Source organism: Petromyzon marinus, chromosome 1, assembly GCF_048934315.1.
Source record: "Petromyzon marinus isolate PM22_M1 ecotype Great Lakes invasive population chromosome 1, UKy_Petmar_22M1.pri1.0, whole genome shotgun sequence".
Lineage (NCBI taxonomy): Eukaryota > Metazoa > Chordata > Hyperoartia > Petromyzontiformes > Petromyzontidae > Petromyzon > Petromyzon marinus.
In genome coordinates this window covers 32,711,950-32,973,253 of record NC_133667.1, presented here as the reverse complement: position 1 = coordinate 32,973,253, position 261,304 = coordinate 32,711,950, and the positions used below count along the sequence as shown (strand labels likewise).

At 49.7% G+C, this 261,304-nt stretch overlaps 6 protein-coding genes and 3 long non-coding RNA genes across 15 annotated transcripts in view; 4 read left to right on the top strand and 5 right to left on the bottom strand.

Moving 5' to 3' along the window:
* Positions 1-18,837: 18,837 nt before the first annotated feature.
* LOC116941889 (aminopeptidase N-like) lies at positions 18,838-39,610 on the top strand. Its single transcript, XM_076067263.1, has 20 exons — positions 18,838-20,045; positions 21,155-21,297; positions 22,169-22,305; positions 22,821-22,947; positions 24,310-24,464; positions 25,975-26,088; positions 26,772-26,915; positions 28,153-28,218; positions 28,366-28,431; positions 29,677-29,849; positions 30,998-31,071; positions 31,900-32,033; positions 33,820-33,875; positions 34,386-34,533; positions 34,767-34,861; positions 35,570-35,680; positions 36,440-36,607; positions 37,387-37,527; positions 37,652-37,733; positions 38,159-39,610. Exons 1-20 carry the CDS (start codon positions 19,426-19,428, stop codon positions 38,312-38,314), a joined length of 2,910 nt encoding a protein of 969 aa, XP_075923378.1. The 5' UTR covers positions 18,838-19,425; the 3' UTR covers positions 38,315-39,610.
* Positions 23,779-28,490, bottom strand: LOC142924642 (uncharacterized). The gene is made up of 2 exons (XR_012941754.1): positions 28,372-28,490; positions 23,779-26,850 (listed from the first exon to the last, which is right to left on the bottom strand). It is a non-coding gene; the product is annotated as an uncharacterized LOC142924642 (long non-coding RNA).
* Positions 32,277-66,343, bottom strand: LOC116940238 (uncharacterized). Of its 2 annotated transcripts, XR_012941751.1 has the most exons (5): positions 65,991-66,343; positions 58,088-58,196; positions 38,135-38,227; positions 37,353-37,558; positions 32,277-36,610 (listed from the first exon to the last, which is right to left on the bottom strand). It is a non-coding gene; the product is annotated as an uncharacterized LOC116940238 (long non-coding RNA). The 2 variants fall into 2 exon arrangements; XR_012941753.1 differs by lacking the exon at positions 37,353-37,558.
* Positions 49,244-71,403, top strand: LOC116940231 (aminopeptidase N-like). The gene is made up of 20 exons (XM_032949726.2): positions 49,244-50,414; positions 52,138-52,280; positions 53,099-53,235; positions 53,664-53,790; positions 54,620-54,774; positions 55,848-55,961; positions 56,633-56,776; positions 57,860-57,925; positions 58,082-58,147; positions 58,959-59,131; positions 61,464-61,537; positions 61,864-61,997; positions 64,352-64,407; positions 64,688-64,835; positions 66,842-66,936; positions 67,386-67,493; positions 68,691-68,858; positions 69,569-69,709; positions 69,832-69,913; positions 70,339-71,403. Exons 1-20 carry the CDS (start codon positions 49,798-49,800, stop codon positions 70,492-70,494), a joined length of 2,904 nt encoding a protein of 967 aa, XP_032805617.2. The 5' UTR covers positions 49,244-49,797; the 3' UTR covers positions 70,495-71,403.
* Positions 71,404-73,915: 2,512 nt separating this feature from the next.
* Positions 73,916-81,955, top strand: GPATCH4 (G-patch domain containing 4). The gene is made up of 7 exons (XM_032949703.2): positions 73,916-74,237; positions 75,846-75,919; positions 77,206-77,298; positions 78,124-78,240; positions 79,062-79,174; positions 79,976-80,026; positions 80,824-81,955. The coding sequence occupies exons 1-7, from the start codon at positions 74,165-74,167 to the stop codon at positions 81,689-81,691; spliced, it is 1,389 nt and encodes a 462-aa protein (XP_032805594.2). The 5' UTR covers positions 73,916-74,164; the 3' UTR covers positions 81,692-81,955.
* Positions 81,956-97,976: 16,021 nt separating this feature from the next.
* Positions 97,977-116,276, top strand: RLBP1 (retinaldehyde binding protein 1). Of its 5 annotated transcripts, XM_032949671.2 has the most exons (9): positions 97,977-98,087; positions 98,225-98,329; positions 104,295-104,356; positions 105,101-105,229; positions 106,804-107,008; positions 109,528-109,706; positions 111,081-111,239; positions 112,798-112,908; positions 114,132-116,276. In XM_032949671.2, the coding sequence occupies exons 3-9, from the start codon at positions 104,345-104,347 to the stop codon at positions 114,288-114,290; spliced, it is 954 nt and encodes a 317-aa protein (XP_032805562.2). In that variant the 5' UTR covers positions 97,977-98,087; positions 98,225-98,329; positions 104,295-104,344; the 3' UTR covers positions 114,291-116,276. The 5 variants fall into 5 exon arrangements, with proteins under 5 accessions (XP_032805562.2, XP_032805552.2, XP_032805581.2 ...); XM_032949661.2 differs by lacking the exon at positions 98,225-98,329; XM_032949690.2 differs by lacking the exons at positions 97,977-98,087; positions 98,225-98,329 and adding an exon at positions 102,647-102,665.
* Positions 116,277-116,835: 559 nt separating this feature from the next.
* LOC116940201 (uncharacterized) lies at positions 116,836-156,119 on the bottom strand. Of its 2 annotated transcripts, none has more exons than XM_032949615.2 (15): positions 155,699-156,119; positions 143,995-144,132; positions 140,139-140,690; positions 138,603-138,777; positions 137,990-138,117; positions 136,475-136,771; positions 131,786-136,045; positions 128,580-130,631; positions 128,297-128,401; positions 127,495-127,608; positions 125,325-125,510; positions 124,637-124,716; positions 123,999-124,143; positions 123,202-123,384; positions 116,836-121,918 (listed from the first exon to the last, which is right to left on the bottom strand). In XM_032949615.2, exons 2-15 carry the CDS (start codon positions 144,107-144,109, stop codon positions 121,803-121,805), a joined length of 8,508 nt encoding a protein of 2,835 aa, XP_032805506.2. In that variant the 5' UTR covers positions 144,110-144,132; positions 155,699-156,119; the 3' UTR covers positions 116,836-121,802. The 2 variants fall into 2 exon arrangements, with proteins under 2 accessions (XP_032805506.2, XP_032805517.2); XM_032949626.2 differs by having other exon boundaries at positions 125,352-125,510.
* A 14,013-nt stretch (positions 156,120-170,132) lies between these two features.
* On the bottom strand, positions 170,133-227,133 carry XRCC4 (X-ray repair cross complementing 4). Its single transcript, XM_032949555.2, has 9 exons — positions 227,056-227,133; positions 218,265-218,418; positions 217,459-217,667; positions 209,054-209,220; positions 207,179-207,331; positions 205,836-206,014; positions 198,994-199,180; positions 176,209-176,363; positions 170,133-174,904 (listed from the first exon to the last, which is right to left on the bottom strand). Exons 2-8 carry the CDS (start codon positions 218,407-218,409, stop codon positions 176,225-176,227), a joined length of 1,179 nt encoding a protein of 392 aa, XP_032805446.2. The 5' UTR covers positions 218,410-218,418; positions 227,056-227,133; the 3' UTR covers positions 170,133-174,904; positions 176,209-176,224.
* Positions 227,134-260,465: 33,332 nt separating this feature from the next.
* Positions 260,466-261,304, bottom strand: part of LOC142924633 (uncharacterized) — a 3,064-nt gene continuing 2,225 nt past the window's right edge. The window contains exon 3 of the long non-coding RNA XR_012941745.1: positions 260,466-261,304. This exon is cut by the window's right edge and continues 111 nt beyond it. This is a non-coding gene — a long non-coding RNA (uncharacterized LOC142924633).

Genomic DNA, 261,304 nt, shown 5'->3' with positions numbered 1-261,304 from the left:
AAGAGTATACAACTACTTGGTTTCATCAAACCCTATGCATTTATTAACATAAAATATTTTATAACGATTGAGAATCAAAGGGGTGCAAGGCTGCAGTAAAGGCGAAGAACCACTGCGGCTGGATTTTGTTTTTGTTAAGTCAACACCAGACCTTCAAGGACTGCTCACACAGTACCATCTGGCTCAAGGTCTTCCCCTCCATCATTGCATCTCTGAACGCCACTCCAATGCGAGTGTCGGTGGCCGACACATCCTCTGTCCTGCACGCTCTTTCCACCCATCACAACCTCCTCTTCCCCGTGACATCTACGATGCTTTCTTGAGACTTCAAAGTTGCTTACCCTATCCATCCACTGAAATCATTGCATCCTCTGCACGCGCCCGTAACCAGTAGGCCATCATTTCCTACTCGTTCTGCTCCGAGCGTTATACGGCACCTCCGATTAGCACGGTTGGCTACGACCGGTGCAAAAAAGAGGATCGAGTTACGTGCATAGTGCAACGAATCATTTTATTTCGCCAGTCAAAGAGGATGTGAAGAAACGAGAACGACTGCATTTCTGATTGGAAGACGATTTGAGGAACAACAAAAAAACAACGCGCGAAAGTGCACACACAAAAAAAACCCACAATCTGTTCAGCGAAAGCACGACAAACATGCTCGCCACGACCAACATCAGCAATCTCGTAATTTGGAGGTTGGGGTTGGTGGATCGCACAAGGATCGCACACTGTCACCAAACCCGATGGTGTCAGAAGACACGTAAGTTGATCTAACAATGCATTACCTTAATCAATTCCTTCACTCAATAAAGACATCGAATTACCTGTTGGTGAGAATCGATAATTTTACCACTTACGCAAATGATGTGTTCATGTTACATTCATGCTCATGGAACAAATCTGGTCAAATGAGACGGCGGCAAAAATGGGATCAATCGATTACTGTTGAATCGAATTGCTCCTCTGAATCGTGGCAATACATCAGAGCGCCGTTCCAGTGTTGGGGTGGTGGTGTCATATGCCGAATGGGAACTCTAGTGATCAGTGATCAGTGTAATGACTAACTCGGAGACGATAAGACTTGGAGGCACTTTATGAACGAGCACCATCTAAACTTGACTTGAAGCTTTCGTGACTGCAGGAATCACTCTTTGGTTCTTTCGGTAAAGTCACGTAGTAAGAAAATAAATTAAATAATAGAATACGACGTTTCGATTGCAACACAAGCAACCGTCATCAGGAAGAACTAGATACGAGAGAGAACACACAGACACGGAGACACACAGACAGACACTCTCTGCTTGTGTGTCTGTCTGTGTGTCTCCGTGTCTGTGTTTTGTCTCTCTCTCAAATGTAGTTCTACCTGATGACGGTTGCTTGTGTTGCAATCGAAACGTCGTATTCTATTATTTAATTTATTTTCTTTCTACGTGACTTTACCGAAAGAACCGGAAGTGAGCACCATCTAACACACTTCATATTTAGTTCGCCGACTATTGGCTTACGCTACTCAGCCAGGACAGTTGGTAGGCTGCCTGTCGAGCGACGCCCCGGGATGGTGAAGATGGAGACGAGAAGGATGGTGAAGACAGAGACGAGAAGGATGGTGAAGACGGAGACGAGAAGGATGGTGAAGACAGAGACGAGAAGGATGGTGAAGACAGAGACGAGAAGGATGGTGAAGATGGAGACGAGAAGGATGGTGAAGACAGAGACGAGAAGGATGGTGAAGACAGAGACGAGAAGGATGGTGAAGACGGAGACGAGAAGGATGGTGAAGACGGAGACGAGAAGGATGGTGAAGACGGAGACGAGAAGGATGGTGAAGACAGAGACGAGAAGGATGGTGAAGATGGAGACGAGAAGGATGGTGAAGACGGAGACGAGAAGGATGGTGAAGACAGAGACGAGATGGATGGTGAAGATGGAGACGAGAAGGATGGTGAAGACGGAGACGAGAAGGATGGTGAAGACAGAGACGAGAAGGATGGTGAAGACAGAGACGAGATGGATGGTGAAGACAGAGACAAGAAGGATGGTGAAGATGGAGATGAGAAGGATGGTGAAGACAGAGACAAGAAGGATGGTGAAGACAGAGACGAGAAGGATGGTGAAGATGGAGACGAGAAGGATGGTGAAGACAGAGACGAGAAGGATGGTGAAGATGGAGACGAGAAGGATGGTGAAGACAGAGACGAGAAGGATGGTGAAGACAGAGACGAGAAGGATGGTGAAGACGGAGACGAGAAGGATGGTGAAGACGGAGACGAGAAGGATGGTGAAGATGGAGACGAGAAGGATGGTGAAGATGGAGACGAGAAGGATGGTGAAGATGGAGACAAGAAGGATGGTGAAGACGGAGACGAGAAGGATGGTGAAGACAAAGACGAGAAGGATGGTGAAGACAGAGACGAGAAGGATGGTGAAGACGGAGACGAGAAGGATGGTGAAGACGGAGACGAGATGGATGGTGAAGATGGAGACGAGAAGGATGGTGAAGACGGAGACGAGAAGGATGGTGAAGACAGAGACGAGAAGGATGGTGAAGATGGAGACAAGAAGGATGGTGAAGACGGAGACGAGAAGGATGGTGAAGACAGAGACGAGAAGGATGGTGAAGACGGAGACGAGAAGGATGGTGAAGACAGAGACGAGAAGGATGGTGAAGACGGAGACGAGAAGGATGGTGAAGACGGAGACGAGAAGGATGGTGAAGATGGAGACGAGAAGGATGGTGAAGACAGAGACGAGAAGGATGGTGAAGACAGAGACGAGAAGGATGGTGAAGACGGAGACGAGAAGGATGGTGAAGACAGAGACGAGAAGGATGGTGAAGATGGAGACGAGAAGGATGGTGAAGATGGAGACGAGAAGGATGGTGAAGACAGAGACGAGAAGGATGGTGAAGATGGAGACGAGAAGGATGGTGAAGACGGAGACGAGAAGGATGGTGAAGACAGAGACGAGAAGGATGGTGAAGACAGAGACGAGAAGGATGGTGAAGACGGAGACGAGAAGGATGGTGAAGACGGAGACGAGATGGATGGTGAAGATGGAGACGAGAAGGATGGTGAAGACGGAGACGAGAAGGATGGTGAAGACAGAGACGAGAAGGATGGTGAAGATGGAGACAAGAAGGATGGTGAAGACGGAGACGAGAAGGATGGTGAAGACAGAGACGAGAAGGATGGTGAAGACGGAGACGAGAAGGATGGTGAAGACGGAGACGAGAAGGATGATGAAGACAGAGACGAGAAGGATGGTGAAGACAGAGACGAGAAGGATGGTGAAGATGGAGACGAGAAGGATGGTGAAGATGGAGACGAGAAGGATGGTGAAGACGGAGACGAGAAGGATGGTGAAGACGGAGACGAGAAGGATGGTGAAGATGGAGACGAGAAGGATGGTGAAGATGGAGACGAGAAGGATGGTGAAGACAGAGACGAGAAGGATGGTGAAGACAGAGACGAGAAGGATGGTGAAGACGGAGACGAGAAGGATGGTGAAGACGGAGACGAGAAGGATGGTGAAGACAGAGACGAGAAGGATGGTGAAGACGGAGACGAGAAGGATGGTGAAGATGGAGACGAGAAGGATGGTGAAGACAGAGACAAGAAGGATGGTGAAGATGGAGACGAGAAGGATGGTGAAGACGGAGACGAGAAGGATGGTGAAGATGGAGACGAGAAGGATGGTGAAGACGGAGACGAGAAGGATGGTGAAGACAGAGACGAGAAGGATGGTGAAGACGGAGACGAGAAGGATGGTGAAGACGGAGACGAGATGGATGGTGAAGACGGAGACGAGAAGGATGGTGAAGACGGAGACGAGAAGGATGGTGAAGACGGAGACGAGAAGGATGGTGAAGATGGAGACGAGAAGGATGGTGAAGACAGAGACGAGAAGGATGGTGAAGACGGAGACGAGAAGGATGGTGAAGACGGAGACGAGATGGATGGTGAAGACGGAGACGAGAAGGATGGTGAAGACGGAGACGAGAAGGATGGTGAAGACGGAGACGAGATGGATGGTGAAGACAAAGACGAGAAGGATGGTGAAGACAGAGACGAGAAGGATGGTGAAGACGGAGATGAGAAGGATGGCGATGATGGACTCAAGCAGCACGATGGGGGTCCCACTCCAACAACAGCCCCGAGGCCTCCTGCAGGGGCCCCTTTTAAACTCTCAGCGTGGCCTCGCCCTGCCCCCGGCCATGCCCCTTTCTTGAACCTACCAGCGGGCTCCTGGTGGGCCCCTTTTGTGACCTGTCCCCCCTAGATCCCCCTCTCATGCATCGCCTGGCCTGCTGACGTCAGGACTGCCGTACGCCAGCAGATCCCCTATTCTGCCAGCAGCCAGCGCTATGCCACTACATATGTAACCGCTTCTCTGGTTTACACCTAGACCTTGATTAGCTGTGGTTGAATCTTCCGGGCGTTTAATATACCCTCAAAGTTATTTCATTGACAATGTATATATCACTCTACTCTTTGGTTCTTTCGGTAAAGTCACGTAGATATAAAATAAAATAAATTAAATCATGACGTTTCGGGCGCAACACAAGCGTCCGTCATCAGGTGGGACAACCACATCAAGAAACAATTGCTGAAGTGGGCAAAAGGGCTGCTGCAACAAGAGGCCATGTAGGCAAGAGAAGGGGGGAGGAGCCAGGGAGGAGAGACAGGGAGGGTGGCGGTGTGGGCAGGGGCGGAGCCGGGATTTTGACTTTGGGGGGGCTGACTTCAATATTCTGAGATATCCAGTGTTTATGTTTTCCAATGGGCGCCACAAATATATAAAACAAATTGTATTGGATTTGAACGCGGAGTTTATTAATAGGTCGGAGCCGCTGACGTGGCTAATAAGTTTGATAAGTTCGAAAGGCTGCCGCTCAAGCAGCCTGCAGGGCAACACAAGGTGGCAGCCAGCATTTTACAGCAGCCGGATATCTGGTTATCCCGATTACCGATTTTCCCAAAATTGGCTCCGCCCCTGGGTGTGGGGTAGGGGGAGTGGAGGCTACAAGTTAAGACACAAGCACGGCAAAAAATGTATCGTCATCAGCCATGATCAATTAAGAACTCTCTAGCCATCATCATCAATTCCAGTCCTCTGATGTAACAGTTTATATCGCAGCCACGTATGGGCTGCTGTTATCACTCCCGTCTCTGTGGTGGTGGTGGTGGTGGACGCACCCTTGATCATTTTTCATCCAGTGGGTGCCCCTCGACCACTCAGCATTCTCCCTTGCAGCGACGTCTTCTGCCCAAACCCACTTTTCTTAAGAAATATATTTTGTCCGTCACATGTGTATCCACTAAACCAGCGTTTCGCAACCTTTACAGACCCGCTGACCACTGTCAACAACCATCAGCACCATGCCGCAATAAAAAATATATATAATATACTTAAAACGACTTTGAAAGTGTTGTAAAATGTCAAATGAGAAGCCATAAATGCAATGAACTGGCACTTTGTTGACGAATCAACCCAATTAAGTTATACAATCGGTAGTAATTTGTTACGTTTGTTACAGAAAAAAAATCCAATCGTGGGATCTGCAGCAGTCTACAGACCAATTCTCATGGGTTGGGAACCACGACTCTAGATCACGAATTGTCCTGTCTCTCAGTACGTTCCCAAGTGTGAACCTCTATACGCTTGTGCACTTTTCAGACTTTGTTCAATTTTCTTTGTGGACAATATCCGTGCTTCTCATCCATTTATCATAGCATTTTATATACACGTCTATGGGACCTTTTTGCCAGTATAAAAATTATGAAAACATCAGAATAGGTTTTACCCCTTCTGGCAATAAAACAGGTGTTAAGATGTTCAAACATCAGATAGATACGTTTTGCAAGGCATTAATTCTGCATTAACCACGCGTACTTGTGGCAAAACATGCAAACATGCCTCGATCATATATGGCATTGTCCTTGAAACTGATTGGCCTACACCAAAGACAGCCTTCTGTATGGCCGTCTCACCGGTGTTAGACTTGAGAACGCTAAAAGGTGAACAGGACATAAACAATGTATCAGGGCATTTATAGCACGGGGTTGAGCAGTTATAGCTATGGGACGTTATTTGACAGCATGAAAACCATGTTCTCACAGGAAATGGATACCTTTTCCCATATATATGTAGTGGAGTAGGAAGCTGCATAGTGCAAGCGGTGTGATTGCATGGTAACAAAGACAGTACACGGGTCATGTTGGGTCAGCCTGTAGCGAAGGCAAATACAGAACAGGTTATGTTAGGGCAATTATGCTGGGGGAGCCAAGGACGGCTGTGATTGGTTGGTGTTGTTGTCAAGGCTGGAGTGGCGTCTTGAAGTCTGGCGAGGTAACAGGCGCAGAGGGCACGCGGAGCTCCGTTGTTGGGACGCGGGTTGATTAATTGGGGTGTGATGAGAGCGTGGATACATTGGGGAGTCGGGAATTAGAGTGGAGAGTTGGAGTTGGGAGCTGGACGAGGCAAGACGTGGCGTTTGGAGGAAAGTTTGGAGACAGAGTTGGAGACAGAGTTTGGAGACAGAGTTGGAGACAGAGTTTGGAAACAGAGTGTGGAGCGAAGCTGAAGAAGAGAAGCAGCTAGCAGTGGAGAGAGTGTAACGATAGCGGAGCTCAAGAAGAGCAGCCAGCAGTGGAGAGAGCATAGCGTCGGTGATAGCGGAGAGCAGAGACGAAGCAGTTAGCAGTGGAGAGAGCATAGTGACGGTGATAGCGGAGAGCGGAGACGAAGCAGCTAGCAGTGGAGAGAGCATAGTGACGGTGATAGTGGAGAGCAGAGACGAAGCAGCTAGCAGTGGAGAGAGCATAGTGACGTTGATAGCGGAGAGCGGAGACGAAGAAGTTAGCGGTGGAGTAAGCGAAGTAATCGTGGGGAGTGGAGAGACAAAGGTGGCGAGCGAGTCGAGTGAGGCACGGCGAGTGAGCCGTGGCGACATGGATACTGTGGAATGTTGAGGACATGCGGAGAGTTGTAAATAAAGCGGTGTTCGAAGAAAGACAAAAGTTGTCCGAGTGAAATCGAACACTACATATATAAAAGGTTCCAAAGCAAGAGGCTTGGTTATACATTAAGACCAACTGCGCTATGAAAGTACACCATGCACAGTTCACAATATTCATGAGGGTCTACGTGTTAAGATGTTTCATTAGTTCATGCACTTATCAGCTTTACAAGCATAAAGGTAAAATAATGATTTAACATAAACAAGCCATATTATGGTCACTTGGATTTAAAAAAAGAAATAGGTTTACACCTTCAGTCTTGACCATTTCTTTCCAGTTAGATAATGGTTACACAATGTGTTTTAAAAAAAAACGGGGGAGGGGGGGTTAATGATACTGCATCGTTGTTGATGATCTGTCGAAGTTAAGATTGGAAAAAAAAGCACTTGTGAAGCCAATGTGAAGTGAGAACCCCCCTTGACCCGAGTGGGAGCCTTGGACATTGCTCGAATGTTGAGACTTTGGTGACGCACGCAGAGCCACGAAGGAGAGTCCGTCATTTACTGGCACGTGCATCGCAAACGTTGAACTTTCAAAACTGTCGCACAAAGCTGCGCATCTGGACTTAAATTCCCTGATGTGATAATCATCTAACACTGAAATTGGAACAAAAACACAAACGTAAGCGATCATTAAAAAAAAACCTTCATTTACGGAAATATTAACGTACAGAAATAATCGTTACAGTCCTTTGTCAAGCCACTGCTGGATGAAGGCCTCCCCACACCGTGCCAGGCTGGGCATACTTCATCACACTCGTCAATCATTGGGGTTGTGGGTTGGTGAAGGCGGGACTCAGGATAAGTGTGTAAACACTCGCTTAGCATTTCGCTATCGCTCAGTCCTGCGATGTATCTAGGACCTGCGTGAGCTGGTTACCCACTCCACCTCCACGGTCAACGTCCTCTAAGGCAGCGGTCCACAACCTTTTTGGCACCAGGGACCGGCTTCGTGGAAGACAATTTTTTCACGGACCGAGGTTGGGGGGGGGGGGTCATCATTGGGGGGAGGGGGGGGTCATCATTGGGGGGAGGGGGGTCATCATTGGGGGGAGGGGGGTCATCATTGGGGGGAGGGGGGGTCATCATTGGGTCTTTCCCGATTTCAAAGAAGCTCTCCAGCGACGTTTGTTTTTTGACTCATTGTGGCTACTAGGGGTTAGAGCTTGTGGGCTAACCAAAACCGTGACTGAGACAAGTGGGCAGTGCGGGAAAGAGGCGCGGATGGAAGTGGTAAATAATAAAATAATGGGGGGGGGGGGGGCACGCGCGGGCTCACCACTCTTACCTCCTGCTGTGCGGCCCGGTTCCTAACAGGCCACGGCCCGGGAGTTGGGGACCCCTGCTCGAAGGGATGTTCGTTTAATTTGGCCACCACTCGAGACATTAGTCTTGTTGGTCTCGACCACCGGCCATCGTCCCCTTATCGTCACAAGTCCACTTTCTTAAGAGGCATATATTATGGTCCGATGGTAAACGCTTCAAAGCCAAAAGATTAATTTACTCTGGTTTGTTACTGCAATGACCTATCACAGATGGTTCTTTATATGGCGCACCAGAGGTGAGGTTGTCAGAGAAAAGCACAAATCTGGCAATATAACAATTCGCTCAAGTACATCTATTAAGGGAAATAACTTCGTGGAATTTTTAAAACCTGTAATTCACCACTCCATTCGTTGTGTACATATGGGGGGGGGGGGGAGGGGCTTGGTGCCGTCTACTGATAAGGGCTGCTGAATGTAGCGATGGATAAATATTTACAGCTGTCCTATCCCTAAGGCGGGCCGCTTAGCAAAGGAGACTGGGGGAAAATATCACGAAAAGCTGTGGAAGGCTGACATTGGGGCTTTCTCTGGGTAATCCTGTTTCACCCACTCACCAGCAAAAACACTCGCTAAAAAGTAATTTTCCAAATATCTCAATGCAGGACCCCTCAATTGAAAGCAATAGTAGAGGCCCCTTGCCATTCCACTGCTGGATGACCACTTCTCCACACTGTGTCAGTCATCGGGGACTTCATGACCATATTTCAACTGGCTCGCCGACCAAAATAAAAAGATAAAAATAATCGAATTCGGTTCACAGGACCAGTTTGGATATCATACCCACTGATCTCAGTCATGGACAGGCATCAAACTCAGGTGATTGGATTTAATAATAACTGGGTCACTGCTCCGCCCCTTGAAAAGTTATGGGTTTTTTTTCCACCTTCCATTTAAAACTAGAGAGGGAATACTATCCATGTTATCCACAAGGTGTTTTGGGGTAGATTACGTAAATGTGTCATTAAACCGGCCACCACTTGACACAGCCATTTAGTAAGGCTTGTCAAGTAAAAAAACATGCCAATTAGTTACTAGTTCAGCACACTGGCGGTGTGTTGGAGTACACCCACAATATTTACAATTCGAGTACGACTTTTCGCCACCAATTACAACCAAATCAGACTTTATAAATTCAGCAACTGTCGCCTTCTAGATCAAAGTTTCTCAAAAGCGTGGCTTTAAGCAATGAAAACCATGGGGCGGTTTTGACTTCCCTTGAGCCACATCAGCATTTGTGGCCCATTAAAGAAATGCGGCTGGGTTGGCCTAAACAAGCTAATGGGTGAAATGAATCGCGAGTGGAGCCTAAAGTGTGTCTCCATATATCCAGGTGACTTTGCTCTGCAGAGGGATCTGGCACCTACAAGAGAAGACTAATGGGGAAGGCTGGTCCTGTACAGGCACATTTGAGGAACATTTCTTTAGCAATAGAAATCTACTACCTTAGATATTAAAGGCAATTATTATTTTGTATTCTATAATTTAGTTTGTGGGTACATCTCATATTCACGATTTTTTTTTTATTCCAGCGATCCACTCACCTCACCTTGAAAATTATGTAGCAGGGTTTTCAATGGTTCGCTTGCTCAATGTTTTGTCCAGCTGGTCTTTTGGCATATCCTAAAGACCATTTGATAAATATATAACCAATATATAATCAATATATAACCAATATATATAACCAATATATATAACCAATATATAACCAATATATAATCAATATATAATCATGTTTCCTTCATGGCATTCACATCCTCTTTTCTGTTAGCCTATAGCACTTATCAATATATTTCCTTGAAATAGCATCAGTGAATGGGATCTCGGACTGTGAATGCCCTTTCCAATATCACATGGAGGCCTCCTCTCTCGGGTCTAGAGTTTGCTATTTTGCGTGGCCTCCATGCATCTTCCTGCACGTGGCTACTTGGATGAATAGAAACGTGTATGTCTCTGTCGAGATTAATTAGCCAGAAAACAGCTTCAAGTTGATCAAGAGGTCGCAATTCAACCCAAGCATCAGTTCTTGTCTAATTTTTGCAAACTTGTTGATATTGATGAGGTTGTTTCGTAGGTCTGTTAGGTCTCTATAGTTGCGTTCACTTTATTGCTCGTCGTTCCCTACTCATTATTATCGAGAACTTGTCACCACGATTTTGAAGATATGCCAGCCACTCTCTGTGATGTTGGATGTGGCTATAACATTGGTTTAGCGTCTTCCGGGTAAACATTTTTTTTTCTCCAAATTTTCTTGCTGTGGTTTTCACACCTGATGATGATTGCTTGTGTTGCAGTCGAAACGTCGTGAGAATTTTATTGTTTTATATTTTTATTATTTTATTGCTTCCCTTCTACGTGACTTTACCTAAAGAACCAAGAACATTATTAGCACTGTCAGCTACATTGGCTGTGCGGTGGCGGTGCACGTCTGTAACCCAGCACTGTGGAGGTGTGAGTTGGTGGATCACACAAATGTTGCAAAACTCTCGTCTCGTGGGCAGCTGATCATTGCTTTTTTTGAATGTACAGCCATTTTGACAATCCACGTTTTTTTACCATACTTCACCACACTGGTCAGTGTAGGATTGTAAAGGGAACCGAGATAGTACAATGGATTCTGCTGTCTAGCCTCTCATGCCCATCCAATAGCCCTGAAGCCTATAACACCTGCTTAGTTTGGTAGTCACCTATCCAAGCACTATCCTCCGGCTCAATACTGCTTAGCTTCTGAGATCTGGCACATGCCCGGTGATTTGGTCATAGGCTCATCCTTCTCATAATCATCATTAGTGTTGCAACTAACTGAAGGCCTTGAACATTCTAAGAGGTTGCGCTTCATGAGAGGTACGGACTCGAGGAGGGTGCGGTGCGAGATAAAACGTAATAACAGTACACACTCCGTAAATCATCAACGTAGAGTGGCCATTTATGTTACGCTTCCTCGTTGTTGTAAAAGCGTTGAAAAAAATTTAGGCAATTGTACAGATGGAACAACGAGTTTGTGTTTCGATTTAAAGCTTTCGTGACTGCAGGGATTCATCTTCTTTGTTCTTTCGGTAAAGTCACCACATAGAAGGGAAATAATAAAATGTTTTGGAGCGCTGTCCGAGAGTTCTGTTCCTTCACCTGAGGACGGCTGCTTGTGTTGTGGCCGAAAGGTCGTGAGAATTTTGTTTTATGTTTTATTTTTATTATTTTATGATTTCCCTTCTACGTGACTTTACCGAAAGAAGCAAGAAAATGAGTTTGTGTGTCCAAGAACACAACCCTGCCATTTGTTTTGACTCATTGTTTTACCACCTGCGATTATCATGAAATAATCCACAAGACTTTGCCCTTTTTCCTGCCGGGACTTGTTTGCGTTTTCTTTAATATGCTATTTCCCAGGTCTTCCTCGCAAAAGTGACATTTTGTCTCGGTGATCTGTCACCCCCGTAATGTTGATTATTGGCAATAGTGCAGGGATGACTTCATCCAGCAGTGGATTGAACATGGCTGAAGATGACAATAATGATGATGACCTCTCACTTAAACTAAAAAACTAAACTTTTTATTTTACCCGGTAAAGCCCACTGAGCGACGTAGCCCCTTTTCAGATCTTACCTGGCCACAAATGATTGCTCAACGAAGCAGCTTATCACGTGAAAATGTATAGCAGTCAAATACTCTGAACGCGTGACGTTCTTTCTGAATGTGGAGGGAAAAACCGTGAGGACCCGGAGAAATTTTCATGCGACCACGGGGAGAGAGAGAGAGACACACACACTCCAAACATACAGCAGCAGGCGTCACGCTCGGGATTGAACCCACGACCTCCTACACACCAGGCGCAGTAGTCAACATCTCCTAGCCACCGCGGGCAAAAGTTTAAGCTAAATGCACACACACAAAATTGCCAAACAATTCCCCCTTGTTTACGTTGCCTTTCGCTGGTGCTGCATGTTAAGGTCTGGCCTCTTCCCCGCGTGACCCTATAAAGTGTGCATTTCTTTCTTAATACCTCATGGATTACTGGAGATTTAAAAAAAAAAACTTCAAGTAAATGGAAGACAATGAAACGAGCGTTTCAATCTCATGTTGCACGAGTGATCTCATAGGAATACTAAAATGCTGAAGAATTAAAAACAAAATGGAATGACGAAGGAAGCAAAGCTTCACACCTGTCAAGCCATCTGGCTGGTGGTCGGTCAGGGCTTGTGTAACATTATCTTCGACACTGAGGAACAGAATTCCATGACAACTTAATTCATGTCCTTTTTGTCTAGTTTTAATTCAAGCATCAAAATATGGATATTTTTTCATTAAAACAAAAACTTTTAGCATGGCTTATGAATCGTAGCTGTTGTGGTTCGTGACTATCTTTAACAGCTAGTTTCAGTGTGGTATCATGATGTGCGCCATATAGGCTTACTGCACGAGTTATGAGAAGAGGAATTGTGATGAATGATTCACTGGAGTACGAACTGTGGTGCAATGCAAGGTGCAATACGAAAAGGATAAAAGTGTAGCCCTCTAATAGCTTGCTCAAGCTCCTGCTGGTGGAAGGGCATTGACTAGCGCGAGCTCTAGCAGGCATTTCATTTACTGTTCTATACACGACCTGCTTGCTGACTGGCTGTGGTGTACCCATTTTACACTGCTGGGTGGACAGAGGTGGAAGATTAAATAGAGACCTCTGTATCGGTTAAGAAAGCCACACAAAGGAAATACACAAAGGAAATACATACTCAGGTTATCCAGTGTTATCATATCGTGTGGACCCAGGTAACCCTTTATCTTACTGCGGAAGGAATCTTTATAGTATACTGCTATGTTTCAACACACACTGTGCAGGGCTTATCTCGAAGTTGCCATTGACCACCTGCAAGGAATTAATGGCCAAGCAAGGTCAAAGAGTTCATGCACGCGACGCTAGAGGAGGGTCCATGCGAGTGGCAGTTGAGTGGCTGGCAAAAAGTTGATTGGTAATTTTACGTATTTTGCCCCAAATCTTATCCATAGAGTGATATTGGCATCATGTCACGAGACAAATACTCCACGATGAACTCCGACAGAGCAGCTCACCAACCCCCATGTCAGAGAACGGTCAGTGGAAGCATACATCGCAGAACTACTTCTGAAACCCTTCAAGTGACCTCTTAGTCTCACTAGGGGTCAGCACTTTCCCACCCACTCTGTCACAGAGCACTGAACTTCACATGGCAGTCAAACCATTATTTTCAATATAGAGCTGGAATTTATCCAAAATTAAGTAAAATTCTGAATTCAATAATGGGTGTTTTATTAAACCAACTGGTCTGTATGCAGATGCAAGATATATAATCAGTTAAACTAATATATAATCAGCCAATCAGATAGTTACACTGATGAAAATTACCACGTGGGTTTCTAATCAAAGGGTACAGATCAATGCTCATCCACTCTTTACAAGGCACGTAAACATGTGTACATTGATTCAAATAAATTCTGTAACTTGTATCAAATCATCCACATACGAATCGATTCGTTTCACTTCATATAAATGTCGCTTTCGGCTGATGACACGAGCGAGACAACAACCAAGACATTAATGAGACAGACAACACAAAGGAATCGGCAACACTAAGACCAACAGAATGGAATCATGAATCGAATTGTGATCCTGAATCAAGACAATTCATCACATTTCTGGAGGAGAGAATCATTACAAGCCAACCGTTTACAGTCCACAGTCAGTTGTGGAAATGCCACATTCCTATGGAGTGAACCACCACAGAGTGAACCACCGAAAATGACAACCACATCAACACACAAACTTAAGACAATTTTCAAAACAAGAGCGAAATCAAACTCCATTCCATTAAACCTAATTTTCCCACTATTTCCTCCGAGTAAAACTTTGTCTGTACCATGCTTATCAATTTCAATGACTTAATGCTATAAACGTATATATTGCATAATATAATTATAAACTAGGTGAGGTGGACAAAGGTAAAAATTACATTGCACTATAGAAAGCATTTTTGGGGTTATGAATGATCATTAAATAAGAAATAATATACATATTGCACTTTTGCACTTTGACACGTGTTATTTTTTTCGTTATCAAATTATGTCTGAGGACTTATCTCACTGTGCGATTGCACGAGAGAAAAACAAGACGTATGTTTTTTTCCCACGGTACATAGGGAATGACTAAACCACACAAAATATGTCCAATCTGATCATATCTCGAAAGCTAAGAAGGCTTGAGCCTGGACAGTCCTTGGATAATAGCCACCATGGACAGTTTTTATTTAATTTATAGGCTGCAGAGCTCCAGAGTGAAGTCTGACTGTTGATGAGACACTGCACGCCGAAACCGGTAAATACTTCACTTGTATTTGAATCAATGAATTTTCCGATGTTTTCAGTAAATCTAAATTTGATATTGGCTGCACCAAGCTGCAGCGTCACCACATTGATACTGGTGACGCTGCCCCGATTCGACAAAACCCGTTTCGGCTTAGCCCGGCGGAAAAACAGCATGTTAAATCGGCTGTGGATGACATGCTGGAGGCCGATATAATTTCTCCCTCCACTAGTCCCTGGGGTGCTCCAATAGTGCTGGTCAAAAAGCACGATGGCAGTCTTCGTTTTTGCGCTGATTTTCGGCGCCTAAATAAAATCTCGGTAGCGGACGCCTACCCTCGTATGGACGAGTCATTGGATGCCCTGGCAGGGGCGCACTATTTTTCCACCTTGGACCTTCTGTCGGGGTTTTGGCAACTCCCCCTCGGCGAAGCGTCAAAATCTAAGACTGCTTTTCGGACACCACAGGACCTTTTCGAGTTTAATAGATTGCCCATGGGTCTCCACTCGGCCCCAGCGACGTTCCAGAGGCTCATGGAGCTGGTTCTCGCTGGGCTCCAGTGGGACTCATGTCTCATTTATCTTGACGACGTCATCGTCTTTAGCCGCACGTTCGGCAAACACATCAAATTGTTGCGTGCTGTCTTCTTGAAAATGCGGGCCGCTAACTTAAAATTAAAGCCGCAGAAGTGTCACCTTCTGCGTGAGTCTGTGCGCTATCTGGGCCACATAGTTAACCGCTCGGGCATCTCTACCGACCCTGAAAAAAACAAATGTGTTCAACAATGGCCGACCCCTACATCTGCGGGCGATGTTCGTAGTTTTATTGGTTTTGCGTCGTACTACCACCGTTTTGTTGCTGGCTTCGCGACGATTGCCAAGCCGCTCCACGCCCTTACGTCAAAAGGGGTGGCGTTTCATTGGGGGGGGCGCAGAACAGGCTGTGTTCGACTCCTTGCGGAACGGGCTCGTGACGGCACCATCCCTTTGCATACCCCGATTTTTCCGTGCCATTCGTGTTGGACACCGACGCTAGCAATACGGGAATTGGGGGTGTTCTGTCCCAAAAAGTTGATGGCATTGAAAGGGTCGTTGCCTATGGTAGCAGAGTCTTGTCTCCTGCTGAACAAAGATACTGTGTGACCCGACGTTAGCTGCTGGCCATTGTTGTTTTTATTCAGCAATACAGGCCGTACCTGTACATCAGCATTTTACCGTGTGATCTGATCATTCGGCTTTACAGTACGCTCTGCGGGTTGACCAACCGTCCGGGCAGCTTTCTCGGTGGCTCGAAGTCCTTCAGGACTACGATTTCAATATCACTTACCGTAGGGGTGCACAACACACAAATGCCGATGCGTTGTCTCGCCTCCCGCCGGCTCAAAAATGTGCGTGTTTTTTGGGCTCGGGCCATTGTAAGCCGCCACTGCCTGCGCAAGTCGCGCCTCTCAAAACGGTGTCAGTTGCGCTTCGCGCCGCCTCAGCGCCGATGTCGGATCATGCAGATCCAATGGCCAGTGACGATTTGCTCGGGCTAACTTTGGCCGAATGGGGTCGGCACCAGAGCGATGACAGGTCGTTACTGCGGTTGCGTCGTCACACGAATAATGCGGCTCCACGACAGGGGAAATTCAATTCATTCGTCATGAAGCACGGTTTGTTGATGCATTGGGATGCTGACTCGTGTCAACATAAAATCGTCTTGCCGTCCGCCTTGCGATGCAAAGCCGTATGGGCAGCGCATGAGCGTTTATTACATCTGGGTGTTCATAAGACCATTGGATTGTTGCGGTTGCAATTTTTCTGGCCGGGCATGCTGCACGACGTAACTGACATTTTGCTGGGATGCACCCATTGCGCGCAACGTAAACCGCCGGTTAAACCGGCATGTCCACCCCTGCAACCCATTTCGGTCTCTCGTATAAATGAGTTGGTGGCTCTCGATATTTTGGGTCCTTTTCCTACTACGCCACGGGGTAATAAGTACCTTCTGGTTGGGGTGGAGTATTTTACGCGGTGGCCTATGGCCTGGGCCCTCTCCAACCAGTCGGCAGCGGCCGTTGTGGACGCCTTTGTTCAGGGCTACGTCCTGGACAATGGCGCACCAGAACGGTTGCTGACCGATCAGTGAAGAAATTTTTCAGGAGCCCTGCTGAATTATTTGTGCCGCCTGTTGGGCACAAAGAAGGTGCGCACTTCGCCCTACCATCCCCAGACCGACAGCATGGTGGAGCGCCTTCATAGAACTCTCACCGCTATGTTATGCCATCAGGTCGATGAATCTCACCTCGATTGGGACTTGCAGGTTCCGGGGGTCCTCGCCGCGTACCGCATGGCGCCTCACGTGGCGACGGGGTTTTCCCCGCTCTTTTTAATGTATGGCCGGGATGCCTTTCCTCCCGCCGACGTTCGACTGGAAATCGAACAGCCACCGCAAAATCAAAGCTCGTTGACCACTTGCGATTCAACCTCCAAAAGTTGGCCGAGGCACGGGAGGCTGCCATTGAAAATTCGGCTTCCCGCCAATGAGCGAATTTGCGACTGCGTGACCCTGAGACGTCCACGCATCGGTGGGCACCGGGAGACAGGGCATGGCTTCACTGCCCCCAGGTGCCGGTGTCTACATCGGCCAAATTCCTCAGGCCATGGTGAGGTCCGGTTGAGGTGGTGGAAGTCCTGCATCCACAATGTGTTAAAATTCGCTGGGGACGGCGTCGCTGGTGCGTTCTCCCCTCTCGGTTGAAACCCTTCGTCATGCCGTGCGCCCCTCCACAACACACGCAACACAGGGGCCGAGTGTGCGACACGTCCGACGAGCCGGATGTTGCCCCGTTGGTGCCTAACCCGCAGCGCAGGCGTGACATCCCTCCTGCAGATGACACGGGAGTGACGGTTCCATGCAGGCCACGTTCGGCCTCAAGGGACCGTGGAGCATCAGGTGTCCCCGTGGAGATGCCTAAAGACCCACCGGATGTTCCTGCTCATCCTCCTCCTTCTCTTGTGCCGCCGACAAAGCCTGCCATCCCCTACGATGGTCCCGCGAAACACATGCGCGCGAAATCTCGCCGTTTGTTATGATGTTCTTTTGCCTTGTATATACGTTATGTTGTTAGGGGGGTATTTATATGGGGTTTTTTTATTGTTCTTGTTGTTCGTGAGGCACACTCACAATTCTTCCACCGTTGGTAATTTCGGAAGTTTCCCATTGTTGCAGCCAGGACGGCTGGAGCTTCCGAAGGAGGGGGTGATGTAGCGGTGTTAACTACGCACTGTTGCGTAACCTGCATTGCCACCAGGGCAGCGCAGCATTACCTCTGGGTACAACGGTTGGGGTCAGTCGAGGTGAAACAGATCGTAGCCAGGGTTTGGTACGAACCAATCAGACGGTTCCACGTGGGAATGTATGATTGGTTCTACCTGGCCTCGAAGGAGTATAAGATGGGTGACCCAACAGAGCTCGGGGAGTTCTCTCCCTACACGAAGACAGAAGACTGGGCTGAAGCCTAGCTAGGACCCTGGACCAGCCTTCCAGCCCTTCTAAGGGCTAAGGCTCGGCATACCCAGTGGTCAGGACTCACCGGGCCAGCGGTGGGTCAGATAGCCTCCCCTAGGTCCTAGCCGGAGGACGCTAGGCTAGGATAGCGGTAGACGCGTGAGTCCCGCCAAGTCCGGAGGCTGTACCTCCTTAGGTATCAAGGAGGTTAGCGGTAGACGTGTGAGTCCCGCCAAGTCCGGAGGTTGTACCTCCCTAGGGTATCAGGTGAGGGGACCGTATATCCCTCTGTGTGTGTTAAGGATTGTATGAGGAAATAATACAATAAACAGTGTGCCTCCTAAGAAGTCTGCTCGTCCTTACAACACTACACATTGTCTTTAAAACGGATTGGTCCACACCAGAGACAGCTTTCTTTTGAGCCTCGTCTCAAATGGTGTTAGACCAGAGGACGCCAAAAGGCGTGAAGCAATGTTTGGTAACCACTCTAGTGTTCAGTTTTCTATACTTCCCCCACACCTCCGATTAGCACGGTTGGCGACGTACAGTGCAAACGAAGTTCAACGTACATACACACATAGACTCACACAGAGATCCATAGTTTATCCTTACCGCAAAAACCTCCGTATAGCACGGTTGGCTATGTATGGCGCGAAAGATGTTCAACATACATACATATCATAAAATAGACTCCTATAAAATCGACACTGCGACTGTAATAAAATATAGTACTCTTAACGACACTAAATGTATCCTAACATCAAAATAAATACATAAAACACAAGATATGCCAGCAGGGATCATCAACTCAAATGATATAACACTATTTTAAGTGTTTATTGCCAAAAGCCTTGACCCACAGCACACAGGTCTGCACTGACGTGTTAAACAGATCTGCACCTCCCCATAAAAAAGATAAAACTCTTTTCTTCTCTGAATGCGAATCGACGACATTGGTGAGGACCATTTAGAGCCCTCGTTTGGTGAACCATTGGCTGTTCTCGAGACCGGAGTGGGTAAACATTAACCCACTCCAGTCAATTGAAAAAGAAGGGAACCTTCGTTGTCCTGGTGGTAACACCGGCACTCAGCTATTGGTGGTCGCACCAGCAGCCGGCTCTAGACAGAACCCGTCTCTGCTCATATCGCATCGCCCCCCACCGTCTCGGGTGCTAACGGGTCCACCGCCCTCTCCGTGGAATTTCTTCTAGATCTAAAGAATTTGGATTTCGTGCACAAAAAAATAATAATAATAAATTATGTCCAGCATCGCAATGAATAAGTTGGTGGTGGCCTTGCTGGGGGTCCTCTTTGTGGGGATGCTCGCCACCATCATCGCTCTGTCAGTAGTCTACTCCAACGAGTTGAACGCCAACAAAGAGCCAGCTGCCCCTGCGCCCACCGAGAAGACAACACCGAAGCCCTCCGACATTACAACTGAGAAGCCCACTCCGACTATTCGCCCCGGACCTTGGAAGAACATTCGCCTCCCTAAGAACCTGGTGCCCATCAGCTACAAAGTGAAGCTCTGGCCAAAGCTCGATCCGGACCCCGTGACCAAACTCTACACATTCAGCGGCGACTCCACCGTCGAGTTCCAGTGTCTAGTCCCAACGAGCAACGTCATCATCCACAGCAACAAACTCAACTACACCGTGAAGGGCAGCCACTTGGCTCTCCTCAAAGACTCCGCGGGGAACGGTGTGGAGGTGGCAAGCTCCTGGCTGGAGCCCAAGAACCAGTACCTGGTGCTGGAACTGAAGGCTCCGCTGCAGAAGGATGCGATCTACACGATGGCCACCGAGTTCGTGGGCGAGCTGGCCGATGACCTCGCGGGCTTCTACCGCAGCGAGTACACGGAGGAGACTGGAAATCGCAAGTACGTGTGTGTGTGTGCGTGCGGCCGGATTTATACTCACAGGGAATGAGGGGTGGAGGATATAGTCCCCGATAGGGGGTTCTCGCCCCCCTCAACATGGAAAACTGGGAGGGGGGGGGGTGATGCCAGAAACATAAAACACTTAAGGCCCCATTCAATTGTTTAGCTGCACACCCATAAATATTACGTACTATAAAGCTAATAACATCGTCGACCAATGGGCAAAAAAGAAAAACTTGATGGAGCGGTTTAAAAAAACTAAAATGATTCTGTAATCAGAGGTGGGGATTCCAACTTGTAACCTTGGTGCAGCCAACGAAGGCAACCGGTGCCCTCGCAGTCATCCCCCTACCCACCCCATTTTTCCGTGCACACCACCCAGCAATTTCACATCACACTCGCGCACACGGGGAAACTACACTTGCACACATAAGACACAACCCTCACGCATTCAAATAGCCACAAGGCCCAGAAGGGATCGTGAGATTATGAGACCGATCATATTCACCTCTGGCCATGCTGTAATTGTGTTCGCACCTTTAAATGCCACACAGCCATCTTTGGTGGTCACTCGCCATCAGTGCAAGGTGTTGAGCACTAAGGCTGATTCGCACGTCGCTCCTGCGCGCCCTTACACTTGCATTGGTACGCACTGCATTTGTTTTTAATTGTGCATGGGAAAAAATTATTACAGCCGTTGGTTATATCGGTAAAGGTGGACCAACTCGGAATGTCAGTGATGATATCAGCTCAATTTCCGGCAGTGTGATGGACTGGAGGATAGATGGGGACAGTGTGGAGAGCCCTTCATCCAGCAGTGGATAGACTATAAAGACACTGCCACCACCGTCTCGGTGATACATGTAGGCTACTGTTAATATTCAGAAATTTTCTAGTCTCGAAAAGGGGTAGAAAGTCGACAAAACGTACACACAATCTACCATGGAAGCACAAAATGAATCATATCAGTTGCTCTCCAAAAAGTACGGCTTCGAGTACGATATTCAATGTTACTAATCCGTGCTGCCCGTTATTCTGCCTACTGCCTCCATGCTGTTCCATCCTCACTGATCATATCTCACCACTACACTCTCCTTGCCCCCTCACAGGGTTTTGGCCACCACGCAGATGCAGCCCACGGACGCACGCAAGGCCTTCCCGTGCTTCGACGAGCCGGCCATGAAGGCTACATTTGACGTGACGATTAAACACAAACCCGAGCACAAGGCCATCTCAAACATGCCCATTATAGGTGAGAAACCCCACGATCACAATTATTGTCATGCTCGTCCAGTGGCCTTGCTATTGAGTGCGCAGGCGGTGAAACTGCACCAGGGGAAAAGTGCTAGGCTATGAAGAGGGAGGGATATTAATGGGGCCACATTTTATGTCTTGAACCAGGGCCCAATACAACCAAGCAGCATGCCCTGTTCACCATTATCTTATTCACAAGTGAATCTATTATGAACAAAGTGTGGCCATTGGATGTGCAGTGGACTTGGTCAATCCACGTTCATTTTCTGTCGTTATGTTCGCAATGTAGACTTATTGCGGAAATGATAACAATTAACGGCGGGCCCGGTATCTGGCAAGGCTTTAGGTTTCATCATGACATTTCCAAAACAAAGCATCATTCTCAAAAGCCTTTTCAGTTGTACGCACACTTGAAAGGTCTGAGCCGCGAGGTTGTGGCGAGGCAGCCATTCAAGAATGTCAGAAAAAGGCTTACAATGTCACTTCCAGATCATTGCCTCATGCTGCATGCAGATTCTGCTTTCAGTAGGTCTGAATGGAAGTGAAAATGCTGTACTTTGTGCTTTTGTTCTAGACAGCGAAATTGGAAAATAGGTAAAAAAACTGTAAACAATTATCACGACAAAATTAAATTGTTTCAATAATAGGCAAACACTCTTCCCGTCATCATGCACCAGTCACCGATTTATTTTCCCAAAGTCCATGAGAGCACTGGACCAGTTTTAAAAGCTGTCCTGGACTCACAGTAATATTTTGAAAAGTTTAAACGTGTTCAGTTTAAGTTCACGGAAATGCAGAGCTGGTTTATATCAGTGATGGTGCATCAATTTGCTTCCAACTTTGATAATGACACTATTATACATTTCCAGATGAAAAAAACATCACAGAAGGGGCAATTACCTGGAGAGAAACCACGTTCAACACAACTCTCAAGATGTCCACCTACCTGCTGGCCTTCATCGTGTGCGAATTTACTTACATCGAGAAAATAGAAAACGGCACACAGGTGCGTATTGAACATTTACTCAACTAAAATCACATTCCATGTCTGTGGCTTGTCCCAGTGTAGGAGTGAGAACCTAATGCCCGTTGTCAAAATTATTTCTCCATCACGTTCCTTGACCCCAACAGGAATTGTTAACTATCTATGCCTAACTAGGTGGTCAGTGGACAACGGCGAAGATCCAAAGCAGAAAAAATATTCAGATTCTAACTAACATTGTCTAGGTACAAATCCCATTATGGGAGAAAGTGTTTGTCTGCCACGTGTTTCATTAACCACGCACAAGATGAGGTCAATCGAGGCAACATATGCACATGATCCTCTTGTGACAATGTAGCACTCAATCCACTGCCATGAGGTTCCACTGGATTCGCCAGACTTGCATTGGATGTGAAGCTATAGCCCAAGGAGACAGCAGTGTCTCTCAAGAATCTACAAATTGTGCTTAGTCGATAAACGAGACAAAGCATCGGCTAACGTCACTCTTATCCCGCGCGCGTGTGTGTGTGTGTGTGCAGATTCGCATTTGGGCACGGCCGCAGGCGGTGGACGATGGCCAGGCAGACTATGCCCTCAATATCACCGGCAACATTCTCAACTTCTTTGCGGATTACTACCAAGTGGCCTACCCGCTTCCCAAGTCTGGTAGGCACCTAACTAAGTGCCACATTGTGTGCGCACCAACTCAGGGTGCTTCTAAAACTCCAGTCCTCACAGACAACCATCGCCAGTGCTCCACTGGTGCAATGTATGCTGCGTGAGATTGCCTGGTGGTGGTGTGTGACTTGGGGTAGGTAGTGCCGTGCGACTGTTGTACGAGTGGGGTCGTCTTGTGCAGTATTTCACTGATGGCCACATGGCTGTGCAGTCTATATGCTGGCTACTGCTAATAAAACATACCACAAAATCACACACAGTATATAAAGTAATTACCCAGTGCTGGATAACTTTTAATGCATGACCAGATGTTGCATTGCCACACTAGGGCTTGCCTTGTATGCAGTGCGTAACATTCCATTGGACTGTGCTACACACTACAACATCTGTGCTCCCCACATTCACCAAGGTGGACTGCCCACTGTGGTGACATTTGGTTAAAAAAAATAATCCCCACGGCGTGCATCCAGGAGCTGACTGACCAAATTTGGGTAATGAGGCAACTGACCAGGCCAAAGCCAGACAGCGGTGGTGCATGCCTATAATCCAGCACCGTGGAGGCGAGGGTTGGTGGCTCACACGAGTGTTGCAAAACTCCCTCTCCAGGCGTGCCGAGGTGCCATTACCCTGGCTTTCCTGCAAAAGGAGGTTCAGCAAAACGCGGAGGAATTTAATATGCCTTCTGTGTGGGATCGAGTATTGCCCCCTCGCACGTGTGGGTTTTCACCGGGTGCTCTGGTTTCCTCCCACATGTGTAACAACTGATTAATTGGATGAAAGCATATTAATGTATATGTAGAGGACAACAGAGCTTGAACAATTGGTGTTGGTTTATTTATTGTTCACCCAGGATAGGCCGTATTAGAAAGAAAAAAAAAGCTTTTGTTCAAACGTTACCCCAGGGGGTATGGGATTACAGAAAAAAAATACACAATGTTATCGAAAATCTTAGTACAGAATGTAATTGAAAACTCAAAATATAACAGAAAACAAATGGAAACTTACTCTAAGTTGATATTCAGCATTAGTGTTCTAGCATTCTTAAATGAAAACAAAACAACACTAATGGACATGCATTCTGCAGAACGGAAAAAAATCACCACCAAAAAACCTCATTGCCTAGCTGCCTTCTAGCTCGTCTGTGGTTCCTCAGCAATTGCGAGAAGCAATTCGCATGAACCACACACACTATGAACACCAAATAAAACTTACAAATGTTTGAATCATGATCGTATTCACGTCCTGGGTCTACGAACGCCGCGCAGGACTGTTGTAAATTGGCATCCTCTTCTGACGAGTTCTAACTCCTGGTCGGCAGCTCACGAATCTCGGCTGTCCCGTGCACCCCAGACCAGATCGCGCTGCCGGACTTTGCCGCCGGCGCGATGGAGAACTGGGGCCTGGTGACGTACCGCGAGACGGCGCTGCTGTACGACCCGGTGCAGTCGTCCAACGGCAACAAGGAGCGCGTGGCTTCGGTCGTGGCGCACGAGCTGGCGCATCAGGTACCGCAACACGGGCACTGTGGTGCGTGACCCTGCTGCTGCTGCTGCTGCTCCTCTCAAAGAGAGACCGCTGCTTCCAAACCAGCTTCGTTCGTTTTCAGGCGAAGGCTAACGTCAATGGAGAGTGACGTCTGAATTGGTCCCGGGCAGCCTGCCTTGGCAAACCACGCTATTATGTATGTATTTGTGAATGCTATTACACATTTAGAGCATCAGCTACACAGGAGAAATAGGCCGCACTGAACCAGCATGAACAGACGGACAATGGGCTGTACTTTAGAATACTATCCATAACTGTGACAGCAATTTGACACAAACGGCAATACAAAGTAAAGTGCTACATAAATGTATCCTAACTTATTCGATTAAAAAAAATAATGCAAAAAGGGAACCACACGTGAGTAGCTAAGAGTTAAGCTGTAGGGTTGCGGTGAAAAAGAACACCGAGGCTCTTGAAATCCGTCAGAAATGGGCATTCTTAGAAATGAAAATCCTTTCCTGTGCAACTATGTACATAATGCACAACTGGAATAGATCATATTCTTTGGGTCTTTCGGTAAAGTCACGTAAATAGAAATATATCATGTTGCAGGCAAATTAAATCTTGAAAGGGGTTTGACCACTCGAACAAACCTTTGTTGCTATCTTAACTCCCAGGTCATTAATTTCCCATTACACAGGCCATGGCAGAGGTAGATAGCTTTAAAAAAAAAAGCTTTCATTGACTCTGCAAAAAGCAGAGTTTAAACAAATTCAGTTCAATTTCACTTAGATACTGAGGCAGGCGATTACAAAGACGTTGACCTTCAATCCATGTCTCATGGCAGCAGTGTTTGCAGACTTGAGGTCGTGGTAACTCAGCTCATAGTTTGCGGACCAATAATCTTAAATGCCCATCACCAAACCTTCACAGGAGTGTACTCAACTTGGCACACTACATATCATAATATTATTCACACCTCCATGCTTTTGGAACCGCACATTGATGGGCCCGACTTTTGTGAAAGACATTCAACATACTGACATAAATAATATATTCATAATAAAGGTTTTTGGGTTAGATCGCGTTATTTATAAATGTGTCGTAACGCTCCACCACCCGACACGGCCAATCAGAAAAAAAGTGTCACATTGACAAAAGACAAATAATTCACTACTTTAGCCCACCGGTGTGTTGAAGAGTGAACAACATTTACAGGAATAATTCACTCTTCAACACACCGGGTGGGCTAAACTGTGTTGAAGAGTGAACAACATTTACAGTAATAATTCACTCTTCAACACACCGGGTGGGCTAACCTAGTGAATTATTTGTCTTTTGTCAACGTGACACTTTTTTGCTGATTGGCCGTGTTGGGTGGTGGAGGGTTACGACACATTTACAAATAACGTGATCTAACCCAAAAACCTTTATTATGAATAATATTGGTCGCGAAAGCCTGCTACGTGTTGAATAAATAATATAGACTGTGATAACATGCATATGTTTTATGTTCACCGCTGAATGCAGTGGTTCGGGAATCTGGTCACGCTGAAATGGTGGAACGACCTCTGGCTCAACGAGGGCTTTGCCAGCTACGTGGAGTATTTGGGAGCAGACTATGCTGAGCCATCCTGGGAATTGGTAACTCGCGATCATGACAGTCTACTCACATCATCTATATTTATCTTCTTATTTTTGTTCCTTTTACCACGGAATGATTCATCTATATTTTACACGCGAGACAATGGCCCATGGCATCTGAGTAATATTTAATTCATGATAATCACATTTATATTTTAAATTTTCAGCAATGGAATCTTGCCAGATTAAGTGTAGAACCACACTTATTGTGCCGCTTTTTTTTTTAGTCATTGGCTGAAACCATTAACTCACGACACTTACAAATTCCGTGTAACCACAGGCAGCTGCCTGAATTTGAACCCACGATCTCAGCAATGCGGGCTCAATGATCTAAAATCTGACCTCTGATCCACCCAGCCACCTCATCAGCATTCCCTATTATTTGCCTAAACGTATCATTTACTCAAGAGTTGAGTTTATCACTTAAAAATGCCAACATACCTCGAGTATGAGACAATTTTTGCAAATTATGAGAATGTGACAAGGAGCAAGCATACGTAGAGTAATTGTCTTTTCAAGTGCTTGTAAAATGTTGCGCAAGAGGCTTGGAAAAACAGTGTTTACTCTGTTCTTCTCTGATGGTCTGCCGCATGAGAAAAAAATGAAAAGTAATAAAAAAAACCTGAACAGTGTTTCCACTCAGAAATGACGAACAGCATTCGTTCCCTGTTTGCAACAAACAGAAAGATCTCTTCGTGATGTCGGACCTGCACCGCGTGTTTTCCACGGACAGCCTAGTCTCCTCTCACCCCCTGTCTTCTGCTGAAGAGGACATCAACACACCGGGAGAAATCAATGAGCTTTTCGACTCCATCTCCTACAGCAAGGTAGTGGAGCAGTCACACTCATTCATGCGGCCTTCCAATAACTGCAAAACAACTTTAAGACCTAAAGTGACGGCTGTTTTTGTACATCCTTACCCCGGCCCATGAGCACACCTCCGATTAGCGCGGTTGGCTACGTACGGCGCGAAAGAAGTTCAACATACATACATACAACATGATGCATGGTACCAATTATATGAATAATATTAATAATTAAATGAACCTTATGGCGGGACCCCGGGGTCCCATAAGCCCCCGGCTCTCACATAAACTGCGTTGCGAGGTCATTTTATGTCTGTCGAAGGCCAACGATATGGCAATCTATTCCTCTCAATGAGCTCTACACGATGCGCTCATCAAAGTTTTGTTTCTTCTGCGCATTTATTCCTCGCTGCTGCACTTGGACGACACGACAGAATGATCCGTGCCAGGCGGGTCGTGGCGTTTGTGTGCGGTGGGACGGAGTCACAAAAAAAAATGAACTAATTACGATTTTGACATCCGTTTATTCGGGACCCACCATAAGATTCAAATACCTGTTAAAATCAAGTAATTACGCATGGTTATATTTGATACCTATCCTGGATATTACGCAAAAACTGCTTTGGTGATGGTGTCACCTAAACAACACTGTGGAGAGAGGCAAGGGGAGATATCAACAATCCTTTCCTCGTTCCTGCCTCAAGAACTTGCGTACAAAGTTCGGTGTTGTGAGGTGAAGAGGGCTAGGGGTTGAATAAGATGGGAAGGAACCTGATCTGTGGACCTTCCATTGGTCAGACAACTTATGCACAATACCTTTTAATCACCGGGCGTATAAGTAGGGCTTTAACAATTTTCAATGCAATCAGCTGTCATAATTTAGGGTTGAGTTTTTATTTTAAAATTAAATATTTTATTATCATTGTTGTAAATTTAGTGGTCTTAAGTGGATGGAGGGAATGTGACTTTATTACATGCAGCAATTAAATCATATTGATTTTATGCAAGTATTATGAACTTAAGATATAGTAATTGGTGAATGTATGCAACATGACACCCCTACTTATGAGGGTTCATGTGTGGGCTTTTAAAGTTTTAGATCAGTGGATGTACCCAAATGTATTTAATTGTTCAGTGTTGTGTATATGCTTGAGATTATAATGTTCGGTGTTTGTTCAACCCTTTGAGCCTATGTGACAGACATCTCCCGTCCATTTGACCTGCTGCCTTGTTCTGTGTTCCTTCTTTCTCATTTCAGGGGGGATCTGTGCTCCGTATGTTGTCATCATTCCTCACTGAGCCTGTGTTTGTAGAAGGACTAAACGTAAGTCTATCATCAACAGCAAAGGGTCCTTCAATTTACGGACGATAATTCGTTCTTGAAAAGTTCAGCAACATTCGCATGACGTATGTGCATGTTCAATATGTGATGTCCAAACCACGTGTTTATGCTTCGCATGTGTGCATGCAGACTTACCTCCTGGCTCATCAGCTCAGCAATGCAGCGGTGGATGACCTGTGGCATCACCAGCAGCAGGTGAAGAGTCACACTGGCACCGCGATGCGCACGCAAACAGCTATCCTTGACAGGCCCTACTGCCTGCAACAAAGTGAGAATAGTATCCAAGAAGAGGCGGCCAAGCGGCCGTGGTATTTAACAGCACCTTAAGTGCTCTTTGGTTCATATTCTTGGTTCTTTCGGTAAAGTCACGTTGAAGGGAAACAATAAAATAATAAAATATATATAAAACAATACAATTCTCACGACGTTTCCACTGCAACACAAGCAGTCATCATCAGGTGTGAAAAGCAACGGCAAGAACATTTGAAAGAAGTGGCGGTTTAAATCAAAATTTACTCTTTGGTTCTTTCGGTAAAGTCACATAGGTAGAAAAAATAACAGACGACAACGTTTCGATCGCAACACAAGCAATCGTCATCAGGCCTGATGATGATTGCTTGCGTTGCGATCGAAACAATGGATCACGACAGTTCTAGGCCTGATGACGATTGCTTGCGTTGTGATCGAAACGTCGCGATCTATTTTTTCTACCTATGTGACTTTACCGAAAGAACCAAAGAGTATGGATTCCTGCAGTCACGAAAGCTTCAAATCAAGATAGCACCTTAAGTGTTCAACCAACGTATCCGAGATCATGGTTTCAATCACTGGACTTGCACTCAACATAAAAATCACGTGAGGTAGTCCAGTAGCTTAGAGGTAAGAGCAGCGCCATTGAGATGCTGGGTTTTTAATCCAGGCACCCAACTGTAATTAAATCAGGTTCTCAAATTTATTGAGTTGATGGTGTAAGCCCAGTCGCTAATGACTGCACACACACAAAAAACTATCACGTAAAATTTAGCTCTGCAAATAATGGAGAATTTTATAGCTCTGAGAATCAAACTATCAGTTTTACTGTCATGCTATGAACATTACTCCAAGTAGGAAGATGGGTAGGAGAGTGCTGCTACCTACTGTGTGGTACAGAGATCACTTGAAGGGATCGCAGAGGTAGCTCTCTGATGTCTGCTTCCATGAGCCATTCTCTACAAGAGCAGGGTTTAACTTTACAACTGTTGTGAGATCTGGTACAAAGAAGTTGATGAAGGTGAGGTGTGGTGACATCAAAACATTATCCCAGACATTTATCTTGGTCTTCAGTTTCATTGACTAGAATAGTAGCCCTCATATAAACTTACTTCTCAATCGCAATGCACGCGAATGTGATTGATTTGACTGGATAGTTGGCCAACCGCAAATGTCCGATTGTCGGTGCAGGCGGTGAACAAGAACAACGTGATCCTCCCAAAAACGGTGAAAGAGATCATGGACACATGGACGCTCCAGATGGGCTACCCTGTGATCAAGCTCGATACGAGCAGCGGCAAGGTCACCCAGGAGCACTTCCTGATCGATCCCGAAGCGGTCGTTGAGCGGCCATCGCCCTTCAAGTGAGTATCCCCGTGTAGCTCCTGATCACAGGATGAACTCATCATACAGTGAACCTCAGACAACACCTGAGTCAGTTTGCAAGAATCGGTGCTTGTGTTGCCCGTATTTTCTTAGCGCGCAACACTGAAACAGTACAGGTATCCCTTGATTTACGGAAGGGATGTGCTCTTCAAGAAAATAACGTAAAACTAAATTTCGTGAATCGGAATAAGCATTTCTCATTAATTTAATACGAAAAATTAGATACGTGTTTCAGACGGTCATTCCAACTCTACTCCTAAATCTACAAATATACACACCAATGTTACTTTTCACAATACAACAATTATAAAGAACAGAAAGATGAAAGCGATTGAATAATCATTTAAAACAAAAATAATTAACCTTTTCTGGGAACTCACCAAAAGATTTGCATGTTGGAACGACTGGCAAGGTGATGTGGAGGCGTTACTGTTGCCCTGCAGGGATACCGTGACGCTCTCGCAGATAGATGACGCAGCCTTCCCAGTGGTTCTTGTTTGGTCCCATGTCACGTGAAATTTCGTGAACGCAGCAATTCGATTTCGTTAATCAGAAAGTGCCCGTAATTTGTCAATTCTGTTGTTTGCGAAATTTTGTAAAACTGAACTTTCGTAAATCGAGGAATACCTGTAGAGTATTCTGTGGATGGAGTTGGAGTGGTGGCACATTATGCTGTGAATATGTAATACAACCGGAGTTCTGATTCCCTGACATGGCTACCATAAGGAGGAGATATATGAACCAGTCCTAAACCCCTCTGCCTCACCAACCCACACTGACCAGTGTGGTGAACTATGGTCAAACAACGTCTATGGCTGACAACTTGGGGAGGCCTTCATCCAGCAGTGGATTGACAAAGGGATACACATTCATAGACATCAAATATCCTTTTTCATCACAATTCTCTGGTGTAAACCATCTTGTTTTAGGATGGTCCAAAGTTTAAAAATGTGAAATTTAGCTTCAATGGGTATGCTTAAATGGAAAAACAAAAACTTCTCCAATGGGAGCTGGGTAAATTAAAAATATCACTGAGAATACATGCCGTATTAAGACATTTGAAAAAAGTTATGTTCTGCGACAACTGAATTGCGAGTAAAATTTATAACAACCAATGTTTCTACAGTTACCTGTGGGATGTGCCCATCACGTGGATGAAGGAGGGATCCAATAGCACTGAGTGGTTGCTGGGAGTTCGAGGTAAGCACTTGCCTATCATGTTTCGATTTTTTTCGTCAATATTCTTTGACAGGGATTGAGTCATTCATAGTTTGTCAAATGCAAGTCATGCTAATAGAGACAAAATTGTTCTGTAATTTTTCGATTTAAAGCTTTCGTGACTGCAAGGATTCATCTTCTTTGGTTCTTTCGGTAAAGTCACGTAGAATGAGAATAAAATAATAGCATAAAACAATAAAATTCTCACGACGTTTTGGCCACAACACAAGTGGCCTTCTTCAGGTGAAAGGAACAAACCTGTTGGGACGACAGAGCTACAATGAACAAACCTGTCGTCCCGACAGGTTTGTTCTTTTCACCTGAAGAAGGCCACTTGTGTTGTGGCCGAAACGTCGTGAGAATTTTATTGTTTTATTTTATTATTTTATTCTCATTCTACGTGACTTTACCGAAAGAACCAAAGAAGATGTTCTGTAATTTTGATTTAAAGCTTTCGTGACTGCAGTAATTCATATTCTTAGCTCTTTCGGTAAAATGGTCAAAACGTCGTGAGAATTTTTATTGTTTTATATATATTTTATTGTTTCCCTTCAACGTGACTTTACCGAAAGAGCTAAGAATATGTTCTGTAATTGTTTATCAAGTAACTATTACGTGTGAGCCAGTTCTACTTTCAACGTTTTAATGTTTGAAACATATGTATGGAGAAACACTTGCTTGGGCAGTCACTTTCATTTTCCCATTTACTCATTCAGTTGTGAACTTATCAAACTGCAAGCAGCAATATCTCTCTGGTCCCTGTTACCCATGTCCTTGTTGCCACTCATTGGTTGCCACGTATGACGACAGAGGCTACCATTCCTGCGCTTAAAAGTAATGACGAATGGATCCTGCTCAACATTGATGAAGTTGGATACTACCGCGTCAACTACGATGTCGCCAACTGGAATCGCTTGCTGGATGAGCTGAAAACTAACCTCGAAGTATGTGAATTAAACACAATAATAACACTTTCATTTTCTATATCGTCGTCATTCATGCCAACAGCATCCCACAACGATGTACATTCATAATATTTCAGGGCCAAATCCCATACACAAAAGTTGGTTACACATGGCGCAAAAGAAGCCCAACGCAAATGATAACCCCGACTACCAAGCAAAATAAAAAATGAATAAACAAATTAAGAAATGGCACCAAAACAAAAAGCACAAACAACAAAAAGGTATAAAAATAAAGACATTTAATTTCGATTTAAAGCTTTCGTGACTGAAAGGATTCATCTTCTTTGGTTCTTTCGGTAAAGTCACATAGAATGAGAATAAAATAATAAAATAACACAATAAAATTCTCACGACGTTTCGGCCACAACGCAAGCGGCCATCTTCAGGTGAAAGGAACAAACCTGTCGGGACGACAGAGTTTCAATGAACGATGTTAAGATTCGTAGCGACTTTTAAGCTGGTTGGGAGAAGTGAGGCACCTTGACAAAGGGGTTTACATATCAAATAGCTTGTGACTGGTCACAGAGATACTCTTTGCCTCTGTGGATGTGTAGGTTTTGACTTTAACATAGCCATTTCTGTGACCAGTCACAAGCTAATCCCTCAGCTATTTGATATGTAAACCCCTTTATCAAGGTGCCTCACTTCTCCCAACCAGATAAAAAGTCGCTACGAATCTTAACATCGTTCATTGAAGCTCTGTCGTCCCGACAGTTCTGTTCCTTTCACCTGAAGACGGCCACTTGCGTTGTGGCCGAAACGTCGTGAGAATTTTATCGTGTTATTTTATTATTTTGTTCTCATTCTACGTGACTTTACCGAAAGAACCAAAGAAGATAAAGAAATTAGTCCATTAGGTCTCAACTTCACAGACCACAATCCCACCTTCCAAACCAAGCCAGGAAACCTTTACAGGAGGGCCCGGTGGAGTGCCAAGATTTTATGACAAATAGATCGAAACAGATACAATGTATTTGTAGAAACATTTGACAATCCACTGTTGGATGAACGCCTCCCGATTTTGTGCTGGTCATGAGAGTTATTTCACCATACTTCACCATGCCGCTCAGCGTGTTTTTTTGAAGGCAGGGAGAATAAACGTCGGAGCACAGAGTACAGTCCACCAATGGATATTACAGCACTGCCCTCTGCTACCCAAAACGTAACCCCGCAGCAGCCTATAAGAACCTGCTGTGCAAGGTGGTCACTATGCACAGATATGGCGCATTCCGTTTGATCTGGCCATCGACATTATATCGGGTCACCTTTGTATAGATTCATATAAATGGAAGAGAAAACATCTTCAAAGCTTCAACATATCTCCCACCAATCTCAATTCGTTAATCATATCTGTTAACACGCTTCTCGCACACAGCCAGTGTGCTTTACTTGCAACGTTCGATGATGCATAAACAGAGATAACTGAAATATTGTGGATTTGTGACCGACGCAAGCGCTCTATGATGTAAAACCACAAGGGAAAAAAATCCATTCGAGCTGTCAGGTGAATGTGGGAAGTCGGACAATTATCCCACCTCGGCCAGTCCAACAGACAAATGTTTCCTGTAACTAACCACGTGCTGCACGACACCAGGGTCATTATGCTTCAGTGAGTGGGGTTTATATACATGGAACACGCAAAAGCCTATTGACAATGGTATATATTAAAAATGCAAAAAAAATACAGAGGAATGGTGACGTTCATGAGGAACTCTTCCGAGCTGTACTTAACATTTCAAAACCGATTGCATTTTATTGCTTTCAGGTGATACCCGTGATCAACAGAGCACAAATCATCGACGATGCCTTCAACTTGGCCAGGTGAGGACAATAATGAGGTCACAGGAAGCCCAGCTGCAGCAGATAAAGTTGCATAATAAACCTGTACATATTATGTCAACGTTATCAGCCATAATCTATTCACTGCTGAATAAAAACCTCCAAGATATTTCGCCATCTCTTATAACGAAGGATGGAGAGTTGTAGGCTTGAAACTGCACTGAGAGACAGAAAGAAGAACACGTGCATGAGAGAGCATATGCAAGTAGACATTATATTGACTTCATAAATGTAATTGGGCTTCGGCAGGACACTTTATTACGAGAATGGAAGGTGGGCAATGGAAGAGACTGGTGAGAGAATGGCAGCCAAAGAAGTGAACAGTCCTGAGAGAAAGGCCCACTCAGAGATGGAGCGATGAGCTCAGCTCGTCAGATGGAGCAAAGGCATGGATGTTCTATCCCCAAAAAAAAAGCAAAATTTTCAAACTACAAGCAAACCTAATCCAGAATATGATTTCATTGTCCTCTTCCTCCTACCCACCCACTGCAGGGCAAAACACATAGACGTGGAGCTGGCTCTGAACACCACACTCTACCTGATTGATGAGCGCAAGTACCAGCCCTGGCAGGCGACCATCTCCAGCATTTCCTACTTCAAGCAGATGCTTGACCGCTCTGCGGTATTCGGGAACATGCAGGTATAACACACGCAAACATCTATAATGCCGATGCAAGCATCAGCGCAGGTACAACACATTAACATGTGTGCCAGATAGCAATTTTGTAAGTGGTATTGAATAAGTACTAAATCATACTAAAAGCATCTCTAATTTGATCCATATTTGTAAAGGGTAACAGCCAGCCTATCCAGCTGTTTGTAAATGTGGGTTTGTAAGTCGACTTTGAATGTTGCGTCTCAATCCGTATGCAGAAATACATCCTGCAGCAAGTCTTACCACTGTACAATTACTACGATGAGCTTGTGAGCAGCAACTGGAACGATGTCCCACCAGGGCATGCCGATCAGTGAGTTGCAAACCTCTCAGCCATATTCGCAAACAATACACTCAATCAATAAAGAATTAAAGCTTTCGTGACTGCATAAATTGCTCATTGTTTTTTTTGGTAAAGTCACGTATGTCACATATGTGACATACGTGACTTTACAAAAAAAACAATGAGTAATACACTCAATCATTTAAGTCTGGCAGCAACATACAAAAAATACAACATTTGAATTATAAATACAGGTGTTAAGACATTCAACTACAGGTGTTTGTACATTATAACACCTGTATTTATGCCAGGAAATGCAAATCCTTTTTTACCATTCAATAACTTGATACTGGCAAAAGGGTCCCATAGAGATACAAACTTTGTTTGAAACAATTTACAGGTATATCATGAATTTCTACCTGTGGTGTCAGATGTAGCGTATACTATTGCACTTCAGAGTTCGGTTCTGAAGATGGAAACAAGGTGACGAGACACTGTGTTTTGAGTACTAATATATATTACAGGACTTATTTTACAATATATGGGCGCTGTGATAATTGTTCCCCAATAACTTGGCTTTAAATAAGTAAACAGTATACCTATAAATTATAACCAATGCCAAAAGTTAGTTTGAACTGCCAAAAATATATATATCTCGTTCATAATTGTAAATGGAAATATCTGTGTGCAATGCGTGACTCGACATGCTTTTAACTTCCTGAAACAACTGACGTGCAGGTATAACCAAGTCAACGCCATCTCGCTCGCGTGCTCCTACAACCATCCCCCCTGTGAGAAGAAGGCATCCGATACATATAAAGCTTGGATGGAAAATCCTACCAATAATTTGTAAGCCGTCCAACACTCACAGAGCTTTCGTTTCTTTCGTATTTGTAATTGCAAACAAGTCCGATTGTATTTCATTTGTAAGTAAATTGCATGCTGCTTGTCACATTGTTTTTCATTAACACAACACGGAACAAAGTGGGCTCATAAAACTTTAAAACGTAATTGAATGTGTTGAGAGCAGGAGGAGCTGTAACTTATACTGGAAGAGTAACTCCGGATATTACACAAGCAATCTGGTGATATCACCCACCGCTTAGTGATAAAATGAGGCCACAATGTTGGCATGGTAATTTAAAACATTTTGTGGCCAAGGTGTCGGAACAATGGTCATGGAACACAAGTCGGTGCCCCACCTCCATAAAAGAAGAATAACATATATAAATAAATATTGTGTTTATATTTATTTATAACAAAAGAACGGTTAAATAACCAATAATATGTTTTAAAATGTGCGCCAAGTGACTAAATTCAGCCAAGTGTTTTTGCATATTGAATCGATTCGGATTGAAGAGGTTAAAATATAGATCAAAATATGGGTCACCCGGGTCAGTTAGCGAAAGCCATATTGCCCTCCCGCAAACGCTTTTTTTTCTGACAGCTACCAGTCGGCTTCTGTACTGACAATTCATAACTCCCGAAGGCAAACGCACCTGGCAATTAATGACACAATGCATGCATGCGTGCGTGTGTACTGCGTGTTCATGATTTTTCCTCACACATTGTCTTTTTTGTTTGTGCCCACGTGGCCGCGGTGTGCAGCATCCACGCGAACCTCAAGTCGACGGTGTACTGCGCGGCGATAGCAGCGGGTGGGCAGGCGGAGTGGGACTTTGGTTGGAAGATGTTCAAGGAGACGTCGCTCGCCACGGAGGCCGATAAACTCCGGGATGCTCTGGCTTGCAGCAAGCAGACCTGGATCCTGAACAGGTGCTGCCAACGTACACGCAGATTCTTCTGACATCTCTCGGAATCGTTCATTAACTCGGAAAGAGTCAACTAAAAGTGTCAAGGCCCAACACTGTTTTTTTTTTTTTGTCAAGACAGCCCTGCCTGGGATGTTTAGTGAAGACCATTTGAAGTTAATTTTGCCAGCAAGGGAACATTTTAGTGTGCGAGAAAAAAACCAACATGCAATGACTTGTACTTACTCTGGAAGTGATACAAGTAAATTAACTAGTTCTTAAAATTAGAGAATTATAGCTATTGCTTGCTCGTCAAGATAGTTTTTTTAACAACGGTCCTCATGTATTTCCAAAAAGTGATACAATTCTTGGGTTAAAATTCGATCGCAGAAATTGAGCTGATGAATACAAATGCAAGCATTTTATCCATTGTGGATATTTAATCAATAAAGTTCAATTCAGGAGAAGTAAACTTGTGTGCAGCAGTCAGTTGTGCAGATAATCAAATACGAGACACCTATTAGCAAGTGCAGTGTGATGTATGCAGAAAGTAGGAAGCTAACATCTGTTTTTAAACACATTTAGTTTTTGTTTAAATAGTATGTGCTTAGCTTATGCTATGCTTAGTTAGGGCAAGGTCTTCCAGGCAAAATGAACATGTTACATTAATGAACTCTCTCCTGATTTAAAGTTAACAATAAATCCTGTAAATGAAAAATAAAACAAAATAACAGGAGTGATGGTGCGTACGTTTGAAAGTAAAATGCTACCTTATCGATCCTCGTCCTTGTGTGCATTGTGCAGGTTTCTGGAGTACACCCTGGACCCCACAATGATTCGGAAACAGGATGCAACCAACACCATCGTGAGGATTGCCAGCAATGTCGTCGGGCAGTCTCTGGCTTGGGACTTCATCCGAGCCAATTGGGAGTACATCTTCACCGAGTCAGTTCAACTTGATGCGCACTGCATCCCACTTTCATTGCCAGACGGGTGTACGGAGATCAAGGCTCGTGTGCTCCTGTTTCACGTGTTGATGTGTGTACGCGTGTCCTCTGATTGGTCGCAGGTATGGAGGAGGCTCCTTTTCCTTTTCACGCCTCATTGAAGGAGTTACGGGACGATTCTCAACAGAATATGAGCTCAAGCAGGTGAGGAAAGCACACGTTAAGCCACAGCGACATGGACTCATAAAATACCCATCCATGTTATTCATTGCGTGTGTGCACGCATATACTGTGCGTATGAGTACATACACGATGTACGTGTATTATTTTAGAGGTGTGATGAGAACAGATGAAGTGAATAATCACTACCTTCACTTAGTTTTTTCTCACATTTTGCCTACGTTAACTCCAGTGTCAGAGTTAACGAGCGTGCAGGCGGTGCAATTGCACAGGGGTCCATGGGCCAAAATGGACCCGGGTTCCAAGCTACAAAGAGAGCGAAAATTGGATATGGGGCCCCATTTTATTCCTTGCACCAGGGTCCATGGCACCGCACTATACAATGCTTTTCGCGTCCCTAATTATCTCCGCCCGACTGAGCTCACCTCTCCCTTCTCGCCTCTCCTCAGCTGGAGCAGTTCAAGGCCGACAACCAGGAAGTCGGCTTCGGGTCCGGAACACGAGCGCTCGAGCAGGCCCTGGAGCGCACCAAGGCCAATATCAAATGGCGTGCAGAGAACGAGAAACGGATTGACGAATGGTTCATCGACTACATCAACCCATAGGAGGCCCACAGTTCACAGGATGACACAAAAACATTTCACTGCCTGCAATGAGTTTATATTTTGAGAAGAGAGAATTGCCTTTAAATGCCACGACTGGCAGCATGCGATGTGATTAATTAATTGTTACAAAAATTGTTGCATTTTACTCTGGCCAATGTTCAAGAACTACAAAAGTTAAAATGTCCAAACATGTAAATCAAAATGTAATTTTCAGACTTTCAGACTGCACACGTGGAATGTTTGCATATTTTAGGTGTTGGCGAAGAAAACATTTAGTTGTTTCATATAAAAGATCACTTTTGCACACGCAGTATAAGAAATAAAGAAAGGTTTTCATTATGTTTTCTAAGCTTAATAAAGATCATGTCTGATTGATTAATTGCATTACATTTATATAAATGTATTTTAAAATCTCAATGCGTTAATAGTAATTGTGGTTACTGTAATAAAGTAAGTTCATGACTTGGAGAATAACTTCGTTGTTTGATGAAAGTCAATGCATCTGAACTTGAAGACAGTTGTAATTTAAATGTATAATGTGAAAATGACAGCTGTACAAATGTCATGCTACATTTCTCAAAAAAAGATGATTAGTATAAGGAAACAATACATTTTTAAATTTTGATTTAAAGCTTTCGTGACTGCAGTAATTCATATTCTTAGTTTTTTCGGTAAAGTCACGTTGAAGAGAAACAACAAAATAATAAAATATATATATAAAACAATAAAAAAATTCTCACGACGTTTCGACCATAACTCAAACGGTCGTCTTCAGGTGTGTTGGTTCGCATAAATTTATTTTTAAACGGCGCATTTATTTATTTATAAAAAATGTTAGCGCCACGCGCAACGATTTAGCAGTTTACCCAGGACTAGTCCATCTATATTCTGAAAAGAGGAGGGGGGAGACGAAATTTTTTATAATGTATGCTGTCTGAAAGCCACTGTAAGCGTGAACAATCAATTAAGACCTGAAATGGTTTATCAAATCTTTCCAATGATTGCTAAGATAGAATCCATCTTCTCGGTTGAAATTGTCTCTGTGCTTGTATATGTGGATAGCCTCATGAACGAATCTCTCATGGAAGCCAGATGGCTTACAAAGAACCTCTGTCTTGGAAAAGTCAATGGCATGTGAGCCTACTGAATTAGAACAATGATCTGCCACGGCCGAGGTGTTGGTCCTACCGTGTTTAAGGTCTGCTTTGTGTTCACGAATGCGGTCCGAGACATGGCGTTTGGTTTCTCCAATGTAACTACTACCACAGAGGCAACTTAGTTTGTAGACACCAGGGTATTGTATGTCCGGAATCACATCTTTTACAGACGGAACCAGATCACGGATTTTATGTAATGTGTTGAAACGGACCTGGATCTTGTGTTTATTCAAGATTTTGGAGATCTTTTTTGTGATCCCAGCAATGTAGGGTAAAGTGATGGTTTTGAAAGGCTCCTCAAGAGGGTTCTTCTTCATGGTTTGAGTGATAGCTTTGCGGATTGTATAGTCGGAGTAACCATTAGCCCTAAGAGCTTGGTGTACGTGCTTGAGTTCACTGCTTATGTGTTCCTGGTCGGATATGCATTGGGCTCTATGATACAGAGTCTTGATGAGAGAATTCTTCTGTGATGGATGGTGGTGGGAATCCGGTTTCAGATAAGCATCCGTATGGGTAGCTTTCCTGTAGACAGAGTGGCTCATTGAACCATCAGGTCTCTTTTTAATTAGGACATCCAAAAAAGGTATCTTGCCATCTATTTCGACTTCCATGGTAAATCTGATGGCTGGGTGTATGGAATTGATGTGGTCGAAGAATTGGTCTGAAATTTAGCATAAAATTCACTTGAAAATATTCAACGTCTCACTAAAACTGCAATTATAACTATAAAAAAATACATGAAACGTTATAGCAGAAAGAAGCAAAATGGAGAGTACAATTATAACAATCACATATTTATTCCATAGAATGAAAAGCCCTGGTAGAATCATTAAAATAAAAATGTTTAATAACAACAATAAAAAAATACAAAATGTATGCTTCTCCATTCTCCCATGGAGAAGCAAAATGCTCCTTCATGGAATAATAAAAGGTGACCTTAGTAAATTTAAATAATCAAATAGTTAATAATTAAAATTAATCAAAATTAGTGTTGTTATAACAATTCTATTTAATTAAGTAAAACGTGATGTTTATATTTATTTAAAGTTGCGCATTTTGACGTGACGTCACATTTCTCAACCCCCCCCCCCTCCCCCCCTCGTCACATATCGTCACAAATATCTTACCCCCCTCCCCCCCTAGGTGCGTGACATCATTTATGGGCGGCCCCTATACGACGTATATTTACATGCAATGTACAGTGAGGGAAAAACGTATTTGATCCCCTGCTGATTTTGTACGTTTTCCCACTGACAAAGAAATGATCAGTCTATAATTTTAATGGTAGTTTTATTTGAAGAGTGAGAGACAGAATGACAACGACAAAATCCAGAAAAACGCATGTCAAAAATTTTAAAAATTGATTTGCATTTTAATGGGGGAAATAAGTATTTGACCCCCTCTCAATCAGAAAGATTTCTGGCTCCTAGGTGTCTTTTATACAGGTAACGTATAAAAGACTCCCTTTAAGAGTGTGCTCCTAATCTCAGCTTGTTACCTGTATAAAAGACACCTGTCAACAGAAGCAATCAATCAATCAGATTCCAAACTCTCCACCACGGCTAAGACCAAAGAGCTCTCCAAGAATGTCAGGGACAAGATTGTAGACCTACACAAGGCTGGAATGGGCTACAAGACCATTGCCAAGCAGCTTGGTGAGAAGGTGACAAAAGTTGGTGCGATTATTCGCAAATGGAAGAAACACAAAAGAACTGTCAATCTCCCTCGGCCTGGGGCTCCATGCAAGATCTCACCTCGTGGAGTTGCAATGATCATGAGAACGGTGAGGAATCAGCCCATAACTACACGGGAGGATCTTGTCAATGATCTCAAGGCAGCTGGGACCATAGTCACCAAGAAAACAATTGGTCACACACTACGCCGTGAAGGACTGAAATCCTGCAGCGCCTGCAAGGTCCCCCTGCTCAAGAAAGCACATATACATGCCCGTCTGAAGTTTGCCAATGAACATCTGAATGATTCAGAGGACAACTGAGTGAAAGTGTTGTGGTCAGATGAGACCAAAATGAAGCTCTTTGGCATCAACTCAACTCGCCGTGTTTGGAGGAGGAGGAATGCTGCCTATGACCCCAAGAACACCATCCCCACTGTCAAACATGGAGGTGGAAACATTATGCTTTGGGGGTGTTTTTCTGCTAAGGGGACAGGACAACTTCACCGCATCAAAGGGACGATGGACGGGGCCATGTACCGTCAAATCTTGGGTGAGAACCTCCTTCCCTCAGCCAGGGCATTGAAAATGGGTCGTGGATGGGTATTCCAGCATGACAATGACCCAAAACACACGGCCAAGGCAACAAAGGAGTGGCTCAAGAAAAAGCACATTAAGGTCCTGGAGTGGCCTAGCCAGTCTCCAGACCTTAATCCCATAAAAAATCTGTGGAGGGAGCTGCAGGTTCGAGTTGCCAAAAGTCAGCCTCGAAACCTTAATGATTTGAAGAAGATCTGCAAAAAGGAGTGGGACAAAATCCCTCCTGAGATGTGTGCAAACCTGGTGGCCAACTAAAAGAAACGTCTGACCTCTGTTATTGCCAACAAGGGTTTTGCCACCAAGTACTAAGTCATGTTTTGCAGAGGGGTCAAATACTTATTTCCCTCATTAAAATGCAAATCAATTCATAACATTTTTGACATGCGTTTTTCTGGATTTTGTTGTTATTCTGTCTCTCACTGTTCAAATAAACCTACCATTAAAATTATAGACTGATCATTTCTTTGTCAGTGGGCAAACGTACAAAATCAGCAGGGGATCAAATACTTTTTTCCCTCACTGTATAACCTCAGCCTAATAATAGTCACACTTGTGCAATTTATCACCTCAGCCAAGTGATAGCAATGTAATATTTGTGGGAAATTCATTACGTCTTGACTAAGTTGGAGATGCAAAATGTTATGACGTGGTTGGTGTGGCCATGGAAAGATAAGATGGGAGTCGAAATTGACGCTGAGGAACTTAATGTGGGTGGAGAAACGGATCATGGTGCCAGCGATGAATATGTTAGCAGGAAGCATGCCAGTGGTGAGTTACTGTTGGGTGCCAATCAGGATGGCTTTGGATTTAGAATAATGAATTTTATACATGCCGTTTGTGTGTGGAATTAGTAACGTCATCGATGATAAATAACTGAAAGATATTAAATTATTTTACAATTAAGCAACTACTGTGCACATGCACAGAAATCGATCCTCAGAAGCAATAGTTTTGATTTACAGAATGTTAACACTAAAATAAGGAAGACTTCCGTGCCAATGTAATGGAAAAATACATGCTTGGAATTAGGTTAAGGAAATGGATCACAGAACATTAAGGAGGTTAATTACATAATTCACACCATTCAGATAAGTAAATGGGCTTTGGCCGGACACGTTGCTCGGAGGGACGATGGACAAAGGTCGAGAAGATTAATGGAGTGGCAGCCGAGGAATAGTATATGCAGGTGCTAAATTGATTGTCGCATCACAAGATCATGAGACGTGGCGGTGCCTTGGCGAGGCCTTCATTCAGCAGTGGAATAATGTATGTATGTTGAACTTCTCGCGCACCGTACCAACCGTGCTAATCGGAGGTGCCATGATCATGGCCGATGACAATGAGGAGAAAGGTGGGAAATGAAATGGTTCAATGCTGACTTTGACATTCCTAGAAGACACTTGTGTAACCATGAACCACATTAGAAGACCAACTAGCTGATGCGCACACATCTTCTTCGTCAATGTCAAAATGAAAGATGCGAGCCACAGCAGTGTGGTTGTGGCATATGGAACGCAAACTATGAAGCATATCGTAAACGACTGCGGTCTGTGGTCCTTCTGTTAGTGACTAACAGACCTCGGGCATTGGCATTGAGCGTGTGAACATTTTTTCCGAAACTATGACCTCCTGCATATATTAGGCAACTTTACTGTTTTATCTTATCGCATGGACCTAGATATGGGGTGGACAAAAACTAGGCTCTACAGGGACATAATGTAATCAAATTTAGCTCGAAGAACCCGTTATCTTATTGTGTAAGGAATCGTTATCATTTACTGTCCTGGACTTATCTTGGTTTTACAATTTGAATGTGAATCACCAGCAAATAGTTTGCAGAGACACAGGATTTCAATGGGCGAGTCAGGTCAGAGTTTTTGCACGCAACGTTCTAGATAGAGGCCATGTGTGTGGAAGTTGGGGGGCAGCCAGCAAGGTCATGGAAAAATTTAAGGTCTTTTTCCCTCCCCCACGAATTTGATCACAATTATGCTATGGGTACTGTCATGAGACAAATAATCCATTCCAAACTCTTGCAGAACCGGCTCAACAATCCACGTTAGAGAACAGACAAAAAGCAGATGTCACATAACTACCCCTGAAATCCCCACGAGTGACTTCTAATGCACACGAGGGGTGTAGATCGCTCCCACCCACCTTGCTATTGAGTATTGATTGTTGCACGACAGTCAAACCTATACTTTTAATGATAACAGCTAGACATCAATGAATACTCTTGCTGCAGATGCCGAACCAAAAGAAAGGGCCGTGTACTTGTAATGACATCCGATAGACGAATAAGTGTGGGTTATGCTGATGGCATGGATGGATGTGTAACAAAAAGTAAAACCTTGGTTAGCAGGACTAATAGTGGGAGCTCTCGTCCAGTTATCTGTAAAACTAATTACAATCAATTAAAACAACCCTGTGCTACTGTATATGTATTGCAACATCTGCTAGTCTGCAGATTAGTCTGTGCAGTGTGTGCTTACTCAAAGACCAGTTATAATCCTCTTTTTCAAGTCAGATGCATTTGGCCAAATTCATCTTGAATGCAAAGACACGTAACTCATTTACCTATCCAAAGTATGTATTTAAGACAAAAACCCAACGAAATATTAGACACCCCACAACACTTAAGTGCATTGTAACCAGGAGAAAACACTCACACGGTTCTTATTCATTCTTTGTTAATGTTCCAAATATCTAGAATTTCATTGCTTCGATAAGGTAGTTGGTTACTCTTCCACCTAAGTCGAGTTGTTCATTCAGTATAACTTCACTTGCAATTATATTTGACATATGAAGCAATTGGCGAGACCCCGGGGTCCCATCATTGCCCCGGGGTGGGAAAAACCGCGTAGCGACACGAGTCTTGCCTTACCGACAACAAAACTAGTGGTCAATCGATTGGCCTCGTCGAGAGCTACTCGGGGCACTAAGTTTCGTAAAAAGTTGAAAAATTACGTAAACACGTTAAATTCACTGCCGGGGGAGGGCTCGCCTTGGCAAAGAAGCTGAGAATCGACGGCTGACCGGAGGGCGTTGTCGCCGCGCGCGACTGTGGCGGACGCCCCCCGGGGCTTGCGTTTGGCCGGTGGGGGTGGCGCCCATCGTGTTGATCGCCGCCTGCTGGTGCTTGTTGGTGCGAGTCTGGGCGGGCGGGAGGCGCGTTGCGGTCGGGATCACGAGCGGGCGGACTGAAAAATAATAATTATTGACCTGATTTTTGCGGGACCCCGGGGTCCCGCCAAATGATTCATATATCCTTGTCTGTATACATCCTAGTGCAATAATCACTCTAAATACATATTTATGTCTCCGTAATTTAATTGTACTCTGAATGGCATTTAAAAATATTTTTTCCAAACCAACTTTAAATGACAAGCTGTTTATTGTATTATTGATTTATGTTCATGCATCGCTTTCTATTTATTCCATAAAATGTTTTTTTTTTGCCAATTTGTAATAGCTTCTTTGTTATACTTGGTTTAACATGTTCGCTTTTGTTATTTGGGTGGTCCAGGTCACTCTTGCTTATACAGTGGAGGCACACATTGAACTATTCTCTCGCAAGCGTTGATCCCTGCTACGTAAACATCTTTCTCAGAGTCCAAAAATAAGTTAATAGATTGGCCAAAGGACCTTTGTATCAGACTATGCATTTTTGTTGGCGTGCGTTCGGTAGATTATATCTTTCACAATCCCCACTTGCTAAACACTGATATAAGGTTGTTTTAGACGATAAACAATATCTTTGCACATTTAATCAGTCTGACTTATCAGCCAAAACCCCACCGCAGATGTGATTGTTGCTAAGAGGTAGAGTGAGCGGCCCCGCAATAAAAAAATGTTGCAAGATCAAATCCTGATTGGAGGATGACGAAATTATCATCCTTCCGGAATCTATAAAATAAATACGATTCTTCAGGGAAGTCAACAGTGGTTGTTGTATGGGCACACCCGTGGCCACCATAGGAATGAGGAATTCCCACCACTGGCGAAGAGTTGTAGAACAGAAATGAGCACTTAATTTCCACAGTAGACTAGACTAGCCACCCACACGGATGCCTATCTAAAGCCTGACTCCCACCACCATCCAGCCCAGAAGAATTCCCTCATCAAAACACTACACCATATGGCCCGTTGCATCTCCGACCAGCACCATCTAGTTAGTGAGTTGGAGCACGTACACCAAGCCCTCAGGATGAACGGATACTCGGACCGTACAATCCGCAAAGCTGCCTCCCCAGCCATGGAGAGACAACCTTCTGAGGATCCAACCAAAACCATCACTTTACCATACATAGCAGGGTAAAAGGGTAAAGGTGTCGACATGCCAAGGGGTAAGGTAAAGGGTAGGGTAAAGGTAGCTCGGAAGAATTACCCGGTAGGGTAAAGGTAGCACGAAGTATTACCCGGTAAATACGGTGCCTTGTTTACCGCTTAAAGCTCCGTGGCGCAGTCCGTGGCCTCCATTTAATAAGTAATATTTAAACAAACTTTTTTTTTAACTCGCTTTTATGAAATGTACCATACTAGTAATGGCAGAACTCCACGACTCCAGGCAGTGGCCCCGAAGCTTGCCATAACGTAAGGGACCGTGGCCAATTACAGCCAACGTCAGTTGACATGGACAATTAGACCCAAGCCGAAACATAACATATAAAATATGTTTAAAAATACGTATGTTATTTTTATTGATAGAATATAGTATTGTCATCAGTATGACATAAGTATACCAAGTTTGCAGTCGATACCACATTGGGAAGTGGGTTAAAATTGAGTTACAAGATTTGAGTTTAAAGAAAGCGTGTAAAATTGGAATATTCGAGAGTATTCTATATGAATAAAGCGATATACCTAGCATTTACCTGTTATAAACCTTTTTCATGTGTAGTACCCCAGTAATTACCCTGTAATCGTGTAATTTGTATGGGGTAAGGGTAAAAGGTAGGGTAAAGGTAGGCTCGTTGTTTTTACCTTTACCTTACCTGCTGAAGGGTAAAAGGTAGGGTAGAGTGATTGTATTGTGGTAAGGTAAAAAGTAGGGTAAAGGTAGGCTCGTTGTTTTTACCTTTTACCTTTACCTTGCCGAGGCCTACCCACTTGCTTGCCCATCGCCACATAAATAACCTCTTGTTGTAACAGCTCTCTTGCTGGTTCAGCAGTTCCACTGCTGGATTATTTTTTTCCGCCTGAGGACGACTGCTTGTGTTGCGATCGATACATCGTGATTTATTTTATGCCTACGTGACTTTACCGAAAGAACCAAAGAGTATGGATTCCTGCGGTCACGAAAGCCTCAAATCAAGATTAGACCAGACTAGGTTTACATATATCAGAAAATAATAATGAAATCCCGTTTACCCAGGAAAAACTTGGTAAGTCGCAAGACTATTTTTTCAGGAGGGTCTTGCATTGGGATGTTTGGCAAATTTGTATGAAGGGAGTTTTGAAGAAAAACCAACAGCACACACATGAGGATATCACTCAAAGCCCCACAAATATGGATTCAATCCACTACTATTTTGCCATCTCTTGGCCGATGACCTTGTATAATACAAGACCATTGTAAAACAAATATCTCAAGGTCATTTTTGTACATGATACACTTTATATGATTTGCATGTGAGAACAACATATTTTTTATGGGTAACTGAATTTGCTCAATGTTTTTATCTGTTAAATATTGTACCCCAGTGATATCCTAAAGACCAGCACAAGGTATTTTAAATAATAAAGATGTGATCGAAATAGGATCATTGATATATATTGGTTAGATTAAATGTCAGTATCTCCGGGTCTCCATGTTGGTCTGGAGCAGGAATGAGGAACCGTATTTGGTAATTGACTTGATTTCTATACGGCCCACTTCTATGAGGCCTACCACTTTGAAAGGGCCTGCAAATTATATTTATTCATCACTGAAAGTACCCTAATAACATGAATTGGTACTATTTTTACCTGGCTACACTGTGTTCAAAAATTGTGCATGTTAGTCACTCTGTCACTGCTTCTGCAAGGGCCTCTTGCAGTGACAGAACTGAGGTGTGTGTTAACGCCCGGCCCATTAAAGATAATTTGAAACTCCGAATTGGCCCTCAGTCAGAAAAACGTTGCCCACTCCTGCTCTAAAGTCTCTTGGTTCGCTGAAGTGTGTGACAGTAAGTTACACATTATCTGCCAACACGACACAAGTATGGAACAATTAATCATGAGATTTGGCTCAAAGCCACCAATGAAATCCAATTATCACGAAATCAAATGTAACTGCAAAAGTCACTTATACTGCAAATCTGATGATCTATCATTTTCTCATTATCATGAGCCATTATCTATTTATATCATCACTCCATTTCACATAAACACCTTTGTACACACACATACAAATGCACACTATAACAATGGCAACAACCCCTGAAGTAGCCTTTATAGACTACATCATGGGACCTCCTTTGCCAGTACCAAAATATAAAAATAGGGTTTCCCCTATTTTTTGGCAACAAAACAAGTGTTAAGATGTTAAAACACAAAACTGAAACCTTTTACAAGGAATCATGTCTGCATTAACCACAATGCTTGTGGTCAAAATGCAAACGGCTTTTGGCGTCCTCTGGTCTAACACCGTTTTGAGACTAGGCTCAAAAGAAAGCTGTCTCTCGTGTGGACCAATCAGTTTCAAAGACAATGCTTATATTATTGTGGTTAATGCAGACATGATTCCTTGTAAAAGGTTTCAGTTTGGTGTTTTAACATCTAAAAACCTGTTTTGTTGCCAGAAAAAAGTGGAAAACCTATTCTCATCCTTTATAGACTGTTGAGGTACATTTTCTTAACGAGCACCTATTTAGGCATGTATGGCACATGAAGGGGGTGGTGTGGCCAGAACCACACCTGTCCAACTGTCTCCCCAGTGCTGCTGTTTTTCTATACTGCACCAGGTGTGCATCTTAAGCCTGAGTCAACGAAAGAGAGGCTCCAGACCAGTTTAGATATGACTCACCAGTGATGTCCAACTCAGATCGTCAGCTTCATAGCACGGCACACTAACCAATGCACCACGAATTCCACCACCATATTTTTCATCCTATATTAGAAAAAAAAGCTTTTCTGGCTGGCGCATGGGCACACAAATATCCGGTAGTGACGTCATCGTGCCAATCTGTGTGATGACTTCACCGCATCCCAGTGCTGAGCCGGTTTTCCTGCGTGCTGATGTGGTATCACGCCCCCCCCCCCATCTACCCTCCTACCCGGCCATGTATCCCACGCAAATACGTGGGCAGTGCTAGTTTTCAAATTATTTTTTATATATCGTGCCATTTTGATTTAGTGTCCTTCAAAAACTCCAATATAAACTCTCAGGGCTAGGCTTAAAAACTAAAATCAACATAAAAAAAGATGTCACTTCACAACCCGCCCTCGCAAAAATAAATAATCTGTTATTAAGCAATGTTTGGTGACCACGCCAGAGATCGCAGAATAATCACGAGACTCCTGTCAAAGCAAAGCTGCATCTGCATTAAGACTCTAAAATATACTCTAACAGATATTCTGACGGTCATGCTCGCTAAAAAAAGAACACAAGATATGGTAGTGGGGAACATTCCCTTGTTAAGAAATACAAACGACCACAATTTTAAGTATTTACGGTATTGCCAAAGCCATGACTCACAGCATCTAGGCCTGCACCTCCCCAACTAATTTTAATCATTCTCAGAATGCTCTGAGGGCTTAGCTAATCATGTTGGCGAGGACTATTTAGAGCCCTACCTTGGGCCACTATTGGCTGATCTAGAAATCGGAGTGGGTAAACATTAACCACGCTCACAAACACACTCAATTTCAATCTACTGCAACCTCGTACTCCTGGTGGTGACACCGGCACTCAGCTATTGGTGGTCACACCAGCAGCCGACTCTGACATAATCCGTCTCTGCTCATATATCATCGCCCCCCACAGACTCGTATGATAACGGGTCCTCCTCCTTCCCCGTGCAGTGTTTTGTATATACTGTATATGCATAGTTTGGCTTGCGTGCTCAAAAAAAATGTCGACCATCACAGTGAGCAAGTTGTTGCTGGTATTGCTGGGGGTCCTTTTCGTGGGGATGCTCTCCACCATCATCGCTCTGTCAGTAGTCTACTCCAACGAGTTGAACGTCAACAAAGAGCCAGCTGCCCCTGCGCCCACCGAGAAGACAACACCGAAGCCCTCTGACATTACAAACGAGAAGCCCACTCCGACTATTCGCCCCGGACCTTGGAAGAACATTCGCCTCCCTAAGAACCTGGTGCCCAGCAGCTACAAGGTGAAGCTCTGGCCAAAGCTAGATCCGGACCCCGTGACCAAACTCTACACATTCAGCGGCGACTCCACCGTCGAGTTCCAGTGTCTAGTCCCAACGAGCAACGTCATCATCCACAGCAACAAACTCAACTACACCGTGAAGGGCGGCCACTTGGCTCTCCTCAAAGACTCCTCGGGGAACGGTGTGGAGGTGGCAAGCTCCTGGCTGGAGCCCAAGAACCAGTACCTGGTGCTGGAACTGAAGGCTCCGCTGCAGAAGGATGCGATCTACACGATGGCCACCGAGTTCGTGGGCGAGCTGGCCGATGACCTCGCGGGCTTCTACCGCAGCGAGTACACGGAGGGTGGAGTTCGCAAGTACGTGTGTGTGTGCGGCCGGATTTATTCTGACAAGGAATGGAGGGGGCTCTAGCTCCCCATAACTTTAGAGACTTGGGGGGTGGGGGAAGGGAGAAGACATTTTAAGGTAGTCTAACCCCCACACAAATAGTTTAGTCCCCTCATTAAAATCCGAGTGCACAAGAGGGATAAACTGATTGACTTAAAAATTTCAGTAGAATGTGTCATTCAACTATTTGCATGTACATTTCTGTGAAATCATTACATTGCACGCAAAACTAAATGTAACAACAAACATGTAATGTAAGTTAAATAACAATGCCACTCTGTAGCTGAGGGGACAGGCTATATAAGCTAAAATCATAGGTGGGGGGCAGGGGTTCGCTTTGCCCATTACATTCGGAATCCAGGTGCCTATAATTTATTTTTTTATCTTAATTGTAAATTACTGAAAATAAAGGTGTCCGGTTTGGGGGAGCATTGCCCCGCCCCCACACTTTGCCCCCCAAACTCCGCTCATGACTAAAAGGATTCTGTAATCTGCTGCAGGGATTCCTTAGCTTGTAACCTTGGTGCACTAAACCGAGGCACATCGCGCCCTGTAACCTCGGCTGCTGCACCTCTATTCACATCTAGGAGTCAGCCCACCACTAATCCATGTTACTCTATCCAGCGCCGTCACATTACAAATCGCACGCACACACACATCTCAAACGTTCAGGGCAACTATACTTTACCGTCACCACTACCCATCCTCATCCACTTACGCTCGCAAGCATAACACACAACTCTCGCGATTGCACGTGCAGGCACACGCAACTTTCACAATTCACAGCTCATAAACGTGTCACTTCTTTAACACCCATGAAGACATTACAATTTATGCCACCGCCACCAGTAGGGGGCGGTGGCTAAACAGTATCATGCATTTGCTGATGTTTCAAACTCTTGACTGCCCTACCATACCGCATGAAAGGCACAAGACCCAGAAAGGGATTGTGACATTATGACACCGATTGTAGTCACCTCTGGCCATGCTGTAATTGTTTGCACCCTTAAATGACACCGCCATCTTGGTGGTCACGAGCCATCAGTGTGAGGCATTGACCCCTGACCACGTTGCCCCTGCGCGGCCTTACACTTGCATTGGTATGCACTGCATTTGAAAATTATATATTATGCATGGGAACAAGATATGTTGTGAATGGCTATATCAGTAAAATGTAAAGTGATAATGATAATATGGAAACATTTGCTAGAGGACGATCAACTTGCAAACGGAGCTATGTCCAGTTGTGAGATGGATTGGGGGATCTCATAACCGTGACAGATGGCGACGGTGTAAACAGCCATTCATCCAGCAGTGAATAGACAATGGCTGATAAAATATGAAGACATTCTTGTCACCACCTTGGTGGTGATGAATATTTCTGGTGATGTTCACAAAGGGCCTGACCTTGAACAGGGGTAGGGAGTTGACAAAAAATAGAAACAGCTAAATTGTTTATTTAATTTTGCATCATTACCCACAATCCATCATGGCAGCACATCATACATTTTATCGCAGTTGCTTTCCAAATGGAAGCCTTCAAAAGTTTCCTACTGAATCTTGCTAATTCGTGCTGAACGTTGTTCTACCCACTCCCATCACTGCATGAATGCTGCCCCATCGTCACCAATCATGTTTCACTTCTCTCTACATTATTATGCTGTCCCTCATCACCCCCCCCCCCCCTCACAGGGTTGTGGCCACCACGCAGATGCAGCCCACGGACGCACGCAAGGCCTTCCCGTGCTTCGACGAGCCGGCCATGAAGGCTACGTTTGACGTGACGATTAGACACAAACCCGAGCACAAGGCCATCTCAAACATGCCCATTATAGGTGAGAAACCCCACGATCACAATTATTGTCATGCTCATCCAGTGGCCTTGCCATCGAGCGTGCAGGCGGTGAAACTGCACCAGGGCTTGTGGGCTGCAGGGACCTCGGAGCTGGGTTACAAAGAGGAAGGAAAATTGAACAGGGAGACGCATTTCATTTCTTACACTGAGGCCCAAGTCAAACACGTGAAGCCACTTTGCACATATTCATTTATTTCACTACAAGTGCACCTAGTATGAAGAAAGTGTGGGCACTGAATGTGCAGTGGACTCGCGGAATTTATTTTTTGTTTCAGTAGGACGTTATTAGAAGTGAAAATGCTTAATGTTGTGTTGTAGACAGAAAACTTGGGATATAAAAAGGTAAAACAAACAGAGCAAAAAATCGCAAAAAATGTAATTTGTTTCAAACAAGCATAGAAAAATATGGTAACTATCATAATGCACTGCACCAGTCACTGATTTCCTATACCAAAGCCCATGAGAGCACTGGAATATTTTTAAAAAGGCTTCCTGGGCTCATTGCAAAATACAAACAAAACAAAAGTTTTAAAAAGTTCAATTTTATTTCACGAAAACGAAGAGCTCGTTTAAATTTTGATGAACCGATTATACATTTTCAGCTGAAAATGATATCGTAGAAGGACCAATGACCTGGAGGGAAACCACGTTTGACACAACTCTGAAGACTCACAGTAACATTTTGAAAAGTTTCAACGAGTTCAGTTTAAGTTCACGGAGATGCAGAGCTGGTTTATATCAGTGATGGTGCATCAATTTGCTTCCAACTTTGATGATGACACTATTATACATTTCCAGATGAAAAAGACATCACAGAAGGGACAATTACCTGGAGAGAAACCACGTTCAACACAACTCTCAAGATGTCCACCTACCTGCTGGCCTTCATCGTGTGCGAATTTACTTACATCGAGAAAATAGAAAACGGCACACAGGTGCGTATTGAACATTTACTCAACTAAAATCACCAAAGTCAATCCCACATTGGTCAAATACCGAAAGTAAATATAATTTACACTCTTGATGACAATGTCATGGTAGAAGTCCAGTTGGGAGGAAACAGTGCTGTCTGCTCCGTGTTGCATTCATGCCAAATAAGATGTGGCCAATTGACCTGAAAATCATTAGCATGGCCAACACGAAGAGTTCACGCGCGCATTATCCTTATTTGGTAACGTAGTGTGCAGTACACTGTCATCAGGACCCAATGGATTTACTATACTTGTATTAAACTTAAAACTGAAGCATAACACAAGAGCAGCTATTATTAATGTCTCTCAAAATCCCGATAATGTGCTCAACTCCATAAAGAACAAGACAGTGATCATCGGCTACCGTCACTCTATCACCTGTGCGTGTGCAGATACGCATCTGGGCGCGGCCGCAGGCAGTGGACGATGGCCAGGCAGACTATGCCCTCAATATCACCGGCAACATTCTCAACTTCTTTGCGGATTACTACCGAGTGGCCTACCCGCTTCCCAAGTCTGGTAGGCACCTAACTAACTGCCACGGTGTGTGTGCACCAACTCAGGGTGCTTCTCAAACTCCAGTCCTCACCGACAACTGTGGCAGTATCGCTCGTGCTCCACTGGTGTAATGTGCATTACACGACATTGCGTGGTGGTGCGGTTTCACACCACAGACTGCATAGGCTGGTTGTTGACTAATAAATGGACTATAAATAAATGTACGGTATCTGTCGTAGGTATTCAACCCTGGAAACTCAGGTGGCCAAATACAGCATTCCTTAGAAACACTTTTTGAGGGAACCTTTTCTTCAATGCCCACACCTGATTATTGATAAATATAAAACCTGCATCTTGGTGGATCACAGGAACTGGAGTTTTTGATGACATGATTCATTATATTGAATTACCTCAATGCGTATAAATGAGCATCCAAAGTACAGAAATTCAAATTTTTACACAGAATTGTAATTTTATATATAAATGGAACACTATATTCCACTAGAATAAAGCTAAAGAACAAGGTTAATATCTTGAAATTTGTTAAATTGTGAGACACTATTTACCAATAGCACACCAATGTCTTAATTACCAACCATGGTGCAAATTGCCAGGTCATGTGTTTTGGCCATTTAGTAAAGATAGGATTTTCACCCTTAGTCTGCACAGGCAAATAAGCAGTTTTACTTAAAAATGTAATTACTCAAACATTTTACCTGGATAGTGGCTTGTCGGGCCTTCTCGTTTGCAAGTGGTTTCCAAGTTAATATATCCCATCGACCAAATCTGTTACGGAGTCCCAAGCTCTTGGTCGGCAGCTCACGAATCTCGGCTGTCCCATGCACCCCAGACCAGATCGCGCTGCCGGACTTTGCCGCCGGCGCGATGGAGAACTGGGGCCTGGTGACGTACCGCGAGACGGCGCTGCTGTACGACCCGGTGCAGTCGTCCAACGGCAACAAGGAGCGCGTGGCTTCGGTCGTGGCGCACGAGCTGGCGCATCAGGTACCGCAACACGGGCACTGTGGTGCGCGACCCTGCTGCTGCCCTTAAAGAGACTGCTGCTTCCAAATAGCTTTGTTCATTTTCCGGCCCCGGCTAACATCAGTGGAGAGTGACGTCTGAATCAGTCCTGGACAGCCTACCTTGCCAACCCCGCACTGACCCAGTATGAAGAATGGTCAAACCCCATGACCGGCACAGCAAGGGGAGGCCTTCATCCAAGAGCGGATGGACAATGGGCTGTACTGTATAATACTATCCATAACTATAGGTGAAATCAAATTAACACAAATGGCAATACAAAGTAAACCTGTACATAAATATATCCTAACTCTGAGGGATATTTTTACAAAGAGATACAAATTTAATCGCTGAGTATACAGTTGAAAAAGCTACATTCAGGGGTTGTGGTGAAACAGGCCCTCGGGCCTTGAAAATTGTCAGGAGATTTCCCAATGCAACATTCTGCGTTCATAATGGCAGTTTTAGTATAAAAAAATGCTTTACTGTGTGATGTTTATTAAGCACACTTGGGATATATTGTTTTTAAAAAAATGCAGGCAATAAAAAATGATTTTGGTCGATATAACAAACCTTTGTTGCCATCATAAAGCACAGGTTATTCATTTCCCACTCCAAAGGCCATGTAAGAGATGAGCAGCATTTAAACAAGCCTTACAGTACTTGACTCAGCAGAAAGAAAATTTTAAAACAGGTGTGTTGAAATTCGCTTAGATGGCCAAGGCCAAACGCTTGCAGAGATGTTGACCTTCAATCTGCATATCTCATGGCAGCAGTATTTACACAAACTTGTGATCATGCCAACCCAGGTCAAGCCAATACCAATAATCTTTAATGCCTATCACCAAGCCTTCACAACGGTGTACTTATCTTGGCACACTGTGCATATTTGCCTTCCCAACTCCACATATTTGGAACCCCACATTGATAGGCCCGACCTTTGTACCAATCACATGAAACAGATGTCGTAGAATAAAATAACATCGAATATTGCACACATGTATAATCGAGTTTGCGATAACATGCATATGTTTTATGTTCACCGCTGAATGCAGTGGTTCGGGAATCTGGTCACGCTGAAATGGTGGAACGACCTCTGGCTAAACGAGGGCTTTGCTACCTATGTGCAGTACCTGGGAGCAGACTATGCTGAACCATCTTGGGAAATGGTAACAATCATGACCATGACAGCCCACTCACATTATCTATCCTTATCTTATGTTTTCATTTCTAAGGACATTTCTTAGCTTTATCCCAACTGTGTTATCAATGTCATGTCACGAATAATGAATTTGGACCTCTTGCATAGGAATCTTATGTGAGAGAATAGGCCATGGAATCTGATGCCAGAGTTCCCTCTGAGATCCCTTCATGTGACCGCTGGTCCACACAGTGGTGGGTAACACTTTCCAACTCGCTCTAGATATGAAAGTAATGTTCATTACATGACAGTCAAAATTATATTTTCAGTTCTCGGTGGTTGGAATTTAGCCAAATAAAGTACAAAACAAAAATGTACATGTTTCTTTTGTATAGTTATTGGTGATGTGGCCGAGATCATAAACACGCGACACCTACAAACCCGGTTTAATCACAGGCAGCTGCTCGAATTCCAACCCAGGTTCTCAGCAGTGCCAGTTCAGTGAACCAAAAATCTGACTTCTGATCCATCCAATCATAATTCCCTATTCATATCACTGTTTACATAACATATCATTTACGATGCAGTTCAGTTAATCGCTTTCAAATTGTACTTTTTTTTACAAAGGAAATAAAAAGGTGAACACACTGTTTCGGCTCAGAAATGACAAACAGTATGTCTCATGTTTGCGACAAACAGAAACAACTGTTCGTGATATTGGAGCTGCAACATGTGTTTTCCATGGACAGCCTGGCCTCCTCTCATCCTCTGTCCTCTGATGAATCAGACATCAACACACCAGAAGAAATCAGTGAGCAATTCGACTCCATCTCTTACAGCAAGGTACCATCCGTCTGTTCTCTTAATCTCAAAATCACCTCAGTGCCTATAGTGACAGCTGTTTTTTTTCAAGAATACATATTGATTATCCAAATATTTACGTGAATAATTAAACCCCTGTTAAAATCAGGTAATTACAAACAGATGTATGTAATATTCATTCTATTCTAGATATTATGCAGAAATGCATCGGTGATGGTGTCACCTAAAAAAACTGCTGTTAGAGGCAAGGGCAGATATCATTAACCATCCTTTCCTTGTTCTGCCTTGATAACCCAAGTACAGATTGTGATGTTAAGAGGTAAAGAGGAGGGCATAGGATCTAATAAGATTGTGGGAACTTCAGGCGTGGATCTGCCCATGGTCAGATAACTTAAGAGAACAAAATATTATGTACAAACTTTGTTAGAACATCAGACAGGTTACCAAGAAGAGGGGGTCAATTCAGTCCATCTAGATTAATATGGCAGGAAATCACAGACAAGCTGGAAGACAGCAAGAAACCGGGCCAATAATTTCCTAAGCTTTGTGGTCTTCATTGTCAATGAATGCATGATAAGTTTTGACTCCACATAGCATTTTAGGAAACCCCAAAATAATACACGATTCAAACAAAGGATTATAGTCCAAGCTAGTTTTAACCACCGGACTTATACGTATGGGCTTAATGATTCCTCTTCTTTGCTATTTCAATGAATTAGCATTATTCAGGGTTGCGATTTAGCACATTACATTCAACATACTAATACAAAATGTTGATTTGATTCACACATCGTAAAACGTACAAACAGTACTGATGAATTGATATTGTTACACGTTTGGGCTATACACATTAGATGAGTGGACATACGTACATTTGTTTAATTGTTCAATGCTTTGCATAAGCTCAAGGTTAGAATTTTCAGAATTTATTTAATGCTCCCAATATTTAGAGAGCCTAAAATGTTTATGATTCTCAAGTTTTAGTGGAAGTTTCCAAAACCCTGATCCTAATTAAGGTATCTACCAGTTTAGGAGAAACATCTCCTATGTGTTTGACCTGCTGCCTTGTTCTAAAGAGCGTTTATTCTATATTTCTCATTTCAGGGTGGATCTGTGCTCCGTATGTTATCATCATTCCTCACTGAGCCTGTGTTTGTAGAAGGACTAAATGTAAGTCTGTCATGAATAACAAAGAGCCATTGAATTATTGGACAATAATTAGTTTGTGCAACAACATTCAGTAACGTTCAGATAATGTATGTGTGCATTGTCAATGTGTGGTGTCCCAAGCATATGTTGATGGAAGCTTCGCATGTGTGCATGCAGACTTACCTCCTGGCTCACCAGCTCAGCAATGCAGCGGTGGATGACCTGTGGGATCACCAGCAGCAGGTGAAGAGTCACACTGGCACCGCGATGCACACACAATAGCCGTCCCTGTCTGCAACAAAGTGAGAATAATGTCCAAAGGAGAGGTGGCTGAGTACTGAACAGCATCGTGAGTGTTCCACTAACATATATGAGATCATGGCATCAAACCCTGGACTCGCACTCAACATAAAAATCAGATGAGGTAGCCGGGTAGCGCAGAGATAAGAGCACTAAGCTGGCACCATTGAGATCCTGAGTTTAAATCAAGGCAGCCAGATTATCAAGTGTAGTGAGTTAATGGTCTTAGCTCGATCACCGATCAGTGCACACACAAAAAAAAATGACGTTATATTTGCTTCTGCAGGTAATTTTGTAAATGTATATCTCTGAGGATCAAATATATTAATTTAACTTTCATACGATAAACATTACTCGCAGTACGAAGATGGGTAGGAAATTGCTGATCCTACTGTGTGGAACAGAGGTCACTTGAATGGATCTTAGAGGCAACTCTCTGATATCTGCTTCCATGAGCTATTCTCTGAGATGGAGAGTTGCACTTAGCGATAAACCCAAAATCTAAAGAAAAAAAGTGGGATACTACAAGAGCAGGGTTTAACTTTACAAATGTTGTGAGATCCTTTACAAAGAAGTTGATGAAGGTGAGGTCTGGTGACATCAAAACATTATCCCAGACATTTCTCTTGGTCTTCAGTTTCATTGACTAAAATAGTAGCCCTGATTTCAACTTACTTCGCAATCGCAATGTACGCGAATGCGATTTATTTGACTGCAGAGTTGGCCAACCGCAAATGTCCGATTGTCGGTGCAGGCGGTGAACAAGAACAACGTGATCCTCCCAAAAACGGTGAAAGAGATCATGGACACATGGACGCTCCAGATGGGCTACCCTGTGATCAAGCTCGATACGAGCAGTGGCAAGGTCACCCAGAAGCACTTCCTGATCGATCCCGAAGCGGTCGTTGAGCGGCCATCGCCCTTCAAGTGAGTATCCCCGTGTAGCTCCTGCTCACAGGATGAACACATTATACAATGAACCTCAGACAACAAGCGAGCCCAGATAAGTCTTTCATTAAGACCTCTGGGTAAAGCCAATGAGTCAGTTTGAATGAGTCAATATTTCTATGGTCGGTATTTTTGTTGGCGAGTTACATTGAAATTGTACAGTATTCTGTGGAGGGATGTGGAGTGGCGGCACAGTGGTTAGCACATTATGCTATAAATCTGCGCAACTACCGAAGTGTGCTTCCCACCCACGGCTACCATCACTGCCGAGAGATATCTGAACCAGTCTCAATCCGTTCGGCCTCACCAACCCACACTGACCAACCAGCGTGGTGTACTATGGTCAAACAACGCCCATGGCTGGCAGCTTGGGGACGCTTTCATCCAGCAGTGGATTAACAAAGGAATATACAGTGAGGGAAAAAAGTATTTGATCCCCTGCTGATTTTGTACGTTTGCCCACTGACAAAGAAATGAGCAGTCTATAATTTTAATGGTAGGTTTATTTGAACAGAGAGACAGAATAACAACAAAAAAATCCAGAAAAACGCATGTCAAAAATGTTATAAATTGATTTGCATTTTAATGAGGGAAATAAGTATTTGACCCCTCTGCAAAACATGACTTAGTACTTGGTGGCAAAACCCTTGTTGGCAATCACAGAGGTCAGATGTTTCTTGTAGTTGGCCACCAGGTTTGCGCACATCTCAGGAGGGATTTTGTCCCACTCCTCTTTGCAGATCTTCTTCAAATCATTAAGGTTTCGAGGCTGACGTTTGGCAACTCGAACCTGCAGCTCCCTCCACAGATTTTTTTTATGGGATTAAGGTCTGGAGACTGGCTAGGCCACTCCAGGACCTTAATGTGCTTCTTCTTAAGCCACTCCTTTGTTGCCTTGGCCGTGTGTTTTGGGTCATTGTCATGCTGGAATACCCATCCACGACCCATTTTCAATGCCCTGGCTGAGGGAAGGAGGTTCTCACCCAAGATTTGACGGTACATGGCCCCGTCCATCGTCCCTTTGATGCGGTGAAGTTGTCCTGTCCCCTTAGCAGAAAAACACCCCCAAAGCATAATGTTTCCACCTCCATGTTTGACGGTGGTGATGGTGTTCTTGGGGTCATAGGCAGCATTCCTCCTCCTCCAAACATGGCGAGTTGAGTTGATGCCAAAGAGCTCCATTTTGGTCTCATCTGACCACAACACTTTCACCCAGTTGTCCTCTGAATCATTCAGATGTTCATTGGCAAACTTCAGACGGGCATGTATATGTGCTTTCTTGAGCAGGGGGACCTTGCGGGTGCTGCAGGATTTCAGTCCTTCACGGCGTAGTGTGTTACCAATTGTTTTCTTGGTGACTACGGTCCCAGCTGCCTTGAGATCATTGACAAGATCCTCCCGTGTAGTTCTGGGCTGATTCCTCACCGTTCTCATGATCATTGCAACTCCACGAGGTGAGATCTTGCATGGAGCCCCAGACCAAGGGAGATTGACAGTTCTTTTGTGTTTCTTCCATTTGCGAATAATCACACCAACTGTTGTCACCTTCTCACCAAGCTGCTTGGCAATGGTCTTGTAGCCCATTCCAGCCTTCTGTAGGTCTACAATCTTGTCCCTGATATCCTTGGAGAGCTCTTTGGTCTTGGCCATGGTGGAGAGTTTGGAATCTGATTGATTGCTTCTGTGGACAGGTGTCTTTTATACAGGTAACAAGCTGAGATGAGGAGCACTCCCTTTAAGAGTGTGCTCCGAATCTCGGCTCGTTACCTGTATAAAAGATACCTGGGAGCCAAAAATCTTTCTGATTAAGAGGGGGTCAAATACTTATTTCCCTCATTAAAATGCAAATCAACTTATAACATTTTTGATATGCGTTTTTCTGGATGTTGTTGTTGTTATTCTGTCTCTCACTGTTCAAATAAACCTACCATTAAAATTATAGACTGATCATTTCTTTGTAAGTGGGCAAACGTACAAAAGCAGCAGGGGATCAAATACTTTTTTTCCCCTCACTGTACACATTAATAGAGATAAAATAATCTTTGTCATTATAAAACTCAAGTGTAAGCCAATGTTCTAGATTTGAAGCCAATGTTTTATCATGGTGCATAGTTTCACAATGTAAAATTCACCTTCAATGATTACAGTATTATGGCATACAATAAAACAATTCTCCGATGGGAACTGGGTAAATTTTATATATATATCTCTGAGAACCTATCCCATATTAATACATTTGAAAAAAGTAATGTCCTGCAAAAACTTAATTATAAATGCGAATAAAATATAATGACCAATATATTTTTTACAGTTACCAGTGGCATGTGCCCATCACATGGAAGAAGGATGGATCCAATAACACTGTGTGGTTACTGGGAGTTCAAGGTAAGCACTTTCTCATCATGTTTAGATTTTTGTGTAAATATTCTATGACAGGGATTGAGTAATTCATACTTTGTCCAATGCAAGTGATGTTAATAGAAAAACGACGAATATAATAATTTATCAATTAACTATTACGTGTGAGCCAGTTCTACTTTCAACATTGTACTGTTTTAAATATATGTATAGAGATAAACTTGCTGTGGATCCCTCTTTCATTTTCTCATTTAATCATACAGTTGTGAAATGATCAAACTGCAAGCTGTAATGTCACTGGTCCCTGTTACCTATGTCTTTGTTGCCGTCCATTGGTTTCTGCATGATACCAGAGTCTACCTTTACCGAGCTACAGAGTACTGACAAATGGGTCCTGCTCAACATCGATGAAGAGGGATATTACCGTGTCAACTACGATGTTGCCAACTGGAATCGCTTGCTGGCTCAGCTGAAAACTAACCTCGAAGTATGTGAATCAAACAGACTTTTTTTACCTAAACATGAAGATACAATGTATTTGTAGAACAATTTTGTGAATCCACTGCAAAATGAAGGCCTCTACATACTCTCCTGGTCATGAGTTATTTCACCATACTTCACCATGCTGCTCAGTATGGTGTTGTGAAGGCAGGGAGCATAAACATGGGAACACAGAGTACAGTATACCAATGGATATTACAGCCCTGCCCTCTGCTACCCAAAACATAACCCCACAGCAGCCTATAATAACCTGCTGTGCAAGGTAGTCACCTATCCAAGCATATTCCAGACTCAACTCTGCTTAGCTTCTGAGATCTCACGAGATCGGGCGCATTCGGCTTGATCCAATCATAGGCATTAGACAGGGTAATCTACAGATTTTTAAACCTTCTACATGTCTCCTATCAATGTCAATACACTAATTACATCTGTTAACAAGCTCCTGGTACACTTTGTTCAACACAGCCAGTGTTATTTTGTTTACAACATTCACTGATGCATAAATCGAGGTAATTGATACATCTTGGCTTTGTCGCAGAAATACGCGCACCTCCAATTATCACTACGTATGGTGCGAAAAAAGTTCAACATACTGTACATTATAAATCAGTGAGAGGGGTATCTATACATTGATCACCCTGTATAACACAAAAAACCTATTTACAGTGAGGGAAAAAAGTATTTGATCCCCTGCTGATTTTGTACGTTTGCCCACTGACAAAGAAATGATCAGTCTATAATTTTAATGGTAGGTTTATTTGAACAGTGAGAGACAGAATAATAACAACAAAAATCCAGAAAAACGCATGTCAAAAATGTTATAAACTGATTTGCATTTTAATGAGGGAAATAAGTATTTGACCCCTCTGCAAAACATGACTTAGTACTTGGTGGCAAAACCCTTGTTGGCAATCACAGAGGTCAGACGTTTCTTGTAGTTGGCCACCAGGTTTGCACACATCTCAGGAGGGATTTTGTCCCACTCCTCTTTGCAGATCTTCTCCAAGTCATTAAGGTTTCGAGGCTAACGTTTGGGAACTCGAACCTTCAGCTCCCTCCACAGATTTTCTATGGGATTAAGGTCTGGAGACTGGCTAGGCCACTCCAGGACCTCAATGTGCTTCTTCTTGAGCCACTCCTTTGTTGCCTTGGCCGTGTGTTTGGGTCATTGTCATGCTGGAATACCCATCTACGACCCATTTTCAATGCCCTGGCTGAGGGAAGGAGGTTCTCACCCAAGATTTGACGGTACATGGCCCCGTCCATCGTCCCTTTGATGCGGTGAAGTTGTCCTGTCCCCTTAGCAGAAAAACAACCCCAAGGCATAATATTTCCACCTCCATGTTTGACGGTGGGGATGGTGTTCTTGGGGTCATAGGCAGCATTCCTCCTCTTCCAAACACGGCGAGTTGAGTTGATGCCAAAGAGCTCCATTTTGGTCTCATCTGACCACAACACTTTCACCCAGTTGTCCTCTGAATCATTCAGATGTTCATTGGCAAACTTAAGACGGGCATGTATATGTGCTTTCTTGAGCAGGGGGACCTTGCTGTCGCTGCAGGATTTCAGTCCTTCACGGCATAGTGTGTTACCAATTGTTTTCTTGGTGACTAGGGTCCCAGATGCCTTGAGATCATTGACAAGATCCTCCCGTGTAGTGCTGGGCTGATTCATCACCATTCTCATGATCATTGCAACTCCACGAGGGAGATTAACAGTTCTTTTGTGTTTCTTCCATTTGCGAATAATTGCACCAACTGTTGTCACCTTCTCACCAACTGCTTGGCAATGGTCTTGTAGCCCATTCCAGCCTTGTGTAGGTCTACACTCTTGTCGCTGACATCCTTGGAAAGCTCTTAGGTCTTGGCCATGGTGGAGAGTTTGGAATCTGATTGCTTGATTGATTCTGTGGACAGGTGTCTTTAATACAGGTAACAAGCTGAGATTAGGAGCACTCCCTTTAAGAGTGTGCTCCTAATCTCAGCTCGTTACCTGTATAAAAGACACCTGGGAGCCAGACATCTTTCTGATTGAGGGGGTCAAATACTTATTTCCCTCATTAAAATGCAAATCAATTTATAACATTTTTGACATGCGTTTTTCTGGATTTTGTTGTTATTCTGTCTCTCACTGTTGAAATAAACCTACCATTAAAATTATAGACTCATCATTTCTTTGTCAGTGGGCAAACGTACAAAATCGGCAGGGGATCAAATACTTTTTTCCCTCACTGTACGTTATATATTTCAAATGAGAAAAATACAGAGGAATGGTGACATTTAAGATGAACTCTTCTGAGCTGTACACTACATTTCACAATTGATTTAATTTTATTTTCAGATGATACCCGTGATCAACAGAGCACAAATCATTGACGATGCCTTTAACTTGGCCAGGTGAGAACAACAACAAGGTAACAAGAAGCCCAGTTGCAGCACATAAAGCTGCATAATAAATGTGTACATAGTCATCATTATCACCCATGATCTATTCACTACTGGATGAAAGCTTCCAAGCTGTTTGCCATCTCTCTTGGCTTTGCACAAAGCATGGAGAGGTGCAGGCTTGGAATTGAACTTAAGAGACAGAAATGGATGACAAAACTTATGCAACTACAAGCAAACCTAATCCAGAATATGATTTCATTGTCCTCTTCCTCCTACCCACCCACTGCAGGGCAAAACACATAGACGTGGAGCTGGCTCTGAACACCACACTCTACCTGATTGATGAGCGCAAGTACCAGCCCTGGCAGGCGACCATCTCCAGCATTTCCTACTTCAAGCAGATGCTTGACCGCTCTGCGGTATTCGGGAATATGCAGGTATAACACACGCAAGCATCCGATGCCGACTGATGCAAGCATCAGCGCATGTACAATACATGAACATGTACAACAGTGTTAGGAACAATGTGTTCTCGAAATAACATGGGCAGACATACCATGTCATGCAGATAACTGGGTTTTTGTTGGGACACCCCTAAAAAGAATACAAAATATAAAAAAACTCCCCGCTAGCTAATTTTTTTTTACAGCATGCAAAGCTACACTAGAAATGGGCTAAATATTGTCTTCATGCAAATAAAGCTTGAAATAATAAACCGGACACACTGTCAATGTGAGCACCCATGTTAGACGTATGGACACGAACGCTCATATAATTAATGAATATGGGTGTCCGTGCTGGTTCAATTAAATAATGTTAGAATACATACAGGTAAAATATAGGAGTGCGAAAGTCTGTTCATTTTACTACACTCATATAGAAATAGTTTTCAGGTTTCTTATACAATTTACTGTAGTTTGGTTTCAGAAAGTATTGAATTTCAATCGCATTTCAAGACACAAATATATGTCCTTGGTAAAAAGGTTAAAATTAGACTAAATATCAATATTTGCCCTAAATGCCATGGCCCTAAGGTCATCATCAGTCCTGATCGGTCCACAGCTGGATACACCTAGCACCAACACATGAAATAATTTCTTTGATCTATCTCCCTGTCTTCGCTTCCACTCCATAATATTTCTTGATCATAAGCCATCAACCCTTCTGGGGATGTATTCTGCCAAAATTCACTTTTCTTAACAAATCGGATATCTTTAACTTCTATATTCTCTCCAATCCATGTCTTCATATTCTAAGAAAGTATCCCTCTGCGGTTCTTTGTGCAATTTTCAGTTCGTTCCATTTTCTTTGTGGATGACCTTGTTTGTGATCCACAAGTCAAAGCTATCGGAAGGCAATGATAAACAAATGATTAGTTAGGCACATTGATACATTGCTTTTCCTTATCGAGTTTATCTTCACAAACGCACTTACATCCACTCTCAGTCATGTATTTGATACATTTAATGATGGTCCACTTTCAATAGCTGTACCAGTTACACAGATATAGTGTGCTAATTCAGAGACACTAGTTGGAGGTAGTCTCTCTCTTTTATTTCCGGCCATCACAGCTTTCGGGGATAACTCCATACCAGGTCGGGACAGCCAGAATGTTGCCAGACCCACGGCTTGCAGAGTGGCGAAGATCACGACGCCAACAGCATGACCAGTTCCAATCCCCATCATAGCAGCCTCGACTGTGAGTCGGAGCTCGCCTTATATCCTGAACAGCGTGGCCAGGCTCCACCCTCGGCCCCACACTCGTCTGGATCCCGCAGATTGCTCCGTGTCTTGCCCACAGGTTCAACTGGTAGAACGGGCTGTTACCCCTAATTCTACTGTCTGCCAATCTCCCAGTGGCACGCGCTCCAGTCACTAATTCCACGTCACTACACATATATCCTTCTGCGTTTTGCACTCGTGTATATCTCAAGACATCTCAAACTATTTTGCAAACTCATTACATGTGACATTTAGCCATTTATCCTGAACCCAAATTTTTGTTGCATTTTTCTTATGAGGCCCTTATAACATTTCCTGTAGTTCATTTCACTTAATTAATGTTTTCAGCAAATCTGAGATTATTAATATTTTCTCCATAAATGTAGATGCCTTTGTTTTTCTAATCGAATAATTGGAAAATATTTTCCTTTTAATTTTTCTGTGAATAAATTGGGCATAAGAGTATCACTTTGGCCAACGACCTATTTAATATGCATTTTTATACTTTCTTCATACAGTCTTAGTGTAGCTGATGTGAATGGTTATTTTGTAAATAGCCTTTGAATAAATGCTAAATCTAAAAGCATTGCTAATGCCATCGATTTTTGTAAATAGTAAAAGCCAGCCAATTCAGCTCTTTGTAAATGTGGGTTTTTCAGCCGACTTGGAATGTTAATGTTGATGAGCCTATTTCGTATGAAAACTCTCGGTCCATATGCAGAAATACATCCTGCAGCAAGTCTTACCGCTGTACATTTACTACGATGAGCTTGTGAGCAGCAACTGGAACGATGTCCCACCAGGGCATGCCGACCAGTGAGTTGCAAACCTCTCAGCCACACTTGCAAACAGTACATGCAAGCAAGTCTGGCAGCAAAATAACAAAAAGTTTGAAACTTTAAAGTTAATATTAATTTAAAGGTATAACATTACTTTGTGTCTGTGCTGGCAGATATAGTATGTGCAATTTCCCTTCAGAATTAAGCTCAGAAGTTGGAAACATGATGAACAGTACTGTGCACAGAGTATGAATGTGAATGAAAGGACTTTTTGCTTCAAGAACCTGTACTGACAAGTAAATTGTTTACCTTTAAATTATGACCAAATTTTTTATTTAGTTTGAAATGCCAATATACAACTTTTACATTTCAATAAAAATAGCAAACATTTAAAATTGTGATGTTAGTAAATGTAAGTATTTGCATGCAATGATGCCTGTTGTGTGCCTTTCGTACTTTTCATTTCCCACAACATTCGGTGTGCAGATATAACCAAGTCAACGCTATCTCACTCGCATGCTCCAACAACCATGCACCTTGTCAGCAGAATGCAATTGCTATCTACCATGCATGGATGACCAATTCCAACTTCATGTAAGTCATGTAATACTCACAAAGCTCCATCTTTATTATACATTTTTTTAATAAATCCAACAGCTAATTTGTAATTTAATGTCAAGTAACTTACACAATGTTTTTCATGAAGACAGCATGTACAAAGGGGCCTAATACAATTTTTAAATATAATTAAAACTTGAATATGTTTATATTAGTATATGTAAATGATACTGAAAAGCAGTCCAGACATTCTACAAACATTGTGATAAGACTACAATATTGGAATGGTAATATTAGTAGAATTTACAGCCGAGATGTGGGAAAAAAACAATAATTCAGAGATTGATTGTGGAACTTCAACCGAGAAGATGGGTACATACTGAGCAATCATTGGAAGGACGTTATTAACCAGCTAAAGTCTTAACTTACTGTGATGTTTCCATCATACCTACCTATGTCAGCTGTTATTTCCGACTCTGAGTACATCACCATTTTTAATATCTATGAGGCGGCCGAGCCACAGGAGGATCCCCGCCACCTCCGGTGGCTGAGACCGTCTCACATTGGCATGCTAATCTCTCACATTTACGTGCAAGTTCCTTCTCTAGCTCCGCCCACTTACCCTTGGGTTGAGCCCACCAAAATCCTATATACACTCTTGTTGCAGCAGCTCTTTCTCCTGTCAGCAGTTCTCCTGCTGTATCTGTTCCACCTGATGACGGTCGCTTGTGTTGCGATCGAAACGTCGTGATTTATTTTATTTTATACCTACGTGACTTTACCGAAAGAACCCAGGAGCATGAATGTATGTATGTTTAACTTCTTTAGCACCGTGCGTAGACAACCGTGCTAATCGGAGGTGCGGGGGGGAAAAAAACTAAACACAAAAAGCAGTTCTAAAGAAATTAATTTTCAATTTATAATATGAGGCGGTACCCAATGTAAATGCTTGTTTGTTTTTTCTATGTATGTTTTAAATTAAAACAATTTATTGTTAAAATAACCATTGAAATGGTTAAAAATGCAACTTTTTGTTTGTTGGCATATATAATCCTTTCAAACCGAATAAATAAAAAAAGAATTGAAAAATGTGGACCTCTGCCGAAAACACATAATGTTCTGACATCTTCTGTACCGACAACTGAATAGCTTTCAAAGACAAACGAATTTTGGTATAGTGAATATTTATCACACAGTCTTTTTTGTTTGTGCCCACGTGGCCGCGGTGTGCAGCATCCACGCGAACCTCAAGTCGACGGTGTACTGCGCGGCGATAGCAGCGGGTGGGCAGGCGGAGTGGGACTTTGGTTGGAAGATGTTCAAGGAGACGTCGCTCGCCACGGAGGCCGATAAACTCCGGGATGCACTAGCTTGCAGTGAGGAGACCTGGATCCTCAACCGGTGCTGTCAACATACACGTAGATTCTTCTGACATCTCTCGGAAACGTTTATTAACCCGGGATGCGTCAACTACACATGTCAACCCAACAATGTTTTTCAAGATATCCCTGTCCGGGATGTTTAGTGAATACCCAGAGGCTTTTTTTTTCCAGTATGGGGTAATAGGAGTGTGCAGTGGAAAAAAAAAACATTCCAATCATACAAAGGAAGAACATGCTTATTCTGCAAGTGATCAAAATAACAGTTATTTAAATCTGAGAATGATTCCTTTTGTCAGTGTTTTTACCATGTATTACCAATAATTCATGCAATTCCTGGGCTAAAATGTGATAGTGGCAGTAGACCTAGCTGATAAATACAGATATTTTATCAGTTGTGTAGTATTCAATTGTGTAGATAATCAAATACTCGACAACCATTAGCAAGGGCAGTGAGGTGTCTGCAGAATGTAGGAAGCTTAAATCTATTTTTGCACATTTTTTTTATTTTCTTTAAATGTCTTCGTATTATATTACATTATGCTTTGTAAGCACAATGACTCCCAGGAAAAAAGGACATGTTATATTAACTAACTCTCCTGGTTTAAAGTTTACAATAACCGTTGATAAAAAAATATATAAAACAAACCTGTATTATGGAGTAGTGATGATGCATACGTTTGAAAGTAAACTGCTATCTCATAGATCCTCGTCCTTGTGTGCACTGTGCAGGTTTCTTGAGTACACTCTGGACCCCACAAAGATTCGGAAACAGGACGCAACCAATACCATCGTGATGATTGCCAGAAACGTTGTGGGGCAGTCTCTGGCTTGGGACTTCATCCGAGCCAATTGGAAGTACATCTTCACCGAGTAAGTTCAACTTCATGCACACTGCATCCCACTTTCATTGCCAGACGGGTGTACGGAGATCAAGGCTCGTGTGCTCCTGTTTCACGTGTTGATGTGTATGCGTGTCCTCTGATTGGTCGCAGGTACGGAGGAGGCTCCTTTTCCTTTTCACGCCTCATTGAAGGAGTTACGAGACGATTCTCCACAGAATATGAGCTCAAGCAGGTGAGGAAAGCACACGTTAAGCCACAGTGAATTGGTTTCATAAAATACCCATCAATGTTATTAATTGCGTGCGTGCATGCACGCACTGTGCGTATGAGTGGGTACGTACACTATGTACGTGGTGAATTATTTTAGAGGTGCAGTGAGAACAGAAAAAGGAATAATTGCTGTTGGGAATGCTTTAAATAACAATTTGCCTCCGTTGAACCCAGTGGTGTAGCGATAGAGTGTGCAGGTGGTGCAACTGCACAGGTGCCCAAGGGCCAGAGGGGCCGAAGCACTGGGAAACGAAGAGGCGAGAATTTGGAGAGGGCCCCCCCCCTCCATTTAATTCCTGTCACCAGGGCCCCATGCTACGCAACCGGTTGAGCCTCAAATGATCTTCACCCGATTGAGCTCACCTCTCCCTTCTCGCCTCTCCTCAGCTGGAGCAGTTCAAGGCCGACAACCACGAAGTCGGCTTCGGGTCCGGAACACGAGCGCTCGAGCAGGCCCTGGAGCGCACCAAGGCCAATATCAAATGGCGTGCAGAGAACGAGAAACGGATTGGCGAATGGTTCACCGCCAACATAAGCCCATAGGAGGCACACAGCCCACGGGATGACACAAAAACATTTCACTGCCTGCAATGAGTTTATATTCAAATAAATAATTTGGTGTAAAAAATATATGAACTGCATCCTAAGTGCATTTATTTGACGAAATATAAAAGTAAATATTTTTCATGAGTAAGACAAAGTTTACTTGCATTTTACTTTAAACAAGTCAACAAATGAAAAAAATGTTCTTATATGTACATCAACGTGTAATTTACAGACTACAGATGTGGAACGTGTATAATTTAGGGGGCGGGGAAGCTAGCATTTAATTGTTTCATGTAAGAGATCACCTTTGCACAAGCAATGTAATAATGATATAAACGTGTTTACATTTTTCTTGGTTCTTTCGGTAAAAGGGAAACAATAAAAACAATAAAATTTAATTGTTTTAATATAAAAAAAATATTGTTTTAATATAAAACTATTTTATTGTTTTATATTTGTATTATTTTATCATTTCCCTTCTACGTGACTTTACCAAAAGAACCAAGAATATGAATCCCTGCAGTCACGAAAGCTTTATATCAAAATTTAGTGTTTACATTTATTTCTATGTTTAAGAGAAATCATGCTTGATTTATGTACGTATTTTTACCCGAAATTATATTAATTTGATTAGCCTCCTTTTAAAAAATTTAAATTAAAAACGTAAATTGTGTTTGCTGGAATTAAGTTAATGGCTTGAAGAACACAGTCCAGCAAAATCATTGTTTGAAGGTCAGTGGACCTCAACTTGGTTAAATGTTCATTTATGGGCTAAGCGTTTTCATTTGAATATCCTCCATTATGAAAAAGACTGTGAAAACAACAGTTTCACACGTAAAATACGGTGCATTGCTCAACAAATGACAGTATGTGCAACGAAACAATAAAACATGTATTTTAATTCAACTAGGAAACGTGTTTTGTCCTGCATTAAAATTATCCGTGACCATGGCCAAATCGTCAAAAATTCGCCCTTAAAGCAAAGGTTTGAGTCGCCTGGATAGTCCTTGGATAAAAACCGACGTCATAGGCTACTTCGCTGCTACAGCTGACATTGTTGTCCTGTACTATGCCCCATACCGTGTCAACCCATACGGTTTATACCCCGTATTCTTGTCCAGGGAAATTGAGTTTTCAGGTCCATACGGCGTACAGCCGTTTCAATACCGTGCACATTTTGTGTTTGTCTAATTGCAGGATGAACTTTGAGCTTTATAAGGGGCACGGGGTGACCGATAAGGTCTGAATTGGTCTGTAATAAGGTGGGGGCACTGATAATGGGTTGATAGATGTGTTCTTTTCCCAACCTATGTTTCCCCATCCTTCACCGACCTACACTTGACCAGCATGGTGAAGTATGGCCGAATGATGCCGACGGCCTGAGAAGGCCCTCCTCAACCACAAGCAGATTTACCAAAAGGGTTGTTGTTGTTGTTACGATTCCAAGATTGGTGGTGAAACTCAAAAGGGAGGCAAACGTCTGAACGGGTTAATACACGTTTCTTAAAGCAACATTGTTTTTACATCATTGGACCTCCTTTGCCAGTACCAAAATGTAATAATAGGGTTTTTCCCTTTTTCTGGCAACAAAACTGAAACCTTTTACAAGGATTCATGTCTGAATTAACCACAATACCTGCAGTCAAAACGCAAACAAAAAACATACTATGATAATATATGCATTGTCCTTGAAACGATTGATTTATATTCTTGGTTATTTTGGTAAAGTCACGTAGAAGGGAAACAATAAAATAATAAAAAATATAAAACAATAAAATTATCACGACGTTTCGACTGCAACACAAGCAATCGTCATCGGGTGTGAAAACCACAACAAGAAAATTTGAAAAAATACCCACAAATTTTCTTTGTGGGTATTTTTTGGAATTGGAAACCTGGAAACTGTAACAAAGAGCGTATCACAGCGATAATTACCTGATACTATGAGAGTAATGTGTGCAATTACTTGATACTAGGAGAGTACTATTTGCGTGCAATTACCTTATACGTGTAATATTTGCGCACAATTACCTGATACTATGAGAGTAATGTGTGCAATTACTTGATACTATGAGAGTACAATTTGCGTGCAATTACCTGATACTATGAGTAATATATGCGTGCAAATACCTGATACTATAAGAGTAATATTTGCGTACAATTACCTCATACTATACGGGTAATGTGTGCAATTACTTGATACTATGAGAGTACTATTTACGTGCAAATTATTACCTCAGACTAATACAGTATAGTGCGTGGTACTGCAGTATGAGTAAATTGCCTCAGTAATATTTGCGTAATTTATTACCCCAGGCTAATATTAGCAATGTAAGTCAACGTTTTACTCACGAAGAAAGTAATTGACGTTCATTGCCATGGGTGCCTGAGTAATTAGTGGAAATTCCACATTGCCATGACGGTGGGCAGATTATTCGTGACAAAAAAAATGTATTTCCTACACAGTACTTACCCTTGTAACAATGTATTTACCTTCTCAGTACTAAGGAATTAAGATGTATTTTAAAATATATATACGTGTATTTCATTTTATGAACACGGATGAAAAGGAATAGTCGGGTCGGTAAACATTTTTTTAAGTAATGCGGAGAAAAAATTGGCGGCAAAATTTTGAATCCCTGTACCGCAAGTACCAAATAAACATTTGATTAATGCAGTTGGAACTGACTGTATGTACGTTTAACCGTAGGTCAAATTAGTCTGATCGATTAAAACTGAGGCACGTGGAATTGTCGAATTGTAATGCGATTAATCGACTATGGACGTATTAGGCAAGTGGATCAGCAAGACTCGTATTTCATGGTCATATTCAATACCTCTCGGTCTAATTTAATAAATGCGAATTCGGTGTTCTGTATTCACTGTTGGGGCTGGGGGAAACGCGAAATATTTCCGTAAAAAGATTTCTCCTTTGACGACAAAAATCAGTGGAACAATCAAAATTTTTTTTAAAAAAAAATATTCTCTAGTTAATTGAAACCACACGTGACCAATGCACTTGTAAATACCGCACCAAACTACATTAATAATATTACCTTACTTGAAATGGTATAAAGAGTAAGTTTTTAATTAAACGCATGCAAACAAATATACTGTTTAACTATCCTGTGCTCTACTCCTATGCGCTCTGCCTTCACAAACCCGCACTGACCAGCGTGGTGAAGTATGGTCAATACCCCCCACACACACACACAACTCACACGGCGTGGGGAAGCCTTCAAGCAGCAGCTGATTGCCAAGACAGCCGTGCCACGCACAGCATTCATTAACGCAATAATTAAGTCACTCAAGATTAATTGACCCAACGCGCGATTACAAATCGACACTGCAGAAACGATTCCACTTTAAAAACTACAAAAAAAATTATTGCGTAGCACGTCAACGGAGTCTGGAGAATCGATTTCGATTTAACTTTAAACAGAAACAAACAGGAATCGATTCTTTCTGTTCCGGCGCACGTCACCGTTTCAACCCCCTCCCCTCTCCACGTGGAGCCGGCGTGGTACAGTGCGGCCGGGGCCCTGTCGTAGGAGCCCCCGGGGGATACAAAGAGGGACGCGGCGAGACAGAGGAGAAGGGACACGAGGTTCGCACACCGGAGACGAGCGGTGGGGGGAGGAGGAGGAGGCGGGGGGTGGTGTGTGCAATGGAGACACGGGAGAGCGGCTCTGGTCGTCGTTTCGCCGAGGCGCAGATGCTGAAGCACGGCTGGACACGAGGTTTGCACGTGTATTCTTGTTTTCATCCTCCTTTACACTAACCATACTTCACCGCGCCGGTCACTGTGGTGGTGGGGGGGGGGTGTTTGACGACGGCGCGTGAGCGCGTACGTTATAGGCGCACGTAAGTACGGCGCAGCAGCGATGTCGTTCTGCTGCTGTACCGTGTACGTGAACAACCCCGTCACTTGGGACGTGTATTACAGCTCCGACGATGGAAAGATGTTCCGCCGTCTCCTCATGGCCGTGTGTAGTGGAGAGTGGGCAGGGCCAGTCGGGAGGATGCGCCGCCCAAGCGTGTAATAAAGAGCCGTCGGATGGAGAGCGCTCCGAAGTAGTTTTGCGGTATCTACTTCCCGAGGCCATTTACTGGCACAAGGCCGGTGCCGAGTGTAATAAGCCCCCCCTTGCTCGAGTTTCGCGTGGAAATGTGTTCGTTTCGTGACCACCCGGCGCATCTAATTGACACATGCAAAGCATATTGATGTTCTAGAACGGTTTAAAAAAAATTCTAGCACATTGGTACTACCCAGTGGGAAAGTTAATTTAAAAAAACGTATAGTTTTACCCCCTGTGCTAGAATGTGTGCCCCGGGTGATTTTCTGTCAACAGCTGCACAAATATATATTTATTGTGCAGCAGAAGAGAGATTTTGGTTGCGTCAAGTGTCAAGGTTATGTTCTCGTGTCGTGTTCTTTCGGCGATGACGATTGCGTAATTTTGCTTTTGTTGTGTTAACAAAAATGCACAAAACTCTTGTTATCCGATCTTGGTTGCGCAAGTTGCTAAATTAGGGTCGTTATCGTTTCTATCACTCATTGTGTTGTCACTTTGCACCAGGACTTAATGGAAAACTAGTTTATTTGCATTTTCTTTTATCTCGTGGACTCTTCATCTGCTGCAGTTCAAAATAATCTTGCGTCCTGAACACTGGATGAAGAGATGGCACAGCGCGCAACGTAAACCAGTTACTTATTTACCCAGGAAAACGACTCGCGTTTAGGAGGGTCCTGCTACAATGGAACGGTTTGGCCGACACCAATTTCAAAATTCTATGTTTTTAGCTGTGGAAGGAAAGCTGAAGATGGCGAAGGAAATCCATGCAGAACAGTGGGAGAGCTCACAAACTCCATCCGGGAAGGACTACCCGAATCAAACAGCCCCAGTTCCTTCTTGCCGTGAGGCACAAGTTGAGCCTACTACGCCACCCTGCTTGACCCGTGGCCGAGCCGTTCGCGGTTCAATCTCGACGGCCACCCTGGTTAATACCGTCGTGTATTATCCCAATAAAACATACGCAACGTCTGCTTAGCAGTGGACGTAAAAAATGCCTCCGTGTTGTACCAAAAAGTAGGGCACGTGTTGCCGGCGTCACGCTCCAAATTTGGCAGAGTTGCAAAAAAATCGCCCGTGGGTTACTTTCATTGAGCGAAAAACCCACGTCGCCAAAATCGCCCCCTTTTGCCGTCGGAATGCGTGCGCCCGTGAAACATTAGCGCGTCCGTGTGACGGCCTTTGTGTGGCCGTGAGGATGTGGGTTGCGGGAGAGCACCGCGTGTGCTGCTAAACGATCGCGCGTTTGTAATTCCCCGTTCTTCCCCGAGGCAGGCAAGGGCCTGGGCCGCTTCGAGAACGGCCGGGCCGAGGCCGTCAAGGTGAAGGTGAAGCACGACACAGCCGGGGTGAGCTCGGCAAGAGGTCAACGCCCGCTCGGCCGCACGCCACGCCGTTTGCCGTCGCGGGCGCCGGCGCGTTGACACCGTGGCGCGTGACGCGTCACCGCAGCGCACCACGCCGCTTTTTCTCCCACTGGCCAAGTTTTCACCCCCTTTGCGTGCCGCTCATTCGTTCGTTCCATTTTCCTTCGTTTCATTCCAGGAGGTAATTGCGTACGAGTGAATGAGTTGGCCCATCGAAAAAGCTCAGCGAAGCAATCCGAAAATTACTACCGCGCTGATCCCCAACCTCGAAATAGTTGCCCTGAATTTGCCAAATCTTGTTGGGATCCTGAAAATTAAGCAGTGTTGGCACATGGTTAGTGCTCGGATGGGGCAACCACATGGGCGTGTGACTGAAGTTTACAGGAGACGATTATCACCCCTTTTTGTATGTGTGGTGGGTGTCCTGCCACATTTTAAACACCTGTCAACGGAATTGGCCAAACAGCCCAATTCAGGACACTCCTGACAAAGAGTGCGACTCGTACGTAGCCATCCGATTAGCATGGTTGGCTACGTATGGTGCAAAATAAGTTCAATATACATGTGCAAAAATAGTGTTTTGCATTACACGCGGCATTGAGAGTGCGATTTTCATCATACATGCATTACGTTTTTGTACAATATAAGCCATAATGCACAGCCCTTTCATAATACACTAAAGGATGAAGGCTTCCTCACACCACATCTGTCACAGGGGTTCTTTGACCATACTTGATCATTTTGGTGGGTGGGGGGGGGGGTGGTTCCAGTCTCAGTTCAGATATCACTCGCCGCTGATGTTAGTCATGGGTAGGGGAATCAGACTCGGCTATCCGGGATCACAGCAAAGTGTGCTTACCGCTATACCACCATTACCCCGATTTTTAATATACACCGTGTTTTTTTTATTTACCATACAATTTTGATGCTGTTTTTTGTTATTCTGCGTATTTTAACTCGCCGTTGCTCTCGTTTCGCTAATTAATGGTTTAATTGTTTTTTTTTATTTGAACGCTCTGGAGCTTGTTTGCTATTTGGTGGCCTTATTTTGAACCAGGTATTTTCGTTGGGGGAGGGCAAAACGATAGACTTCTGGTCTCATCATTCAAACTACTTGATCATAAATAAAGGCCATCCATCTTACCCATCCGTCCCGTCATAAAAGCTTTCTGAACATACTTCACCGACCCTTTGAGAGCCCAAACCCTTTACCCACCCGCGGCAGAATTCTGCAATTCGCCGGCGATGCTGTGTGTGCATGCGCGCAGATCGGCCATGACATGGCGGAGCAGTTCACCTTCCACTGGTGGGACCACGTCTTCAACAAGGCAGCGGCCAGCATCGAGGTGGAGGGCACAGAGGTAATCTAAAACTAAACGATTACCAGGTAAGGCCCACTGAGCTATATATTTGTAGCTCTTTTTCAGATGCGACTTCGCCACAAATGGTAGCTCAGCGAAGGGGCTTATCGTCACGTGGGAATTTACAGCAGGGGAGAACATGCGAGCTCCAAAAAAAATAAGAAGCGTCGGGGGTTGAGGGAGATAACGTCTCGCCACCTGGTTCGCGTGACAGGGGGGGGGGGAGGACGGTTGGGCGGCGGTCCAGCTTGACAGACTCGTCTCCGTGAACTTTGCTTTGGTCTGCGCTTGACCTTACCCATCCGCCCTGTTTTATGAGCGCCTCGCTGGCCACAACTGTGGCCTTTCCCTTGGCAACCGTTTTTATTTGGTCGGCGTTTTTGTTTATTTTTTTTTAGTTTTGATTCGAGTCGCTGACGACGACAGACGAAATTTTAGTCGCAGTATTTATTTTAGTCGCCCTCTTAAGTCTAGTCGACTGAAGTGGTCAAAACGTTGAGTTCGCTGTTAGCTATGAAATGTTAGTGTAAGTCGGCGTGATATTTGTTTCGCCGCATGTATATTATCGGCTCAGCCAATTGGTGAACTCTGTAAATATTTTTGTGTAAATTACCCAGTTACCATTTTTGGACAGCCTCATTGCACGGTTGTCTCTAATGACATGAATAAATTATCTGAATTATCTTATCTCTCGTCAGAGTTGAGCTTTTTCTCTTTTGTAGGTGGATAGAGTCGCCGTCGGCGGCTTAAATTAAATAAAAATCGTTGTGAGGACGGAGTCCTATCGCCACTAATTCTGCGAACGCAATGAACGCCGCTCGGCAGGAAGGTGCCAAGGTGATGGGAAATCGCAGTGACGGAGCGGAGGAGCCGATCAGCAATCGGAAGCCGCGCAAGGCGCACCTTAGCACGACGCACGCACTCTACGGCAACTTCGTCAAGGTACGACGCCTGCAAGGTGGAACAGGTCGGCCTCGCAAGGTCGGACCCTGGGTTCTAATCCAGGTTTCGGCCGCCTGTGGTATAATGAGTTTGTTGTCAAATGCAGCGGGTTAATGAAAACAAGTTTTTTTCTATTTATAAACCATTTGTATATTGGCAGGTAAGGCCCACTGAGCTGTATAGCTATTTTTCAAGAGCGACCTGGTAACAAACGATAGCTCAACGATGCGGCTTGTCACGTAGAAATGTATAGCAGCCAAATACTCTGAAATGCATGTTTCTGGAGGGAAAAAACGGAGTACCCGGAGAAAAATCCACGCAAGCACGGCGAGAGAGACATTCAAACTCCAAATATACAGGTATCAGGGGTTGGGATCAAACCCACGACCTCCTGATTCCAGGCGAGGTAGTGAACATCTCGCCACCATGGCACCAGTTAACGGTGTCGACCCGGTCGCTTATGACCGCACGGAAAAATCCCATCGCATTTAGTTTGGTTCTGCACACCGGTTTGGCAGACGCACAACGAACATTAGTCTCATGTACGGGCGAGCAAGTGCTGCCCTCTAGGTGTGGACCAGAGGAGTTGCGTGACGACGAAGAGATACCTCTGGGATGTGCCCTTTCCGTGCGTGGGCCGTTCGCCAACACGGGGTGATGCGGTCATTGTGGTTCATTTGTGGCAAGCACTATGCATGTAATGAGTGCGACCTTATAATGTGGATTGATCACCGCCGGTGGTTACGACGACGATGGTGAAGTTATACCCTTCCAGGCGGTGCGTGACGTGTGTCTCTCGCCGCACCCGTGCCATCGAGCAGGCCGCTACGCTGACTTCGGGAGAGGAGGTGCGCGATGAGAAAGAGAGCTCGGAGGTTGAGACCAGCAGCTCGGAGGATGAGGATGCCAAACTCGACCTGTCATCCACCACCAGGTTTGGTGCTCTCCTCGTTCATTCGACAGTAAACACACTAGGGAGGTGACGTCATCACGGTGCTTGTGCCAGGATAGGTGCACCTTGTTGACAGCCTCAGGCCTTGTCCCCTGGTAGACCCTACCCGCGTTTGGCCTTGGTTCCGTCATGAGATCGAAGCGTGGCCCACGAACGGCGGTTTAGATTTTTTTGCCGAATTATCGTCTTTAAGTTGTACTTCACCGTCTAGTTTGCATTGCCTTGGTGCTTGTGGTCTCAGTCGTTCCATTAGGTTCAAGGTAACATTCACTTAGAATTTACTTTAAAAGTAATTGATCCTTTCACGATTTGATGCTTGCATTGTAAACATAAGAATCGACTTAATACATTTCTGCATCTTCTGGTTAAATAAGGGATAATGATCATCTTTGCTAATTCACACTTTACGCGATACGATGGAGCTGGAGCCGTGGTGAATGCACTGCGCTACGAATCCAGTGACCTCTAAGTCCCATACCTGACCGCCTGTTAACATGAGCGATTATCTGAACTGGTGCGAGCCTCCCCCATTCACCGACTTCCATGAAGTACGACCTAACTGCCACCACTTACATGGGGGGGGGCGGGGGCGTGGGGTGGGGGGCTTCATCCAGCATTGGATTGACAGAGGCTGTAATCATGAGAGCACTGCATCGGGAGCGTTGTTTGATTTGCGTCCGGCTTGCGTCGTCCGTGACGGGCGACTTTGATTGCGTCACCTTCGTGCCGCTCGCTGTTTGCGATCGGCGCCACTTCCAACGTCCTCGCCGTCTCGCTCCGCAGGATGACGGACGAACAGCTGTTGAGAGCGTGCGGCGGGAGGACGGCACACAAGTGAGTTGGCAGAGGCGGGGCCGGGTGCGGCGTTTGCTACCCGAGATGATGTGGAATTTACAATTTTAAAAAGCGGACGTTAGATTCCGGGCATTTGTGAACGCTTTCTAACGTTAAAAATGCGTCGTTAAGATGATCCGATACGTACCACCACCCTTTGCTGTTCAGGACTTGGCTATATTGAAAAACAGCGATGTTCATCAAGGACTTTGCCCAACACCTGGGAGACAAAAAAAACCGGGCACAATGGAACATTTGTTTCGATACCGCTATTTGATCCTTATGGCGGTACCCCGGGGTACCAAATAATACAAAATGGCCGAGGCAATTAAATGTTTTATTTCTGGGACACAATTTTTCTCCAGGGGTGTTACTTAACTCTGCGACTGGGGTACCAATCAATCCTAAATCGGTGCAACTCCGCGATGTCGAAACGCAGCGAGGACGATTCCGCTGAAACCCTGAACGCTCGTACGCACCACGGTGCATCGTGAGTACAGCTCGTCGAGATGAGTCGATTGCCGCATCGCCGACCATCAACAGACTAAAAATGACCGCATCACGGACATTATGCGAGAGCCGGGGTACTATGGTGCCCCGGGGAACCGTTCAGAGGTTCATTTAAACACTTCGGAGGAAAAAAAAACTAATGTTGGAGAGGATTACAGCCAAGCGTTATCGACAGCGGTGTCCGAATCCTATTTGTGTGCATTTGCTTGGTTGCCCGACGATTTGAAAGTGACGCCAACCTTGCCCAAGCTTGCCACATGTGTCTCTGCCCCCCTCCCGTCTCGCAGGGGCGCCCGTCACGGCGTGAACATGAGCGCCAAGCTGGCCAGGCTGGAGCAGCAGGAGCGCGAGTTCCTGAGCCGCTGGGGGGGGGGTGGCGGCAGCGCGCGTGCCGACCAAGGGTCGCCCCGACCGGCGAGCGACAACGCCGCGGCGGCGGCGGCGGCGGCAACGGTGACGACGACTGCGGCAACGGTGACGACGACTGCGGCTGCGTGCGGAGCGGGATTGAAGAGGGGCGGGAAACGGAAGAAGTCCAAACGCGAGCGGCCGGACGACAACGACCACGCAGACGCGGGCGGACCGGGGCCCGGGACGGAAGAGCCGGGAGTCGGCGGCGACAACGACGTGCGAAGCCGACCGAAGAAAAGGAGGCACGAGAGGCAGAAAGGGTCCCCCGGCCACGGCATCGTTCCGGACGAGACTGGAACGGCCGTGGCGCCGGTGGCGGCGGCGGCGCGGGACGCCGGCCACCGTGACGGCGCGAAGCCACGCAAGAAGAGCAAGCGGAATGAGTCCGCGGTGAGGTCTGAGAGTGACGGTGCCGGTGGTGATGGTGATGCTGCTGGTGCTGGTGGTGGGGAAAATGTGTTGGATACCAGAGATGGGACTGATGGTGTTGGGGATGGTTGCTGTAGCAATAACGAGGTGGCGGAAGAGGAGGTGGTGGTGGTGGACAGGTCTGAGAGAAAGAAGAAGAAGAAGAAGAAAAATAAAAAGAGAGCGAGAGAGCGGCAGGATGGGGAGAGGCGAGGCTCACCGGCGGGAGAGACGAATGAGCCCAAACCGGAACGCTCTTCGGAGGAGAAGAGCGTCGCCCGGAGCGATGAACGCTCGGCCAAAACTGCCAAGAAAAGAAAGCACAAGACGAAGTAAAGATAATCGACTGGTGTGTTTATATTTTAAAATAAACTAGTGGAATTCGCCAAACGTGGCAAAGTTCAGGACTTTACTGATGATGAGTTTTGAGAATCAGGAATTGCTTGATTTAACAAAATTATATTATTTGGTTAAATTATTGCTATTAAAGCAGGAAACTTTGCGACGACAGTTTTTGCGCGAAAGTGTCATGAACATTGTCCCCTTGACAATTCTTCATTTAGCGACGTGTACGCAATAATAAACGGTCTGGACTTTTTAGTCGCCGTGTGAGAGACCGGTGTTTGTCTGCGTGTGTGATGTGAATTTCTTTACAAGCCCCGCGCCACACCGCCGACGACTCCCATGCAAAATTAAAACCGCATTCGGAGCTCGCTTTTGCGTTATCCCGCACATCGCTGTTGGGCACGTGTGTTGCATCAGATAAATTCAACGCAACTGAGTTCTGTTATCGCTGTCAATCTCCCATTGGACGTACGAGATACGAAGGCGGTGTGGGTAGCCGCCACCACGCTGAAAACCTCGCAGAAGAGAGTTCAATTCCCAGCCACGGCTCCCATTCGGTGGCGACTGACATCTGAACCACTTCCAGGATTATCCCCCCCCTCCACCGATCAAACCACACTGACTCGTGTGGTAGTTTGGTTAAATAATCCCAATGATCAACGTGGTATAGGCAGACCTTCATCCAGCAGTGGATATTTGATATGCATGTACATTTGGGTAGGCGTCGAAATGCGATTATTGTTCAAATCCAGCGACTGCAAGGTGTTTATCTTGGAGGTATAAACCTCTGACCTGGCACCAATCTAAAGATGGGATGGACTCGGCAGGTCATGTGAGATTGGAGGGGTCTACATGCAGATTTGTATCCGTCGGGTTGTCCGATTCGAGTTGTTTACGTTTTTTTTTAAATATACGATTGCTTCTGTTAAAACCTGATGACGCTGGATGTCATCTCCAGCGAAATGTCGAGACAAAATTGTCGAAATTTTGCTTGTATATCAACCCCTCCGTGTTTGCCCGCGTGCCAACTTGATTGATTGGCTCTGTCATTTGGATGGCGGAGGGTATAGTTGAAAATTGGTATCACACTCGCACGATCTCGTTGTCCTTCCCCCGCACCTCCGATTAGCACAGTTTGCTACGTACGGTGCGAAAGAAATTTAACATAATACACGGTGGGCTATGTGGGTTGGTGGAGGATTGGAGAAGGGGTAGTGTTTGGGGGGGGGGGGGCAACCTCGGATAAAACATCGCCACTGATGTTAGCCGTGGTTAGGGGCAGCGGGCAAACCACAGCGCCACCACAACATCCGTACAGACACCTACGCCCAAAGTAACTAATTTATTAATCGTAGAGCTCTGTGCTTTTGCGGCTGGTACCAGATGGGAAGAGGTTTTCGGCCTCTTTATCGAGGACCCTCTAGATATCGAGGACCCTCTAGATATCGAGGACCCTCTAGATATCGAGGACCCTCTAGATATCGAGGACCCAGTGGACTTGATTGAGACGTGGGGTGGAGGAGGAGGCGGAGGAGGACGGGACGTTGGAGAGAGCCCCCACTGCGTTTCGGTGCGTGGAGCTGTGCAGAAGTCGCTACCCAGAGGTGCCACCAGGGGTCAGGGTTCATCCATCCAACGGGGCCAAGGAAAACGTTAAAGGCGTTGCAACTGCCGCGCCAGAAGATGGACTAGAGCTGACGACCTGGACTGCAAGTCCATCGCGCTCACCATCAATTTACTAAAACTAACTAGGCTATATTTTCATTTCACCAGGTAAGGCCCACTGAGCTATATAACTCTTTTTTTTTCAGAAGCGACCTGGCCACGTGATCATCCAACGAAGTGGCTGATCACGTGAAAAATTATAGCAGCCAAATACTCTTAAACGCGTAATGTTGATTCTAAATGTGGAGGGGAAAATCCAGAGGACCTGGAGAAAAATCCACGCGACCACGGAGAGAGAGAGACGTGAAAACTCCAAATATACAGGAGTCAGGAAACGCCTGTACACCAGGCCCGGTAGTTAACATTAGGGCTGAACGATTAATCGATTTCAAATGGCAATTTTAAACAATGCGATTAGCAAATCGCAAAGGCCGCGATTTTTTGCAATTTGAAAAGTTATCTTATTGGAATTGTTTTATTTATTATACTTTCTTTATTTAACTTAACAATTGTTCTATTTCAATTAAAACATTTTCATAAATACATGTTGGAAGCAATTCATATCTTTTAAGTTCTCATCCTCGCTTTAGAATATATAGAGCAGTTCATATTTTGATGGTATTACGTGGTAATCAAATTGCAATATCTGTCAGAAAAATCGCAATTAGATATTTTCCCCAAATCGTTCAGTCCTAGTTAACATCTCGTTACCGCAGCACCCCATCTCGAATGTGCGCTTACGTCCTCGTAAGCGTACATTCGAGGACGCCAATTGGAAATAGTTCATAGTTCCATTTATTTGGTATAGCCCTGTGAGCCATTCGGCTCTTGAATCGGGTGCAACCGCAACAAACAAAAACATGAACAAGAAAACATCTTAAAGCGACTACGTGACTGTGCAAACAGAAAATCCAGGAAAAAAACATCAAAATATTCCTGAAATAGCACCGTACACCAACGCTGTGTGCAAAAATCCCGGTGGGATGCAAGTCAAACAACAACAACCACAAGACAACTAAGATTAAGGTCATCAGTCTAACTCCGTACTACAATAAACAAAAACATGGACAAACCAAAAAACGTTTGCGAAATCACCAAAATAAAGCCATAAATGCAATGTAACAGTGATCATAGGGACTGTGACCGAATTTTCACAATAAATGACAAACATATAACACCAAACCCTATAGCCATAGCTGGCTGCATGAGTCACTCCACAACAACAGGAGCATCAGTCGGAGTATCACATTTTTCAATGCACCTTTAAGATCAGCACACTAAATCAAAATACAGATAATACTTTGCAGCGGTCATCCGGAGCGAAACATTTTATTTTATTTTAGGCCACTGAATAGCAGTGGCAGCTAGGGGTGTACAACTCCTCTAGTGCAGTGGAGAGGCCCCGCCTTGCCGCTCACGAACTCAGATGTTGTTTTGTGAGTTTCTGGTCAATTCCGTAACCCGTTAAGTGGTTTACGCGAAGGTTAATCTGCGTGTCACCCCCCGTCTCTAAACAGGTCTGCGTAAACAAAGCCAGCCTGTCCCCAGCGCGTTGCAAGTCCCCTTATAATACAGACAAGTTGCACTCCACAGGTTTCCCTCGCTGTACGCGGTAAGCGGTAGATGCGTGCCGAGTAGTGCACACAGTACGCACAGTGCATACGCATAGCGCACACAGTACATACACAGTACACACAACCTTGTTCCACGTCCGACCGCATAGCCGCACGCGAGTGAATTTAAACCGCGCAGAGCGAATTCGCACAAACAGAACCCGCGCAGAGCGAGGGAAACCTGTCCATGCACCCGTGCGTGTGTGCGGATGGAACGGTGGCGCAGTGGTTAGCGCACTGCACCATGAACCGCGCAAACTTGAACTCGGTTCACCACGGCTGTCAACGTCAGTGGCGAGTCGCATCTGAGCCGGTTCCGGGCACTCCCTCGCGCCGCCATCGCGCACCGTGGGTGAGCATGGCAATGCATCCCACGTGCGGGTAAGCGCAGCGCGGATAGGCCTTCATCATCCAGCAGTGGATTGGCCAACGGTGGGAGAGCCGCAGTGTTTTCCGGCGTTCAACGTCGCACTCCGACGGGAGGCAAATTACTTGGTGCACCGAGGGAGGAGATCGCATATCGATCGGGGGGGGGGGGCGGGGGGGGGGGGATATCGTGAGACTTTAAAGCGATGTAGAGATTTAGGCTGACCCCTGCCGATTGCGTGAGACCAATCATGCTCACAATCTGGTGACCTATACAGCTTTTTTTTCACAGATGTCCAGTAGTTCACACATGTCCAGTAGTTCACAGATGTCCAACAGTAGTTCACAGATGTCCAGTAGTTCACAGATGTCCAACAGTAGTTCAGAGATGTCCAGTAGTTGACAGATGTCCAGTAGTTCACAGATGTCCAACAGTTCACAGATGTCCAACAGTAGTTCACAGATGTCCAGCAGTAGTTCACAGATGTCCAGCAGTTCACAGATGTCCAGTAGTTCAGAGATGTCCAGCAGTAGTTCACAGATGTCCGGTAGTTCACAGATGTCCAGTAGTTGATAGATGTCCAACAGTAGTTCAGAGATGTCCAGTAGTTCACAGATGTCCAGTAGTTCACAGATGTCCAACAGTAGTTCACAGATGCCCAGTAGTTCACAGATGTCCAACAGTAGTTCACAGATGTCCAGCAGTTCACAAATGTCCAGCAGTAGTTCAGAGATGTCCAGTAGTTCACAGATGCCCAGTAGTTCACAGATGTCCAGTAGTTCACAGATGCCCAGTAGTTCACAGATGTCCAAGTAGTTCACAGATGTCCAGTAGTTCACAGATGTCCAGTAGTTCACAGATGCCCAGTAGTTCACAGATGCCCAGTAGGTCACAGATGTCCAGCAGTAGTTCACAGATGTCCAGTAGTTCACAGATGCCCAGTAGTTCACAGATGTCCAGCAGTAGTTCACAGATGTCCAGTAGTTCACAGATGTCCAGTAGTTCACAGATGTCCAGTAGTTCACAGATGTCCAACAGTAGTTCACAGATGCCCAGTAGTTCACAGATGTCCAACAGTAGTTCACAGATGTCCAGCAGTTCACAAATGTCCAGCAGTAGTTCAGAGATGTCCAGTAGTTCACAGATGCCCAGTAGTTCACAGATGTCCAACAGTTCACAGATGTCCAACAGTAGTTCACAGATGTCCAGTAGTTCACAGATGTCCAGTAGTTCACAGATGCCCAGTTGTTCACAGATGTCCAAAAGTAGTTCACAGATGTCCAGTAGTTCACAGATGTCCAGCAGTAGTTCACAGATGCCCAGTAGTTCACAGATGCCCAGTAGTTCACAGATGTCCAGCAGTAGTTCACAGATGTCCAGTAGTTCACAGATGTCCAGAAGTTCACAGATGTCCAGCAGTAGTTCAGAGATGTACAGTAGTTCACAGATGTCCAGTAGTTCACAGATGCCCAGTAGTTCACAGATGTCCAGCAGTAGTTCACAGATGTCCAGTAGTTCACAGATGTCCAGAAGTTCACAGATGCCCAGTAGTTCACAGATGTCCAGAAGTTCACAGATGTCCAGTAGTTCACAGATGTCCAGAAGTTCACAGATGCCCAGTAGTTCACAGATGTCCAGAAGTTCACAGATGCCCAGTAGTTCACAGATGTCCAGTAGTAGTTCACAGATGCCCAGCAGTTCACAGATGTCCAGAAGTTCACAGATGTCCAGCAGTAGTTCACAGATGTCCAGTAGTTCACAGATGCCCAGTAGTTCACAGATGTCCAGCAGTAGTTCACAGATGCCCAGTAGTTCACAGATGCCCAGTAGTTCACAGATGTCCAGTAGTTCACAGATGTCCAGCAGTAGTTCACAGATGTCCAGCAGTAGTTCACAGATGTCCAGTAGTTCACAGATGCCCAGCATTAGTTCACAGATATCCAGTAGTTCACAGATGTCCAGTAGTTCACAGATGTCCAACAGTAGTTCACAGATGTCCAGTAGTTCACAGATGTCCAGTAGTTCACAGATGTCCAACAGTAGTTCACAGATGTCCAGTAGTTCACAGATGCCCAGTAGTTCACAGATGTCCAACAGTAGTTCACAGATGTCCAACAGTAGTTCACCGATGTCCAGCAGTACGTCAGAGATGTCCAGCAGTAGTTCACAGATGTCCAGTAGTTCACAGATGCCCAGTAGTTCACAGATGTCCAGAAGTTCACAGATGTCCAACAGTAGTTCACAGATGTCCAGTAGTTCACAGATGTCCAGTAGTAGTTCACAGCTGCCCAGTAGTTCACAGATGTCCAACAGTAGTTCACAGATGTCCAGCAGTAGTTCACCGATGTCCAGTAGTTCACAGATGTCCAGTAGTTCACAGATGTCCAGTAGTTCACAGATGTCCAACAGTAGTTCACAGATGCCCAGTAGTTCACAAATGTCCAACAGTAGTTCACAGATGCCCAGTAGTTCACAGATGTCCAGCAGTAGTTCACAGATGTCCAGCAGTTCACAGATGTCCAGTAGTAGTTCACAGCTGCCCAGTAGTTCACAGATGTCCAGCAGTTCACAGATGTCCAGCAGTAGTTCACAGATGTCCAGCAGTAGTTCACAGATGTCCAGTAGTTCACAGATGTCCAGTAGTTCATAGATGTCCAGTAGTTCACAGATGTCCAACAATAGTTCACAGATGTCCAGCAGTAGTTCACAGATGTCCAGAAGTTCACAGATGTCCAGTAGTTCACAGATGCCCAGTAATTCACAGATGTCCAACAGTAGTTCACAGATGTCCAGCAGTAGTTCACAGATGTCCAGTAGTTCACATATGTCCAGTAGTTCACAGATGTCCAGTAGTTCACAGCTGCCCAGAGGTTCACAGATGTCCAGCAGTTCACAGATGTCCAGCAGTAGTTCACAGATGTCCAGTAGTTCACAGATGTCCAGTAGTTCATAGATGTCCAGTAGTTCACAGATGTCCAACAGTAGTTCACAGATGTCCAGTAGTTCACAGATGCCCAGTAGTTCACAGATGTCCAACAGTAGTTCACAGATGTCCAGTAGTTCACAGATGTCCAGTAATTCACAGATGTCCAGCAGTAGTTCACAGATGTCCAGCAGTAGTTCACAGATGCCCAGCAGTAGTTCACAGATGTCCAGAAGTTCACAGATGTCCAGCAGTTCACAGATGCCCAGTAGTTCACAGATGCCCAGTAGTTCACAGATGTCCAGCAGTAGTTCACAGATGTCCAGAAGTTCACAGATGTTCAGTAGTTCACAGATGTCCAGCAGTAGTTCACAGATGCCCAGCAGTAGTTTACAGATATCCAGTAGTTCACAGATGTCCGGTAGTTCACAGATGTCCAGTAGTTCATAGATGCCCAGTAGTTCACATATGTCCAGTTCACAGATGCCCAGTAGTTCACAGATATCCAGAAGTTCACAGATGTCCAGTAGCGTCCAGGCCTTCGATTTGTAGGGTTCCCAAGTCCAATCCATTCGGTTCACGGAATTGTCTTGTTCAACTCATCGACTCGGCAAAATCCCGATGATGATGATAATGATGAGTAACTCTATTCATTTACATTGGTGGCAATCCGCTGATTGATGAAGTATTGGCGATGTTGTTTAACCATGCTTCACCACGCTGATCAGTTGTGGGTAGGTGAAGGGGGTGTGGGGGTGGGGAGAGGACCGGTTTAGAGACCACTCGCCACGGACGTTAGCCGTGGTCAGGATTCGAACTCGGGTTTCCCGGGTTCATAGCGTCACACACAGTACGCCAGCCACGTACACAACCGCTGCTACAAAGACCACGTATCGTATGTGTTTTTGTTTGTTTTGATTGCAGCAGCATTTCAGTTTCATTTACAGTATTTGGTATAGCTCTGTGAGCCATTCGGCTCTTGAATCGGGTGCAACCGCATCAAACAAAAAACAAAAACATGACAAAAAAACATCTTAAAGTGACTATGTGACTGCGCAAACAGAAAAATCCCGGAAAAAAAGCAAAATCTTCCAGAAAAAAGCACCGTACTCCAACGCTGTGTGAAAAAATCCCAGTGGGATTGCAAGTCAAACAACAACAACAACCACAAAACAACTTAGATTAAGGCCATCAGTCTAACTCCGTACTACAACAAACAAACATGGCGAAACCAAAAAACTTTTCGAAATCAAAATAAAGCCATAAAAGCAATGTAACAGTGATCATAGGAACTGTGACCGAAATTTCACAATAAATGCCATAAACAACATGTACCACCAAACCCTATAGCCATAGCTGGCTGCATGATTCACTCCACAACAGCAGGTGCATCAGTAGGAGTATCAAATTTTGTCAATGCACCTTTAAAGATCAGCACACTAAATAAAAACACAAGATCATCATTTGCAGCAGTCATCCGGAGCGAAACATTTCATTTTAGGCCACTGAATAGCAGCATACAAACGTAGCATATACAATCAGACTAACGTTTCGGACAACGAGCCCTTTTTTGCGTACGTGCGGAATGTACCGCTAATTGCCTCCGCCGCTGTAATCGGGCGGCAAATTCGAGCGCTTCCAAGTTTGTATAATTGTGCTCAAGGGCCATCACGTGGTGGCCTACGCTGGGAGGGATTAATTGCCCCGAAATGAACAAAGACATCGCTTGTCTTGCCGTCCTTCGCGGGCGTTGGGGTGGCGGAAAATATTTTACCTGGATAATCCCCTTCGAGATGGAACATTGCTCGTTGCAAGTGATAACAAAGACAAAGGTATCCCGTGTAGCCTGCAGATACCGTTGGGGCAAGTGCTGTTCAGCGAGTCGCACCTTTGGAGTTATGCGCGTCTCTCTTTCTCCCCGTGGTCGCGTGAATTTTCCTGCGGGTCCTCCGGTTTTTCCCCTGCACGTAAAGAATCAGCGTCATGCGTTAAGAGTATTTGGCTGCTATAAATGTCCAAATGACGATAAGCCACTGCGTTGAGCTGTCATTTGTGGCCAGGTCGCTTCTGAAAAAGAGCTACATAGCTCAGTGTGCCTTACTTGGTGAAATAAAAACGAGTTTAATAGATAGTCTTTGGTTCTTTCGGTAAAGTCACGTAGATAGAAAATAATAATAATAATAATAAATAGGAAATAGTAAAAAAATAATACTCTTGCCTGGTTTTTAATCGGAGTAAATGTACTGGCAGTCTATAATGTAGACTGTAGCCTGGTTATTAAGTTTGGTGAGTGTATTGGCAGTCTATAATGTAAACCGCTTTTCCTGATGACGACCGCTTGTGTTGCGATCGAAACGTTGTGGCTTTAAAAAAAAAATTCAGGCTACAGCCTACATTAATACACTGCCAATGCACTCACCGAGGTTAAGAACAAGGCTACAGTCTACATTATAAACTGCCAGTACACTCACTCCGATTAAGAACCAGGCTGCAGTATTTTTTTTAATTCACTTTATTTTTATTATATTTTTTTCTATCTACGTGACTTTACCGAAAGAACCAAAGAATATGATTTCTTGCAGTCACGAAAGTTTTACGTCAAAATTTCGTTTTATGGAATACACTCGGATCACCACGTATATTTCCACGTAACTAAGTATGGTGCACACATATATCTCCCACCTCCGATTAGCACGGTTCGCTACGTACGATGCGAAAGAAGTTGAACAAACGCGTGCATACAATTCAAATTTAGAGCGCTCTTCACGTCACGTGGAAGGTGGTTAGCAATCATCAGGCTCGTGTAACGACTTAATTTGCATTCTAAAGTGTAACGTCCGGATATCATTGGCCATTTAAGCTCGCGTCCTACTAACCCCCCCACCCCCCGACATAGTAATGTGGAATTTCAAACGCCACCACCACCACCTTCAGTGCTCATGAGAGCACGAAATCACTTTGGCTGCATCAGTAACCCCCCGTGCCGGACAATCGAACTCAGGTCGCCGGCTTCGTCGGCTCACGACTGCCCCCCACGACGCCACCCACCACCTTCTTCCCTTCGGACACGTTGGGGGGGGAGAGGGTGGGGGGCTTCACGAAGCAAGTTGAACAATCAATGAAACGATAACGACGACCACAACAATAAACAACAAACACACGAAATTTTGATGTAAAGCTTTCGTGACTGCAGTAATTAATATTCTTAGCTCTTTCGGTAACGTCGTGAGAATTTTTTTATTGTTTTATATATATTTTATTCTTTCATTGTTTCCCTTCAACGTGACTTTACCGAAAGAGCTAAGAATATAAACAAACACACACATAAGTTGTCCAAGCCCGCATAATAATCATTTTGCCGATTATCGTATAATCTCGTTACGTAACCACTCACGAACCCATCTGCCCGCTCAGTAAGTCGGGGTGGGGGGGGGGGCGTGGTTTGTGTCTGGGGGGGGGGGGCTCCTGTACACCAGGCGAGGTAGTTAACATCTCATAGCCACCGTGCTGTATGTTTGGAGTTTGAGTCACTCAAACTCCAAACATACAGCAGGCGTCAGGGCCAGAATCGAACCCACGACCTCCTGTATACCAGGCGAGGTAGTTAGCATCTCCTAGCCACCGGGGTTATTTGACCGTACGACGCCTCACCGCCGCTCGAGTGCGGCAGCATGGAAGTATAGTACAACGATGGATCTTGCTGCACGGCTCGCCCGCTCCCCACCACGTATAGGCCACTCGCCAAGCAAGCTGATTAACGAACGTACATCATGAACAGCGGCGGGATGGGGAATGACCCAGGGCGCAGAGAGCTGAACCTGACACTGCAGAGATGCTGGGTTCGGAATCCAGATTGAAGCCACTGCCTGGGATGAAACCTGGTTGTTATTGTACGTGTGGGTTCTCAGGGAGCGGCAGTGTTGAAGTTTGCTGCGCTGCGTTACGAACTCGGCCACCCGGGTTCGATTCACGCTCACGGTCAACAGCGGGTGGCGATTTTCTGAACCGGCCACGGGCCTCCTTAGCCTCAATTGAGTACCCGGTGCGATGTAGTCAACATCGCCACTAGAGAGACAAAGGCGGCCGGGCGTGGTGCTGGCCACCCACCCCCTCGTGTGCCGTGCCGGCTTTAATAGGTGCTACTCGCTGATAGCACTTGCCCCAACAGTCTGTTAAGGCTACACGGTGGGGGGGGGGGGGGAGAGTTCTTTGATCTTCGTTCCCAGGTGAAGGGAGGTGATGGCCTCAGCCCGGTCACTCATCACCGGACACAACAACAACAACATCGCCACGACGTCAAACGTGGTGTTGTAATTAGTTTGGTCCAACCCCAGCGCTGGGCATGAACGCAACTCTCGACGTTGCTCTCATATTGCAGAGTGGACCGCAGAGCACCTGAAATAAGGGATCTCACGGGTAGCTCTCTGATGTCCGCTTCCGCGGGCCGTTCCCCAACGCGAAGGGTCGCGTGGCCTTAACTCCATTGTTCTTTCGCCCTTTCTCATCACCTACTTTTTGCCGTCCCTCCGATAAGCACGCTTGGCTACGTGCGCTACGAAATGAGTTCAAAATACGTACGGCATATCCGACTGCTCTTGTTAAGATTCTCTTCTTCTTTGGTTCTTTCGGTAAAGTCACGTAGAATGAGAATAAAATAATAAAATAGAACAATAAAATTCTCACGACGTTTTATTTTATTATTTTATTCTCATTCTACGTTACTTTACCGAAAGAACCAAAGAAGATGCATCCTTGCAGTCACGAAAGCTTTAAATAGAAAGATTATCTTCCTTCCTTCCCTTGTCACTCTGGCGCGCGCAACACGACTCTCCCGTACTGTGTATGTGCGTATGTTGAACCTCTTTCGCACCGTACGTAGCCAATCGTGCTTAATGGGGCGGTTCTCTCCGTGTCTCCTCTTCAACAAACCACTGCAGAGGTAAAGATGCAGCCCTGGAAGGGCTTCCCTCGAGAGGGCCTCTCTCTCGAGATCCCATCCATCTCGAGGCTATTTCAGCCGAATATTCAACCTCGGCTCAGGATCCACCACAAGAGGTAGCAGTAGTCACACGTGTCAATCCCACCACGTCCGATTCGCCAATTGACTCACTCGCATCGTCATCGGAAGCCATGACTTTTCCACAAAGGGCAGCGCCACCACCTCTCGCTATTTCAGGATGTAAGAATTCACCGAGCAAGTGGACAAGAACTGAGTTCGTCGCTCCGTCTCCTCGGTGGAGGTGCTATCGGGCGCCGTTCGGTTGGCACGGCAAACCGATTCGCACGGTTGTGAATGTAGTTCAACATGGTACATACACAGGGTTCCATTCCTTCGCTGCCACTTCGTTATTATTCGTGACCGTCGCCCATCATCCCTTCTTGCCTAATCTGGGGTGAACTCATTTATTTTGTCGGGTGGACAGAGGCGGTGGGGGAGGGGTATTGAATAAATGTGCCCATTCATTCAAAAGCCACACAGGAGAGACCGTACAGGAGGAGGCTTAGACTACAGCGCGCGATGATTACTGCTGCGTGGGTCCAGCCTAGGGGCATCCCCCAGTGGCAGCTGCCCCTGTGCGTTAATCTTCCTCCGGTAGCAATGCACTTTTAATCTCGATGAAAAACTAATTAGGAGGCCCTCTGGATCGCGAAGTCCTGCAGGGGCTGACCATTCAACGGACAACGGCAGCATTCCTGCGAACACAAAGCGGTGAGCGTCAGTGTCGCTCGCCATCATCTTCTGCTATGCGCGAGCCGCGTTCCCAGCGAGGCGGAGAGAGGGGGGGGGGAGATAATAATGACGGTAATGAGGGGGAGTGGGGAAACGTCCCGGTCAATTCCTCTGCTGGAGCGAGGCTCAGGGAGCCCCGCGTCCTCCCCGCTAATTGGTGTTTTTTGCAGCGTTCGCGAACTGCACGGCAAGAGCAGCGCGACCTCCCCCCCCACCACCACCCCCATTGTGTGTCACGCGGGGCCACGTGCGCGCCGCGCCTCTGACAAAGACAAAGATTCCCCACACACCCCGTGTAGCCTTTAGCAGGCTGTTGGGACAAGTGCTGTTAAGTGAGAAGGGCATATGAAGGCCGGCACGGTACACGAGGTGGTGGTGGTGGGGGAGGGGGGGGAATACCTCGCCCGGCTGCCTTTGTCTCCCAAGTGGCGATGTTTACACATCGCGCCAGGTACTAATTTGAGGCTGAGACGACCTATGAAGGCCGGCGAGCACCTATGAAGGCCGGCTGTTAGCGAGCACCTCTGAAGGCCGGCACGGCACACGACGGAATGGGTGGCCAACACCACGCCCGGACGCCTTTGTCTCCCCAGTGGCGATGTTTACACATCGCGCCAGGTACTCATCTGAGGTTGAATCGACCTAGGGGAGGCCCAGGACCAGGTGCAAGATAATCGTCACTGGAGTGAGCGGGGATCGAACTCGGGTCGCCGGGTTCGTGGCGTAGCCAGCGCGCTAACCATTGCACTGCCGTGCTCTGACACACACAGCAAGAGATGCCCCGATAGCCTCCAAACAGACTTGGGGCAAGTGCAGCTAGCGAGCACCGATAAAGAGCAGAGCGGTAAACACATACACACAGAGGTCAGACGTTTCCTGTAGTTGGCCACCAGGTTTGCACACATCTCAGGAAGGATTTTGTCCCACTCCTCTTTGCAGATATTCTCCAAGTCATTAAGGTTTCGAGGCTGACGTTTGGCAACTCGAACCTTCAGCTCCCTCCACAGATTTTCTATGGGATTAAGGTCTGGAGACTGGCTAGGCCACTCCAGGACCTTAATGTGCTTCTTCTTGAGCCACTCCTTTGTTGCCTTGGCCGTGTGTTTTGGGTCATTGTCATGCTGGAATACCATCCACGACCCATTTTCAATGCCCTGGCTGCGGGAAGGAGGTTCTCACCCAAGATTTGACGGTACATGGCCCCGTCCATCGTCCCTTTGATGCGGTGAAATTTTCCTGTCCCCTTAGCAGAAAAACACCCCAAAAGCATGTTTCCACCTCCATGTTTGACGGTGGGGATGGTGTTCTTGGGGTCATAGGCAGCATTTCTCCTTCTCCAAACACGGCGAGTTGAGTTGATACCAAGGAGCTCCATTTAGGTCTCATCTGACCACAACACTTTCACCCAGTTGTCCTCTGAATCATTCAGATGTTCATTGGCAAACTTCAGACGGGCATGTATATGTGCTTTCTTGAGCAGGGGGACATTGCGGGTGCTGCAGGATTTCAATCCTTCACGGCGTAGTGTGTTACCAATTGTTTTCTTGGTGACTATGGTCCCAGCTGCCTTGAGATCATTGACAAGATCCCTCCGTGTAGTTCTGGGCTGATTCCTCACCGTTTCCATGATCATTGCAACTCCACGAGGTGAGATCTTGCTTGGAGCCCCAGGCCGAGGGAGATTGACAGTTCTTTTGTGTTTCTTTCATTTGCGAATAATCGCACCAACTGTTGTCACCTTCTCACCAAGCTGCTTGGCAATGGTCTTGTAGCCCATTCCAGCCTTGTGTAGGTCTACAATCTTGTCTCTGACATCCTTGGAGAGCTCTTTGGTCTTGGCCATGGTGGAGAGTTTGGAATCTGATTGATTGTTTCTGTGGACAGGTGTCTTTTATACAGGTAACAAGCTGAGATTAGGAGCACTTCCTTTATGAGTGTGCTCCTAATCTCAGCTCGTTACCTGTATAAAAGACACCTGGGAGCCAGAAATCTTTCTGATTGAGAGGGGGTCAAATACTTATTTCCCTCATTAAAATGCAAATAAATGTATAACATATTTGACATGCGTTTTTCTGGATTTTGTTGTTGTTATTCTGTCTCTCACTGTTCAAATAAACCTACCATTAAAATTATAGACTGATCATTTCTTTGTCAGTGGGCAAACGAACAAAATCAGCAGGGGATCAAATACTTTTTTCCCTCACTGTAGGTGCACACGAAGGGCCCGCGGGAACAACACGTGTTGTCTTCTTTAGAAACGCAACACATTTGTCAATAACGCTGTCTCGTAGCGGAAACAAATTTATATGGTAGGCGACGTTTCAAGCAATGGGCCACCTTCATAGCATAGGGTAGTGACCCATCAGTTATTGTTGTTTTGCTTTGTGCACCACTGGAATACGCAGTGTTTGTTTATTAATTTTATTTCAAGAGACGAATCGCGTGGGCGAGAAATAGAACTGCCCACTCATTGCGCTGTCCAAGTCAAGTTCTCGTCAGCTGTCCTAGTCGATATCTGAGCCTAAACTAAAATATGTATTTTTTATTTTACCAGGTGAGGCACACTGAGTATATAGCTCTTTTTGCGGAAACGACCTGGCCACAAACATCAGCTGAACGAAGTGGCTTATCACGTGGAATTGTATACTTTAAAGGGACGTTTCTAAATTAAATGTATCCTCTTTGGTTTTTTCGGTAGTCACATAGAAATACGACGTAATAAAATAACATAATGCTATGCTAATGTATAGTATTAGTATAGTATTATGTTATTTTCTTACGTCTAATTTCTACGTGACTTCACCGAAAAAACCAAAGAGTATCTCCTGCAGTCACGAAAGCACCAAAATCTAGTTTAATTGTATCCTTTAAACGGACGTTTGTAAATTAAATGTATACTGTAAACGTACGTTTCTAAATTAAATTTAAACGTCAGCATCTTCAGGATTGCACGAGCAATCTGCAGTGCGCGCTGTACCGCACGAGCCATTCTAAAGCTTCCTGTTGTTTGGAATTCGGTGAACCGTGCGTACGAACGCCTGGCCACTTTCGCCGTTGAACTTTCGAAGGTAAAGTAAGTCGTTGCTCGCGCCTGATGATTGCTAACCACCTCCCACGTGACGTAGAGAGCGCTCTAAAGTAGAATCTCCCCAACGGTCTGCTCAGGCCAATACGGGGGATCTTCGTATGTTGAGCCTAAACTCGCACCGTACGTAGCCGACCGTGCTCATCGGGAGGTTGCGGGAAATGTGGTGCGCAAGATACCTACGTCGCGCGGAAATATACGTGGCGATCCGCGTATTTTATATAAAACGAAACCGTTTATTTTAATTTTATTTTACCAGGTAGCGCTTTGTTCAGAAGCGACCTGGCCACACATGATAGCTCAACGAAGTGGCTTAAAATGTGGACATTTACAACAGTGGAGGGAAAAACCCGGAGGACGAGGAGAAAAATCCACGCGACCACGGGGAGGGAGACACGCAAACTCCAAATACACAGGCGGGTAGGCTCGGGATTGAACCCACGACGAGGCAGGCAATTTCAAATGAAGGCATTAACATCATCATCGGCCTCATCCCCCACCTCCCCGCAAGCCATTAACCATCTCACACAAGTTCCTACCAAGTTGGCACCTTGCGCAATTATCCGATTACAAATCCCAACAACACCTGTGGCCATTTACAGAGAGGCCCGGAGGACCGCGCTGCGCCAAATCCTCCCCGCGAGGAGGAGGAGGTGTGAGGAGGTGGCAGTGCCGTCAGGAGCCCAGCCGTGCCGTGCTTGACGTCACGCGGGCAAATCCCCCTCCTCGCGCCGTGTGATGGGATAATCCCCGCAGTGACTGGATGCTGCAGAGCCCCCCACCCCCAACACCTCCCCCCACCACCTTCTACCAAACCAAAAACAAAGCATCCCTCCTCCTCCTCCTCCGCATCCCCCACAACGCACCCCCACAACGCACCCCCACGCCCCGAACTCGTCACAATCACGAGGGCAGGTCCTACAAAGTCGGAGGTCTCCGGAACGAATCTTCCCCCGTCGCGTCACTCTTCCAGCCCAGACGTCCCGTCCGCCTAAAGAGTCCGGTGAGTGTTTCAGTTTTCAGTTGATTTATTTTGGTATAGCTCTGTGAGCCATTCGGCTCTTGAATCGGGTGCAACCACAACAAACAAAAAGACTAAAACACGAACAAGAAAAAACATCTTTGTGACTGTGCAAACAGATAACCTCCTGGGCCCAGCCACGTGGTCGCCTCGCAAACAGAGAAACTGAGCAAGAGAGCAAGAGAGAGAGAGAGGTGGAGAGAGGAAATCATTTGTCATTTTGGGTGAGAGCGATCACGACAGGTTACTCGTCGTTTTGAACGTCATCAGTGTCATCTTGTGTCGATGATCATTGCATACGTCATCAGTGTCATCTTGTGTCGATGATAATTGCATACGTCATCAGTGTCATCTTGTGTCGATGATAATTGCATACGTCATCAGTGTCATCTTGTATCGATGATCATTGCATACGTCATTAGTGTAATCTTGTGTCGATAATTGCATACGTCATCAGTATCATCTTGTGTCGTTAATTGCATACGTCATCAGTGTCATCTTGTGTCGATGATTATTGCATAAGTCATCAGTGTCATCTTGTGTCGATGATAATTGCATACGTCATCAGTGTCATCTTGTGTTGATTATCATTGCATACGTCATCAGTGTCATCTTGTGTCGATGATCATTGCATACGTCATCAGTGTCATCTTGTGTCGATGATCATTGCATACGTCATCAGTGTCATCTTATGTCGATGATCATTGCATACGTCATCAATGTCATCTTGTGTCGATGATCATTGCATACATGCCGGTCATTATCACCGTCGTGATCATCAATTACTTGCACACCACGTCAGAGCATCACGATCATTGCCTTTAACGTGTGGGTCGTCGTGTCGTGCATACCTGCACATTGGTATCATCGTGATTGTCATCATCATGATTGTCATCATCATGATTGTTGTCATCATCATGATTGTCGTCATCATCATGATTGTCATCATCACGATTGTCATCATCATCACGATTGTCATCATCATGATTGTTGTCGTCATCATCATGATTGTCATCCCCATCATCATGATTGTCATCATCATCATCACTTCATTTCAACATTCCATCATGAACTTAATCATTGTCGTCATCATCATCATCCTACTCGCATACATGCCTGTCATGCTGATGACCAAAATCATCATCATCATCACAATCATTTGTATACATATGATGATGTATATATGTATGTTGAACTTCTTTCGCACTGTGCAAAGAAAACCGTGCTAATCGGATGTGCGGGGGAAGGACAACAAACTGAACACAAAAAGCAGTCTTAAAGAAACGAGTTTGCAATGTGGATTTTAAAATGACGACCATGATGTACGTTTAACTGTCACAGTCGTCGTCATCATCATCATCATCATCCTAATCGCACACTCAACTATCAAGACCACCATCTGCATCACCGTCATCGCCACCTGGTTCCATACTTCGTGCTCTACCCACGTGCAGGGCTCCACCACCGGGTCGGCAAGCCCCGCGGTTCCGGAATCCGCGGGGCTTGAGCCTCTTTAAAGGGACTGCTTCGTGACAGTTATTCTCCCGCGTCGCGGATCTTGAAACATTGAGTTGTTTGTGACCGAATTCGGATGTTTTTGTTTTGTTTTATCTTCACGTTATTGTTGGTTGACAACCTCCTGGGCTATGCGATGAATACCAATGGGCCTTCTGTGAACGCGTGCCAATGAACGAGGGGTCAATCGAAGTACGTATCACGATGGTGCCCCTAACTCGATCCTCTGTGAAAGCATAATTAACGTTAGACAGGAGGGTAACATTGACTTAACGCGTTATTGAAATGCTAAAGAGCGTGCATGCGTATGACAATAAACTAAATTGTGAGGTTTTGCCGGTAGAATGAATAATCGCGTTTTTTTGTTGTTGTTAAATGTCTTGAGACGCGGTGGCATTAATCAGCTTTCATCATCATCAGGTATGGAACAAAAATCTGTACTATTTTGCCGTGCTGTGAATCCAAAACGGTAATACCCTGATTTACGTCTCCCCCGTTTAACGTCGTTTCGCAGACACGCCGTCACTTTATTGTCAATGCCACTCTGCCTGACCTTGCGTCGCCTCGAACCCGCAATTGCGTCGCTGACAGCATAGGTCTCTCCGTTTCTCGATTCCGTCGCCTCTCGGACTTCGCCTCCACCACCTCCACCACCTACTACCACGACTACCACTACTACCACTACTACCACGACTACCACTACTATCACTACTACCACGACTATCACTACTACCACGACTACCACTACTACCACGACTACCACGACTACTACGACTACCACTACTACCACGACTATCACTACAACCACGACTACCACGACTATCACTACTACCACGACTACCACGACTACAACTACTACCACGACTACCACGACTATCACTACTACCACGACTACCACGACTACCACTACTACCACGACTACTACGACTACCACTACTACCACTACAACCACGACTACCACGACTATCACTACTACCACGACTACCACGACTACCACTACTACCACTACAACCACTACTACCACGACTATCACTACTACCACGACTACCACTACTACCACGACTACCACTACAACCACTACTACCACGACTATCACTACCACGATTACCACTACCACTACTACCACGACTACCACTACAACCACTACCACGATCACTACTACCACGACTATCACTACAACCACTACTACCACGACTACCACTACAACCACTACTACCACGACTACCACTACTACCACGACTATCACGACTACCACGACTACCACTACTACCACGACTACCACGACTATCACGACTACCACGACTACCACTACAACCACTACTACCACGACTACCACGACTATCACTACTACCACTACAACCACTACTACCACGACTACCACGACTATCACTACTACCACTACTACCACGACTACCACGACTATCACGACTACCACGACTACCACGACTATCACGACTACCACGACTACCACTACAACCACTACTACCACGACTATCACTACTACCACTACAACCACTACTACCACGACTATCACTACTACCACGACTACCACTACTACCACGACTATCACTACAACCACGACTACCACTACTACCACGACTACCACGACTACCACGACTATCACTACTACCACGACTACCACGACTACCACTACTACCACTACAACCACTACTACCACGACTACCACGACTACCACTACTACCACGACTACAACTACTACCACGACTACCACTACTACCACGACTATCACTACAACCACGACTATCACTACTACCACTACTACCACCACTACCACTACTACCACGATTACCACTACCACTACTACCACGACTACCACTACCACTACTACCACGACTATCACTACTACCACTACTACCACCACTACCACTACTACCACGATTACCACTACCACTACTACCACGACTATCACTACAACCACTACTACCACGACTACCACTACTACCACAACTATCACTACAACCACTACTACCACGACTATCACTACTACCACGACTATCACTACTACCACGATTACCACTACCACTACTACCACGACTATCACTACTACCACGACTATCACTACTATCACTACTACCACGACTATCACTACTACCACGACTATCACTACAACCACTACCACCACGACTATCACTACAACCACTACTACCACGACTACCACTACAACCACTACTACCACGACTACCACTACTACCACGACTACCACGACTACCACTACTACCACGATTACCACTACCACTACTACCACGACTATCACTACTACCACGACTACCACTACTACCACGACTATCACTACTATCACTACTACCACGACTACCACTACTACCACGACTATCACTACTACCACGACTATCACTACTACCACGACTACCACTACTACCACGACTATCACTACAACCACTACCACGATCACTACTACCACGACTATCACTACTACCACGACTACCACTACTACCACGACTATCACTACAACCACTACTACCACGACTACCACTGGCCCTTTACATCGCTTTTGATTGACGTCGTTTCGATATTCGTCGTCGCACTTTTCAGGAACGCATCCCCGACGTGAACCGGGGTATTGTTATTACTGCGGCCGCCGCTTGGCAGCTGAAATCGCCAAAAAGACAACTGAGAAATTAGCACCAACAAAGAAGAAATTGGGTTAATCCAACTTACAGGGCCATCGGTTTGTGAGCTCCTGGGGGTATAATTTATGGATGGCGCCATGACACATAATTATTACAACTCGGCCATACGTCATTTGCCAGAGTTAAAACAAAACTAGACTTGAATAAAGTCTTCGCTCGGCTGAAACTTCGACGTCGACAGACTCCCGAACCCTACAATCAGACGTTTACAGGCTTGCGGATGTGTAGATGGAGTAGGGTACAGGCGCAGCCCCTGAAATGTCATGCTCACTCCACTGCTGGGGGAAGGGCCTTAGCTCGAGGCAAGATCGAGATATATAGAGAGAGAGCGGTAACCAGACGCACAGAGGAGAGATGGAGGGAGAGCGAGGGTGAGGTAACGATACACACAAACACGCAGTAGGGGAGACGGAGTGTGATGGAGAGAGAGAGAGAGAGCTAGGGAGATGGAGAGAGGGGTAACTTACACACGCAGAGGAGAGATGGGGAGGGAGAGGGACGGGAGAGTTAACTACACACGCGCAAGAGAGGGGAGACGGAGGGAGATGGGGAGGGAGAGGGACGGGAAAGTTAACTACACACACGCAAGAGAGGGGAGACGGAGGGAGATGGGGAGGGAGAGGGACGGGAGAGTTAACTACACACACGCAAGAGAGGGGACACGGAGGGAGATGGGGAGGGAGAGATGACGGGAGAGTTAACTACACACGCGCAAGAGAGGGGAGACGGAGGGAGATGGGGAGGGAGAGGGACGGGAGAGTTAACTACACACGCGCAAGAGAGGGGACACGGAGGGAGATGGGGAGGGAGAGGGACGGGAGAGTTAACTACACACGCGCAAGACAGGGGAGACGGAGGGAGATGGGGAGGGAGAGGGACGGGAGAGTTAACTACACACACGCAAGAGAGGGGAGACGGAGGGAGATGGGGAGGGAGAGGGACGGGAGAGTTAACTACACACACGCAAGAGAGGGGAGACGGAGGGAGATGGGGAGGGAGAGGGACGGGAGAGTTAACTACACACACGCAAGAGAGGGGAGACAGAGGGAGATGGTGAGGGAGAGGGACGGGAGAGTTAACTACACACGCGCAAGAGAGGGGACACGGAGGGAGATGGGGAGGGACGGGCGAGCTAAGCGCAGAGGCGATCAGCAGCCCCCCTTCAGAGTGGCGCGCCGTGCCATGTCCCCGGGGTAACCCCAACAACAGCGACTGCGCCGTGCCGCTCAGCTCCGCCCTGCGCGGTTTGTTCCGAATTCCCGCTCCGTCTCCTGGGAACGCGAGCGCGCGCTCTCTCGCTCTCTGCTCGCGCGCAGCTGGGGCGAGGGGTGTCAGCGAGCACCTATTAAGGGTCGCGGCATCCGCTCGAGAGGGTGAGTGGGGAGGGCGGGCGTGACCAGCAGCCCCTGCCCGGCCGCCTTTGTCTCACCAGTGCTGACGTTTATTGGCGCGCCGCGCCAGGTGCTCGTTTCGAGGCTGAGTCGACGACGCAGGGAAGATATTGGGACCGACCTGACGTGTTTCGCTACCGATGGTTATAGCCGCGACCGGGAATCGGACTCGAGGCACAGAGACAAAGAGATCGGACAAGGGGGGGGGGGCAGACAGAGATGAGACTCGGATAGATATAGACAGAGACATAAGACGCACAGACACTTGAGGCAGGAGGGCATCGAGATGCGGAGGACTAAGAAAGCGACTCAGAGATGGTGACAGGGCCTATGAGGCCCAGTAAGAGACATCAGAAGCCACTGGACCTATGCACTTTTTAATCCCGATTGAAAACTCGCTTCTTTGAAACTGCTGTTTGTGTTTCGTCTGTTGTCCTTCCACGGCACCTTCCGATTAGCGCGGTTGGCTACGTACGGTGCGAAAGAAGCCCAACATGCATACAGATGTAGACGCAGGAGACAAGGAGGTAGAGAGAGACACACACAGGGCGAAGAGAGGCGGTCTTGTTGCGCATGCGATTAAGTCGTCCCCCCTTGCTCCGTGTTTGTCGCAGGCGACCGACTCCTCGCTGCAGCTCGCGGCCTCCCGTCGCGCCAGACGACCATGTCCGAGGTGGTGAGTCCCCAGCGTGCGCTCCTGGGGAGGGAGGAGGGCGCGTGGCGTCGCGTTATTCATCTCGACGCGAAACGCGTGGGAGGGAGGCTGGGAGCGCCCGGCCGCCGCGGAGTCTAATTGAAATGTCTCGCGCGCACGTACGGCTGAGTGAGTGTGGGTGTTGTGTTGTGTGGTGTGACTCTGTGTGCCTAGGCGCGCGCGTGCGTGCGCGTGCGTGTCTGTAGGTATTGGGAGCGGTGGTGTAGCGGTTAGCGCGCTGCGCTACGAACCCGGCAACCCGAGTTCGATTCGCGCTCACGGCCACCACCAACACCTGTGGCGATTCTCTGAACCGTTCCTGGGGAAACAAAGTCGGCCGGGGGTGGTGTTCCCCCCCTCCTCCCCTCCACCGTGTGCCGTTCCGGCCTGTATAGGTGCTCGCTATCAGCACTTCCCCCACCAGTCTATACGGGGGGGGGGGATATTTGTCTTTGTGTGTGTGTCTCTGCGTCCCTCTGTCTGTCTTGTTGACGGCTCGCGCGAGGGTACGCACACGGACCTTGTGTATTGGATTCTGTTTATTGGAGACTCTCGCTGTGTGAAAACCGAAACCGCCGGAGCATTTGCTGCTAGGGTAATAAAGGATTCAAAGGTCTGTGTGTCCCTCTGTGTGCGCACGTGTGATGTCTTAGGCTAACTTGTGCGCGCACGCGCACGCGCGCGTACGGACTTGATGCGTGCGTGCGCGCGCGCGCGTCTGCACAGATGGGTTCGTTCCGAGTCATCTCGGAGGAAGAGCAGACCCTCCGCTCCAAGATGGACCGCCTCACCCCGTGCGACCACGGGCCCGTTTTCGGGCCCTGCAGCAAAATCCCTGCGCACACCCTGCAGAAGGTGACGCATCAATGCGCCGATCGCGTTCAGGAGTGTAATTCGTCGGGTTAAAACTCAAAAACTCGTGTTATTTTTATATTTTATTTTACCAGGTAAAGCACCACTGAGCGATGTTGCTCTTTATCAGCGGCGACCTGGCCCACCACAAATGATCAGCTCGACAAAGTGGCTTATCGCGTGTAGATGTATAGCGGCCAAATGCTCTCAACGCGTGGATGTTGATTATTATTATAAATGTGGAGGACAAAACCCGGAGGAACAGGAGAAAAATGTCACACGACCACGGGGGAGAGAGACACGCAGACTCCAAATATACAGCAGCAGGCGTCAGGGTTGGGATCGAACTCACGACCTCGTGTACACCAGGCGAGGTAGTTAACATCTCCTAGCCACCGTGGCGCCCATGGTGGCGTGATTTTGCTTCGAGCTCGGGACACATTTCTTACAGAGGAGGGCCCTTGCCTGTAACCATCATGCAGTTCAACCTGGTATTGGTTCAAGTGAGCCCCTGGCTCTGCTGATGAGATACCGAATGCCGAAACCGGTGCAGAGTTTGCTTGTATTGAAGCAATGTTGATGATGAGATGCGCCCATCAGAATGCCTTGCGGCCGATGGGATGTGTGAAATATGCTTGCTGCTGATGTTGCCAATTTTGCTGATGCTGCTGATGCCACCGCTGTTGAAGACGCTGCTCGCGATGATGCTGATGGCGCTTCTTTTTTCCTCTTCTGCTGCTGATGATGATGGTGATGCTGCTTTTGCTGATGATGCTGCTGAAGATGGTGATGCTGCTGCTAATTGTGGTGGTGGTGATGATGATGATGTTGCTGCTGCTGCTGATGGTGATACTGCTGCTGATGATTCTGCTGCTGCTGATGATGATACTGCTGGTGATGATGGTGATGCTGCTGCTGATGGTGGTGATGATTCTGCTGCTGCTCCTACTGATGATGATACTACTGATAATGATGCTGATGATAGTGCTGGTGATGATGCTGATGATGCTGCTACTGTTGCTGATTATGATACTGCTGCTGCTGATGATGCTGATGGTGCTGCTAATTATGGTGATGATTCCGATGATGCTGATGATGGTGCTGATAATTATGGTGATGATGCTGATGATGCTGCTGCTGATCATGATACTGCTGGTGGTGGTGATGACGATGCTGCTGATGATACTGGTGATGATACTGATGATGCTGCTGCTGATGATGACGACACTGCTGTTGATGATGATGCTGATGATGCTGCTGATGATGAGGATACTGCTGGTGATGATGCTGCTGATGATGATACTGGTGATGATAATGCTGATGATGCTGCTGCTGATTAAGACGACACTGCTGTTGATGATGATGACGATACTCGACTGGTGATAATTATGATGATGCTGCTGATGATGATGCTGCTGATGATGATACTGGTGATAATGATGCTGCTACTGCTGTTGATGATTGATTATGATGCCGCTGCTGCTGATGATGACGATACGCGACTGGTGATAATGATGATGCTGCTGATGATACCGATGATGATGATGACGCTGGTGACGCCGGTACCGTCGGCGCAGGCTCGCGACGAGCTGAACGAGACGGACGAGCTCCGCGGCTCTGCCGTTCAGGAGCTGCGCGAGATGATCATGGAGAGGGCCGACACGGACGATGACTTCTGCATGACCGTGGCGGCAAAGATGCGTGCCAAGGACGACGCCTTCCTCCTGCGCTTCGTGCGCGCACGCAAATTCGACGTTCCGCGCGCGTACGACCTCGTCAAGGGTACGTGGAGGCACGTGCCCCCTTGCCCACGGTGTATTCCGCGCGGGGACAGGGGGTGGAGGAGGGAGGAAGGGAGTCCTCTGAGAAGCCTCGGCGCAGTGGGCGCTCCGTCATGAAGAAATGTGCTTAATCGAGACAAGACACAAGCATTGTCATCATTATCAGGCAGCCCGGCCAGCGAGAAGCCGGGGACAAAAGGGGGTTGGTGCTGGCCACAACACAACGATCCATCTTGCGCAGTGTCAGCCTTAATAGGCGCTCGCTAACAGAGAGAGATAGAGTAATACGGCGCTGTATGTGTGTGTGGGTAGGTAGGTGTTGGCAAAGCGGTGGTGTAGCGGTTAGCGCTGCGCTGCGCTACGAACCTGGCGAGCCGAGTCCGGTTCCCGCTCACGGCCAACACCAGTGACGATTATCTGAACCGGTTCCGGACCTTCCCTAGGTCGACTCAGCCTCAAATGAGTACCTGGTGCGGTGTGTAAACATCGCCGCTGGGGAGACAAAGGCGGCCGGGCGTAGTGCTGGCCACCCGTCCCCTCGTGTGCCGCGCAGGCCTTAATAGGTGCTCGCTAACAGCACTTGCCCCAGCAGTCTGTTTGAAGGCTATACGGGGGATCTTTGTCTTTGGTGGCATCTCCACACACCTCTTCGTACCACAATGAGCTGGGCTCGTAATGAGCAACTCTCTAATTACGGAATTGTTGGTGCGACGTGGGGAGGAGTGGGGGGGTGCAGCCGCCCCCCACCTCCCCCCCACCAACTTCCCTCCCCACCTCCCCCCCCACCTCCCCCCCCCCCACCTCCCCCGCCTACTCTGCCATCTCTGGGGCAGATGCGAGATCCGATTAGAGACGCACGTGGTCTCTTTAACGCACAAAGCCTGACACACGGACATTAGCGATATCAATACACACACACGCAGCACACACTCGCAGCACACACGCAGCACACACACACGCAGCACACACACAAACGCAGCACACACACACACGCAGCACACACACAAACGCAGCACACACACACACGCAGCACACACACACACGCAGCACACACACATGCAGCACACACACGCAGCACACACACACACGCAGCACACACACACACGCAGCACACACACATGCAGCACACACACACACGCAGCACACACGCAGCACACACACGCAGCACACACACACACGCAGCACACACACACACACATGCAGCACACACACACACAGCAGCACACACACACGCAGCACACACATGAACCTTATGGCGGGACCCCGTCCCGAAGAAACGGAAGTCAAGATGGTAATAAATGTATTTACTTTTTAACGACTCCGTCCCACCGCGCACATCAACTCCGTGACCCGCCTGGCGCGGACCGTTCTGTTGTCGTGTCGTCCACGCGCAGCGGCGAGGAAACAAAACTTTGATGAGCGCATCGTGCGGAGCTCGTCGAGAGGAATAGATCGCCGTATCGTTCGCCTTTAACAGACATAAAATTACGTCGCAACGAAGTTTATGCGAGAGCTGGGGGCTTATGTGACCCCTGGGTCCCGCCATAAGGTTCATATACCTAGTCTGGCCCTATCCACTGCTGGATGGAGGTCTACCGTGGTCATCTCCAACTGTCTGGCTTCATGCGTTAATCGCTCACGGCAGTGAAGGAATTTTCCCGTGCCCACCCCGACAGCAGAGAGGGGGACAAGGGATATATTTTTCCAGAGCTCAGCCCCGGACAGCTCCGTACGAAATAAGACCCTGATTAAAAAAAAAATGTACAATTTGTTTATTTGACCGAGTAAGGTTAGGCACACTGAGCTATATAGTTACTTTATAGAAGCAACCTGGTCACAATTGATAGCTCAACTGAAGTGGCTTATCATGTGGAAATGTACAGCAGCCAAATAATCTGAACGCACGTAGATTCTACATGTGGAAAGAAAAACCGGAGGACCCGTAGAAAAATCCACGTGACCACGGGGTGAGAGAGACACAAATATACAGCGGGCGTTAGGGTCGGGATCGAACCGACGACCTCCCGTATACCAGGCGAGGTAGTTAACATCTCCTAGCCACCGTGATGATGATGATGAGAGAGACACGCAAACTCCATACATACAGCAGGCGTCAGGGTCGGGATCGAACCCACGACCTCCCGTATACCAGGCGAGGTAGTTAACATCTAGCCACCGTGATGATGATGAGAGAGAGAGAGACGCAAACTCCAAATATACAGCAGCAGGCGTCAGGGTCGGGATCGAACCTACGCCCTCCTGTATATCAGGCGAGGTAGTTAACATCTCCTAGCCACCGTGATGATGAGAGAGAGACACGCAAACTCCAAACAAACAGCAGCAGGCGTCAGTGTCGGGATCGAACCGACGACCTCCTGCGTACCAGGCGAGGTAGTGAACATCTCCTTCCTTGCAATGCCCTCGCGACTGCCCTTGCGTAACTGCGCACGCGTGACCGACTGCCCTTCCACACGAGTGCCGCCCCCCGCCCCCCCCCCACCGATCTGCGTCTCGTGCCAGGCTACGTGCACTTCAGGGAGCAGTACCCGGAGCTGTTTGAGAACCTGTGCCCCGAGGCGTTGCGCAGCACCATCGAGGCCGGCTACCCGGGTGTGCTGCCCTCAAGGGACAAATACGGCCGCGTGGTACTCCTCTTCAACATCGAGCACTGGGACTATCAGGAGATCACCTTCGACGAGGTGAGGCGGTTGACGAGCTAGGGCGATCACCACACCGGAGGTGCTGTGATCGACGACGAGGTGGGCCATGGAGGTAGGCGACGAGGTGGGTGTTTGTGGAGGGAGGTGATCGAGGTGGGCGATCGTGGTCGGCGACGAGGTAGGTGATTATGGAGGTAGGTGATTATCGGCGTAATTTAGTGATGACATAGGGTGACGAGGTAGGCGACGAGGTGGGTGGTTGAGGTAGGTGACGAGGTAGGTGAGTGACGAGGTAGGTGACGAGGTAGGTGAGAGACGAGGTAGGTGAGTGACGAGGTAGGTGATGATGTATGTGACGAGGTAGGTGACAAGGTATGTGATTCGCCACTGCGGCTTGACCCGAGCCACCGGTGCATGATCTCAGCGGAAGCAGTCCGGTTAGCGGCTGTGCGGGGGAGTTTACTTGAAGCTGACTCTGTTGTTAACATCGCTAACCTTTAAGCGTGAATGCAATTTTACGAAATAATTGCTTCTATTTTACGCCTGTAATCGTGGAATGCGTTGATGTTGTCTGCCTGCTTCTTGGCTCAATGGGCTTCACCCTGGGTTTGATCTTCCACGAAGCTCATGGTCCACCCCAAACCGCATCCACTGCACAAACCATGGCAGTAGGTGCGGATACCTGTTGCACAAATGTGAAAATCAACAACTCTCCCGTGTGCGACTGCGGTCATCTAGATCAGAGACCGTACAACGTGCAACGACGCAATACCCCGATCCACAAATGCGCAGGCGACATCACAGAGACAATACCACTCCGCTACCCCTGACGCGGTTGTCTGGCTTGGCCCACCTGCATGTGAGACTGTAGCCGTTGTTCTGCCATCGACACCAGCAGCCGTACGACAAGCAGGAAGACTCGGGAAATAAACTTCTGAACTGATGTGTGACAAAGACAAAGATCCCCCGTATGACCATTGACAGACTGTTGGTCGGGGCAAGTGCTGTTAGCGAGCGCCTATCAAGGCCTGCACGGCGTACAAGGGGGTGGGTGGTCAGCACCACGCCTTTGTTTCCCTAGTAGTGGCGATGTTTACACGCCGCACCAGGTACTCATTTGAGGCTGAATCGACCTAGGGGAGGCTCAGGACCGGTTCAGATAATAGTCGCTGGCGTTGGCCGTGAGCAGGAATCGAACTCGGGTCGCCACGGGCTCGAAGCGCAGCGTAGCGCTGACCGCTATACCACCGCTCCCCATAAACGTCTGAACTGATCTATGGCAACACCACCACCACCACCACAACGTCCATCTCGCATCATTCCCTTCCTCTTTTATATTTTCTCTCTCTCTTCTTCTTCTTCGTGTTGAGTTTGTTGATGGTTGTTAGTTTTCATTCACGTCGCTCTCCGCAGATCCTGCGTGCGTACTGCATCATCTTGGAAGACCTCCTGGTCAACGAGGAGACCCAGATCAACGGCTTCTGCATCATCGAAAACTTTGCCGGCTTCAGCATGCAGCAGGCCTCCGGCATCAAACCCTGGGAGCTCAAGAAGATGGTGGACATGCTGCAGGTCTCTAGGCTGGCCGTGTTGTTGTTGTTGTTGTTTTGCATCCAATTGGGATGACGCAGTAGCGTAACTAGCGTGGGAGGCCACGGGTGCCTTGCTCCCACCTTCCACCCCACCCCCTTCCATCCCCCCTCTTCCACCCCCCCCCCGCTCCCTGGTGGCCAAAGCTACGAGTTGGAGGCTCCCCTAGACAACCACGATGCGAGGTATTTTTCAACAGTTTTAGTACTGGAAGTAATATAGTAAAGAAACGTCAATGTAACGTAACGAAAAGTATGTTGCTTTGAACGACGGTAACTCGAGTTAAAATGACAATTGGACGTAGAGCTCCGTTTCCGGGATATTTATTGAATTTGGATTCGTGCCGATTATATTGCGACGAGGTAAGCACAGCGCAGTAGTGGCTGTATATTTCGCGAAGTAGTGGCTGTACATTTCGCGAAGTAGTGGCTGTATATTTCGCGAAGTAGTGGCTGTATATTTCGCGAAGTAGTGGCTGTATATTTCGCGAAGTAGTGGCTGTATATTTCGCGAAGTAGTGGCTGTATATTTCGCGAAGTAGTGGCTGTATATTTCGCGAAGTAGTGGCTGTATATATCGCGAAGTAGTGGCTGTATATTTCGCGAAGTAGTGGCTGTATATATCGCGAAGTAGTGGCTGTATATTTCGCGAAGTAGTGGCTGTATATTTCGCGAAGACTGCGCGCGCCCCCTACAGCGTTAAACGTTGGAGTCCGTGAGCATAACGATGACGTGACCAGGGCAAGAGAAGCCGTGGATTTTACAATAGCCTGGGTTGCGGACCGTGCGAGGCAAATCAAATATCGTAGCCCCCCCCCCCCCTTTACCGATTTCTGCACCCGCTGAGCTGCTGATAATATCGTTACTACTCCACTCGGGTGACGGCAGAACTAGCGGTGTCAGAGCTGGGATGCTGGTTTGGCATTGGCGTCACCGGAATCTGTTGTGGTAGAGGTCAGACGTCGCATGGTGGCTGTAGAGACTGCATCATTGTCCCCAGGGCTCTCTTGCAAATGAGACTCTATCCTGGCCCCCCGAGTTCTCACCCTGGTCAAGCAAGATAAACGTGTAACGTGAACACCGATAGGGGGGCACTTAAATACCCGCGAAGCAATTCAACTCGCAAAACCCAACTGTGGCACAACAGAACCACCTCCACCCACCTCCACACATCATCACCAGCATCACCACCCACCAGCACACACCTCCATATATCATCACACACCGTCACCACCTCCACCCACCTCCACACATCATCACCAGCATCACCACCCACCTCCACCCACCAGCCCACACCTCCATATATCATCACACACCATCACCAACTCCACACACACCATCGCACTTTATCACCACCACCATCATCATCACCACCTCCACCTACATCCACACACCATCGCACGTCATCACACCCCACCGCACCCCATGACCACACCTGCACACACTACCACACACCATCACCACCTCCACACACCTCGATCGCACATCAACACCTCTCTCCTCCTCCTCCTCCTCCTCGCCCACGCCACCGTGCGGTATAGGACTCCTTCCCCGCGCGGTTCAAAGCCGTGCACTTCATTAACCAGCCGTGGTACTTCACCACCACCTACAACATCGTGAAGCCCTTCCTCAAGGCCAAGTTGCTGGACAGGGTAAGTGCTGAGGTCCAGGAGCGGCGTAACGAGCGTGAGGGCACCCTGGAGGTGCAGTGGCCCATGATGGCCAAAGCGACGAGTTGGGCCTCCCTACCCCCCCCGCCTTGACAACCACCATATGTTTTCGACAGCAGTGTAAAAAAACAACGCAATAATGTATTTAAAAGATCGGGTTTAATTTAAATTTTTGGATGAAAATGCTTTCATTTAGTCGTTGCTGTATTTTCTGCGGAGACGGAGCGCCCCCCCCCCCCACCTCCCCCACAGCGCTAAATGTTCGAGACCGTGAGCGTGACGACGATGTGTTTATGGCAAGAGATACAAAATAATCCGGGGTTTGACGAATTCAATATTGGGGCCCCACCGAACCGATTGTACCGGCACCCGCTGAGCTGACGACAACGTAGTTACGTCGCCACTGGCTCGGCCACCACGCGACTGCTCATCAGGCCGGGCACGCGTGTGTCCACGTTCCGCGTGTACGCACGTGCGCCGGCCTAAAATAGGTGCTCGCCAACTGCACTTGCCCCCAATCGTCTGTTGTACGTGTGCATGCTGAACTTCTTTCGCACCGTACGTAGCCAAATGCGCTGATCGGAGGCGCAGGGTGACTGCAAACTCTTAACACCCAATCCAGAACTGCGGAGGATCGTGGGAGGCGTTTGGCTGTCGAAGGCTATCCTGTATGGGGGATCTTGGCCTCTGTACGAGACGGCACTTGGCCCAACAGTCTGTTAAAGGCTACACGGGGGACCTTTGTTTTTACGTGTGAGACAGAGTGGGATGCTCGCTAAATTGCACCTGCCACAATAGTCTGTTAAAAGCTACGGGGGATCTTTATCCTTGCTCGTTAACAACACTTGCCCCTAACAGCCTGTTTAAAGTTATACGGGGGATCTTTGCGTGACATAATGGGGAGCGGTGGCGCTGTGACTAGCATACGTCGCTACGAACCTGCCGACCCGAGTTCGATTCCCGGCCAGGTCCGGCTTCAGTGGCGATTATCCGAACCGGGCCTTCCCTCGGTATACTCAGCCCTGAAACGAGTTACGCGGCGAGGTTTGCAAAAACATCATCCATCATTGGGGAGACAAAGGCGTCCGGGCGCGGGTGGTGTCGGCCACCATTCTTTGCTGTGCCGTCACCCACGACAGCCCTTGCCCCAACAGCCTGCGTAGGCTACACCGTGGGGGGATCCTTTGTCTTTGGGATTCCCGCAGGTGCACGTGCACGGCGAGGATCTGGTGCAGTACTACTCCGAGTTCGACGCCGACATCCTGCCCGAGGACTTCCGGGGCAACCAGCCCAAGTATGACGGCAAGGCCACGGCCGCCAAGCTCTTCGACAGCTCGCGGGACAGCGAGGACACTGCCCTCTGAGTGGGCGCGCTCGCTCGCCCCCCAAAAAACACCCGCACCCACGCCGTGCCCCCCAACAACCACCCGCACCCACGCCGTGCCCCCCAACAACCACCCGCACCCACGCCGTGCCCCCCAACAACCACCCGCACCCACGCCGTGCCCCCCAAAAACCACCCGCACCCACGCCGTACCCCCAAAAACACTCGCACCCATGCCATAACCCCCCAAAAAAACACTCACACCCATGCCGTACCCCCCCAAAAACACTCGTACCCACGCCGTGCCCCCCAAAAACCACCCGCACCCACGCCGTGCCCCCCAAAAACCACCCGCACCCACGCCGTACCCCCAAAAACACTCGCACCCATGCCATAACCCCCCAAAAAACCACTCACACCCATGCCGTACCCCCCCAAAAACACTCGCACCCACGCCGTACCCCCCAAAAACCACCCGCACCCACACCATAACCCCCCAACAACCACCCGCACCCACGCCGTACCCCCCAAAAACCACCCGCACCCACGCCGTACCCCCAAAAACACTCGCACCCATGCCATAACCCCCCAAAAAACCACTCACACCCATGCCGTACCCCCCCAAAAACACTCGCACCCACGCCGTACCCCCCAAAAACCACCCGCACCCACGCTGTGCCCCCCAACAACCACCCGCACCCACGCCGTACCCCCCAAAAACCACCCACACCCACGCCGTACCCCCCAAAAACACTCACACCCACGCCGTGCCCCCCAGAAACACTCGCACCCACGCCGTGCCCCCCAGAAACACTCGCACCCACGCCGTGCCCCCCAAAAACACTCGCACCCACACCATAACCCCCCAAAAAACCACTCACACCCACGCCGTGCCCCCCATAAACCACTCGCACCCACGCCGTGCCCCCCAGAAACACTCGCACCCATGCCGTGCCCCCCATAAACACTCGCACCCACGCCATAAACACTCGCACCCATTTCGATTTAAAGCTTTCGTGACTGCAAGGATTCATCTTCTTTGGTTCTTTCGGAAAAGTCACCACGTAGAATGAGAATAAAATAATAAAATAAAATAACAATAAAATTCTCGCGACGTTTCGGCCACGTCGTGAGAATTTTATTGGGTTGTTTTATTTTATTATTTTATTTTCATTCTACGTGACTTTACCGAAAGAACCAAAGAAGACTCACACCCATTTCAAATGATCCCCACCAATGAACAAATCCCGTAGCAGACAGCCCCTCTTCTCACCCCATCGTCCACCGCAAGCACTCAACCACAGTGCCTACCTCTGTTCCTGTAGAGAGAGTGAGAGGCGGAATATCGCAACGGACCGGCCAGTGTTGTCAATCGCGTCGTTCGCCGTGTTCTTAAGAGGCGCGCGTAGCCGTCGACCTTGCTGTGAAGTTTTAAATGCAAACGTGGCATTGTTCCCCGCAGTAGCATTCGGTTGTTGTTGGTTTGTTTGAGACGCGAAGGGACGTGGACAGGATTTTTACTGCACGCCCCCACCTCGGTGTCTCTTCGCCTTCTTTCCCCTTCTCTTTTCTCCACTACCCCCCCGATAACCGAGCCACGACGGGGCCGTGCCGGGCCGGCCCCAGCCCGCCGCGGCTTCAGGAGGCGGGGGCCCCCAGGTTTTGTTTGTCCACTCGAAGACGCGTTGTGGGGTCAGTGATGACAACGATACACGCCGCCTTCGGCTCGTGTGACGGCTGACCGTCAGGCTCGGTGAGGACGTCGTCACGACGGGCCGCGCTGGCCCTGCTTGACCCAGATGCAGAATTTCCACATTTGCCCTAGGGGCCAGAGTAGCATGGTTAGGTCGCGACACAGCACGGCGGAATCGCCAGTCGGAAAACCATCCGTGCCGCGGGGGCGCCTCCTGCTGGCTCGGCTCGGATGTGGCCAGTGGGAAAAAAAAGAGCTGTATCTCGTCAAATAGATGAATCAACGTGACTTGGAGCTGTCCCACCTGGTTTTGAATAAACTTTTGTTGATTGATTTTTGTGAGCCCTTCGATCAGGTCACTCCGACGTGTCCGAGAGAGGTCGACCGCCGGCGGAGAGACGGAGCGATAGAGGAAAAAGAATCGGCTCGGCACAGAAGGTGCCGAGCCGATCGCTTTACATCGTGGGACCAACCGCGAGAGATGGCGACGGGTTGGGAAGGCCTCCATCCAGCAGCGGATTGAGCATGGCTGGTGCTGATATTGATTACCTGGTGACTCAGGGGTTTTACCGAAAGACCCAAAGAAAATGAATTCCTGCAGTCACGAAAGCTTTAAGTCAAGATTTACGACTGAGAGGGCTCTGCTTGGGATACCATTGGCGAGTGGCATTTTAAAATGTAATTTAATTTGTTTTGGTTTAACTTAATTATCATCGAGCCCCATGGTGTAAACAAGTGCAGTCTGCAACTCGTCACGACAACAGCGTGCTCACGTCCATCCACGCGGCTCTCGGGATACGCTCGAAGTCCACGGCAGACAACACTTTGAATCTGAACGGGGCCTCGCTTATATACGTATGAATCTGAAAGCAAAAAAAAATAACAACAAACATTTTATGCAATTGATTTTATTTATTTAAAATATTTAACCGGGGGAAAAAAACAACACAAATCTTGTGAGCTAAAACATCTCGTTAATTTTTTTACAGGCGTCCCGGAGGAATAACTGAATGAATGAACTAACACAAAATAATGAATTAACATTTCATTCACCACCCCTCCCCCTCGCTCACCAAATCGACTAGAGCACGTTGCATTCGACGATTTCAAACCGCATCAAAAGCCATCTCCTCGCCGCCGTGCACCACAGCGGACGTTGGTGTCCACGTTGGTTCGGGACGTCATCATAACATGTGGCAGTAGTTTCACTCACGACGACTTTCGCAAATTACATAAGGTCAAAACTGGCTCATGTGACTGCTGATGAGACACATGCAGGCAAAAAACTGGTCCATGCGACTCTGCTGATAGAACGTTAGAAAGATGAAACCACGTCTAGGCCGACTCTGCCGAAGAGCCGCAACAAGAACAGAAACCGGTACAGACAAAACCCCACTGATGAGTCCCAGTAGAGGGCGAAACCGGTCTGGAGTTGTCGCATTTAAACTAAAGCCGCTGCTGAATAAACACGGGGAGTCTGGGAGGGCCAATCCGGCAGACGGACTCAAAAAATATCCGAATTTACCGTGGACACTAGGGAGGAGGAGAGTGCCACAGACTTCATGCGTTGCCCAGCATGTGCGTATCAGAGCATCTTGTAGTCAACACACCATACACATTAAAGTAATGCATGATGTGTAAGACGAAGCGATTGTGGACACGACTCTTGCTTTGTAGCGTATATAAAGGGGTACGAGAAGGGGTGTGCATGTGAGGGGAGGGGGGGATATCAGACTTACAAGATAATGTACACGTTATTTCAAGAAAAGCAGAAGGCATGAACAAAATTGGAACTATAGACTGCATATAGTTGAGTTTTTTGTTGTTTTTCGTCCAACTTTGTCGTTTGAATTATATAAACATTGATCTTTCACCCCAAGATCGAACCGGCAGCTATAGGCAAACGATGTGTCTCTTTGGTAAAAGCGCATTTTAATTAAAGCGGAGATATATATAAAATAATATAATAATACTGATATTATGATACCATGCCGTATACATAATATACACGCTAATGCATTTTACATGCCTTATATATATTTTTAAAGAGCATTTTTTCCCCCAAACAAAAGTCAAAAGCTATCCCCCACGCTGTCACCCTCTTCTTTTGTTGAATACTATTTAGAAGCAAAATTATAACAAAAACTAATGAAGAGTTAGTCAAGCATCGAGGTTCCTCATTGGCTGTTGAGATTTGGACGCTGATCATAATAATAATACTATTATCTGTGATGTCTTCAGCAACCTCACACGTGGAACGATTTTAAAATGTTAGTTAAAAGGTGATTTTAAAAGCCCGTTTTTGAAATTAATTTACAGCCATTTGTCTATCCACTGTTGGATGAAATTCCCTCCCCTCCCTCACCCCCATCGCCAAGCGCAATGGGGGGGGGGGGGGGGGGTAGCGGTTGTTTGACCATACTTCACCACGCTGGTCAGTGCGGGTTGGTGAAGAATTATCTAAGGGGCGGCGCCCAGGACTGGTTCAGATTTCAAGTCGCCGTGGCTGGGAGTCGAACTCAGCGCGCCGGCTTCAAAGCGCTAACTAAACGCTGCGCCACCGCTCCCGCACAGCGTCACGATATACCCACACATGTACGCGATTGCAAGTTACGCGTACATTCATTTGTAATAACATCCTATGCATACTGACACTTAAACCTCGTGAGATATATCTTTAACCCAAAACAATGACACGTACACACACGTACACACACGTACACACAAAGACAAAGATCTCCCGCACCGCCGCATAAGGCTTTTGGGGAAAATGCTGTTAGCGAGCTCCTATTATTAAGGCCTGCACGAGGGCTGAGTTTTTACACACCGCACTCGGTACTCGCTTGAGGCCGAGTCGACCTATTGGGGTCACGGAACCAGTTTACATCACAAGTCAATGATGTTGGGCCGTGTATCAAGAACCCCAGCTGGGTTCGTAGTGCAGTGCGCTAACCACTGCTCCAACGGTCCCATCCCAATGACAAAGGCGTACACACACGTGATCACGTACACGCAACGCACAGGCACATTACACGATGCCCCCTTGACACGTGTCCCGATATTTTAGGGGCCTTTTGCACTGGACTAGAAAAACAACCCCAACATTTCAACTTTAAAAAAAGAGTCATTTCGCCGAGAGGAAGATAAAAAGCTGACGTTTCAGCCACTTAGTCTTCTTCAGGGTAAAAAAAAAATCGCGTGGCGAAGGGATATGGCGGTTCATCCTCCCCCACGATTCAATATGAATTCAGGATTCGCCATTCAAAAGTAATTGTTTTCTGTTCCACCGCGGTGCAGATCGCGGTCTCTCGTGGCTGCGGGAATCACGTGACCCCATTCAACACGATGTCAAAAAAATTGCATTCCATTTCGAGCATGTCAATTTCACTTCCCTTAAAAGTTAATGATCAATTAACAGTCTCGTGTCAATCCACTGCTGGATGATGGCCTTACCCACGCCGTACGAATTGGGGAAAGGGAGGGAGGGGGGTGGGGGTATGGGAGCCCCCGGATTTCACTCGGCACGGATGTGAGCCGTAGCCGACAGGAATCGAACCGAGGTTTCCGGGTTCGTAGCGCAGTGCGCTAACGACTGCGCCACCACTCCACATTATTTTGTTGCTCTTCTCTTTTTAACAAAACGTCTCTAAACAAAGCGGCACAGCCTGGATTCGTGCTGTTTCTTCTCCGTCGTTATAAACAGAGCTTCCTTTCAGCCGGAGCTAGCCGGGGCTGAGCTCCTGCAAATATTTCCCCAGCCCGCCCAAGTTGCGAGGAGGAGGGGGGGGGTCCAGGAGAGTTAGGGGGGGGGGCTGGAATACATTCCACAAGATCTCAATCAACCCTCCACCCTCTTGGTGGTGACTTTGGGCCACGTTGGCCGAAGTCTGGTGGAGGGTTCACGTTGTCGAACACAGCGACAACAGCGCCCTCCTGCGGACAAGCATGATAAGTGCTCTGACATTTCCAAAAGAAACAGATTTACAACAATGAAATGTACTTATTTTTTGCCTTCCTCTTCTCTCTCTCAAAAAAAATATATATACTGTGTATTTATATATATAAAAATATTCATACACATATACTCACAGCCACGGTAAGGTATGTAAAAATGTAAGTTTAAAGCTGTCTTCGTCCGTGAACACGAGGCACGTTCTTTTTACGTCATAAAGCGGCAGTCACGTGTCACTTCCTCTGGTTATCGATGGGCTATCGGCCCAGTGTTGTGGTGTTACCGTATTATCCAGATCTAGAGGATATGGCCTGACACACCCACACGCACGCACAGAAATCTTTTTTTTAAAAACAGGTGTGTATTATAATCCGGACAATACGGTAATTTCATTATCCAAGGAAAGCCTCACCTGAGTCTCAGGGATGTTTATCGGGAGGGTCCTGTCACACTTAAGATGTTTGACGAATTTCCATTCGTGAACATTTCACTTTTCATGTCACAAAAAAACACAACTAAATTTGGTATATCGGGTACCCTTTCCCATGAACGTGACTGAAGAAAATTTCCGCGATAATTCAAAACTCTCGGTGTTCCCCTCGCTAGACGAGACTGCTGCGCGATTCTGAATGAAACCGAAGCTCTTCCCCACGCAGAGACTTGGACATTGTGCACGCGCAGGCGGTGGCTGCGACGGCTGAGCCGTAAGACCACAAACTTACTTTGCCGGATATTTTTTTTTTATCCCACGTGATCCGCCGCGTCTCAACCGCGAGTCTGTTCTGCGCTTTGGTAATTTCGTGCTCTCTACTCTGCCCTCCGTGCTCGTCTGTAAATTGCGCGCCGCACCCGACATGGATTAGAAGCTTTCGCGGCTGCGTGAATCCGCACTCTCCACTTCTCTCGGCGAAGTCACGAAGGTAGAAATAAAATAATAAAAGACCACGACGTTTCGATCGCAACACAAGCGGTCGCCCTCGGGCGGAAAAGGAAAAAAAAAGGACGAGAAAAAAAAAGGCCGCTTGTGTTGCGATCGAAACGTCGTGGTCTTTTATTATTTTTTATACCTACGTCACTTCACCGAAAGAACCAACGAGTAAAGAGTCTGGCACCCAATATTCTCGAGCACCCGGGGGGAGGGGGGGGCACCACCATGCGCCCGCGGATCGCGACGCCGCGACGCAAGGGCTTCACAATGTCACAATTCGGGATGAAAGGAAATTCAATCAAGCAACATTTTTTTTTTGGTCTCATTTTTTCACCGGCTCCTTACGCATTCTTGCTTGCGGATCGTCAAAGAATCCTTAGGCAGATCCCGAACGCGCGCGATTCGATGCGTGTGTCCGTGAGCTGAAGAATGGATGTCAATCGATGCGTCATCGTCCGTTGCATATCTTAGCAGGTGTGTAACGATTTCCACTCCTCCCCCCTCCCCACCCAGCGTTTAATTGCATAGTAGCGATTTTCCGTCACGATTAAATTATATATAAAAAAAAAATTATTCTCGACCGTGGTGAATGTAGCGGCCTCTAGGGGCAGCAGGAGGAGGTCACGTGCTCCCCGTGAGATACGAACAGCACGCGAACATTAAACGGGCACCACTCTGAAACGCACGAAACTAATTTGCGTGGATCGCAATCCTAAGAATCGATCGATAGAAATCGACCAATTAAAAAAAATCGATTTTTTTTCAATCGACGTGTCGTAAAAAAGAAACATCGATGATTTTAGTCGGTGCGTTTCTCTTGTAGCCTGCGAGCCGTCGTGATTGGGTTGGCGGGCGGGGGGGGGGTGAGAGAAGTTGGAGGCTCTGGGACGCAGGGGGCGGGGCACGGGGGGTGGGGGTGGGGCACGGGGGGCGTGGGGGGGCACGGGGGGCGTGGGGGGGCACGGGGGGCGTGGGAGGCTCAGTGCAGGAAGCGGTGCCGGTGCTGTGAACGCCGCGGCAGCCGCGACCACGCGAGGTGCTGGTGGGGGGCCGTGGGGTCACGACCCTGGCTCGTGCCCCTCGCGATCGTGCCGGCTGTGGGGGGAGGGGGGGGGAACACCACCACCACCATCATCATCATCACCATATTCACGATGGTCATCATCATCAATTCATTTTTAGATTGAAAACTCATTTACTTAGGACTGGGTTTTTTGCGTGTGTTTCGTTTGTTGCCCTTCCCCCGCACCTCCGATTAGCGCGGTTGGCTACGTACGGTGCGAAAGAAGTTGAACGTACGTACATCGTGTGTCGTCATGATGGTCATCGTAATGAGTTATTATCCTCATCGTCATGATTGTCATCCTTCATGGGGGGGGGGGGGGCTGGAAGGCGGTGGGGGTGACACGTGGTGTGTGTGTGCTGGGTGCGTAAGAAGTGGGTTGTATATGGGAGGGGCGGGTGGGGGACACATGGTGTGTGGGTGAGTGGTTCCTGCCATGGGGAGAGGGGGGTGGCTGGAACATCAGCATCGTCGTCAACCTAGTCATGGTCAACTCAGCATCGTCATGATGGTCATCATTGTTACAAGAGTATGGTTTTTGTTTGCATTCTGACCACAAGCATTGTGGTTAATGCACACATGATTCCTTATGAAAGGTTTCAGTTTGGTGTTTTAACATCTTAACACAGAAAAAAGGGGAAAACCTATTCTCTCATCTTTTGGTAATGGAAAAGGAGGTCCCATGACCCTTATGAGAGTTGTGTGGGGACACGTGGGTCACGTGGGGACACGTGGGTCGTGAAGTGTGGACACGTGGGTCGTGTGTGGACACGTGGGTCGTGTGTGGACACGTGGGTCGTGTGTGGACACGTGGGTCTTGTGTGGGGACACGTGGGTCGTGTGTGTGGACACGTGGGTCGCGTGTGTGGAGACACGTGGGTCGTGTGTGTGGACACGTGGGTCGTGTGTGTGGACACGTGGGTCGTGTCTGTGGACACGTGGGTCGCGTGTGGGGACACGTGGGTCGCGTGTGGAGACACGTGGGTCGTGTGTGGGGACACGTGGGCTGTGCGTGTGGACACGTGGGTCGTGTGTGTGGACACGTGGGCTGTGCGTGTGGACACGTGGGTCGCGTGTGTGGAGACACGTGGGTCGCGTGTGTGGACACGTGGGCTGTGCGTGTGGACACGTGGGTCGCGTGTGTGGGGAAACGTGGGTCGTGTGTATGGACACGTGGGCTGTGCGTGTGTGGACACGTGGGTCGCGTGTGTGGACACGTGGGTCGCGTGTGTGGACACGTGGGTCGCGTGTGTGGACACGTGGGCTGTGCGTGCGCGTGTGGGCGAGCGGGCGGCTCGTCAGCCGGGACACGCACGTCGCACGCAGCTGATGCGCGGCTCGTCCCAGCGGCCGCTGTCGCGGCAGCGCACGCTGGGCTGGTGGCGCTGCACGAAGCCCTCGCGGCACCGGTAGCGCACCAGGGCGTGCAGCTCGTAGCGGCCGCGCAGCGCCCCGAAGGAGCGCGCGTGGGGCACCACGGGGGGCGGACCGCACGACACTGGGGGCGGGGCGGGAGGGGAGGGAGGGAGGGAGGTGGGGGGGGGCACAGACAAAGGCAATGACAAAGATCCCCCCCCCACCCCGGATAGCCTGCAGCGGACCGTTGGGGCAAGTGATGTTAGCGAGCGAGCACCTTTGCAAAAGCCGGCAAGGCACGAGGAAGATGCTGAGTGGACAGCGCCACGCACTTGCCATGCACACGCGCACGTCACGCGTCTTCATAGACACAAAAGATCCCCCCACCCCGGTGTAGCCTTTAGCTGACTCCCGGGGCAAGTGCTAGTGAAGGCTGGACACGGCACACGTAGCGGGTCGGTGCGGCCAACACCGCCCCCGGCCGCATTTGTCTCCCCGGTGGCGATGCTTGCACACCGCACCGGGTACTTACTCGTTTCAGGCTGAGTCGACCTAATCAGAGCTCCAGGACCGGTTCAGATAATCGCCGTGGGTGGCCGCGAGCGGGGCAATCGAACTCGGCTCGCCGGGTTCGTAGCGCGGCGCGCTAACCCGCCACACTACCGCAAGCCCACACCCCCCGTGCGTGTGCACGCACACACGTGTTCGCAGGCCGGTGATACCCGTCCACGTACACGCGCGCACACACGCGCTCACCTGCGCTCTTCTTGCAGGTGAAGGTGAGGTGGTAGTTGCACGGAACGTCGTTCCACTGCCCGTTCTCGTGCCAGATGAGCACCACGCAGTCCTCGCCGGGTTCGAAGAAGCTGTCGGGTTGGTTGAGCCTCCAGTTCTCGTAGTCCTGCCGCGGCCACGTGGCACAACGTCATCAACATCGTCATCATCATCATCATCGTCACCATCGACATCGTCATCAACTTTGTCGTCATCGTCACCACCATCATCGTCAACACCATCATCGTACTCGTCGTCGTTGGCCTGACGCGCAGGCTCAGCTCAATGCGAACTCACTCGCAATGTTTTAGTAGTTGTCTTGAGGCCAAGTTCGCGTCGTTCATCCCCCTGAATTTCAACAAATATCAATAAGACAGTCCTCCATTTTTGGGGCTCAAGTGGGTGGGGGGGGGGGGGCAATCACCCCTCTCCCCCCCACGCCCCCCACTTAGTTCTGCCGCTGCGACGGGGACCCTTCCAGCCGCCGCCGAAGTTTCGACCTGGGCCCACGACCACCATCATCAATAGCCCCCTCTCCCCTCTCCAGCCCCGCCCCCCCTCTCCCCGCTCCGCTCGCTCCCTCTCACGCGCACGCAGTCCGTCTAGACGGAGGCCCTTACCAGGTGGCTTCCGTCGCTCCAGTGAAAGTCGTTCTCGTACATCCTGTCGTTGAGGCCGATCCACTGGTACTGGCCGAGACCTGTCGAGAGAGAGAGAGAGACAAAGGTGGACGGGCGGGGTAGCGAGCGTTTCAATTGGCGGCAGTGGCGGCCGCGTGAAGAGCCCATCGGCGGTGGCTGTGATCCCCTGACCGCCGACCTCCACCCTGACCCCCCCCCTCCCAGAAAAAGACAAAGATCCCCCGTATAGCCTTAACAGACTGTAGGGGCAAGTGCTGTTAGCGAGCACCTATGAAGGCCGGAACGGTACCACGAGGGGGTGGGTGGCCATCACCACGCCCTACCGCCTTCGTCTCCCCAGTGGTGATGTTTACACACCGCACCAGGTACTCATTTGCGGCTGAGTCGACTTAGTGGGGGCCCTGGACCAGGTACAAATCACCGATCTCGGCTCGCCGGATTCAGTAGTGCAGCGTGACAACCATTGCACTCCCGCGCTCTGACAAACACACACACATAGCAGCAGAGACAAAGATGCCCGCGTGTGACCTTCAACAGACCGCAACACCACTACCGCCCTCCACACTGTCACCACTCGCCCACCACCACCACCGCTCGGCCCTGTTCCACCCCTTCCTTGACGCACACACCGAGCGCCCCTCTCCCGTCCCCCCCGACCCCGACTGACCCCCGCCGACCCCCCGGAGAGGCGTACTGGTGAGGAAGCGCTGCTCCTCGCGCGAGTGCACGCTCGCCAGGTGGGCGCCGAAGGCGCGGCAGCTGCGCTCGGCGCGCTCCCAATCGCGACGCTCCGTCACGTAGCGGTAGCAGTGGCCCTGGAACTTCTGCCAGCCCGACTCGCAGATCTCCGTGTCTGCCGACAGCGAGCAGGGGACGGACGGCGAGCAGAGACAGCAGAGTAGAGACAGCAGAGTAGAGACAGGGAGCAGAGACAGCGAACAGCGAGTAGAGACAGCAGAGTAGAGACAGACAGGGAGCAGAGACAGACAGCAGAGACAGACAGGGAGCAAAGACAGCAGAGTAGAGACAGCAGTGTAGAGACAGCAGAGTATAGACAGGGAGCAGAGACAGCGAACAGCGACAGCGAGTAGAGACAGCGAGTAGAGACAGCAGAGTAGAGACAGACAGGGAGCAGAGACAGACAGCAGAGACAGACAGGGAGCAAAGACAGCAGAGTAGAGACAGCAGTGTAGAGACAGCAGAGTATAGACAGGGAGCAGAGACAGCGAACAGCGACAGCGAGTAGAGACAGCGAGTAGAGACAGCAGAGTAGAGACAGACAGGGAGCAGAGACAGACAGCAGAGACAGACAGGGAGCAAAGACAGCAGAGTAGAGACAGCAGTGTAGAGACAGCAGAGTATAGACAGGGAGCAGAGACAGCGAACAGCGACAGCGAGTAGAGACAGCGAGTAGAGACAGCAGAGTAGAGACAGACAGGGAGCAGAGACAGACAGCAGAGACAGACAGGGAGCAAAGACAGCAGAGTAGAGACAGCAGTGTAGAGACAGCAGAGTATAGACAGGGAGCAGAGACAGCGAACAGCGACAGCGAGTAGAGACAGCGAGTAGAGACAGCAGAGTAGAGACAGACAGGGAGCAGAGACAGACAGCAGAGACAGACAGGGAGCAGAGACAGCAGAGTAGAGACAGCAGAGTAGAGACAGCGAGCAGAGACAGACAGCAGAGTAGAGACAGGGAGCAGAGACAGCGAACAGCGACAGCGAGTAGAGACAGCGAGTAGAGACAGCAGAGCAGAGACAGACAGGGAGCAGAGACAGACAGCAGAGACAGACAGGGAGCAGAGACAGCAGAGTAGAGACAGCGAGCAGAGACAGACAGCAGAGTACAGACAGGGAGCAGAGACAGCGAACAGCGACAGCGAGTAGAGACAGCGAGTAGAGACAGCAGAGTAGAGACAGACAGGGAGCAGAGACAGACAGCAGAGACAGACAGGGAGCCAAGACAGCAGAGTAGAGACAGCAGTGTAGAGACAGCAGAGTATAGACAGCAGAGTAGAGACAGCGAGCAGAGACAGACAGCAGAGTAGAGACAGACAGCGAGCAGAGACAGACAGCAGAGACAGACAGGGAGCAGAGACAGCAAACAGGGACAGCGAGCAGAGACAGTGGCGTCAGCGTTAGTCACGACGATCCGCGCGCGAGTGAACCCACCTTCCCCCCCTCCCCTCCATGGCTCGTCAGAATCAGAATCTTTATTTATACCGGAGGAATCCGATGAGCTATAAAACCTTCCCCCCCCCCCCACAGATTTCCCAGTAGGGGCACGTGGTCAGAACAATACAAAATCACTCTTAAAACTTTTTTGTTGTAAAGCCCACTGGAGGTATCAACTTATTTTTCAGAAGCGACCTCGCCACACGCAATGACAGGTCAACGGAGTGCCTTGTCGTCATGTGGATAGCTGCACCCCCCCCCCACTACTGTTCAGAGTCACGGCCTGGTCATGCCACGGCGACCCAGGCGGCGGTGATGATCGCCGTCGCAAGGGGCGAGCGCAAACTCACCCCTGGCGAGTCAGAAACCTCGCTCGCGCTCCACCTGCCAGCGGTCAGATTCATTGCCCGGGCCCGCTGTGCCGTCCCCGAGTCCCAGGTTTCTTGTGCAGCGATTAAGGCTTGCGGGTACGCGTGTTGCGTTCACGGGGTTTAGGGGCAGGGGGCGAAAGAGCGTTTTTGTTTGATCGTTCTCAACGTCACCTTCCGCGCGGGGACTCGAGACCAGGACGCCGGATGGCCCGTCAGCGCTCGAGCAATCTCGCCGAGCCGCGCTGTGCTCCGCGAAAAAATAAAAGCTCCCACGAAGAGATCTCGGACTCACCCTCCTCGCAGAGCTTCCCGGCGTAGCTGGGCAGGCACTGGCACGAGTAGGAGGCCACGTGATCCACGCACGTGCCGCCGTTGTGGCAGGGGTTGGACTCGCACTCGTCCACCTCTGTGAACGCAGCGAGATTGGTTCCTGAGTGATCGTTTGCGCATGCCCGCTGTGCGAGCGCGTACGCACGCGGGGGGACCCCACGTGGTGACGCCACTCCCGGCGCCTCGCTCGGACCAGATGAACAACTCGGTTAACGATTGACCCCCATTGTTCTCGACTGGACTAATAGTTGGCGATTGGACCAATCGTTAGTGATTGGACCGATAGTTATCGATCGTTGGCGATTAGCTCCGATCGTTCTCGATTGGACCGTTCGTTGGCGAATGGACCGATAGTCCGCGAGTTTGCCCTTGGTTGTTGATTTGGACTCATTGTTGGTAACGGGACCAACAGTGAATGGCCTTCTTCTAAGTGCTACGAGGTCAAGGCTCTGTGTCTGCAGGGGCGATCGGGCCTTTGTCTTTATTGTTATTCAAAAAGCGAAGTAACAATCACCTGCCCGTCCAATCAATTGTTTCAATTCAAAGTACGCGTGCATGTATGTAGAACTTATTTCGCGCCGTACGTAGCCAACCGTGCTAATCAGAGAGTTGTGATAACGATTAAAAAAACGGCTACGTTCACAACAATGGGGGAAACGTAGCAGCCTCTAGTGGCTGAGTCATGTCAGTGACACTGTGATGTATTTTAAATATAATAATTCATTTATTATAATTTTTTTAACTCCCGCCCCCTATCGACTCACCGACTTCGCATCGGTCCCCGGAGTAGCCCGGCTCACAGACGCAGTGGTGCTGCCCCTCGTAGGAAACGCAGCGCCCGCCGCTCTCACACGGGTTCTGCTCGCAGTCTAGCGGAGGCGACAGAAAGAGAGAGGGGATATCGTGCCGATGATTAATGAGACGTTCGCCAGCAGTGCCGACCACTCCCATGCCGCGCGAGAGGCCCCCCGAGTGAGAGCGACCGGCTTCGCCGGGTCGTTTGTGAGCTTGCGCTGCGCCCGCCCTCCCGAACACCGCCCCGCTCACCGGGCAGGGAGAGCACCAGGCTCTCGTCGGGGAATGGCGTGCCGGCAACCGAGGTGTCCTCCTCCCACTCAACGATGGAATACGGTGTGAAGGGATGGGGTACTGCGACATCTTCCTCCGAGGGCCCCACGGCGTGGCCCGACACAGGAGGCTCGGTGGCGGTCGTCGCTGACGATGGCTCCCCAGGTTCTTCACTCTCGTCCTTTCCGACGGCCGGCGGGTCAGATGCCGGGACGCTCGCGGCCACCGCAGACACCCCTCCGTCGTCGACCCCGGCCTCGGGGTCGACGACGGACGGCCAGTTCCAAACGTTCTCCTCCGGCGCGTTGCTGCTCGTCTCGGCTCCCTGTGGCCACTCGTCGACGCTCGAGGGCTCGTGGAAGTCCTCCAGAGGGGCCGAAGTGACCGGTGAGTTCGCGGCGATTTCATTCTCGTCATCGTCGTCGCTGTCTGCACTCGACTGAGTAGACGGCTGTCCAGGCGATGGGACCGCGGGAGCTGGGGCGGTCTTTCCCGGCAGCTCATTCGACAGTGCGTTGTTTTCGTCCCCGGGAATTGGCCTTCCAAACGGGATGCCATCGCCCCTCTCCTCCTCCTCCTCCTCTTCCTCTTTGTCCTCAGCATGCGCGTGCGCGGGAAGCTTCGCGGCCGCGTTCGGGGACGTTCCGTGCGTAGAGGAGATGCTGGGCTCTGCTGCCGGAGTCGTTTCCGGCTCGCCGGGAACGGTGGTACCATCAACGCCGCCTTGCTCCCGGTCGGCGTGAGCAGTCGGCGCGGTGCCAGCGAGTCCGTCCGCCTCCTCTACAAAACCTTCATAGGCCTTCTCCTCTCCCCACTTGGCCGGCCGCTGGTCGTGGGCACCCGACGGTCCATGCAGTGCTCCCTCCGCGAAAACGTCGTTTGACGTTTGGGGAGGGGGCTCGTTGGTTGAGCGCTCACCGTCGGCCTGCCCCTCCGTTTGCTCCCCCTCCGGGTACTGCTCGCCCGGTTGCTCTTTGTCGGGGATTTTGATCTGGGACAGGATGGGTGACACCGCCTCCTGGGGTTCGTTCCTGTTGCCATTGTTGCCGTTCGGCTCCATCGGCGCCGCGGGAACGGAGGTGGTGACCGACGCGATGAGGACCAGCGGCACGTTCGGCAGGGCCCCCTCTCCGCTCGACTGCTCCTCCTCGTCGGCGTGCGACCTGCCCCTCTCGGCGGGAGATTTGGCAGAGATGAAAAGGCCCTGCGGTGTCTCCGGCGTCAGCGAGGCTACCTCCAACGCCTGGGACGGCTCTCTGTCAAGGGCACCCACGTCCGTGTCATCAGCAGGTGCGGCGCCTTCCACCCCAGGCTCGACAAAAGGATCTTCGAGTTGCGGCGACGCCACCGTCCATGGCTCTCCACTGCCTTCGGGCGACGTCTCCACGTCACTTGCGGCCGTGGCGACGTCTGTTCCCTCGCCTCCCTCTGCCCCCGACTCTCCCGTGAAGTGCGGCCACTCTGCGCCAGATGCCTCCGATGCGGCTTCCGGATGAGGAGTGCCCATGATCCCGTCCTCTGGCAACGTCACCGCGGGTTTGCCTGTGGAGGCCTCGCTCGAAGCGTCATCATCGTTGTCGCCCCCCTCGCCCGTGTGCTTCTCGTCGGGCAGATCGGCCACAGGGGAGATGCGGGGACCCGGCTGCAGCTCAGGGAGACCGGACCACTCCGTCGATGTGACCTCCTGCTCCTGCTCCTCCTCCTGCTCCTCCCCGGATGGTGAAGTTGGCACCGGCTTCTCTTCTTCTTCGGAAGAAGAAGAGTCGCCGCCGCTGCTTGCCGGCTCTGCGAGCAACGCGGGTGGCAGTGTGGCCACATCGCTGTTGAGGTCGACCCCCACAGAAGCTTCTGGGGCAAGAGGCTCCACAGGGGTGGGAGGGGTTGCCAGGACAATGCTCTCTACGCCGTGCAAAGCCTCCAGAAGAGGAGACAGCTCCTCAGACTCCTTGGACTCTTCAGACTCCTCGGACTCCTTGGACGACGGGGGCTGAGATTCGGCCTCCTTGTCCGTCCCATCCACGTCTCCGGAACCTACGAAACAGTAAACGCCGATTCAACGTTCATCGGCGAATAAAAAGTGCGGTCGCGAACGAAATTTCAGAAGTGTCTACCCCCGCCTCTCCGTCTCGAGGTCGGCGTGTGAACCAACTGCAGGGCTCGCCATTCGTGGCGGCGCCGGGAGCCATTTATTTGGAGAGAGAACTGACAGCGCTTTGCAGAAGTAAAAAAAAAAAAATTCCCACATGGATTACGCGGAACCCCTCTCGGTCTTTCGGCTGACGGATTTAAACAAACAGCCGCCATGAGATGTGCCATGCGCGTTAATTAAAAATAATAACGAGTGGTCTTCCAAAGCCAAAAAAACAATAAGCGGGAAAAGATAAATAACAACCTCCCCCGTTTCCCCCCCACCCCGCCCACGCCCAGAAACTAAACCAAACCGAAGGATAACGCTCCCTCGCCAAACATTACAACGCCGCACCGACTCGTACCGCGTGTGGTTCGGGCAATGATGTCCGACGTTTCACTCCTTTTTCGGGAACAGGTCCCCGACAAAGTGGAGCGAATACATTGGACACGGTGCCCCTCCTATAAGCATCGCGGTGCGAGAACGATGCAAGGGGGGGCGACAGAGCCGAGTCGATCGCCGCGATGGATGCAGCGTGCTGTTGCTGAAATGCGGTCTTTTTTTGTTGTCGTTTGAACTTTTTTTTCGGAGGCAAGAGCTTTCGTGGTCCAATCAATTGTCACCGTACGTGCGGATGCAAAAGTTGACGGTCGGGCAAGCAGGTCGCAAGCCTACGCCGTGTGCGCCCATTCACGTTATGCAGTTCCCCCCAATCTAATTAAATGGCCCAATCTGTCACGCGTCTTGCCGGACGTCTTAAGGAGGTGGGCGTACCCAACCTACACTTTACCCAACCGCACATGACTAACTGTCACCACCACCATCATCATAAGAAGCCATGGTCAATCCACTGCTGGATAAACGTCCCCCCAAACCGCCGGCAACCTGTCCCTCCCCTGCGATGCGAAAATCCGCCCAGCAACCGCACCACTGTGACAGCCGCCCCACTGTGACAGCCGCCCTTGTTATTTGACAACGCCAGTTCTTTACTGTGGTGGAGGGGGGGGGGCGGGAAGGGGCAGGTTGGAGGGTCGGGAGTGGGGGTGGCAGCGGTTACCTTCGGGGGCAGACTCTTGCAGGGTGCTGGGAAGTGTGGATGGCTCCTGAGCTTCGTCCGGAGACGTCTCGCTCCCGGCCGGCCCCTCTCCTGGCATCTCTACGCGAGTGACCGGCGAAGACGTGGCGCCAGACGGCGTGGGTTTGACGGCCACGGATGGCAACACCTGCACGAAGCCCTCGTCGATGTCCTGCGTCTCTGGTGGCGACGACGGATGGCGTGCCTCATCGTCGTCCACTGGCACCGCGGTCGACTCGGCGATGATGGCGTAACCGGCGTAGTCGTCTCGGCCGCGGTCCAGCAGCCGGGCCTGCGCCGCAATTTGCTCCTTCAGCGTGGGGAAGGCGCCGTGCATCTCGCCACTCGCTGGGGCCACCGCGGCGTGAGCACCGGCCGGCACCGTGGTGGGGTGATCGGCGTCGGAGCCTAGCGGCGCCTCCTCCGCGTCGGCGTCCGGCGCGGACCGTTCCGGTTCGTGCGATTCTTCCGAAAGTGCCGCTGCCGCCGTCGCCGCCGCCGCCGCTTCGGACGCGGGTGCCGGTGCCGGCCCCTCCTCTTCGTCCGCCTCGGGCTCCGCGGTTTGGACCACAACCGGTGGCGATATCGGCGCGGAGTCGACGTGGCCTCCCGAGCCTTCGGTCGTGTCGTCATCGCTCGCGGTCACTGGCTCGGGCAGCCTCTGCGCGGTCGTCATCAGTGCCGACAGAGTCGGCGCCACCATCTCCTCCACGTGGCCCTTGGCCTCGTCTGGCAAGGGAGCGGGAGCAGCATCGCTGGAGTCATCCTCCTGCTGGTGCTCGGCGAGTGAGACGATGGCGTTTGACTCCTCCGGGGGCTCGGTTGTGGCGTCCCCGTCCACCGCTTCGACCGCGATGCCGCTACCTTCGCCGTCCGTGCTGGTGGCCGACGCCGGCAAGCTGGCATGCGAAGGCCCTGCCTTGACTTCCTCTTCCACCCCGGAGTCTTGGGAGATGAGTACGTCCGGCTGAGCGACTGGCGAGCCTTCACCGGGCGACTCTACTACCCCCACCACGTCCGAGGTTTCGGGAAGCTCCGCCGGAGTTGGCTCCTTGCCTCCTGGCGCTTCCACTTTCCCCGGAGCTTTGGCGGTCGTGGCTTCGACCTCGTGGTTTGCGAGGTCTACCTCCACGTGGCTGATGGCCTGCTCTGCCAACGCTGCCGAGGGAGTCGCCTCGGTGTGTTCGGGCACGTCTGAAGATGAAGGAAGAGGAGGAGAAGATTCGTCATGGGATCGCTCCGTTTGAGTCGGCATGTCCACGAGGGCCGTTTCTGGGCGCGCGTCAGCCGCGAGGAGGATGCCGTGCCCGGGGGTCGACGTTTCGACTGGAGGTTCGGCCTCCACCGGTGTATCGCCCGCAATGACAATCTCCGAGATCGGCCCTGAATCAGGGGGTGAATCGTCGTCATCGGGTATTGGTGTCGTCTTCTCTTCTGAAATTGGAAATGCTGGCTCTGAAGAAGGATTTTCGTCTTCCTTGTGACTTGGGACTTCATCATCGGGTGATGTTTTATCGTCCTCGGGTGTGGAAGGTGATGGTTCTGAGGGAAAAGGTTCTTGCTCATGATGTGCGCTGCCATCTTTGGGTGATGTCTTCTCCTCAAGTATCAGAGATGATGGCAAAGGCGGCGTGGAAGTTTCTTGTTCGTGTCTTGTGACCACATCTCCTGGCGATGTCTTCTCAGGTGTCAGAGGTGACAGTTCTTCAGGTGTGAGAGATGAAGCTTCTTCATGACCCATGACCTCACCTTCAGGAAATAACTTTTCAGGTGTCAAGGGTGATGGTTCTTCATGATTAATGATGACCACAGCTCCTGGTGATGTCTTCTCTGGTGTCAGAGGTAATAGTTCTTCAGGTATCTGAGATTGTTCATGACCCATGACCTCACCTTCAGGTGATGTCTTCTCAGGTGTCAGAGGTGACGGTTCTTCATGATCTTTGACGATATATTCTGGCAATGTCTTAAAAGGTGTCAGAAATGATGGTTCTTCAGGTGTCAGAGATGAAGCTTCTTCATGACCCTTGACCTCACCTTCATGTGATGTATTCTCAGGTGTCAGAGGTGACGGTTCTTCGTGATCAGTGACCACATGTTCTGGCGATGTTTTCTCAGGTGTCAGAGGTGATAGTTCTTCATGATCTGTGATGATATCTTCTGGCGATGTCTTCTCAGGTGTCAGGAACGACGGTTCTTCAGGTGTCAGAGATGAAGCTTCTTCATGACCCTTGACCTCACCTTCATGTGATGCCTTCTCAGGAGTCAGAGGTGATGGTTCGTCATGATCTTTGACCACATCTCCTGACAATGTCTTCTCAGGTGTCAGGAACGATGGTTCTTCAGGTGTCAGAGATGAAGCTTCTTCATGACCCCTGACCTCACCTTCAGGTGATGTCTTCTCAGGTGTCAGATGTGATGGTTCTTCCAGTGTCTGAGGTGCTGATTCTTCAGGTGTCAGAGAGGAAGCTTCTTCATGACCCATGACCTCACCTTCAGGTGATGCCTTCTCAGGTGTCAGAGGTGACAGTTCTTCATGATCTGCGACCACATCTTCTGGCGATGTCTTCTCAGATGTCAGAGGTGACGGTTCTTCATAATCTTTGACCACATCTCCTGGTGATGTCTTCTCAGATGTCAAGAACGACAGTTCTTCAGGTGTCAGAGATGAAGGTTCTTCATAATCTGTAACCACATCTTCTGGCGATGTCTTCTCAGGTGTCAGAGGTGACGGTTCTTTATGATCTGCGACCACATCTTCAGGTGATGTCTTCTCAGGTGTCAGGAATGACGGTGCTTCAGGTGTCACAGATGAAGGTTCTTCATGACCCGTGAGCTCACCTTCTGGCGATGTCTTCTCAGGTGTCAGATGTGATGGTTCTTTATAATCTTTGACCACATCTCCTGGTGATGTCTTCTCAGATGTCAGGAACGACAGTTCTTCAGGTGTCAGAGATGAAGGTTCTTCTTGATCTGTGACCTCACCTTCAGGTGATGTCTTATCAGGTGTCAGAGATGAAGCTTCTTCATGATCTGTGACCACATCTTCTGGCAATGTCTTCTCAGGTGTCAGGAATGACGGTGCTTCAGGTGTCACAGATGAAGGTTCTTCATGACCCCTGACCTCACCTTCAGGTGATGTCTTCTCAGGTGTCAGATGTGATGGTTCTTCATGATCTGTGACCACATCTTCAGGCGATATCTTCTCAGGTGTGAGGAATGACGGTGCTTCAGGTGTTACAGATGAAGGTTCTTCATGACCCGTGAGCTCACCTTCTGGCGATGTCTTCTCAGGTGTCAGATGTGATGGTTCTTTATAATCTTTGACCACATCTCCTGGTGATGCCTTCTCAGATGTCAGGAACGACAGTTCTTCAGGTGTCAGAGATGAAGGTTCTTCATGATCTGTGACCACATCTTCTGGTGATGTCTTCTCAGGTGTCAGGAATGACGGTGCTTCAGGTGTCACAGAGGAAGGTTCTTCATGACCCGTGACCTCACCTTCAGGTGATGTCTTATCAGGTGTCAGAGGTGACGGTTCTTCATGATTTGTGACCACATCTGGCGATGTCTTCTCAGGAGTCAGATGCGATGGTTCTTCAGGTGTCTGACATGCCAATTCTTCAGGTGTCAGAGAGGAAGGTTCTTCATGACCCATGACCTCACCTTCAGGTGATGTCTTATCAGGTGTCAGAGGTGATGGTTCTTCATTATCTGTGACCACATCTGGCGATGTCTTCTCATGTGTCAGATGCGATGGTTCTTCAGGTGTCTGAGATGCCGATTCTTCGGGTGCAGGAGATGAAGTTTCTTCATGATCTGCGACCACGTCTCCCGGCGAAGTCTCCTCAGGTGTCGCGGACGACAGTTCTTCATGACCAGTTAGCACGACTTCAGGTGATTTCTCCTCCTCATCCTCCTCCTTGGGTAAAGGAGATGATGGCTCTGAAGTAGGAGAATGTTCTTCTTCGTGACCTGTGACCTCATCTCGTGGCGACGTTGCCTCCTTCTCCTGCTGCTGCTGCTCGACCATGAGTGGCGGTGCTTGGGCCTGCACGCTGGCTTCTTCCTTCACCTCCTCTACCTCCTCCTTCGAGGAGGAGCTCATCGGCGGTGTCACCTCCTCGCCTTGGTCGGGGTCGCTCGCGAACTGAGCAGGAGGAGTTGGAGGGGCCACGTTGTGGGCCTGCTGCGTCTCCTTGGCCCGAGAGGCCAGCGCTGGATCCGGCAGAGCGGGCTGGTTTCCTGACGCGCATTTGGAACGCGGCATTAGTTCGACGAGGCGGGGGGGCGGATGCATTAACTTGCGATTATTTACCCACTTCTTGTCGTTGTTTATTTACTGCAAAACTATTTACCCACTTTGAAATTGCAAGTTACGCGGTGATACTGTGCTCGGCAGTGCCACGCGAGCGCAAAATACGCAGGCGCTGCTCGCTAACAACACTTGCCCCAAACCGACTGTTAATGCTATGTGGGGGGAATCTTTTCCCCCTAAACGCTCACACACACACACGCTCACACACACGCACGCTCACACACACGCACGCTCACACACACGCACGCTTACACACACACACGCTCACACGCTCACACACACACACACGCTCACACACACACACGCTCACACGCTCACACACACACACACACGCTCACACGCGCGACACGCCTCACCTCTGTAGCAGTAGGCGTCGAAGCGCGAGTTGGGGCCGGGGAAGCCCGTCTGGTTGGCGTAGCGGTACTTGGTGCGGACGCCCGGCACGGGCCCGCCGCAGTTCTGCCGCGGCCACACGATGGGGTAGCGCGCGCTGCCGTCCGCCAGCCAGCCCTCGTCGCAGCGGTCGAGGCCCGCGAACTTCCATGCGGCGTACAGCTGCCCCACGGTGGCCAGGCCACCGCCGAGGGCCTCGCACACGCTGCGGGCCTCGCTCAGGGTCAGGCGGCCCGGGGAGGTCGTGTGGAACACCTCGACTGGGAGGGGCGGGACGGGGTGGGAGAGCGTGAGCGTCGATGCGCGGCGCCGTGTGTTTAGGGAGAGCGGTGGTGCAGCGGGTAGCGCAACGCTGCGCCACGAACCCGGCGGCCAGTGCCGGATTATCCCAGCAGCACAAGTATCTGCATATGCTACGGGCCCCGCACTTTCAAGGGCCCCGCGCTAAACGCTTTCAAGCTATCAATTCCGGATCAGTGATTCTGCACTTGCTCTATTACTATAGTACTTATACTGCCTTCAATTTGTATGAACGACTGGGTGTTTAAGGTTAGCGAATTGTTGTATTATCTGGCTGTATCGCAAATGAAAAAATGACAAATAATTTACCGTGCAAGTAAAAAAATTTGTGTTTATGTATATTTTTATATTTATGTATATATATTTTTTATTTAGGGCCTATTGATCACATATGCTACAGGCCCCGCACAAGCTTAATCCGGCACTGCCGGCGGCCCGAGTTCGATCGCCGCTCACGGTCACGGACGCCAGTGACGGTTATCTGAACCGGTCTTGGGCCTTCCCCTAGGTCGACTCAGCCTCAAATGAGCACCTGGCGAGATGCGTAGGCAAAGGCGGCCAGGCGTGGGTGTTGGACACCCACCCCCTCGCGTGCCATTCCGGCCTTCATAGGTGCTCGCTAACAGCACTTGCCCCAAGAGGCTGTTTAAGTTATACCGGGGATCTATCGTCATGTGTGTGTGTGGAGTGATGAGTGTGTGTAGGTGAGGCGAGAGCGAGTGAAAGTAAGTGGAGGAGGTTCGTGAAGGACTCTACTGGGCAGTTGCAGTCAGTCGCCCTCCAACAACAACAACGGAGGACAAAGGATCCACGCTCACAACAATGAGTGGAGCACTGTGCCAACTCACTGCATAAAATGCAGCGAGTTGACACAGTAGGGGGGGGCACAGAAGGTGCATCTACCCAGTCATCTCAGTCGGTCAACACCATGGCATCTGCTGGGCCTGTTCCCGTGACCTCCTCCTGACTACAGCGCGCCTTCAACACTTGAAGCGATATCCTCAAAGCGCACCTATCCTGGTACAAGCGCCGTGGTGACTTCACCGCCTGCCGTCGTTACGGGCTGCGGGAGAGTGACGTTGCCCTTCCTCCGCACCCGCGATTATTAGCACGGTCGGCCACGCACGGCGCGACAGAAGTTGAACCCACGCGTACGTGGGGGGGGGGCGCGCACAAACCTGCGAGCCTCTCGGTGAAGCAGTACGCGTCGTACGTCTCGTGCGCGGCGCGCTCTCCGTACGAGCGCACGCCCGGGTTGCCGTTCTTGTCCGCGTAGCAGCCGGGCCTCGGCCGGATGATGGGATACCTGCGAGAGGCGGGTGGCAACGGGGAAGGGGGGGGGGGTTGAGGGCGCCAGGGAGAACAGCAACGCGCAACGGGCGCCGGATTAGAGATCGAGAGACCAGCGGAAAAGGGAGACGGCGGGGAGGGAGTTCCAGAGCCGAGCGATGCTCGGAGAGAGGCATGATGAGCGGCGTGGCTCATCATGCCGGGCGTAGGTGAGAGACACGTGGCTGAACATGTGACGAGACAGGGGAGAGAGACACGCGGCATTGCGGGCGAAGGACATGCCACGTGGTTTTGCAGGCGAGGGACGCGTGACTTTGCAGACTAAGGGCATGCCGCGTGGCTTTGCAGGTGGCGCTAGGTCAGAGGCACGCGGCATTGCGGGCGGGCGGGCGGGGGGGTAGGGCGAAGCGCAGGCGAGTTGAGAGACGCGCGACTCTGCCAGCCGAGCGACCCGTCGCCAATGGCCGGACGGGCGGCGCGCCGTGGCGCAGAGTCTCTCACCGCACGCTCTGGTCGGAGAGCCATCCGGCGTCGCACTGGTCCATGCCGTCCTCGTACGCGGCCTGCAGCTGCTGCGGCGAGGCGAGACGAGCCCCGTTCTGGGCGCACGCCGCCTGAGCGCTCGCGAAGTCCAGGGTGTAGCGGCTCTGCGCCGAGCGGTAGTGGAACACCACACCTGGCGCGGTGGGGGAGACACGGGGGGGGGGGGGGGAGACGACAGCGGCTTGCTTCGTTCCAGCCGGAGCTGTCCCGGGGCAGAGCTCTAGACAATGTTGTCCCACCCCGCCTTTCGTCGTTAGTGTGGGGGGGGGGGGGGGGGGGGAGTTGGGTGTGCAGGGTGGGGGAAAGGGAGAGATTTTGCATCACGGTGGCTAGGAGATGTTAACTACTTCGCCCGGTGTACAGGAGGTCGTGGGTTCGATCCCGACCCTGACGCCTGCTGCTGCTGTATATTTGGAGTTTTCGTGTCTCTCTCTCATCATCATCATCACTGTGGCTAGGAGATGTTAACCACCTCGCCCGGTGTACAGGAGGTCGTGGGTTTTATCCCGACCCTGACGCCTGCTGTATATTTTGAGTTTACGTCTCTCTCTCTCATCATCATCACGGTGGCTAGGATATGTTAACTACCTCGCCCGGTGTACAGGAGGTCGTGGGTTCGATCCCGACCCTGACGCCTGCTGCTGCTGTATATTTTGAGTCTGCGTGTCTCTCTCTCTCTTTCCCCATGGTCGCGTGGATTTTTATTCGGGTCCTCTGGTTTTTCTCTCCACATTTTATAATCAACATCACCACGCGTTTAGAGTATTCGGCTGCTGTAAATGTCCACGTGATGAGCCCGCTTCGTCGAGCAACCATTTGTGGCCAGGTCGCTTCTGAAATAGAGCTACGTCGCTAAGCGGTGAAAAATAAAATGCTGCCCTCTGCCTTTCCCCGTTGGTGTGGGAGAAATGGTATGATGATTGGGGGGGGGGGGAGTGGGAGAGGGGGAGGGGTAGTTGGGTGTGCGGGTGGGGGGTCCGGAAGGATGGGGGCTCGGAAAATATTCTATGATAACAGAAACATGAAGTGGTGCTGGTGAGACGAGAGTGCGGAGGGACAGGGGAAGAGGGGAGACAGCCATGGGGAGGAGATGTAAGAGAGTGAGAGCGAGAGAGAGGATTGGAGATTGGAGGGGGAGAGAGTTGAGAGGGAGGGACATAGCATCGAGTCGTAAGAGAGAGGAGAGTGGTGGGGATAGAGGGGAGAGAGGGATGTGGGAGGGGGAGGATAGAGGAAAGAGATGTAAGAGTGAGAGAGGGGGGGGGGGGATGGATGGAGAGGAAAGAGATGGAGGAGAGAAGCGAGCTATAGAGAGAGAGAGAGAGCGGTAGATGGGAAGGACCGAGCGTGAGATTGTTATGTTAAAGGGTAAGACAAGGTACATAGTAACGACTATTGATGATGACGATAATGACGACGGCGATGATGGTGATGACATCGACGACGACAATTGCTCGTGGGGTGACGACGACGACGACCGCCACACCGCCTCACCATCCACCAGCAGCTCCACCACGTCCCTCTCGTCGTCCATGCCGGCCATCACCTCGCAGCGATACGTGCCGCGATCGGAGTCGCGCAGGAGCGAGATTTCCAGCGAGGCGTCTCCGCTCGCTCCGTCTCCGCTCGCCGCGTCTCCGCCACCGTGGGGCGCCAGGAACCGCGGCAGGGAGACGCGGTTCTCGAACCCGGGTCCCGGGCGCGAGTGGAGGTTCTGCGAGACGATCACGTCCGCCCAGTTTCCGTCGGCGCCCAACTTGCTCCACTTGACACGCGGTCGTGAGTGTGTGCCGGCCGGCGTCGGTGGCACGGTGCCTCGGTCGACGTGGTCGTCCCGGTGGTGGTGGTGGTGGTGCTTGTGGTGGTGGTGGTGGTTGTTGTGGTCACGGTCGGGAGGAGGGTGGCTCGCCGCCACCTCCTCCTCGTCGTCGGGGTTGTGCGCGTAGCTGCAGGGGAGGGTCACCGTCCCCGCGAGGACGCCGCGCACCGGCGCTTGCCGGGCCGCGCGAACCTTCATGGCCTTCGGTGTGGGCACGTGGCCCGAGGCTGCAGGAGAAAGGGGGCGATGGTGGTGAGACGAATATGATGAGGATGAGGATGATGGTGGTGGGCGTCGTCATCAGAAGCGGGAGCAACGTCAGCAGAAGCAACAACCGTGGCGGTGGCGGAAGCAGCAAAAATCATAAACGCCATCAGCGGTAGAGGAATCATTTGCAGCAACTCTAACGTCAAAAGCATCATCGTCGGTATCATCAGTAACATGTTCGTAATGGTCTTAATAATCACCATCAAGGTTTCCATCCATCACCATCGTAGCACGTGTTAACACAGACCGTTGTGTTATCCGCCTCGCCTTTCAGTCGTCATCAGCGTTCTCTGTTTACGAAGTCGAATTGAGTCAATGATGATAATGATGACGACTATCATCATTATCATCAGCATCAACTACGATGAAAACAAGTTGAATCGAGGTCGTGATGCTAATGATGAAGACCAATGACCATAATCATCGATGACAGAATGGGCGGATCTCACGGATTACAAATTGATTGATGGCGTAGTGATGATGCTGATGATGATGATGGAGTGTATCACCACGGCACAGAGACAGCGATTTCGGTATCAACGAGACTCCCATTTTGTCTGGCCGGAATCGAGGAGATGATGATGAAAAAAAAACTAAGGACCTTAACACCTGCACCATTGCCGGCAATGGTTACAGCCTATTCTTCTTCTTCTCATCAGCGATGTCTGCGTGACGATGACCGATGAGCGAGTGACGTGCGCCCGGCCACCGCGCCACGTGTTTTGCAATCAGCCCCGCAAAGCCGACCGCTCAGCGTTCGTCAAACTCGTGGGTTGGCGTCAGCTCGTGCGTGCGCACGCGCCTCCCTCTGCTTCCCGGCAGCAACAAATACAAAAAAGCACCGCAACGTTGCCACGACGTTGCCGTGACAAGTTGCCACGCTCGGGTCGACGCACAACAACTCCGAGCGCGAGCGGTGGTGCAGCGGTCAGCGCCGCGCTGCGCTACGAACGCCGGCGACCCGGGTTCGATTCCCGCTCACGGCCAACACCCAGTGGCGATTATCTGAGCCGGTTCACGGGACTTCCCTAGGTCGACTCAGCCTCAAGTGAGTACCTGGTGCGGTGTGTTAACATCGCCACTGGGGAGACAAAGGCGGCCGGGCGTGGTGTTGGCCCCACACACGAGGGGGTGTTGACCCACCCCCTCGTGTGCCGTGCCGGCCTTTATAGGTGCTCGCGAACAGCACTTGCCCCTACAGTCTGTTAAGGCTACACGGGGGGTCTTTGTCTTTGTATACGCCGCGCTGTACGCGTTCCGGATGCGGTGGCGCGCGGCGGTCCGCGCGACAGAGTCCCGGCGAGCCCTGGCGAGCCGAGTTCGATTCCCGCTCACGGCCAACACCGGCGACGAAGTCTATGGACACGTCTGGGGCCTCCTCTAGGTGAAAAAAAAGCAGTGTCTGGTGCGGTGTGTGGTGAGCATCGGATAATTGGGGAGACAAAGGCGGCATTTGCGTGGTGTTGAACCACCACACAACCGCGTTTGCCGCGCCTTCATTACGTTGCCACGAGCTAACAGCACTTGCCCCAATAGGCTACACGGGGGGATCTTTGTCAATGTAGTTGTGTGCCCCTCCCCCCCTGCTCCACCGCCTACCCCCCCCCCTCCCCTCCCAAAATAATTTTCGCCGCTCGTTTGTGAGCACGCGCGTAATGCGCCAGCTGTTTCAACAACAGCAGCCCCGGAGCGACGCGTGTCACGGGCGCGTGCGCGCGCGCATGCCTCTCATCTCATGCCAATGCGGCCGCGTCAGCTTGCCGCCGAGTAAAGCGATCGCGACCACGAGGCGGAGGCTGGCTCTCCTTAGGAGTTTCGAGTAACAGCAGCGGGACGAGGGGATGCCGCCGGTGTGAATGGGTTCTCAGCAGCAGCACCAGCAGCAGCACCACCACCAGCAGCACCACCACCAGCACCACCAGCAGCAGCAGCACCACCAGCAGCAGCACCACCACCAGCACCACCACCACCACCAGCACCATCACCAGCACCAGCACCACCAACAGCACCAGCAGCAGCACCACCACCAGCAGCACCACCAGCAGCAGCACCACCAGCACCACCACCAGCACCACCACCAGCACCACCAACAGCACCAGCACCACCACCACCAGCACCACCACCACCAGCACCACCAACAGCACCAGCACCACCACCACCAGCACCACCACCACCAGCACCACCACCACCACCAGCACCACCACCACCAGCAGCAGCAGCAGTACCACCACGCGGGGCTTCCAATGCACAAAGGTCGCCCAGCGCACCCATTCAAATAGCCGACGCAGCCGGTTGCAAAGTGCTGGGGCAGGTTTCTTCAAATCCTCCCTCCTCCGCCTTTGTGTCTCACCCGCACTCATGACAACAAAGACAAAGATCCCCCATATAGCCTTAACAGACTGGAGGTGCAAGTGCTGTTAGCGAGCACCCCTTCCCTCCCCCCCGTCCCGTTATTTATTTAAGTGGTGACATTTAAATAAATAAATAGATTTAAACCAAACTTCTCAACAACAACAACAATAATCATTGTGATGATGATGAAGAAATAATAATTGCCAGAATGCTCCGACGACCAATTACGCAATTTGCGAAACGCGGCGGCAGGCGGTGCGAGCGGTGACGTGGCACTGCGGTGACGACGTCACAGTCGCTCCGCGTGACCAGCCTCGCTCGCGCCCAGGCACGCGCGCGCGCACGTGCGCACACAGCCCCACCCCCTCCCGTATGCGTGCACACGTGACGGCCGAAACATAAACAAAAGTTTGCCTCTGCCTTAAACGGGCTGATGGGGCTTGACGGGTGGGGTGGTGGTGTGGTTACCACCACGATCGATTCGATGGACGTGTCGTTCGGTGCGGGGAATCGATTTTTAATCGACGCCATCGTAACATCCTTGATGCTTACACGTGATGTCTGCCATACCTTTCAGACAATGGTGCCTCGTGTAGCCAATGGAGTGCCGTTAGCGAGCGCCTATTAAGGATGGCGCGGCACACGAGGCGATTGATTCTGCGTGGACCATCACCACGCCCGGCCGCCTTTGTCTTCCCGGCACTGATGTTTAACACACCGCGGCAGGTACAAATATAAAGAACCCCCCCACCCCCCGTATAGCCTTAACGGACTGTTGGGGCAAGTGCTGTTAGCGAGCACCTAATGAAGGCGCCAGGTACACACACGCACACACGCGCACACGCATACACACAACTCAATGCAACACGCGCAGACGCACGTGCTTCTTCACGCGGAACGGGCGCATCTCACCGGCCGTGGCAGCGACGTTGAAGATGACCACGCCGACGGTGGCGACGGCGACGATGAGGGCGGCAGAGGAGCGGGTCCGGCCGCTCGAGCCGTGGGGGGAATGGAGAGGCTTCATCCCGGGACCCGCGATCCGAAAGCCTGAATTGGAGCAAAAAAAAAGTACGGAAGAAGGCAACGTTTTATTTCACGTTTATAGCTCTGGGTGGAAATGTCCACCTTACGTGGACTGGGACGAGTCTCTTTATAGGACAACCGCTCTTGAGTTTCCCGCAAAGTGGTACGAATTTGATCGACCCCACGAGGATGACGGTCTGGGTCCATCCCTAACCAGGATTCGACTTGTCAACATTCCGATTGAGTTATTTAAAAACCACGCGCTGCCATTTACATCCGCAGAGTTTGGATGTCTTATTGAAAAAACGGCGATAAGAAGACAGCAATCAGCGCATGGTACCCGCGAGGGCACCGATCAGACACAGGAAACGTGGAGACCGACAAACGTTGAGCGAGACCTGAAATGTGCCCAAAGAAGCATGGAGATAGACAGAGGTTGGTGGGTGCTGGGAATGACACGGATAGACAGACAGAGAGAGAGAGAGAGTGGTGGGAGGGTGCTGGGAATGAGACCATGAGACAGAGAGAGAGAGGTGGGTACTGGGAATGTCACCGTGAGACAGAGAGAGAGGTTGGTGGGTGGGTGCTGGGAACGACACACACGCAGGTTAACATTATTTAAACTGTTATTACGAGTGGGGGAAAAAACACGTTCCTGATGGCAGATTGACGAGTCTGTTGCGTGCACGCGTGTGTGTGCGTGCACGCGTGTGCGTGCACGCGTGCGTGTGCGTGCACGCGTGCGTGTGCGTGTGCGTGCACGCGTGCGTGTGCGTGCACGCGTGTGTGTGCGTGTGCGGGTATGGGGAGCGGCGGTGCAGCGGATGGCGCTACGCTGCGCTACTAACTCGGCGCCCGGAGTTCGATTCCCGCTCACGGCCAACACCGGTGACGATTATCCGAACCGGTCCTGGGTCTCCCCTAGGTCGACTCAGCGTTAAATGAGAACCTGGCGTGGCGTGAAAATATCAGCGGTAGGGAGACAAGGGGTGGTCAGTCGTGGTACTGGCCACCCCACACCCAACCACCTCATCCCTTCCTGCTCCGTAACAACCTCAATAGGTGCACGCTGACAACATTTTTGCCATGTAGGCTATCGCTGCACAGGATATGCGAGTCTCTCTGTGTGTGTATGAGTGAGTCTGTGCGTGTGCGCGCATGTGTTAGTGATATATGTGCGCGCATGTGTTTGGACAAATATGTGACCTCTATAACGAGGTAAGAGCCCATTTGAGACCACGAAACATGCAGCGGGGTAATTAGCGCCAACTCTGACTCTAGGCAAAACACGACGCTTGCTTATGCGCAAATAATTTTGTATTCTTAAAAAAATATTCCCCCCCCCCCCCCGAAAAATAAAAAAAGTTATGTTTCTCACCACTGCCAGGGCGGGGTGCGCGTGTGTGCTTGGGTGTGCGCGCGTGCCGTGCGTGTCGGGGGAGTGGTGGCGCAGCGGTTGCGGCGCTGCGCTACGAACCAACCCGGCGACCCCGAGGTTCGACGCGGGCTCACGGCCACCAACACCCGTGACGATTATCTGAACCTGGTTCCCCGGGGCATTAAAACAAAAGAGACACATTCATTTCGTGTTGTGCCATCAACCAGCCGAATCTCCTTCGAGGACGTTCGGGCCCGACCAGCAGAACGAGGAGGAAGAGGAGGATCAGGAGGATCAGGAGGATCAGGAGGATCAGGAGGAGGTTTTAGGCCGCGCAACAATGAAACGCGGACGCAGCAAGCTGCGGCACGTTGTTCCCGACGCTTAGGGGATCTGGCGGTAATTGCGCTGATGTAAACTTTGTACCCCCCCCCCCTTCCTGATCACTCCCCTCCTCCTTACTCCCCCCCCCCCCACATCTGTGCCCAATGAACAAACCAACGGTGGGGGGGGGGGAGCGGTAGGATAAGCGGATAGATTTCATCTCGGCCCCATTATTAAACAAAATTGCGCTTGTTTCCGTCGCCCTCCGTCCGTGTCGCGTTTCAAGAGGAATGGTGACGGTCAGCCCAGACGCGACCCTGGGAGAAGAGGATGAGGATGAGGAGAGAAACGTCGGGGAGGGGAGAGGAGGGGGGGGGGGGTATAGCTATCAAGTGTGCAGGCGGTGCATCTGCACTGGGGAACAAGTGGGGGAAATTTGTCCAGCTCATCGTGAATTCCCTGTCCATGACAGCCACACGACCTCACTGTGTGGTGAGAGTTTGGGGAGGGCGATGCGGAGCTGGTGAGTTATGGGGAGGGGCCGGGGGGGGGGTGCATGCACACGAGTAAACCAAAACTGATTTGCCACAAAGTTTAGCAGCGTGCATTGTTTATACTGCGGGGCGATACGGTGGACAGCTGATGGCAGTGAATCAAAATCCATTGTTGTATTTTACTAGGCCCCACCGCCTATGGCTTCCCAGGCCCTTCACCAACCAGCACTGACCGTCGTGGTGAAGTATGGTCAGATAACCCCCCACCCCTCCCCCCACGTTCCCCCATGACCCGCAGCAACGGCGTGGGGAGGCAACTTATCCAGCACTGAGTTGGCAAGAGCGCTGTGCACGAACACGCGAACACACGCGCGTGAGTGTCGATAGGAAGGGGGCAAGGACATTGAATGGAAGTCAAATTTGGAAATTATGCAAAAAAATATAATTTGCAAGTAATTGACATAAAGGGCGCACGTGTTGGAGCCAATTTTGTGTTTTGTTACAGAGAATAATTATAACCTTTAATAATTAATGATTTGGAGGTGACCGGGTGGCTCAGAGGTCAGAGCGCTGAGCCAGCACCGTTGAGTACCTGGGTTCGAATTCAGGTTCCAGCCGCTGCCTGTGGTGTAACGGGGTCACCGATTGTCGTGAGTGGATGGTCACCAATGACTGCACACAAACGATAATTATCTTACATTTGGTTCTGCGACTAAGACGAACTTTGTAAAGTGCTGCCCCCTAGCGTGTGGATCGGGGGTCACTTGGTGGGCTCTCGGATGTAGTTTCGTGTCCTCCGCGAGCCGTTCTTTTACGCGCGGCGTTGCACTCACACTTCCGTGAGAGTTCCAAACGGATTGTTCGTCACGTGACGCTGATAGCACAGGTACAACGAACATCCTAAGCATGAAATGGCTTTAACAACCTCAAAAATAATAACGTAATATTTAGTCAAATTCATACAGAGGAATTCGCCGTTGTGCTGTGTATCTCGCCGATGGTTGTACCGCGTGCGTGTTTGGCACGGTGTCCGACGCTTCGCTCCAGGTGCCGAAGAACACGCGGTACAACCCCGACCACACTATCAGAGGTTATTATTAAAATAAATTTTTTTGTAACGTTGCAAATTGCCGGGTGGCGTTTTTGCCACGTTTGGTCGTTCAATTGTTTGCACGCTGGAAGTTGCTGCTCTTCGATCGATCGCTGTGCTGGTCATTATTTAACGTCACGTCTGTCCTGAACGCTAAACTCCCTGATATCAATCTGTAGGAATTTACACGTTTATATCAATGTATGACTTTCAAAAGGCATAGGCCAAACATGTAAATCAATGGCACTATAATAATAAAACATTCGTAACATTGCGTAAGAATAAATGTGTCGTTAATCCCGCCACCACTCGACACAGCTAATTAGTGAGGTTTGTCGCCAAAACCAAGACGTGCCAATTAGTTACTAGTTCAGCGCACCGGTGTGTTGGAGACTAAACCCACAACATTCACAATTCCAGCACTCTAACGTTTCGCTGGTGAGTATAACAACTACCAGCTTCATCAGGCGATTGGCGATAATTGTGAAGACGTCTTCCTGTGGCCCTGCTTGCGACTGAGTCTCGAGATGCACGCAGCTGCTAAAGTTATTAATTAATTGCACCCAAGCCATCGGCACACAAGAAACGGCCAGCTCCTAACAAGAGCTGTGAAATAGTCAGAGCTCTCATTGTTCCTTACATTCCACGCAAGTGGCCAATTCGAGAGATTTTCTCTGGGTCATATCAACAGAGCTCTCAATGTTCGTTACATTCCACGCAAGTGGCCAATTCGAGAGATTTTCTCTGGGTCGTATCAACAGAGCTCTCAATGTTCGTTACATTCCACGCAAGTGGCCAATTCGAGAGATGATCCTGTGGTCGTATCAACAGAGCTCTCATTGTTCGTTACATTCCACGCAAGTGGCCAATTCGAGAGATGGTCCCTGGGTCGCATCAACAGTGCTCCCATTGTTCGCGTTTAGCCAACAACAAAAAAAAACATCCCTAGAAAATTAGACAGGAAAATTATTCCAATTTAGAGGCTTTGAATGCTGCGAGCTCTACGGGCAATTTACGTATTATTTTAAAGGGGCCGCGTGGCACGTGGGTGGGAGCACTGGGAATTTGCGGTGAGCATAATAAGCATCCTTAGTGGAGGTACAATGGGTTATTAATCCGTGCGATCTGAGGCCGAATCCCGGCCAGGGCTCGTGCCGGTGCCGACTGTTATCTGAACCGATGCTGCGTAAACGCCCCCCCCTCTCACCCCCCGTCGCCCCACCCACCTTCACCATACCACGCTGACCCCATGTAGCATGCATGGTGACATATGATCAAGCAACCCTAAATGTATATTATATCTATATTTTGAATGTTACCAGGTAAGGGTCCGCTGAGCTACATAGCTCTTTTTCAGAAGCGACCTGGATATCACAAGTGGTAGCTCAACGAAGTGGCTTATCGTGTGGTCATTAATAGCAAGCCAAATACTCTAAACGCGTGATGTTGATTCTAAATGGTGGAAAGGGAAAGAAAAAACGGGAGGTCCCGGAGAAAAATCCACGCGACCACGGGGAGAGAGAGAGAGAGAGACACGCAAACTCCAATTATACAGCAGCAGGCGTCAGGGTCGAACCCACGACCTGTTGTACACGAGGCGAGGTCGGTAACATGACGAGAGTGGATTAACACAGTGGCAGTGAATAGAAGTAACTGGGATGTGAGGTAGCTAGCAGATGGCAGTACACGAGTTTTGTTTATCTTCTGGGTGTTATCCACTGCGGGTCATCCCGATCCCTTCAAGACGTCCGCCCAGCGTGGTCCAGTAGGCAACAAGAATAATGATAATAAACACCGTAGAGCGATGGGTTCTCGACAGTCTAGATGATCCCCCTTAAGTCAGTGGTTGTTAACTTTTACTGCAGCCTTGCACCCCTTTGGTTCGTAATTGTTAAGAAAACCGTACAATGTTAATAAATGCCAATAAATAAATAAATAAATGCGCAGCGTTTGGCGAAACAAAGTAAGTTGGACTTAGGTGCCCGTGCTTAATTTGTCTTTCGATGATTTACCTTCTAAAAAAATCTGGCCATGCCTCGCACCCCCAGGGGGTGCGTGCACCCCAGGTTAGGAACCACTGCTCTAAGTGGAGGCCCTCCCGCCAGCAGTGGTATGGGAGCGCGCAATTGCGGGGCTGCGCCTTTACCCTTTTGACATTTTAAACCACCGCGGCACCGTCGCCTGGCGTCGTGATGTGGACAGAGTGTGACCCCTCCCCTCCCTCCCAACATCCCCCACACCCCTCCTCCCCCCCTCCACCCCCAGCCGTGCAGGGGTCATTAGGTCAACTCAATCGGGGTCCTGGAAATGCACACAAATGTTGGCACAAGGTAAACAGCGGCCTCCGGACAAAACGTGTGAGGATTTAGAGGCGCATTGCTCTGCCAGCGGTGGTGGTGGTGGTGCTGGCCCACTGGATGCAGCAATTATTTGTTTGGGGGGGAGGGGATGGTTTGCGGGCGGGGGGGGGGCTCTTTCGATATCACACACTCCCAGTGAGATGACAGGAGAGATGTAGACACGAGGCAGTGATGCATTGCGACGAGAGAAATGTAGCGAGTGTTGAGAAATGTGGACAAAAGCTCGAGAGATGTGATTGAGACGAGCGAAAATAAATAACAGAGGAGATGGGGGATGAGAGAGAGAGAGAGGGGGGGGGGGAGTAATATTAAATTCCCCTTGAGCTTCTTGGGGACCTTCGCGTGTGCTTAGTTTTGATTGCTGCCCTTGGGGGGACCGCTTGTCGATGTCCCTTCTGTCATCTCACAGGCCAGGTGGTGGCTCGCAATCCCAAGGTTGCAATTTAAAATCCTACTAGGGCATCGACTCAGCCCATCATCAATATAGGGGGGGGGTCGATAAAGTTAGTACCACTTTGTTGCGGAATTTTCACCCGCCGACTCAGGGCATGTAAAGAGACGAGCCTCGCCTCAATTATCATTTGAAGCGAGAACTCACTGTGACGTCATGTCATCTCACTAGGAGTGGGGGGAGAGGGGGGGTCGGGATTTTTCTTAGCCCCCTCCCCCCCCCCCCCCAATTGACCAGCAAGCACCGCTGCTGAGTGGAGCCGCAAGCGAGCCTCGCAGTCTCACACGCGCGGCTGGCTCCGCGGGCGGGGGAGGGATGGATGCAAGAGTCGAGATGATGTGAGGGGGTAATAGTGGTGGTGGGGGGGTTGAGGAACGGTGGAGGAGGGGGGGGGTCGAGAGAGGGGTGGGGTGAGTGGGCGGGGGATGATAATTACGGGAAGAGAACGCGTCACGACCGAGCTCGGTGACTGCGGCCTATCGAGTCGGCCGGATTGATGACGACTCGGCAGCCTGGGGGGCTGTCGGGGTGAGGCGCCTGGCAGGGCGGGGGGGGGTGGAGAGGCTCCGTAAGGGGCGGGGATGGGAGAGCAGGCAGGGGGCTGTGGAGCACGCTACGCGTCTGTCATATTTCACGCCCCGCTCATTCCATTCGATGGCCCGATTCGATTCAAACGTCGATTGAAAGCCCCCGCAACAGAGTGGCGAACGTAGCGGCCCTTTACTGGCGGACGGTGTTCACGTCGAGACGCAGATTATTCTAGTTTTTTGTTTTGTTTTCTCCACTCTGACGAATGCAGCGGCTTGTCGTGGCTGGCCGGTTGACGCACGTACGCGAAGCTGAAATAAATACAGGGACTCCTCGACATACGAACGCGTTAGGTTCCAGAGGTCTGTTCGTAAGTCGATGTGTTCGTAAGTCCAAATTTACTCCTGTCGATTCCTGAACGTGTTGTACGGCGTGCACACTAAGCACGGGGAATGGATTTAAAAGTTGCATAATCTTCTATAGATATAGATGCCACTGGTTCTTCGTGTTCTGCAGATGTAGATTCCATCAACGCCATCAATTGCGCGGCGGTTGAGCTTATGACTCTCGGTCCGAACAGGCAACTGGACATACGGACAGGTTTGTCCGTATCTCTGAAAGTGCGTAAGTTGAGTGTTCGTAAGTAGATGAGTCTGCACAGTACTTGTATGCGCGATTCTTTGCGCAAGCTGTCCCGTGCACGTGATGCACCGTGAGCCTTTATAATCGATACTAATCGATGAATCGACGCGTCTGTTAAGCCACAGTGGAGGGGGCGGGGGGAGGGGATGGAGCCAGGGTCGGAGAGGAGAGGGAGGATGAAGGGGGGAGGAGATGGATCCAAAGTAGGGGGTCGAAACCCAGGGGTCGGCAACCAGCGGCTCCGGAACCGCGTGTGACTCTTCAAGGATCGCTGCGTGACAGTTCTTGATTTAAGGAACGCCAGCGTCTCGTAATCGCCACGTGCGTTGCGCGGCTCTTCAAATATTTCAGTTTCGTACGGAAAATTGAAGAAGAAAAAAACATGGCTCTTCTTGTTACTTTGGTTGCCGATTGCCTGGGTTGGACGAGAGTGTGCACACGCGTTTTTAATATCCGACACGAACACCGGCACTAGGCCGAGACCCCAGCCCTACCCCATGACCCCATACACCCTCTAATCCCCTTCCTCGCGTTGCGGTCAGGCCACAAGGTGGGGAGTAGGGGGGGGTAGAGTGAGTCTAACTAACAACTATTTTTTTCTTAGTTCACCAGGTAAGGCCCACTGAGCTATGAAGCTCTTCATTCAGAAGCGACTCTGGCGATCACAAATGAGAGCTCAGCGAGGCGGCTCAACGTGTGAGGTCATTTACAGCGGCCAAAAAAAACTCTAAACCGGTGATTCTTAACCTGGGGTTGCCAGATGCCTCTTCTGAGAACCAAAGGCTGCAGTCAAGGTTAAGAACCACTGCTCGAAATGCGCGCTGATTTCAAATTGCGGAGGGAAGTGAGCGAGCGAGCGCTTTACGCTGCAAGTGAATCTCGCTCACAAAGCTGTGCTTTTTATTACCATTACGGAAAAGTCGAGTTGATTTTTTTGTTGACACAGGCGAGAAGGTGAAGAGACTGGGATGGGAAAGTTACACTTGCGATGAATGCACCGGCGAATTCTCCATCTATGCACATCCTGGCGGTATCGCTGAAATCCACACTGCGTCAAGCACCTCATTGGACTGAATGAGGAACCTTTGTATTCATTTATGACGATCATTAAGACAAAAAACACTGTTGCTTTTCACAATTCCATACGAAAGAAGAACTTGCGAGAGTGACCTGGGGGGCATGGATCTGTCAGTAGAGGGCATTGATTGCTGCTGCGGCGGCTGTGTGTGTTGGTGAGGTCCCAATTTAGGAAAATTTGCGGGAAACTTTCGAACGTTGCCACATGTTGCGCCGTGGCGCCTGGCACCCCATGGCCTACTCTTGCGAATGCCACCAGGGGGATATTTAAAAGTTCACCGAAGTAAAAAAAAGGCGCAAATTGCTACTGCGGTTAATACAACACCCGCCGCAGTATTAATCGGAGCGGCCGCTGGATTGGAACCGCGGAGCTCTGCAACGAGCGGCGAACGCGCTCCGCCGCGCCTCCGACTAGCACGGTAGGCAACGTACGGTGCGAAAAAAGTTCAATATACATTCATAATGTGCAATATTAATAAAGACGATGATGATGTGATGATGATTTAATTATTCGATGAAGATGAGATGATTCTTGATGCTTGATATTTGATTTTTATTTATTTATTTAATGATGAATCGATGATCATGACGATTCACTTCGCATGCGCGGGGACACGTGCTCAGACGATGTCCGCACCACGGGCTCTCAGTCAGGACGTGTCACGAACCTACTTGCTGTACTGCCTATTACAGGCAACCAACTATTTGCCCAGCCGAGTGGGCATCATTATCATCACGATCAAACATGATCAATCCACTGCTGGATATAAAAAAACACACACAATCTCCCCAAGCAACTCGCCAACCTTCGCCAGCGTGCCAGTCACAGTAGTCGTAAATCCGTGCTTGATCCACCAACCACAACCCATTCACTGAGACTCGTTCAATCACCAATGAATTGTGGCAACGTGTGTGCGAGTCTCGGTCAGCAGCGCTTACACACGTGGGCTGTAGAGTATTCATCATCATCATCAGCCATGATCTATCCACTGCCGGGTGAAGGCCTCCCAAAGCCACCGCCAGTGGTTGTCGCAACGCCCTATGGACCCACTGATCCGAGTTCTATTCCAGGCCACGGCGATGTGAACTGTTCCTGCCGAGGAGTTCCAGACTTCACAACCCCTCAACAAGGTGAAACACCCTCCTACCTCTCCCCTCTCATCTCACTCCACTCCCCTCCACGCACTCTCCTCCCTCTCCCCTCTCATCTCACTCCACTCCTCTCCACGCACTCTCCTCCCTCTCCCCTCTCATCTCACTCCAATCCCCTCCGCGTGCTCTCCGCTCCAGCAACCCAGGCTTTCTCTCGAAGCTCCCCCAAATTAGCTTTCACTCAACGAGTGGGGAGGCCGCTTCTTCAGTTTTGCTGTACCCTATTGCCTGGAAGCTCCATTCCTCCCACCCCTCCCCCAGGCATCCGTGCTGTCGACTACCTGCCCCCCCCCCCCTTCCAAGTCCAAGCTCAAGAAATGCACGCTCGTATATCTCGCCCATGCCTTACTGAGTCGCTTTCCCTGTACGAGTGAACGCATCTATCTGCCCGCTGTGGTCTGCTCAACGCATCCTGTGATAGGAGGGAAGCGGTGGGCGCAATTTCGCGCTCTATAAATCCTCGTATCGTCCTGGTTTTAATTTCAAATTTTGAAATAGAGAAGAGCAAACACGTGCACGGCTTCCTCGTTACGCGCGGATCGGGCCAACAAACACCGCCCAATTGACGTTTCCTTTGTTTCGTTCCGAAATTAAATTCGGGGGGGGGGGGGGGGGCGTTTTGCTAGGAACGCGGTGGAATTTTATCTACACATCTCATCTTGTGTAGTGTGTGTTTGTGTGCCTATATATAGAGCGAGAGATATACTGTGGGGAGACGGTGGCGCTGTGGTTGGCGTGACCGCGCTACGAACCCGGCGACGTGAGATTCGATCCGTGGCCTCGGCTTCGCATCAACGGCAGCGAGTTGTATCTGAGCAGTCCTCGGACCCCCCCCCTCTCTTTCTTTCTCTCGACCACATTCACCAATCCCCACACTGGCCGGCGTGGTGAAGTATGGTCAAAGCCCCCGCGACCGACAGAGCGTGGGGCGGCCTTCATCCAGCAGTGGAATTGGAAAATTGTTGAAAGTTGTTATCGATATTGGGTATGAGTATAACGACTATAGATTATAGGAATACTAACGTCCTCATGGTCGTATTTTATGGATCATAAGTCAACCCCGGAGACTTGGACGCACCCGAAAAGTGCATCCGGTGTCCAATAAAGCTATCGCAATCTGGTCGCACACGCACACACCAACCGGATTATAAAGACGCAACCACAACTTCATACAACATGAGAAACACACGTGTCACTGTCTGTCCGGCTGGCTGGCTGGCAGGGCGTCACATCCGCAGGGATGGAGGCACCGATGGACGGGCACGTCCAAAGAACGCGCGGGCTGCTAGTTCGATTTGGATCGCACGCGGAGAATACGGCACGTGGTACATTATAGACGCATGTGTCTTATTTCCTACTTGGCGCGAGATGTGGGTAGGTGGTGGTGGGGGTTTTATTGGGCCGCGTGAGATGTTCAACGCTGCGAAGCGGCAGAGCCTGGACGGAGTCGAGAGGCTGCATCCTGAGTGCGTGCCGCTTTGCGCCGCTCTCTCCAGATGTGAAGGGGCTTCTCCAAATTGCCCCGTGAAATCGCAATGAGACGCGCCTCTCGTTAGCGGCCGAGAGACCCCCCCCCCGGGGGTGCCCTGCGGTCCCAGACACGCGCCACCTCCAACGCGAATGAGCAATCGCCGTCAATCGACGAGGCGCGTAGCCGTGGCAATGATTCATTGATGGGACAAGCCGGTCGAGACGAACGGCTGTTTTGATTGACGCACGTGAAAGTTATCACCGGTCGTTAATAGTATCGCTGTCCATCATCCTCCATTCATTCATTCATATATTATTTTCCGCTATTATCATCATCATCACCACCACTATCATCACGACCACTTTCATCATTGCCACCACCACAACGCCAACATTACCACCACCACCACTCCACCGCTGTCATCACTCATCCCCACCACGACTTCACCAACATGCCAACACCCTCATCATCAACAATCAAAGCCCATGCCTCCTTTGCAATTATTTTATTTGAATGGGCTCTTTCTCACCTGGCTAAATAATTCACTATTGCACATCGTCACAGAGAGTCATCAGCACCATCACCATCATAGCCGCACATATGCACCCGACAGAGGCGCTCACCTGGGTCGCGCGAGAAGCAGAGAGGGGCAGATGCAGGGCTGGTGAAGGGGACGCGCGCGCTGGACTTAAACAAAAAAAAATAGAAATTTTAATTATTGAATTCTACCGATTTTCTTTTGCCGGGTTATGTTCGGGCGTTCTCGAGCCCTGGTCGTGGACGCGTGCGCGCGCGTGCCGTGCCAGTCCACCTTCCCACGTGGATCCTTCCTCTTGTCTCCCTCGTTCTCTTTGTCTTCTCTGCGTGTCTCTCTCTCTCGTAGGGCGATGTTCGTCGGTTCTCAGCGCGCTCGCGCTCACAACTCGAGGTCTCCACTTTGGTCTCTCTCTCCTCTCTCTGTCTGTCTCTCCTCGCGGGGGACTGGCAGGGCTAGTGCACTGGCCACGCTCCTACAGGCGAGCCGCCTCTTATTCATGGGAGGTCACGGTAATTTGTGGGCGGAGGGGCCTGAGAGAGAGGGGGGGGTGAGGGGAAGAGTGGGGGTTGGGAGAGTGGTGGGTGGGTGGGGGAGATGGGGCGTGTGTGTTGGATTGCTCGCTAAACTCACTCGTTCCACTGGTGGCTCGAGAGGGGGGAGGTGGGGGGGTGTAAGGAATAAGGGTGAGGAGGGGAGCAGAATGAGTGAGGCAGAGGGAGGTGGGTGAGTGGGTGGGTGGTTGCGAGGTGGGGGAGTGCCGGGTGTGGTTGGGTGAGACGCGGGGGGCGGCGGGGGGAGGGAGACTTTTTGAGATTTAATGTTGGTTGCAAAAAATAAGTGACTAGTTTTGAAAAGAAATAAATGGCGTTAGACGAACAGCAAGAAACGCAAATTGACAACAGAAGGGACAGGCGGCAGGGAGAGCGAGCGAGCCGACAAGGGAAGCCTCACGCGGAGACGGAGCGATGGAGTCGGCTGGCGTGCGGAATGCAACAGCATTTGGGTGCTTCGCATGAGCTTACGGAGGCCTTCATCCAGCAGTGGATTGATCCCCGGCTGATGATTGCTTGGGAGAAGGTTTGATGTTTGACATCTCGGCAACTGTTTAATCGCCAGAAAGGGTAAACCCCGATTCTTATGTTTTCATACCCCGGATTATGATTCATCATCGTGGTCCCGCGCCTTCGATTGGCACCGTTGGGCTGCGTACGGTGCGAAAGAAGTTCAGCATACACGCGTCGTTAGGCAAGATCAGTCCACCGCTGGATCAAAGCATACACGAGCCGTATCCATACCGCGCTATTGTGGGCGATACTCGTTATTGCTGTTCCAGAACCTCTAAGCAATACAATCTTTACGCCTTGGTTCTTTCGGTAAAGTCACGTAGGTAGAAAAAAATAAGATCACGACGTCATCAGATCGTCATCGTCATCAGGAATGGTTGTCTCACCTGATGACGATTGCTTGTGTTGCGATCGAAACGTCGTGATCTAATATTTTTTTTTTCTACCTACGTGACATTACCGAAAGAAACAAAGAGTCTGGATTCCTGCAGTCACGAAAGCTTCAAATCAATACAATCAATACGGGAACATCTGATTAAGCGCAATAACTCTGGATCGGCTTCGCCCTCCCAGGCCTCATCAGCAGAGCGAGGCGTGCAAAATACAGAGAGTGCTCGTTGTACCAGGCGTCATTACCAGTGCCCTCTCGCTGCCACTATGGGCAGCTATCAGCTGCTGCAAGTGCCGTTTCATCAGAAGCCAACAAGCCAATAGACACCAATACCGAACTCACCACGCAGCTCACTTAACTCCAGTACTGAACTCACCACACAGCTCACCAACAGTATAGCTCAACTCACCACAGAGCCCTCCAGCACCAATGCCTGGGTCTGCGTGGTTTTTTCCCCACCTTCCCTTTGCCAAAGATTGCCAGCGAAATATTATCATTGGCAACGGTTCGCGAAGTCTGGAATATAATATTTGAAAAGCGTTCAACGCTATTCTGGCCTACCAGCGGGATTGGCGAATGCCTGGAGGGGATGTGTTTTTTTTTACACACGGGTTTAAGCTTGCTCACTTAATGGACTGGTCTGCCAAGATGTTTTTCTTGTTGTTGTAAGTGATATACCCCGACCCGTAGATATTCCGTCTCTCCGCATTGTACATGATCTCGTTAAGATCTCACAAAGCTCAGCGCGGTGGGTGGGGGGGGGTGTTTGAGCCTGTACGAAACATGGGCCGATTACCACGCATAACAGACGTTGCAGGCTGTTGGGGAGCTACGCAGTGGCGGGCATTAGAGGGCGGAGCATCAAAACAATCCACGTCTGTGTTACCCCCACCGCCTTCAGCAACCCCCGGCACTGCGCGGACCGGCGCGGCTTCGTCTGTCCAAATGAAGCTTCCCACCGTAGCGTGCCGCACGGCGCGGGGAATGCCGTCACCTCCCTCCCCCCGGAGGTGCATTCGCCGATGGAGCTGTGCACGCGTGTACACGTGCCCTCTCTAGGCACCGTGTACACGTGCCCTCTCTAGGCACCGTGTACACGTCCCCTCTCTAGGCACCGTGTACACGTGCCCTCTCTAGGCACCGTGTATACGTGCCCTCTCTAGGCACCGTGTACACGTCCCCTCTCTAGGCACCGTGTACACGTGCCCTCTCTAGGCACCGTGTATACGTGCCCTCTCTAGGCACCGTGTACACGTGCCGTCTCTAGGCATGAGTACACGGTGACGTGTCGCGTGTACACGGTGCCCTCTAGGCACCGTGTACACACGTGCACGAGTACACGTGCCCTCTAGGCACCGTGTACACACGTGCACGAGTACACGTGCCCTCTAGGCACCGTGTACACACGTGCACGAGTACACGTGCCCTCTAGGCACCGTGTACACACGTGCACGAGTACACGTGCCCTCTAGGCACCGTGTACACACGTGCACGAGTACACGTGCCCTCTAGGCACCGTGTACACACGTGCACGAGTACACGTGCCCTCTAGGCACCGTGTACACGTGCTCTCTCTAGGCACCGTGTACACGTGCCCTCTCTAGGCACGTGTACACGGTGACGCGTCGCGGTCTGTGCGTACGGCTTGCCGAGCGAGCGCTGGCGCAACGCGCTGCTTCGTTGTCCATTTCATTATTTCAGAAACCTCCTTCCATTGTAACACCCCCGCGCTCCTCCACTCACCGCTTCATCGTCACCGAGAGAGACAAACCTGTCCGGCGTCTCTACCTGTGCACCTATGAAGAAGGGCTATTCCCCGAAACGTCGCCTATTATACATTGATCATTTTAAGGCCACAACGGTGGTTATTGAGTTGCTGTTTGTTGTTTGTGGCTTTGTACCACCGCTGCCAACGCGAAAAAAAGCTTCATAGCTCATCGGATTGTATGTTTGTATGTATGTTGAACTTCTTTCGCACGCTACGTAGCCAACCGGAAGAGTATGAATAAATATTCTGATTCTGATCACCAAAAAAAAATTATTGACAAAAAAATTTCACGGACAAATCATCGCTTGCGCCCTGGTAAAGCGACGATTACGCAAACCCCCTGCGGAGCTGATAAATGCCAATTAATTAGCGCGGCCGACAGGAGCTGTCATTGCCAGCAATATTACCGTGTCGCAACTCGGCCATGGGGTCACGGCGCCACGTGACCTGTCCCTGTCCCTCGGCCCGTGAGGCAAATCCACGTTCGTCGCTCCGTTGTTCACCTTCATTCACGGGGAGGCCGGTGGTTTAAAAAGAGAAACAAAAATCTGGGAGCGTTCATCCGTTGCGCGTGTTTCTATCGATGAGCAAGCACCCTGTCCTACACACACACACACGTGGAACTTTACGAATCGTGATAATCGAATCGCGGGTGTGTGTGGGGGGGGGGAGGGGGGGGTGTGATCTGGTTGACTCAAAGCGTGCGTCGCTGTCATTGGCTGAGATGATGATGATTGGGGGGGGGGGGGGGGGTCGGGTACGTTTCCTCGGCCAGCGCTTTATCGATTTTTTATTTTCTTTTTTTAAAGTAATTATATTTTTGTTCGTACGAAAAATGTCTCCAGGACAAAGAGCGCTACGAACGACCCAGCGTTCTATGGAGTCGCGCTCAGTGAGGTCTGCCTGTACAATATTCGGGAGAGATTAAAAAAAAAGTTTTGCTGACTGGTTTGGCAGCCTTCCTGGCTGCGCTGGCCCAGGCTGGGCGCGTGACGTCATGACGTCTGCGTGATGACGTCACGCGCATCCCACAGCGTTGAGGTCGGGTTGATGCGTGCCGACGTCACGCCTCTCCTCTACCCAACCGACCCGACGGAGTTGGGAGACAAGGGGCTGCTGGGGGCTTCATCCGCGAGTGGATAACCCATTCGCTCATGATGCTCGTGAGCGACGTGAGGCCCCCATGCAGATTGGCAACTGACAGGAGGGCTGACGACAAACATGACGATTGTGACTGCTGTAAATCAAGAGCGTGATCCTCGAAACTTGTTGACCGCGCGCGAAGACAAAGATCCCCCCGTATATCCTTTGACAGACTGTTGGGGCAAGTGCTGTTAGCCAGTAGCGTCTATGAAGGTCGGCACGGCACACGAGGGGGTGGGTGGGTGGCCAGCCCCACGCCCGGCCGCCGTTATCTCCCCAGTGGTAATATTTACGCATCGCACCAGGTACTCATTTGAGGCCGAGTCGACCTCGGGGAGACCCAGGACCGGTTCCGGTGCCGGTGGCCGTGAGCGGGAATCGAACTCGGGTCGCCGGGGTGTATCGTAGCGGAGCGTAGCGGGCTAACTGCTGCGCCACCGCTCCACGCGCGTACCCCACACGGCTGGCAGGGGAGCTTTGCTCCGCTGTGTTCAGCAGGTCCCCGTGTGCGAGCCCAGGGCCTCGTGTGCCCGCGTGTATGTGTGTGTGTATGTGTGTGTATGTGTATGTGTTAAGACTCAGCCTCAAATTAGTACCTGGTGCGGTGTGTAAACATCGCCACTAGGGAAACAAAGGCGGCCGGGCGTGGTGTTGGCTACCCACCCCCTCGTGTGTGACGTGACGTGCAGTCCTTTATAAGTGCTCGCTAACAGCACTTGCCCCTATAGTCTGTTAAGGCTATACGGGGGATCTTTTTTACGTGGTGTGTATGTGTGCGGTGTGTGTATGTAAGTGTGTGTTAAGGCTATATGGGGGGGGGGAGGGGTGATCTTTGGGTGTCGGGGTGGTAGTGTCGCGGTTCGCGATGAGCACGCTGCCCTACGAACCCGGGCGACCCGAGTTCGATTCCCGCTCATGGCCATCAGCCCCAGTGACGATTATCCGAACCGGTCCTGGGCCTCCCCTAGGTCGACTCAGCCTAAAATTAGTACCTGGTGTGGTGTGTAAAAACAGCACTCGGGAGACAAAGGCGGTCGGGCGTGGCACTGGCCACCCACCCCGTCGTGTGCCGTTCCGGCCTTCATAGCTGCTCGCCAACAGCACTTGCCCCCAACAGTCTGCAAAGACTACACGGGGGATCTTTGTATGTATGCGTGTGTGTGTGTGTGCTAATGACAAGGCTTCTCATTGTATCTCACCTGCTCCCCTCTTGACAAACACGGCCGCTCTCACCACACGCGGCACCACCACCGCCTCCCCCCCCCCCCTCCTCAATACCGCTCTTTGTTTCCAAAAGCGACCCTGGAGAACACCGCCCCCCCCACCCCCCCCCCCTCTCTTTCTCCAACTCCACACACCCCACACACAAACCTCGCCACCTCGCATCGGCCTCAGCGCGAACGGCCCCGATGTTCAGTTTTTTTTTTTAGTGTTAACGAACGGAACTATATTTTATTCTACCATGTTAAGAGCCCCCCAACTGAGCTCCATATCTGCTTTTTCATTTTGTCAGAAGCGACCGGGCCATCACAGATGGTAGCTCAACAAAAGTGGCGTATCATGGCGCGGAGATTTATAGCGGCCGGGGGACTCTACAACGCCCAGAGAAGCGGCGGGAGGTGAAGGAGGAGTGGGACTGCTCAATGTACAGGGGGATGGGAGAGTGGTGGATGTGCTGATTTGACCCGCAGTGCGGTCGCGGTTTCGCAAAGGGCGGCGGTGGAGACGCAACGGTCAGTCGGGTGGATCGAGTTCACCGCCATGGGCGTGCAGATTGAGTCAACGAGCGAAGTTCACGTGGTTCGGCGAGCGAGTGGCTGGGACGAACGAGCGAGCCATCTGCGTTTGTAAACCCGCCGCCGTCGACTAGCTTGGTGCGCGCACGTCGTTTTTTGTTGTTGCTGTTGTTGTTGTAGCGAGCAACTCGTAATTGACGGCAATCGTCGTTTGCGTCATCGTGACAGGACGCGGCCTCTCCACCGCTGGATTGTGGTGGGCATCCCCCCCCACCCACCCACCGACGCCGTGGCCATCTCTGGCGGCGCTGCGATGCCGCGGTCCATCCATCTCGCCGCTCCGATCACAGGCCGTGGTGGTCCTCCCTGGGCGCGCTCCCTCTCCCTCCTTTGGCTGTCGATCCGTCGCCAGTCTCCACCGTCGGCCGTCGTGCCCTTCCAAGAGAAGCATTTCGTCCAACGCCCACTAGTGTGTGTTTTTTTTATGAACACGCAGGCGGCTTTCGCGACCAATATTATTGCCAATAATGATTGCTTTGGGTTAGATCGCGTAAGTATAAATGTGCCATATTAATAATGGGATTTTCCCCTTTTTTGGCAACAAAACTGAAACCTTCTTACAAGGATTCATGTTACTGCATTAACCACAATACCTGCAGTCAAAATGCAAACAAAAACATACTATGATAATATATGTATTGTCCTTGAAACTGATTGGTCCACACCAAGGGACGGCTTTCTTTTGAGCTTCGACCCAAAAGGCGTCATCTGGTCGAGCACCAATTGGTACTGGCAAAGGAGGTCTAATGATATAAATGTGCCGTTAACCCACCACCACCAACCGACACAGCCAATTAGTAAGGTTGGTCACGTAAACCAAACGTGCCAATTAGTTGCTACTTCAGCACACCGGTGTAATTGGCTGTGTCGGGTGGTGGTGGGTTAACGACACACCTCCAACAAAAACACACAATTACGATCAATACCACGATGTCGATTTTTCGCGAGAACGCTAAACCCACGGTGGCTCCTCATCATGGCCTGCGTGATGCTCAGTTGAACAACAAACAGGACGCGATCACGCGTCGAGGGCACTAAGTGATTTTGTTAGCGAGTGCCTGTTAGGGCCGGAACGGGAACGCGAGTGGGGGTGGGGGTGGGTGTGGCGAGAACCACGCCCGGCCGCCTTTGTCCCCCCCCTCCCCCCCGCTGTTAATGTTTGAAAACGCACCATGCCTGGTAATAATTTGTAGGCCGGCTCGTCCTATGTATACACACACACCCAGGATGGTAATGATGACGGAGGTGTTATAAATAAGATGATGGGTGCCATACACAATCCGATGGTAACATGTGGTGTCCATTCGGATAACGACCAAGTCATTCAAAACGTTCACGTATAACATGTTTTAGTTGACATCGTATACATGAACTGTACAATAGTAAAAGTTAACAATAATGTTCACCCGTAACGCACCGCACAGAAATTCACTCACTCGCTCACGAAGATAGAGAGAGAGAACGACGCACAATCGCCAGAGCTCTGCGGTCCTCCGTGTACGAAGCTGTTCTCGGCCAATCAATGAGTTGTTTATACACGGGGGGGGGGGGGGGGGGTAAACCGGAGCTGGCTGGGAGAAAACAAAAAAAAACCCACGCGCGCGAGGGGGCAACGCTCTATCCCCGTACAGATGGAACTGGTGAGCCCCACAGCATTTGCTTTGCAGACTCTTCCTGGCAAGCCAGGGTGAGGGCTCTTCACGAACGCCCGCGTGAAGGGAGTTTCACAGCATCTGTGTGAGTGTGTGTGTGAGATTCACCAACCCTCCTCGCGGCTGCCTCCACAGTGCTGGATTACAGCCCGCGTGCAGCAGCGGCATGGCCATTACCTCCCAGCGAAAATGCAGTTCGTAATAGAGGTGTTTGGGTTAGATGGCGCCAATATAAATGCGTCGTTAAACCCGCCACCACCCGACACAGCCAATTAGTAAAGTTTGTCGCGTTAACAAAACGTTGCCAATTCGTTACTAGTTCAGCACACCGGTGTGTTGGAGAGTAAACCCACAACGTTTACAATTCGAGTACAACGTCTCGCCAGCAATTACAAATAATCGGCTGTGTCGGGTGGTGGCGGGTTTAACGACACATTTATATTTACGCGATCTAACCAAACAACCTAAGTTATTAATAATATTGTTCGCGAAAGCCCTACTACTACTACTACGATGACTACGTGTTAACCTGAAGATACAAGTTGTAGACGTTTTTAAAATTTCATAATAAAGGTTTTTGGATTAGATCGCGTTATTTCTAAATGTGTCGCAACCCTCCACCACCCGACACGGCCAATCAGTAAAACACATGTCACTTTGACAAAAGACCAAATAGTTCACTACTTTAGCCCACCGGTGGGTTGAAGAGTAATTTCACAACATTTATAATTTGAGCAGTACGATGTTTCGCTGGTAATTACATCCAGCATCTTCGGGCGATTTGCCAGAATAGTGAAGCCATCCACCTGCTTCCGGTCTGAAATAGTGCAGCAGTATGACGTCATCGTTGTTGAACCCCATCAAGTTTCGAGATCAGAGGCGGAGGTGGGGGTGTATGCAATTATGTAATAGATCAGTAATCAGCCACTTAGCATGTGACTCACCTGTACGGAATTGCAATGTGTTGTGTATTAGTTAATAAAACGCTTCACTATTCTGGAAAATTGCCCGAAGATGCTGGATGTAATTACCAGCGAAACGTCGTACTACTCAAATTGTAAATGTTGTGGATTCACTCTTCAACACACCGGTGGGCTAAAGTAGTGAACTTTGTCTTTTGTCAGCGTGACACATTGTTTACTGATTGGCCGTGTCGGGTGATGGAGGGTTGCGACACATTTATAAATAACGCGATCTAATACAGAAACCTTTATTATGAAATATTCAAAACGTCTACTACTTGTATCTTCAGTTTAACACGTAGTCATCGTAGTAGTAGTATTTTTATTATGAATAATACTGGTCGCAAAAGCCTACGTGTTAAACTGTTTTTAATATTTGTATACGCGGTGTCGTTGAGTAGGTGGTTAAATGCACGTGTCGATGGACAGGCTGCACCTCTGCTCCGAAAGCCTGGCATGACCCTCCTGAAAAAAAGGAGCCTTGAGACTCTGTGAGGCTCTCCTGAATAAAGGAAGCGTTATCATGATACTCTAATCATCATCATCATCATAATAGGTGAATATTTTTTTCCGCGCGTTGTTTGAAACTTCTCATCTTCGAGTGCTTTCAGATGCGCTTCTGCAGCTGTCCAGAACACTCTTCATTCCGATCCTAGTCTTTTGTCCGTCCAAGGACGAGTGTATTGCAGTAAATCTGAAACTTGCAAGCGAACAGCAGACCGCGACGTGATATATTCATTGCATCAATTCGTGCGCAATTTGTAAGGCCGCGGTGACACAGACTTATTTCATTTAAAGGTTCTAATCCCTTGCTCATCATGACGTCCTTTTTACTTCTATGTCTCAACAGCGTTACGGAGATCAGGTGACGTGAGGGTTCTGCCTTTGTAGTGAGGGTTGTGAGTTGACGCCGAGGAGGGGGGAGGAGGCGCCTCGCCCCCCCCCCCCCCCCATGTGGAGTGACGTCAGCCGCTAATTAATATTAATGGCGGGGGGGTGTTCATTTGGAGGACGTCATTTCTTCATGAATATTAATGTGGGGGGCTGTTCAATATGGAGTGACGTCACCCGCTCATGATTATTAATGAAGGGGGGGGCAATGTGGTGGACGTCACCTGTTCATGAGTATTAATGAGGGGGGCTGGTCGACGTGGAGTGACGTCATGCGCGGGACACACAGACATTATTGGCTCATTACAGTAGTAAATTAAGAAACCACTGGAGCCATGCACTTTTAAAACTAGATTAAAAACACATTTCTTTAGAACCGCTTGTTGTTGTGTTTAGTTTGTTGTCCTTCCCCCTGCACCTCCGATTGGCACGGTTGGCTACGTACGGTGCGAAAGAAGTTCAACGCACATACATACTCCGTTCTGATGACAATGATGATGACGTTGATTTTCACAGTTGATTAATAACATATCTCAGCAAATGGGAGACAGAGAAAGAGAGAGAGAGACAAAGGCGGCAGGGTGATAAGAATTATATCGAGGGTGTCACCGCAAGCGGGTTGTGTCTTTGTGCGCGGGTTTACGTCGTTGGGGTTCACGCATTTGGAGCACGGGATCTAGCGTGGAATCGAAATGGCTCATGAATGTCTGTAGAATCCTACTACACCGTGACTCCTCATGTACAGCGTGCTTCAAAGCAATGTTTAACACTTTGGAGAATTTGCGACAATAGCACGAGAGGTGTGCTGCTGCCTCCGGGCTCTGGAGACCACGTGGAGAATGATTCCAGGCCACGTGTTGACAACGATGGCCAACACGTGGAGAAGATTCCAGGGCCACGTGTTGACAACGATGGCGAACAAGTGGAGAGACTCTTTGACTTTTTGAGGCTATTAACATGACATTTGTTATCATTTTGATTTAAAGCTTTCGTGACAGCAGGGATTTATATTCTTGGTTCTTTCGGTAAAGTCACGTGGAAGGGAAACAATAAAAGAATAAAAATATGCAACAATAAAATTCTCACGACGTTTCGACTGCAACACAAGCAGTCATCATCAGGTGTGAAAACAACAACAAGAACATTTTCTTGTTTTTTATTGTTTTATATTTTTATTATTTTATTGTTTCCCTTCTCCGTGACTTTACCGAAAGAACCAAGAATATTTGTTATCATGTTAGTGTATTAGCCGTTCTTTTTCCATTAAAAACGATGGTTCCATGTAAGTGTTAACATTTTTTAAAGCACCCTGCAGATACATCTATTCACTACTATCATGAGCCAAGAATGTATGTCCCGCGCGTGACGTCACTCCACGTCGACCAGCCCCCCTCATTAATAATCATGAACAGGTTACGTCCTCCACGTGAACCCCCCTCCTCATTAATAATCATGAGCGGGTGACGTCACTCCGAATGTAGCACCCCTAATTAATAATGAGCAGGTGACGTCACTCCACATCGAACAGCCCCCCACATTAATAATCATGAAGAGGTGACGTCTTCCAAATGGGCACCCCCCCCCCTCCATTCATATTAATTAGCGGGTGACGTCACTCCACAGGGGGGGGGGGGGCGAGGCGCCTCCTCCCCCCTCCTCGGCATCAACTGACAACCCTCACTACAAAGCCAGAACCCTCACGTCACGTGATCTCCGTAACGCTGTTGTTGAGACATCAAAGTAAAAAGGACGTCGTGATGAACAAGGGATTATAACCTTAAAATGCAATAAGTCTGTGTGTCACCGCGCCATTACAAATTGCACACGAATGGATGCAATAAATATATCACGTCGCGGTCTGCTTTTCGCTTACAAGTTTCAGATTTACTGCAATACACCACCCGTCCTTGGGCCGGCAAAAGGCGAGTTGCGCAATATTCCTTAAGGTCCCCCCCCCCCCCCACCATGCTTTACGCGTTCTCCGCAATGGTAAGGTTTTTTTGTCTTTTGGTTTTTGCTGCTGCTGCTGTTGGGCTCCTCCCGTGTAAAATAGCCCCGGGGGGCAACTGACGCTGAACGGCACCACCCGTGTACCCAAACTCAAAGAAACCGAAAGTGAAACTTATACGGGGTAAGGGTTACGGCGGCGGCGGCTTTGGGCACGACACACCTAATTGGCATTATCATAATTTATACGCTCCATATTTCACGGACTCAACTTTGCCATCGCTTTTTTCCCCATTTTAAATGCGCCGGGGCTCGGTGCACGACCGTGCTCCTGCAAACAATTAGACTCGCGAAGCGCTGTCGCCTTCTGTAATTTGTGTTTCATGGCCTCTCGCGTTTCCGCGGTGGGGGGGGGGGGGGCTTAATTGCCTTCAGCTTTGGAGCTCGGAGCCCTGGCCGCGTGTAAACGACCGTGACACACACACACACGGACAAAGATCACCCTGTGTAGCCTTTTAACACACTGTTGGGGAAAGTGTTGTTCGCGAGCACCTATGAAGGCCCGGAACGGCACAGGAGGGGGGTGGGTGGCCAACACCACACCCCGACGCCTTTGTCTCCCCAGCGATGATGGTTATACACAGCACCAGGTACTCGTTTGAGGCTGAGTCGACCTCGGGGAGGCCCAGGACCGGTTCAGATAATCGTCACTGGTGTTGGCCGTGAGCGGGAATCGAACCCGGGCGGCCGGGTTCGAAGCGCAGCGCGCTACACTATCGCTCCCCACGTACGCACGCACGCACACGCACACGTACACACACACGCACACACACACACACACGCACACGTACACACACGCACACGTACACACACACACACACGCGGGCGTGACCACTTCCCGAGCCTTCTGCCACGACGAGCCCTTTGAACCGGCCCAATGGAGCACGTGGTTCTCGTCAGATGAGACGGGGCCAAAATAATTAAGGTGAACAAAACACGCGCCAAAGCGTGCGCGCACGTGCCCACTGAACGTGCCCACCTTACCTGCCCACCCTACGTGCCCACTTTACGTGCCCACCATACGTGCCCACTTAACGTGCCCACCTCACGTGCCCACCATACGTGCCCACTTGCACACTTACGCGCGCGTACGTACGCACGTCGCGGGGCACTCGGGTTTGTCCGTGCGAGAGTGAGTCAGTCCGCTGAGCTGGCTGGTTGGTTAGTCACAGCCCTTGGCCCGAGTCCGCTGTGATCCCACGCACGCGCGCACACTCACACGCGCACACACATACACACGCACACGCCACGCCACGAGTCAATTGAGAACTTGATCTAAATTGGAGAGAATCGCGGGATATTACCGGTGAGTTATGCGTGAGCGTTTGACTTTGTTCTAGGTCAAGCCCCCCTCCGACCTCTGATTTTTATTCGTATCCCACTAGGGTTTAGAAATCTCTCTTCACATTCATCAGTTTAATTCTTTTTTTTTTAGCAGTTGAGAGTTGTGAATCATCAACAGCAGCAGTAGCCATGGTTTAGCCACTGCTGTCTGCAGTCCTCCCCCAAGTCCTCTTCATCCCCTCACGGTGTCACGATGCAGCGTTCCACCTCGCTGACCTCATCGCTCCATCTCCCCTCTTTGTTGCTCCTCCTTTGGCTGCCATTCCGTCATCAGGCTCCACCATCGGCTACCCATCCCTTCCAGTGATTGTGACCTTCCAAAGGCCACGGTTACCTTTCTCAAGTCAATTTCGATGTCCCGAACGAGTGTTTTGTCATCTGATGCAAGACTTCTTCTTTCTGTCAATCATCATCATCGATGATGAGAAGGGTTATTACGGCAGTATTAGTGACGAAAGTGGGGGGGGAATAATCAATGCAGAGGGGTCGGTGACTCATGCTACCATCATATTTTGCTCGAGAGATCCACCACCTGTAGGGGCCAGCGAGAAAGCAGTGCTGCAAGCAGGTTGTCCACTAACCCGTCTGTGATGTCAGTGGCGTACTCCCCGAGTGTGTGTGTGGGTGGTTTCGCTGGGTTATCACCACACATACTACAAAGTGTACAGCCAAAACTTATCCAAACATTGCGAGGAGATCCCTCCAAATCACCAATATGCAGGCGATGAGAAGGACCATTGTTAGGGGCTGTGTTACTGACGACAGCGTTACGCTTTTTGTTGTTTACACTTGTGCACTGCTGCCAGTGGAGCAGCAACATGAAATTATTTGTACAGGATGACCCACAAAGGTCAGGCCACATACGGATTATTTAATTTAAACTGGCATTGCAATATTTTTACTTGTTTGCTCTTCATTTTAATATTGTATCTAATATCATTACATAACATCTCTTATTAATATCTATTTTACTGGTAGGAACCTCCTGGTTACACCAGTCCACAGGGTATTATTGTGTCCGTCCGTCGTGCATCCAAAAATGCGAGGGGTGGGGCTGGGTGGAGAGGGGAGGGTGGGGAGGGGCTGGGTGGGGAGGGAGGGGCCGGGTGGGGAGGGGCTGGTTGGGGAGGGGAGGGGCTGGGTGGGGAGGGTGGGGCTGGATGGGGGGTGGGAGGGGTGGGGCTGGGTGGGGAGGGGCTGGTCACCCCGTGGTGCCCTTATAAAACTCAACGTTTAACCTACTCACGCTGGCTTGTGTCCGCTCTCACAGTCGGGCATATTTGCGGAACACACCACGTGGTGCTGCCGTTGACCCTGGCCATTGACCGAGCAACCCAACGTTGCTACCAGCTCCCTCCGCGGGAATGTGTTTCTTCTTCCTGTACGGGGGGTCACCTCAAGTCCGTCGTTTTGCCAAACCCGACCAAGAACCCCGAATGAAAAAAAAAGACAACAAAACACGACTGATGACCGTTCCCGATTAAACGAGTTATCTTTAAAAAAAGAAAAAATCCTGAATTTATTTCAAAATATAATCCATGCATTCATGTAAATCAGTTGGAACAAGCGTTACAAAAAAACGAATTAACCGTGTTATTTGTTGGAATAAATATAACCCTGTGTGTCCTGACTTTCGGCCTACCTTGTACAGCCTGTATATTGAACTTCCTTCGCCGACCGTATACGTAGCCGACCGTGCTAATCGGAGGTGCGCGGAAAGGACGATCTATGGGTCTCTGTGTGAGTCTGTGTGTGTTGCACTTCCTTCGCACGGCGTACTTAGCCAACCGCGCTAAGAAACGAGTTTTCAACCTAGATTTTAAAGTGCATAGCGCCAGCGGCTTCCAAATATGGGAAGTACACGCAGGGCATGTGGGAAGGCGCACCACCTGGTGTAGATAACGGGCAATTAAAGGGTAATGAGAAGTAGTTTTACGAAGGCATCATCCAGGAGATGTTCTCAGATACAAGGTCATTGGAACGTGCGAGGCCTATTCAAGTGACCCGTGGTGGATTTTTTAAAAATCTTTCTTAAGACGAATCCGAGATGACGTCCACTGAGCAGACGGAGCGACGACTGCCGGCAGCAACAATTCCAGGACATTTATTGATCTCATCACGTCATTCTGATTACACAATTAGGATGCGCCGATGACAGTCATCACCAGCAGCCATGATCTACCCATAAGTCCTCCGCAAGCCGCCGGCAGGCCCTCACGGTCAGGCCTCGATGCAACGCTCCATATCCAGCCACTGCACCGCGGGAACCAATCTCGTGGTGGTTCCATCTCCTCGGTGAAGGACAGTCTCCGGCGTGGTAGTTCCCTCTGCTGCGACAGAGGTCGCGTCGCGTAACGGCGGGGAGGGGGGGGGGGCAAGGTCCACACAGGTTGGGGGTGGGCGGGTGGGAGCAGCAGGTGTCGGGCAGCAGTGGCGGTGGTGGGAAAATTTCGCGAAATTTATTGGGTTTGTAAGAAATGGCGCTCGGCAGCGCAACCTAAGTTCGGGCAGCCCCCGCCCCCCCCCACAGCCCCCCCCCCCGCCACAGCCCCCCAGCCTCACAGAGCACTTGGCCACGAAGTCCAGCAGCAGCGGCGAGCATCGCACACCTTTCCTCCTCCCCCGGCTCCTTCTTCTCCGACCACCGCCACCACCTCCCGCAGCCGCAGCCGCACACCCCCTGGATCCAACCCCAGCGGGCCGGCCTAACAACGGTGCTCTTTGTCCACCTCATTACCACTTACTGGAACAACATTCAAAACGCACTTTTTTTTCTCTCTCCGTGCCGTGGCCCGGTACCCCCGCCCCGCCCAGGCAGGCGCGTTCGCGAGAACAGGGCGCACAATGCGAAACTGAGTAGTGTGGATCGCGCAGTCACCCAACCCACAGTGACGCACGGTACACACGCGCACAATGTTGCATCGCTCAAAGCAAACACCAGTGAGGATTATCCGAACCGGTCCTGGGCCTCCCCTAGGTCGACTGAGCCTCAAATTGAGTACCTGGTGCGGTGCGTCGTAAACATCGCAAAGAGGGAGACAAAGGCGGCCAGGCGTGGTGCTGGCCACCCACCTCCTCGTGTGCCGTGCCGGCCTTCATAGGTGCTCGCTAACAGCACTTGTCTCAACAGTATGTTAAGGCTATACGGGGGATCTTTGTCTTTGTATCTCTATGTATCTCTGTGTATGAGACAGCTGCCTGCCGAATAGCGCACACAGTACGCACAGTACACGCACAGTACGCACAGCACACGCACAGTACGCACGCAGGACACACACAGAACACAGTACACAAACAATGGCTGCCCCACGTCCGACTGCATAGCCGCATGAGTGAATTCAAACCGTATGTCGCGAATCTTTGGGGGGAGGGGGAGTAGGTGAGCCGCATATACGGTGCGAAATCGCACAAACCGAATCCGCATAAAGCGAGGGAAACTTGTACGTTTCTTTTAATAGGATAGGTTGTCGTATTTTTTGTTTTTGGTCGACGCGATTATCAGATCAATTTTCTTCCCCGACGGAAATCAGACGCGCGAAACTCTGTGATGCGTTCCGTCGTCCGATAATGAGAACACAGGGAAGGTGACTTTGTTGAGCTTCATGAGGCTCGCGGGAGCAAGTGCTGTTTGCGAGCACCTATTTATACACATATGCTGTGCTCACACACCATGGATCTCTCGTGTAAAATAGACGGGCAAATGCCTAAATGGGATCATCCGTGTGACAAATCACGGTAGCGAGATGTTAACTACCTCGCCTGGTATGCATGAGGTCGTGGGTTCGATCCCTACTCTGACCCCTGCGTATTTGGAGTTTGCGTGTTCTTCCCCTGGTCGCGTGGATTTTTCTCCGGGTCCCACGGTTTTTCCCTCCACATTGAGAAACATGCGTTTAAGAGTATCTAGCTGCAATACATTTCCACGTCATAAGCATACCTCTCGTTAAGCTATCAGAATTGTGACCAGGCCGCTGCTGACAAAAGCTATAGAGCTCAGTGGGCCTTACCTGGTAAAATAAAAAAATAGATTTAGTTTAGCTTAAGTCCGGCATGGCATAGGCGTCAGCGGTTTTGGCCAGCAGTGTCATAACGAAGCGTCAATTCACCGACTGGTTTCACTTCTGAAAGCTCGCGATAACGACGCACTGCATTGCGCGTGTAAGAATCGAGGATTTTCTATTTGTATATGTTGTATTGCGCGCTGGGGGTCCATGGGGGAGAGAGGCTGCTACCACTCACCACGATGTAAAAACAAATAATCAACATCACGACGGATGATTCCTGACCATGATTAATCGCGAGCGTGAGTGGCAGGTCGATTGTTGCACCTCTCAACTGGGCCAGTAATACGGCCAGCAGCCTTTGTCTTCCTGGGGCTGATGTTCACGTAATGCACCAAGCAATATCGGTTTGGGCTCAGTTAACCTCGGCAATGTCCAGGTCTTGTTCACATACCAACTATCAGCAGCTCGCTCACACCAACACACGGCAGGCTACGGATGACACCTGCTGCGAAAGAGACGTTAACCTCGCCACGTCAAGAAAACACATCGGCTGTGGCGAAACCGCCGAAGAAGAAATTACGAAAACCGTGCGCGTGTAATGTTCCGAGAAAGGCAGAGAAATAATTCCGTCTCATTGTACGGAATTAGCGGCTTGGTCAAAACTGTTGTGTCAACCCTGGCTCATTAACGTCACGCACAATGGACCACAGCCGCCAGTGCTGTGCGACGAACCGTCTCGCGTGGAAGGGAAAGAGACGCGCACGCGGGCACGCGCCACCAGGCCAAGGCAACGGCGATGCCAGGGGAGCCACGATGCCAGCGAGCCGATCGCATTTTAAAAGCCCCTCTCAGTCTGCACGTTCGGCGTGCAGACTGAGAGGCAATGAGCCCAGTTGGCAGGGCACACGGATCGCCTCTGCCTGTCATTGGGACGCCAGCAATAAGGAAGATTAGCCACGGTGACCTCTGAACTCCCCCCCACCTCCCCCTCCCCTGGGGACACGTGGGGAGCGGCGGTCTGGCGTGCCCTGCCAGTGCAAGTGGAGCGGCACCGCCGCTCAGCGGGGCACGCAGACGCTCAGCCTAGCCAGGTTTGGAGCTGCCCTCCTGCCTGCCTCATCTCTCACCCGTCTACCTCACCCCTCTCACCCGTCTACCTCACCCCTCTCACCCGTCTACCTCACCCCTCTCACCCGTCTACCTCACCCCTCTCACCCGTCTACCTCACCCCTCTCACCCGTCTACCTCACCCCTCTCACCCGTCTACCTCACCCCTCTCACCCGTCTACCTCACCCCCCTCACCCGTCGACATTGAACCAACTTCTCCTGGAGAAAAGAAGAAAACCGCAAAGTAATAATCACAATAACCGTCAGCGAGACCGCGCTCAGACAAACACTGGCTCCTCTCCATCAAGAACAATTTAGGGGGAGGGCAGGTTAAGAACACGTTATTGCTTGCTGACAGATGAACTTTGCCAATTCATTCACCGCGTGCAGTCGGCCGTGCGCGCGCGTGCGTACGTGTGTGTACGTGCGCGTGTGTACGTGCGCGTGTGTACGTGCGCGTGTGTACGTGCGCGTGTGCATAAAACGTGGCGCTCCACCAATAATACCGTACGGCGGTGTTGCCAGATCGCACGGCTCGCGGGAGGGCTACGGTGCCCCGGCTTGGACCTCCGGCGGAGAACCGAGACGACGTTCCATCAATCACGCGCACGCTCCCGCACGCCCGCACCCTCGCACGCACGCACCCTCCTTCGTTCACGCAAACACACAGGGAGGTTGATCCGGTCGGCCGACGGGAAACAAAACGTCGCTCGCCCGCTGGCCGTGCGGCAAGGCGTGCGCTTCACCGCACCCCCACCCCCCCCCCCCCCCCCGACCGCCGCACACGGACACCATTTGGTACACGGGCACCATTTGGTACACGGACACCATTTGGTACGCGAACCCGGAGAAGGAAGCCTTTGGCGGGGGAGACACGAAGAGGCGGTAGGCCGTGTGGGGGTCGGTAGGGAGACTTATATAAAGTGACAACCTCATTCAGACACCCGTGCCAAGAACCCCAGTCAGACCCCCCACAAGGGTGCCCCCCCCCCCGCCCCCCGCCCCCCGCCCGCCACGCTTCGTGTCTCCTCCCGTCGCCGTAGCCTTTAGCCGGCTACCTGCCGGCGACGATGGGCGATGGACGGGCGCTGGCGGGCGCTCCCGAGGGACGCCGTCACCCGAGCGGCTGAACACCCGCGCCTCGTAACACTCCTCTTGGGTCTGCGGAGAGACGCCGGCACACACGTGGGGGGGAGCTGGAGGGGGCTGGGGGCGCGTAGGGGAGGGACGCCGGGGGAGGCAGAAGACAAACCATTCACACACGGAGTTCGCTGGAGGCCGTGCCTGACAGAAACATGACTCACGACAAAACATATTCTCTTCATGTGTAAACATGCCCAACTGCACCCGCGGGAGTGCACGTAAAGTACGTAACTGTGGATACCGATGTTAAAATCGTTGTTCGTGGTAAATTACAGACGTGTGATTCTGACGCTGATTGAAGGGCTTCGTTGTTGGTCATGATGGGCGGGGCGGGGTGGAGGATTTGTTTGACCATACTTCACCATGCTGGTTCAGAGCGGGTTGGTGAAGGGAGAGACCCAGGACCTGTTCAGGCAGCAGCTGTCGATGATGTTAGCCGTGTCCGGGTGTCAAACTCGGGTCGCCAGGTTGGGAGCGCAGTGCGTGAACCACTGCGCCACCCATCCTCAACCCCGAGAGTTACATTCACGTGCGTGGAGGGGAGTTGGGCTAACGATTGTGGCAGCCAAAGGAGAAAACGGTGTGGGGGAGGCCTTCATCCAGCAGTGGATAGCTCATGGGCGATGGTCATTAGATAGGTGAGTGGTGGTATAGCGATCACCCCACTGCGTTACGAACCCAGTCGCAAGTATTGGTAATTGATCGCGGCTTGTGGCACTTGTAGATTTACTCAGATCTTAAGTGAACACCTGGCACTATGCGTGAACATCAGCAGCGAGAGAGGGCAGGTGTTGTGCCGACCCCACCGCCACCACTGCCACTGCCACCGCCATCACCACCACCGCCACCTTGTGCCTCACGCCGGCTCGCCAACGGCACCACGGCTCAGCCAGCAGAATTAAATCTACCTTGCGTCTCGAAATCTACGTCGCCCCCCCCCACCCCGCTGGCTGAACACGCTCCTAACAAACCGTGACCCCTCCGACGTGAGGCTCCCGAAGAGGAATGTCGCTGCACAGCTCGAACGGTACGAGCTCTCGTTCGACCCCAAATTCATCATCGTCGTCATCATCGTCGTCGTCATAATCATAATCATCGTCTGCACCACCGACCCCCCCCCCCCCCAAAAAAAGAAAATAAACCGAGCGGGCGCCAATGGTAACTCGCGGCAAAACACCGGCGTGCACACTAATGCACGGAACCCAACACGTCTTAGCGGGGCCGCACGTTGCTATTACGTGGGCGTTGCAGATATGCCAAGCGTTTCCGAGGGCTTGGCTTTTAAGAGGCGAGATTTAAACCTGAAGGCCATCATCGCTCACCGTCGCTCGGGCGCGCCTAGAAGTCGTACAGCAGCTCCAAGGTGTCGTCGCTGTTGCCTCCGCCGCTGCCGCCGCCGCATGCGGCCTTCCGGAGGCTCTGGCGGGATGCGGTGGTGGGCTCTGGTTGAGCCTCGCCCCTACGGGCCGGCCTGGACCTACGGGGGGCGGGGGGGGTCGGAGGGTGGATGGGGAGGGGGGGAGGTTGGGGGGAAAGGGCAGCGGGCGAGTTCAGAAGGACGCGTAAAGAGTCACCGCCCCCACGCCGAGTCGAGTGTGGGAACGCTCGCTGAGAGCGTGTGGCAGCATCCACCCTAGAGTGCCAACCCCTGGCTAGGGGTCCATCCTGGCAAAGCCCCCCCAAGCAAACCCCCTTCCTAGGGGGCCCTCCTGGCAAAGCTCCTCCGAGCGAGCCCCCTTCCGAGAGTTCCCTACTGGGAAAGCCCCGAAAGGGAGCTTCATTCCGAGTGGTCATTGTGAAATTCCACATTCCTATGGTGGGTGCAAGTCTCTACGTAGTATGACTGTTGGCGAGTAACACAGTTAACGCTCCATTCTCGCTGGGTGGCACCATGGTTTAGAAATTGCGACCAACTGTTTGGGAGGTCGCAAAATTATATCCTTGCTAGGGGTCAACTCATGCCATCATTCCTCCAGCAATAGGCTTGCTTGACCATATTTCACCATCCTCCTGGTCGAGGCGACTGGTGAAGTGGGAGGTGGCGGGGTGTGTGTTAGCCCAAGACCGGTTCAGATTTCACTCATCACTGCCGTCAGGAATGGCTGAAGATCAAACTCAGGTTGCCAGGTTCGTAAAATGGTACACTAACCAAATACGCCACACCCATTACCCGTACACATGAGCTCATTATTTTCCATGCTAAATCACACGTGAATCACTCTCTGACTTACGTGCTGCGTATAGCTTTGTAACAACAGAGCAAATCATTCATTTGCCGATTAAAACCAGTGGTAACAATCGCACACGCACACACACACACACGGAGCGGCAGATTGGTTCTGTTTCACTCCTACACTGAACCCCCTCGGGCCCTCTGCAAGTGACGCGCAATCGCGCAGCGGAATTATTTTTCTAAAATCCACGCTCGCTGTGAGGAACACGCATCGCCCGGTGAGCCCATCGCACGCCGCGCGTCGTTTCGGATAAGTCATGTGATCAAGAACGCTCGCTCGCGATTGGCCTCCTCGCTGCCGTGCCCGCCTCGTGCCATATTGCCTGGCGAAAGTGGCTACTGCTGATGAGGCATGCCGGTGAACCAATTTTAAGTTAATGGGGGGGGGGCAGGGATAACGACGAGCTGAGGCCGGCCCATGTGAAGTATCAGACGAGGCACGCGAATACCAACTCAATGAGGGGGCCCAAAAGGGCGCCTCGGTGGCAAGATGTTCACGACCTCGCCTGATATACAGGAGTGCGTGGGTTCAATCCCAACCCCTGACGCCTGCTGTATATTTGGAGTTTGCATGCTCTCTCTCCCCATGCACGCGTGGATTTTTCTCCGGGTACTCCAGTTTTTCCCTCCACAGTCAAATACTCTTTAGCACATCACGTGTTCAAGAGAATTTGGCTGCTACGGATATACACGTGATAAGCTGCTTCGTTGAGCTATTATTTGTGGCCAGGTCACTTCTGAAAAAGAGCTTTGTAGCTCAATGGGCCTTCCTGGTAAAATAAATAAATACAAACTTTATCGCAGTTTATGTGTCTTGTACGTGCTGCCTCCCACGGCGTAAAAAAACTACGTGCAATCGCCCCACGCCTCGCGATGAACCCACGCCGTGCGGGTGACGATGCATGCTACGTTCACTCTCTCGCGGTCTCCCCAACCATGCTACAGCCGGGAGGCGGTGGGGCGCTGTGTCAGAAGTGCAGAGCTCAGTCTCCGAGAAAATAAACAAGGCCGAGCGGAAATAGGACGGGCACGACGAGGATTGAGGGAGAACGGACGAGCAGCGGCGCACAAGCTGGATTTCGAGATGACAGAAACATGTAATAATACAGAAACTAAATTAAATACAAACGGCGCAGCAGCAGGAACAGCGGAGTGCCGCCAGCGACGGCGGGCGGGTGTGGGGGTAAGGAAGTAAAAGTTTGTTGACGGTGCTGTCCCTCCCCCGCACCATCGATTAGCACGGTTGGCTACATACGGTGCGAAAGAAGTTCAACGCACGTACGTACAGAGTGTTCGCCCGCTGCTGCTGCTGCTGCTGCCGCCGCTGCCGCTGCCAGCGAGCACGTGTGGGGATTTATTCTCGCGCATTGGCTCGCTCGCGCGATAATCTCAACGCGCCAAGTAAACACCACCTCGGAGGCCGCCAGTGAAATTACATCAGTAACCCCCCCCCCCCCCCCCGAAGCTCGAGAGCGATGGGTTTTTGTTGTTTTTTTTGTAGTTGTTCTCACAGCCGCTCCAGGCCCGTTCCGCGTCCTGCCTGACGCCGGGGGTGCGGGAGCCTGTCTCCGAGTGAGTTGATTCGATTTGCGTTGTCGGGGTCTCTCCCCCAAGCCGAGTTTGCCGCCGCAGCGATGCCGGCGGCTGTTGCGGTGTCGGTGGCGGCGGCGGTAGCCGTCCGTCAATATTTAGAAATTAGATCAATTTCTATTTTTTTACACCGCAAATAAAGCAAATTCAAGTCGGCGTCTAAAGTCTGCGACGAAGAGTTTCGCACGAGGCCACCAAGTCAGCCAATGAGGAGATGCCACACACTGTGGACGGTACACAAGTTGGACGGTACACAGTGTGAATGGTACACAAGGTGGACGGTACACAGGGTGGATCGTACACGCTATAATAGATGGTAAACACTACAGAGGGCACACACTGCGGACGGTACACAGTGTCCCATACTGCCCGGGCGCTGGCAACAAACGCCACCGCTCTCACCCTTGTGCGCCGCGTGTGGGCTTGTGAGCGTGCGTGAGGTTCCCTAGAACGAATAATTCGGCGGGGTTTATGAGCACTCGCTGGAGCCTCGCTGTACCTGCTCCTGCCGTTTGCAACTCCATTAACAAACGGGAACTGACCCCCCCGTGTAGCCCTTAACAGTTTTTTTTGGGGCAAGTGTTGTGCTGTTAGCGAGTGGCACCTATGAAGGCCGGAACGGAACACAATGGAGGGGTGGGTGGCCAGCACCACGCTATAAACCCGACGAGCCGAGTTCGATTCCCGCTCATGGCCACCGACACTAGTGACGATTATCTGAACCAGTCCCGGGCCTCCCCTTGGTCGACTCAGCCTCAAATTGATTACCTGGTGCGGTGTGTAAACATCACCACTGGGGAGTGAGACCACACGTACACACACGTACACACACGCATGCACAGTGGGTTGGCAAGAGATGTGGCTAGGGTTGCCACCTGTACTGTTTTTTTTTTCCCCGGATCGTCCTCTTTTCGGGACAGCTGCAGTCTGCAAGCCTTCCCGGGATGACTATGAGTGGCGGCTGTTATCAGTTGCATCAAACAATTCACCACACAAGACAATGCATGCACATGCAGTTCTTCCCTCTGGCTGTCTTGTGAGATGTTCTTCTTTGCATGACGAGTTCGACGGTTTGACGTTTTGACGTTTTGTTATCGACGTGTCGCACGGGCACTAGGAGTGGGAACAAAAGATTGAATTTGGAGAGAATTGGAGAAAAGTTACTTTTTGGCTACTACAGTGGTATCTTTGGAAGCAGCTACCATTACTCTTATTATCATAAGCATCGCTGGCTCAGCGTGAGCTTTGGTCCACTCGGGCCAATATTCTAGTTAAAATCGTGCTCTGTCACTTTGTGAATTTTCAATCTAGATTGAAAACTCTAGAGAACAGTTTGGTGACCTTCCCCCGCACCGCCGAGAAGGACGGTTGGCTATGTACGGCGCGAAGGAAGTTCAACATACATATAAGGGTTACTTTTTAAGACTGCTTTGATCAATTACTGATTTGATCAATTACTGCTTGCTAAACACTTTGATCAATTACTGCTTGCCAAACACTTTGACCAATTACTGCCTGCCAAAACACTTTCTCTGAACAGGGTCAACTTCTCACGGTACAGTATGCCGAATAACCTCAAATTAACGATTGCTTCGTCTGCAGTTTTCACCACGCTTCACCACCCACGCTGGTGAGTGCGAGTCGACGTCAGCAGGTCGGGGGGCGGGCTGGGGGGGGGGGCAGTACCGGTTAGCCACGGCGGGGGAATCGAACTCAGGTCGCCGGGTTCGTAGCGCAGCACAGCGCAGTGCGCCCCCACCCCACACACAATCACGACCCCGACCCTCGTTAGAGCAGCGAAAAGCTGGCGCGATGACGCACGGCGCGGCAATTTTACTTTCTGGAGAAAGTAAAATGGTCCACTCGGGCCGGGCCGACAGGGGCCAATGTCCCTCCCTAGGCCACGCCCTCGCCCCCCCCCCTTCCACTCCCCCCCCGTGCCTCTCACCCCCCCCCCCCACCGATGTGCAATCCAGATGCCGCTACTCCCGATCTCCCCGACAATCTTACTGGCTCCTCGAGCTGCCCCCCCCCCCCGCCCGCCTCCCACCAATCACCGCCCCGTCGCTGCATTATTCATCTCCGTCCGGTCCCGTTGCGTAAATTCACCCCGCCGTGCGGCACGCTGTTCGGTCCGCTCGCTGCGCGTCTCCCATCTCGAGGGGCAAACGCGAGGCAGCGGGGCGAATCGATCTTTTATCCTTCGGCATTTTTACATTTCTGCCAGAGGTAATGCAATAATAGAAGCTTTGCGAACTCGCTAAAGCTTCAGCTGGGTCACTCCTTTATTGTTTGGGGGTTAAAAAAAGAAAGGATGCCCCTCCCCCCACCCCCCGCTTGCAATGGTTTGGAAAGAACGAGACTACATTGTGTTGTCCTTCCCCCCGCACCTCCGATTAGCACGGTTGGCTACGTACGGTGCAAAAGAAGTTCAACGTACAGTATACAAAAATCGTCGCCCGCACTCAGCCGCACCTCTTCGACACAGACGATTCCACGGTCCCGAGTCACCAGAAAATGCGAGCCGTGTGATAAGTTGCACGGCGGCGAGCATGAAAGTAAGCGGGCTTGGGCAGGGCAACGTCGCGAGTAGGGACGATGGACGACGACGACCGTCTAGAACGTTTAACGGAGCGGCAGCCAAGGAACGGAACGCATTCGAGAGGGCTTTCCCCCGATGAGGCGGAGCGACGATGAGATCAGTTCCAGTGCAGGTGCCGGGTGCATTGCTGCATCGTAGGTTTTTGTGAGATGTGGCGGTGGCGGGGCGGCGGCCGCTGATGGGGAGGCCTACATGCAGCAGTGGAATGAGCATAGGTGATGATGATGACGATTATAGTAGGAGCAGAAGAGAGCTCCGAAGGGACACCGCTTTTGACATGCTGCTGACAGCACCACTGGAATAAAGTTGGAGAGGAGAAGGAAACAAAAGGGAGAAAGATGCACTGCACAGGTTGTTGGCGATGCATGTGCTCATGTATGTCGTATGGAATGCATACTATAACCCCTGCAAGCCTCTATGGGCTGCTACACACATCCACCAAAACAATATAAGGAGAATCAAATCATGGATTGAATCGCGAACCTGAATGGCGACACGTTCATCGCGTCAGGCGAGTGGGGAAGCACCGAGCCTCTAATCTATAGGACAAGGACTACATATTTCACTTTGCATGTTCCTTTAAACACACACGCGCATACCACCACTCATTCTGGACAGCGGCTGACAGACCACAGCTGCCACGAAGAGGACGCAGGATGAGGCAGGATTTAGGAGTTGTAGGAGGTTCAGCCAAGGAGAAAAAAACCAAACCATAAGCTTTCGGGACGCAAGGAAGAAGGGAGGGAGAGGATCGCGGAGCAAAGCGAAGCTAATTGTCGCCGGACACCACGGACGAACAGCCGGAGCACGGCGCGGAGCGACCTCGGTAGGATCCGCGAATTTGTCAGCCTTGCGTCGGACACACACGTGCCGCAGCCCCTCAGTGATCAAAGGCCGCGTGGCCTTGTTTAAAAACGGACATCTGGGCAGTGTCAAAAGGATGGCCGTGCGTGCATGCGCGCGCGCATACGCGCGTGCGCACACACACACACACACGTGCCCACACTTAGAGCTAATAGGGCAGCACATGGCGCGCGACGGTGAACTTGGAACCCCGGCCCTCATTACGATCATCATTATAAATCACCGCCAAAATGACTGTGGAAGTCGCGCGGCACCTTGAATGCAGAGAGCAGAACGCCGGTCATTTCCCCGAGTGTGATCGGCGAGTCAGTTTCTTGTAGTTGAGCTGTGTACGTGTACGCACGTGCGTGTGTAAGCGTGTAGGCGCGCGTGCATGCACCGTGTTTTTACTGCGCTTGCTGTCTCTTCTGGGTTTTTTTCTTGTCTCCAAGTGAAATGTTTGCCCAGCCTGCTTGCGGTTGAGAGTAGGTGTATTTTCATGCGGTTGAACATACATACAAACACATTCAGAAACCGATTCTCTAAAATAGTCGCATTTTAAATGATCTGTCGGCGCGCGCCCACCCACCCACACGTGCGGAGGAGACGTCTCCACTTTTTAATACCGAAGGCGTTTTTTTTTTATAGCGAGCGTTATTCCCACCCTTCAAGGGCACCGTGAACACTTTAATCTTTTGAAAGTCAATTCGCCAGGGGTGTCTCTCTCGGGACACGACGGGGGGGGGGGGGGGGGGTGGCAAGGAGAGGCCCAGGACCTCATAAACGTCCAACGGAGGCACAGGATTGAACCCAAGTTTGCCGGGTTGCGTTCACGCTTCGTGCGCTTTCGTCAATTCCGCCCCGAATAAAATGTAAAGCAACGACGCCTTTTTATGTTCTCCGTTGGCCGCGATAGCTTTTGCAGATTTTTCTCAGATTGGCAACGGCGGTGGGAAGACGATAACCCGCGGGAAAATATGGACTGCGTTTCCCAGAAAGTGGCGAAACGTTTCACACAATGTGTTGCAGATTTCTCTTTTTTTTGTTGTTGTCGTGATGAACATTAACATACCGCGGGCGGATGCGAAGGCATGAATTAAAACAGAAGCTCCACTCCGTGAGTGCACTACAATTCCACACTGCCCCGAGGTTACACCGACGCCATAAAATTCACCAAGCCTGTTTACGGGCGCCTCTTGCTCCCATATGTTTGCACGGTCTTTTTCAATTTGTAGGTACGTATGTTGAAGTTCTTTCGCACCGTAGGTAGCCAACCGTTATAATCAGAGGTGCGGGGGGAGGACAAACAAACTAGACACAAAAAGCTGTTTTAAAGCTCCAGCGCCTTCCAAAATATCGGAAGAGCATTCCAGACGGCTGCATGAGTGCATCTAAAGTTTTTGCTAGCAGCCAAAAGCCACTGGGAGGATGACTGGAGCTCACGTGATGATTTATGCTCCTTGAGAACAGCAAGGTACATCACTGTAAGACTCAAATATCAAGCTTACGTGCACCGGTACCTGTAACTTTTGTGGCGCCTCTTGCTTTAAAAAAAAAACGTTTTGATTCGCAGTTGTACTTAATTTACGTCCGTCAAATAGACTGTTAGTTGTGAAATATTCCTCAAGGACCCTGCATTCGTTCTCTCCAATATCGATGTTTTTTTATCTTTTGTTTTCGTTGTTGTTGCTGTCCTCGTGCACCACAGATCTACCTAACTAGCTAAACGGGATAATCCGTGTAACAAATCAAGGGTGCCACAGTGGCGTAGATGTTAACTACCTCGTCTGGTACGCAGGAGGTCATGGGTTCGATCCCGATTCTGACACCTGCTGTATATTTGGAGTCTGCGTGTCTCTCTCTCTCCCCATGGTCGCGTGAAATTTTCCCCGGGTCCTCCGGTTTTTCCCTCCACATTTGGAAACATGCGTTTAAGAGTATTTGGCTGCTATCAATATCCACATAAGCCACGTCGTTGAGCTAAAATTCGTGGCCAGGTCGCTTCTGAAAAAGAGCTACGTAGCTCAGTGGGCCTTACCTGGTAAAATAAAAAAAAGTTTTAAATAGATTAAATAAACTCAAACAAGCCCTCTTAGGTAAAAAAAAGTAGAAAAAAATACTAAAGCAATCTCAACAGTAGTTTTCCATCACAGCCAAACAAAAATGTATCTTCATATTTGAATGCTTAACGATGTTTTGCTTCACTAAAATATGCCTATTTTAATGTCTAATGGTGTTTTTTTTAAAGTCTGTTGTAAACAAATATGAATAACGTATATTCCATGTTTGCTGAGGTTTATAGAAGCAATAAACCGCATGAATTTTTTGCGACCCATATTTGAGTTCATGTTATTTTCTTTTCACAGCAATTTTTGAATATCGTCGCCCTTCCAAAAGACATAGAGGAGGGCCTTGCACCTGCCAAACATCAAAATCCGCAGAAGACTGCGAGACAAAGGCCGGCCGTATCACGCCGTACACTGGTGCAAAAGGACTTTCTGCCAGACACTTTGGTGTCAAATGACTTTTTCTTGTATCAAACACCACCGGTAGAATTGATTTTCCAATCAAACATCAAACATGTCGGTCAAATAATTTTCTCCGAAAAAACCCTTATAGTCTCAATTGGCTCTCACCTGGTCGGAAATAAAAGGGTACGAATGAACGATTTACGGGCACAACGGAGGACAATTACAAAGCCAACCGAGAACCCCCACCACCCCCCCCCCCCCCCCCCCCCCACGGTGCATCTCCCTTTGCGCTGTAATTGCGCGTCTGTGAACACTGGACGGCGACGGGCCAAATGACAGCTTGAAGAAGTTGTTGTCTCCCAACGGACGGACACGCGTCGGCCAACCGGTCCCTGAGCGCTGTGCCCTCCTCCTCTTCTCTCTTCCTCTCTGTGATCTCTCCCTCCGGTTAGTGAAGCTGCCTGCCGCCGCCCAGCGCCGGGGGCGGAGGTATTTTTACGGCCGGGCCCTGGCGCACTAATGAGCTTCCTGCCGCAAATAAAACATTCGATGGCTTCCGACGCTGGAGCCGGAGCCGCAGCGGGGTTATCGGCGACGAGAGCGGGGCAAGTTCAGCCACGCGGTTACGCGCGGCCCTTCGGATTCAACCTCCGAGACCTCTCGTGTCGGTGTCCCATTAATTGCGGGCCCGTTAAAAGATTCGTGGGCGTGGGTTTTTTTTTTTTATTAATCACTTCCTTTGTTCAGAGAAAGTTACCTCCTAATGAAGACCAGCCTCCTGGTCAATTTACAGACGGCCGTTTGATAGGGCCGACACGTACGGCTCACGGGCCATAAATCTCTGTCTCTGGCCATGTGGCCTTCATTCTCCTGTTATGCGTGGCGATACGCTCTTAATTTGAGGGGGTATTCGTGACGTGAGGAAGAACGCTGGGAACTTGTAAAATGTTTTCACTTGACCCAACGTAATGATTTAGAGAAACTGAAATTCTGCTCGCGCCAACGATCGCCGTGGGACACGGCGGTTATCGAGAGCCTCCCACTGCAGGTCTCTCCAGGAGAGCCGGCGCCCATCGCTGCCCATCGCTGCCTTGCATTTCTGTGCCACGTCTCACAGGCCTCCTGCCGACACAGGGCCCTAATTAACAACACCCCTACTGTTGGACATGAAGAGTCTTCCTACTGGGCCGTTGACACTTGACACCCACTGCTCGAAACCTGGATTTAGCCAAAAGGGACTCATAAAGAAGGGGCTGACCCTGAACTGCCCTCAAAACCACCGCTACCACCGCTACCACCACCCTTTCCCCAACCCCCAATCAGAACCCCAACCCGACCCTTGCTGGGTCTGACCCTTTGGCAGGTTCATGGCTGCCTAGGACCTGCTCCAGGACTATGACCCGTAATCCTGCGGGGAGCGATTGATGGATGATGGATGCCGACCGGGCGAGGAGACAAGCTCCATTTGACGTGATGCCTGCTAATCCGTCAAACTACGACGACAGAGGTGGGAATAAATAAATAAATATACAGCTTAAAAGCGCTACGAAAACATCCTCGCTCGATGTAAATCCCTCTGCACCTCCACCGGCCCTGGCGTCTGTCCGTGGTGCAATCACCATTCGAAGATTTTTTTTGGTTTAACACGTATGCTTTCGCGACCAGTATTACCCACAATCATTAAGGTTTGTAATGTAAACAAAACGTGCCAATTAGTTACGACTTCAGCACACCGGTGTGTTGGAGAGTAAACCGGCAACATTTACCATTCGACATTAACAACAACAAAAATTTGCTGGTGGCTCTATTCAACTATTTAACTATTCCAACTGTTGCAGAGGTGGCAAGGTGGCTCAGAGGTGGCCAGATCGCTGAACCGGCACTGTTGACTGCCTGGGTTCGAATCTGGGTAGCCGCCTGTTATTCTAAAGTGTAGCAGAGGGTTGATTGTCTCAGCCGAGGTCATCAATGACCGTGAGCAGCAACAGCATACAAAACCATGACATTACATTTGATTTCCCCCCCCCCCCACTTTACTTGGCAATATTATAGCTCTGAGAATAAAAAAATATACATGCGTCGCTTTGACTGTCGTGCAACAATCTAATCTTCAGACCTTGTGAGAAAAAATTAAGTATGCCCCCCAACTTGAATAGGGTATTTGTTTTTGCCAATATTAAAATTATGAAATATGAATATTGGCAATAATTTTGGTTAATTGCCAGAAAGGGTGAAGCCTGCTTGAAGTATTTTTGAAGTCCCTTCCATAGCAATTCTCGACTTGAATTGATGAATCGATTACAAATAGTTACCTGCCCGTTAATGCAGATATTTATGGCCAGGAATGATTTTTTTAGGACTTTTATTCCTTGAATTGCCTTGGCATCGCATAAAACGAGGCGGAGAGTCAGCGGGCACGTGCGAGCTCTAGCACACTTGAACCTGAGAGCCTCACGGCCCCTAGAAAACCGCAACACAACGCAAACTCTCGTCTCATCCGTGAAATCTACGAAAATGTGGCGCTAAGAAGGTGACGAGTGTGTGGCCCCAATGCATCGGGGCCATGGATAAACTACAAGAGTGCAAATTGCCTTAAATTCAGATTGTATGTTGAACTTCTTTCGCACTGTACGCGGCCAACCGTGCTAATCGGAGGTGCGATTATCGCATTCAATTCTGTAAATCCGTTACTGGGAAATTTACGGAATAGAAACACAACGGCAGCTTGTCACAGACAATATTCCCCCAACGCCACCCTCCCCCCCTCCCCATCCCTCCATGAACATATCTTTATCGACTGTGATTAATGAAACGCCACTATATATACAACCACAACATCGCTCACTGGGAGGGAACTTCTTCCTTTAACGTGTGCACACACACACACGTACATGTACATGTGTGTGTGGTGTGTGTGTGCACGAGTTTTAATAACAATACCATGTCTATTTTTTTTATCTCAATAAGCTGATGCCAGAGCTCTTGGGTGAACCCTGGGTCTCTTTGCGCACATAAATAAGCAATCAAAACTTTATGTCTTTAAAAGGAACCTTCTGTAAACAAAGGTGCCTGTGCAAAAATTGTCATTCTCCAGTAAACCTTTCAATAGCGTGCAATTAGAAAAATAATCAGGTTATAACTTTGGCGACGCTATGCTATTCCTCATCTGTAAATGCCAGGCAGCACGAACAGGTAACGTTTTAAGTTATTTTTTAAAGCTTTGGATGGTGAGACAGTCCCCGCATCGGACAAGGTTTGAGAATTCCACAGGGTAGGATCCATTTAAAGCGGGACACAACTCTCCCCAGATGTGTGCAATCGCACCCTGGGGGCGCCGAGCGATCGCTCCTTGGTGGATCGAAGCAGTTGGCGAGGTGCCGGTTGGGAGAAAGGAAACCCTTCAAGTAGGCCGAGCTCCCTGCTCGTGTCAGGGCTGCATTGGTCAAGAGACCAACCTTGCTGGACGCGGGGTCGCAGGCGCTACCGGCCCAAAACGTAGCGGTCAGCAAACCTGGCAGCCGCACTCTGCGTCAGCTGCAGGCAGACGGACATCGACCGCCCCCCCCTCCCCCCGAGAAGCCTCATACCAACATACGGAGGAAAACATCGCCGGGTCGTAAAATAATTATTCACCTGTGGTCAAATCACCCGCGGGCTAAGCCGGGACCATGCCCGGTGAGTTTGTTGATGGGTGACCACCGCCAGGGTTTGCCAGGTGGTGTAGTTGTGGGGCTGTGGGGTGTGGCCATGAGATGGTAGTGAATGTTTGGGAGAATCAAAATCTTTCTTTAGACTGGAGGAGTCCAGTTCTAGATTGCAAACTCATTTATTTAGAAATGCTTCTTGTCTTGTGTTAGTTTGTTGTTCTTCACCCCACCCCGCACCTCCGATTAGTGCTGCTGGCTACGTACGCAAAAGAAGTTCAACATACATGTAGACAATCCGATGAGCGAAAATATATTTTTTCACAGACGTCCAGTATGGGCGGGTCAGCGAATGTCACACCTTTTGTTGGGCGGTGGATTTTCTCCCGCTTCTCCGGTTTCTTCCCCGCGTGAAGCCAAACTTCTCATTGATGGAATATGACCAAAAAAAAAGGCTTGAGAATCACTGACCCCCCCCCCCCCACAACCTCACCAATCTAAACTGACCAGCATGGTGAAGTATGGTTAAACAAGCCCAAACGACCAACACTGGGTGAGAAGGCTTTCATCCCGAAGCCTAAATCTACTGGCTGCAGATAACAGGGGAGAGATGGAGGGAGTCTGGAGGGGGTGGGGGAGGTAGGGATTGAACAGGAGGCCAAAGCCACGGATCCTTATTGTGCATTGTGAACTGGGGCCCAAGGCCACACAAGCCCTACTGCCGCCAATCCTGGGCCAGTACTGCCTCAATTACTGGACACGGCACAGCCCGTTTCCCAGTGGCCATGGCGACGCAGGCATGCACGGCTAGTAACAAATGCGTCGGCAGCCCGCGCTGGCAGGCGGCAGCAGACGCACAGAGGCTGCGCATGATTCACCGCTGCCGTCATCACCGACAACAACAACACACACAGCCTCCCGTTATTGCAAACGCACGGTAGATGACGACGGTGGGAAATTGATCCCAGCCTGCGGTTTGCCGCGCTGCGTACTTGCGGCGCGTGTGGCGCTAACGGAACACAGAGAGGAGTCCCGAGCGAACGAGAGTCCGAGCCGGCCAGCCGCGGCTCCTCCGGGGTTTTCGCGGTGGGCGAGGAGATTGTTCGCAACGGGAAGGAGGCGACGCTCCTGGGCTCTCGTGCTGTGCGTAATGCGGCCGTACAGGAGGTCCACCGGTGAGGCTGCCATAGACAGCCCGGCTATCACGACCACTGCTATTACCATGGCTGCCGTGAGCTTCGCTCGTGAAATTCCTCCGCCCACGTTGAGGACTCGGTCTACCAGACGGACTGCCTCGTCCCATCCACAGCAGTGTTCAACCGCTACCACACTTCAGGTTACAACACATCCCCTTTCTGCGTCTACCCATTGCACTGCTCCCATCGTCACATTTTCCACTTCTTTTTGTGCATTTCTTGCTCAATTCAAGAAAAAGTTGTTGACCCCTTACCAACTGTGCCAAAGGATTACTGTTCGGGCAGATCTTGGGAAGGCGTGTGTCTAATGTGCAACAACGGGCAGGATCTGGCAGAGGCTAGAAAGCGGTGACGAGGCGCGGGTGGCGTCAACAAACCTTGGGCCGAACTTCAGCTAAAATTTTCTTGCTGTGGTTTTCACACCTGATGATGATTGCTTGTGTTGCAGTCGAAACGTCGTGATAATTTTATTGCTTTATGTTTTTATAATTTTTATTGTTTCACCTTCTACGTGACTTTATCCGAAAGAACCAAGAATATGAATCCCTGCAGTCACGAAAGCTTTAAATCGAAATTTAAACCTTGGGCCATGATGACATCTCGATTACAACTTTAACAGTGCTGTTTGTTGCTGGTCGCTTGTCATGTTGGGTCTTTGCTCAGCAGAGGGCCCAACGTGGCGGAGGGTTTGGTAGAGGGTAGGTGGATGCCCAGCCGGTGTTCAGTGGACAGAGACTCCCTCCCTCCCTCCCTGCCTGCCGCCTGACCCAACAAGTCGAGCTTCATCCTGCTCACCAACGGCTGCAGCGAACAACCACGACATTACAAGCGGATTTTTACGTTTCGTTTGGTTCATTCTAACTCTGAGAACAACCGCAATAATCAACTGTCCTAGAGGCAACGAAGATGCAACGGGAAGGGCTATGGAAATTAAACTTGAGGTTCAAGATTGTTTGGTTTTAACCAGGAGAGAACTCAAGGGACTAGGATCATCTAATGAGCAAGAGTGCTGACCTGTGTCACCGGTGCATGTCAGAAGGAGTAGGGGGAGACCGGGGGTACGATAGAGGAATGCGGTGAAGCGAAATGCATGTATGTTTGAACTTCTTTCGTACCGTACGTAGCCAACTGTGCTAATTGAAATTGAGGATAGTGGATGTATCGAGGGAGGAGGGACAGAATATATGTACACAGACACAGGGAATCCGAGCGGTCGACCCCATGCAATATTGGGGACTTTAGGCTGGGAAGAATAATATTGGTTATGAGATGCGAGGGCTGCGGAGTGTGTACAAAGCTCCGCTGCATACAGAGGCATGCGAAAACTGTCTTTTGTATGGATATGAATTGTGTAGCAACTATAAATCTGATGTCTGAGTTGACAAATCCGGACGCTGACTTCAGAGAAGAACGAGCGAATCCCAGTCGTGCCCTGGGAGGTCACCCGCAGTGGACGCGAGCTGACGATGCGTTCCACCGTTTGGGCACCGTTGGCTACGTACGGTGTAAAATAAATTCAACATACACGCACACATGCTGACGAGAACGCCAAGACGCATGCTGGCAACACGAGTAGGTGTTGCCCGAGTTTATGCCACAAACTGTGCGACCCTAACAGTAACCCCCGATGGCTAACACCGACCCCGATCCTAATGCTAACCATACACCGATGCCAAGGCTAACACGAACCAGAGCACTTTCGAACAGGAACACACAACACAAGGCAATTCCACCATAAACTTAACAAGGCAGAGATTTACGCGAACGGTTGGCCTCGCACTTACGACAATGCAAACACTAACTCTCAAGTTCTAACATAATCCATATCCCGAACATAAACAATAACACTGAACCCAGCTGTAAACCCAATGTAAAACAAAATACCGTCCATAACACTCACGATGAACTTGGCGATAAGTGCAAAGAGCCTGCGCGATCTTGTGAGATCTCGGAAGCTAAGCGGGGTTGAGACTGCATAGCGCTTGCATAGGCGACCGCCAATGCGTAAACAGGCTGTAGTAGACTACTGCGGGGCCCCAAGTGGTTGGATGCAGAAGGCAGTGCAACAAGATCTACTGTTGTACTCCACTGCTATGCTCACCGCCTCCACGAACCTGCACCGACCAGCACGGTGAAATGCGGTCAATGAACCCCTTCGGCCTGCACAGCATGGGGAGGCCTCATCCAGCAGTGGATTTGGCAAGGGGCTGTACACGTCCATACGAGGGATAATGCAAAGACGACGGTTAACACCGGCGATAACCATAATGCCAAAGAGCAACACCGAGCTTAACGCCAATCTTTAATAATCGCAACGATTAACAGCCCTTAATCATGTCACCTCTGGATGAATGTCTCCCGATGCCGTGTTGGTCACGGCGTGTTTGTTCCACCATACTTCACCATGCTGGTCAATGCGGCTTGGAGGAAGGGGGGGGGGCACCCAAAGCTCGGTTCAGATTTCGCTCGTTGCCGACATCTGAACCGGACGTAACCCCCCCCCCCCCCCCCCACACGTCGTGAGTAAATTTCCACGGCAACGACGACGGTGGTGACGACGGTGGCCAACCGTCAATGCCAAGCCTGACCCTCATCATCACCGCAGGCATTCACTCGGCACATTTTGTAACGGCAGGCTTTTTTTTTCTTACAAAGGCTGAGTGATCGCAGTGCGTTCACCAGATACAAGCGGAGGGCTTTGAAGCAATTAACTGGGTTTCCCCCTCTCCCCCACCTTACACGCCCCCCCTCCTCCGCCGTTTACAATGGGATAATGTATCGCAGGAGTTGCTTGTAATAATGTAAAGTAATGAGAAACAGCAAGGAGAAGTAACTGCCCGCTAATGCAAACCAAACGTAAAAACGAGGGGATGTAGGGGGCCCCGCTAAAAATATATTGCAAAATTCGAATGCATTTTTCAATAAAGTGTTCAAAAGCACCGTTCAATAAGAGGTGCCGAGCGTGGGTGTTTTTTTTACATACACACTTTTATTGAACTTGCCCTGTTTTTACAAATGTGAGTCATGGTTTTCGATGCTGACTCACGCGCGGGTTTAGTGGAAGTCACGTGATACGCACCTGTGGCAGTCGCTGCTGCTCGGGGCTCTGTTTAATCGTAAGGGCCACTTTGTCCTCACGAGACAAGCAACTTAAATGAAGTCCAGAATATCACTCGAAATCTGCAGTGGCTGTGATAAAATGGGAAACGGAACAAAAAAACAGGGAACTAATTTGTAATTTTAGACTAAATTACGGTTGAATGGGCTGGAGTGGTGTCAAAGTGGCGATCATGTTGTGCGATGAACCCAGTGAACTGCTGTGAACCCAGCCAAATGAGTTTGATTCCTGGCCAAGGCTGACATCGGTGGCGAGGGATGTCTGAACTGTTCATCGACAACCGGCGTGGTGAAGTATGGCTGAACAACCCCCATGATTGACATGGTCTGCGGAGGCCTTCATATCCAGTATTGAATTGACAAAACGCTGAATATCATCATAACTGCATTGCTGAATTTCTTGTTTTCCTTTCAGGTTTGAGATGTTCTTTCATGTTTCACATACGCAGTCTATTACTTTATCTCCCAGGTCTCCAGTGAAAAAGTCTCTTTAGGCTCTCTCCAAGTTTAAATGAAGTAAAGTTTCTACTTATTCAATGAGTGATTGCAAAAAAAAAATCCCAAGTGGTCATCACTAAAGAATATATACGCACACACAGACAACGTTCGCTGTTACCATGAACCGATTGAACCCCGTCACCTCCAACACCACATCACCCCACCTCCCAAAAAAATCCCCCTGGCACCCTACGACTCTGTCACATGGAACTGCACTAACTTTTATGAGATATCTCTGGAAGCACACACACGCACACAAAGATCCCCCGCATAGCCTTAACAGACTGTAGGGGAAAGTGCTGTTAGCGAGCACCTATGAAGGCCGGAACGGTACACGAGGGGGTGGGTGGCCAACATCAGGCCAGGCTGCCTTTGTCTCCCTAGTGGCGATGTTTACACACCCATACCAGGTACTCATTCGAGGCTGAGTCTACCTAGGGGAGGCCCAGGATCGCTTTAGATATACGTCACTGGTGTTGACCGTGAGCGGGAATCGAACCTGGGTCGGCAGGTTCGTAACGCAGCGCGCTGCTACACTACCGCACATACGCATGCACGCATCTACACGCACCCACGGGCATCCCAGCCAAGTCAACAAGAGAACGTGCTCGGCAAACCGTGCCCGGTCACACTCCGCGGTGAAAAATCACCGGCCCCTAAACTCGAGTCCCAGTTCAGCAAATAAGGGCGAGAGGTGGAGATGGGAGGGAGGAGTGAGGGAGGAAGGGATATTGAGGGGGGTGGCAGGGAGAGCGAGAGGAGAAGGGGGGCGTGGGCGTCATGCGATGGGGGGAGGGTGGCGTGGGACTAGTTCAGGTCAAAGGGACTCCTGCTATGATCAATCTGAAGCAGGCCCCACTTCAGAGATGGGTGGCGGCAAGGGGGTAGTAGGAGATGATTGGGGGGATAAGGGGGCGGAGAGGGACGGGGTGTAAAGGGAGGGATGGCAGCGGTGGTTGCGAGGAGGGGGGGCATCGGTGACAAAGGGCTGCCCCCCCCCCCCCCCAAGGCTGGAAACAATTATGTCGTGTCTGCACGGCGTGCAACCCCTCCGAGTGAGCGGCCTCCGCGGACCGATCAGCGATTGGTGATTTTTTTTCTTTCGTTTTTTTGCGCTCTGGGTTTAATTTTTTTTTGTTTAAACGCCGTGCGTCACGCTGAAATGTATACACAGTGCATTTATTGTAACACTGAAGGGGGGCTTCGCTTGGGGGGGGAGTGAACACATACTCGAGAAGAACAGAGGTTTGTTTTTCTTGAACGTTTTTTCCCCTCTCTCCCTTTCTCTCATGCTGCCCCCGCGGCCTGTTTCCAGGTATGGTAGCAGTTTGCTGTCTAAATGTCGCTGTCACCAACGCAGATGCACGTTGCGCGCGCACAATCAATGGGCCCACTGTTGCATCTTTAACGTAATCTCTCCAACTTTTGGGGGATTCTTGGCTTTTTAAACATGCAGCCGTGTAACAGCTGGCGGGGTTCAGCGGTCGTGCAGAGGTTAGTATACTGCGCCGTGAACCCGGCGACCCGAGTTCGATTCCCGGCCAAGGATAACATCAGTGGTGAGAGTGATATCTAAACTGGTCCGAGGGCCCTGTCCCCTGGCTTTAGTGACCCACACTGGACATGTGTGAAAAAGAGCTTTATAGCTCATCGGATTCCTCCAGTATAAATACACACTCTCCTTATTTTTTGGGTCTTTCGGTAAAGTCACGTAGATAGGTTCAAAGAAAATCACAAAAAACTCCGACGTTTCGATGGCAAGACAGGCGGTTGTCATCATCTTCTCCACCTGATGACGACTGCCTGTCCTGCGATCGAAACGGCGTAGTTTTTGTTATTTTCTTTGAACCCATCTACGTGACTTTACCGAAAGACACGAAGAATATCAATTCCTGCAGTCGCGAAAGCTTTAAGTCAAGACATATTCTCCCTTCTTCTACTTCTGTCTACAATCCATTTTTTTTCTTTTTCTCATCCTCCTCGTTCTGGTTTTTCCTATTCTGCTATCGCTCCCTCTCCCTACCGTCTGTCTCTGTCTCTCTGGACCACAGCTGGGGATCACTAGCATATTGCATTGCCCCTTTTGGAGGACGGGTTACCCCTCCCCCTTCCCGTTCATAATGTGTCTCTGTGTCGTCGTTGAAAATTAAACACTGAAAGATAAGGCGCGGCCCGATGACCGCTACAAACTCTACGAAACGTGGGGAGGCCTTCATCCAGCAGTGGATTGACAAAGGGCTGTATATTCTTTCTATTATTATTACTATACATCTGGGCTGCACGGACACATCAACTTCTGTTAGCGCAAAGAAAGCTCTAATAACTCTGGGCCCCCCGCTTTTTACCTGAGCTGAACTTGGGGCAAAATAAGTGCCGAGCCGCGCAGAGCGTGACACGGGCTTTTTTTGAAAACCGATCCTGACCTCGTGTAAGGGTTCGTCCCATCGGGGCATAAAGGGACCTCTGTGTGTTTGTGTACGCGTGTGTATGCGTGTGTCTGTGTGTGTATGTATGCGTGTGTCTGTGTGTAGTGTGTGCACAAGATATGTTTTCCCCTTGCATACGATTGGCTATTGACCCAGCATGCATTGAAATGCAGGTGTCAATCATGTCTAGATGACAAGCTTTGATGGCAGTCTTAATTGATATTCATTCGCTTCAGCAAGAGGCGGACGCGTTTGTATTTGTTGATAATGTAAAAAAATATTCATTCTCCTCTGCATATTGAGGGATTGTCCCGAATCGGGGTGACAACTCGATTCGCGAATCGAGTCGTCTGGAACAGCTTCCTGAAAAGCGCAACAAGAAGAGTGAAGAGATGCAGGAGAGAGCCAGAGGAACTCGCATATCAGAGAACACGCTGCAATTAGAGACATCATGTTGCCCGCTGACAGCACTAAGTGGGTTTTGGGCAGCGCAAGGAGACGATGTTCAGTGGTCGAGACTAACGAAGGAGTGACAGCCAAGGGAGGGAACCAGGCCAGAGAGCACATCCACTGGGGAAATGCAGCGAAGAAATCAGTTTGTCGCATCGCGAGTTCATTAGGGAGGTGGGCGAGTGCTTCGGATAGAGCCTTCATCCAGCAGTGGATTGTTCGTGGCTGATGATAATGCGGTGCATCATGTAGAAATTCGTGGTGGCAGCAGAGTTTTAAAGAATTGGTCACGTACAAGATAAATCATCGAATGTCACACGCGCACTTTGATGCGAGCATCACGAGCAAAGCAATCAATGTCAATCCACGAATCATTTTACATCCATATTAAACACAGCTCAGAGGACAAGGTTATCGCAATTAAAATATTACCGTGGATATTTCGGACATCGCTTTGGAACGCGGCCGCTCACTGTTGTTAATGATGACATCACAGGCCGTTTAAAGTGCACTTTGCAGAGGACGGGCCATGCACTTGGATCCCTCTCTGCAGGAATTCCCTGGTGGCTCTTCGCACATAGTCCACAATTGTGGGAACCTGCCCAGTGGTTATTATACTGGCCCAGTGGTTAGTGCACTGAGCCAGTGTACGCATGGTCAGCGGTTATTGCACTGGCACCAGTGGTAAAGGCACTGGGCCAGTGTGTATGTGGTCAGTGGTTATTGCACTGCGCCAGTGTGCAAGTAGTCAATTTGGCCACCCTGTACACTTTGGCACGAATGATAATCAACGGTACTTGGATAGAATATTGTGCTAATTGAAAAAACGTAACGAAGAGAAAATTACCAGTGGGTTTGAAGATAAAAAAAACGGATTCTTGTAGTTTACCAGCAAATGATCTAGGTGGCATTATCCTGGTCTCAAGTATGGTAAAGAGCAAGGGACAGGGGGGTTTTTAATGGAACGAAGATGGAATAAAACGATTATAAATTATAATGCCATAGTTAAAACGAGAACAAATGTAATTTGCAAAGTGAAACAATTCATTTAGAGCTTGGCAGCATATCTAATAGGTAACATCAACGCAGGAAGACAGAACATTATCTCGCGGCACGAGATCCGAAGATTAGGAGCAGCGCAAAGGGTCAAGGTGGCACGAGATCTTGAGGGGTGGAAGACACGTGGGGCAGGCCTTTTCCCAGCAGTGGGATGGTGAAGGGCTAGGAGAGAAAGATAAAACGCCTAGCTCCAGCCTGGAAGAAGCGGGCTACACGCCGGCTCTATGCAAGCAAGGGGCTCCTCGGCATGAACGCTGGGGTAGAGAATCGGAAACTTGCGACAGCTCAGACAAATCAAAGGCTGCGATCAGCCTGTCGTCACCTGTTACCCTTCACAGTGACTCAAAGAGACGGGAACGTTAAGTGGGTTTCCTTTGGAAATGACATCACCGGTCCAACGGACATCATCGGCAAACGCAAATCATCTGCCGTCATTTCTCATTTACCGTTTTCAGGTGTGCGATGCTTCGCGAGCAGCCATGTGGAAAATGGGGGGGGGGGTTGTCGGGGGGGGGGGGGAGAGGCGGTTTCCTCAGACTAATGGGAAGCACATTCTTCCCACAATCCTTCTCGGTCCATGCCCCCCTCAGTTGTTTGCTTGTTTGCTTTACGCCCGCGTAAGCGCCACGGTTAATTTCACGTCGGCTGGAGGGGGGGGGGGGGGACGTGCTCTGTGTCAGCCGGCTTCTGGGCGAGTTTATGACTTAGCATAAACACACACGGGGTGTGCGTGTTTTAAAATAAAAATGCAGACCGATTTAAAAACCTGTTCCCACGAGGTCTTGCGCAAAAGCACACTTCAGGCCAAGAGGACCTGGCTTTCAAAGTTATTCAACAGCACGGTGAGAGTCGGCGTTGGCGTGTGTGTGGGGGGGGGGGGGGGGGCAGAAAACCAAAAACCGAATTCTTTAATGAATCTCCATCATCTGTCACCCACAATATTGCGACAACAAAAAAGCAGACTTTGCTCAAAAAGTTGAATGTATAAAGCAGCGATGGAATGAATCCAAAGTGAAGCGATGTTAAAGAGGCCTCGGGTCGAAATTGCCAGCAGCCGACGTGCGCCCGGGCCCTCGCTGGCGAAGTTAAAGTATTTAAACTAAACTATTTATCTTTTCCAAGTACCGCCCACTGAGCTGTACAACTCTTTTTCAGAAGCGACCCAGCCACAAATGATAGCTCAACAAAGTGGCTTATTGTGTAGAAATGTATCGCGGCCAAATGCTATGAACGCACGTTGATTCTAAACGTGGAGAGGGAAAAATTGGAGGACCCGGAGAATAATCCACGCGACCACGGGGAGAGAGACACGCAAACTCGAAATATACAGGTCGGGATCGAACGCACGACCTCCTCTATACCGGGCGAGGTAGTTAACATGTCACCACCACGGCACCCACGGTGGTGAGATGTGCCTTGAGCACAACAACAAAAACGGGAGGCCGATATAAACAGAAGAGACGCGGTATTAAGCAGGTTCAATACCGGACAATTTAATAACGAAAGCCAGATGGTGACCTTTTGTCGTCAGCTGCATGCTCAGCACAAAATCTGGGTAACGGTAAACACGATAGAGAGAGAGAGATGGAGGAAAACGAGATGCTTTCGCCGCTGTTTGTGTTGGGACGAGGAGCCAGTATGAAAGGAGTGGCCTCGTAACGTGGGCCAGCTTATTAGGGGCGTCGCGCCGTGGGCAGACGCTGGAAAACATAAATCGTGCCAGGTGCGTCGGACCCAACTTGCGCTCCCGGCGATCGCATCCCCAGGAGCAGAACGACCGGAGCCCAACAGGAGGATGCCAAGGGACCATCACGTGGGACGGAGAGAGAGAGAGAGAGAACATCTCGAGTGGGTTGCTTCGCGAGTCTTATTTTATTTCACTGCGCGCTCTTCCCACTCCTCCCCCCGCCTCCCCATCTTGCTCAAGGCCTGAGCAGACCGCACGCACGGGAACGCACGGACGCATTCCTCTACGTACTCATTGGCCGGCTTGGCTTTGGCGGGCGGCGGCAGCACCGCCGCTGCCGGCGTCTCCGTCGCCGTCACCTGCTGATGGCCCCGTCGCTTGCGCTGCCTCCTGGTAGGGCCCGCGCCGGCGTCCATTCCGCCGACGCTGGCGCCATCGTCGTCGTCGTCGTCGTACGGGTCAAAAGCCGTGACGGCACCTGCGGAGGACAGAAGCGACAAGAGCTCGATCGGAGCGAGTGACGAGGGGTCACCTCGTCAAAGACGAAGGCGGTGGAGAGAACGGAGCGTCCTGGGATGACGCCCCCTGAGGTGAAAGGCGTGGGCGAAGTTCGCGGAAAGATTAACGCAGAAAATTTTTTTTGACTCATCGCGTCCAACGACTTGCAGAATTACGCGATGACCTGCCAAGCGCGCTTTCCCCCGCCCCCGTCCGTCGTTCACACAAGGGCACGGGATGCTCGGGCTTGCGCGCGCACACGCACGCACGCACGCGCGCATGCACGCACGCATGCACGCACGCACGTGGAACACACACGTGTGTGTCTCGGGCCTCACACAGACACAGGGGCGGGCGGAGGTATGGGTCGAGCGCTGGCCACGGGGCACGCGTGTCGCTCTTTTAATTGCCATCGCACAGATGCACAACGGCAGCTTGTGAATCCTCTAAGCCATGTGGCGCGTTCGTTTTAATTTTTGTTTTTCCTCTCTCGTCCGCCAAACGGCCCCCCCACCCACCGCTCCTTCGGTCCTGTTAGATGTGTAAATATTGAGATGTGACACCGCAGCCAGGGTGGTCTGCTCTCCGTTGGGATCAAGAGCCGGGCCCAGGGAAGGAAAGGGCAGAAGAAAAATGGTGCGAAACCTGTCCTAGGGGTCACTGGTGGCTGCCCCTCATCCGACTGCGGCCACCGAAACTCCCACCCCTCCTCCTCCTCCTCCTCCCCCCGGGAGCAACGCAGGGCAAAACAAAAAAACCTGCGCGACAACAAAACAGCCCGTGCTCGTGATGTGTTTATTTCCCCGAGTCCCAGGAGCCGCTTGAGAGTTTAAACAAATGTTGCATCGAGCGTGGAACACGCTGAGAAGCGATGCCCACCTTCATCGGGGCGACACTGCCGGTGGTCGGTAATAACGACGGAGTGGCAGCCAAGGGAGGCAGCACGCCCCAGGAGAGAGACGTGTCCGCCGCGGACACGGATCGACGAGATCGCCTCGTGCGGGGGGGCTAGAGGGGATCTTTTCTTTGCTCGGGGAGGCCGTCGTCATTCAGCAGCGGACTGATCATGGCCTATGATGATGTGGTGCATCATGTAGGATTCCATGGGTGGCAGCAGGGTTTCCATGGATCGGTTACGTACAAGATACACGAGCAAAGGAATCAATGCCAATCCATGGATAATTTCACATCCATATTAAACGCAACTGAGAAGGCGAGTTTATTGTAATTAAAATATTACCGCGGATATTTCAGATGTCGTTTTGGAACGCGGCCGCTCACTTTTGTTAACGATGACATCACAGGCCGTTTAAAGTGCACTTTGCAGAGGACGGGCAATGCACTTGGGTTCCTCTCTGCAGGAATTCCCTGGAGGCTCTGCGCACAGAGCCCACGATTGTGGGAACTAGCCCAGTGGTTATTGCAGTGGGCCAGTGTATGAGTGGTCAGTAGTTATTGCACTGGGCCAGTGGTTATTGCAGTGGGCCAGTGTGCGCATGGTTAGTGATTATTGTACTGGCCCAGTGGTTATTGCAGTGGGCTAGTGTGCGCATGGTCAGTGATTATTGTACTGGTCCAGTGGTTATTGTACTGGTCCAGTGATTATTGCACTGGGCCAGTGTGCGAGTGGCCAGTGGTTATTGCACTGGGCCCAGTGGTTATTGCACTGGGCCAGTGTGCGCGTGGTCAGTGGTTATGGCACTGGGCCCAGTGGAATGTGAGAAGTCTCAGGTTCCCCCGCTCGTTCTGGAGTACGCGTTGCTGGATGCGAGCGGGCGCGCGAACCGTCGCTCAGCTTCCACGGAAAGACGTCCCCGCGGGTGCGGTGGTCGGACGTTCCGATCGCGAGCCCCGGGACGCCCACCTGCACAGGTGGCCACCTTGCTCTCGCGCCCTGCGCCATGGGGTCCTGTTATTACTTTTTATCGGTGGACGCGTTTGAAGACGTGTTTAACAGGCGCCACGGAAAGCAGGGAAAAAAAAGGACTTGCACGGTGCCGCTAAAGTGTACTTGGCGCTAACAGTTATGTGGGCGTGTGAACAATTCGTGAGTCTCTATCACCGTCTCGCTTTGCATTGTTTCGCGATTTCTCCTTTGTTCGTTTGCTTTTGATTCATCAGGACAAAATTGGCAGCAGCAAAATGTTTGATAATCGTCATGAATCCGAAATATCCGATTTTAACAACCATCACAATTATATTATTCATAACACACCAATCTTGTTGGGCTGCAACGATTCATCCTCGGCGATTCGATTAATTGACGCGATTAAGGGGTTTGTGATTCAAGAACTGATTATTATTATTTTTACATTGTGATGAACCCAGCCGCGTTTAACGACTGTGGGGATCGCATTAATCCGCTACTGTAGAAGCTGTATAAAAGCACACTGTGCATGAGTACAGTTCTGATATAAGCGACGCATGCTAACGTTACACCGGTGGCGTGGCGGGGGACACACACACAAAAGAGGCAATTTCTGATGCAAGAGCGCAACCTCAGATATATGCACAGCTGGGCCTGTTCAAGAGGTATGCGTGTATGGGTGCCACGGTGGTGAGTTGTTAACTCCCTCGCCTTGGGTTCGATGCCGCCCCACGTGATAAGCCACTTCGTTGTGCTATCACTTGTGGCCAAGTCGCTTCTGAAAAAACAGCTATATAGCTCAGTGGGCCTTACCTGGTAAACGAAAAAAAATGGTTTAGTTTTAGTTTAGTATATCCAGCAAACCGCTGTTCAGGAATATCAAATGATCGACTCTCACGCACGGGCGATTCAATCCACGCATCGCGAGGGTAATAACAAACGATTCCGATAGACACGCCATCGCATGCCAACTAACATTTACGGACACTTCACTTGGGGACAGTTCTTGCGGGTAATGCAAAAAGACACACAAAAATAAATCATAAATCAATCTCCCCCCCTCCCCCCCCCCAAGTGAAAAACGTCCCTCTGGAGAAGAAGCGAGGGTGCGGAAAATGAGCCTTGAGCGAGCCGCGGGGAATCTGGGGAAGAAAAGGGACTATTGTTGTATTTCTGCACTGCGGCGTTAATTTTCACAGCACGGCACGGGGGTGGGGGGGCAGGGGGCTGGGTCGGGGGTGAATGAAGGGGGGTGTAAGGAGCAGGAAGACAGAGAAGCGGGAGGATATCCCAGACGCGAGTGGGGGGGGGGGGGGTGGGGGGGTAGTTTCACCCGCACCGCGATGGCTTACGTGGGACCCCGCCGGCTGCCGGCGAGCGGAACCTCTTCTCTCTGACCTTCGACCCCCCCCCCCCCGGATATTTCCAGTAATTAAATACCAGATGTAACAAAAAATATTTATACTACGATCATTTAAAAGGCAACTAATAATAATAAAACAACAGAGAGGGGAAAATCGGTTGCCAGGGGCGATTCCGTAAATAAAAATAGAGAAACAACACGGCAGTAAATTAGGCCGAAGTGTCGCCGGCAACGACCTCGGGATAGCCAAGTGAGAGAAGAGTTCATCAAATCATTTGCGGCAACGTCTATTGTTGGGCGCACCAGCCTTGGCAAGCGCATCCTGACCCGTCTGCGGAATCATTGTTGTTTTCGCTTTCCGCGGAAACGTTCGGGCACCGCGGGCCAAGCGTGAACAGTGGCAAAGGCTCCCCCCGACCGACGTTCCCATTTGTCAGTCTGAAAAAAAAAATCTAGGTAAACAATTAGAAACGTACTTTTTATTTGTTTAATTAATCCCCGGGGAGAACGTTCCTCTTTCCCCTCCTCGCCGTGAGCAAGTGAGTTAAAAAAAAACAAGCGGAATATTTTTTTTTGCTGACGTCCGCTGGGATGTACAAACCTCCAGGGCGGTTGTGGGATATTTTTTTTAGACACTTCCCCCCCCCTCCTCACCCCTCCTCCCCCTTTTCGCGTGTGAACGCAAAACACAGGTGGGCCCGTCGCCCCACGCCGCACTGCAACGCGGTGGACGAATTCGGCAGCAGGGACGACTGGCAATGCCGTTTGCGGTATATTTTCTGTGGTATAAATTAGCGGCATAAAAACGCGGAAAAGGAGCAAATACGTCCGTAAAAGTCTGCAAACGCCGCGGTTGGCGCAACTTCATACATCGAGGCGAGTGAGACAGAGCCAGCGATAGACAGATATGTAGATGGAAAACAAAAAAAAGACGAAAATGCTAACTTTCACGTTCAAATAAATTGCTGTGGACGATTTTCAGAGGCTGCGACAAGCAGTGGTGGAGGAGACACGGGCGGTGTCCGTGCGATTTTGCTTGGCGTTGTTTTTCGTAGCGCTTACGTGACACCCCCCCGTCGTCACAGAACACGCGCGATGGGGAAAAATTGGGGTCACGCAGCTCCGGCGAAGGAAGCCAGCTGCACCCCGTCTGAGGGCGATGTGTTGTCCGTGCGAGCATTGTTCCAGCAGCGGAGGGCCACAGACCCCACCCCAGATGGGTAATTGAACTCATAATCCCAACAAAACAAACATGAGCACGCGCGTGTGTGTGTCTATACATACACCTTGAACCTGGATACAATGGAACAGAAAATAACCGAATTGTTCCCAAGAGGGGCATCCAAGAATGTGGTAATGCAGCAAACACAGCTCTGGGTTATAGCCACGGGAAAATGGGTGTCTAAAAGAACAAAAATTATTTAAATAACAGAAGGAAACAGAAGAAATTGTTTTAATCCAAATGTTTGACTCACCCCCACGCTAGTTGGAAGGAAACCCTATTCAGACAGACCGCTACATGGGAGGGGGGGGGAAGGAAAAAAAATAAAAACGGCGATAGTTGAGAGCTGACAGAAAACAGGACAATGCGAGTGGGAATTCATTCTGACGCCGTCCTCATTTTAACCTTAATCCGGGCTCGCTTACAATGCCACAATTATCACGCGCTCGTGTCGGAGAACAAGGAACGCTAGCCGCCACAGGGGCTGAGCAGCAAGCGCTGCTGCGCTCGATGTGCAATGATCATCCTGCCGGAGGAGATTTTTTCTTCCAATGCCCTGCTTACGTCGCTGACCTTCGCACGATTCAGGTCGCCGCTTTGTTCTTCTGCAGGAGAGCTGGACAGAAAAAAAATTGACGGCTCCTTTTGAGACGCGTGAGGATTAATCTCAACAAAGGCGAACCGCGGCTCAGGGCACATCAGCCGCTTCTCTTCGTCGTGTCCCGATCGCTCCTCTGATCTCTGTCCATTTTTTCCCACCGTGACCTCCCGAATAGCTTCCTCCCAGACACTCAATAGCGCTCTCCTTCCAAGAATCTCCTGCCGCCCAAAGAATAATGCCGCACGCCCCCGCCGGTCGACCTCCCTCTGACCCTGCCTGACTCCCTCACGCCCGAAAAGTCTGTCAGCCGTGACCCCCCCCACCTCCACCAGCTCACTGTGGGTCACGACAGCGGACTAGGACCCGTCCCGCCCCCCGAAGCGAACGAACAAAGGGCCGCCTGTGCGCGCACTTTTGAACCGCGGGAAGGCGACGGGACGAGACGTACCAGCCGGCCGGCCGTCACGCATCCCCCGTGGGCGGCGGACGGAAACGTGGACCGACTTTCTATTTCGCGGCAAGTTCACGTCGTCGGTAACGCAGCCGCCTCCGCCGCCTCCGCCGCCTCCGCCGCCTCCGCCGCCTCCGCCGCCTCCGCCGCCTCCGCCGCCGCATTCTTCTTTTGTTTGAACCGCGCAGCCTCAAGCTCCCCGCCGCCTCCTGACAAGGTCAAGGTCTCCCTTTAGTCCGTGATCTCCACGTGTCCCCGGCACGTGATGAAGAGGGGCTCTGTTGGCCCCAGTTTTGGGGCAGATTAAGACGCACGCAGCAAGTCGCGCCATCGCGTGCACGGCTGCCAAATGCGACGGCACGTGAAGGCAGCGTCAATTACGGACTCCTTAGAAAAATGCGCTCTCTCCCCGAAATATATTGCAGTCACGCAATCCGACGTCGTGGCACGAGAGAAAACTATTTCCATCCAACGTTTGCACAGCGAGAATGCAACCGCATCGCGACATCGGTTAACTGCATCTTAATTCACTTCGATATGCCCTTGTTATTCTCTCTCAGGGCATCACCTTGTATATGCCCAGCAGAGTGCTTGCCGCATGTAGATTAAACGAAAAATAAATATATATATTCTCAGAGCTGGATTATGCTGGCTTAATTTACAAATCATATGTAATAAGACTTATCCGTGCAGTCATTGCCCAGGCTTACAGACCATCAACCCGATATGCTTGAGAAATCAAGTTCAATCAGGCGCAGCTCAGCCTCCGAACTGAACCCGGGATCTGTGCAGAGCGAACTGGTTGCTCTGATGCGGCCATTATAAACTCCCCCGGCCACTAGACCACCTCAATTATTGACTCTCCCAATCAAATAGCAAACTCCCTCTATTAGACTTGCCAGTCCCCAGCAATCCAACATCTGCTCATCATGTACTGCACTGCCCCCCCCCCGCTACCCCCCACCCGCACACTGTGAACAAACAGCCTGGTCACTTATTACAGAGCCTCGAGTGTGAGTGAGCGTTAAGTGCACGCAGGTTTGGTAGAGCGGGAAGTGGAGGGGGGGTGCGGGGGTGCGGGGGGCTGCGAGAAAGCGTGGGAACCAGCGAGCATCTGTCAGCAGCACTCACCTCTTCGCTCGCCCTCCTGCCGGGTTACGGCCGCGGTGCTCGGGGCTTTCGCCGCCTTCGGGGGGGCGGTTCCGGTAGCCGGAGCCTGCCTCTCTTCGTCGGTGCTGCCCCCGTAGTCAGACTCGTCCGTGCCCTCCGCCGCCCGGGCCGCAGAGCTGCCACCAACAACGCCGCCGGCGCTTCGACGAAAACGGCAACGGAAGCGCCGGTGGGAAGGACGCCGCCGCCATCGTCGGCGCGTGCCGCGGGATTACCGCATCGCCCGTCGCTCGCGGACGAGAGGGGCCCGCGACGCGACGGCAGGGACGGAAGCGATAAGCCAGCGGTTCTCACGGCCATTCCCCGGGCAGCTCGCGACCTCACCAAACCCGACCGGCTTGCAATGATTACCAAGTCACCTCTGCTTGACTGACCCGGTGTAACCCATTAGCTGAGCTGTGTCCGTGGATTTTGGGTAATACATTGACAGAGAGACGAGGGTTGAGCATGCATCCTCACGCAAAAAAAGTAACTTTAAAGAAAGCAACAATTTAGGCCACTGCCCTGCGGCGCCTTATATTCTGGATTCTGCTGATGAGGTTGCAAGAGTTCAAATTGATCCAGAATTTTTCCCTGCTTGAAAAAAGCGTTCTTGGCAAAGACTGATCCACCACAAGGCCCAAAGGATGTTGAACTAAAAACGTGTGTGGCGCAGTGAACGGACCCTTACCTATTGATTGGTTCGAGTGTTCTTTATTTAACCAGGTGACAACAACCCACTGAGATTCGCTGTCTATTCTGCAAGGGAAATATTTGTAACATCGTTGATGAAGGAATATTGTAAAAATATATATATTGAGTGACAATCCGATTTGGGTCCTGAGAAACTATATTAATCCAAATCGTAATTCTAATTTGCACTTAGTTTCAGCAGGAAATGTCTGGACTGGTTTAGAGTTCTGATTCTCATCAGCAGTCCGGTCCTGTTAATGAGTTTTGCTAACCGTGGATTACACACTCAACATTTACTATTTTGACACGCACATGAAACTTTAGTGTTAGAAAGTCAGATGTCAATAGAAGAGATATTAGGGCCTGCAAAGTTACTTGCAAGCAATTCTAAACACGAAAACATTTGGTTCTTCTCTCAATTACTACCTTCCTTACAACAGGTGCGAAAATATGATCTTCGGACACTAAACTCATGCACCATCACAGGAGGTTTTACCTGTGCTGAAGGAACCCAGCCAGCTAAGCCCTGACCTGGTTTGACCCATCACCTGACCAGACTATACTCCTTCTTATTGACCTACAAAACTGAATCACCTGTGCCCCGGGGGGGCGAGCCCTGGCTGGACACTGACCTGGCGCAGGGAGGGGGCACTTGGGCCGGGGCGTGCTTATCCAGGGCATCCTTGAGCCGCCGAATCTTCTCTTTCTTCTCGTTGAGGACGCGGATGAACTTTCCGTACAGGTCCCTCTCCAGCTCCTCCTTGTTGTTCACGGACGCCCTCAGCCTGGACGGGACGGAACACAAAGACGCACAAAGGCGCACAGAGGCGCACAAAGGCAAAGACCATTGGCAGACTGCTGGGGCAAGTGCCGTGAGCGAGTAGCACCTACGAAGGACGGCACGGCACACGAAGGGGGTGGGTGGCCAGCGCAATGCCCGCCTGCCCGCCCGCCCGCCCGCCTTTGTCTCCCAAGTGGCGACATTTACACATCGCACCAACTACTCATTTAAGGCTGAGTCGACCTAGGGGAGGACCATGACCGGTTCAGATAGCCGTCACTGGTGTTGGGCGTGAACGGGAGCTGAGCTTGGGTCGCCGGTTTCGTAGCGTGGTGCGCTAACCGCTCCACTGCCGCTCCCCACAAAGACACACACAAACGCTCACGTGCGTACGCGAGCGTTTGTGCGACGGCGGACGTCACCGCACATTGCGCAAAAAAAATACAAAAACACATAAAACCAACGCTCAAAATTCGACATCCCCTCGTTCGGACGTTCCGTCAAACGGGGCCCTTGTACAGCAACGCAGGTGGTGCGTAATGAATAGGGAGTGCGCCTGGTGGGGTGACACGCAGGGATTCCAGCAGCCTTCAGCCTTCGCTGTCATTCCAACCTCCCAGGCTGGTCGGTCAGCGGTAACGATGATGGATGATGTGCGGCGGCGGGGGGGGGGGGAACACAGTCACGAGCTGCCAGCGGCTGGACCGTAGAAACGCCACCCTAACCCTGGGCCCTGTCCCAAAATTATTATTTTTAGGGAATTGGTAATATGAGCGAAAGAGGGCTCCAAATTAAATTTCCATCGTACGATTCGCTCAGCGTCTGTGATATTACAACGAGACACCTGTGTGAAATTTATGCTTGGAAAGTTTCAATGTATATGCATTATTTTTTTCGCTCTCCAAAGTTAACCGGGATTTTATTAAATGCACATTGTGCAGAACATGAGGAACTTATCACAGAACCTTTTTTGGGGATATTTTATTTATTTTAGCGCTGGGTGAAATCGCCGTGGTTGCAACGCTCACAATGCAGCAACTTGGGAGTTGAAGTTTGTGGATCACACAGTGATGCGGTGTGCATGAGAGACCCACCGACGGGGCAATAAGTTGCAGGGAATTGGAAGGAGGCAGCGAGCAACTTGCCACTAAGGCAATGAGCAAGTTGCCAATGAGCGAGATTTTGACAGAACGCCTCGGTTGCGGGAGCAGATAGGGTGCAAGAAGGTGAGTAGAGTGGGATGAGAGGTGAGCGGTAGGAGAGTGCGGAGTGGAGAGTTGAGTGAGATGAGAGATAGGAAAGGGTGCATCATGCAGGATTTAATTCATGAACAATGATTGTATGCATTGATTCAAATAAACTTTTGCTTATCTACCTTTTACAAAAACGAGGTGAACGTTTGTGCAAGTAAGAGTTGATAACAGTGGCTCAGCATATGAGCGAGTGGCCCATGGTCAGAATTTCAAACCCTGGCTGTGGGTGTCGATAAAATGGGCACCACTTTGTGGCAAAATCAACAGCGGCCAACCCTATGGATACACCCAGCCCCGTCAAAGGAACGTGGAATTCCGCTAAATTTGGCTCAGGGCACGCGTAAACAAGATACGAGCAGCAGGGGAAGTCACTCGCGCGCACGCGCGTGTGGGGGGGGGGGAGTGTGGGGGGAGTGTGGGGGGGGGGAGTGTGTGGGGGGGGGGGAGGAGGCGTTTCGAGAGTTGGCGCGTACTCCTCGACGGCACGGCCGCGCTCCGCGGCGAGCCGCTCGTTGTCGCGGTGCAGCTCGTCGTTGCGCTGTCGCAGGCGGCGCCCGCCCTCCAGCCCGCGGTCCAGCAGCTGCCGCACCAACGTCACCGGCTCGTCCAGCTCGCGCAGCTCCACCGTGCCCAGCTCGAACTGCCGGCGCCGCGGTGCGATTGAGAAGGGGGGGGGGGGGGGGTGGGAGACGGACGAGCCAGCGGTGAGGGCGGGGGGGGGAAATCGCGCGTTTTGTCGCGTGCGGGGTTCGCATAGCAGCCATCCGACAAGCGCTTCGTCCTCGAAAGTCTTTCGTTACCGCATTATATAAACTAAACACTTCTTTATTATTTCACCAGGTGACGCCCACTGAGCTACGCAGCTCTTTATCACAAGCGACCTGGCCACAAATGACAGCCCAACGAAGTGGCTTATCCCGTGCAAATTTGTAGCAGCCAAATACTCTAAACGCGTGTTAATTTTGAATGTGGAGGGAAAAACCGGAGGAGCCAAAGAAAAATCCACACGCCCATGGGGAAAGAGACACGCAAACTCCAAATATACAGCAGCAGGCGTCAGGGTCGGGATCCAACCCACGACCTCCTGTATACCAGGCGAGGTAGTTAACATCTCGCCACTGCGGCGTCAGACAGTCGCTCACCGATAAGCCGGCAGCGACATCGCTGACACACGTGCTCGCACTGGGCTAGATACATGTTGAGACCACGTGGAGGGTCGAAGGCTTGCTGGCAAGAACAGGTCAAGGGGTCATCTGCCGCCTGATGCTCTGCTTATTGTTCCGAGCGCCCGTTCTTCTGCCTCGTATTATTGCTGGAGGGCATCTGCTAAACAGCCACCCAGTAGAATCTTTCACGGGCCTTTTCCACCATAGATAATTTTGATAGCACTGATGTCAGCGGTTGCCAAGTCCACTCAGCTCTAGGTCCTCCTGTACCACAACTACCCATCCTTCCACGAGCCTGTGCTGTGCCCATTCGTGCCTCCTAACAAATGTATGTGTGTGATCTCCCTATATAGCAAAGACATAAAGAGAAATATCCCCATATAGCCTGAACAGACTGTTGGGGCAAGTGCTGTTACCGAGCACCTATGAAAGCCGGTACGGCACACGAGGGGGTGGGTGGCCAGCACCACGCCCGGCCGTTTATGTCTCCCAGTGGTGATGTTTACACATCACACCAGGTACTCATTTGAGGCTGAGTAGACCTAGGGGAGGCCCATGACTGATTCAGATAATCGTCACTGGTGTTGGCCGTGAGTGAGAATTGAACTCGGGCCACCGGATTCGTAGCGCACCACGCTAACCGCGACACTACCGCTCCTCATATAGCTCACTCACAAACACACACACGTGCGTGCATGCACGTGTGTATGTGTTTGTGAGTGAGCACAAACAAAAATCAGTCGATTGAAGTTTGTTTCCGTAGCGCATTTTTAAATACACGCGTTAACATGAAAGCTGTAAGGCACACGTGAAGCAAACACACTAAACTTCTCTGTTACAACACTACGATCAATCTAAACAAAAGCCACGATAAACAAAACATTCATACGGTACAAGAAATAAAAAAACAGAATTAACATCCAGCTTTGTCAGCAAACAATGACCAAATCAATTGCATCATTTCAATGTCCTTTACATAACCATGCAAGAGCAACTGATATAATTTTGTTCTCTAGAGTTTTCAAAACACCTGGACAGTAATTATGGTTAATTTTCAAAACGTGGAGTTGGGGTAAAGACAATGGAACACAATGGCCAGCATTTACCGGTTAATAACCGAGTAAAAACCCCAGAGTGGGATGTGAACTCGCAACTTCCCAACTGCGAGCCATGTACTGTGGTCACTGTGCCACTGGGCCAGATTAGGTACACGCTGCTGCACCAAGCAGCAGCGTGTACACAATTCTCACAGGCCGGCGAAGGTGGCCAAGCGATGGCAGTGGAGGAAATGGGATCGTGATCCCATCTCTCCGGACTTCGGTGTGTCATAACCTTGTAAAACGCTCCTTAAAATGGAACTGGCCAAACATCGTCATACAGGATATTGAGCGAGGCCTTGCCGTAAAAACATGTATACCAATGGCGTAATATAGACGACATGTCATCACTCTGAGCACAGGTTTCTAATCTGACTTTATTTGTATGGCCGCGGTGTGGCAATGTAAATTCGGTAAACAGCCTGAGCCTACGAATCAGCTCTGCAGTTTACAAAGTTTCAGCGTGAGTACCTACATTTTGTGAAATGCTCAGACATATATACACACGGAGTATACACGTGCACACACACACACATGCGCGTATAGATGTGCATGCATGTATTTCAGCATAGACTACCGGTTCCCAAACTTTCTCGACTCACGGAAACTCTGCGAATCCTCAAACATGATTTTGTACACCACCGCCGCCAATTAACTGTTCCTGATGTCACATGTTGTATTACTTGAGTAAATAATGGCGGCAATCAGCAGATCCAGTCAGCAGCCAGCTATGTTGATGAGTCACGAATATCATCTATATTAGCTGAGCAATGGGCAGTAAAAACTAGGTGAACTGTAAAAGAAAAAAAAAACAACACATCTGTAATAGTTCCAGGGCTCATGTCCCACAGCCTTAGACTCCACAGCTTGGGAACCGTTGGTTAATGACCGGGGCTCGGCAACCTGCGGGTGTGGAGCAGCATGCGGCTCTTTAAGGACTCCTGCCCTGTGACGTCATTTATTTCGGACCACCGTCTCGTGTTCACGTTGCATTGGCGGCTCTTGAAATGTCTGATGTTGTATTTATTTATTAACCAAGTAAAAAAAAAACGGCAGTGGTGCAAGTAAGCGAGCAAGTAATTGCAGGGCTGCACCTTTTCCGTTTAACTGAGAAACGCCGAATGCAGTGGCTTGGGCCGTCGTGCCGTTTGTACGTTCTGTGCGTGTCAATCGGTGCCCTCGATTCTGAAAACGGTTACCAGCTTAACGGATATCGTTTCACAGCCCTGCAAAGCATGCGCCTGAGGGATGTAAGGATTTGGACCCCACGTAGTTTCAACCGGAGTTCAATGCTACTTGCCTCCGCAGAGTTTGATTTACGATTTGGTTATACCGGAGCGAGGATCTTCAAAGGATTAATGATGCAAGCAGACGAAACAAAGACACTGACAAGACTGCAATGCAGGGATCAGCAACCAGATGTCATCGTACAAAGGCAGACAAACAAAGACACAAGTCCACATCCAAAGAAAGCAAGACTAAAGTTAACTTTAGCAGGCACGTACACACACGCGCAAAAATCAAGCCCACAATATTACTCTGTGCCAGCAGCCACATGACACAAGCCTAGAGTCTAAAGATGGCAATTAAAATCCAAGCGTGGGCCAAGATTTTGCAAGGCGGCATGTGGGGTCTCTGTCTGACTCTGGCGAGCTTCAAGCAGTCCTCGGGGACAAAGCACGGCGAGGAGAGCGCGATTTCGATCGTTGCATCCGTTGCATCTCTCTCTCTCTCATCATCGCTCCGTTCAAGAAAGAGTGACCTAGAGAAAACAAAAGCGCTCGTAGAAGGTGGCCAGGTGGCTCGGGCGAACCGAGCGCTGAGCCAGCGCCGCGATCATCCTGCGTTCTCAGCTGGGTTTCAGCTCGTAGAAGGTGGCCAGGTGGCTCGGGCGAACCGAGCGCTGAGCCAGCGCCGCGATCATCCTGCGTTCTCAGCTGGGTTTCAGCTCGTAGAAGGTGGCCAGGTGGCTCGGGCGAACCGAGCGCTGAGCCAGCGCCGCGATCATCCTGCGTTCTCAGCTGGGTTTCAGCTCGTAGAAGGTGGCCAGGTGGCTCGGGCGAACCGAGCGCTGAGCCAGCGCCGCGATCATCCTGCGTTCTCAGCTGGGTTTCAGCTCGTAGAAGGTGGCCAGGTGGCTCGGGCGAACCGAGCGCTGAGCCAGCGCCGCGATCATCCTGCGTTCTCAGCTGGGTTTCAGCTCGTAGAAGGTGGCCAGGTGGCTCGGGCGAACCGAGCGCTGAGCCAGCGCCGCGATCATCCTGCGTTCTCAGCTGGGTTTCAGCTCGTAGAAGGTGGCCAGGTGGCTCGGGCGAACCGAGCGCTGAGCCAGCGCCGCGATCATCCTGCGTTCTCAGCTGGGTTTCAGCTGCGCCCACGATCAAACTGATTGCTAGAGCGGAATTAACGAATCATCGCAGACTAATCACCGACGACTAGACCAAAACCGCCCGTCGTATTTACGTCCGAGATTTTCTTGTTGTTGCTAAATTTGGCAAATATTCCAGCCATGAGAATAAAAAAAAAAAAGGGACGTGGTTTTTGTTTGACCAACAAGCAACAAACATCTGCATCGTAGGGCGCGTGGGAAAGTGCGGCATCCCTTGTGTGGATAAGAGGTCACTCGAAGGGATCTCAGAAGTAGTTCTATGACATCACCTTCCAAAGAAGACCACTCTTTAACACGGGGCGATTGCACTATGTTGCAAGGGCTTCAAGTTGATAAAAAAGGTGCAATGTTTAACTCTCAGAGATTGGAATATGCCAAACTAAGTGGAAAATATAATTTACCGGTTTAATTTTATTGCGCAATCATGGTGACTGGACTCACACAATGAGTTCCCTGCACTTGAGAACCCGGTTTAAGCCATGACATGTGCCCATCACAGTCTGTAAGCAACTGCTGCTGTCCATCTCCTAACCACTTTCACATCTTCCATTCAGCAGCAGAGATACAAATTCACAAAATATCTTTCAAACTAATGTTTGAAACTATGGAGGGCAATAACAACGACCACTAAACAAATATCTGCGAGCACGCCGACCTCGACCTGCATTCCCAGGTCTGGTTAATTCTTCCAGTGACAATTCTGATGAATTACATTTGTTTAGTTTGTTTTTTTCTCAAGAGAAACACACTCTGTTGTGCACACGCGCACGCATACATACACACGCGTGCGCGCGCACAAGCACGACGGACAACGTAAACACCTAAAATATTTGGCTGGAAAATGACAGCCCAGACGAAAGCCAAAATTTAAGTCTAAAACATGGAATGTCTCAGCACTGAGCCACCCAGATGAATTCAGTGTGGGCCACAGCTGTAAAGGTGGCTGAAAACTTGGCTGCAAGTTGCGGCTCAGGACCACTAGAAAAGAAAAAAAAACCTGCTTGGCTGGCGATTTTTTTTTTTAAACAACACACGCAGTTGTTGTGTGTAAGCAATTGTGCGAAAATTCTCGCAACGTAAAAAAAATGTAAAGGAAATCATTAATTAATGCAAAAAAATCAAACAAGGGCAGGCATTGTTTGAGCGGCAGTTTCAGACTATGCCGTGTGCTTCGTGGTCCATCATTAAGGCCGCGTCACAAATACAGTCGCGACAGTTTTACGGTCCGGCCAGTCCCTTGGAAACGGGCCAGGCAAATTTACACCACCGCCCCAAAATTAGTGCTCAACTCCTCCGCCAAAGTATTTCTGTTGTTGTGTTTCTCAGTGGGGATCCCTTGGCAATCGCTCGCACGGTGACACACAATGACCCGATATTTGCTCAGGTGTCCTCCCCCCCACAGGCGATTGCCGCCCATCGCTGGCCAGCCACCACCACGACCACCACCACAGACAGCTGTTTGGACAGCGAGGGCCCATTGGGGTTGGGCGGCGTCGTCGGGCGGGCGTGGACGGGAGGGGACCGTCGGCTCCCGGCCACACAAACCCGCAGAATGCACACCATCAACACGGCCATTGTGTATTGACTGCAAATACAACGGAAGCGGGGTAAATACGAGAGGACAGACACTTGCCTGTAGCAGTGGGTTTTTTTTGTTCCCCCCCCCCCCCCCCCTTTTTCTTAACCCGTCTGTTTTTGAGGCTCTTTTCTGTCTGCACATACCAAAGCAAACAAACAATCCTGGACGCAAATTTCCTGCCGGGCCAGCCCAGTCCTGGCCGAAACAAATATGTGAATAAGGCTCGGGGGACACCCCTCCCGTCGCACCTGTGTCTTCTCCTACTCCTCCCGATTCTTCGGCGATAGCGAGCCACGCCATCAGTGTTTTACGTGCCGAGCGGTCGCCATCGCGGTAAGAAAACCTGCGTTCGTGATCGCGAGGGTGTGCAAGTTTGTCATCGGGTGTCACCGTCATCTACATGATGTTCGTCTCCGCCGTCGTCGTCGATCGATACGCCGCTGCGTATATTACCATTATATTGGAAATTTCGAAAGTATCGCAGGGGGGGGGGGGGGGAGCGCATTACCCCGTGTGAGAAAACAGTAGGGAGATTTCATAGAACTGTTCATCATCATCGTCATCCCTCTGTGGTGGGTAAAGTAAGTACCACCTGCTGAGGCAGCAGTAGTTGGTGGGAAGTCAGTAGCTCTGCTATGAAGAGACTGGACCCTGCCATAGGGATGTGGAATTTAACACCACTGGACGAGGACCACCAACGAAGATGAACACCGCCCACCGCTAATTTGAAAGAGGGAACGCTTTGATGTTCGACTCGTGAGCTGCTGCTACTGGAGCAGTGGGAAGCAATGCCAGAGGAAAGCAACCCTAATCTAAGCCACCCGCTGTCTCGTCTGTACGTGTAGGGTGGCATCGGCTGACCCGAGCGTAACGTAGAGATGCGTTGCGACATTTCACTTCACTGAGGTTGGGGGATCGATCCCGACCCTGACGCTTGGATATTTGGAGTTTGCTTGTCTCTCTCCTCGTGGTCGTGTGGATTTTTTTTCTCCGGGTCCTCCGGTTTTTCACTCCGCATTTGGAATCAACATGCGCTTCGATTATTTAAGATTATTTTGCTGCTATAAATTTCCACATGATAAGCCACTTCCTTGAGCTATCATTTGTGGCCAGGTCGCTTCTGCAAAAATAAGCTAACAGCTCAGTGGGCGTTTCATGCTAAGGTAAAAAAGAGTTTCGTTTTATTTAAATACACTCTTTAAGTGATTTGTTTACATTACCTATAGTTTGCACTCCTATCGTGAATTTGTATTGTTTGTTGTTGGAACATTCTGACCTACCCCTGCTGGACATCTGTGAAAGAGAGCTTTATAGCTCATCGGAATCCTCCAGTTTAAATAAAGATTATGATTCTAACAGTAGACGCAACTCAAAAAAAGACCAGCAGGTCTCGTTCTATAGACGCCTACCTATGGTGCGTACATCACCTGTTTTGTGACACGTGGTCAGTGCGGGTTGATGTACAGGGTTCAGATGTCGCTAGCCAGTGATAATAGCCACTGCTCCCAAGACGATTGGTCAGGACAACAAAACAATTATCGAAAAGGAAGAGCAGTGGACAAGTTTAAACAACTGTCTGTCATAACAAAGACCCTGTGAGAAAAATGTATAGTGATCAACTTTTAAAAAAACGCACCTTCCTACCGTGCCAAAAGTTTACCGATAGTCAACACAGAGCATGTGAAGCCTGGCGCCTGAAACAAAGAGGGGCTTAGGGGGGCTTGCGTGTTGGCATTTTGAGAGGCCATTCATCAAGCGCCAGGAGCTGCCACTGTCGGCCGCGCACCAACTCCCACCGGCACAGAGAAGTGTACGGTAAGTCCTCGCTGAACGCGTAGCGGTGTTTACACTACAATGCTCTTTCACTCGAGCGCGGTTCTTCCATTCGGGAACAGTTTTCGCAAAAAGTGGAACGCGCACCGTAATAATGCGGTTACCGAGCGGTCGACGGCGAACCACTTTCTTGAGCTGCATGGCTGAGCGGAGTCGTACAGCACGATGAATGACACAGAACCGCGGCGGCGTACACTCAGTTATTTGTCCCGCCATCTCGCCAAACGTTGCCGTCACATTATTTGTGCCACTTTCAGGAACGCATCTCCTGCGTTAAGCGAGGACTTTCTGTAAATATATGGAAAAAAAAACATTCCAGCAATACGTCTGGGATGTCACTTTGAAGACGATTAATTATGTTTCGAAGATTTGGCTTAGTTATGGAACAAATCGATGGCGCGTAGACGAATCCGCGTGCACCATCACCACCATCCCATCTTGGATGAATAAGTACGTGTGATCGGGAACTTCCCAACACGCGTGGTATTTTACAACTATTTGTCACACCAGCAAGAAAGGCAGAGAAAATATTTTCTGAGATTGCAGTCCTAAATTGGCTGACGTAATATGCCCAAGTAAAAACCAGGTAGCCGATAACTCGAACGATTACCCGCACCTTTAAAGCATCCGAAATGCAGGCTCAAAATCTAGCAAAACAAAATTAATTATCTACTTGGTTACACCAGCAGCGTGGGGAATTACGCTCAGAGTTTCCGAGGTGCCAACTGAGAAGCTTCCCCCCCACCCCCACCGCCAACAAAAATAATCATGAACATTCCCCAAAAGATCGCAACGCTCGAAGCGCGAGCCTCACCGTGACGTCGCTGTGCACTTTGCAGATGGAGAAACACCTGCGGCGAGCGTGCCCGGGGCTGGCGGGGGGCTTCAGGTCGTAGCGGAAGGCGTCTCCGTTGGAGGGCGAGTCCCAGCAGTGGCCCGGGAGGGCAGCCCGGAGCTCGGCGACGTAGTCAACGAGCGACAGCCCGGCTTCCGACGCCTCCTCCTCCAGTGTGGAGCCGGTAACTACGGGTGGTGTACGGAAGACGCGCGCGCACCGCCGCTGACGGGCACTCGATCACTTCCGACGGTTCGATACCCGAGTCAATTGTCGAATGCTGTCTCTGCAGTAAGGGAGGCCGTGGTTATTGTAGTTATAACGAGATGGTCTTCTCCGACGTTGTTGTGGGTAATGAGCAGATTAATAAGCTATCTGTTTGTGATCCGGATGGTTTTTTTAGGCGCTCATTTCTTTCTGCAGTTAAATGCAATGTCTAAGCGAGAGGCCCTCTTTACAGGCTTGCTTCTCAGCTTGTTGCTTGATGAACTAGTCAGTACGGGAAACGTTACCGTAGTCCTGAAACATACACAGGTGGCATGGTTGAGACACTTCCTATACGTGGACCGTACTCGCCATGGGGACATGAGCTTGCAAACCACACGGGCGAGCTTAGCTAAAAGACAAAGAGGATGTTCCCATACAAGCTGGGTCGGATTTTAAATCGGCGGATTTTGTCGGCACGCAATCGTGACGGGTGGCATAGTTGCGTCCGCGGGGCGATCGATCGCTGCGTCAGGGGGGCGACGGAGGAGATGCGCAAACACCACGCGGTGAGGCCGTACCTTCCCCTGTCCAGGCCGTCCGGCAGTCGGTGAGGCTCAGGTTCAATCCCTGATGGCTGTTCTTCTTCCAGGTCACGAGGGCGTAGTAAGTGCTCCCCGGGTCAGATGACAGGTGCAGCCTGATCACCTCGCCCTCCTCGCCCATCGTGTGCTGCTGCAACGATCGTCATTATTATTCATCATCGTCAGCATCCTCTTCACCTCGTAAGCTAAGTAGAATTAAGCCTGGGTAGTGCTTTGATGGGTGACCACGAAGCATAAATGTGGTGCTGCAGTGGTATATTGTCAGCAGAGGGCAGTGCAGCGAAATCAGTTGTACTGCACTATGCTCCAATATCTATGTTCCTCACGCCATTCAGCATGGGGAAGTCCGGTCAAATGCCCCCCCCCCCCCCCACCACGGTCTGCATGGTGTGGGGATGCACTTATCCACCAGTGGATTAATATATACGGGCTGAGCAGTTAGGGCCCGTTGAGCTATACAGCCCTCTATTCAGAAGCGACCTGGCCATAAATGATAGCTCAACGCAGTGAGTGGCTTATCACGTGGAAATGTGCAGCAGTCAAATATTCTAAATGCACGTCGATTCTAAATGTGGAGGGAAAAACCCGGACGACCCGGAGACAAATCCACGCGACCACGGGGCGAGAGAGAGAGAGAAAGAGAGACGCGCAAACTACAAATATAGAGCAGCAGTCAAATATTCTAAATGCACGTCGATTCTAAATGTGGAGGGAAAAACCCCGACGACCCGGAGACAAATCCACGCGACCACGGGGCGAGAGAGAGAGAGAGAGAAAGAGAGACGCGCAAACTCCAAATATAGAGCAGCCGGCGTCAGGGTCGGGATCGAACCCACGGCCTCCTGCGTACCAGGCGAGGTAGTTAATAACTCGCATGAGACACGATACTGTGGCGTCAGCAGCGATGTCAAGTCCCAGACGAGATACGTCTGGGTCGACCGAAGGAGACGAGAGACTGACAACCGGGGCAGCAAACCCGAGCCTGCCAAGCGTCGGCATTTGCCAGCCGAGCGCCCACACCGCGCCCACGGCAATGAAAACCAGAAGCCTAGAGCGCAACACAGGACTCGGTGTTCTTGAGGAGCCCTTCCCCTCCCTGCCCACCCCCCCACCCCCGCATATATTTTCTGCGATTAAGGTGCCTGGTTTTTTTTTCAACATTTTTTTTACGGTTTTTGTCGAATCGAAAATTTAATGCGGGTTTTTATTTTATTTTCCCGCGCTGTTTTAAGTTATTATTTTTTACTTCACAGGTTTCTGGGTTTTTTTGGGGGGGTTGTTTTCTTCACACTTTTCAGAAATTTTTAAAAAACCCACACGATTTTTTTTTCAGCCCAGAATCAAAACTTTTGTTCCCTGTGCGTGCAAAAGCACATTGTATGTTTATTATAGGCAGGCATTTCTTGCAAATGAAGACGTGTATGCTCATTTGGCGTCTCAGAAAAGTGTACGGGCGATAAGCGACGATCATCGTCATCACGGTCAATCTCACACACACATACATAAGCCAGCGTTGCATCCAGACTAACGGGAGTGAACAAAACGGTACAATAAGGCGTCAAAAAAAAACATGAAACAATAAATACGAGATGAGGTTGCTGGGGGGCGGGGTTAATTGGATGAAAATCGAAGGATTCTTGAACTGAATCGAATCCAATCAATCCCAGGTCACGGGTGAAATCTCAGTGGCTCTCGTGTCGGCGTATTGCATCAGGCAAGGGTGCGCGCGAGTACATTTACAAGTTTTTTTTATATTTCAGTAAGAGCCCGGTACAGAGCACGAACCGCAGCGTGGGGTGGGGAGGAGGGGGTGTTAGAGGGATATGCAGAGATACATCAACTCCGTGGACAAAAGTCGCGAACGCCGTGTTCCTGGATTTCGAGGAGGGAGGAGATTGAGATCGCTGCTGCCCCTCCGAGTGGGGACCATGAGCGAGGTTTGTTTACTTTCATGTGGGGAGGAGAAGGTAAGGGAAAAACTTAAGTAAGGGAGTAGATGAAGCCGGGGGGGGGGGAATATACTGTGAAAATTTTTTTATCAGGCTCAATGTTGTACCTTGAAAGATTGAGGCTTTGTCTCCCCCTGCAATGAGCATTGGTGCCAAGTCGACTTTTACTCTCATATACATTATTAGGCGTTCATATCCAAACCTTATCCTTCAATCCGACTGCCGAGACATTTTCACGAGGGCGTGTTCCAAATAAAACACGGACGCAGTGATTGAACACCACTCCCGTGTGTATGACGCTCAAAGAATGGGGAAATGGCCTGTGAAATTGCTCGCAAAGAGCAGGCTCGGCTTTTAAAAACAAAACATGTAGCCACCTACATCGACCCAAAAAAAAGCCATATGGACGTCCTGCGCTGCACGAGTGTGAGTGTGTGCGTGCGGGAAGCGGCGGTGCGGTAATTAGCGCGCTACACTACAAAACCAGCTTCTTGGGTTTTAATCCTGACCGTGACTGGCATCAATGGCAAAGTGGTGTCTGAACCTGTCGTGGGGCCTCCCCTAGGTTGGTTCAGCATTAAATGAGTACCGGGCGTGGTGTGTGGACATTGTCAGTGGTTAGACAAAGGTGGCCCGGGCGTAGTGTTAGCCACACCATTGTGCTGCCCTGCACTTTCCCCAACTGCCTGGGCATCTATAGGGGGAACTTTGTCTTTGTGTGTCCACGTTTGTCTTCGTTTTATTCTGCACCGAAATAGAGAAACTGGCACACCTGCCAGTCAATCTGGCCTGTACCAAAAGGGCTTTAGAAAATATAGCTGTTTTGTTTTGCAAAAAAAAAGCCCCTGTGCAACAAACGACATTACAAATTGACATTATTCGACTTGGAAAGCCACATTAAGCAATTAGTTCAGGATATTATTGCAAAGAAAATATCTTTGCCTGAAGGCAAACATTGGAAACCGCCTACCAAACGGCAACATAATTTATCTTGAATTTTGTAACTCTTTTTGATGTCGCTACTTGCCACATCAAAAAAGGAGCATTTTTGCTTAGAAAAAATTACCTCACTTCAACGCGTTGCAAATAAAACTGTCTCCATATGTTTCGTGATTGATAAGTGTAAAAGTGTGCGTACATTTTCTTTATGTTGAGAAACAAAAACAAACGTTTGTTTTTCCTTCGGGAGCACGAAATCCCATTGCCATCGAAAAACCCGAGACGATACATTGGCAAAAAAAACCCCTCAAAATCAAAACATGTCCCATGTTTTCCCACTCACTGCAACTGCAAATGCTCAACATGGCCAAGACGTATGTTTCTTTTCCTCCAGGAGAGAAACATGCGGCATGAGGAGCATCGTGCAGCTCGGTTACGAGGCCGACGTGCGCCCTTCGTCGGATGGGGAACAGGTTCGAACCAAACGCAGCGCCACGTTCAACGAACCTGCAGCGACGTTGCAGAGTGCAGAGAGCACGACGCAAGGCTCCCACGGTGGGAACGCAGATACCGAGAGCGTATTTTCTTGCACCACAACACACATGAAATAGAACGAAAGCATGCGGCTATAAATCATGGCGGGAGGATGTGAGCTGCAGTAGGATAAACAGCCCGAGCCATTTGTGCGTCAGCGTTTTAGAACGGAGCGGTGGTGGAGTGGTTAGCGCACTGAGCTACGAACCAATCAACCCGAGTTTGATTCACGTCCATGGCTAACATCAACACTGGGTCATAGCTGAACCAAGCCTGGGTCTCCCTCTTTAAAAAGCCGGAGGGCTGCTCGGTGTCCAGTTGGCAGTGCTATCACCCCCTCATATGCCTGCTGGGTTTTCTTCAAGTTCTCTGGTTTACTCCCATATGAAACCAAAAACTCATTCATGGAATTGGTCAAATATCCCAATGCAAACTTCCTAAAAAAAAGTATCGAGATTCAATGATTTAAAATAACCTCCATTGCTGACATGGCATGAGGAGGCCTTCATCCAACAGTAGAATGACAAGGAGTTGCAAAAACAAAGAGTCACGACGAGTAGTTTCGGTCACGGATTTTTGAAGCCGCTGAAAATAACGCTTATTCTACGCTTGAATTTTATTTTGCCGCACCGTAAATTCCTAATGCTGCTCACAAACATATCCGAATCACTTCTGAGTCAGTTCCTGGCGGGGTGGTAAGTTTATAAGCAGAGCGTGTCTTCAAAGCCCTGCTATCTCAATGGTATCGTCTGGTGGCAATGTCACATCCTTCGACCCGTGCCCCTGCTCATTCTTTTGCGCAAACAGCAGAACAAACGGCAGACCAAATGAACAAAAAAACATCGGCAAGACAGGATGAAGCCTTTAAGATGCAAAAAAAAAAACCCAAAAATTTCTGTTGCGGTCTGCTGTGCGTCTCTGCTACAGTAAAAAAAAAATTGACTAAACAGAGAAGACGTTTTGAGGGGGAAAGGCTATCACACAGCTCAGTGCAACAGCCCGTAATAAATCTATGACCTCCACCGATGTGTGTGAACACACAGCCCAAGTGAGCTGTGTATAAAATGCACCATAAACGTTCGGAACACCACGGGAGGTAGAAAGCGCGTCAGTGTGCGAACCCAAGAGAGACAAAGGCACACTGAACCCCTGGGTGATTTAGGGTCCTCAGCGTCTGTGCGAAAGGGAATAGGTTTCAACACACGAGGCCAAAAGTCGGTCAACTTTGGGTACAGAATGAAACAAGCAAAAAAAATTGCTTTATTGCTGTATGGGGGATTGTTTTAAAAAAAAATCACTGCGCTCGTTAATCTGGGTAGGTAGAGTGGGTGTCCTAGGACTTGTTCAGATATCAACTCGCCACTGATGTTAGCCAAGGCTGGCAATGGAACTCAGTTTACCGGGTTCATAGCGCAGTGTACCAACCACTGCTCCACCCATTATGCGTCAAAATCATAAAAAAAAACTGAAAACGCAAACATCGCCATTTGTGACATTTAAAGATCACAAATGAGACGCAGTGTAAATTTGAACCAATAAAAACAAAACAAGTTGTAAAGAAAACAAAGCTGAGCTGATGATAATAGTACAAAAAAAAGCTATATCTATTTGTTTTGTTTTTTAACCCCCTTTTTGTTTTTAAAAATTATTTCACGGACAATAGGCACGGACCGGCGGCCTGCCCACAGCTGGCACGTCTGGCTCTTATTTTTCGTCAGAAAAATGTCAAACGCGTCCCGATGACGCCCTGTGCTCGCTGGGGACGGGTGGAAAGATTGCTCTGTCGCCGGGCGAAGTGAAATGTCGTACCCTCGGCCACAGCGACCAATGTTTACGGACTAAAGCATATGGGCGATCACCAACTGCGTCTTGGCATCTGACGCTACACGAATGCCTGGGAACGCGTCCGAATCAACGCCCATGGCACGCTTCCCCTTCCGACGTGGAAACTCACTACTCATATGCTGCATCTTGTTAAATAATAATAAATAAAGCGTACATCAGATTGTGCACCCCTATATTTAACCGGGAAGGGAAACGCAACGGGGACTTTTCAAATGGCTGGAAGAATGCATGCCGATTGTTATTAATGCGTTATCAATACAAACGTGAAATGTGAACGGACTTTTGTGGATTGATTTTTCTTTATCTTGGCCTTCGTTATGAGAATCTGTCAAAAGCCTTTTAAAAAGGCAACATTTGTATCGTCGCACAAGGCGCATGGCACTCAAGTCAGCGCTGGAAGGGTGAATGTTTATAATTTAGAGGCCCCCCCCCCCTACATGACAAGTTTCCTTCTAAGAGAAAAACAATATATATAAAGACTCAAGTTAATTAAATTCACTGCTGAAGGTCAACAGATGGCAGCAAAAGGAAGCAAAGGGCACCGCCGCATCATAAATTAACGGCAGTGGCTCGATTCCTCCAGGCCCCGTGCTCAATGAAGCTCACGTGCGCCTTGCAGACCCCAGGCACGTGCGCACACCTTGAGCCTCACGCGATGTGACATTTTCCCATTATCTCTCCAAAAGAGGCCGTTCCTGGACTCTGGCAGTTTGTCATTCTGCTCTTTAAAGGTAAAAAAAAGAGAGCGGGATCGGATGATTCCCAGCGAGTGGCACCAAGTCTGCAATAAAGGGTCAAAGGATGTTTGAGTTTCCAGGAGAGAAAAAAAAGTTGAAACAAATGGACTCGTTAATGAAAAGCCACTTGACCCCCCCCCCCGCCCGCCCACGCCCGCGCTCTCGAAATTAAATAAAAGGAGTGGCAGCAGATGCTCCGCGCAATTGAGACTCAAAACAATTTGTTTTAAAGGTCACCACACCAGAAAGAGTCGTGGGCGAGTTGAAAGCAGTGTAAACTGTGCAACCTGGAAAACCTTTGTCGGTGCTCAGCAATGAGCGCGCGGAGGAAAGTGCACGTTATTGTTATGTTTCCAATTACAAGCGAGTATACCTAACACTCCTTAATTATCTTCAGCATGTGCCGCTGCAGTTTAGACGAGAAAAGCCGCGTTTTAAGTGTCAACATCCATAAAACATGCAATTTAAGGACATTTTCCACCGCAAAGCAATGATGGCCAGTACATAAAAGCAGGGTAATGGTATATAATTGACAATTATCTTACATTGATGCATTTCATTAAGTTAATCGTTATTGAGTACACAAGATTTAAAAAAAAAACTGTCTCTATCTTGATGATAACTGTCTCTATATTTTAAGTATTCAGCGTGCTAAATCTGAATAAACATAGACCTTAATTTAAATATATCTTAATAAGTGTAACACGAGTAAGCCCTTGGAAAATCCACTGCTTGATTATTGTCTCCCCATGCTGTTGGTCTTGGGAGGGCTGTTTTGACCATACTTCATATGAATATTTATTTATCTCCATATATATAAAAGGCAAAGTTGTGAATATGTGTGCCTGTTCAAAATGTTTAGTGTATTTCCCGACATGCAACAAACTTGAAATTTGGCATGTAGGTACTTTCCAGATGGTACACCAGGCAAAAATAAAAAAATACACGATTTTTTTGGGAGGGGGGGGGCTCAATAATCCATTTATTTTTTGCACGGCAAGTGAGCTGTGACGTCAAATCTGTCACGTGACCCGCGCATGTGGAAGCGTAACGCATTGTAGTGTAGCGGTTAGCGCTACGCCGCGCTACGAACCCGGCGACCCGAGTTCGATTCCTGCTCACGGCCACCACCGGTGACGATTATTTCAACCGCTCCTGGGCCTCCCCTAGGTCGACTCAGCCTCAAGCGAGTAACTGCTGTGGTGTGTGAACATCGTCACTGGGGAGACAAAGGCGGCCACGCGTGGTGGATCCAAGTCCTGGGTGAAGCCGGGTAGTACAGCTAGTACTGAATAAATCCGATGAGCTGCAAAGCTCTTTATCAGACGTCCAGTAGGGGCGGGTCAGAAAGTTACAATACAAATACATGACGGGCGTGCAAAGTATACTAAAGGTAAGCAAATAACTACAAAATATTAACTTAATATTTTTCACCAGTTAAAGCCCACTATTAGCTTCTTTCTCTGAGGCGACCTGGCCACAAATGATAGCTCAGCAAAGTGGCATATCATGTGGAACTTTATAGCAGCCAGATAATAATAATTTTAATAACATTTCACCACGCTGGTCAAGGAAGGTTATATGAGAGGAGTGGTAAGAGAGGGCGGGCGGGTGCTGCATAACCAGATCAGATATCATTCACGATTGATGTTAGCCGTGGCGTGGAATCAATGTTAAAGAGCGCCGTTCTGCTATTTAGGGGCCGTCCATAAATGACGTCACGCGATTTTGGACGATTTTTGACCCCCCACCCTCGTCACACGGCGTCACAAAAGTCAGACCCCCCCCTTAAATATGACGTCACAAAGCTCTGCCCCCCCCCACAAAAAATGCTTCAAATCGCTTTAAACTATTGTCATTGTAGTGCGTGTTTAATGTGCCGCTGCACTCTGATGTTGTAGGAGAAAACATTTATTAAAAAGTCTATTTAATTTAGTAGAATGTGGCGTTGTTTGATATTTTTTTTATTTTTTTATTGTTTCCCTTCTACGTGACTTTACCGAAATAACCAAGAATATAAGTAGAACGTGTTGTCTGTATTTATTTAAATAGACATTTTGATGTGACGTCACAATACCCAAACCCCATCCCCTCGTCACACATCGTCACAAATGTCTGACCCCCCCCCCTTTAGGTGCGTGACGTCATTTATGGACGGCCCCTAACCACTGTTGCTATCAAGATCGCACGTGCGAGACGCACATCGAGACGCAAATATGAGAAACTCCTTCAAATAAAAGAGCTCCAATCGAATTAAATAAAATAAAAAATACATGATTGTCAACCCACACGTTATAACCCGTATTCTTGTACAGGGAAATCTAGTTTCCGGGCCCATACGGCGTACAGACGTTTCAATACCGGCAAATGTGTTTTTTTATATATATCTATTTGTATTTCTCCCATGTGATGGAACTTGTTTTGTATATATAAGGGCACGAGATGACCAATAAGATCTGAATCTGCCTGTGATAAGGGGTTGACGGGTGTGCATCCACGGGGTTCGCGTTCCCGATCGCTACCCAAGGATCCCTCGAGCCCTCGGCCGCAGCCACATCAGGAAACTCGTAAGGCTTCGGCCTAAAGCGGCGCGAGCGCGCGCCACCGAACGCACTCTGAAATCTTTCGCACACCGACGGCGCAAACGTTTCGGGGTTTTCATTCACAGCGTGGAAGCGGCACCCGCCTGCCGTGTCTGTGCGCGCGCAGCATCGCGACGTCGCTCCCGCCAATACGGTAAAGCCAATACGGTAAAGCGCTCACCCCGAGGATTCTGCCGCGCGCCCTGTCGATGAGCTCCGCCTCCCTCGCTCCCCTCCCGCCTTCCTCCCCTCCCCTCCCTCCCTCCTTCCTCCCTCCTCCAGGACTCGTCCGCGACGGGGCGACTCTTCCATTGGCCAGACCAACCGACAGACGTCCCCAACGCGGAGCTGCCCCCCCCCCCCCGCAATCTCCGGAGCTACCCGCATCTCCGCGCTGGGGACGTCTGTCCGTTTGGTCCGGCCAATGGAAAAGTCGCCCCGTCGCGGACGAGTCCTGGAGGAGGGAGGTTGGGAGGAGGAGGAGGCGACGTCCCCAGCGCGGAGCTACCCGCATCTCCGCGCTGGGGACGTCGCTTGCTGGGTTGTGGGGGGGGGACAAGGGGGGAGGTGGGGGGGCACAGGAGGAGGGGGGCAGTGATCGGCACTAGCCAATTGCATAGCTGCATTTCATAGATTTATTTCGTGTGTATGGCATTTAAAATTGCGTTCTATCATACTGAATCGCATATTACAACGGTTGTTATATCGCATTATAGTTCATTACAAATGTGTTCATGGAAGCACGTTTTTATAAGTTGGGTATTTTGGAGAGACAAAACAAGCCCTTGCAGTTTGTTTAGATTTCTATTCGTGTTTATAATGCATATTTTTGTTCTTGGTTCTTTCGGTAAAGTCACGTTGAAGGGAAACAATAAAATAATAAAATATATATAAAACAATAAAATTCTCACGACGTTTCGACTGTAACACAAACAGTCATCATCAGGTGTGAAAACCAACGGCAAGAACCGGCACCCGGTTGGTTTTCACACCTGATGATGACTGTTTGTGTTACAGTCGAAACGTCGTGAGAATTTTATTGTTTTATATATTTTTTATTATTTTATTGTTTCCCTTCAACGTGACTTTACCAAAAGAACCAAGAATATGAATCCCTGCAGTCACGAAAGCTTTAAATCAAAATGCATATTTTCTTCATTGTACTGCACCCTGTAATTGATTCACATGCCTGGAAGCGTTACATTGACCGCAACACAAGAAACCCAATTCTGGAATCCACAGGACTGTTGTACAGGGTGGTCCAGATATCTTATGACCCCCCCCCCCCCGCCATTTAATTATCAAAAAAATTAATATTTGTACAAGTGAAGTTCATTTAAGAATAGAAATGAATATGCAAAGGGAAAATAAAAACGCTCGGGTTCGATCAATTGGGGGGGGGGGGGTCACAAGACATATGGGGCACCCTGTACAACTCAATATGGATCTATACTGCGTCTAATTGCGACTGCGTTTAACGCATTTCTTTGATAAAGAGGCAAACAGGCAGAGAATAGAGAATAGGAGGAACATCTTAAACTATACAACTCAACTATTAACTATGTTTTTATTTTACCAGGTAAGGCCCACTGAGCTATGTAGCTCTTTTTCAGAAGCGACCTGGCTATGACAAATGATAGCTCAACGAAGTGGCTTATCATCACGTGGAAATTTACATCAGCCAAATACTCTAAACGCGTCATTGTTGGTTCTAAATGTGGAGGGGAAAAACCGGAGGACCTGGAGAAAATTTCACGTGACCACGGGGAGACAGAGAAACACGCAAACTCCAAATATGCAGCAGCAGGCGTCAGGGTTGGGATCGAACCCCACGACCTCCTGTATACCAAGGTAGTTAACATCTCCTAGCCACCGTGATGATGATGAGAGAGAGACACGCAAACTCCAAATATACAGCAGCAGGCGTCAGGGTTGGGATCGAACCCATAACCTCCTGCATACCACACGAGGGAGTTAACATCTCGCCACCGCCTTGAGCCTGGACTTGAGTCGGAGCAGGGAGTCGACAGCACAGATGTCTGGGGGAAGGGGTGGGGGGTCCTGACAATGGGCACAGCATAGGAGAATGGGCGATGGTTGAGCAATAACGCTCCCACAATAAAGCTTACTGGACATCTGTGAACGATAACTTCATAGCTCATCGGTTTCCCCCTCCAGTCTAGAATACATATTCTCATTCTGAATACATTCTATTGTGATGCGGTCCATGAGTCCAGCTCAGATATCTAACTTGTCAGTCCCAGCGGAGGTGGCATGACCTTGACGCTTCCAATTTCCTTACGTGGCCACTCGTATTAGCCGTGTAAAGATATACAGGGTGCTTCAAAAAATTGTAACACTTACATGGGTCTCTCGTTTTTAATGGAAAAATAACGGATATGACAATGTAACACGATAACAAAAATGTATGTTAAGAGCTTTAAAAAGTCAAAGAGTCTCCCACTTGTTCGCCATCATTGTCAACACGTGGCCTGGAATCTTCTCCAGGTGGTCTCCAGAGCCCGGAGGCAGCAGCACATTGTCACGTGGTATTGTTGCAAATTCTCGGAAGTGTAATTTTTTTTAAGCACCCTGTATATTCACATTTTTATATACGACTAAAAATGTCCCTGTTGCTACCTTTGGATGTGCCAATTTTTCGCAATGATTTCGTGCACTAAACTAAGTTGGAAGCGTGAAGGGAGCGACAAACATAACTTATCCATCGACTGCTTTAAGTCCACAGGCCTACATCGACCCACGGTGTGGCCGTATCCGTGTTTGTGCAAACAGAAGAAGAAAAAAACAACACCCACACCGAGCGGGAGAAAAAAAAGTGAGAAGTCTGGGTTTGACTGTCGTAGATGATGTGGCCAATTCGTTACTAGTTCAGCACACCGATGTGTTGGAGAGTAAAACCCACAACATTTGCAATGCGGTACTAGTTCAGCACATCAGTGTGTTGGAGAGTAAAACCCACAACATTTTCTTGGTTCTTTCGGTAAAGACACGTATATAGAAAAGAAAAGATAAAAAAAACATAAATTTCGTGTGAGCCAGTCGCATTAAAGTAATGATCAGCTACGGCAGAAGTATTGGTCCTGCCGTGTTCCAGATCTGCCTTGTGTTCACGAACACGGTCCGAGACATGTCGTTTAGTTTCCCCAATGTAACTGCTGCCGCAGATACAGCTTAGTTTGTAGACGCCGGGATATTGCATGTCAGGAATCTTGTCCTTCACAGATGGGATCAGGTCACGAATTTTTATGCACTGTGTTATATCGGACCTGGATCTTGTGTTTGTTCAAAATTTTGGAAATCCTTTTGGTTATCCCTACTATGTAAGGCAAGGTGATGGTTTTGATTGGATCTTCAGATGGCTCCTTCCTCACAGTTGGGGTGATGGCTTTGCAGATTGTGTAGTCAGAATATCCATTCGCCTTGAGAGCTTGGTGTACGTGTTTGAGTTCACTGGTCAGGTGTTCATGGTCGGAGTTACATTGAGCTCTATGGTGTAGCGTTTTGATGAGGGAATTCTTCTGGGATGGATGGTGGTGGTAATCAGGTTTTAGGTAGGCATCAGTATGGGTTACTTTCCTGTAGACAGAGTGGCTCAATGAGCTGTCTGGTCTTTTTTTGATTAAGACATCCAAGAAGGGTAGCATGCCATCCTTTTCTACCTCCATGGTGAATTTGATTGCTGGGTGTATGGAATTGATGTGGTTGAGGAATTGTTCCAGAGCCGGTCGGCCATGTGGCCAGATGACAAACGTGTCATCCACGTGCCTCTTCCACAAGGACAGGCGTAGAGTGGAAGCCTGGATGGCGTCTGTCTCAAAATTTTCCATGAAAATGTTGGCCACAATCGGAGATAAGGGAGAGCCCATTGGGGTGCCTTCAGTTTGTCGAATGTTCCATTTCAAGTGAAGTATGTATTGGTGAAGCAGTGTCTCACCAGGGCTGGAACATCAGCATTCAGTCCTTGTTGGACCAAATCTTCAATTATTGCAATGGTATCGGGCGCAGGAACTTTGGTGAACAAAGAAACTACATCGAAACTCACGAGTAAATCACCTCGGGACAGTGAGATGTCTTTAATTGACGATACCAGGTGAGCTGAGTTCAGGATTTTTGGTAAGCCATAGAGTCTGGGTGGTCGAGCAGCAGAAGGTTTTAAGGAAAACCGTTTGGTCTGTTCAATTGATGAAGCTGAATCAGTGATGAGACTGTTCGTTTTGTAACGAGGCAGTTGGTGGGATCTCTTAAAAATGTTGTGTAGCTGCCATCATTGAGTAGGTCCTGAATTTTGTTATTGTACACGGTTTTGTCCATAATGACCGTGGCATTGCCCTTGTCGGCTGAGATGATGACGATATTTTCCCTCTTTTTTAATTGAGATAACTCAAATCGCTCCTCCTTACTGATGTTGCTGCATGGTATCTTAGCGCTTTTGAGGGTTGCAGCGATTTCAGATCTTGTCACGTCTGCAGCGATGTGTCCCAAACCCTTAAGAGCTACATCGACCTGGGCAATAATGTCATCCACTGGTATGTGTTTGGGGGTGACTGCGAAGTTCAATCCTTTAGCGAAAAACGACTTTAGACCATCGGAAATTGGGCTATTACTCATATTAATAACAACCTTGTCAACTTTTGATTTAAAACTTTCGTGACTGCAGGAATTCATATTATTGGTTCTTTCGGTAAAGTCACGTGGATAGAAAATAACATAAACATAAAATATCATAAAATTAAATAAAATTAACATTTACAATTCGAGCATTCGAATTCGAGTACCCAAAATGTAGATGTTCTGGAATTGCCATGTTCTGTTTACGTGACAAACCTCACTAATTGGCTGTGTCGGGTGGTGGCGGGTTTAACGACGTATTTATATTCACGAGATCTAAACGAAATCCCATCTAGTATGGATAATATTGGCTGAGAAAGCATCCTGCGTGGTACACTGTCGGAGAATGGTCTCCTGTGGGACGGAAAGAGCTTTCCGCGGCATACGCATCCTGCTATTTGAGTGGACCCGTTTTTAGAAACTCCGAACAACCACACCCTGCCACCACCGACACACAAACCTGCTCCAAAACAAACACCTCCTCCTCCTTCCTCTTCCACGCCAGAGAGTGGGGAGGTGAACAATAACATAATCATCGTCATCATTGCTACCTGCCCTGGTCAATCCACTGCTGGATGAAGGCCTCCTACATCAAGCCGCATCTGCCACCTCTCAGCCATCCTCTGACCGGTTTCCTCCCACGTGAAAATTCTCACGAATTGGCCGCTAACACTTCTCGTCGAGGAGCATGAACCATCAATCAGGCGAACTCCGCTCATCCTCGTAGCAGCGGCGGCTTTTGGCTGCTAGCCGTCAAACAAAGACGGCGGTCACCGCGTCGCGCACTTTCAGATGCGCTTTTGTGGCCGTCTGGAACTCTCTCCCTTCGGATATTAGGAAGCCGTATGAGCTATGCACTTTTACATAATGTAGATTGAAAACTCATTTCTGTAGCGCTGCTTTTTGTGTTTAGTTTGTTGTCATTACCCCGCACCTCTGATTTAGCGCAGTTACCTACGAACGGTGCGAAAGAAGTTCAACATACATACGTATTTAACATATACAGAGGACCGCAGAGCTCGGGAAATTGTTGGCGCAGGCTCAGCGCATGGCTGTGGTTGCTCCTCCTGGCGCCTCTGAGTCGTTCCGGCCCTCTCTCCGAGAGCGAGCGAATTCTGTGCGGTGGCGGACGGCGGCGGCGTGTTACAAGTTGAAATGATTGTTATTACCACCAACCATCAACGCTGCTGCAACAACAACAACAACAGTAAAAATGCACATCAAAAGGCTCGGCTGTCTTTCCAGCATTATCATCCGCACGCCTCGGTGCAACTTGCACAGTGGCAGCAGGGCAGCCCTTAAGCCAAGCGTGATGGGGATCGCACAGGTGTTTGCAATGATCGTAACGACGGGGAATTCGGGCCGCTCGGAGTGAGCAGCTTCGCCTCCTCCTGGCTCGTCCCAGCCAACCGTCCGTGCGCATCAGCAGCAGCAGCATCATCAGCAGCAGAGACGGATGCGCACGGCAAAGAGCCCAAGCCTTAACCTGAGCGGCGAGCCAATGCCCTCCGTTTAACAGCGCGAGCCGCGTTCACTCGCGGGCGCATCTCTCTTTGGAGGCAACAAAACGAAACAACTGCTGAGCACAACGCCGAGCGGCCAGCAACACACAGCCCCAGTGGCATGTTGACTATACTGTGAGAGTTAACACTTCAGAGCATGGTTTTTCAGAACTTGGAAAAAAAGTTAACGATAGCGAGGGAGATTCCACCGTGGAGCCCTTGCGAGAGAAGAAGTATAAATAGACCTTCAGTGGTGGTTGTGAACCGGTCCTAGGCCTCCCCTAGGTAAACTCAGCCTAAAATTAGTACCTGGTGCGGTGTGTAAATATCGCCACTAGGGAGACAAAGACGGCCGGGCGTGGTGCTGGCCACAAACCCCCCCCCCCCCCGTGTGCAGTTCCGGCCTTCATAGGTGCTGCTCGCTAACAGCACTTGCCCCGACAGTCTGGTGAGACTATACGAGGGGGAGTCTTTGTCTTTGGTTGTGACTTTCATTATGCGGACGAGACGAAACCGCCAGTCGGCTGGACCGAGTCCTCAACTACGGGTGGACGAATCATTGCACGACATCCACCGAGTTGCTGCCGATGCCGCAGCCAGTACTGAACCCGGACCAAGAGAAAAGTGAACACAACGGACCATCATCATCACGGTGGCTAGGAGATGTTACCTGCCTCCCTTGGTGTGCAGGAGGTCGTGGGTTCGATCCCAACCCTGACGCCTGCTCTTGTATTTGGAGTTTGCGTGTCTCACTCCCCGTGATCACGTGAACTTTTCTCCAGGTCCTCCGGTTTCCCCCACCCCCTCCCTCCACATTTTATAATCAACATCACGCATTTAGAGTATTTGGCTGTTATACATTTCCACGCGATAAGCCACTTCGTTGAGCTTTCATTTGTGATAGCCAGGTCGCTTGTGAAAAAAAGAGCTATATAGCTCAGTGACTGGCGGTTACCGCCAGCCAAAACAATGCCTCCCCCCCTCTCTCTCCCCACGATGCGCATTGACAATATCCGTCTTTTCCACATTATTGGTACGCTGATAGATGTTCCTAAAACAAAGGGCCGGCCTCTTTATTTTATTTCACAACAAACGAACTGTTGAAACTATTACCGACAAGCGCACGGTCCCATGCCTGGAATGCATTACCACCCTTTTACCCGTGCTCGCTCGCGAGGTTTGTAGCCAAAACCAATTCATCAAACGTAGCATTTAACGCGGCGAAGTATGGCTATGTTACACTGCGCGCGCAGTCCCCCCCCCCCCTCCACTCCTCCCCCGCTAACATTTGCTCGAAAGCAACAAACGCACTCCTTGCGGTATTTTGGCAGAACGCGAAGGATAAAGGCACAGCCCGGCAATTTCCTGCTCGCAGGAGAGCGAGCATCAGCACAAGAAGGAGTCGCCGATTCCGCAGTCAGGAGATAGGGCGGGGGGGGGGAGGGGCTCGCTCGAGCGCTGCCCCCCACTTGGAGGCCCCCGCCGCGAGCAGCGGCGCGAGCAGAAAATTGAGGGAGCTCGAGAGCGGCGCTCGTCATTGCAAGGCCCCGTGGGCCGCTGGTGGCAACTGGTGGCCGCTGGTGGCCATTGGTGGCCACTGGTGGCAACTGGTGGCCACTGGTGGCCACTGGTGGCCACCGGTGGCCACTGGTGGCCACTGGTGGCCAATGGTGGCCACTGGTGGCAACTGGTGGCCACTGGTGGAAACTGGTGGCCAATGGTGGCCACTGGTGGCCACTGGTGGCCACTGGTGGAAACTGGTGGCCACCAGTGGCCACTGGTGGCCACTGGTGGCCAATGGTGGCCACTGGTGGCAACTGGTGGCCACTGGTGGCCACTGGTGGCCAATGGTGGCCACTGGTGGCCACTGGTGGCCACTGGTGGAAACTGGTGGCCACCAGTGGCCACTGGTGGCCACTGGTGGCCACTGGTGGCCAATGGTGGCCACTGGTGGCAACTGGTGGCCACTGGTGGCCACTGGTGGCAACTGGTGGCCACTGGTGGCCAATGGTGGCAACTGGTGGCCACTGGTGGCCACTGGTGGCCACTGGTGGCCAATGGTGGCAACTGGTGGCCACTGGTGGCCACTGGTGGCCAATGGTGGCCACCGGTGGCAACTGGTGGCAACTGGTGGCCACTGGTGGCCTTTAGTGCAGTCGCTGAAGCGCGGCCCCTACCCACCCGCCCCCTTCCACAGTACACAGATGGTGAACACCTCCCCGTCGTGCTGTGTCAAACCCAATGGTTTCAAATGGTGTGGCGGCCCTCACACTGATGATGTCTTATCGGTGAAAGTGCCCCCTACCCCTCTGAAAATTAGTGAAAAACACTGCTCGAGAAGATATTTGGCGTACTCTTCCACTCTGGCCAGAGGTCGTGGTCGGAGCATCCAGGCTTTACCCAATGCAACGCACGTGACCTGCCGATCACAGGCTAGCCGCATGCGGTATTTTCTATGGACACGTTTCCCTCGCTTTATGCGGGTTCGGTGTGTGTGCGATTACCCAAAGGTCGCTGTATGCGGTTTGCTATATGCGGTCGGACATTGAATAACATTGTGTGTGTGTACTGTGTGCACTACTCGGCATGCAGCTGTCTCGTGCAATGCACTGTGGTTGGGTGACTGTGAGGTCCACGCTACGCCGTTTTTGCTGTGTGCACCTTTTTCTTGGAACGCATCTATAAATCTGAACTATACACGATTTTACTTTATAACAGGAAAGGCCCACTGAGCTATGTAGCTCTTTTTCAGAAGCGACCTCGCCATAAATGATAGCTCAACGAAGTGGCTTATCGTGTGGAAATGTATAGCAGCCAAATACTCTAAATGCCCAATGACCCAGAGAAAAATCCACGCGACCACGAGGAGAAAGACCTACTACACATTCAATGTATACGGGAGCCAGATTCGGGATCGAACCCATGGCCTCCTGCATACCAAGCGAGGTAGTTCACGTCTCACCGCCGTGGCGCTCCATCTACTACCGCACAAAGCGAGGGAAACCTGAAAATATTTCTCTGGGTGGACAGATAGAAATATATATAGAGAGAGGGGGGCTAGGAAGGATTTACGAAACTTGGCCATCGTTTCACGAGTGTCAGATGAGAATTGATTTCACAGATTACGGCGAAAGTTTAAATTATTGTTTTACGTTTTGACACCGCTTTGGACGAAAACAAAGACGTGTCAACATTTATTCTCAAAACATGGCCCAGGCTCCTCTGGCTGCGACTCAGAAACCAAACTCAAAGGTGACGACGATCGCTCATTATGGCCAGAGGCGAGCATTTAATGACCGAACCAACGAAACCCAAAAATACACCCTCCCTCCATCCCAACGTAACCCCCAACGCGTACCCTCGCTCGCACACCACGCACGTGCACACACATGCCCTTGCACTAAACAATATTTGTAAAGCGAGCTTTAGCAAAATACTTATTCGGTGCAGATTATACGTATATAAATACATACGTGTGTGTGTGAGTGTGCTTGGAGCTGGATGGTGCATGGAGTAACGGTATGGGAAAGGCAGAAAGATCAAAATAAATAAACGTAGATGCAGGGGGAAAAAAAGCGAGTGTTATTGCATGCAGCGTGGAGCTCACGAAGCTTTGTGAATGCTGGCGAGGAGCGCTACGGGAAGGTTGTGTTGTGCCCTTGTGTGTGGTCACCGTTGTGTTCCGGTCGCCTTGGTTGTGTCTCATCCTTCATCAACGACAGTTTCCGTAACCCCTGGACCCACCGCTAACCACTAACCGCTAACCCTCCCGCAAGAAACACAAAGATCCACCCCCCCCCCCCCGTATAGCTTTCACTGTTGGAGCAAGTGCTGTTAGCGAGCACCTATGAAGGCTGGAAACTGCACACGATTTGAGGGTGGGGTGTGGGTAGCACCACACCCGGCCGCCTTTGTCTCCCCAAGCGCTGATGCTTACACACCGCACACGAGGTGCTCATGTAAGGCTCAAGGGCCGCCTGAGATATTTGTCACTGATGTTCGCCGCTGGACGGGAATCGAACTCGGGACGCCGGGTTCGCAGTGCGGCGCGCTAACCGCTGTGCCACCACTCCCATAACCACCACCACCACCAACCACCACCACAAACCACCACGATCACCACCACCAACCACCACCAACGACCACCACCAACCACCACCACAAATCGCCACGACCACCAACACCACCACCAACCACCACCACCAACCACCACCAACCACCACCACCGACCACCAACCAACCACCACGACCACCACCACCACCGACTGCCACCTCCGACCACGACCACCACCACCAACCACCACTACCACCGACCACCACCACCACCAACCAACCACCACGACCACCACCGCCGCCGTGTCTGCCACCCCCAGCTTTTTCCAACAGCCACTCAGCACCACCACCCCCTCCTCTCTCACGCCCTGCATGGGTTTATCCGGAGAGCTGCGAGGCCTGCCTTGTGTACCTCCAAGAAATTCTTGAAAGTTATATTTATATATGCACGCGCGCACACGCGCGCGCGCGTGTGTGTGTACAGAGCGTACATAAAAGCGACCATTTAGTTCGGCGGAAAGGGGGGAAATGTGCATTTTGATAGTGTTGGCAAAACATCAATTTAGTTCCTTTATTTAAACCAGGTGAGAACTCGTGCTAGTTCCAACGACCTCATCAAACACCGGTCTGTCTGTCTGTCGTCTGAAAGCCTCGTCAGAGACCGGTCAGCCAGTCTATTGTCTAATCACCCAATCAGAGACCGGTCTGTCAGTCTATTGTCAATCATCCAATCAGAGACCAGTCTGTCAGTCTATTGTCAATCACCCAATCAAAGACCGGTCAGCCAGTCTATTGTCGAATCACCCAATCAGAGACCGGTCAGCCAGTCTATTGTCAATCACCCAATCAGAGACCAGTCTGTGAGTCTTGTCAATCACCCAATCAGAGACCGGTCTTTCAGTCTATTGTCGAATCACCCAAGCAGGGACCAGTCTGTGAGTCTATTGTCAATCAACCAATCAGAGACCGGTTAGCCAGTCTATTGTCTAATCACCCAATCAGAGACCGGTCAGCTAGTCTATTGTCGAATCACCCAAGCAGGGACCGGTCTGTGAGTCTGTTGTCAATCACCCAATCAGAGACCGGTCAGCCAGTCTATTGTCTAATCACCCAAGCAGGGACCAGTCTGTGAGTCTGTTGTCAATCACACAATCAGAGACCGGTCAGCCAGCCTATTGTCTAATCACCCAATCAGAGACCGGTCTGTGAGTCTATTGTCAATCACCCAATCAGAGACCAGTCTGTCCATCTGTTGTCTGGTAACCCCATAGGAGGTTGGTTATTAACACTATCATCTGGCACCTGTACACGAGTTGGTCTCATCATATGGACAAGATTAAGTAACGTTCATATGATCATATGGACACGTAAATATATTTATTCATTCATTTAAGCTGAAAGGGAAAACCACAATTTAGAAGGGGAAGTGAGTTACATACATCTGGTTTAAAAGTTACGCTGTCAGAGATCCTAGTGTCAGACCGACTGTTTACGTATGTAGAGTATTATGTTGAACGTCTTTCGCACCGCACGTAGCCAACCGTGCTAATCGGAGGTGCGGGAGAAGGACAACGAACCAAACACAAAAAGCGGTTCTAAAAAAAAAAGAAACGAGTTTTTCAACCCAGATGATTTAAAAGTGCAAAGCTCCAGGGGGGCGTCCACACTACCCCGGAACTTCTCACCAACGTGTGCCAACAACAACCGACACCTCCAGGAGCGAGAAGAGCTCTCGGCACGTCCGCACCTCGTCATCGCCACATCACACCGCAGCTTTGCTTTTACCTTTGTTGCGCTTTATTTATTTAGTTTCGTATTTATTGTGTGTTCGCAGCCCGTCGACGCCACGGAATGATGTTTTGCCACTCGGCGAGGTGGTTGACATCTCCGTGGCGTGATGTTAACTACCTCGCTGGGTATACAGGAGGGCCTGGGTTCAATCCCGACCCCTGATGCCTACTGTATATTTGGAGTTTGCGTGCCCTCTTTCTCTTTCTCTCTCCCCGTGGTCGCGTGGATTTTTCTCCGGGTCCTCCGTTTTTTTTCCCCCTCCACATTTAGAATCAACATCACGCGCTTAGAGTATTTTGCCAATGTACATTTCCACGTGATGATGATACGCCACTTCGCTGAGCTGTCATTTGTGGACAGGTCGCTTCTTAAAAATGGCCATGTAGCTCAGTGTGCCTCACCTGGTAAAACAAAAAAATAGTTAGTTTTAGTTTCACGTTTCTAGCCCAGGCCACTCGTCTTTCAAAACAAACCGCACGACGCTCGTCCCGGAATTACAATCTTTATTTAGACTGGAGGAATCCGATGAGCTGTGAAGCTCTTTATCACACATTCCCAGTAGGGGCATGGAGGTCAGCAAGTCACAAAGCGGCACGCGGGATAACAAAAAAAACGGACGCAGCGAGAGGCTCGCCACCCCCCCCCCCCCCCCCCCCCCCGAGTTCGATTCCCACTCAGGGCCACCAACACCGGTTTTGGTGAATATCTGAAACGGTCCTGGGTCTCCCATAGGTTGGTCGACTCGGCCTCCAATGAGCACAAAGATCGGCTCGGGCCAAGGTGCTGGCCACCCACTCCGCTCGTGTGCCGTTCCGGCCTTCATAGGTGCTACTCGCTAACAGCACTTGCCCCAACAGTCTGTTAAAGATATACGGGGGATCTTTGTGTGTAGTGTATGTAGTGTGTGTGTGTGTGTTTTGCTCATAGCTCCCAATGGGGCCTGCTCAGCCTTTTTTTTTGTTGCTGGGGATATTATTGCATCCAAGCGATAAATCTGACCTTTGTGGATGGGTTTGTGTAAATATAACGCACACACATTGCGCACGCCATGTGGCAGTGGTGGGGGTGATGGAGTGCAGGGGTTAGAGTTGGTTGAATTATTTGGGAGGGGGGGGGGCTGGTGGGGAGGGAGCGGAAGGCGGGGAGAGGGGGGCGTGGGGGTGGGTTAAAGAGCCGTGCATGTGACCACATCAGTCGAAATGTGCCCGATCTCGTCCGTCGGATCTCGCAAGGTACGCGGCAATTGAGCCTGGATAGCGCGTTGATGCGCCAGCCCACGATGCATAGCAGGTGTTATAGGCTACGGCGGGGCTTCGTGACGGGCAAAGGGAGGGTCTTGCGGAAACAAAGAAAACAATCGTTGTATTGTATATCTATGCTCCCGCGTATTTCCTCGGCTCCTTCATCAACCATCGTGGTGGAGGATGACCAAATAAACTAACCACGCCGTCCAGTCCCCCAGCGACCACGCATGGCTTGGGGAGGTCCCCACGTAGAATCTAGCAGTGGAGTGAAAAGATAACTGCACGTGTACTCATTTAACAACAACAACAAACGTAACACTTCCGTCAATAGAAGCACCCCTTCAAACGAATGACGGAACAACAACTGATATATAATAGGCGACGTTTCGGGCAATGGTCCATCATCATCTTAGCATAATTTACAAAGCTCTGTGCGTGCAGAATCCCACACTTGCACGCGTACACACACACGTGCAAACAAAGACAAAGATCCCCCGTATAGCCTTAACAGACTGTAGGGGCAAGTGCTGTTAGCGAGCACCTATGAAGGCCGGAACGGTACACGAAGGGGTGGGTGGCCAACACCACGCCCGACCGCCTTTGTCTCCCCAGTGGCGATTTTTTTTCACACCGTACCAGGTACTCATTTGAGGTTGAATCGACCTAGGGGAGACCCAGGACTGGTTTAGATATACGTCACCGGTGTTGGCCGTGAGCGGGAATCGAACCCGCGTCGCCGGATTCATAGCGCAGCGCGCTAACCGCTACACTACCGCTCCCCAAAACACACGTGCGCGCACACACACACACGCACACATGCGCACACACACACGCACACATGCGCACACACACACGCGCACACACACACGCGCACACACACACACACGCACACACACACATGCGCACACACGCGCGCGCGCGCATCACGTGGATCTCGCGTTGCTAAATAACGCAGGAGCTTCAGTTTGACCTAATTGTGTGAGTAAGCAGAGGAAATTGCTCGCACTTTTTGGTTTTTTAACTCGAGGTTAATTGGTTTAATTGCCCGGCGATACGGCATCGGGGACAGAGTGCGGGTTTCGTTCGGGGTCCCGCGAGGCCGAAAATTGAAACAATTTTCCAAGAAGCTGCCTGCTGCTGCTGTTGTTCACATCACCAATATCTCTCACCCCCCCCATCCCCCACCGCCCCTCCTGCCCCCCCCGCCCCCGGTAAACTGACGACTAAGTGGATAATTACATATGAGACATTCTGACAACTGACACCTATTGTTGTGGGGTTACAGTTTCCCATGACCGCTGTGTAACCATCACTGCCATGACCGCGTCGCGTGTAATTGCGCGCGCGTGTGTGTGTGGGGTGTACGCGCGTGTGTGTCAATACGCGTGTCTGTATATCTGCGCCGGTTTGAAACATTGAGGCTGCCCTGCCTACGATCCCATAGCTAGATTTTACCGGACCGGATTGTGTGAGGAGCTCGCAGATCCTTGAACGATCCGTACAAAGTTCCATCAGTGAGCTCCTCTGGCAAGCGAGGCTGCGTTGGCTGCATTATGCAGCCCGCATCCCCAACCATCCACGACATGCCCAATATGCTTCTGTTTGGCCGGATAGACGGGGCTAACACGGGCTCGGCACGGGCTCGAGAAGAGATTGACTGATGTGGTACAGAAGGATGTGGAGCTGATTGGACTTGCTGATGACCGGTACCAGCAGTGTCAAGATCGGCCTCACTGGAGGAGGAGGTTCGTGAAGGACTCTGCTGGGGAGTTGGAGACAGTCGGCCTCCAGCAGCAGCGGTGGGCTGAGGAGTGACGCTCACAACATCGAGCGGAGCGCCGGGCGGTTAAAACGCAGACAGTTGGCACAGTCTGGGAGCACGGTTGATGCATCTGCCAGTCATCTCGGTCGGTCAAACCCATGGCACCTGGGTCTGTTCCGTGACTCCCTGCCAGCGGGCCTTCGACACTTCACGTGGCCTCAAAGTGCACCTAGCGTGGCACAAGCGCCGTGATGACGTCAACCCCACTTAGTGGCGAACGGCGGCTGTTGTGTGTATATGTGGTGTGCGTATTGGGGGAGCGGCGGTGCAGCGGTTAGCGCTGCGCTACGAACCCGGCGACCCGAGTTAGATTCCCGCTCACGGCCAACATCGGCTACGAATATTAGAACCTCTCCTGGGCCTTCCCTCGGTCGACTCGGCCTCGAATGAGTACCTGGTGCGGTGTGTAAACATCGCCACTGGGGAGACAAAGGCGGTCGGGCGTGGCGCTGGACACCCGCCCCCTCGTGTGCCGTGCCGGCCTTCATAGGTGCTGCTCGCTAACAGCGCCTACCCCAAAAGTCTGTTAAGGCTACACGGGTGATCTTTGTCGTTGTATGTTGGACTTCTTTCGCACCGTACGTAGCCAACCCTGCTTATCGGGTGTGCACACTCCCCCTTTTGACGAGACTAACAGCATTTCGCCAACAATAGTTTTCTTAGGCCTATGCGGGCGATCGATGCGCTTTGTTAGCATCGGACGAGTCCGTACTTGGTGCGGTGCGTGAACATCCACACCAAGTGGCGTTCGTTTGGGACGGCGGTCAGCGATCGATCGAACGAGGGGACCAACTGCCCCCCCCCCCCCACATTAATCGCCCCTCGCTCAGCGTCGCTTCGCACACGTGGACGATTGAACCGAGAGTGGTTTCTCCAGGAGCTGTGGGGGCGGTGGGGGTGGTGTGGACATCGATCACGGCAGGACAGGATAATGAGCGCTCCGAGGTCGTTGGGGCCGGAGTGAGAATGCGCATTCCTCCGTCTCCGCCCGGGACCGAGGCCCGAACCGGGGCAACCCCGGGGGGCTAAGGGGGACCGACTCTAAGCGAGTAACGGTCAGTGGGGGTCAGCGCCTTTTCAATCGCGGGTGCGGCCGCGTCCCTCCGTAGATCAGCGGTGTTAATTGAGAACAAGGAGAGCTGAGCCGCGGTGCAGATCTCCCCTCTGCGGCCAGTGAACGAGGAGCACACAGCGAACGAATGGGCAAAGACACACAGAGACAAACACACTCAGGCAGACGGACACACATGCCCGTGTGTGTGTGTGTATATGTGGGGAGCGGTAGTGTAGCGGTTTGCGACGTGCGCTACGAACCAGGTTCATTCCCGCTCAGGGCCAACACCGGTGACGATTATTTGAACCGGTCTCGGGCCTCGCCTAGGTCGACTCAGCCTCAAATGAGTACCTGGTGCAGTGTGTAAACATCGCCATGAGAGAGACAAAAGCGGCCGGACGTGGTGCTGGCCACCCACCGCTCGTGCGCCGTGCCGGCCATCATAGGTGCTGGCTAACGGCACTTGCCCCAACAGTCCGCTGAGGCTATACGGGGGATCTTTGACAGCCACTTTGTCAATCCACTGCTAAATGAGCCCCCACGCCCCCCCTCCCCCTCGCCCCGCCATGACGTGCGGGTCATGGAAACTCCTCGACCAAACATCACCGCGATGGACACTGCGGGTTCGGTAAAGGGAAAGTGGCTAGACATCCATCACTCCCCGTCGATGTGAGCCGTGGCCGTGGATCGAACCCAGGCAGTGCGCACGATAGGGGTGGTCTAGCCCTGAAGCACCCACGGAAGATTGCGCCTCCCCACTATTGATGTTGAGACACAAACACTGCACACCAGAGACGCATGGCAAGGCTGAGACGACCGGCTGCGATGTTAACCGTGACCGGGAATCGAACCCAGGTAGCGCACGATGGGTGGAGGGAGGGCGGCGGCGGCGGCGGTGGTGGTGGTGGTGCTGGTGGTTGACTCACGCGACATCCGACCCAGCGCGCGCCTCGGGCTCACGGGACGTGGCGCTGATGGGAACCAGACGGAGCGCATTTGTTTGGTGAAGGCAGTCACCTTGCTGCTCTCTCTCTCTCTCACACTTTCTGTGGCCAAACCCAGAGGAGGAGGGAGGATGGAGAGGAGGAGGGAGGATGGAGAGGAGTAGGAGGAACAGAACCCCCACGTTAGCTTCATCAGCCCGTGGCGATTGATGACAACAAATTGTTTTCAAAGGTCTCGCCACTTTACCGGCCGCGTCGTCGATGTACAATGTGGAAATTCCACATTTATATGGCGGGTGCGCTTCGTTGAGTTTGAGTAGGACTACCGTTAAGTGACTGTCACCACAAAATAGTACCTATTTTACCGCCCCCCCCCCCCGAGTGGGGTTTGAACCCCGCAATGTTCCGAACGCGATTGCCCACGCGCGGTGCCACGGAGGAATAGGGAAGACGCGCAGAGCGGCAGCCACGGGCAGGGCAGAGGGAAGTCGTGAAAGGCTTCACTCGAACACAGGGGCAAGTGTGCAGGCGGTGCAACTGCACCGGGGGCCCCACGGCACGGAGGGGCCCAGGCGCTGATCTATGAAGGGGGGAGGGGGGTGGAGGGGAACTGGACATGGGGCTGTTATTTAATTCCTCGCACCAGGACCACATGCCGACCGCGCTTCGCCAGTTATTCAACGAGGGAAGATGCTTAAAAGTGTGGATGGCCTGGAGGAAATTGAATTTCAGATTTCAAACAGCAACAGAGAAGGAGCGACCCCTTCTCACTGAGCAGAGGTTAACTGGGAGTTCAGAATCAGAATATGTATTTTTTTACTGGAGGAATCTGATGAGCTCTAAAGCTCTTTTTGCACAGATGTCCAGTAGGGACGGGTCACAGCGTTACAGAAACAAACAATACAAAAACACAATAGGAGCACAAAGTATAAGAAAGGTTAATAAATCACTTTAAAAATATAAAAATCCACATATATATACATTTGTATTTGACCAGGTAAAACCCACTGAGCTTTTCGCTTATTTTTCAGACGCGAACCTGGATACAAATGGTAGCTCTACAAAGTGGCTTAACATCTGGGAATGTATAGCAGCAAAATGATTTATTTTTTTAATATGTGCATGGACACGAGGCCTTGGTTACTGGCGAGTAAGACACCCGCGAAGGAGGCAGAGTGAGCCACGTGGCGAAGAGGCCCTTTATTGCGAGCACGTGGGAGCCAATTGAGAATGTTTGCGTCCCTTGCAGGGGAGAGACCTGGGCATCACTGGCACGGGCAAACTGAACGAGACGCGTCTCACCATCAGCAGCAGCAGCGGCGGCGGCAGCAGTGATCTGCCAACTGATGGAGGAGGCCTCCCAAAACCATCGTCAAAGGGGGGAGTGTGCACCCCCGATCAGCAGGGTTGGCTGCGTACGGTGCGAAAGAAGTTCAACATACAACGACAAAGATCACCCGTATAGCCTCCAGCAGACTGTTGGGGCAAAGTGCCGTTAGCGAGTAGCACCTATGAAGGCAGGCACACGGCACAAGAGGGGGCGGGTGTCCAGCGCCACGCCGACCGCCTTTGTCTCCCCAGTGGCGATGTTTACATACCGAAAGCAGGTACTCATTTGAGGTTGAGTGGACCTAGGAGAGACCCAAGACCGGTTCAGATAATCGTTACTGGTGTTGGCCGTGAGCGTGAATCGACCTTGTTTTGCCAGGTTCGTAGCGCAGGGTGCTAATCGCTACACTGCCACTCCGCACATATATCTACCTAACACCCACAACACATCGGTGGGCTGAAGTTGTAACTAATTGGCGCGTTGTGTACCTTACCGGCTGTGTCGGGTGTGTGGAGGGTTACGACACATTTATACTTACGCGATCTAACCCAAAAAACCTTTATTATGAAAAATATTGGTCACGGAAGCCTGCGTGCTTAACTGATACGTGCACCTTGCGATGTATCGCTCCATCTCGCTCCTCCCGCACCACGTGGTGATCTCATCACTCAATCTCCGCAGTGGTGGACGTCCTCTCGGGCGCGTTCCCATCCTTCGGCTGCCACTCCGCTTTTAGCCTCGACCCTTCAAGCGGACGTGTCCTGCCTGATTCGCGCGCGTACATTTCTTAGTAAGTAAATAAGTACGTACGTTTATAAAGGAGCAACTCTTATAACCTAGGTTATCACGAGTGAGCGACCGATAATATACCCCCAACTTTGTGCATGTTCTTATCCAGCAGCGGACTGAACATGGCTGGTGATTGGTGGCTACGCTTGGAGCACCCAGTTTTAGTCACGGTGCGACTGTGGGTGAGCGAGTGAACCAGGATTCAGAATCATAATCTTCATGTATCTTGGAGGAATCCGATGAGCTATGAAACTCTTCTTTTTTCCACAGATGTCCAGTATGGGTCACGGGGGGTCAGCAAGTTACTACAACAACAATAACAACAACAACAATACCAAACAACCCCACGATGCTTACTCACGCATCTCTGAACCCGACTGGGCCACTCGGCCATGCGATGTCGATTTGTCTCTTTTCCATAAACAAAAAAAACCCGTGCTCCCCCTCGCTGAGTTCGCCGCGAGATGAACGCGGCGAACCTGGAAAGGACCTCGGCATCGTTCATCCGGTGCCACAAACTCGATCCAGACCCTGCTCCCCGGCAGAGAGAGAGAGACACACAAACCTGAGCGGAGCGGTGGTGGTGGTGGGGTGGGGGACGGTGGGGAGCGAATTCAAAGCAGACGCCTTCCCGATGGGCCTTTGCTCTCTCATTCAAAGTCGCCGTGGGAAGATCGTGGGAGATGAAGCGCGGTTGGGTGAGAAATCTCCACGCACGGACACGCACGACTAATTTTTTGTTATTTAATTTTTTGAAGATGTTGTAATAATACTTTTTCATTTTATATAGCGTCATTCATGCTAATAGGATCCCATAATGCTGTACATTAATTATATATATTAAATGACTAAATCCCATATGCAAATGAGAACCTGACTACCCAATAAAGCAATAAACAAATTAAGAAATGTCAACAAAACAAAAAGGTCCAAACAACAACAAAAAGGTTATCACAACAAATAAATGTCTCAGAATATTGTGTGTGTCTGTTAAGTTCACTCTTTTATTGGTGGAGAACATTGGAGTATTGAGAACATACTGCGGTAAATTAGATCATCATCATCATCATTCAAACGGTATCGAAAAGTAAGGGAGGAGAGGCTTGGCTAGGATACGTCGGTAGGGAGGGATGTTGATGTCCGATGGTCGAGGGTCATAACAGAGCGGCAGCCAAGGGGATGGAACGCGTCCGCTGAGATGGAGCGATGAAATCGCTTCGTGTACAGCAGCTGCTGGGAAATTTATTCCATCGCAGGATCGTGAGAGGCTTTGGGGAGGCATTCATCCAGCAGTGGATCGCCCATGGCTGCTGCTGCTGATGCCACTGATGATGCTATTGTTGTCGCATGGGTGAGCGGTGTCGTAGTGGTTAGCGCGCCGTGTGATGACCCCGGCGAACGGAGTTCAGATTCCAGGCCATGGCTCTACATCAGGGGCGAGTGCTATCTGAACCGCTCGTGTGCACCCCGGCTTCAACAAACCCGCACTGCCCGGGGTAGTGTGGCGTGCTGCTGTATCCGGCTGCTCCGATTTCCTCCCCGCGTGTATAATAAAGACGACTCGTCATTAATCGGCTTGAAAAAAAAATCAAATCCAACGTGGCAGCAGTATGCACCCTCCCGCAGGAATAAAAAAAACACAATCCTCCGACTCTGCGTGGCCCATGGTCTGTCCGCGGTTTGTTCAGACTTTGTAGTTACAACCGCACGTTGGCATGTCGTCATCGTCGTCGCCTTCATGGTCTATCCACCGCTGGATGAAGCCCTTCTCGCGTCGCCATGCCTCACCCGCCTGTACGATGCCACGGTGCCGTAAGGGTCAAACTCGTCGCGCTGTGCGAGATCAGTGAGGAGCGAGCACCAGTTCGATTCCCGCTCACGGACAACGCCAGCGACGATTATTTGAATCGGTGCTGGGCCTCCCCTAGGTAGACTCAGCCTCAAATTAGTACCTGGTGGGGTGTTGTAAGCATCGCCACTGGGGAGGCAGAGGCGACGGGGGCGTGGTTTGCTGGCCCTCATAGGTGCTGCTCGCCAACAGCACTTGCCCCAACAGTCTGGTAAGGCAACACAGGGGGTCTTTGTATCACGCATGTGTAGCTATGAATCAGCAGACACGCAGGGCATGATGACGGTTCCTGCCCAAACATTACTCATGAAAGCGGAAATGTAAAAATATGAAGAAAAAAATCAGAACCGTACATATAGGGCCTCAGTAGACAGAAGCAAAGACAAAGACCCCCCCCCCCCTTCCCGTATAGCAGCACAGACTGTGAGGACAAGTGCCGTGAGCGGGCATGGCAGATAAGGGGGTGGCGTGACCAGCACTACGCCGGGCCACGTGTGTGGCCTCAGGACCGGTTCAGATATTCGTGTTGGCCGTGAGCGGGAAATCGCATTGAGGAGTGCAGCTTAGTAACGCAGCGCGCTAACCACTACACTACCGCTCCCGCAGCGCGCTAACCACTACACTACCGCTCCCACAGCGCGCTAACCACTACACTACCGCTCCCACAGCGCGCTAACCACTACACTACCGCTCCCGCAGCGCGCTAACCACTACACTACCGCTCCCGCAGCGCGCTAACCACTACACTACCGCTCCCACAGCGTGCTAACCACTACATACGGGCGCGCGCACACACACAGTTCAAAGGTTACACAACGCATGAATGGTTGCGAGATCAAACGAATAAAGTAATTTACAAAGAGCAGAAATAAACCTTCCCCCACCAGCGGAATTGCCAATCATAGGAAAGATTGATGTCCACACTATAAAATTGTAAACTATTACGAGCTATTTTTCCTTTGAACTCTTTTTTTTACCAGGTAAGGCCCACTGAGCTATAAAGCTCTTTTCAGAAGCGACCTGGCCACAAATGATAGCTCAACGCAGTGACCTATCACGTGGATATTGACAGCGGTCGCCAAATACTGGAAACGCGTGATGTTGATTCTAAATGTGGGGGGGGGGGGGGGGAAACCGGAGGACCCGGAGACAAATCTACACAGCCACTGGGAGAGAGACACACGCAAACTTCAGATATACAGCATGCGTGAGGGTCGTGATCAAACCTATAACATCATGTACACCAGGAGAGGTAGCTAACATCTCGCCACCGTGGCACTCGGTAAATGTTGAAAATGATGCCGATATTTGTGTATTTTACGCAAATATCGGCATAATCCGCGCCATTCGAGCGATTTTCAGGATTCTGACGTGCGGCCAGATTTCGAGCGCCAATCTTTCTTTGAGGAGCCGTGGAGCTCTAAGGAACCATGCGTGAACTTACAGCAAACAAAACCACAGTCGCGCGTATATCGAGGGAGAAACGCCGATTCGTCTGACCCACACGACGATACCGTCTCAGAATCATAATATTTATTTATCCTGGAGGAATCCGATGAGCTATGAAGCTCTTTCATCACATATGTCCAGTAGGGGCGTGTAAGGACGTTACAACAACAAAACAATGGCGACTCGACCGATCTTCTTCTGAAGAAGAAATGAATCCCCATGCCCTGAGCATCATTGTCGTGCCGTTATTGCGTGTTGTTCGGCATTATGTCCGACGTTTCGCTCCACGCGCGGAGACAGCCTCTTCAATTCAATTCAAGAAGAACAAGAAGAAGAAGAAGCTGCCTGCCAGCACAGGGAGCGAACATGGCATCGTGTCCGACGATTCGCTGTAACGTGCCGGAGCAGCAGTTCAAATTAAATCACCGAGTAACAACAACAACAACAAAAACCAGGCGGACGTTCCTCGCCACACGTTTTGGTCGAAGCTACTTTGGTGCAGCGCTTGCAACAACAACAAATAAATCTACGTGGCGCGAAACGTCGGACATTGTGCCTAACAAACAGGGGCTATAACCCGAAAAAAACCGCTTCGGGGCAGTGCCGGATTAAGCTAGTGCGGGGCCTGGAGCATATGTTGTTATAAAGGGGCCCTAAATTAAAACAAAAACACATGAATATAAAAAATGTTGTACTTGCATCGTAGAATCATTATATTTTTTCATTTGCTATACAGCCAGATAATATGACAAATCGCTAACCTTAAACACCCAGTCGTTCATCAAGGTTGAAGGCAGTATAGTACTATAGTAATAGAGCAAGTGCAGAATCACTGAACCGTAATTAATAGCTTGAAGCATCTAGCGCGTGGCCCTTGAAAGTGCGGGGCCCGTAGCTGATACATACGTAGCTACTACATATGTAGCTACTACTACATGTGTACATATGTAGTAGCTACTACGTATGTAGTAGCTACTACGTATGTAGTAGCTACTACATATGGAGGATCATCCGGCACTGCTATGGGGATGGGAACTCATCCTACGCACGCACGGGGCGATACGAAAGTTCAGTGACACTCATCAGTCCGAGGCGCGGACGGCAGACTAGCTACGCCTCCTCCTCCTCCTCCAACACACATCTGCTTCTCCGCTTGAACAAATACACACGTTCTACTCATCCAGTCAACCACGTGTCCCTCCGTTCCTGAGAGTTCTCAAATCTCAGCAGATGCGGTTGTGCATAAGGCAGCCTCCCCCACTCCCCCACCACTACCGACCATCCCCCCCCTTCCCCGCATCAGAAGCTTCTCCATTGGTGGTGCTCCCCACGATTTCCTCCGCTCGGTTCAACCGAGTAGACCTCCTGTGAGGCAGACCGTGATCACAGGGCCCTGTGATCAGCGTCCGTGAACGTCAAGAGAGCCGGGGAGAGGGGAAGCGGCGGGGCAATGAGGGAGAATGTTTGAGCAGCGCGGAGGAGGATGATGATTAGGATGGTGATTAGGATGGTGCGGTGGTAGTTATCATTGGGGGCGGGGGAAGCCACGTTGAACACGTGGGTGGGTTTGGTGATAATGATGTGCGGTGGGGTAGCAGTTCAAGGCGGTAGAGGAGGCAGCGGTGGTGGTGGTGTGTGTGTGGGTGGTGTGTGTGTGGTGGTGTGTGTGGTGGTGGTGTGTGTGGTGGTGTGTGTGTGTGGTGGTGTATGTGTGGTGGTGTGTGTGTGTGGTGTGTGTGGTGGTGTGTGTGGGGTGGTGTGTGTGTGGTGGTGTGTGTGTGTGTGGTGTGTGTGTGGTGGTGTGTGTGGTGGTGTGTGTGGTAGTGTGTGTGGTGGTGTATGTGTGGTGGTGTGTGTGTGGTGGTGTGTGTGGTGGTGTGTGTGGGGTGGTGTGTGTGTGGTGGTGTGTGTGGTGATGTGTGTGGTGTGTGTGGTGGTGTGTGTGGGGTGGTGTATGTGTGGTGATGTGTGTGGTGGTGTTTGTGTGTTGGTGTGGTGCTGCTGTGCTTCGGACCCGGCGACCCGAGTTCGATTCCCGCGCACGGCCACCAAAACCGGTGACGATTATCTGAACCGGTCGTGGGCCTCTCCTAGGTGGACTCAGCCTCAAAGGGTGTGTAAAAGATCGCCACTGGGGAGACAAAGGCGGCCTGGCGTGGTGCTGGACACATCACCTCCTCGTGTGCCTTGCCGCTAACAACGCTAGCCCCTACAGTATGTTAAGGATACACGGGGGATCTTTGTATTCGTAGTTAGCACATTGTGCGTGTTGTGGTGTGTCTGGTGGCGGACATCAGTAGCCAATACCTGAGCAGGCCCTGGACTTCCCCTAGGTCGACTCAGCCTGCCGTGAGCACATAACGTCAGAACTATGGAGACAAAGGTAAGCCAGGCATAGGCCTCGATTCAATGGGTTCACTTGTTTTTTTTTAATCAGATCAGAGCCCAACACTCATGAAGGGTCATTGTCCGAAACATCAGCCTATATTCCATCTATATGCTCGGTGAAGTAGTGACACTGTGGTTAGCACACTGCTGTCTGAAAGCGGCCACGTGAGTTCGGTACCCAGAAGTATGTGTGTATGTATGTATGCTGCACTTCTTTCGCACCGTACGCAGCCAACCGCGCTCATCGGAGGTGCGGGAATACCTCTCCTTTTTAGTTACCAGGTCAGGAGCACCGGTGGGGAGTGGTCGGGAATAACCAACCCGCATTGACCAGCGCGACGAAGCATGGTCAAACAACCTTCACAAACTGACACGGCTTACGGGTGATCCTTCGTCGATAAGTGAATTGAGAATGGGATGTACAGAGGACATTGCTTGTTCTTAGAAGAAATGTGATGGCCTTTGTGCAGGCTGCATGCTCAACCCCCTTGGTCCCAGCACGCTACGACATGCCTTGATCCACTGACACAAATTATGCATGTAACGCCGAGACCGGGTGGAAGGAATAATAAAGTAACGAGCGCTCTTCATGGATACAACAAAATAAATCAAAGTTATTTTCGGCAGAAATGTTACTTCAGATGTCCCGAGCACTTCGTTTATTGTTTCCTTTCTTTTTTACTGAGAAGAAGAATACAACAGAGAGAGAGAGAGAGAGATCGAGCGAGCGAGAGAGAGAAAGTGCCGATTCCACAAAAGCAGCAGCGCGCGTCTGCATCCCACCGTCTCGCTCCCACCACGCGGTCACAGCAGCACCAACCACCAGCTGAGGCGCAGTTTTGTTGCCTATCGCCTCGCTGAGATAAATGACGGACACGTGGACACGCGGACACGTGGACACGTGGTCACGCGGACACGCGGACACGCGGGGTAACACGGACAGATGGACACACGGACAGACGGACACGCGGACATGCGGACACGTGGAAACACGGACACGTGGAAACACGGACACGTGGAAACACGGACACGTGGAAACACGGACGCGCAGACACGCGGATCGACAGAAGAACAGACACATGGATACACTGACGGAGGATCGAACCACACAGACGGAGACACCGATGAATGAATGGAGAGGCACATGGAGTGTCAGACACACGGACACGCAGACCGACATACACGCATACGGCCACACGGCCGGATTCGCGAACGAATAAATGGATGGACGCATGGACTGAGAGCCACACGGAGAGACAGACGAAAGGACACACGGAGAGACGCACAGCCAGACGGACGTACACGTCACACTTAATAGACACGCGGAATGACGGATGGAGGGATGGATGGACGCACGGAATCACGGACTAACAAACATACGGACGGGGTACATAAATGCATCGTTGGGCACTAAGTCTGATAGACACACAAGGGCGGGCGGATGGACGGATGAACTGATGGGATGGACAACACGCATGGAGTCGTACGGAATGACGGACACACAGACAATTGAATGGACAGACGCGCGGTCGGACGGACAGACCGACAGTCGATTGGCAGGATTGGAACACATCGCTGCCAGGGACGATGGCGAGTGGTCAAGCCTGGTCATGGGGTGGCGTCCGGGAGGACATCCACTGAGGGTTTGACATTCATGGCCAGACTCTTTAAATTCTCAATGACAGGAGGCAAATTAAAGGGGTGACCGCGCGCGTTCTTCCCACGAGGCTGCTTCATCGCCACTCCCGCCCTCTTCCACCCCCGGGGCAGTAATTCGAGTCGAGGGGAAGACGGTCGGGGAGTTGTCGGTTCAGACTAGAGCAGGAGACATCAGCAGGAGGATGGAGGGGGGGACATCAAGAGAAGGATGGGGGGGGGGCATCAGCAGGAGGAGACATCAGCAGGAGGAGACATCAGCAGGAGGTGGAGGGAGTCTCACATCCAGGGGATAAACACTTCACGACATTTCCCGTGTCACTGGGAGACTACAGGTGTGGGTGGCACGCGTGCGTGGTAGCCGCAGACATAGCGAGATGCGGACTGGATTGTGGTGTGCCGGGTGTGGGAATTATACTTTTTTTCTCGGGGTCATCGACCCCCACTGAAATTGAGCCTCTTATCACACCCCAGTGTTGTTGGGAGTTGAAGGTCAATGAGGTCACGCGCTCGCTCTCTCTCCCATTGATTGTGATGTTCAGGGGCAGTGTGAAAAGCGACAAACCCACGCGCGCCCTAAGGACGAAAAAAAACCCCGTAGCTTTTGTTGTTGTTGTTGTTCAATCAGTGCATGCGTACCACCCTCTATGACGTACGGATTTGTGCACACGTGGGCACCGCCAAAGGGGAGACGGAACACGAGGCGAAGGAAGAGTGCACAGATAACACGATGTAACACAATTATTGCTTCTGGGTACTAAGTGTTATTTCTTAATTGCTTATGCCTAAAAAGTATAGAAAATGGCTATTATTCCCCACAAACTTTGCTTTTGTGACCAGGACTTTAAGTGAAGGAACGACACAAATGCACACCACGTTTTTTTCTTTGAAAATAAGTACATTTCAAAATATCACTGTCCTGGTCACAAAAGCAAAGTTTGTGGGGAATAATAGCCATTTTCTGTACTTTGGATGCATAAGCAATTAGAAAATAACACTTACTACCCAGGAACGTTTTTTTTGTTACACACTGTAATTAATCGCGCACGGAGCGACGGAACGGCTGGCTTGGACTCACGTTGACTCGCACTGAGACGGATTGTAGTGCATCGTGTTGATTTGGATCCATGGCTACGGTCCAGATCTCCACTGCACGGTCCACATACTTACGTTTGTTTCTTAGCCACGTTTTCTTTTTTTAAACGTCCCTGCTCTTTGGGAAGTTCAGCTCAGTGGCCTGCCATGGGAATGTGGAATTTGGAGTCAACGGTATGCAGGTCCACCGAAGGGGAACCAATATCCACCCGAGGCTCGTTTGAGCAAAGAGACGCTTTGATTGGGACCGCGGCTATGTTCATCATCCTCTATGGAGGGTCTCTCTGCGGCTCCCTCACAGTGGGAATGGAGGAGGTGGAGGAGGTAGGAGGGGGTGGGTGAAAATGGAGGAGGAAGGGAGGGAGGATGAGGAGGTAAGAGGAGGAGGAGCAGGAGGGAGGAGGAGAGAGGCGTGATGGCTGTTGGCTCTCAGCTCAGGTAATGGCAGGAGACACCTGCCAAGTCCACTCAGCGTGGATCGACAGCTCCACTAGACCCGAGACCCCGTGCTCCGGTGTTCTAACGCCAGCCGCCACGAGATGGGGACTTGTGAGAGAAGTGGACCACACGGCGAAGGTGGGAGGTGGGGGGATCGAGCGGGGTGGGAGGGGGTCATGGGGGAGGGAGGGTGTGAGATGTTGGGAACGTGGCAATGGAGTGAGGGAAGGCTGCACAGACGGATTACGGAGTATAATGCGATCGCTGCTAACGGGTGTCGAATTGAAGCTTAACAATCATTCTTTATCATCAGCATCAGCATCATCGTTATTACCACCATCAGCAGCAGAGGCATTACTATCAACAGCATATTAGTATCATCATCATCAGCAGCATTCGCATGATCATCAGAAGCATTAGCATCATCAGCAGCGGTATTATTATTCGTATTGTTATCATCATCAGTCGCAGCAGAAGCGTTATCAGAAGGAGGAATTTCATTCGCAGCAGCTACTGTCGTGATCATCATCATCAGCAGCATCGTTCATTCACGAGTTGCGTTCACCGCTGCGTGTGTACCACCGCGTAACGGTAGTCACTCCACATTGCAAGCATCGCCGTGTCTGCAATTCAAACAAACACCACACAGCAGTGTTTCTTCACTGATTTTCGCAGGGGGAGCCACTTTCGCCGATAAGATATTATCAGTGTGAGGGCCGCCACATCGTTTTAAACCATTGGGGGATTGACAGCAGCACGATGATGATTATGATAATGGGGGGGGGGGTGTTGTCACGTGTTGTGTATTGTTGGGGGCCGCACGTCAAAGGCTACATTGCAATATAAACTATAAACGCTTTTTATTTTTTATTTTACCAGGTAAGCTATACAGCTCTTTCTCAGAAGCGACCTGGCCGCAAATGATAGCTCAACCGAGTGGCTTATCGCGTGGAAATGTGTAGCAGTCACAATACTCTAAACACGTTTTTTCTAAATTTGGAGGGAAACGCCGCAGGACCCGGCCAAATATTCCACGCGACTTCGGGGAGAGGGACAAAATATACAGGGGTCGGGATCGAACCCACGACCTCCTGTATACCAAGCGAGGTAGTTAACATCTCCTAGCCACCGTGGCGCCCTACAGGTACCCTATAGCTCACGCGAGCATATTGAGGTTTGCCTTTGCAGCGAACCAAGTGATACACCTGTGTGCGCTACTATCTCGTGATTCGATAAAGGACTTTGTACTGCGGTTCGCTCGCATTACGGCTCCACTTCGCTTGAAGTATAGAGGCCTCCTCCCGACGCCGTGGCGGCTACTTTGGCCATACTTCACCGCGTTTGTCAGAGAAGAGCCGAGGCCAGGGCGTAGTCCAGTTCGCACAAATCACTCGCCACTGATGATAGCCGTGCGCTTGGGCATAGGGCGGAGTCGCTGTGCGCTCTCTTTCTCTCTCGTCGTTTAATATGGAATATGGAAAAAAAAAACCCGCAATAGACCACGATGGGAATATAATTTCACATTCCGCAACAATACAAAAAATAATCTCCATTTGCTCTTTGTCATTTTTCATCAAGATGTTTTTTTAAAACACGTGTTTAATCACTGGGACCACACCTAAACCACAGCACTTTCATTCACTCTCGACGCTTTTGCCCATATTTGGTCACGTATAATTTTGCACGTAAAATAACAACCCCCCCCCCCGCCTCAACACACACGAAAGGACAAAGACAAAGATCCCCCGTGCAGGCTTAACACACTGCTGTGGCAAGTGCTCTTCGCTAGCAGCGCCTATGAGAGTGCCGACACGCCGCACGAGGGGGTGGGAGGCCAGCACCATACTCGGCCGCCTTTGTCTCCCTCGTGACGATGTGCACACACCGCACCAGGTTCACATTTGAGGCTGGGTAGATCTAGGGGAGGCCCAGGACCGGTTCAGATAATCGTCACTGGTGGTAGCCATGAGCGAGAATCGAACCCGGGTCACCGGGTTCGTGTCGAGCGCAGTGCGCTAACCGCTACCCCACCGCTCACCCCCACACCCCACACACATTAACACACACACACGTGCGCTCGCGTGTGTATATTGCACACATCATGTATAAGGTAGTCTAGTATTTATTTTTCCATAACCTATAAATCTTTTCGCGTAGACACGTAACTTTTTTTTTACCCCGCTACCAGCTTGCTATCGTTGGTTCTGTTTATGTTGCTGCCATAATCGTAGTGCCGTGGTGGCTAGGAGATGTTAACTCCCTCGCCTGGTATGCAGGAGGTCGTGGGTTCGAGCTCAACCCTGACGCCTGCTGTGTATTTGGAGTTTGCGCGTCTCTCTCTCACCATCATCATCACGGTGGCTAGGAGATGTTAACTCCCTTGCCTGGTATGCAGGAGGTCGTGGGTTTGATCTCAACCCTGACGCCTGCTGTGTATTTGGAGTTTGCGCGTCTCTCTCTCACCATCATCATCAGGGTGGCTAGGAGATGTTAACTCCCTCACCTGGTGCGCAGGAGGTCGTGGGTTTGATCTCAACCCTGACGCCTGCTGTGTATTTGGAGTTTGCGCGTCTCTCTCACCATCATCATCACGGTGGCTAGGAGATGTTAACTACCTCGCCTGGCATGCAGGAGGTCATGGGTTCGATCTCAACCCTGACGCCTGCTTTATAATTTGAGTTTGCATGTCTCTGTCTCTTTCCCCGTGGTCGCGCGGTTTTTTCTCCGGGTCCTCCGGTGTTTACCTCCACGTTCAGAATCAACGTAACGCGTGAAGAGTATTAGGTTGCGATAGATTCCACACGATAAGCCACTTGGTAGAGCTAATCATTTGTGGCCAGGTCGCTTTTGATTAAAAAAAAACATTTGCTTGTATAGGTCAGTGGACCTTACCTGGTAAAAAAAATAAAGTTTCTAGTAGTTTATTCCTGAGCAAGAACAAGCTGAGCGCAGCTGCCCGCGGTGCCCCCGTGTCTGAAGCACACGTGACGCCGTGCCGGACACATTCCCTTCTTAAACCAACACGCGGCCCCATGCCAAACGCAAAAACGGGCCAACATGATCTCTCAAAGTAAGAGACCGCATGAGCGTGGAACCTTTCGCTTCTTCTCCTCCATCCCTTGCTCGCTTCTTGCTTGCATGCCACGTGACGAGCCTAATTATTCTTGATTAGAAGAATTCGCTATAGGCAAGATTTAACCCCCCCCTCCTCCCAAAAAAAAAACCTCGCAAAAGTTTTTTGGTGAGTTCGTTTTTTCTCTCTCTCTCTCTGTAATGCAAAAAAATAAAACTGGCGGAGGTTGGTTCTGTTCCGTCGCTGCCATAATCGCCGAACAAAGGAGAACTTAACGATGTCTGGCGGACATCGTTAGCTGCCCTCTGTTGTGCCTCCTGCAAGATGAGATCGTTAGCTCTAATAGCTTTAAAGAAACAGTCACTTACCCGTATAAAGCCATTTAGAAAGGTGGATGGGAGGGGGAACATACTCGTGGTTACGAACGCTGGATATCCGTGCTTAACTTTCGATCGAACAATTGAGTGTCCTCGACGCACTGTTATTGTTATTCGAGCGCATTCGTAAGTAGGCATCATCAGCATCATCGTTGTAAAGTACAAGCGTACCACATCGCATTCGTGGCCCGTCTGTACGATGGCGTAACGTGGTTGACATGGGCCTTGCTTGAAGGAAATAATTGCGGGGCCCCCCTTGTTCAATTCCCTCCTCAACCTCCCCCCACACCCCCCTTCACTGCCCCCCCCACACCTGGGTCCCCCTACACACTCGATGGCTATGCCACTGGGTCTGTTTCAAATGAAGTCACAGGGCCGATATGAGCTGCCCTGAATCCAAAACGTGCGGAGGTGTTCCGATTGTTAAGGCGGATTCTTTGTGGATGACCTTAGCCTTACGTTTACGTCTGCCTAACCAAAAGCAATGTACACATTTAATATGTTTTGTTACAATTCACTCGGAAGTCCAAGACTCAATCGGATAAACAAAAACGCCCCTCTGGAGAGTTACGAGAGGAGAGGGAGAAACGCCCCGAAGCCAATCCTGTCCACCTGCCTTGTTATGGCGCCGATTCATGTAACACAGCCTCTGTTACACTACAGCCCTTTGCGAATCCACTGCTGGATGAGACCCTTCCCACGCCGTGTGGGCAAACGGGAGTTACTAGGCCGCCCGTCTCCACTCTGCCCAGTGCAGCGTGTTGGAAAACGAATTTCTTTAGCACCGCACCTCCGATTAGCGCGGTTGGCTACGTAAGCTGCGAAAGAAGTTTAACATAAGTACATACGTGATGGAGAGTAGAGGTTATCGCACAACGACTGATGTCACTCCTGCAATGCCCTCTGTACACAGCGTGACTGTGGAGTGGGAGGAGATTCACCGTGGCCGAGATGAACTCGGCGACCGAGCGAGCGGCTCGCAATCGGAAGGATGCGATCTCAGGTCCTGTTTCGGAGTTGACTCCAGCCCATCATTCCTATGGGGCGGATAAAACTGTACCACTTTGTGGTGGAAGCCAACGATGGTTGTCTCATGGCGAGACTCACCGCCTCCACGACCACCCCCGCCATAGTAATGTGGAATTTCCACTACTGGCTCTTTGACCTTTTAGGTGTCGATCATCTGACCATGGTTCGTGTTGGTCAGGGAGTCTTAAACACCTGCCCGGAGCCCGGTGACATCATCCCTATGCAGTTGTGCAAGATAATTAATGATATAAAATACATTTATTATATTATTATTGAACATTATTTGAGATTCCGCGTTCATTACAGATTGTCGGCTCCGTTCCAACTTTGGCTGCTCGGTGAATTAAAATCATCGCGCTCCTTGGCTGACATCCCAGAGTCCAGACTTTAAAGAGATCATTCGTGCCGTTTCCACAACCCCATCCTTACCCTATACACACACACATTTGTTTAAAAAACACACATTATTGTTTTGGTGTAAGTCTAACACCGAGCCAGTAGGTTTTCTCTGATTAGAATGTGTTATTAATAAAATAATAATGGGCCTCCTAACGACCGTCGCGAATTACAGACGGCCGCGGGGCATGAGTGTAACACTCAAAGGCCAGTGCAGTACATAATTGCATTCGCAGTGGCGTTAAGACACATAAGCCCACGCAACTGAGGAATGTGTGTGGGTGTCACTGCCAGCGATGTATTATTAGCGGTGGAAATGTATCCGAATATATTTAGGCTATTAACTTGGATTGCATTTTCCCTTTAAATTCAGTCTAAATATTTTTTTTAATTTGTATTTTCTCCCTCCGGTTACAAGCGTAGACTCCGTGATGTGGGTTTTTTTTGCGTGCGAAATTTCGATTTTTGTTTGTGCCGAATAAAATAAAAGTATAAGCCACGATTGAGAGGGCGGGGGGGGATAAAAAAAAGAAGGTTGTAGAACACATCACGTGAGTGGGCTGGAAGGGATGGATGATGATGCCCGGTGGTCGAGACGAATAACAGATTGGCAGTCAAAGGAGGGAGAAAACAAAATAAAAATTGACGCACCCGGGAGGAACGCCCAATGCGTGACGAAGCTGGAGCAGGGGGTAGGCAACCAAAACAACAAATATTGGAGCCACTTTTATTTTATAATTCGGTAAAAAAATAAACAATGTTTCAAGAGATGCAATGCATGTGAAAACGAGACGGAGGTCACGAAATAGTTCTGAATGAGCCGAATGCGGCTCTGGAGCCACAGGTTTGCCGACCTGTGCCCATGGTAAACTGGACTCCCATGGTGAACTGGACTCTCATGGTGAACTTGTCTTCCATGGTAAACTGGACTCTCATGGTAAACTGGACTCTCATGGTGAACTGGACTCCCATGGTAAACTGGACTCCCATGGTAAACTTGACTCTCATGGTGAACTGGACTCCCATGGTAAACTGGACTCCCATGGTGAACTGGACTCCCATGGTAAACTGGACTCCCATGGTGAACTGGACTCTCATGGTGAACTTGTCTTCCATGGTAAACTGGACTCTCATGGTAAACTGGACTCTCATGGTGAACTGGACTCCCATGGTAAACTGGACTCCCATGGTAAACTGGACTCTCATGGTGAACTGGACTCCCATGGTAAACTGGACTCCCATGGTGAACTGGACTCCCATGGTAAACTGGACTCCCATGGTGAACTGGACTCCCATGGTAAACTGGACTCCCATGATAAACCGGACTCTCATGGTGAACTGGACTCTCATGGTGAACTGGACTCCCATGGTGAACTTGTCTTCCATGGTAAACTGGACTCCCATTCCATGGTAAACTGGACTCCCATAGTGAGGGGTCGGCAAACAAGTTAACAAGAAGAGCCATTTTTTTCTTTCGAATTTCAAGAGCCGCACTGCAGCCCCTTAAAGAGCCACGGCAATC

What these genes read in the sequence shown, in the direction of transcription:
- LOC116941889 (XM_076067263.1), top strand. Translation starts at nt 19,426, where the DNA reads ATGTCCAGCATCGCAATGAATAAGTTGGTGGTGGCCTTGCTGGGGGTC. An exon ending in CTCAAACATGCCCATTATAG is followed by an intron (nt 21,298 to 22,168) that starts GTGAGAAACCCC and finishes ATACATTTCCAG; the next exon opens with ATGAAAAAAACATCACAGAA. An exon ending in CTACCCGCTTCCCAAGTCTG is followed by an intron (nt 22,948 to 24,309) that starts GTAGGCACCTAA and finishes CGTGCACCCCAG; the next exon opens with ACCAGATCGCGCTGCCGGAC.
- LOC116940231 (XM_032949726.2), top strand. Translation starts at nt 49,798, where the DNA reads ATGTCGACCATCACAGTGAGCAAGTTGTTGCTGGTATTGCTGGGGGTC. An exon ending in CGCACGAGCTGGCGCATCAG is followed by an intron (nt 54,775 to 55,847) that starts GTACCGCAACAC and finishes CGCTGAATGCAG; the next exon opens with TGGTTCGGGAATCTGGTCAC. An exon ending in AGCTGAAAACTAACCTCGAA is followed by an intron (nt 61,998 to 64,351) that starts GTATGTGAATCA and finishes TTTTATTTTCAG; the next exon opens with ATGATACCCGTGATCAACAG.
- GPATCH4 (XM_032949703.2), top strand. Translation starts at nt 74,165, where the DNA reads ATGGAGACACGGGAGAGCGGCTCTGGTCGTCGTTTCGCCGAGGCGCAG. An exon ending in TGAAGCACGACACAGCCGGG is followed by an intron (nt 75,920 to 77,205) that starts GTGAGCTCGGCA and finishes GCATGCGCGCAG; the next exon opens with ATCGGCCATGACATGGCGGA. An exon ending in GGCGGGAGGACGGCACACAA is followed by an intron (nt 80,027 to 80,823) that starts GTGAGTTGGCAG and finishes CCCGTCTCGCAG; the next exon opens with GGGCGCCCGTCACGGCGTGA.
- RLBP1 (XM_032949661.2), top strand. An exon ending in AGATGGTGGACATGCTGCAG is followed by an intron (nt 111,240 to 112,797) that starts GTCTCTAGGCTG and finishes CGTGCGGTATAG; the next exon opens with GACTCCTTCCCCGCGCGGTT. An exon ending in AGGCCAAGTTGCTGGACAGG is followed by an intron (nt 112,909 to 114,131) that starts GTAAGTGCTGAG and finishes GGATTCCCGCAG; the next exon opens with GTGCACGTGCACGGCGAGGA.
- LOC116940201 (XM_032949615.2), bottom strand. Translation starts at nt 144,109, where the DNA reads ATGAAGCCTCTCCATTCCCCCCACGGCTCGAGCGGCCGGACCCGCTCC. An exon ending in CGGGAAGCTCTGCGAGGAGG is followed by an intron (nt 125,511 to 127,494) that starts GTGAGTCCGAGA and finishes CGCTGTCGGCAG; the next exon opens with ACACGGAGATCTGCGAGTCG. An exon ending in GGAGCGACGGAAGCCACCTG is followed by an intron (nt 124,144 to 124,636) that starts GTAAGGGCCTCC and finishes TGGCCGCGGCAG; the next exon opens with GACTACGAGAACTGGAGGCT.
- XRCC4 (XM_032949555.2), bottom strand. Translation starts at nt 218,409, where the DNA reads ATGGGCGAGGAGGGCGAGGTGATCAGGCTGCACCTGTCATCTGACCCG. An exon ending in GACGGCCTGGACAGGGGAAG is followed by an intron (nt 217,668 to 218,264) that starts GTACGGCCTCAC and finishes CACCACCCGTAG; the next exon opens with TTACCGGCTCCACACTGGAG. An exon ending in AAGTGCACAGCGACGTCACG is followed by an intron (nt 209,221 to 217,458) that starts GTGAGGCTCGCG and finishes CGGCGCCGGCAG; the next exon opens with TTCGAGCTGGGCACGGTGGA.